The sequence below is a fragment of the Lithobates pipiens genome, unplaced genomic scaffold, assembly GCF_037356315.1.
Source record: "Lithobates pipiens isolate NorthernLeopardFrog02 unplaced genomic scaffold, aLitPip1_a1.2 Scaffold_27, whole genome shotgun sequence".
In the NCBI taxonomy this organism is placed as follows: domain Eukaryota; kingdom Metazoa; phylum Chordata; class Amphibia; order Anura; family Ranidae; genus Lithobates; species Lithobates pipiens.
This window is the reverse complement of record NW_027507788.1, coordinates 18,174,152-18,384,188: the sequence shown is the minus strand read 5'-3', so window position 1 is coordinate 18,384,188 and position 210,037 is coordinate 18,174,152. Positions and strand designations below refer to the sequence as shown.

Below are 210,037 nucleotides of genomic sequence, written 5' to 3'. Positions count from 1 at the left end.
AAAGCAAAGGGTGGTATAAATGTAGCGCTAAACCATAGACATTAAATAATGTGACCAGATAATGTATAAAAGTGATCAGAACTAAATAGTGAATATCAGTCCCAAAGGTGACAAAAATCTTGTGGAAAACATAAAAAGTCCCCAGCAGAAAATGGTTGTTCAGAAGTGGGATACAGAGGCTTCAGCAAGCATGTACAACGTCAGGGATAGTGTGTCCTCCACCCAAGGTAAGGGATGTATACTCTTACCGGAACAGGTGGACTCGAATGTCAGCTTCAACAAGTCAGCAAGGCAAGGATAGCCAAATCAACAATGGCCAAAACCATCCAGGAAATCCAGGGGAACTCCAAGGATGGATCCAGGAAATCGTACCGATGATGGTAAGGTTGTAACTCAGATGTTAGACCGCCAAACTACGAACTTTTGAAGTACTACTACCAAAAAGTTGGTAGTTTGGCGGTCTAACATCTGAGTTCCAACCTTACCATCATCGGTACGATTTCCTTAATTCTTTGTTTCCCTTTACGTCCTATGCTGGAGACGCACCAAGCAGAAGGCTCGGTTTACGCCTATGCAGTTTTTAATGGTTTCTGCTTTTTTGCAGGAACACACTACCGTTCATTTAAAGCGGAGGTCCACCCTAAAGTGGACCTTCCGCTCATCGGAACCCTCCCCCCCTCCGGTGCCACAATCGGCACCTTTCAGGGGGGAGGGGGGTGCAGTTACCTGGATAATCCAGGTAACTGCACCCACTTCCGGGATAGCTCTCTGCGGAAAGGGGCGTAACTTACACCCCTTTCCGCAAGTGCCCGCCCCTTCCCGCAAGTGCCCCGCTGCCTGCTGGGAAACACACAGATCCCAGAGGCAGCGGGGAGCATCCTTATTGCGCAGCGAGATTCGCGCATGCGCAGTAGGGAACCGGGAAATGAAGCCGAAAGGCTCCATTTCCTGATTCCCATACCCAAGATGGCGGTGGCAGGACCCGACAGGCGACCTAGAGATCGGCTTCGGGTGCCGACATCGCGGGCACGCTGGACAGGTAAGTGTCACTATTTTAAAAGTCAGCAGCTGCAGTATTTGTAGCTGCTGGCTTTTAAAAAAAAAAAAAAACGCGGAGTCCCGGTGGACTCCCGCTTTAACATGGTTTCCTAAGGGACACATTCATGTCTATGCTTTTTTTCAGCCACTGTGTTTTGGTAAAGCGTCGGGGACTTTTTTGAAACCCAAAACAGAGTTTTTTCCCCCTTTTTTTCCTTTTTTTTTGGTTCAATAGAGGAAAAACACGTAGTGCTGCGATTTGCGGTTTGCGTTTTTTTAACCTGCCCTGCATAGGTGTGAACCGAGCTTATGAGGTAATATCTCCAAAAAGATATTTTTTTTTCCTTTTCCAACCTAAGCAATAAAAACATTGTCTATAGATACAGTTTAAAGTTAAATTGCAGGACTTTAGCAACTTTGTAAAATGTGAATGTATGAGTTAAGTCACAGCCTGCCACCTCCTGGGCTTATCTCTATTATTTTTATTATGTCTGACAGGTTTATTGTGGCTTGGAAGGGGTGTGTGCACAGAGGTAGGCTGTGTTTGGAAGGGTGTGTGTGCCAGAGGCAGACTGTGATTTGAAGGGGGTGTGTGCCAGAGGCAGACTGTGATTTAAAGGGGGTGTGTGCCAGAGGTAGGCTGTGATTGGAAGGGGGTGGGTGCCAGATGCAGACTGTGATTGGAAGGGGGTGTGTGCCAGAGGCAGACTGTGATTGGGAGGGGGTGTGTGCCAGAAGCAGACTGTGATTGGAAGGGGGTGTGTGCCAGAGGCAGACGGTGATTGGAAGGGGGTGTGTGGAAAAGGCAGACTGTGATTGGGAGGGGGTGTGTTCCAGAGGCAGGCTGTGATTGGAAGGGGGTGTGTTCCAGAGGCAGGCTGTGATTGGAAGGGGGTGTGTTCCAGAGGCAGGGTGTGATTGGAAGGGGGTGTGTGCCAGAAGCAGACTGGGATTATAAGGCTGTGTGTGCCAGAAGCAGACTGTGATCGGGAGAGTGTGTGTGCCAGAGGCAGACTGTGATCGGGAGAGGGTGTGTGCCAGAGGCAGACTGTGATTGGAAGAGGGTGTGTGCCAGAGGCAGACTGTGATAGGAAGGCTGTGTGTGCCAGAGGCAGACTGTGATTGGAAGGGGGTGTGTGCCAGAGGCAGACTGTGATTGGAAGCGAGTGTGTGCCAGAGGCAGACTGTGATTGGAAGCGAGTGTGTGCCAGAGGCAGGCTGTGATTGGAAGGCGGTATGTGCCAGAGGCAGACTGTGATTGGAAGGAGGTGTGTGCCAGAAGCAGACTGTGATTGGAAGTGAGTGTGTGCCAGAGGCAGACTGTGATTGGAAGGGGGTGTGTGCCAGAGACAGACTGTGATTGGAAGGCGGTGTGTGCCAGAGGCAGACTGTGATTGGAAGCGAGTGTGTGCCAGAGGCAGACTGTGATTGGAAGCGAGTGTGTGCCAGAGGCAGACTGTGATTGGAAGGGAGTGTGTGCCAGAGGCAGACTGTGATTGGAAGGGAGCGTGTGCCAGAGGCAGGCTGTGATTGGAAGGGGGTGTGTGCCAGAGGCAGGCTGTGATTGGAAGGGGGTGTGTGCCAGAGGCAGGCTGTGATTGGAAGGGGGTGTGTGCCAGAGGCAGACTATGTTTTTTATAGTGCAAAAAATTAAATAGGTGATCAAATACCACCAATTGTCAGTTACGCAGTGCCGTATCGCAAAAAAAAAATGGCCTGGTCAGGAAGGGGTAAAACCTCCCAGAGCTTAAGTGGTTACAATTTATTTTATTCAAAATTTTAATAATTTAGGACAATATTCTTTTTTTTTTTTTTTTTTTAGCTCTATAATAGAATCAGACACACACTACAATAGCAATGATTCGCCCCAAAACTTTACTGACAAAGATATGTACAGGAACATTTCACAGAACTTGTAGAATGTCACGTGATCACAATTGTTTCGTCATCTGAAAAGAAGGGGGTGGGGATGGTAGTAAAAGATATAGCCTGCTCCTTCTTTAGGTAATAAAAGGACTTTGTCCTCTATATATTGCTCATCGTCCGTTCTGGAAATTGCAATTTCAAGCATAGATTTTCACTGACTTGACATAACAAATTAGCAACAGACCATTAAACAAGTGCTCTGTGTATGATCTACAGGGATTGATGGAGGGGGCAATGACATCGAGGGTAAAGAGCAGGTAGAATGCTGTGATGACATGACAAGTGGGGGGTGGAGGTGTAGGGAAAGTAAAATTAGGGAAAGAGGGAGAGAAGAGGGGAAGGAAGAAGAAAATAGAAGAGAAGGAAAGTAGGGAAGTCAGGAAGGAAGGAAGGAAGTGGGGAAGGGAAAGAAGGATGGAAGAAAGAAAGGAAGGGAAGAATGTAAGGAAGGGAAGAAGAAAGGCAGAATAGAGAGAAGAAATGGAGTAAGGAAGGATGAAGGGAAGATGGCAGAAAATAAAAGAGGAGTGATGTGAGGCAGAAATAGAAGATAAAATGGAGTAAGGCAGGAAGGAAGAAGGAAGGAAAGAAGAGAGGAAAGATGGAGGGGGAGAGAATAAAAAGTAATGGGGGAGAGGATGAAGGAATAATGAAGGAAGATTAGGGAAAGAAGGGAGAAGAGAGCGCTGATAGAACATGAAGCCAGGAAAGAAGGAGGGAAAAAATGCAGGATATAGGAATAATAGGATGGTTGGGAGGGAAGGAAGAAGGAAAGGAGGAGGGAAAGAAGTACTGGTGGAAATAATGAAGGAAGGAAATAATGGAAGGAAAGCAGGGAAGGGAGGGAGGAAGGACTGAAAGGAGAGAGGGGAGAAAAAAGGAAGGAAAGAGGAAAAGAAGGTATGGCAGAGGGAAGAGAGAAGATAAGCAAGGAGAGATGGAAAGAAGGAAAAGGGGAAGAAGGAATAAAATATTAAAGGAAGGCACAAAAGATGGAAGGCAGAAAAGGGCGAAGAAAGGGAGTAATAAGGGAAGAAAAGAAGAAGGGTGGAAAGAAGAGAGGAAAGAAAGAAGCAAGAAAGTATAGAGACAGCAAGTATAGATAGAGAAGGATAGAGAGGAGGGAGGAAAAATGAATGAAGGAAGGAGTAGGTAAGAGGGAGGGAGGGAAGGAAGAAATGCAGGAAGGAAGGAAGGAAGGAAGGAAGGAAGGAAGGAAGGAAGGAAGGAAAGAAGGAAGTTTTAGAGAAGGAAGGGAGAAGGGAGTGCTGATAGAACACGAAGCCAGGAAAGAAGGAGGGAAAAAATGCAGGATATAGGAATAGAAGGATGGTAGGGAGGGAAGGAAGAAAGAAAGGAGGAGGGAAGGAAGTACTGATGGAAAGAATGAAGGAAGGAAATAATGGAAGGAAAGCAGGGAAGGGAAGGAGGAAGGACAGAAAGGAGAGAAGGGAGAAAAAGGGAAGGGAAGAGGAAAAGACGGTATGACAGAGGGAAGAGAGAAGATAAGCAAGGAAAGATGGAAGGAAGGAAAAGGGGAAGAAGGAATAAAATATTGAAGGAAGGCACGAAAGATGCAAGGCAGAAAAGGGAGAAGAAAGGGAGTAATAAGGGAAGAAAAGAAGAAGGGAGGAAAGAAGAGAGGAAAGAAAGAAGCAAGAAAGCATAGAGACAGGAAGTATAGGTAGAGAAGGATAGAGAAGAGGGAGGAAAAATGAATGAAGGAAGGAGGAGGTAAGAGGGAGGGAGGGAAGGAAGAAATGCAGGAAGGAAGGAAGGAAGGAAGGAAGGAAGGAAGGAAGGAAGGAAGAAAGGAAGGAAGAAAGGAAGGAAGGAAGGAAAGAAGGAAGTAGTAGAGAAGGGAGGGAGAAGGGAGTGCTGATAGAACAAGAAGCCAGGAAAGAAGGAGGGAAAAAAATGCAGGATATAGGAATAGAAGGATGGTAGGGAGGGAAGGAAGAAGGAAAGGAGGAGGGAAGGAAGTACTGATGGAAAGAATGAAGGAAGGAAATAATGGAAGGAAAGCAGGGAAGGGAAGGAGGAAGGACAGAAAGGAGAGAAGGGAGAAAAAAGGAAGGAAAGAAGAAAAGAAGGTATGGCAGAGGGAAGAGAGAAGATAAGCAAGGAGAGATGGAAAGAAGGAAAAGGGGAAGAAGGAATAAAATATTGAAGGAAGGCACGAAAGATGGAAGGCAGAAAAGGGAGAAGAAAGGGAGTAATAAGGGAAGAAAAGAAGAAGGGAGGAAAGAAGAGAGGAAAGAAAGAAGCAAGGAAGTATAGAGACAGGAAGTATAGATAGAGAAGGATAGAGAGGAGGGAGGAAGAATGAATCAAGGAAGGAGGAGGTAAGGAAAGAGGGAATGAGACAAGAAATGAACGAAGGAAGGAAGGATGGAATTGAAAATGAAAGAAAGGCAGACAAGAGGGAAATAAAGGAAGGAAGGACAGAAGAAAGGAGGAAGGGAGGAGTGCAGAGATAAGAGAAGGAAGGAAGGAAAAAGGGAAAGAAGGCAGAAAAGGGAGAGGGAACTGGGGGGTATAAGGAAGGAGGAAAAAAAAAGAAAGGAGATAGAGGAGATTTATTAACCCCCCTGACGGTTTTCCCGAGTCTGACTCGGGGTGGATTTTTTATACCATTAGCGGTATCCCCGAGCCAGACTCGGGACTGCATCGCTGGATCCAGGAGGAGGAATACTCACCTTCTCCCTCGGATCCAGCGTCGTCTCCCCGCTGTACGAGCGAGCCGTGTCTCGCTCGATCTATCACATCGGCGATCTCCGTGCCCTGCGAGCGTTGCGACGCACGGGCACGGAGATCGGCGCCAAATTCAAAAAGTAAAACACACAGTATACATACAGTATAATGTAATCTTACAGATTACATTGCTGTATGTAAACATTTCACATCCCCGTTGTCCCTAGTGGTCTGCCCAGTGTCCTGCATGCAGTTTTATATAATAAAAACTGTTCTTTATGCCTGGAAACTGGAGATTGTCCATAGCAACCAAAACTGTCACTGTACATCAAAAATGATTTTAGAGCAGCTAGAAAACAGCGATAATAAATTAGAATCACTCGCAGAATTGAGCGATAGCGATTTGTGGGGAGATTCGTCATCAAATACTGAAAAGTAATGACAGTGACAATTCTGCAACTGAGCAAATTTCAGTGTTTTTGATGTGATTACATTATTGAATAATTTTTATTATTGTTATATTATTATTTGGTACGATTATTTATAATTATTTCTTATATTATAATTTATGATTTAATTTTTCAAACTTTATCATACCCGGGATGTCTGCTAGACTCTGGTTTGGACAGATTTAAGAGAGTTATTCCTAAGAATTGCATGACTACAATATAAAACGCCAAATTTTCATGCAAAATAATGGTACCGCTTTTAGCACCTAAAATCCGAAATAATGGTACCGCCAGGGAGGTTAATAGAGAAGAGAGGAAGATGGACAGGTTGGATTGTTTAAAATGAAAACTCTCAAAATATCAATACAGTACATTCTATTTTTAGAAAAACTGACACTGCTCTCTGTGTATTGGCTACTTTTTCCCCTTTTATAACCTTGCTCAAAATCTGTCATTAAAGTACATATATAAGCAAAACATTTTTATATACAGTATATTTTCTATTTATTGAATTCATTAAAAATAGCTGCGTAGTCTGTACATTAAAATGTGATATCTTTATAATTCCTATTTACAATTTACAGTCACACCTTATAAAATAAGATAATAACATTTAAAATCAATACATTAGACATTTCCTGCTTAATCTGTTATTAACACAAAGCAAACCACCCAATAGCTGCTAGTGAGACTTTGGCCTGATGCCCGCAAAGCCATCAAAGTGATATCGATTGACAAATAAAACTGTTGCATATTGATTATCACTTTCACTAATATTAGTTATTATTTCCCTTTCATTAAGTGGTTTTATTATGTTCATTACATTTCAGATAACTTCCGCAGTCATGCATGTCTAAAATCTTAAAACTGATTCAAATTGTGTAGGATAATTATGTAAACCCAGTGGCTTCAATAGGGAGACATGCTTTAATGTGTTATGTCAGTTCAAAAGTCATTTTTATGCTTTGAAATCTGCAAGGTAATAAAAATAATCCCTTGAGATCCTGCCACAAAGCTCCATCTTTAGACATTTCCTTTTACACAGTCACGACTCTTTGTCCCTCTCTTCCAATTGTGCTAGTTTCAGTTTATTTCGTTTGAATTTATTATATATATATATTTGTAGCCACCATGCAGGGGTGTTTTTATCACTTAAAGTGTTACTAAACCCACAACAGTAAAATCAGTCTGTATATGCAGTAAAGCATGCTTGTTATACTCACTGTGGAACCTAAGGGGTTAATCCTCTGCATTGTGTATAACAGCTGTTTGATCCTGTCTTCTCTGATCCTCTTCTTCTTCCACTGTCTCAGCAAGAAGAATAACCTGATATTTACAGAGCCAGTGGATGGGCTGCGCATGCTCAGTTTGGTGTGTATTGCTAGAGAGTTTTTATTTTCTTGAGGGGGATGCATGGGATCAGCACAGGGCCAATCAGCACTGTCCAGACAGAGAGTCAGGGAGAACGAAAACTCTTCCTACAAGGTTTACTAGGAACTGATAGCCCCTGTACACACGGTCGTAGATTTCGACAACCAAATCCGTCGGATTTTGTCCGTCGGATTTTGTCCGTCGTATCTTGTCCGAAACTGTTGCATACACACGGTCAGACTAAGTTGTCGAAAAAATCCGATCATTCAGAACGTGATGACGTAATTTCGTTACAATGGGACTATGTTCAGACTAGTAGCCAATAGCTTTGATGTAGGAATTTGATCTGAGCATGCATGGCACTTGGTCCGATCAAAATTCTCTACACATGATTGGAGTATGTCCGATCGAACCAGTTGGTCAGAAAATATTTCCAACAAGTTGGAAAATTGGGTCCGACGGATATTCCGACGGAATCAGTCTGATGCATACCACACACAGTCGGATTATCCGACAATACGGTCCGATAGGACACATTCCGACGGATTCTCCAACCGTGTGTACAAGGCTTTAGAAGTCACAAGACTGCTATATGCTATATACTCTATATACATAAGGTATTTATCCCTTTATATTTACTAAAATAATTGCATTTCCGTGTTCTGCGTACTATGGTAGACCAGATATAGTGAATGCCGGCTCCTGAGTTTAGTAACACTTTAAATCATAAGCGTTCAATCTGTGGCCCTACAGCTGTTGCAAAACTACAATTCCCATCATGTATCTGCCTTTGGAGATCATGCTTGCAATTGTCAGCCACTTGCAATGCCTCATGGCAGTTGCAGTTCTGCAACAGCTGGAGGGCCACAGGTTGAGAACCCATGCTTTAAATGATAAGCTTTGTCTTTGCTTGGTTATCCTTAAGTCCAGTCTGTTTAGTGCAGGGTTTCTCAACTAGGGTATGGTCGTCCCCATGTGACAGAAGTAGAAGTAGAGTGTATTTTTCAGGTTTGAGCCCCCGTTCACATGGGCGTGATTTGGAGCCTATTGCTGGCAATAAGAGCATTCCCGAATTTGTGGCGCTGCACCGATTTCCAAAAGTAGTTCCTGCACTACTTTTGGCGACTTCGGGGGCGATTTCAATAGGCATCTGTGCATGAACCCGCACAGATGTCTTTCAAGTTGCCCCCCCAAGTCAGACTGAAATGCGGCTTTGAAATCATGCAAGTTCAGGTGAACTGGCACAACTTCAAAGCCGCGTTCAGAGTGAACAAGGGCTGATAATGGTTTAAATGCAAAATATTGTGGCCACTCTGCCAGGTTTAACCCTTCCTTACTCTATCCAAGACAAAGAAAAAAGTTTTGAATTAGAGAATTACTTTAACCGCTTGCCAACCAGCCGCCGTCATTATTCTGCGTCAGGTCGGCACGATCCCGCGAGCTGGCGTAGCTGTACGTCGGCTCCTTTAAGCGGGATAGCAGGCGCGCGCAATGCTCCCGCTGCACTGTGGGGGTGCCAATACTCGTGCCCGATGGTCACAAACCACTGGCCCACGAGCGATCACGGGCACGAGAGGCAGAACAGGGACGGGTGTGTAAACACACAAATCCCTGTTCTGTTCTGTGAGGAGAGGCAGATCGTGAGTTCCTAATAGCTAGGAACCACGATCTGTCATTTCCTCTAAGTCAGTCCCCTCCCCCTACAGTTAGAAACACACACAGGTAACACAGTTAACCCCTTCACCACCCCCTAGTGTTAACCCTATAGCACCGATTTATGTATAAATGCCAATGGTCCCAAAAATGTGTCAAAAGTGTGCGATGTGTCCACCATAATGCCACAGTCCTGATAAAAATTGCAGATCGCTGCCATTACTAGTAAAAAAAAAAATAATAATAAAAATAATAAAAATACTATAAATGTATCCCCTATTTTGTAGACACTATAACTTTTGCACAAACCAATCAATATACGCTTATTTTTTTTTTTACCAAAAATATGTAGAAGAATACATAACCGCCTAAACTGAGAAAAAATGTGCTTTTAAAAAAAACAAAACAAATGGGGGTATTTATTATAGCAAAAAGTACAAAATATTGGGGGTTATTTACTGAACGAAAATCCAATTTGCACTGAAAGTGCACTTGGAAGTGCAGTTGCTGTAGTTCCAAGGGGGACATGAAAGGAAAATAAAAAACAGCATTTTAGCTTGCACATGATTGGATGATAAAAACAGCAGAGCTTCCCCTCATTTCAGATCTACCCCTTAGATTTAGAGCGACTGCACTTCCAACTGCACTTTTAAGTGCAAAGGGGATTTGCCTTTCGTAAATAACCCCCATTGTGTTTTTTTTCTAAATTTTCGCTCTTTTTTGGTTTATAGCGCAAAAAATAAAAATCGCAGAGATGATCAAATACCATCAAAAGAAATCTCAATTTGTGGGGAAAAAAAAGGACATCAATTTTGTTTGGGTGCAGCGTCACACAGCCGTGCAATTGTCAGTTAAAACGATGCAGTGCCGAATCACAAAAAAATGACCCGGTCATTCAGCAGCCAAATTTTCCGGGGCTGAAGTGGTTAGAGAACGCTTGTACTGAAAGAAATGCAAAAGCTAACCTCTTCTTCTGAAAATCTGATAGATATTGGGGGTTATTTACTAAAGGAAAATCCACCTTGCACTGCAAGGGCACTTGAAAGTGCACTGAAAGGGTACTTGGAATTAAAGTCGCTGTAGATCTGAGGGGGACATGCAAGGAAAATAAAGAACAGCATTTTAGCTTGCACATGATTGGATGATAAAATCAGCAGAGCTTCCACTGATTTCAGTTCCACCCCTTAAATTTAGAGCGACTGCACTTCCAACTGCACTTGCAGTGCAAAGTGGATTTGCCTTTCGTAAATAACCTCCATAATGTTTTAATACAAGTCATTAATCCTGTACACATATAATTATGGAGAATTATTTTCCTGAACTGCATTTTTTAATGGTGAAATTATGAGCAGCCAGGAAACCAGGTCAACAAAGGGGGTCTACTGTCTTTAGTTTATTCAGTACAGGAACCTAAAATGACATTGATGTTTCTAAAATACTACTGCTAGCACAGTCTCAAAAACGCTCAAATTCGTTTTTGAGAACTCAGGAGCTCCAAATCCTAGAAACATCCTACCATGGATATACTGACCAGCCTGGCTGAGAAGCTGATCCTGCCTCATTTTGCCTTCTATAGCATGTTTCATTGACCACCGAGCTTGCCCATCATAAAGATAGATTGACCTGGATCTATCATGGCCAAGCCTAGTGGCCAAAAGGGGTGGTATCAGTTTAGTAATGTCCCCTTCCGGATTTATAAAGCATTCTGAATCTGAAGCTTAGGTACACTTTCAGACAGAATTTAATTTTATAAAACAATACAGCTCTTAAGAATAGCCACAAGCCCTTAAAGAAAAATCTGTTAAGGAAAATTCTATTTTTATTTTATATTATATTATATTTTTCCAATTGTTTCCAACCAATTTTGAGTAGTTAAAACTGAACGTTGCTGAAAAAAAAAAAAATTACTTTTATCCACTGGGCTCTGTAGTAATAATATCTACCCATCCAATCTAGAGAGATGAACATATAGTTATTATAGGTGGTGTCTTTGCGTGGTCTGGAGATTCCTTTCCAAAAACCGATGAAAGCTTCCTCTTTGACATGCTGTATTTTTTCTGCAAAGACTTCCAGGCTTGGTAAAATCCTTTATCGACTGTCGATGACAAGAAGTAGAAGATGAGGGGGTCAAGAAAGGCATTGCAAGTGCTGGGCAGTAGTGCCGCTTTGCGCCACCATACGCTCTCATGAGTAATGAAGCCCACTACGTGCGAAATATTATAAGGGGCAAAGCATACTATGAAGACAGTCACAGTTGTGACTGCGACTCGAATGGCTTTCTTCTTGTGCTTGACATGCAAGTAGCATTTTATCAGTATCTGAATACAACGAGTATAGCAAAATATGGTAATACCCAGAGGAAGGAAGAAAAGGACAATTGAATACTCCAATCTTGCTGGTACGATCAACTCCAACTGACGAGAAGTAAAATTTTCATAACAGACCACTTTATTGTCTTCTTGGTAAAGATACATTTCAATATTGCCTTTTTGGGTGGTCTCCAAGACGAACACAAAAGACACATGGAGAAACACAAGAGCCCACAGGATAATGCAAATGAAGAAAGAATATATGGGTCTCTTGTAGATCTTGTACTTGATTGGGAAAGCGGCACTCAGGTACCGACCAACGCTTACAGCAGTGAGGAACAAAACACTTGCGTAGATTGTGCTGTAGTGGACGAAGTTGTACATTGGACATAAGATCTCTGGAAGGGTCCATCCAGATAGGAAAGTTTCCATAATTTTTATGGGTAAAAACATTATAAAGACAAGGTCAGAGATGCAAAGGTTAATCATGTAGATGAGATTTGGGGTCATCCGGTTTTGGGCCTTCTTGCAGAAAATGTAAAAGACTAGAAGATTGGAAGGAAGTCCCAAAAACATGGTCATGATGTAAACTGCCAGAGATAGGGTGTCCAGGCCCATCTTATAGTTGTCAACGGAGGGCCAAGGAATCCTTAAACAAAGACATCTTTCCTTTGATTAGCTTGCAAACCTACGATGTCAAACATAAAAACCAAATCCCAAGAAGAGTTAGATCTTCGACAAGACCTCTTCAGCCTTTGAACAGGATAATTCTGTTGGTCTTTCCAGGGCAGAGCTGAGAGTGCTTACAACTCTACGCCGAACAGAATCTGTGATAAGTTGAACGGTCAACTCTAAGCCAAGTATTAAACATCTGGATTGAAGCCAACCCATCCTTTTATTTTTCTCTCTTAAATGCATGGGAAATGGTCCATGAAGATTGATAATCTCCGCTAATGATTCTTTCGACAAGCTCACGTAACAAGTCGTCCTTGACTAATGGTCAATAAAACCATAAATACAAAACTGATTCTATAACATGGCTTTGGAACACTGACAATAAATTGATAAGCTGTGGTGACTTTTATAGAGTTGTAGGGCAAAACAACAGTTAGTTGTAATGGATGGAGAAAGTATTAGCTGGTACAGGATCACGTGCACAGGAAGGGCTATTTGGATACTTGTAAACTGTTGCTAGGAGAGCATCGCTTATAGCTATAGCAGACACTGGACAGCTAATGGAGCAAACTGATACCAATTATGTGTAAATCTATAGTGCTTGTGAATAAGAGGAGGTATTACCAATATAGTATGCTTAGGCTGAAACCTAGGGTGTCCTGAAATGACACTCAAAAGTAAAGGTATATATAATGTGCATATAGTGTATACATATGGTGTAAAATATAACAATCCAATCCGAAGAAGAGTTAGGCTGGCCATAGACGGATCAAAATTCAGCTGGTTCAGCAGGGACTGGCCCAATTTTGATCCATGTATGGCCATCCCCATTCGACAGAAGTCAGACGTATTTTTCAAGTTTGATAATGGTTTAAATGCAAATTATTGTAGCCACCCTGCCTTAAGCAGGAGTGTTTTTAGCACTTAAACTATATGCTTTGTCTTTACTTGGTCTTGCTTACGTCCAATCTGACTGACTACTGGCTGCTGCTGGGAGTGTCCCTGGCAATAAAGAGGGCAGGCACAATAGGTCGGGTTTCTGAATATTTATGTCTACCCTAGCCAACCACTAAGATGTTTATTGTCAGAGGTACATGCTGGGGAAGAATATAAATGTTTGACTTGTGAAGGCGTCACCAACCCCCATGCCCCCCTCCTGGGCGAAAGCCTGGAGGAGGATGTGTTTTAGATCTGCTGTCTTCCTAGGCCTGCTGTCTACAGAGAGCTTAACTGTACTGTAAAGGATAGACCTGGATTTTATGCCTAAAGCTGGCCTTACCGGTGTGGAGGAAAGCTGGTCCTAAAATGGATTGCCAGAGGAGCGACTTTGCTGCTGGTGGTGTGTGAAGCTGGAACCTCACAGGGAGACTAGTAACTCATCTAGGAGGAAGAACGGAGCCATTCAATCGCCGCTAAAGGTACTGCAAATTACAGAATGCCGGTTATGGCTTTAAGACCCTTATACTGTATAGCGAGGAGTTGGAGTCTGTATAGAGCCATGGTTATATGGTACCCCAAGGACCAGGGACACAGCCTTGGGGTAAATGCTTGTCCACCTTGCTACTGGAAGTCCCTTATATGCCTCTCGGGTCAGGGGGTATAAGGCTATAATGATTTTTTTTAATTTGCTTCCCTAAATTGATACTAGTTGTTGTGTCTGGAGGTGCCAGGGGTCTTCAAATGCCATAGCAAGGCCCTTGGACAAACTTACTTCTCTAATTAGCTTTCTGTATCACTCCCCCCATCTTTATACAGAGATCTGTGAATGACAAAACTCAAGTCCCATCTGCCACTATGGCAGAAGAACTTGTAATTCTTAATGGAACGCAAGAGTGGTGATGTCACCACATTTGCAGTCAATTGATACTTCCTACTATGCAGTAACTTTGGGGACATACGGATTATTAAAAAAAAAAACGCTATCTCAAGGCTTTTGGGTGTCTACACAAGGGAAGCCTTTTACCATGTACCTGGTGGAGACTGAGCTGTCGAAAGGGCTTCTCTTGCACCTCCTGCCCAACACACCTGAAGGTGGTGGCAGAGAGTGTAAGGGCACAGAGTGGCACAAGTGCCAGAGCTTGTACTCCAAATTGGTTCGATGCTGTAGCCAAATAAGAGATACTGGAACCTGCAGTTCATGCATGGGTGTCTCTTTAGCACATGGCTAGCTGGGGAAACACCTGCAAATTGGGGGAACAGGACAGCGGCCTTGGGACTCCTGGGATCAGGAGGAAAGGGACACTTAAGAAGAAGAGGACTACACACGGTAGGTAGGTGTGGACCTCATATTCTGAAATAAAAAATAAATACATTTACTATCATTTTAAATGTGATTTTTAGGGCTGTTACTGATTAAAATTTTCGCGTTCGATTAATCGATTTTTTTTTAAATCGATGAATCAACTAATTTCGATGAATTATAACGTTACATACAGATCCAACTACTTCTAGCTGATCTCCTTGCATTGCAACTCTGCATTAGTCAGTGGTAAATGTGGTATACACTATATACAATCACCCGACACTAGTTAGTTTCCACAATCCATGACTTAACTTCACAGTTCACACAAATACGTTTTAAATTCAAACTGTAGCACTGATGTAAGTAATTGTTTTTTTCCACAGTAGCATGACAATCCCTCCACCTCCAGTCTATCTAATCACTCTCACCTTATGGCATGGACCCCTGTGCAAACAGGTGGCCATGCAAACGGGTATCAAAAGGGTTAACACGGACCATAAACTTCTCTCACGTCTCCTTAGATCTCAGCAAGGACGCCAGGTCATGGGTAGAAAGAAAATATCGAAGTGCTCACCGCTTAAGTATAAGATTTCATTTTTGTGTTCAAATACAAACTACTCACATAAAGATGATAAAAACACAGCATGTAAAGCCAACAATCGTGTTAGTTCCGTAGGGCAGCAGCGGGTGATGTCATGCGTAGCTCCTCCTCTGTACACGTCACGTTCAATCAGAACTTCAATGTCACCGGACTCCTCCCCCCTTCCCTTCGTTAACAGACGGAGGCACTTGGGGGAGGTGTCCAGTGACGTTGATGTCCGTGACATCAAAGGATCTTCGACGGAACTTCCTAAAGACCTGGAAGCTGGCGGAGAGGTGAGTACCGATCAAAAAAATTAATCGATTAATCGAGGAATTCATCTTTAATTTCCACAGCCCTAGTAATTTTACAGGAAGAGGTTTTCCAAAATAGCTGGTCGGGGTCATTTTCGAACATAATAATACATCTTATCATACCAGATAAGCAAATAAACAGCACACAGACACAAACACACTAAGTATGCTTGGTGCCACACATGCTACTATCACTTACTATCAGTCACAGATAACAAATCATAAAGTAATAACAGATGGGCTGCACAAGTGACGTCTTTTGAATAATAAGGATTTACAATCGATATGAGAAGGTATCATACAAGAGATGACTGGAATGGATTGCAGAGAATCTTGCGTCAGTTCAATTTGCTCCAATTAAGCTTCCCCCATATCTCTGTCAGACTCCTTATCTGGCAACTAAGATCGAAGCTGATATAAGCTGAATGACATTCAGATTGCTAAAGTGTACAGTATGACAACAATTGTCATATTTTTGTTTCCTTTTGCAAAATACTTATTTTCACCTTCTTGTTCCACCTTCATTGTATCTCCCCCTGTGGCCCCTTTCCAGTCACGTTTTGTCTACAGGCACTCCAGTGATGGCTGCATGGAATTTATCAATTTCCTAATGGTGATAACAGTGGACCTTGCCTGCGTAATGTGTGTTGGAATGGCCATTGGCAGTCTCCATCAGAAGACAGGGTGACAACGCATGAGCATAATTGGTAGTGCATAACAGGAAGTGCCTGGCCAAGAACTGTCATGCTATCTCTCTGTCACCATACACATGCACACTCCCCCCATTCAGTGCCGGTGTTCTTTTAAAAAGTGTCCGGCCATTGGATAGTGTCTGCCCTGTATTGCGCAGGCACATCGCTTGCGCAGTACAGAGGAGAAGGAGACTCCGAGAGTCTCTGAAGATGAACGGCGGGCCTGCACACTGTGTCCAGGTTTAAGCCCCACCATCCAAGTGGACATACGGCTTCGCTCGCCACGCTTCAGGCACGGCCTCGCTTCGCTCGACTATTTTTTTATTCTAACTCTATGTCCACTTGGATGGTGGGGCTTGAACCTGGACTCATGGCGCAGGCGCCGTTCATCTTCGGAGACCTTTGGCGTCTCCTTGTCCTCCATACTGCGCAAGCGCAGTACAGGGCGGACACTATCCGATGGGGGACAGTATTTGACACATCACCGGCATGCAGGGCTGCTGATAAGGCAGTACAGCCCTCCTGTACTGGGCCTGTGCCCCATCAATTTAAGAGGGGGGCCCAGGCACCTGCTCAGTAGGAGGGTCGGCTGTACTGTCTTATTGCAGACACAATTCTCCCCCTGCAGCCAGCTTCTCCTCATCTTTCTCCATATGGCTGCACTGCAGGGGGATTGGTCCTATCACATGTGCTTCTTCCATCTGCTGTCTGGGCCCCCCCATGTGCCCCTTTCCCCCGCAGCGCTACAGGCTTCTCACCTCTCCCGCTGGCAGCTGCTACAGATACACAAGGGGATGTTTCAGGATGGAGAGCAGGGGAAGCGGCTGGTAAATACTTCCTTTCCTGAATAAACACAGTGAGAAATCAGTACCAATCAACCCAGTGTCCATTCATCACTGAAGCATAGTAAACTGCAGGAAGCATCAGAGCACTTCCTATTCATTCATCTGTGCAGCTGAGGCTGCAGAGAAAGGGACTGATAAATCTATGTCCTCGGTCACCTTCGGCTGGGGAAGGGGGTGGGGGGGGGGGGGGCTGTCAGGTAGACTGTATGGGGCGGTGTGATTTCTAACAGCAGCCTTCCCCTCTATGCTGTGATGGCATGCCTGCCAGAAGAACCACAGAATGACGTGAACCTCAATTCCCCCCTCATCCATCCACTGACTGTGTAATCACCCCTGTCATTCCAATCTTTCCTGTTTGGAAAGAAGAAAGAAAGAAAAAAGAAGACAGAAGGAAGAAAGAAGAAAGAACAAGGAAGAAGAAAAAGAAAGGAAGACAAAGAAAGAACAAGAAAGAACAAGGAAGAGTAAAAGAAAGGAAGACAAAGAAAGAAGAAATAAAGGAAGAAGGAAGAAGAAAAAGGAGAAAAAAGAAGAAAGAAATAAGGAAATAAGAAAAAAAAGAAGGAAACAGAAAGGAAGAGAAAGAAAGAAAGAAGAAGAAGAAGAAAAAAAGAAATTGGAGAAAGAAGAAGAAATAAGAAGGAAAGAAGAGAAAAAAAGGAAGCAAAAAGAACAAGGAAGAAGAAGCAAGGAAGACAAAGGAAGAAGAAAGAAAGGAAGACAAAGAAAGAATAAAAAGGAGAAAGAAGAAGAAAAAAAGAAGGAAAGAAGAAAAAAGAAGAAAAGAATAACGAAGAAGAAGAGAAGAAAAGAAGAAAGAGAAGAAGAGGAATGAGTCTATTAATATTGCTAAAAAAAGTGCTTAAAAAAAAAAAAAAAAAAAAATATATATATATATATATATATATATATATATATATATATATATATATATATATATATATATGTATATATATATATATATATATATATATATATATATATATTATAATCGACCTAAGCTACACCTCAATTACCTAATTACTCAGAACACAAAATATTTATATTAAAATACGTTTTATTGGGTTTAGACAAAAAAAGGTACATTTTTTCAAATATAAAATTTTTAGACAAAAAAAAGCATTACACACTTATATACTCACACCAATATATGCATAAATGTAATAGTAAAAAAAAAAAAAACAAGGGGGTAATTGCATTTTTTTTTCCTAATAGAGGTAAGTTTTACTCAAGCTAATATTGCTTTAATGTAATCATGACAACTGGAAATAGTCAGTCGGTTCAATGAAATGAGGGAGTAAATGTACAGGCCAAACCTTTTTTTTATCTTTTGGACAGAGTAGGGAAGGGTTGGAATCCCTGTCAGTCTTTTTATCGTTTCCTGTTTCCCTGCTGTGTGGATTCACTCTCTCTATATGTTCTGGTGTCTGTTTTTACCTAGACAGGAAGTGGTGGAAAATCCCAAATTTTAACTTTGTCACCAGAACAGAGGGGAAGGTTAAATATTCCAGGACACCTATTCCGGTGACAGGTGGGGACGTTTTGTAGCAGAGTACTCATTTACTCATAATGCTCAGATCCATGCACAAGCCTCTCTAACCGCTGTCCTACAACTCTCTGGGTTCATGGACACACCCAGGGAAGAGTTTTTATGCTGCGGTCCCTCAGCAGCTAAGTGAGGTCACATCTGAGAAAGGAAGAGGAACCTGGACAAATGGTCAGCAGCCAGATGAGTGTCCCTCCACTGTCACAATGGGTGTGTGGGCAGCCTAATAGCACACAGCCTCTTTGGAAAAGACCCAACTATGTCTGGAGCCTTTTCCCATTACTACCAGAGCATTGTAGGTACAGTGGGGTAGGAGCAAAGTAAATGTAGCATTCGTCCCATATTCCTATGTGCTGTCTATGACTAACTGTGAGTTGGATAGGACACCCACTCCCTCCGCAGCCTTCCGACAACGCAACTGGTGAGGAGACGGCTCCTTTCGTTGCTAGATGTGTTGTTGGGTTAGCCTTAGACAGTACACAAAAATATAAGACAAAGTACTCCTCCCTCCACAACTGTCCATCAATGCAGCTATCAAAGAGATGTCTTTCATAGACTGCACTTTTCTCCATCTCAAAGCATCGTTCCATGATCTCCATAGAGTCCATTCATACCACGTTATTTGGCAATATGACATTGTGGCGTGAAGAGGTTCTAGGGCTCTGGAAAACCATAGTGGTGGTATTAGCCTAGTTAATCTGTATCCCTCCACCAACAAGCCAATAATAAAGCTATCGCTCCTCTGTAGCTTGAGCCTCCAGGTATTTGTTTATTTCTTATCATGGAGAAACCATTATGTGCCCATGATACCAACACCTGCTAATGTCTGCACAGTTCAGTGGCACCATGCATTCACCTGAGGTATCTCTCTTTTGGAACCCTTGTAAGAAAGCATCACCTGCATTAACTTGCCATTCCCTACAAAAGGCAGTTTTGGGGCAAATTGGCTTTTAAGGGTCAGTCCACAAAGAACGGGTGTGTTCTATAGATGCTTTGGAAATTAATTTACCTGGCAAATACTTTTATGTATAGGCAGCTCTTATTTTCCAGGTCTGGACACCTACTGTGCCCATTATGAGGGTTTCCCACATCACTGCAGCGTTTCCGGGTTTGTGCACTTACTGTGTCCACTATGAGGGGTTTCCACCAACCCTGCACTGAGTTCCCAGGTCTGCAAACCTGCTGTGCCCATTATGAGGGGCTCCCATAATCCCTAAACTTAGTCCCTGGGTTTGAATACCCGCTGTACCCATTATGAAGGATTCCAACCAACCCTATACTTAGTTCCTAGGTCTGTAAACCTGCTGTAAACATTATGAAGGATTCCAGCCAACCCTATCATGCTGAGTTCCTAGGTCTGTAAACCTGCTGTAAACATTATGAAGGATTCCAACCAACCCTATCATGCTGAGTTCCTAGGTCTGTAAACCTGCTGTAAACATTATGAAGGATTCCAGCCAACCCTATACTGATTTCCTAGGTCTGCACACCTGCTGCACCAATTATGAGGGGCTTCCACCATCCCTGCTGGATTTATTGACTTATTTTATAATATAGGCAAAGTAACAGGAGGAGCAGATGAGAAGTGACACACAAGGGCAGATGGGAACACTCAAAACTCCCAGGTAGACAGCAACCAATTGAAGAATTATGGCAGGGAGATCTCATCGTTGGATCATCCAAAGAGCCAGGAGCTCCTTGGATGATCCAGCCACCTGGGTTCATCCCCCCCCCCCCCCCCAGGTGAACTGACCCTTTAACACAATATTCTTAAAGCAATCCATAACACACTTCATGAATGTCTCAGCTTGGCATATTCCACCTCAGGGTCACGATCCCGTTCTTTGTCCTTTTTATTTAAATTAGCAATGACGGAGTAATGGATTTCATCCTGGGAGTCTTCATGGGCTATATCTGATGACGCAATGTTCTCATACTAAAACAAGAAGTGGGGAATACATATCAATACATTGCACTTAAACCCAAAAATTTCAGATTCAGCATTTTATAGAAAACATCCAGAACATCCCTAATTTTTGCTAAGTAGTACCATGAAAGTTCTTTTTATTGGCCTAATGGCTGAAGAGGATCACTGCAGGGCCACCTGTGCTGTGCATACCTGTATAACTGTGATTACCTGCATGTCTGTGCTGTGCATAGCTGCATATCATTGATGTGAATACTTCTATACCTGTGATGTGCATACTTGCATACCTGTATACCTGTGCTCCGCATACCTGTATACCTGTGCTCCGCATACCTGTATATATGCTCTCTGCATACCTGTATACCTGTACTGTGTATGGCTGTTTATATGTGCTGTGAATACCTGTATACTTGTGCTCTGCATACCTGTATGCCTTTACTGTGAATACCTGTTTACCTGTGCTGTGCATGCCTGTATACCTTTGCTCTGCATACCTGTATACATGTTCTCTGCACGCCTGTATACCTGTAAGAATCCAGGGCTTACTACGCATGCACCAATGGCTGGCTGCTGCAAGAGGAAATCCGTGCCAACTGAGCATGCGCCAAAGACGTCTCAGTACGCCAACCCGCACCTGCGCAGAAGACTTGATGGAAAAAGGCAGGAAAATGCCCAGGAGGCGCACAGGAAGTGACCTCTAACTTGATGGAAAAAGGCGGGAAAATACCCAAGAGGCACACAGGAAGTGACCTCAAACTTGATGGAAAAAGGAGGGAAAATGCCCAGGAGGGGCACAGGAAGTGAGCTCAACCTGATGGAAAAATGCAGGAAAATCCCCAGGAGGCACACAGGAAGTTACCTCAAACTTCCCTATATAAGCCCAGCCCAGGCACTGCCAAATTGCTGGATTATCTTTAGTCCCTCCCTTGTTCCTGTGCTAGTGTGTGATCTGTCTGGACTTGTGACCTGGAAACCTATTTGACTACTCTTGTTTGCTGCTTTCCATTTCACCTCTGATTTGTACCTTGACCGTTCTACTTCTTTGTCCCTTTTGTTCTCAGCTGCCAGATTGGAACCGACCCCAGCTTGGATCTCGACCATTCTTCTTCAGATAAACCCATTTATACTTCATTGCCAAACTGGACTTGACCTTGGCTCAGAACTCGGACTAAGGATTGCAGTGTTCTGCCCCCCTGGCACCCCTGCCACTCAGTGTCCACCAAGTCTCTGTCTCCATCTCCAGAGGCTTCAAGGACCCGAGGAGCAAGGGAGGCCTCCCCACTACTTCAGTCTCACATCAGGTACGTGGCCCTTGTGACAATACCTTTGCTGTGTATACCTGTGCTGTGAATACCTGTATACCTGTGCATAACTTCATAGCTGTATACCTGTGATGTGCATACCTTTATACCTGTATATCTGTGCTGTGCATACCTTCATACCTGTATACCTGTGCTGTGAATACCTGTATACCTGTGCTGTGCATACCTTCATACCTGTATACCTGTGCTGTGAATACCTGTATACCTGTGCTGTGCATATCTTCATACCTGTATACCTGTGCTCTGCATACCTGTACACCTTTGCTGTGCATACCTGTTTACCTGTGCTGTGCGTGCCTGTATACATTTATATATGTGCTCTGCATACCTGTATGCCTGTGCTCTGCATGTCTTAATACCTGTGCTCTCCATACCTGTATGCCTTTGCTGTGCATACCTGTTTACCTGTGCTGTGAATACCTGTGCATGCCTGTATACCTTTATATATGTGCTCTGCATACCTGTATGCCTGCGCTCTGCATACCTGTATGCCTGCGCTCTGCATGCCTGTATGCCTGCGCTCTGCATGCCTGTATGCCTGCGCTCTGCATGCCTGTATGCCTGCGCTCTGCATACCTGTATGCCTGCGCTCTGCATGCCTGTATGCCTGCGCTCTGCATGCCTGTATACCTGTGCTCTGCATAACTGTATGCCTTTGCTGTGTATACCTGTGATGTGTATACCTGCACACCTATATACCTGTACTCTGCATACTTGTATATATGCGCTCTGCATACCTGTACCCCTGTGCTTTGCATACCTGTGTACCTGTGCTGTGTATACCTTCATACCTGCCATTGCTGGATATTCCATATCAGCAAGATAAGTAGCAATGCTTGAGAGCACAACGGCTCTTTGTATCGGGGTGATAAGTAGAGACAATTAGAAGGTAGGCCAAGAAAAGAAGATAAGTTGTCCCCTTGATCTAAAGGGCCGCCGTGCTCTATAAACATCGGTGGTTATTTTGCTGATGACTGAGCCTTCAGTAAATGTGGAGTGATCATTTGGCATGCTGGCTTTTTTTTTGGATTATAGGTTTTGATCGCATAAAAAAAATCAGGTCTCCTGCTCTGCAAAGAAAAACTATGCTGTGTGGCATAGCTGTGTAAATTTCAGGATTGGATGGACACAAATACAAAACCATTACTGGGTAAAGCAATTCCCTTGTATGCATTTTATTGGTGTATTTAGCCATTTGCCCGGAGGCCTGCTTTAAGGGGGCGGTTTCATTATTTACATTGTAATTATTAGACACATTCTTTTTTTTTTTTTTTTATGTCAGTACAGACTGTGTAATGATTATTGAGGACCAATAAGGAATGTCCAAATGTTCTCTTTCCATGGAGGAGGTGCAGATTTAATCATGCAGGTAAACTCACCTCGTGTGTATTGGGCACTTTCCTGACAACGCTGTAAATTGTGGTGATGTCATTATCTTCCGCGGCACTAAAAGAACAAACAAGGAAGTATTTAGAGAGAGATTTTGGCTGCTCCCATACGGCTCTGTTGCAAAAAACGTGGCAAAAACAAATATGCATTTTTGCGACATTTTCTGCCACGCTTCCGGTGCATTTTCTGGTTGCATAACGTTTGCATGCAACATTTAAATTTTTACTCAAAAAACGCACACAAAAAAAAAAAAGGTTGCAATTTGTGTGCGTTTTCAATGCATTTTAATGGGGAGGTGGATTTTTAATGCGGTTTTAAACATGCACCAAAAATGCAGCATGCAGCACTTTAAAAAAACAAACAAACAACTGACCTGCAACTGACTGGTGTGAACTGCTCCATACTGTAGCATTTAGGTTTTATTTTAACACAAAAACAGAAAAAAAAACCTGATTAATGTGAAAGCAGGCTTTCCTTGCAATGGCAGCTACTAAATTATGCCAGAAGGATTGGCTCCTGGTCACCTGATTGCTTTGATAGCCTGTGATTGGATATCACGGTTATAAGTCAAGGAATAGCCCGCCTCTGTGCTTTTTTTTCCCCTTATGTTTGGAGAAAAAAATACATTGTATTCATAAAAGATACATTACATCCACTTGCAAACCGCATAATGCCTTTATATGGCAACAAAGTGTCTCTACTGTGCCGGTGTCCCCCCATCAGATATTGTCCGCCTCGTACTGCGCAGGCGCAGCGCTTGCGCAGTACAGAGAACAAGGAGATGCCGAAAGCCTCCGAAGATGAACGGCGCCTGCGCACTTAATAGTACCTTCTGCCCTGAGTCCAGGTTCAAGCCCCACCATGCAAGTGGACATACAGTAGCACTTAGTAACAGGGACCCTCGTGGGCTTGCTTCGCTTGCCGCGCTTCAGGCACGGCCTCGCTTCGCTCGGCAACTCTTTATTCTGACTCTATGTCCACTTGGATGGTGGGGCTTGAACCTGGACTCAGTGCGCAGGCGCCGTTCATCTTCGGAGACTTTCAGTGTCTCCTTGCGCAGTACAGGCAGACACTATCCACCGGGATACAATATTCGATAAGACACCGGATCACCTATCTAGTAATCCGGCACTTCCAGATAGGGGGCGAATGCGCGCCACTCCAGCGCGTGTGTGCCCACGCCGGTGCCAAGCTTGTGCTGTGATTAGACACAGCTGAAGCCAAAAAGCAGGTGCCAGCCAATGGATGACAGCCAGCACCTGCTGATCGGCGAGGAGACAGACAGGACGGAGCTCTGCCTATGTAAACAATGCAGAGCTCTGTCCTCACAGCGGGAATGTGATGGATTTTGCTTCCCTGCAAAGCACATCCCTTAGTGAAAGCATCACAGTGTACAAACATAAACAATGGTTAGGCACACAGTTAACCCTTTAATCTCCCTATATGTTAAACCCGTCCCAGTGTCATTAGTACAGTGACAGTGCATATTTTTAGCACTGATCACTAGAATAGTGTCACTGGTTCCCACAAAGTGTCAAAACTGTCAGTTGGTGTCAGAATGTCCACCGCAATATCGCAGTCCCGCTATAAGCCGCTAATCGCTTTACTAAAAAAAATACAAATTCCAGTATATATGCCATAGTTTGCAGACGCTATAACATTTGCGTAAACAAATCAATATACAGTGCCTTGAAAAAGTATTCACACCCCTCGAAATTTTCCACATTTTGTCATGTTACAACCAAAAATGTACATGTATTTAATTGGGATTTTATGTGATAGACCAACACAAAGTGGCACATAATTGTGAAGTGGAAGGAAAATGATAAATGGTTTTCAAAATCTTTGACAAATAAATATAGCTTCTGGAAGTCATTAAATCATGTGCGTGTAAAGGCAGGTGTCCCAATACTTTTGGTGATATAGTGTATGTGGTATCGTTGCGATCGTTAGGAGCAGGACAATTTTTTATTTATTTTTTGTTCATCCTTGGGTGGTAGGTCATAGTAATAGCAAGACATTTACAGCTAAATTTAAAAGAATATATATATATATATATATATATATATATATATATATATATATATATATATATATATAAAAAGGGAAAACACTGCGCTATAGTTTGTGAAAAAATGGCCACAACGGCCACAACAGCAGCCAACACCAAAAACAAACAAAGTTCAACAGATAAAATAAAAAATAGTGTAGCGCTTCAATGATAAGTGTAATCAACACAAATTCTGTAAAGATAATAATAGCAAAACAGAGATCGCACAGAACCAAATGCCTAGAAATCAAAGTCCAACATAAAACAATCATTCAACTGTGTTGATGGCGTAGAAGTGACCAAACCGTCACATAGAAGGACAATGGTGTACTGGACGAATGTGTTCATGCGGGTAAACTTGATTGTAAGCATCAAAATGAAAAGTGAATAAATACTTCTTACCGGAACGGTTGGACTCACACAGTCATATGACGGTTGAGTCTAGAAGGCTAGAAGGCTAATACGTTATCCTCCAATCTAAGAAATCATCTGACTCAGCAATACAGCAACAACGGTTCCTCTGATCAGAAGTCAGCTCACTCTGAATTGCCAATGGAATAAACAAGAAAATACCACGCCTGCAAAGCTGCGGCACTGAGTCCGTGCTGCTTTTTAATGTTAAAAATTAACATTGTTTTTAACATTAAAAAGCAGCACGGACTCAGTGCCGCAGCTTTGCAGGCGTGGTATTTTCTTGTTTATTCCATTGGCAATTCAGAGTGAGCTGACTTCTGATCAGAGGAACCGTTGTTGCTGTATTGCTGAGTCAGATGATTTCTTAGATTGGAGGATAACGTATTAGCCTTCTAGCCTTCTAGACTCAACCGTCATATGACTGTGTGAGTCCAACCGTTCCGGTAAGAAGTATTTATTCACTTTTCATTTTGATGCTTACAATCAAGTTTACCCGCATGAACACATTCGTCCAGTACACCATTGTCCTTCTATGTGACGGTTTGGTCACTTCTACGCCATCAACACAGTTGAATGATTGTTTTATGTTGGACTTTGATTTCTAGGCATTTGGTTCTGTGCGATCTCTGTTTTGCTATTATTATCTTTACAGAATTTGTGTTGATTACACTTATCATTGAAGCGCTACACTATTTTTTATTTTATATATATATATATACATATATATATTATATATTTTTTTCTATTTTGGGCCAGTTTTCCTTTGGTAATCCAAAAAATTTTGAAGACGTCCATTAATTTTTACCATCAAATGAAAGCCCTGTTCAGGAGTTAGAATTTGTTTTACCTTCCTCATGAAGGGGTTAATAAAATGAATGTATGTTTGGAATCCTTAGAATTGTCATTACATACACGGCTGACCTGGAAAGGTTGCTCTGTCTCTTGGAGGGAGCTGGAAAATTCACCCTGGAGTAATGCAGTTGATCGGTGGAGCTGTGGATGGATGGGTTGGGATGTCCAATGTTGTCAGCTGACTCATTGCGTAACTGTAAAGCACATTGGATTTAAGGTCATCATAGTTGGTTCAATAGTCGTATGACCCAGGTCCAGGGGCGGACTGACCATTCGGGCACTCGGGCACTGCCCAAGGGCCCCATGCCACTAAGGGGCCCCATCAGGGTTGCCAGCCTCAATAAAACCAGGGACAGTATGTAAAAGTCTGTGCATTGCCTGGGGGACCCATGAGTTGTCAGTCCGCCCCTGCCCAGGTCCTTTTATCATGGCAGTGCTACCTTTGAGGCAATTAAAGGGTGGTACTTGTTTGGGAATGGGTGTGCTTTTTTTGTAATGTCGCTTCCTTGAGCGGCCACTAGGGGCATGTGCCCGCTGCTCTCCCTCAGAGCCGAGGCGAGTGCCCGGCGGTTTCATTTGTAAACACACACAGATCCCGGTTCTCTGAGGGGAGAAGGGACAGATCGTCTGTTCATACAAAGTATGAACAGCGATCTGTCATGTCCCCTAGACAGTCCCATCCCCCTTCAGTTAGATCACACACTAGGGAACACAGTTAACCCCTTGATCGCCCCCTAGTGTTAACCCCTTCCCTGCCAGTGACATTTTTACAGTAATCAGTACATTTTTATAGCACTGATCGCTGTATTAATGCCAATGGTCCCAAAAATGTGTCAAAATTGTCCGATGTGTCCGCCATAATGTCGCAGTCACAAAAAAAACACAGATTACCGCCATTACGAGTAAAAAAAAATATAATAATAATAAAAATGCCATAAATCTATCCCCTATTTTGTAGACGTTATATAAAATTGGGATATTTATTATAGCAAAAAGTACAAAATATTGTGTTTTTTTTTCAAAAAAAATTGTCGCTCTTTTTTTGTTTATAGCTGAAAAAATAAAAAAAACAGCAGAGGCAATCAAAAACCACCAAAAGAAATCTCTATTTGTGGAAAAAAAAGGACGCCAATTTTGTTTGGGTGCAGTGCCGTACGACCGCGCAATTGTCAGTTAAAGCGACGCAGTGCCGAATCACAAAAAGTGCTCTGGTCAGGAAGGGGGTAAAATCTTCCAGGGCTGAAGTGGTTTATTGAACAAGCTGAAGTTAGAAGCAGATTGGCTACCATGGATAGCTGCACCAGAGGAGGACACTGGAGCTGCTGCTCACATCCCACCACCCACCACGCTGGAGGACACTGGAGCCGCTGCCCACAGCCCGCCACCCACCACACTGGAGAACAGTGGAGCCGCTACATGCAGCCCACCACCCACCACACTGGAGGACACTGGAGCCGCTACCCGCAGCCTGCCACCCACCATCCTGGAGGACACCGTAGCCGCTGACTGCAGCCCTCCACCCACCATCCTGGAGGGCACTGGAGCCGCTGCTCATATCCCACAACCCACCACACTGGAGGACACTGGAGCCGCTACCCGCAGCCTGCCACCCACCATCCTGGAGGACACCGTAGCCGCTGACCGCAGCCCTCCACCCACCATCCTGGAGGGCACTGGAGCCGCTGCTATTATCCCACAACCCACCACACTGGAGGACACTGGAGCCACTGCCCACAGCTCACCACCCACCACACTGGAGAACACTGGAGTCACTGCCCGCAGCCCGCCACCCACCGTGCTGGAGAACAACATAACTGATGCCTGCAGCCCGCCACCCACCACGCTGGAGGACACTGGAGTTGCAGCCCACCACCTTGGGGTAAGTGCTGGACCGACCGCCAGACAGCGCAGGGGGGTGGTAGTGCCACACCACCGGCCGCCTGGGGGGGTGGTTGTTTGCCCCCCCAAATTAAAACTCACCAGCTGCCACTGGTGTACATTGTAAGTTTGCAGCAAGGCACAACGTGAGAGACTGCTGCAGCAGGGGCTGAGCTGTGTCAGACATTTCAGGGAAGAACTGCGCAAACACCAGGAATTACATACGTTATATCATCTCTGAACTGGCATTTCTGTTCAGGGAGTTGATACTTACTCTGGATGATGGCTGAACAATAATAGCTTCGTCCTTCTGGAGAGAAAAACAGATGAAGGCATTGTTAGGGATGGTACTGTGATCTCAGGTAATAAATACCTACAAGTGTTACATTTACATATTGCTAAACATAACTGCACATAACCTGAAATATGTATTGTGTCTGATGATAGGTCCCCATTAAGTGCCACTTAATTCCTGCTTAAGTGCCACTTAAGTCCCCCTTAAGTGCCAATTAATTAACTCCTTTAATTTAAAGCGTAAAAAAAAAACATTCCCCTCTGGGTGATCTCTGTACATGCTGGGGGTGAATTCACTCCGTCATATGATGTGATCAGGATATCACAGCCGACGCGTGCCTGCGGGGGGCACACAGCACGGCGATCGGAGGTGCTGTGTGTCAGTCTGACACACCGCAACTCCGATCGTGGTATGAAACCTCTGACAGCTGTGACCTCTTACCACGTGATCAGCTGTGACTGGTCACAGCTCACCACCAGTCACAGCTGATCACAGCGTGGACCAGGAATCACCAGTAAACGGCTTTCCTCGGTTCACGTTGACAGGGAGAGCCGATCGGCGGCTCTCCCTGTTAGAGGGGGGTCTGTGCTGATAATCAGCACATTGATTATCAGCACAGCCCCCATCAAAAGGTGCCAATCAGTGCCCAAAAAAGTGACAATCAGTGTCCCATCAGTAATGGCTGTCAGTGCCCCATCAGTAATGTCTGTCAGTGTCGCATCAAAGTGCCAATCAGTGCCATTCACTAATAGACATGTGCATTCGTTTTTGTCCGAATTTTGTGTATTTTCGTTATCGTTTTAACAAACGATAACGGACGTGCAGAATCTGAAAACCGAAAGATCCGACATAAACAAATGCTTTATTTTTGTTTTTGTTGCGACAACAGTTTGATATAGATAGGAGATTTGACATGAGGCTGACAATAGTGATCTAAGTCCATCGAATCTGTGGTTGAATGTGCCTAACCTTAGCTCTATTAGTCCAAGATTATTCCACATAGAGAGAAAAGATTCGACATAGAGAGAAAAGATTCGACATTATAGAGACAAAAGCAAAAAAGGTCGAATGTGCCTAACCTAACTCTATTAGTCCAAGATTATAGACATAGAGAGAAAAGATTCGACATGAAGATTCGACGAAGCAGACGCTGTGAGGCGACATTTATGGTCAAATGCTCCGCCCATAGGCTATAGAAGAATTCTAATGTTGGTTGACTAGTAATAATAATTAATAAATATAATTATTACTAGTGTCATACAACATTAGAATTCTACTATAGCTTGTAGGCGGAACATTCGACCGGAAATGTACGATTGCGGCGTTGTACAGTTTAGCTGCTCCGTCGAATCTTCTTAGAATATTCGACAGACACCATAAGCCTTCAATGACAGATTCGACCTTAATTATTTCGGATTTTCGGACGAATGCATTTTTTAAAGAAACAAAATAAATAGAAACGAATTTCGGGAGTAATTAAATAAATGTATTTTTTTGGACGAAAAAGAAATTCCGTAACAAAATATTTCAGTGTGCACATGTCTACTAATTCCTGTCAGTAGCTCCTCATCAGTGCCGCCTATTCAGTGCCATCAGTGCTGCCTATCAGTGGCCATCAGTGCCACCTATCATTGCCCATCAGTGCTGCCTATCAGTGCCCATCAGTGCCATCAGTGCCGCCTATCAGTGGCCATCAGTGCCGCCTATCAGTGGCCATCAGTGCCGCCTATCATTGCCCATCAGTGCCCATCAGTGCCATCAGTGCCGCCTATCAGTGGCCATCAGTGCCGCCTATCATTGCCCATCATTACCACCTATCAGTGCCCATCAGTGCTTCCTATCAGTGCCCATGAGTTTTTTTTTTCAATTGAGTCTTTTTTCATTTATAGTGCAAAAAATAAACACAGAGGTGATCAAATACCACCAGAAGAAAATTATAAAAATTTGGGTACAGTGTTGCATGACCGTGCAATTGTCATTCAAAGTGCGGCAGCGCTGAAAGCTAAAAATTGTCCTGGGCAGGATGGGGGAAAGTGCCCGGTATTGAAGTGGTTAAAGATTGATTCATTATCACATTGCTTGTGGACAACTTTATGATTATAATCCATATGGATTCATTTATGGACTTTACATTTATTATTTAGCGTAATTCTTATTTTTCTTTTATTTATTGTTTGTGATTCTGTTACACAAAGAAAAAAAGAATTGCAGCTCACTGGTTATTATTTTTTTTAAGAATAGATGATTCGTAACACAGCTTTATACACTTTTTACACTTATTATAGGCTTACCTGTAGGCACAATTAAAGAGAATGCCCTGTACACACAAAGTCAGATCGGATTATGTTGTCGGAAAATCCGATCGTGTGTGGGCTCTATCTGACTTTTTCCGTTGGAAATTTCCAACGGAAAAAGTTGGAGAGCTGGATTTAAAATTTTCCGACAACAAAATCCAATTGGCCTTTTTCCGATCGTGTGTAGAGAATTCCGATGCACAACATGCCACGCATGCTCAGAAAAAAAATTGGAGACGAAAGCTATTGGCTATTGGCCTCTATGTAGTCCGATCATACGTTACAAATGTCACCTCGTTCTGAACGATCGGATTTTCCAACAACTTTGTGCAACCGTGTGTATGCAAGACTAGTCTCGACCAAAATCCGTCTGAAAAAATCTGTTGGATTTTGTGGTCAGAATGTCCGACCGTGTGTATGGGGCAGAAGACTATACTTCATCTTTGAAGTCAAATAGCAGGCGGTCTGTTGAGTAGAATATGGCATTCCTAGCAATGCTACCAGCTTTACTGCTCTAGCAGTCATTGTACCCCCCCTCCCCCATTTCTTTATTTTATTACAGGTGCTGGTACAAGAAAATTATTTTTAACGTTTTTTTTTTCCCCTAATATTTGCCAATGAATTATAGAAATATATTGATCACTGGTACAGCATTTAGTGATTTTTTTTTTTTGTTACCTTCTTCATAACGAAAAATGAGGACTCGCTTTTGTCATCAACTGATCTTCTTCGAAATGCATTACTGATGCTGGGTATATAAAAAAAAACAGAAAAATTAAACTAACAGAAACAATTATAAAATGTCATTAAAAATAAATCATCAATGTGCTGTTATCATGTTATATTATAATTGTATTCACACTTCTGCATTGTCTTATATTTTGCCTCACCTGGCTCCTCTCTCCCCCTCATCAATATGATAATGACATTTTTAAATAAAAACATTTTCATTGCACACCTTATTTTAGACCCTGTGACATCATCACCGGGTCTCTGTGCTTCTCTATGGGCATCTAAAAAACAAACAGAATCTGTGGTGGTGAGATATTGATGGTGAGATAGTGGTGGTGAGATACTCTATTCCTATATTAAAAAAAAATGTTCACTAGATTTTTTATATAGGAATAGAATATCTCACCACCACTATTTAATTGCAGACGGTAATATTATGATTTAGTACGGTTACGGTATGATTACATTTGGATAGCGCATCATTATATTGGTATAAAACTTCTCTATGGACATGTTGTTCCTTGCAAACGTGCTTCATTTTTTAACAGTACCCCAACATACCTTTCTAATGAGCATGCGTTGTAACATGCTAAAATGTATGGTAAGAATGTTTTTAAAAAAAAAGGTGCTTGAACTTCTTTGGTGTGGCTGTCGCAAGTTGGGCATCCCATTGGAATCAATAGGTCAGTGGCATATTTATGTGCCCCCCACAATGTGCCATTTTGGTCAGCTGAGCGTGAATGGTCTGAATGTTCCCCTAACCCACATGCATCAAACACAAGGCCCGGGGGACGAATCTGGCCCTTCAGGCCATTTCATTTTGGCCCTCACACCCCTCCTCCAGTTGCTGCACCCCCCCCCCCCCCTCATTGTTGCAGCAGGGAGGAGGACAGAACTCCTGCACCAGATCCTGCACTTCACCATGTAGCCACAGAGAGGCTTGTATATGTTTTACCCACTCCCTGTCTCAGCAGTCAGCAGCAGAGAGGAAGACAGAACTCCTCCTACAGATCCTGCACTTCTATGTGCAGCCATAGCCTCCCCTCCTCTCCATCTTCCCTGGTTTCCACATTCAGCTGACTCCAGTCCTCATCTGGTCCTCCTGCACACCCTGCACTTTCTGCTTCCTAGCTCTGCCCCCAGGTTGTTCCTGGCAGCAGCACAAGGTAAGGGGGGGGGGGGGTGCACTGTGATGTAAGGAAGGGGGAGGGACTCTTGAATTCTGATGGTGGGGGGGCTCTTGACATCTGATGTAAGGGGATTGGGGTGCCCTGCACATCTAGTCTTAGATACATACAGCCCTTTGAGGGCAACCATAATGCTGATGCGACCAGCGATGAAATGGAGTTTTACACCCCTGCCCCAACCACTTACCTGACTCGGAATCGAACAATCAGAATGATTAGAGTTAATAGGACGATGAATGTAGAGGCCACAATGGATGCAAACTTCCCTATAGTAGCCGGACTGTCTGCAAGACAAAAGAACAGAGCTCTGGGACTATACTGAGAAGCATCATACCGTGCAACTAAAGTGGAAAATGCATGAACATGCAAGGTTTGCTCACTACCAAATCTCCTATCCATAAGTGGGTGTACAGAGTGTGCCAGATGTGCCTGGGCACAGATTTCCCCTGCTGCCCAGGCCTCCCCCCCCCCTCACCTACCCTCTCTCAGTATCGATTACTCACTGTGTTCATTAATAACCAAAGCATTGTAAACTGTTTACTATACTTCAGTTTGTGAATAAACAGGAAGCCGATTGGCACAGAGCGATTCCCATACATTCACTGTCCAGTGCAGCTGAGGCTGCCGAGAAAGGAGAATGCGGAATCTGTCATCAGTTCCTTTCTTTGCCTCAAAAATGAGACACCAGGGGTCTATTTAGATCCCTGATATTTCACCAAAGTCCTACAGTGAGGCTCCTAAAAAAAAAAAATACATAAAAAATAATATTGTAAAAAATAATAAAAAATAAAATAATACAAAACAACTCATTGCAATCTTTGCCCTACTGACACTGTTCTCTGCCTTACTGACACCATCCATGTTTTAATACATTAATTGATAAGAGTGTGTGTATCAGGGGCAGATTCATGGGGGGGGGGCAATGTGGAAACTGCCCCCCTCCCCCCAGAATGAGGTGAGTGAGTGGGCAGGTGGACTGCTCTGTGGGTGAGTTGGCGGGCCGGGCTGTCGGGCAGCTCGTGGGGGAGCGGGCAGGTGAGAGAGCGGGTGTGCAGCTGGGCGGCTCGTGGGTGAGAGGACGGCTGGCCAATCAGGGAGCCGGTGGGTGGGGGAGCATAGAGATGACATCATTGCTCACTGCCCCGCACCAGCCCTGCTTCCCTACAGTGAAGTTCTGCCCTCACTGTGCAGGCAGCCGCGAGATGACAGCATCTCTCTGCTGCCTGACTCTGGGACACAGCAAGAGACCACCTTAGCAGGAAAGTGACACAGCAAGTGACAATCCGCAACGTGTGGCAGGCGACATGGCAAGTGACAATCCGTGGCATGTGGCAGGTGATGTGCCAAGTGACAATGCGTGACGTGGCAAGTGACAATCCATGACGTGGCAAGTGACAATCCATGTTGTGCGGCAGGTGACGTGGCAAGAGACAATCCGCAACGTGTGGCAGGAGATGTGGCAAGTGCCAATCCGTAATGTGTGGCATGTGACGTGGCAAATGACAATCCATGACGTAGCAAGTGACAATCCATGTTGTGCGGCAGGTGACGTGGCAAGAGACAATCCGCAACGTGTGGCAGGAGATGTGGCAAGTGCCAATCCGTAATGTGTGGCATGTGACGTGGCAAATGACAATCCATGACGTAGCAAGTGACAATCCGTGACGTGTGGCAGGTGATGTGACAAGTGACAATCCGCAACGTGTGGCAGGTGATGTGGCAAGTGACAATCTGTGACGTGTGGCAGGTGATGTGGCAAGTGACAATTCGCAATGTGTGGCAGGTGATGTGGCAAGGGACAATTCGCAATGTGTGGCAGGTGACGTGGCAAGTGACATTCCGCAATGTGTGGCAGGTGACGTGGCAAGTGACAATCCGCAACGCGTGGCAGGTGATGTGGCAAGTGACAATCTGCATCTGGATGTAGGCGACATGGTAAATTATAATCTACATCTGATGATAGGCGACGTGGCAAGTGACAATCCGCAACGTGTGGCAAGAGACGTGGCAAGTGACAATTAGCATCTGGTGGCAGGCGACGGTGGCAAGTGACACACTTAGTACTCCCACTGATTCTGCATTATGGTGAGTTGAGCTATTTAATTTTATATAATAAATGTAATAATAGAAATGATGAGCTCCAATCATCCTGACACCATAACAACCATGGTGCCGTGATGATTGAAGAAGCGCCGACACCAGCCATTTCCCTGATAAATTGCCCCAAAAAAAACGTGTTTTCTGGCAGTGCCCTCCTGAGACTAGACTCTGGATCTGCCCCTGGTGTGTATACAGTATATATATATATATATATATATATATATATATATATATATATATATATATATATATATATCTATCTATCTATATATATATATATATATATATATATATATATTGTACCCCGGCTTCCGGCCTCTTATTGTAGCCTGTAGGCAGGTCACTGTGCCTCACGGATACCTCCTGGGAAACCCGAGTACCCCAAATCCTGCAAAAATGCATTCCTGCACAACGCTGAATTCCATTCTTATTGGATTCTGGGCTCTCAGGGTCTGAATGGCTCACAAGGCTTTAAAGCCCTCTGGGACCTCAGCAGAGATGTGGCTTGCTGCCCCTGCTACTGAAAATGCATTCTCAATATGTTCCACTAGAGGGCAGATAGTATAGCTGTTCACTGGGCTGTATGGTTCTGACCAGGGCCAAGGAGTGGGCATGAGGGACAGCTTCCCTGGGCACTGTGGTATCATGTGATGTGCGGGAGTGCCACAAGGAGATTGGGGGGAGCCGATTTGGGTTGGGTGGGGGAATTTGGGAGGCAACAGGGGATAAGCATTGTTCTAGGTGGAGATATTGAGGGGGGTTGCTAGGTAAGGTGATTTGGGGGAATTTGTGTTGGGAGTGGGGATTGGGGAAGAGGGTTTGTGCTAGAAGAGGTGATATGGTACAGGGGGGAGGGGATTTGTGCTAAGAGGGTCAATATTTTTTGGGGGGGTAGGTTGTGCTAGTAGGGATGATTGGAGGGTATCTGTGCTAGGGAGGGAAATTAAGTGGGGGGGGGGTTTATGCTGGGAGGGGGGGATTTGGAGTGGGGGGAAGAGAGTGTGTGGGGGTGGGGGTATTTGTGCTGTGGGGATTTGGGGCAAGAGAGGATATGAGCTGAGAGGGGGGAAGGAGGGAAAAGATTTGTGCTGGGAAGGGGTATTTCAACAGGGGGGGCAGATTTGGCATGTTTGCCCTGGGCTCTAGGTGACCTTGTTCCAGCACTGGTTCTGACCCAGCAAGCCATGGCCACAGCCTCCCTCCTCCCAGACCTCCAGCTAGTTGCAGATCCCCTAACCGTCCACAGTGTCTTCTAGCTTCTAAATTGCCACCCAGCTTCCCATAGCCCACAGTGTCCTACAACCTTCCACATTGCCTCCTGCTTGCTACAGAGCCTACAGCTCTACATAGTGCCCCCAGCAGTGTTGCACAGTGCCCCCTAGCCCCCATAGTCTCCCATATTGTCCCTGCAAAATCAATGGATGGGTCAGTCTGAGGTTTCAGTTTGTAAGGCAGACAGCTTCTGCTATACTCTGCTGTTAGCTATCTCATAGCGCTTTGTGAATCCTTTATCTTTTAATAAATGTTCATTTGTACACTATATGGCCAAAGCTTTGTGAACACCTGACCATCACAGTTAAATAAGCATTAGATCTTGAGAAATAAAATGGAGACCAATTCCCTGTACACACGACCGGTTTTGCAGTTGGAATAAACTCTGAAGGTTTTTCCGACGGAATTCCTCTCAAGCTGTTTTGCATACGCACGGTCACACCAAATTCCCAACCATCAAGAACGCGGGACAACACGTACGAAGGGGACAACACGTACAACGTCTCATACTTGCTTCAGAACGCGCGTCATTTTTGGTATGTTGGAACAGCATGTCGAGCGGTTTTCCCAATAGGAATTGGTTCCGGCAGAAAAATTTGGAACATGTTCTCTATCTAAGCCCCCGTACACACGGTCGGAAATTCAGACGGAAAAGGTCCAATTGTATTTTCCAACAATATAATCCGATCGGACCTTTTCCATCGGAATTTCCAACCGTGTGTACGGGGGCTTAGATAGAGAACATGTTCTATATTTTTCCGACAGAACCAATTACTATCGGGGAAAACCGCTCGTCTGTATGCTCTATCGGACTTTTTCCGTCGGAATTTTGAGCAGGACCTCAAATTTTCCAACAACAAAATCCGATTGGACTTTGTCCGTTCGTTTGATGAGAATTCCGATCGGACAAAGTGCCCCGCATGCTCGGATCAAATTACGAGACCAAAGCTATTGGCTACTAGCCGCAACGTAGTCCCGTCGTAACGAACGAACGTCATCATGTTCTGAACGATCACATTTTCCGACAACTTTGTCCGACCGAAAAAAATCCAACGGAATTTGTTGTCGGAATGTCCGACCGTGTGTACGGGGGCTTAGAATTTTCGACGTAAAAAGTCTGATGGGCCATACACACGGTCGGAATATACGATGAAAAGCTCCCATCGGACTTTTTCTGTCGGAAATTTCCGACCATGTTTACGGGGCAATACTCGTCTATGGAGCTGATACTTACATGACACATGTAGAAAGACGACATTCGATCTCCTCTCACCAACAACATTTTCTGCCAAGCAAGAATACTCCCCGATGTTTTTTATTTGTACGTCTTTCAGCTGAAAAAACCCAACGCTTGTGCTCAAAAAGACATTGTTTTGATAAAATGTATAATAAATTGGAGTTGGGTAGCCTCTGCTGGTGCACTTCAACGTCACATCCATGTGTTCAGTTACGTAATCTCCGGGGGCGACAATCAGAGTTACATTTTTCGGAGCATCTGCCAAAGAAGAAGATAATTAATTTAGTCATTCATATCTGCATCAAGATCTCTCACGCTCATTTTTTTTAATGCGCAAGCATAGGAGGGGGGCGGAGACATGATGGACTGGTGTCATGGTCTGGGTGCCAGAAATTAAAGCTGCACAAATATTGTGTAAATACAGGAGACTTGTGTATTCTTACTACAATCCTGAGGTTCCAAGCATTCGCATAGCTCTCATGAATATTCAACAAAATTGCGTAACATATGTTTACTTCTCCAGTTCCATCTAGTGGCCGTAATGTAGTATTACCTGAAATACCCCAATCAGGAAAATATCACATGGAGGCCTTTAGATGGCGTTGGCGATCAGAGGATGTAAACATATTATAGCAATTTTTTTGTGACAGCGGTGTGAATGCCTGAAACATTCACATACCAATTTTTTTAAATTTTTTATATAGATCCCTTAGCGTCCCTTGTGTATTTCTTCCCGCTTAGTTCATTAATTCAGTATGAGCACTTTGGTTTCCTGTAATAAAGACCGGCCATTGCTGTGGGCAGCAGGATGACTTGTCTTCTATCCCCCCCCCCCCAGCACAATGTAGTGGGTGGAGCCTGTTGGGTCCAATCCACATCTCAGCACAGTGATGATGTCACAACTGCATTTGTAATATCGGCACATATTGCATATCTGTAACAGATCTGGGTTTCCAAAGAGATTTGGTGCATTCATCATAAATCTTAGTGCCTAATGTAGAATATATTTAAAGTATTTGTGCCGGGAGCTCAGCTTTAGGTTAAAACCCAACTCCAGGTTCCGTCCCCCCATTTAGGTTGTACAATCTCAAATAAAACAGACTCTGCAGGTGGCATGTCCTGTAACCACTTTTTCACAGCAGGTCATCCAACAAGGACCCTTGCTGGTCTGTCTGATAAGGAGCTGTTTATCTGTATATGAAATATGAAAGGGTCAGTCCACACAAAACTGATGCTTCAGTTTATGGTAGGTCCTGGAGAGTGGCAATCTGTTCTACCTCTCGGGGCGCTTTGCCGAATTCCCAGCTCTGTACACCTGCTAGACCCATTATGAGGGGTTCCTTATTGCCTGTACTGAGTCTCCAGGTCTGTACACATGCTAGACCCACTATGAGGGGTTCCCATTATTGCCTGTACTGAGTTTCCAGGTCTGTACACCTGCTAGACCCATTATGAGGGGTTCCTTATTGCCTGTACTAAGTCTCCAGGTCTGTACACCTGCTAGACCCATTATGAGGGGTTCCTTATTGCCTGTACTGAGTCTCCAGGTCTGTACACATGCTAGACCCACTATGAGGGGTTCCCATTATTGTCTGTACTGAGTTTCCAGGTATGTATGCCTTCTCTACTCATTATGAGGAGCTTCCACCATCCTTGTGCTGTGTTCCTGGATTTGTACACCTCCTGTGCTCATTTTGAGGACTTCCATCATCCCTGCACTGAGTTCCCGGGTCTGTACACCTGCTGCGCCCATTATGAGGGGTTCCCATTATTGCCTGTACTGAGTTTCCAGGTCTGTACACCTGCTAGACCCATAATGAGGGGTTCCCGTTATTGCCTGCACTGAGTTTCTAGGTCTGTACCCCTGCTAGACCCATAATGAGGGGTTCCCGTTATTGCCTGCACTGAGTCTCTAGGTCTGTACACCTGCTAGACCCATTATGAGGGGTTCCCATTATTGCCTGTACTGAGTTTTCAGGTCTGTACACCTGCTAGACCCACAATGAGGGGTTCTCGTTATTGCCTGCACTGAGTTTCTAGGTCTGTACACCTGCTAGCCCCATAATGAGGGGTTCCCATTATTGCCTGCACTGAGTTTCTAGGTCTGTACACCTGCTAGATCCATTATGAGGGGTTCCTTATTGCCTGTACTGAGTTTTCAGGTCTGTACACCTGCTAGACCCATTATGAGGGGTTCCCATTATTGCCTGTACTGAGTTTCCAGGTATGTATGCCTTCTCTACTCATTATGAGGAACTTCCACCATCCTGTGTTCCTGGATTTGTACACCTCCTGTGCTCATTTTTAGTATTTCCATCATCCCTGCACTGAGTTCCCAGTTCTGTACACCTGCTATACCCATTATGAGGGGTACCCATCCTCCATGCACTGAATTCCTTGGTCTGTACACCTGCTATACCCATTATGAGGGGTTCCCATTAGCCCTGCACTGAGCTCCCAGGTCTGTACACATGTTCTACTCATTAGGAGGACTTCCATCATCCCTGCACTAAGTTTCTGGGTCTGTACTCCTGCTGTGCCCATTCTGAGGGGTTCCCAGGTTTTTAAACTGATGTGGCGTACACATGATCAGACTTTTCCGCCAACAAAACCATGTATTTTTGTTCGAAGGTTGGTGGCTCAACCTTGTCTTGCATACACACGGTCACACAAATGTTGGCCAACAATTCCAAAAGTGAGAGTGCGGTGACGTACAAGACACATGACGAGCCGAGAGAAAGGAAGTTCCATAGCCAGCGTGGCTCCTTCTGCTTGATTCAGAGGATGCGTGAACTTTTGTGCGACAGACTTGGGTACACATGATCGGACTTTCTGAAAACAAAGTTTTGTTGGCAGAAAATTTGAGAACCTGCTAAGAAACATTTGTTGGCATAAAGTCCGACAACAAATGTTCGATGGAGTATACACTCGGTCAGACTTTCAGACAAGCTCACATCCAACTTTTCCCGTCAGAAAATCCAACCGTGTGTACGTGTCCATTATGATAGGCTCCCACAATCCCTGCACTGAGTTCCTAGGTCTGCATACCTGCTGTACCCATTAACAGGGGCTTCCATAATCCATAAACTTAGTCCCTGGGTCTGAATACCTGCTATACCCATTATGAATGCACACCTGCTGTACACAATCCAACATTCAATCATTTATTTCCTAATTGGATTTTCTCATCATGGTTAATAAACTATATTGCCTATCGCTTTGGCTTACTCCGGGTGTGTCTTTGGGTCCCTATTCCCATGGCTCATTGGCTTCAACACCATCACCCAGTTTATAGAGCACTATTTTGGTTGAATTAGGCCTATTGTTGCATTTTTTTTGCATTTTTACAGCCGCACTTGGTTTGGATTCCATTACAGAATGTGTTGATCTACAACTTTTAGCCCTTGGGACACACATTGTGGTTTCCCATTCTATGCCTGCTATACCCTGCTATACCCATCCCTGCTGGATTTACTTCTTTTTTTTTATATATAAACAAGTAACAGGTGAAATACACTAGATTTTTCCTTCATTTTGTTATATTATATAGCAATGATCTTCAAACTGCGGACCGAGAGTCGGATGTGGCCCCTTGCTTGTCTTTGTCTGGCCCTTGAGGCACTATTCCTTCTATTGACACCAATGATGGGGCACTATTTCTTCCACTGACACCAACAATAGACATCTTTTCTCCCACTGAGACCAATGACGGGGCACTAACTTCCTCCCACCAATGATGGTGCACTGTTCCTAAAATGAATACCAATGATGGGGCAGTATTACTCTTCCTACTATCCATCACTGACCACCACGCCACTATCAGACGTTGTGGACTTCCATTGATGCTGGGGCATTTTCTACTCTCACTGGACCCTTTTTTTTGTAGATTTGGAGACTCCTGTTATATAATATGTAATGGGAGAAGCTTGAGTGGGCAAATGTGAGTGAGGGAACCAAAATTCACATGTGGGCAACAATAAAGGGGGATTATAGCAGGCAGATCTCACTATTGAAGCCTTCAGGACATGTCTGGAGCTAGGGGCTGACTTGTGAATGGCTGGATGTACTCTCTAAAATACAATACAGTGACAATATGAAAAGCAGGAGAAGGTAGTTACATTGGACAACAATATCTCTCATCTTTGATAAACCAGACCCGATGGCATTGAGGGCGTTACATGAGTACTGTCCAGTATGGGTCGATTCTAACCGCAGAACCATAAGATCTTCAGTTGAGTTTTTGATCAGACCTCCATCTTTGTACCACTCATATCTGCTGGATTCTGGCTTGCTTGTTTTCGATAAACATCTTAATTTGATCGTTTCATTTTCTCTGAAAAATTTGCTTGAAATCCAAATGTCTACACCTTTAGGAGGGTCTAGAAAAAGAAATGAATAAAGTGATCTATATAATGTATTTATTTAACATATTTGTACAGTTTAAACATGTAGACATCACTTTTGTTTGCAGAAGGAGCAAACCATCCTTGTTCAGCCATCATAAAAGTCACCTTCTACTTTCCAATGACTGTGCAATTTTTGAATATGTTAACAAATGTCCAACACGGATCAACCTCCCTGCTGCTGAAGGCCTCTTGAGCCCCCTCCCTAGGGAAAGAAAGCCTTGACTGATGGGGACATGGCTAGTTGCATGACAAGGGGAACGATTGGTTGAAACATGTGGGATGGGATGGGCCTGAGCTCAGGGAATGTGTGCCCTAGGGAATTCTGGGTCTTTCGAAAGAGGCGGTTGGAAGAACTGCCCACCCTCCCGCCCCCTTTTTCCTTGGCTATGGCATGTCCCAGCTTGCTGCGGTTTTCTTGACCTTGCCAGCAGTTAAAGTTGCTGTAATGGGCTATGGCCTTGATGGAAAATTGGAAGTAGGCTGTCTGTCCAGCACTTATGGTAAGAACAGGCACCACTTCCCTCTTTTTGTTAAGTGCTTACAGTACCACTGTGACTGGCACAGGTTAAATATGTTCACATATTATGTGTTGGAATTTAATAAACCTGTGGCCTTGCCCTTTCCAACCTAATGGTTGTAAGTGTCTTATTTAATGGGGTAAAGGGCAAGGGTGGTGGGGGACTTGATCCCATTGTGATACGTTAATTGGGATCTAAGCCTAGAATCTGCTGCAGCAATAATTGAATTTATAAAGCCAAGAAAATAAATTTTTCCTGCAAGCTGCCTTTATTTTGCTCAGCAACAGCTGGGGAGCCAGTGTGTATGATGAGGCCACAATGTAGTGCACTGGGAACAAGATTAGAGATTTTTTGGATACATTCTGGTGTCACTTTGACTTTGGATTGAAGTAACGTGTGCGTTAAAATTGGTCTTTGGGTGTCAGTGGCGCCTTCCCACCGTAACCCTATAGAGATAATCTTGATGAAAGCAAGAATTTGCCTTGCTGTAAAAAATTGCAACGACATGCACCTGTCAGACAGGTGCAGAAAAATTGGTCTTTGGGTGTTAATTGTGCCCATGAAACCTATACCAAAAACATTCTTCCAGATGAAATGATTGAACACCCTCAAAGCTAGGCATCATCGAAGTCCTGCAGAGATTCTACATCCCAAAAAGACTTAATCAGTGACATGGGCATCAGGGGCTTCATAGCTGGTAATCCAGGACTGATTCATTTCTATAAAAGTCAAACGGTCCACGGAGTCTGTGGACAGACTTTTTTTTATGATCAGTAACGAAACCTCCTGCAGCACTGAATGCCCGTTCTGAAAGCACGCTGGATAGCACGGGGAATCTCACTAAACAGGAGTGCCAATGGTCTCAAAAACATGTCAAAATTGTCAGACGCGTTTGCCATAATGTCGCAGTCCCAATAAAAATCGCAGATGACCGCCATTACTAGTAAAAAAAAAATAATTAAAAAATGCCATAATACTATCCCCTATTTTGTAGGTGCTATAACTTTTCCACAAATCAATTAATATACGCTTATTGCGATTTTTTTTTTTTTTTTACCAAAAATATGTATAATAATAAGAAGAATACATATCAGCCTAAACTGAGGAAAAAAATATTTTTTTTATATATTTTTTGGGGGGTATTTAAAATAGCAAAAAGTAAAAAATATTGCGTTTTTTCAAAATCGTCGCTATTTTTTGTTTAGAGCGCAAAAAATAAAAATCGCAGAGGTGATCAAATACCACCAAAAGAAATCTCTATTTGTGGGAAAAAAAGGACGTCAATTTTGTTTGGGTTCAATGTCGCACAACCGCGCAATTGTCAGTTAAAGCGACGCAGTGCCGAATCGCAAAAAGTGTTCTGGTCGGGGGGGGGGGGGGGTAAAATCTTCCTGGGGCTGAAGCGATTAAAAATAAGGTAATAAATTAAAATGGACTTCAGAGTCAAGAGTACAGAAGCGACTTGGCGACCCTAATATGGTGACTTGGCGACCCTAACCCAATAGTCCCGTAAAAGAAAATGGTCATGTGATAAATATGTGGGTTGCCATTGCTGACTTCCATCTGAAAATGCTCACAGTTTGGCTCTTTTTGGCTTCAGCAATTTGTGAGTCACTGACCCCGAAAATGCATGCAAGCAAGTGAACTTGGAGGGGGTCTTAAAGTAGAACTTTAGTTAAAACTTTTTTTTTCATTGTGGATGAGGGCTATAACTGCTGTCAGATTTTATTTCTTTTTTTTTGCCATCTGTGCCCAATTGGGGAGATTTCCCTCCACTTCCTGTGCCACAGCCAAACAGGAAGTGAAAGGAAATCCCTGCAAACTTAGGGAATTCCATGCCCCACCAGGTCACCAGAACTAGTGTCCCCATTTGAAGATTTCCCCTTTATTACTTTTCTGGGGACACATCAAAATCTGGGATTTTCCTTTTACCTTCACTTTCAATTATAATGGTAAACAGGACAAAAATGGGGGCACAAACAGCAATAAAATCTGACAGATGTTCTAATCCCTCTCTACTCTATCCAAAAGGAATAAAATAGTTGTGCCTTTATTTAAACTTTAAGTCCTGATCCCAATACTAGTTCCAGGTCAGTGACTGTATTTTCAGAAAGATGGACAGTCCTCATATTTCTCACATAGCAGGTCTCATTAGTAAATAGTATAGAAACCTGTAGGTGGGGTGCAGTGTGGTGCAATGGCAATAATTCACAGAGTCGGGTACAATAGAAGACTTGTATTGAAGTAATGCAGGAATAATTCTCAACAAACCCGGTGGGAGGACTGCCCAACCGGGTACACTCACGGTTTCCAGTAACGTGAAAGTGGGCAGAATGCAGCCTGATAGTCTTGTGTCCAGGCGGCAAGATGTCCAGAGGAGTTGCGACTCTGCGGTTTGCCTCCTTGTCTGAAACCTTTCCCTACCACTAGTACTGTCCCTAACAGATGAGGTACCTTTCCTTACCACTAGTACTGTCCCTAACGGATGAGGTACCTTTCCCTATTCTCACCCACTTGCAAAAAGTGCACCAAGCCTGGGAGCCAGGGCCCTAAAAAGGCTCTGCCTGACCCAAGATGGCTGCCAGTCTTTAATATTTATTGGACCCTGGGCAAAAAAATTCTTGGGCCCCCCCCCCCCCCCCATGCAGTTTCACTCTCCAACTGCTCTCAGACATACAATAAATAGCAGCTAGACTTAATATCAGTTTGCTGTATCAGATCAGGTAGAACTTGTGATTGGTTGCCAGCACTTAAAGCATATCATTACTGCTTACTGACTCGTTGCTAGAGGTTACAGCACACATTACGGCTCACCGATTAGTTGCTAGAGGTTACAGCACATCATCTCCTCACTGCAGGGGAGCATGATATACATATGAATGCTGCATTTATTTACATATCAATGCTGCCAGCCACAGTTATTTACATATGAATTCTGGTTATTTACATGTAAACACCGGGTCTGCAGGTGAGTCATCTGTACACAACAATAGGGCAGAGCTGGGCAGCATTAGTAGCACCACTTCACACTGAGATATCGGGACACAGCACAGGACTAAAACTTCAAGGAACAAGGGAATTTAAACTGGGATAATTGGCAAGTATGAGGCAGCTGCTATGGGCCCCACAACAATGACAGGGCCCAGGGCAGCTGCCCCTTTTGCCCTGCCTTAAAGACGGCCCTGCTGCCAGTGTCCTATTGGGCAGCAGCATCCAACCAGATTTCTTCCTCAGTGACCCAGAAAAACATAGAGGTACTGTGTTCCTCTTGACTTCCTCTCTAGCTGCAAGGCCGCTGTTAATGAGCGCCACCTGCAGTGGAGAAGTAGACTGCACATGCCTACAAGTCAACATGTCTATGCCATTCAGGAACAGACCCTCCTTTTTCTTAAAGTGTTTGTACACCTCGAGCTTGAGCTTGGACTTGCGAAAAACTCAAATTATACATATGGAACCTGTTGGCTTCCAGGGTGGGCCGGAGGTGCCAGTTTGCAAATAGAGGGTATGTGCTGGCACCTTAAAGTCCTTTAGCATACTTACCATGTTCCAATGTCTTCTAAATGATCATGTGACACTTCTTCATAAATACACTATGAGCTACTTTTTTATTTTGTTAACTTCCTGGTGGATCATCCCATAAAAAAAAAGTGCTTTGAGTTGTTATAGAGTGCTTTCTCTTCTTTATATATTATTTGCTAATGACAGGTCTATTGTACTTTTTGGCTCATGGAAAGTAGATCTTATACTTACAATGAATGTCAACGTTAATCTCCGGTGACCTAGTGCGTCCTACAAAATTGAGAGCTTCACAGGTATATTTCCCAGCATCTTCTGCCTTCAAAGGTTGATTCAATTTTTTTAGAATAATCTTTCCATCCTTATACCATATAGTGCTGGTCACTTCTGGGTTGCTGCTGTTGACATTGCATTGAAAAATGACCTTGTCTCCTTCAACAAACATGGCTTTGTCTTCAGCAAATATGATCTTGTCGTCTTCACCAATTGTTGGTCTATCTAGCTCTAGGACTACTCTTGGGTACCTGGGAGCATCTAAGATAAGAAAAAAATAATTCAGCCTTCAAAGTTAATGGAAAACGACGACAGTTTTCGGTTAGTTTTATTCCAACTTTTACAAATGACAACAAGGGGCCGGCAGCATAGAGCCAAGGTATAAAGAAGCCACAGTGGAGGAGCGGATAAGTGCTAAAAACAGTACACAGCCTGCAGTAAAAAGCTATGGGGGAAATGAGCCAAAGTAGAGCGGTGCTGATGAGAGTACACACAGCCTGCAGCGAAAAGCTATGAGGGAAAGGAGCCAAAGTAGAGCGGTGCTGATGACAGTACACAGCCTGCAGCGAAAAGCTATGATGGAAAGGAGCCAAAGTAGAGCAGTGCTGATTACAGTACACAGCCTGCAGCGAAAAGCTATGATGGTAAGGAGCCAAAGTAGAGCGGTGCTGATGACAGTACACAGCCTGCAGCGAAAAGCTATGATGGAAAGGAGCCAAAGTAGAGCAGTGCTGATTACAGTACACAGCCTGCAGCGAAAAGCTATGATGGTAAGGAGCCAAAGTAGAGCGGTGCTGATGACAGTACACAGCCTGCAGCGAAAAGCTATGATGGAAAGGAGCCAAAGTAGAGCGGTGCTGATGACAGTACACAGCCTGCTTGTGCTGATGACAGTACACAGCCTGCAGCGAAAAGCTATGATGGAAAGGAGCCAAAGTAGAGTGGTGCTGATGACAGTACACAGCCTGCAGCGAAAAGCTAGGATGGAAAGGAGCCAAAGTAGAGCGGTGCTGATAACAGTACACAGCCTGCAGCGAAAAGCTATGATGGAAAGGAGCCTAAGTAGAGCGGTGCTGATGACAGTACACAGCCTGCAGCGAAAAGCTATGAGGGAAAGGAGCCAAAGTAGAGCGGTGTGGATGACAGTACACCACCTGCAGCAAAAAGCTATGGGGCCAAAGTAGAGCGGTGCCGATGACAGTACACCACCTGCAGCAAAAAGATGGGAAAGAGAGCGACAGTGGAGGAGTGGAGCGGTGCTGATGGCAGTACACAGCCTGCAGCAAAGAGCTAGCGGGGAAGAGAGCCACTGTGGTGGAGCTGTCTGCTGGGACGCACGCTGGTCCCAGAGACAGTATGGACCATTCGGATTGCTCTGCGGGACCCGTGCATGCGCAGTAGGGAACCGGGTAGTAAATCTTATGATTTAAAAGGGGTTGTAAACCCTTGTGTTTTTTCACCTTAACGCATCCTATGCATTAAGGTGAAAACCGTTCTGTCATGCAGCAGCCGCCCCAGACCCCACAGTTTTACTTACTTGAACCCATTCTTTCTCTCCCCGGGGACAAGCACACCAGCTCTAGCCGATGTCTCATGTCCTGATTGGATAGATTAATAGCAGCGCAGCCATTGGCTCCCACTGCTGTCAATCAAATCCAAAGACGTGGGCGTTTTGAGGGAGCGGGGCAAAGTCCTGCTGTCTGTGTCAATAGAGGCAGCAGCAGGACACGGGTGTCCCGAAGGAGAGCGCTTCTCCAACGGGTCACTCGATGTGGGGATGAGCCAGGAACACTGCGGAGGGACCCCAGAATAGGAGGATTGGGGCCACTCTGTGAAAAGCCAACTGCATAGAGTAGGTAAGTATGACATGTTTGTTATTTAACCACTTGCCGACCAGCCGCCGCAGTTGTACTGCGGCAGAATAGCACGGCTGGGTCAAACAAAGTTAAATTACGTCGCTTCGCCCTGTGGTCACTAGGGGGGGGCATGCCCATTGGACTCGTCCCCGTAGCTGATGCGAGTGCCCGGCGGTCAAGACCACCACCGGGCTCGCCGCTGGCACACGGAGAATCGGGATCTGTGTGTGTAAACACACAGTTTCCGGTTCTCTGAGAGGAGAAGAGACTGATCGTCTGTTCATACAGAGTATGAACAGTGATCTGTCATCTCCCCTACACAGTCCCTTCCCCCCTTCAGTTAGAACACACACTAGGGAACACAATTAACACCTTGATCGCCCCCTAGTGGGTAACCTCTTCACTGCCAGTGACATTTTTACAGTAATCAGTGCATTTTCATAGCGCTGACTGCTGTAAAAATGCCAATGGTCCCAAAAATGTGTCAAAATTGTCCGACGTGTCCACCATAATGTCGCAGTCCCGAAAAAAATTACTAGTAAAAAATTAAAATTATAATAAAAATACCATAAAACTATCCTCTATTTTGTAGACGCTATAACTTTTGTATAAACCAAACAATATACGCTTATTGTGATTTTTTTTTTTTGATTTTTTTACCAAATATATGTAGAAGAATACATATTGGCCTAAAATGAGGAAAAAACATTTTTTTATATATTTTTGGGAGATATTTATTATAGCAAAAAGTAAAAAATATTGCGTTTTTTTCAAAATTGACACTGCTTTTTTGTTTATAGCGCAAAAAATAAAAACAGCAGAGGTGATCAAATACCACCAAAAGAAAGCTCTATTTGTGGGGGGAAAAAAAGGGCGCCAATTTTGTTTGGGTGCAATGCCGCTCGACCGCACAATTGTCAGTTAAAGCGACGTAGTGCCGAATCACAGAAAGTGCTCTGGTCAGGAAGGGGGTAAAATCTTCTGGGGCTGAAGCGGTAAAAAAAAAAAAAAAAAAGGGTTTAGTACCCTTTAAGCTGACATCACTTTAGTCTACGTTTCCTTATTTGACAACATTTGTCATTTTGAGTCTTTGCAATGATTCATATGAAATATCCTTATTTAAAAAAAAAAAATAATCACCAATGACTCAAGTGATGGGGTTGGGGGGTTACTGAAGTAGAAGACTATGCACAGTAAGCAAAATAAGCTTGCATTCATATTTTATTGGCCAATCATGTGCAAGGGATGTAAAAAGAAAAAAATTGCGACACTGTCGGATGATGGTTAGTACAGCGACACCTTGCTATGTTAAAAAAATCTGTGTTGCTTTTATTAAATCAACATCACTGATACCTTTATATATAAATGACATAAATACAGCTCAGTGTAATACTCACACATCACATTCAGATCTAGTTTGTCAGACTTTGCTTCTCCCAGCTTGTTACGAGCCAAACATGTGTAAGATCCGGAATCGTCTTCCTTTATATTGTAGATTGTAAACTGATTACTGGTGTGGTTATAGTACTCTGCCCCATCCTTCAACCAGACATAGAGGGAGACCGGGGGATTTGCTTTGGTAGAACATTCCAGTGTGATGTCCTTTCCTTCTATGGGTTCCCCATATTTCTTAATAACTGGTTTGTCAGGAACATCTGAAAATATTGTAAATTATTACACAAAAAGTTTCAGAACAGGATAGGCGGTCACTACCGATGTCCATAGACCGGTGTTCTGCCAAAAACTGTCCCCCCATCGGATAGTGTCCACCCCGTACTGCGCAGGTGCAGCGCTTGCGCAGTACGGAGGACAAGAAGACTCCGAAAGTCTCCCAAGGTGGACGCCGCCTGCGCACTGAGTCCAGGTTCAAGCCCCACCATCCAAGTGGACATACGGTAGCACTTAGTAACATGGCCCCTCGCGGGCTCGCTTCGCTTATTCTAACTCTATGTCCACTTGGATGGTGGGGCTTGAACGTGGACTCAGTGCGCAGGCGCCGTTCCTCTTCAGAGACTTTCGGCATCTCCTTGTCTTCCGTACTGCTCAAGCGCATTACAGGGCAGACACTATCCAACGGGGGACAGTATTCAACACAACACCGGCCTTTACCAACCTTTGTAACATAGAGGAATATTTGTGTAGCGGTAACCCCCATGAGGGCTGCTAATAGACTCTATCCCCCACCTTTGGTTACCCCGACTCTGCAAATGCTCTCTTACCGCTGACACCTTGGGTTCCATCCCATCACAGCTGTGATAGTAATTAGAGAAAGAATTGCATAAGTAAACACAGCTTAAAGAGGAAGTAAACCCTGATGAGTTTATTTCCTCTTTCATTCCCTGCAAAGTTAAAGCATAATGGACTACTATGCATCGCATAGTAGCCCATTATGTGTCACTTACCTGACACAGGAGCCAGCGAAGTCGCCGCTCTCCCCTGTAGTCCGCCGCATCCATCTGGTTGGTGGGGTCTCGCAGCTCCGCCGCTGTCATTCGGCGAAGCCGCGATGACGTCACTCCCGCGCATGCGCACGGGAGTCGACACGTGCGGCAGCTCCATTCTTGGAAATGCCGCGCTCAGTTTTCGGGCAAATATCTCCAAACCATATAGGTTTAGGAGATATTTCGTGGACCTACAGGTAAGCCTTAATCTAGGCTTACCTGTAGGTCAAAGTGGTTTGTAAGGGTTTACAACTACTTTCATTTAACGGGGAATATACCTCATATATACCTTACATGAATACTTAACATAAATCCACTATAAGACCTATGTGGACAAGTAGACAGGGAATCCCGGAGCAAAAAGTATAAAATACATAGGCAGAAGTACGGAATGACGGAGTCAGGACAGCAGGTCAGACAGGGGGAAGGTTGGTGGCGCTCCTTTAAAAAAAGGGTGGTGGTTTAGAGATGGGAGGAGACTGGGGGAAGTTAGTGCCAGGGAGAACGGGAAGTGACGTCAGTTTAGATCAGAGAGAGTGGAGATTCCCACCCGCCCTCCCTATGTTTGGTCATTATGTCATTTGGACTGTCCTGACAGGCCTGGCAGTGGTGGATCTTTGGAGGAAGAGAAGAAGGCTGGTATACAAGGTGGTTGGGACCCATCTGTGGTATGGGGTTCCCGGGTAGCTTCCGGTTAACAAGGGGTTTAACCAGGAAGGGGTTAAAATGGTAGGTCACTGCGCATGTCGAGTACCGTCTCCGAGTTGGTTGCTTGCATCCGGAGGCCTGAGTTTTAAAAGAATTTGGTCGCAGTGACCAAGTTGTGTGGCGTTGCCCTAAAAGACCACCTAAAAGTATAGAGAAGTTTTTGTTGATGATTATTTTAAGTTGTTAAGTTGTTATGTTATTTAAGTTATTTAAGTTGCGTTAATTGTTTAAATAAAAGGCTATAAGGCCATTTTACTCCAAAACCCTGTCATGTCATTTATGGGGTAAAAGGGGGTGGTTTGGAGGACAGGGGTTAACAGGTTGAATAGAAATCTGGAGGTGTATGTCCTTCATATGTCAAGAGGAATAAATACCCAATAGTATATCACATGTATTGGATTTCTCCCCTCTGTTTCCTCAACACACAGACCAACAAACTGTAATATGTAAACACAATATAACTTGAACGATATCCTGTAGGGTTCAATGCAATATACAAGGGAATATAAGGAAATAAGAAATATTCCTTTAGTTCCAGTCATCTTCAGCTAGCCTGTGTTCTTTGCACTGCAGTAAATTGTAGTCTAAGATGAAAAAGGATAACAAGAATGAAGTAAACTGCATTTTATGTGAAGAAATGATGACCGGTGTATGCTTCTCCTTTAACTGTAGTGAAGAAATGTTCACAATACTGACTTTAAAGCACAATGGGGGAATTGACGCCAAGCTGCAGGTCCCAGTGGACTGAGTTGCAGGTACTTCCAGATGGTCTGGAACACATGCCAGTCCGCTGTACTGGAATAGCGATGCTGTCCTCAGAGATCCCTCTGGGGCTGGCGATCCGGCTCCCCGCTGTATAGGCCGCAGATTCTCAGCACTCCCTATCCCTAGACATGTGCAATACGTTTTGTTCCGAATTAGTTTTTTAACTAATTTCGACAAATTCGTTAATTCGGAAATATCCAAATTAACGCAAACCCGTTTAACATTTTTTTCCGAATATTCGAAAATTTGTAAATTCGTAAATTCACACATTCTTAAATTGGTACAGTCATAAAATCGTACATTCGTAATTTCATAGATTTGTAAATTCATACATTCATAAATTCGTATATTCATAATTTCGTACATTCCTAAATTCATACACTCGTAAATTCTTAGATTTGTACATTCGTAAATTTGTACATTCGCACATTCGTAAATTCATACATTCATAAATTTGTAAATTCATACAGTCGTAAATTCTTAAATTTGTACATTTGTAAATTTGTAAATTCGTAAATGTGTAAAATTCTAAATTTGTAAATTCAGAAATCTGAAATAACAGTTAACTAATAGTAACTTAACAATTACTAACTATTAAATTATAGGTATTGTAATTTCCTTTTAAATGTGGCTGTTAATGAACGTAACAAATACAAATTTATCAGAAGTTACGAATTATCCGAAATAACAAATGCCATATCTAAATGAATAGAACTTAATGAATTGATAATAATAAATAACAATAATAATAATAAAAAACGTTGTATTATTATTATTTGTTATTCATTTGTTCCGTTCCATTTGTTTAGATGCGGCATTCGTTAGTTTGGATAATTCGTAACATCGGATAAATTCATATTCATTAACTTCACTAACAGCCAAATTTGAAAGGAAATTACAATACCTATAATTTAATAGTTACTATTTCAGATTTTCAAATTTCGATTCTCCAAATTTCAGAATTTTCGAATTTACTAATGTACGAATGTACAAATTTACGAAGATATGAATTTTCGAATTTACGAACGTACGAATTTATGAATTTACAAATGTACAAATGTACGAATGTACGAATTTACAAATTTACGAATGTACAAATTTACGAACAAATTTTTTGACAGTGCACATGTCTACCTGTCACACAGACCTCCTGCAGTCAGCTTCTGAATGGTGTCCAAAGAGAGCGAAAACAGGCCACACCCGCCTTTTTATTTCCTCTCCTAGCAGGCTGTTCTGTGTGCACAGCATTCTGTTACCTGTGGTCCGGATTGGTCCTGCTAACAGTGTCACTTCCTCATACCGGACCACATGTTCCATGATGCCTTGCTCTGGGTCATTCTCACAGGAGGAAACAACACACATAGAGTCCAGCATGCGCTAGAGCAGGGGTAGGGAACCTTGGCTCCCTACAAAACTGGCGAAACTACAAATCCCATCATGCCTCTGTCTCTAGGAGTCATGCCTGTGATTGTTAGGGTCTTGCAATGTCTCATGGGACTTGACTCCTAGAGACAGAGGCATGATGGGATTTGTAATTTCAAAACTGTTGGAGAGCCAAGGTTCCCTACCCTTGCGCTAGAGGGAGCCAAACCCATATAACAATAAAGAAACTGTCCCTTAATCATAAGCACACTAGCAACCTTGGCTACATTTGAAATAACTTTCCAGCCTCTGGGAACCCCATCTCATAACTGCTACAGTATATCAAAAGTTAACGGTTCATTAGTGTGGTGGTCAGTTGGTAGAATGCTCCTTATATTTAACGTGGTTGTAAAACCTTAGGCCCCTTTCACGTCGATACGTCTTTTCCTGCGTTTTTACCTTGCAACAAAAGAGCAAGAAAAATGTTACCCTTTAAATTCTATGGGACATTTCACACCACTGCACTGTGGGTGTGGTGCATTTTGGAAAGTTTTTGCATGCTGCATCTTTGGTGCAGTTCTGAAAACCACACCAAAAACACAGCTTCCCATTGAAATAAATCGAAATCGCAAAATTGCAGTAAAATTGTAGAAAAAAAACACACTGCGATTTGCGTTTGTGATGAATTTTTGAGTCACATGTCAAAATTTTCACAGGTGCAGGCAACCCAAAAACGCATTTGTAACACAGCAAAAATGTAGTAAAAACATGTTTATTCCATGATTTTGCTACAGAGCAGTGTGAAAGGGCCATCCCAGTAAAGTGACTGGCCTCAGGTGATACACAGAGATGAAACAAACCCTCCTACACACGTTTAAACTTCTCTGCCAAAGGGAAACCTTTTGGATCGATACCCTCATTACCCTGACACCCGGTGGCCTCAATGAGGTATTGGAGATTGGTACCTTCCTTTGACATGCCTTTTTGTGGCACAGGTCCATATGCTTTCAGTCTATATAAATGGGTACATATGGACACAACCATGTCCCAATAGACCTTACTAATATGTCCTTAGAAACTCTTGTCATGTTTTTTTTCCTTTGCACATATACAGTATCTCACAAAAGTGAGTACACCCCTCGCATTTTTGTAAATATTTTATTATATCTTTTCATGTGACAACACTGAAGAAATGACACTTGTCTACAATGTAAAGTAGTGAGTGTACAGCTTGTATAACAGTGTAAATTTGCTGTCCCCTCAAAATAACTCAACACACAGCCATAAATGTCTAAACCGCTGGCAACAAAAGTGAGTACACCCCTAAGTGAAAATGTCCACATTGGGCCCAATTAGCCATTTTCCCTTCCCAGAGTCATGTGACTCATTAGTGTTTTATCACACCTATGATAAAACTTATATACCCTTAATTTCTTTGTAAGTGGGCAAACTTACAAAATTTGCCGGGGATCGAATCATTATTTTCCCCACTGTATATCATATCTATGTGAGCATTAAACTTTGATATTTAAAAATCTCCAAAGGCGACATTTTAAAAATATTTACAGGTTACCAGTTTAGAGTTACAGAGGAGGTCTTGGGCTAGAAGTATTGCTCTCACGCGAACAATCGCAGCAATATCTCACATGTGTGGTTTGAACATTGTTTACATATACGAGCGTGACCTACGTATGCATTCGCTTCTGCGTGCGAGCACGGGGGGACTGGGCTACTTTAAAATATAATTTTTTTATTGTTTATTTTATTTTTATTTTTTGATTTTTAAATTTTCCCTATATTTTTTGATCACTTTTATTCCTATTACAAGGAATGTAAACATCCCTTGTAATAGGAATAGGGCATGACGGGTCCTCTTTACAGACAGATCTGGGGTCTATAATTCCCCACATCTCTCCTCTAGGCTGGAAAGCCTGAGATAAAAAAAAATAAAAAAACAATCTCATGCTTTCTGGCAAAAAAAAAAACCCAGTAGTGTTTACATCTGCCAGTGATGAAGTGACGTCGTGACCTCGCTTCCGGCCTCCGAGGGTCATAGAAATGGCCGAGGACCATCTGATCCATGGCCATCTCTACAGTAGACTTCTGCCACCTGTCATCGGAAGCAGTGATCGCTGTCATGTCAGTGGTAGCCCATCCCTCCCCAACAGTTAGAATCACTCCCTAGGACACACTTAACCCCTTGATCGCCCCTAGTGTTTAACCCCTTCCCTGCCAATGTCATTTATACAGTAATCAGTGGCTATTTTTAGCTCTGATCGCTGTATAAATGACAATGGTCCCAAAATAGTGTCAAAAGTGTCCGATGTCTCCGCGATAATGTCGTAATCCCATTAAAAAAATTGCAGATCGCCGCCATTACTAGTAAAAAAAAAAAATATTTGTAAAAATGACATAAATCTATTCCCTATATTATAGATACTATAACTTTTGCGCAAACCAATCGATATACACTTATTGCGATTTTTTTTTATACCAAAAATATGTAGAAAAATACATATCGGCCTAAACTGAGGAAAAAAAATTGTTTTTTTTTAATATATTTTTTGGGGATATTTAGTATAGAAAAAGGTAAAAATTATTGCTTTTTTTTTCTCAAAATTGATGGCCTATTTTTGTTTATAGCGCAAAAAAAATAAAAACCGCAGAGGTGATCAAATACCAGCAAAAGAAAACTCTATTTGTGGGGAAAAAAAGAACGTCAATTTTGTTTGGGAGCCACGTCGCACGACCAGCTAAAGTGCTGAATCGCAAAAAGTGCTCTGATCAGGAAGGGGGGTAAAATCTTCCAGGGCTGTGGTTAAAGGGATGCATTTTTTTTTAGCTTTTCTAATGCTAAGGCCGCGTACACACGGGCGGACTGTTCGCTCAACTTTGTCCGCTGAACAGTGTTTCAGCGGACAGTCCGCCCGTGTGTGGGCTTTCAGCGGACAGTTTGACGGACAAAGTCTTTCGGAAATTCCGAAAAACTGTCCGCTGAAACTTTGTTTGAGCGAACAGTCCGCCCGTGTGTAGGCTACTTTCGAAATGAGCAAACTGTTCCCGCTCGGAGGGAAGTCTGCTCATTTCGAGCGCGTGTGAAGGTAGGCGGGGCCCGCGACGGAGACGTCGCGGGCTCCGCCGCCTGGAATGGACTTAAAGGGGAACCCCAACGCCGAAAAAAATCGCCGTGGGGGTCCCCCCAAAGTCCACAACAGACCCTTGTCCGAGCACGCTACCCGGCCGGCCAGGAAAGGGGGGCGAGCGAGCGCGCCCCCCCTCCTGAGCCGTACCAGGCCACGTGCCCTCAACATGGGGGGTGCCTTGGGGAAGGGGGGGCCGCGCGGCCCCCCCACCCCAAAGCACCTTGTCCCCATGTTGATGAGGACAAGGGCCTCTTCCCGACAACCCTGGGCGTTGGTTGTCGGGGTCTGCGGGCGGGGGGCTTATCGGAATCCGGGAGCCCCCTTTAAGAAGGGGGCCCCCGGATACCGGCCCCCCACCCTATGTGAATGAGTATGGGGTACAATGTACCCCTACCCATTCACCTGTAAAATAAAAGTACCCAAAAAAAAAAACACAACACACGAGAAAAAATATTTTATTGCACAGCTCCGGGGGTCTTCCGTCTTCGGGGGTCTTCTCGCCGGACTCCGCTATCTTCGTGTAGCTCTTTTGCTAGCGGAGGAGTCCGGCTTTCTTCCTCCCCGCCGCCGGCCTCTTCTCCCGACTTCGGGGGTCTTGTCCCCCTCTTCGGTTCTTCTGCCGGGCCACCGCGCCTTCTTGTAGCTCTTTTGCAGGCGGTGGCCCGGTCTTCTGTCGCCGCCGCCTTCCGTTCTTCTGCCGGGCCACCGCGCCTTCTTATAGCTCTTTTGCAGGCGGTGGCCCGGTCTTCTGTCGCCGCTGTCACCGTCGCCGCCTTCCGTTCTTCTTCTTCTTCTTCTTCTTGTTCTTCTTCTTCTTCTCCAGGAGATGTTGACACGACGCTCTCTCCGGCCGGAATGCCAGAGCCGCCCTGCGCTGCCACTTATATAGTGACAATGGGGCGGTGTCACATGGTATATGTCACATGGGTTGGTCACATGGGTTGATGTCACATGGGGCATCAACCCATGTGACCAACCCATGTGACATATACCATGTGACACCGCCCCATTGTCACTATATAAGTGGCAGCGCAGGGCGGCTCTGGCATTCCGGCCGGAGAGAGCGTCGTGTCAACATCTCCTGGAGAAGAAGAAGAAGAAGAAGAAGAAGAAGAAGAACGGAAGGCGGCGACGGCGACAGCGGCGACAGAAGACCGGGCCACCGCCTGCAAAAGAGCTATAAGAAGGCGCGGTGGCCCGGCAGAAGAACGGAAGGCGGCGGCGACAGAAGACCGGGCCACCGCCTGCAAAAGAGCTACAAGAAGGCGCGGTGGCCCGGCAGAAGAACCGAAGAGGGGGACAAGACCCCCGAAGTCGGGAGAAGAGGCCGGCGGCGGGGAGGAAGAAAGCCGGACTCCTCCGCTAGCAAAAGAGCTACACGAAGATAGCGGAGGAGTCCGGCGAGAAGACCCCCGAAGACGGAAGACCCCCGGAGCTGTGCAATAAAATATTTTTTCTCGTGTGTTGTGTTTTTTTTTGGGTACTTTTATTTTACAGGTGAATGGGTAGGGGTACATTGTACCCCATACTCATTCACATAGGGTGGGGGGCCGGTATCCGGGGGCCCCCTTCTTAAAGGGGGCTCCCGGATTCCGATAAGCCCCCCGCCCGCAGACCTCGACAACCAACGGCCAGGGTTGTCGGGAAGAGGCCCTTGTCCTCATCAACATGGGGACAAGGTGCTTTGGGGTGGGGGGGCCGCGCGGCCCCCCCTTCCCCAAGGCACCCCCCATGTTGAGGGCACGCGGCCTGGTACGGCTCAGGGGGGGGCGCGCTCGCTCACCCCCCCTTTCCTGGCCGGCCGGGTAGCGTGCTCGGACAAGGGTCTGTTGTGGACTTTGGGGGAACCCCCACGCCGATTTTTTTCGGCGTTGGGTGTCCCTTTAAGTCCATTCCAGGCGGCGGTGCCCGCGACGTCTCCTTCGCGGGCCCCGCCTACCTGTACACGCGCTCGAAATGGGCGGACTTGCCTCCGCCTTACGTGGGCGAGTCCGTTCATTTCAAAATTTGAGCGAACTGTTTGGCAAACAGTTCGCTGAAACAGTCCGCTCAAAAAGTGCCGTGTGTGGGCAAGTCCGCTCATGCAAATTTTGAGCGGACTGTTGCGGCAACTGTTTGACGAACAAAGTTTCAGCGAACAGTCCCCGCGTGTGTACGCGGCCTAAGGGTGCTGATAATTAAATTCCTATTCATTTAAATTCCTGATATTAATTAAAAAGTCGAATATAATACAATTATATATAAAAATATAATTTTTTTTTTTAAAACTGTAATTTTCGGTTTCGGCCAAGTGCATCTTGAATTTTTGGTTTTGGCACCAAATTTCCGTCCGGTGCATCTCTACTTGCAATATAGACATTGAGTATTATTTCCTCAGTTTACCTCTTATCCCCCCCATTCCTGATACATCCAATAACAAAATGGACACAGCATTACAGTATGATCTTAACTACTTACACAAGACGGAAACTTCCACCGAGTTTGAGTTTGTTGCATCAATTTTGTTTTTTGCCCGACAGAAATATTTTCCTGGACTAGTGACTCTCAATTGGCTGGCACTTCCTTCTTTGGTGTTTTGCCGTTGCTGCTGATTATCTTTGAACCATGTGATGTCATAATCTGGCGGATTGCTGCTTTCAACAGAACAAGTCAAGGTTGTTGACTTCCCTTTTATTATTTCTATGGTGGCGTTAGAAAAAATCTGAACATTTTTGGGGGCATCTGGAATGGCAGTGAAAGTCATAATTATTTTATAGGTATTAAAAAAAAAAAAAAGTATCAACAACAAATAATAAATAACATTTAAATACATGAATAGTATTGATCCAGCTATGTCAGTTATGGATAGAAGAGGAAAAGGTTTGAACCCCTGCCAGGTTTTTATGCAATCATTTCCTGTCCTGTTAATGTTTTACCAGACAGGAAGTGAGGGAAACTCTCCAATGGAAGGGAGTGGAATAAGACTAGAACTCCGATCATATTTTTATTTCTATTATAATCAGTATAAGGGCTCATTCAGACAGGCCAAAAATATTCTGTGTTCAGATCTGTAATGCATACTTTTATTTTATTTTATTTTTATCTGACCACAGCTGTATGTTATGCTATGGAACCATGGACACCTCTGTAATCTGGAGTTGGGTTTAAAAAGGAGAATAAAAAAAATTAAAAAACTGCAACCAGGGTCCTGCGTATGAACTGTATTTAACACTGTACACTTGTAAATGTTTGGACTAACATTTACATGTGCACAGAGTTTAGTGTCAATATTGACCCAGAATGACCGCCTGCCTCCTAGCAACCTAAGTCTCTAGATGGCATGAGCCGTCTGCATCCTAGCAGCCTAAGTCTCTAGATGGCAGGAGTCGCCTGCATCCTAGCAGCCCAAGTCTCTAGATGGCATGAGCCGTCTGCATCCTAGCAGCCCAAGTCTCTAGATGGCAGGAGCCGTCTGCATCCTAGCAGCCCAAGTCTCTAGATGGCAGGAGCCACCTGCATCCTAGCAACCTAAGTCTCTAGATGGCATGAGCCGCTTGCATCCTAGCAACCTAAATCTCTAGATGGCATGAGCCCTCTGCATCCTAGCAGCCCAAGTCTCTAGATGGCAGGAGCCGTCTGCATCCTAGCAGCCCAAGTCTCTAGATGGCAGGAGCCGCTTGCATCCTAGCAACCCAAGTCTCTAGATGGCATGAGCCGCTTGCATCCTAGCAAACTAAGTCTCTAGATGGCATGAGCCGCTTGCATCCTAGCAACCTAAGTCTCTAGCTGGCATGAGTCGTCTGCATCCTAGCAGCCCAAGTCTCTAGATGGCATGAGTCGTCTGCATCCTAGTAACCTAAGTCTCTAGATGGCATGAGCCATCTGCATCCTAGCAGCCCAAGTCTCTAGATGGCAGGAGCCACCTGCATCCTAGCAACCCAAGTCTCTAGATGGCATGAGCCACTTGCATCCTAGCAGCCTAAGTCTCTAGATAGCATGAGTCGTCTGCATCCTAGCAACATAAGTGTCTAGATGGCATTAGTTGTCTGCATCCTAGCAGCCCAAGTCTCTAGATGGCAGGCGCTGCCTGCATCTTAGCAGCCCAAGTCTCTAGAAGGTAGGACAGGGCAGTCTTTAATATTGATTGGACCCTGGGCAAAAAAAAATTGGGGGGCCCCCTCCCATGCAATTTCACTCTCCACCTGCTCTGAGACATACAATAAATAGAAGCTGGACTTAAAATTCAGTTGACTGTATCAGATCAGGCAGCAATTGTGATTGGTTGCCAGAGGTTACAGCATATCATTACTGCTTACTGACTGGTTGCTAGAAGTTACAGCACACATTACGGCTCACTGATTAGTTGCTAGAGGTTACAGCAAATGATTTCTGCTTGTTAATTAGTTGCTAGAAATTATTGTACAGTAATACTGCTCACTGATTGCTAGAGGTTACAGCACATCATCTTCTCACTGCAGGAAAGCATGATGTACATATGAATGCCACCTTTATTTACATATCAATGCAGCTGGCCACAGGAATTTGCTTAGTAATGCCACTGCTATTTACATATGAATGCCGGTTATTTACATGTAAACACAGGGTCTGCAGGTGAGTGATCTGTACACAACAACAGGGCTAAAACTTCAAGGGACAAGGAAATTTAACCACTTCCCGACCGCCGCACGACGATGTACGTCGACAGCATGGCACGGGCAGGCATATGGGCGTACTTGTACGTCCCTGCCTTCCCGCGGGTGGGGGGCCCGATCGGGCCCCCCCCCGGTGCCAGCGGCGGTCGGTATCCGTGCAGGAGCGATCGGGGATGAGGGGGCGGCCATTCATTCATGGCCACCCCCTCGCGATCGCTCCTGACGAATGGGAGTGAAGCATTGCATCACTTCCTCTCCTGTAATGTAAACACAGGAGAGGAAGTGATGTAATCTCTCCTCCGTGTCGGTATTTTTCGTTCCGGCACCGAGGAGAGAGCATCGGTGAGTTGCACAAACACTACTCTACACAGTAGAACATGCCAGGCACACTCACACCCCCCCTTTACCCCCCGATCACCCCCCCAATTACCCCTGCACCCCCAGTCACAGTGACACCAATGCATTTTTTATTTTTTTTTGCATTGGTGTCCTTTGTGACTGTAATAACTGTTAGGGCAGTTAGGGTTAGCCCCCTTAATCACATCCGATCTCTGCGATTCGAGTTCAGCCATTCGCCGCACCCGACGCACGGGACCCTTTTTTTGGTCCGCAGCAGAATCGGATCGCATGGGTGTTCACACCATGCGATCCGAGTTTGCAGATCGCACTGCGATATGCGAACTGATCTGGGGGTGTCATTAACATTTCACTGACACTCCCAGCAGTTCGCATAGGGCAGTGTGAACTGCCGCCGGGAGGCATGCGATGCGGGAACCCGCCGCGGATTCGTGGCGTTCCCGCATCACTCCAGTGTGAACCCAGCCTAATAAGCGATCGTTTTTCTGATCGCTGTATTAGTGTCACAGGTGACGCTAGTTAGGCAGGTAGGTATTTAGGTTTGCCGCAGCTTTTTATAGCGCCAGGGACCCCCATATACTACCGCATAAAGCCCCCTGATTGCCCCCTAGTTAACCCTTTCACCAGTGATCACCATATAACTGTTACAGGTGACGCTGGTTGGTTAGTTATTTTTTTATAGTTTCAGGGCACCCGCCATTTATTACCTAGTCTCACTAGTGTACCCGTAAATTTAGGGGTGTCTACTTTCCAAAATGGGGTCATTTGGGGGGGGGTTTGTGCCATCTTGGCATTTTATGGCCTTCAAAACTGTAACGCCCTTAGAAAGCCTGAAGGCGGTGCTTGGTTTTCGGGGCCCCGTACGCGGCTAGGCTCCCAAAAAGTCCCACATATGTGGTATCCCCATACTCAGGAGAAGCAGCAGAATTTATTTTGGGGTGTCATTTCACATATGCCCATGGCATGCGTGAGCAATATATCATTTAGTGACAACTTTGTGTAAAAAAAAAAAAAAGTTTGTAATTTTCCCGCAACTTGTGGCAAAATATAAAATATTCCATGGACTCAACATGCCTCTCAGCAAATAGCTTGGGGTGTCTACTTTCTAAAATGGGGTAATTTGTGGGGGTTTTGTGCCATCTTGGCATTTTATGGCCTTCAAAACTGTAATAGGTAGTGAGAAGTGAAATCAAAAATTTACGCCCTTAGAAAGCCTGATGGCGGTGCTTGGTTTTCGGGGCCCCGTACGCGGCTAGGCTCCCAAAAAGTCCCACATATGTGGTATCCCCGTACTCAGGAGAAGCAGCAGAATTTATTTTGGGGTGTCATTTCACATATGCCCATAGCATGTGTGAGTAATATATCATTTAATGACAACTTTGTCATTATTCAATCACTTGAGGCAAAAAAATAAAATATTCAATGGGCTCAACATGCCACTTATCAATTTCCTTAGGGGGTCTACTTTCCAAAATGGGGTCATTTGGGGGGGTTTTGTACTGCCCTGCCATTTTAGCACCTCAAGAAATGAGATAGGCAGTCGTAAACTAAAAGCTGCGTAAATTCCAGAAAACGTACCTTAGTTTGTAGATGTGACAACTTTTGCGCAAACCAATAAATATACAATTATTGACTTTTTTTTAACCAAAGACATGTGGCTGAATACATTTTGGCCTAAATGTATGACTAAAATTGAGTTTATTGGATTTTTCTAATAACAAAAAGTAGAAAATATCATTTTTTTTCAAAATTTGCGGTCTTTTTACGTTTATATCGCAAAAAATAAAAATCGCAGAGTCAGTCAAATACCTTTAAAAGAAAGCTCTATTTGTGGGAAGAAAAGGACGCAAATTTCGTTTGGGTACAACATTGCATGACCGCGCAATTACCAGTTAAAGCAGCGCAGTGCCAAAGTGTAAAAAGACCTCTGGTCATTTACCAGCAGAATGATCCGGTCTGAAAGTGGTTAAACTGGGATAGTTGGCAAGTATGAGGCAGCTACTTTGGGCCCCACAACAACGACAGGGCCCAGGGCAGCTGCCCCTTTTGCCCTGCCTTAAAGACTTTACACAAACATTAAAAAAATTACACAAACATGACATGTGTACAGTGTGAGGACAAGATTTTACGTAGTGCAAATCCATGTGCATGCACCCTTATAATCAGTATACTGGCCAGGTGATTTATCAGCTTTTGCAAGCACCACATCAGCCCTAGAGATATTCAAGATATACTGCTGCTCCTTATTTAGCTGTTGCTTCTGGGATCCTGATGCAGACACATACATACAGTATATTGTCAGAAATATTGGGACACCTGCCTTTACATGCACATAAACAGTAATGGCATCCTAGTCTTAGTCCGTAGGGTTCAATATTGAATTGGCCCAATCTTTGCAGCTATAACAGCTTCAACTCTTCTGGGAAGGCCGTCCACAAGGTTTAGGAGTGTGTCTATGGTAATGATTGACCATTCTTCCAGAAGCGCATTTGTGAGGTCAGGCACTGATGTTGGGTGAGACGGCCTGGCTTGCAGTCTCCACTCTAATTCATTCGAATGGTGTTCTATCAGGTTGAGGTCAGGACTCTGTGCAGGCCAGGTCAAGTTCCTCCACCCCAAACTCGCTCATCCATATCCACTGTATCTCCGCTTATCAGCATGTTCCTTCTACAGCACAACTAACTGGCTGCTTATTCTACTTCTCCCTCCCACAGTCTACATTCTGCTATACAGGGGTTGAAAGAGCCCAACTTAGGTACAAACATTGTTTGAATAAAAAGAAAAAAAAATATTTCATGATGTATTAATTACATCAGAGGCATTCATTTGTGTCTGGAATTCAGCCTTAAAGTGATATTAAAGGGATTGTAAAGTCAGAATTTATTTTTATTTTTATCTTAATGCATTCTATGCATTTAAGCGGAGTTCCACCCAAAAATGGAACTTCCACTTTTCGGAATCCTCCCCCCTTCCGGTGTCACATTTGGCACCTTTCGGGGGGCAGCGGATACCTGTGTAATACTTCTGGGTATCTACACCACTTCCGGCCCCTTCCCCCCCCCCCTGCTGTCTTCTGGGAGACACACAGGTCCCAGAAGACAGCAGGGACCAGTGGGAACACACAGCATGACTCGTGCATGCACAGTAGGGAACCGGGAAGTGAAGCCGCAAGGCTTCAATTCCTGATTCCCTTACCAAAGATGGCGGCAGCAGCATCCGAGAGCCGAGGGACAGATCGGCTTTGGGTGCCGACATCGCGGGCACCCTGGACAGGAAAGTGTCCATATTTTAAAAGTCAGCAGCTGCAGTATTTGTAGCTGCTGATTTAAAAAAAAAAATCGTTGGAACTCCTGCTTTAAGATAAAAATCCTTCTGTGTGCATAAGCCCTCCTCAGGCCCCCCTAATACTTACCTGAGCTCCATCTCTATCCAGTGATGTTGCAGGAGAGCTTCAGCTGCCCGAGACTTTCCCTCCTGATTGACTGAGATGGCAGTGCGGCGCCATTGGCTCCCGCTGCTGTCAATCAAATTCAAAGCTTTACAATCACTTTAAAGGTTTTTTTTTTTTTTTTATAAAAAACATGTTATACTTACCTGCTCTGTCTAATGGTTTTGCACAGGGCATCCTTGATCCTCCTCTTATCAGAGCCCCTTGCCAGTGCCCCTTGCCCCTCCCTCCTGCCAAGTTCCCCCCCCAGCAAGCAGATTGCTATGGGGGCATCCAAGCCAAGCCACAGCTCCCTGCAGTCATTAAGACATGGAACCGCGGCCCGGACCCACATCTCTCTCTCCTGATTGGCTCACTGGATTTGATTGACAGCAACGGGAGCCAATGGCCCCACGTTGTCGTCTCAGCCAATCAGGAGGGAAAGTCTCGGGCAGCCGAGACTCTCCTGCAACATCGCTGGATCGAGGTGGGCTCCTCATTGACTCACTGTCAGGGCTGGCTTAGCCCTTGCTTCTCTGGGCTGGCTGCTCAACTGTCAGCTAATTGCCAGCTCCCATCTCCCTCCACAGTTACCAGCTGTTCCTTATCCAGCTCATCTGACCTGCCTACTTAAAGCTGTCGAGCTCACTTCTACCTTCGCCTTGGTCACCTCACAAGAAACCATCTCCTGCGGTTCTGTTCAAAGACTGGATTGCTGACATCCCTTCTGGCTCTTTATCCTGCTTGCTGTTGCTCTACTTGGATCCCTGACTTCTGGCCTGGATGATTACCCGATCTGGTTATTGAACTATAGACTGGCTGATTACTCGATCCAGTTACTGGACTCTGGCTATGCTTTGACTACGCTTTCTTCTATTTTATTTTTATTTAATAAACAAGTGTGATTTAATTGGACTTCTGCCTCGGTCTGATTCATGGTTTCTGACACTCACTGGCTGTGATTGACAACAGCACAAACCAATGGTTCCCGCTGCTGTCTCAGCCAATGCGCAGGGGGAGTTCCCGCTGCACAGAGAAGGTTTTTTTTTACCTTTAATGCATGAAGGTAGAAAACCTTGAGCCTTTAGAACCACTATAAAGCCTCATGCACACGATCAGACTTTGTACAAACTTTCCCGTGGATTTCTGTACAAAGGGTGTTGCCCGTGAACTTGTATTGCATACACATGGCAGGACTTTTTCAGCCAACTTTCACCAAATCACGTGCTTTTTCTGCTCTTTACCGCCACCTTTGGTCAACTTCTGTATTGTTGTCTGATCTTTTGCATTGGTTCTGAGCATGCGTGTTTGTAAAGTCCGATCGGATCGGAAGTACGATCGGATTATCCTCCATCGGACTTATGTTGTCGGAAAGTTTGTGCGTTCGCACAGCCAACAAAAGTCCAATAAAAACCGAAAAAGTTTGTCTGATGGAGCGTACACTCGGTCGGATGTTGCCTTAAAACAGCTAATTTGCATGTTTGTTGTCAAAAAGTCCGATTGTGTGTACGGGCCTTATGAAAGAACATTCTGGTTTATCCGTTCCTTTTTTCATTGTCAGTCTTTTATAACAGTGGATGAATGTTTATGGCTAAAATATGGTGGAAATATTCTACATAGGTACCCTAGCATGTTGGCCCAGACTTATCATTTCCATGTCTCAGTCATTACAACATGAAGATGGACTTACACATGACATTGAGTTGGACTGTTGTATTATCAGTTTCTCCGTCATCCCGATTAAGAACACATGTGATGTTCTTCTCATTGTCTCTCCACGATGGTTGGAACATCAAGCTGGTCGTGGTGCTCAATTCATAAGTGTATTTTCTGAAATCTGTTGTGCTGATACCATTTACATCTTCAATCCAATTGAAACTAATGTTGGAAGGACAGTAATAACTTATTGAACAGTATAAAGTAACAGTCTGCGACTCTCTTATTTCCGGTAGAGGGTGCATTTTTAAGGTTGACCTATCTGAGAAAAATAAAAAGATTAAGTAGAATTATACTAGATGTAAAGGTTACATAAAAAGAAACGGCCCAATGGCATCCTCTGGCAGTCTCCTAAACAGGGCTGGACTGGGACAGAAATTTGGCCCTGGATTTCATCCAGACCGGCCCACTTACATTTTGAGTGTCCCATCAGCACCCCTTACGTCAGAGTGTCCCATCAGCACCCCTTACGTCAGAGTGGCCCATCACCAGCCCCCTTACATCAGAGTGGCCCATCACCAGCCCCCTTACATCAGAGTGGCCCATCACCAGCCCCCTTACATCAGGGTGGCCCACTGAGCCATCGGCCCACCGGGAAACTCCCGGTAGTCCCAATGGCCAGTACATGCCTGCTCCTAAAGAGGAACTGCATTCTGCTAACGTCATTTGTAATAAAAACATCTTTGCCATTCTGAAGCTTCCCTCCAACCACTTTGCATGTTATTTTATATATAGTGTGATTCTGTACTTGCTAAATCCATAGCACCCAACTGTCCCTGATTTTGAGGGACTTTCCCTAAATTTAGAACAAAGTCACTCTGTCCCTCATTCCTCCTCATTTGTCCCTCATTTTGGTCTGATCTATATAGTTAGTATATAAAATGCACTTTTTATGTATCTTTTTATCTATCAAAAAGTGTTTCCTAAATGCTAAACCTTTCATCTGATTTCTAAATTGTGGGTTTAACTAATCTTGTTTTTTTTGTACAGTTTTCCTTTAAGGGGGGCGTGGCAAGGGGGGTGTGTCCTATCTCTGCGTACTTTTGCCGATAGGAGTCCCTCATTCCCATCTCAAAAAGTTGGGAGGTATGGCCAAATCTGCTGAAGAAATCTCCCTCCACTGAGTCTGGCTGCAACCATTTTAACTGTGGGCAGCTGAAGCTCCTGCCTGTTCACTTCCTGGATTTACACAGACACACAGAGGCACACCTCCAGCTCCATTGGCCCTCTTATGACGCATCCCCCCTCGCTTCCTGGCAAATTATGTGACTAATCACAGTAGAAGCAGCGTGCACACGCCCCCCTCCCCCCCAGGCGGCACTGCAGAATTCTGTATATATTCCGTAATATATACATGATACTTCACAGAACGGCCGTCCTCAGGTAGCAGTAAATCTGCAATAGGGTGGTCGTTAAGTGGATTCCTTTGTCCTCTTTTCCTTACATCCTAGTTGCTCTCACATCAAGGCCATCGTTAATATTGATTGGACCCTGGGCAAACATTTTCTTGCCCCCCCCCCCCCCATGCAAGTTCGCTCTCCATGTGCTCTGAGACATACAATAAATATCAGCTAGACTTAAAATCAGTTTACTGTATCAGATCAGGTAATGATTGCGATTGGTTGCCAGAGGTTACAGCATATCATTATCATTTACTGACTGGTTGCTAGAGGTTACAGCACACATTATGGCTTACTGATTAATTTTCTGTAGGTTACAGCACATCATTTCTGCTTGTTGATTGGTTGCTAGAGATTACTGTACAGTAATACTGCTCACTGATTGGTTGCTAGAGGTCACTGTACAGTATTACTGCTCACTGATTGGTTGCTAGAGGTTACAGCACATCATCTCCTCACTGCAGAGGGACATGATTTACATATGAATGCCGCCTTTATTTACAAATCGATGTTGCCTGCCGCCGCTATTTACGTATGAATGCTCCCTTTATTTACATATGAATGCCAGTTATTAACATGTAAACACAGGGTCTGAAGGTGAGTCATCTGTACACAATAATAGGGCAGAGCTGGGCAGCATTAGTAGCAGCACTTCACAGTGACATATCGGGACACAGCACAGGATTAAAACTTCAAGGGACAGGGGGATTTAAACTAGGGTGGTTGGCAAGTATGAGGCAGCTGCTTTGGGCCCCACAACAATGACAGGGCCCAGGGCAGCTGCCCCTTTTCCCTGCCTTAAAGACGGCCCTGTCTCACAGAATCCCCAAATCTCACTTAGTTACGCTAATCTTTATTTCTGGGCCTATAGCAGAATTATGGGGGGGCGGTGGTTCCTTTATCCGGATGTCAGTTGACGTCATTCAGGATGACAGCTGGCACACTCCCTCGGGGGGGGGGGAGGCTCTTTACCACGTGATCAGCCGTGTCCAATCACGGTCCAGATCACAGTGTAAATCAGTGTTAATTTTGCCAGCAAATTTCGATTTAGTTTTAGTCTTAGTCTTAGGACTAAAATGGAATTTTAATTCTAGTCCCATTTTAGTTTTCTGCAATTGTTTTAGTTTTAGTCGTATTTAGTCGGCTAAATCTCCACTACATTTTAGTCGACTAAAACTCATTTTAGTTGTCTAAAATCTAACGGGCGTAATTAAATTGTAATGCATTAGTTAAACATTTCTCTACAATTTCCAAACTCATTATATACTGCTGGAGTGAAAAATCTCATATGTTATTATTTATGGTATTGAGGTATGAACTACATACCAGTGTTCATTTTGAAGTCAAATTTCAATTTAGTTTTATGCCCTGTACACACCGTCAGGCATTCCGACTACAAAATCCGTCAGATTTTTTCCGACGGATTTTGGTCCAAACTTGTGTTGCATACACACGGTTGCACAAAGTTGTCGGAAAATCCGATCGTTCAGAACGCGGTGACGTACAACGCGTACAACGGGAATATAAAGAGGGCAGTAGCCAATAGCTTTCGTCTTGTAATTTATTCTGAGCATGCGTGGCACTTTGTCCGTCGGAATTGTCTACACACGATTGGAATTTAAACGATCGTATTTTGTTTTTGGAAAATTTTAGATCCAGATCTCAAACTTTGTGTGTCAGAAATTCAGATGGAAAAAGTCTAATGCAGCCCACACACGGTCGGATTTTGCGACAACAAGATCTGATCGCACATTTTCCGTTGGAAAACTGTGTGTACAGAGCATCGGTCTTTTGACTAATTTGGCATTTTAGTTTTAGTCGTATTTTAGTCATCTCAGTTGTTTTAGTTTTAGTCATATTTTAGTTGACTAAAATAGTATTCATTTAGTCGACTAAAATGTTTTAGTCGACAAAATTAACACTGGTGTAAATAGGAAAAGCCGTGTATCAGCTTTTCCTCACTGGTGTCTGACAGACATGAGTAGAGGAGAGCTGATCGGCGGGTCTCCTGACAGGAGGGGTCTGCACTGATTTATTATCAAGGGGTTGTGTTCCCTAGTGTGTGTTCTAACTATTCTGTATGAACAGACGATCTGTCTCTTCTCCCTTCAGAGAACCGGAAACTGTTTGTTTATATATACAGATCCTGGTTCTTCGTGTGTCAGCGGCGATTGCGGGAGCCCGGCAGTGGTCATGACTGCCGGGCATTCTCATCAGCTCCGGGGGGCGAGCAGCGGGCACGCACGAGCCCCTAGTGGCCACAGGGTTAAGCAACATTACATAACGTTGTTTCTCCCAGCCGTGCCATTCTGCGGCAGCTGGTCGGCAAGTGGTTAAAGTGTTACAAAGGTCCCATTCACACTTGTGCGACTTGTCCTGCCACTTGGCACTGCATAGTCGCAAGACAAGTCGTACCCCATGATTTCCAATGAGTACCGTTCATATCTGTGCATCTTCAAAGTAGTCCCTGCACTACTTTGGTCTGACTTTGATGCAACGTGAGGTCCATAGACCTCAAAATTACACAGGCTTTGCTTCAAGTCACATCAAAGTAGCGTCAAAGTTGCGCGACTTTCAAGACGCCTAAGTACGAAAGGGGTCTAAACCCACAGTATGCAGAACACACGTGCAAAGTCAAGTTGTACATACAACCAGAACCATTTAGAAAATAACTTTTAATAAGCTACAATATGTTGCATTTTTCTTTTTTGGGTTTGGATGCTTTAAAGCGGAAGTAAACCCATCCATTTACCAGTTTCAAAAAAGTTTCATTTCCGGCACGGGCCAGAAATGTGACACTTCCATTGGTTGTGCTTTCAACCAAACTGTCAAACCATCCAATGGCAGGTGTCATAACTGATCACATGTGCAGCATCATGGCAGTTGTAGATTAAACAGAGGCCAAGATGACAACTTCCTTGGCTTAAAGCGGGAGTAAACCCAGTTTCAAAAAACACTTACATTCCCGGCATGCCGGAAATGCTAACTTTCACATTGGTTGTGCTCTCAACCAAACTTTCAAACCATCCAATGGCTGGTTTCATAACTGATCACATGTGCAGCATTATGGCAGTTGAAGAATCATTAGAGGCCAAGATGGCAGCTTCCTTGACTGAAAACGATAGAAGGGTTTACTTTCACTTTAAAACGATAGGAGGGTTTACTTACACTTTAGGAAGGACCTCCAACATTTTTTTCCCCCAATTAGAGCCGGCATAAACCATGCAAACTACTTACCAGATACTGCAATGGTTAACGCATGTTTTGACATCCACTTATCATTTTTACCCAGCAGCCTCAGTTTATAAATGCCTTCATCTTCTTTCTGAATATTTCTCATTACTATGGTGCAGTCCACGTCTGACTTCCCCACATACTGCACTCGTCTAGCAAGCAAAGGGTCCACGTTCTTCTCATCCTTGCTGTCGTACACAATTGTCCCATTAAAATCCTTGTTCTTTTCATCATACGTTGCATTATAGTACCATATAAATTTGTCATATTTGTTTTTTGGTGTGTACTTGCATGGTAGCATTGTGCATGAACCTTTCCAGACCTCAACTCTATCCAGGAATTCCACATAGTCATCTGTAACTTTTCCATTGAAACAACCTGCAACAAACACGGATATCATGAGTTTTGTTGAAATTGTTCTTCCAACTCCTCTACTCTGCATATTTTTTTATTCTACATCTTTGTCTCCCCCCCTTGAGTTCAATGTCAGTTCTTATTTTAAAGGACAACTGTAACTTTGGTACATGCTTGTGCGTAGCCACCTGGTTTAATACTTATCCCTCTTCTGGTGCTTCCCCAGAGCAGCACATTCTTTCTAAGCCCTTGTACACACGGTCGGAGAATCCGTCGGAATGTGTCCTATCGGACCGTGTTGTCGGATAATCCGACTATGTGTGGTATGCATCGGACTGATTCCGTCCGAATCTCCGTCGGACCCAATTTTCCAACATGTTGGAAATATTTCCCGACCAACTGGGCCGATCGGACATACTCCGATCATGTGTAGAGCATTTTGATCGGACCAAGTGCCACGCATGCTCAGATCAAATTCCTACATCAAAGTTATTGGCTACTAGCGTGAACGTAGTCCCATCGTAACGAAATTACGTCATCACGTTCTGAAAGATCGGATTTTTCGCCAACTTTGTCCGACTGTGTGTATGCAACAGTTTCGGACAAGATCCGACGGACAAAATCCGACGGGCAAAATCCAACGGATTTGGTTGTAGAAATCTCCGACCGTGTGTACAAGGGCTAATGAAATCATCTCCACCCCCAGTTCTTCATCTTGCATAAGCTTGTCCACAGTCTCATTAATTTCCCTGGAGAGTGCTGAACTTCACAGAATCTCTGGAGGCCACCATGAGTACAGCTCCCTCTAGGAATGAAGGGATCTGTGACAATCATGTGCAGGATGGAGAGGATCTTGTTCAGGCTTTCTCAACCTGAGAACACGTAGGAGTTTTGATACAGGAAGCCGGAAGACAACCCACTCCTTCGAATGCCTCGTAGTCACCAAATCAGCTCTGATCCTCTCAAGAGCCTTTTGTTATTCTGAAGAAATCCATGTGTGTTTGTCTGTGCCTCAGGCATTCAAAGGAGTGGGTTGTCTTCCGTTGTCTACACTTTTGTTGTACATTCACATGGGATATATTTTTTTACACTGTGTTGCACCGTTATACACATTTTTTGACTTTTTGATTTTTGGATTTTGTTTTTTAAATTTATTGGACCTTTGAGTTACAGACAAATGTTTTTTATTTGATGATTGATTTTTGAAAGTATTTGATGATTGATTTTTGAAAGTATTTTTCACCAAATGATTTTCACATTATTTAGATTCACAACATATTTATTTAAACACTATTTAGGTTTTTTACAAAAATCTATAAACTTTCTCAATAAGTCACATTTATATTCAGAGGTTAAGCGCTAAACTTTTATTTTTTCTGTTTCATTGTGCCCAGTATCCTGGTTATAGTGTTCAGCTGCTGACTTTTAATTTAATTATTTTACTAAGCGCAGATTTTCTACTTTTTTCTTAATAGTTATTATTAGCAAGTTAGTAGTTCAGATTTTAAACTTTTTTCGAAATTTCCGAATTCTCTCATTTTCTAATTTGCGACTTTTCGAATTTGAAATGAGAAATCTGTTCAATGGGTTTTACTTAATCCGGATATTTCCGAATGAACTAATTTGTCGAAATTCGTTAAAAAACGAATTCGGAACGAAACGGCTTGCACATGTCTAACCGCCAAGGATCCGCTGTCAAGCCCTCACAGATGGAAGGAAACCCATTTGTTCCTGTCCGAGATTGTGGTGGAATGCAGTGTATGTAAGATGAAGTCACTAAGCGAGGGGAGGCGATGTGTTTCGGAGCATGCGCATTGCCATATATCCGGGCATTTCTAGAAAAAAATACGTATTTAAACTTGTAAACAAAAAGTGCCAGAAAAGGTCTGGTCTTCAATTGGCTATATAAACCATAAATAAATATATGAAGGAACTAGATTTGCATTAAATAGGACCTCTCTCCACTTGCATTTGATTATTTACCCCATTAACTGCTTTGCTTTTGCTTACCTTTAAGAAATAATATTAGGAGCCCACAAGTCCATATAGCTTTGACCTTCATATTCGTCATAAACCTGAAAGAAAAATTTGGATATCAAATATATGTTAACTTGCTTAAGTAAGAACTGCTTGTGTTGCCCTCAGTCATCTGTTGAAATAAGGTCCCATGAGAGTTGCACAATTCTGGATAATATATATATTTTTTTTAAATTTTGTATTTTTTTTTTTTCCCCACAAAATTTGCGTTTGAAAAACCATTGTGCAAATACAGTGTGACATAAAATATTGTAACGAATGCCATTTTATTCACTGGGTTTTCTGCAAAAAAATAAATAAATAAATGTGTGTATATATATATATATATATATATATATATATATATATATATATAATGTTTGGGGATTCTACGTAAATTTTCTAGTAAATACAGTGAATACAGATTTTTAACTTGCAGGCAACAAGTGTCAGAAAAAAGCTTAATCTTCAAGACCCCTGAGGCACTTTTCAGGCGCTTTTTGTGATAAAAAAAAAGCGCATGAAAATGCTCACGAAAACTGCTTCCCATTCATTTCAATGGATGCTTTCACACTGCGGCAGTGCGCTGGTGGGGCGGTGAAAAAAGTCCTGCAAGCTGCATCTTTGGAGCATGTTAGGAGCACTTAAAAAAAGAGCCTTAAAAACGCCCCTTTCTATTGAAATGAATGGGAAGCGATTCAAAAGCGCCTGAAAAAAGTGATTCGAAAGCTTCTTCTAAGGTTCTTCTAAGTCACGAATGCGCTTCTGGAAGAATGGTAAAACATTCCTATAGACACACTTCTAAACCTTGTGGACAGCCTTCCCAGAAGAGTTGAACCTGTTATAGCTGCAAAGGGTGGGCCAACTCAATATTGAACCCCAATATTGACTAAGACTGGGATGCCATTAAAGTTCAAGGCAGGCGCCCCAATACTTTTGACGATATAGTGTATCTCTAATAGTAACAAATATTGCATATGGCAGCAAACTACATTCACACAATTATTACCGATCAAAGCAAAGATAACTGATGGCCTAAATTGTGTGGTAGTCTTATGCCATGGAGAGGTCGATATGCTCCTCTTCCTGCTGCATAGAATAAATGAGAAGGCTCAGACAACCCAAAGTTCATTGTTGGCTCCTGGAGTAACCCTAAACTGCTCTATCTGCATCTGAGAATTGCTTTAAGTTTTTAAATCAGGGAGGGATTTAGCTGTGTATGTCCACCTTTTGATGGAGCTTTAAAAGGAAATTTCAGTCAAGTCAAACATTATCAGTGTACTAATATAGGATTTTTGTCTACTTGAAATGTCTGTGTTTTGAGATGTGATCCTCAGAATTCCCAAGTGTAAAACTAGGTTGGCCATAGACGATCAAAAAATAAAGGTATTCTGCCATCCACAGTAGTGAGATGGATGGAGGAATCCTCACCGCTGTGCCATTTGTATTCTGACCGCAGGACTCCTCCAGTGTCAGAGGACACTGATTGGCCGTGGTGCTGAAGGACTTCCTTTGCCACATACAATGATCATCGGTCTGAATAGGAAGCTGGGTAAGAAACGACCCATACACAAAAAATTAGGGGGAGGGCTGGGATGACGAGGGTGGTGGCAGTGAGGAGATCGGCGCTGTCTAGTTCTGGGAGTTAGGGAGCGGGCCTTTGGGCGGCGTGATGACGTGACAAGGGGGCGGAGCTGGCACACGGAGATCAGTTCACGCCATGGAGTAGGAAGCAGGAGGAGAGTTTTTTCCCACCCTCCCTCCCTACTTGTGGTCTCAAGGTGTAGTGGTAGGCGGGGTGTTTTGGCTTGTTTTGGGGTGGTGGTTTGCTTATTTTTCGGCAATTCGGGTAGGTTACGGGGAATTAGTTGTCGTAGCAGCCTTAGGTCTATGGGGTCTTTGAAGGTGGTGCTGTAAAAAATAATGGAGGTTTAAGGGGGTTGGGCACAGATGGAGGTATGGGTGTCCTTTTCTCCCTTAAAAATGTTAATAATGGAATGGAGGAGGTTGTATCTGGAAGGAAGTTGCTGGTTTGTCCCTGAGCTTGCGTAATTACACGGCGGGGGGCCTGTTTATGGTTTACCTATACAACTGGTGGGTTAAAATTCGAATTTACCTTCAAAGACCTCTAGATCAAAAAATGGGTTAATGCTGGATGTATATATTTGGTTTATAATGTTTGTTGAAAATTTATTTATATGCATTAAGTTACGTTTCAGAGTATTTTTGTATTTCCATATGTTTGTAATAAAAAAGGGCTGCTATGGCCATTCGACTCCAAAGAAGATAATGTGTCGTCTGGTCATTTGATAGATAAGTCATATAGAGTATAAATGGTTATAGAAGAGCCTCACGAGTAAGCACATCTCCTAGTCAAGCTATAGGACACCCAGCATGTGTAACTGCGGGTTCCGGTCTGATGTCTGACTGGTAAAGTATCTCCACTCAGGGCCACCCATCCAAACTTCTCCTAATAGGACTGTCCCAGGGAGCAAATGTACTCCCAGACCAGTTGTCTCCTGGTTGGCTGCCATTTTTGATGATCTCCTTCAGTTTCTTCACTGTGGAACCAAGTATGCAGATAAGGGGGGTCAGAAATTCCTCAAGCTTTTTCAAGACCAGAGACTCCAAGTACAAAACCCAGAGGAACACTGTGACAAGTAGATAACTAGTGTATCGATGTAGTTGCCGCTAGTAACAAACAATCCACCAATTCACCCCACTGCCAGACTTCATACATCGCTTACAGAGACAATGAACAGCCTTTTGCTGGTTTTGTTTTTGTTGTTTTATTGGGGGAATACAACTTGGATAGGGAATATGGATATGGGATGCCCATAGGATATATCATTGCCCTCATATTTAAGACTTGAGTAAAAGGTTAGAACCAGAAGATAGGATGTGCATTGACATTGAATATGAATCCTACACACACACTGGTTTCCTCCTGCACAAACTTGTAGTTTACTGACTTAAAGTATCTTCTACTGAGTACTAGGGACTCCCTCTGAAAAAACCCTAGTCAGGCTCTGATTGCTCGCTGCTACTAGGCCTGAGGACTGCAGAACCTCTCCCCGGAGGCCTAGTAGTTTAAAAGCACTTGTACTGAGCAGTGGACTACTATTCCCAGCCAGTGGAACTTGCAAATCCTGTGCCCTCAAGCCACATCGATTTGACACCGATCCCCACAGTCTCTTCTCTAATCCAGGACTCCCCATCATTCACCGTGTGTATGATGGAGACTCTGCTAATGACCGTGTAGAAGCAAAGTTTCCTCACAGATTCATTGGCACCTCCAGCCCTCCACTGTGGTAACACTCACCGTCCTTCCACTGCCCTGAGTCTTTGATGAGGAACTTGACCGGACCATGTGTTCCGACAGCTTCATCTGCCCCTCTGCTCCAGGAGTTCCCTACCGCCAACTGTGTGGTGGCAGAAACATTGCCAAAGACCGTGTAGAGGCAAAGTTCCCTCACAGCTCTTCCCGGGTTTCCTCCTGCGATCGGTACACCCTCCCCCCCCCCCAGATGGGGATGTCCTCCTGCTGCTGCCTAGCATTCCATTCCTCACTTCACTCAGCCGACTTCTCCTACCAGCGGCATCTCACCTCAGCTTATATAAGAGGCCCCCCTGCCAATACCAATTGGGGATTGGTCAGGGCTCACACATAAGCTGCCTGCCACTCCAGTTCCAGGCCCAGACCCTATTCCGGAGTCTTCTCTCTGGAAGCAGGGGAGGCACCCCAGAACCAGAGCACAGGTGGTCACAATCACTGCTACTCTGACCACTCCCAGTCCCCAGATCAAAACAGACAGGCCTAGCTTGCAGCATAGGCCTGCCTAAATTTGCCTGTGCTGACAAACCCTAGTAAAATAACCCTTATGCCGCGTACACAAGACCGTACTAGGTCCGACGGTCTTCCCGATGGACTTTCGATGGAGTTCCAATGGACTTTCCGAATGAACGGACTTGGCCACAATCAATCACACCAAAGTCCGACGGATTAGAACGTGATGATGTACGACCAGGCTAGAATAAGGAAGTTCATAGCCAGTAGCCAATAGCTGCCCTAACGTCGGTTTTTGTCTTCAGACTAGCATACACACAAGCAGATTTCTTGATAGGAACTGGGTCCAGCGGAGTTTCGGCGAAAAAAATTAGAAACATGTTCTATTTCTAAAGTCCGTCAGATTTTTGAACAACAAAGGTCCGATGGAGCCCACACACGATCGAATTGTCCGACGGATTAGTTCCGTTGGACCTTTGCTGTTGAAAAATCTGGTCGTGTGTATGTGGCATTACTAGCACATACCTATTGGTAGAGGGTGCTACATTATCATTTTTTAGAAAGCCATAAAAATTGGCATCTCCGTGGCTCTTTTAAATCCCATTACTAAAGGATATGCTTTTCCTGATGTCTTAGCCCTTGTACAAACGGTCGGAGATTCCGACGGAATGTGTCCTATCGGACCGTTTTGTCGGATAATCCGACTGTGTGTGGTCTGCATCGGACTGTTTCCGTCGGAATATCCGTCGGACCCAATTTTCCAACTTGTTGGAAATATTTTCCGACAAACTGGTCCGATCGGACATACTCCGATCATGTGTAGAGAATTCCGATCGGACAAAGTGCCACGCATGCTCAGATCAAATTCCTACACCAAAGCTATTGGCTACTAGCGTGAACGTAGTCCCGTCGTAACGAAATAACGTCATAACGTTCTGAACGATCGGATTTTACGACAACTTGGTCCGACCGTGTGTATGCAACAGTTTCGGACACAATCCGTCGGACAAAATCCAACGAATTTGGTTGACAGAATGTCCGACCGTGTGTACAAGGGCTAAAAGTGTTACTAAACCCAGAGCCTGCATTCCCTATATCTGGTCTCCCACAGTACACAGAACATAGAAATGCAATAGTTTTAGTAGATATAAACTGATAAATACTTTTTCTCATCAGCAGTATATAGCAGTCGTGTGACTTCTATCAGTCTCTGGTTAAAGCTTGTAGGAGGAGTTTTCATTCTCCTCTGACTGTCCTATGAGGGCTGCAGCACCCCTGACCCTCTGTCTGGACAGTGCTGATTGGCCATGTGCTGATCACATGCACTGTTCCAAGAAAAAAAAAGAAAAAACTCTCTAGCAATAAACACCAAACTGAGCATGTGCAACTTGTCCCCAATACTCTGTTCTATCAGGAGATGGATTGGGGACAGTGGAAGAAGGGAAGGATCAGAGAAAACTGAATCAAACAGCCTTTTTACACAATGCAGAGGCTTAACCCCTTAGGTTCCACAGTGAGTAGAACAAGCATGCTTTACTGCATATACAGACTGATTTTGCTGTTGTGGGTTTAGTTACACTTTAATTGCCATTTTCACAACATATAGGGTCTTATCAAAGTTTTGCTGCTATATCCGGTCTAGGTAATGGCGATCTGCTCTCTGCAGGGTGAGATGCCTCTGTGAATTGTGCAAGGATGTGTAGTTCCTCTCTGTTTAGTTCCTGGCTGATCCCTGATGCAGGACCATCATTTCCTTCACCATGTTCTGGTCTATGTAACTTCTCCTCCAGAGATGGAAAATTTTTGTCACGAAAGGTTGTGCCATCCGGTATATGCAAAACCTGTTACCACAAGCCTGAGATACCTGTACGAGAGTCACTGAACTGTCTCTTCACCGCGTCATTTTCTAACACCAACATCGTCTATATGAAAATGATACACTGTAACCGTAAATTGTGCCAGGAATAAAATGCATTAAATGAACCTGACACTCTTCTATCTAATGTATTATTTATCTAAACTACATGGCTAATTGTTTGTGGGCACCTGATCATCACACCTTTAGGAGCTTAGTAAGCACGCCACTGCAAAACCATGGGCATTGTAGAGATGCCCTGCCTTTGAAACTCTAATAACCTCTGATTTTCTGAGAAGGCTTGCCATATGATTTAGGACTGTCTGTGGGAATTTTTGCCCACTGAGCCAAAAGAACATTTGTGTGATCAGGTATTAATGTTAGACATGAAGGCTTGGCTTGCAATCAGTGTTTCATCTTATCCCAAAGGTGTTCAGTAGGGTTGAGGTCCGGGCTCCATGTAGGCCGCTCAAATTCCTCCTCACCAAACTGGTCAAACCATGTCTCTATGGAACAGGCTATGTGTACAGGATACCTGTAGTGGATTTCTTAAAAAGAGGTTGCATAAATTAAAAATACAGAAGCCCTATTCTCCTGAAGATCCCAGATCAGGGGACAATTGTATAAAACTTGCGTTAAAGGTTACGTTCTCCTTTGGGAACATGTTATATGCTTAATTCAATTGTAGGGTGCAGCCGCTGCCCACTGCCCCCCCCCCCCCCCCAGATTAAAGTGCAGAATTTATGCAGCTTGTCTGAGCTTTCAGAAAGCAGGGGTGGGGAGCTGAAGTTACACTCTGCAGAGCTCAGTGAGGAAAGCTCTGAGAGCTGATTGGAGGAGGAAAGAGACACACCCTCCCCTCTTCAAACAGCACACAGGAACAGAGCTGATGCTGTTAATCACTGGCTGTGTGCAGGAGCTCCCTCCCCTGTCACCTTTCTTCTCTTGGTTTCAAGAAAACTTGTCAGAAGTGATTCATGCTGATAGCAGAGGAATGAGGCAGCAGACAGGAATTACACTTAGTGCTCTTAATTGAGACAAGTACGCACTGTAATTTATCCCAAAGGTGTTCTATGGAGTTGAGGTCAGGACTCTTTGCAGGCCAGTCTTCGACCCCAAACTCACTCATCCATGTCTTTATGGACCTTGCTTTGTGCACTGATGCTCAGTCACGTTGGACCAGGAAGGGGCTATCCTCAAACTGTTTCCACAAAGTTGGGAGCATGAAATTGTCCAAAATGTCTTGGGATGCTGACGCCGTAAGAGTTCCCTTCACTGGAACTAAGGGGCCAAGCCCAACCCCTGAAAAACAACCCCCCACCATGATCCCCCCTCCACCAAATGATTTGGACCAGTGCACAAAGCAAGGTCCATAAAAACATGAATGAACAAGGCCAGGCCTTCTCGTTCACATCAGTGCCTTACCACACAAATGTTCTTCTGGAAGAATAGTCAAACATTCCCATAGACACACTCCTAAACCTTGTGGAAGGCCTTCCCAGAAGAGGTGAAGCTGTTATAGCTGCAAAGGGTGGGCCAACTCAATATTGAACCCTACGGACTAAGACTGGGATGCCATTAAAGTTGATGTGCGTTTAAAGGCAGGCGTCCCAATACTTTTGGTAATATCGCGTACCTCCCAACTTTCTGAGATGGGAACAAGGGACACCTATTCGCAAAGTATGTAGGCATAAGACACACCCCTGCCATGCACCCCCTTAAAGGAGAATAAAATGAGAAAAAATGTATTGTTAAACCCACAAGTTCTTATTTTACCTATACTATTCCTTTATATTGGCTTTTGGAATTTACAAATGCAGCCATTTAGAAATTCGATGAAGGGTTTAGAAGGAAGAAATTAAACTTTACAATCACTTTAACTTTCACAGTCTACTGCTTCAGTTTTTTTGATGGCAATTTGCATATACTCCAGAATATTATGAAGAGTGATCAGATGAAATGCAATTAATTGCAAAGTCCCTCTTTTCCAATAAAATTTAACTAATCCCCCCCAAAAAAAACATTTCCACTGCATGTCAGCCCTGTCAAAAAAAGGACCAGTTGACATCATGTCAGTGATTCTCTCATTAACACAGGTATCCGTGTTGATGAGGACAAGGCTGGAAATCACTCTGTATTGCTGATTGAGGTAACAGACTGGAAGCTTTAAAAGGAGGATGGTGCTTGAAATTATTGTTCTTCCCATGGTAACCTGCAAGGGAACACGTGCAGTCATTATTGCTTTGCACAAAAAGGGATTCATAGGCAAGGATATTGCCCTACCTCCCAACTTTTTGAGATGGGAATGTGGGACACCTATCAGAAAAAGTATGCAGGCAAAGGACACACACCCTTGGCACGCCCCCTTAAAGGAGAATTGTACAAAAAATAAAAGATTGGTTAAACCCAAAAGTGCTTTTTTGCCCTTACTATTCCTTTATATTGGCTTTTGGAATTTACAAAATGCAGCAATTTAGAGTCAGGTGAAAGGTTTAGCGCTGGAAAACACTTTGTGATAGATAAAAAGTGCATTTTATATACATCTATATAGATCAAATAAAAATGAGGGGCAAAGAGGAGGAATGAGGGACAGAGGGACATTGCTCCAAATCAGGGACAGTCCCTCCAAATCAGGGACAGTTGGGAGCTATGATATTGCTGCTACTAAGATTGCACCTAAATCAACCATTTATCGGATCATCAAGAACTTCAGGGATAGAGGTTCAATTGTGAAGAAGGCTTCAGGGCACCCAAAAAAGTCCAGCAAACACCAGGACTGTCACCTACAGGTGATTCAGTTACGGGATCGGGGCACCACCAGTGCAGAGCTTGCTCAGGAATGGCAGCAGACAGGAGTGAGTACATCACCATGCACTGCGAGGAGAAGACTTTTGGCGGATGGCCCGGTGTCAAGAAGGGCAGCAAAGAAGCCACTTCTCTCAAGGAAAAACATCAGAGACACACTGATATTCTGTAAAAGGTACAGGGATTAGACTGCTGAGGACTGGGGTAAAGTATTTTCTCTGATGAATAACCTTTCCGACTATTTTGAGGAAAAATCCCACATTCACAGAAAACTAAGTTTTCAGTCACCACACCCCAGGTATATAGAAAGACACAACCCCCCTAGGGAATAGGACTTTGAGAAGTGACCGAAAACACGTAAATATAAAAAAAAATTGTATTAAATACAAACAATCACGGTTAAAAGAATTTTGTGTAGATCATGTAAAATATACAAATCCATGTAATTGTAGGTGGATGTAGATACATATGAAACAACTCTCTTTACGTGCCCCAACGTTTCCGGCTTAATGCCCTTCTTCAGGGGGTTTTATTCAAGCATATAGAGTCAGAAGTATCAATGGGATCCACTTGATATCCCACATGATCACTGAAAAAGTAGCTGAACAGCTGATAGATGTTATAAAAGGTTTTCCAACCCTCACTCCCAGTTATTACCAACGAGGATTCCGCAAAATCTTCCAGTCAAAAGAGACCTTAATAGCGTAATCCGAATTAGAGTGACTAGATAAAAAGAGAGGAATATATAGAACCCAGGAGGGTAGTTTCCCGAATCTGTATTACAAAAAATGAGCTGCACAGTGGTGTAGTGGTTAACACTCTCACCTAGCAGTAAAATGGGTCACTGGTTCAAATCCCAACCACAACACTACATGTGGCCCGAGTTTGCATGTTCTCCCTGTGCCTGTGTGGGTTTTTCTCCAGGTGCTCAGGTTTCCTCCCACACTCCAAACACATGCAGGTCGGTTATTCGGCTTCTGTCCAAAATTGACCCTAGTATATGAATGGGGACCTTGGATTATGGGCTCCTTGAGGGTAGAGACCAACGTGAGTGTGCAATGTACAGGGGTAGGGACAATTGTAGACACCTCACTCAGTATGGACTGGTGTCTTTATTCAACCTTACTAACTATGTAACTATGAGGGTGTCATGGTTATGCAATAGAGTTGGTCTGCTTACCTGTCTCCATGTGTTCATTTCTAGAGACCAGCCGACCCTCACCTGACTGCTTTTATAATCCATCCTCTGGCATGGCTCCACCCTAGCTCCTATCAGAGAACTCTATATTAACCTGTGCACTGCAAGCCAACCCTGCTGTTAAACCTTTGTGTATTAGCTTCCTGTTACCTGCCGTGTGCTCTGCTGTTATTCCGTTACCGACTTTGGCGTGTCCTTGACTATCCCTGTTTGCCTGTGATCCTGACCTTTTGGCGTGTCCCTGACTATTCCTGTCTGCTTGTGGCCCCGACCTTGGCTTTGTCCCTCACCATCCCTATCCTCCTGTTGCCTACTGTGGGTGTGCTGGGGGACCCTGGGGGTCGCGACCTGGAGCCAGTTGCAGCCAAGTCCATCCTCGCCACTAGAGGCTCTGGTGAACACCTGCTGGCTCTTAGACTCCGTGCCCCAGGGAATCTTACGCTCTAACCCCGGTGGGATCCATCTTGGTGTTCTGGCGGTCCTGCCTTCCTATCACCTTGACCCCCGTCCGCAGCAGTCAGCCGTAGGGTCCACAACCTTGCGGTGCACTCCTAATCCCTACGGTGTGCATCTGTCACCTGGCCTCAAGGTGACCTGACAGAGGGGATATGTTTAATCCTCCAATCCAGGAAGTATGCCTGTCTGTAAAGTTGACTTGGTGTGCCGTTTGTATCTCCTGGGGACAGAGCCGTAGGGTCAAGTAAAGAGAGTTGTTTCATATGTATCTACATACACCTACAATTATATGGATTTGTATATTTTGAGGGTAGGGACTGATGTGAATGTACAATGTATATGTAAAGCGCTGCGTAAATTGACGGCGCTATATAAGTACCTGAAATAAATAAATAAATATTTTACATGATCTACACAAAATTCTTTTAACCATGATTGTTTGTATATAATAAAGCCTTTTTTTTATATTTACGTGTTTTCGGTCACTTCTCAAAGTCTCATTCCCTAGGGCAGGGGTGGCCAACCAGTGGCCCGGGGGCCACATGTGGCCCGCGGAGCCCTCTGATATGGCCCGTGATCTCCTGCTCTGGAATGGCGGGTTAGCAAGCCCAGATCACAGGTTGCCGACCCGTCATACCACAGCATCAGTGTTGTGAATGAAGCTGGTGGTAGAGGAAGAAAGCGGCTGCAGAGCAGAGCCACATAAGCCGATGCTTCCTGTACAGCGCCAGCTTTTGCCACAGGCAGAGTCTTTGGCAAAGTTCAGTTACCCCACAGGATAGACACAGGTGCACCACCCTGCACCCACGGTTTGGGTAAACCGCAGCACATCAGTGTGAAAGCAGTTTTGGCCCTTTTAACATGATCGGCAGATGTAAACAGAGTTTTGACCAGTTACTCCCGCCTGCCACCAATCCAATCCTAAAAATCAGATAAAAAAAAAATAGAAGGGAATTCGTCCCCCTAGAGTAGCCGTGACCTGTCATCCACCCGCTCCACTCATTGTGGCCCCCGACTTGTTACCAAGTTGCTTAAGTGGCCCTCACTCTTAAAAAGGTTGGGCACCCCTGTCCTAGGGGGTTGTCTCTTTCCGATTATTTGGGGCATCTGGAAAAAAGCCTTGTCTGGAGAAGAAAAGGTGAGCACTACCATAATTCCTGTGTCATGCCAACACTAAAGCATCATGAGACCATTCATGTGTGGGGTTGCTTCTCAGCCAAGGGAGTGCGCTCACTCACAATTTGCCTAAAAACACCCCCATGAATAAAGAATGGTACAAACACATCCTCCGGAAGAAACTTCTCCCAACTATTTAGGAACAGTTTGATGATGATCGATGGCTTTTCCAGCAACATGGGGCACCTTGCCATAAAGCAAAAGAACCTCCACAAATTCTGACAAACCCCAAGAATTGATTATGCAACAATGGACCACCATCAGACAGGATGTGACCCAGAAATTGATTGATAGCATGCCAGGGAGAATTGCAGAGGTCTTGAAAAAGAAGGGTCAACACTGAAAATATTAATAAAGCAAAAGGTACTAGTGCACACAACCAGAATAGCCTACCTAAAAGCCCTTGTACACACGGTCGGACATTCCGACAACAAAATCCGTCTGATTTTGTCTGACGGATTTTGTCCGAAACTTGTGTTGCATACACACGGTAGGACAAAGTTGGCGGAAAATCCGATCGTTCGTAACGTGATGACGTTATTTCGTTAAGACGGGACTACGTTCAGGCTAGTAGCCAATAGCTTTGGTCTAGGAATTTGATCTGAGCATGCGTGGCACTTTGTCCGATCAGAATTCTCTACACACAGTCGGACAAAGTCCGATTGGATCATGTTGTCGGAAAGTTTTATAGCGCAGCTCTAAAACTTTGTCCGTCGGATATGCTGACGGAAACAGTCCGATGGAGCCCACACACAGTCGGATTATCCGACAACACGGTCCGATCGGACATTTTCCGTTGGAATGTCCGACCGTGTGTACAAGGGCTTACAGCCACTAATAAGAAATAAATATATATTAAATGGGAAGCTGCCAACATAAAAAAAGTGATCTCTGCACAATTAAGATATATGTATAAATGGTATATGGCGCTACCTAAATCCCTAAACTCATAAACATTACCTAATAAAAATACAGTAATTGCCATGAATAATAAAGTGCAATCAATCATAATCAAGCAATCACATACCATTTATACATATCTTAATTGTGCAGAGATCCCTTTTTTATGTTGGCAGCTTCCCATTTAATATATATTTATTTCTTATTAGTGGCTGTTATAGGTAGGTTATTCTGGTTGTGCGCACTAGTACCTTTTGATTTATTAATATTTTCAGTGTTGACCCTTCTTTTGGTGTCATTGGGGAATTGTGCCCCATCATCGGTGTCATTGGGTTCCATTATTGGTGTCATTTGGAGAAATTGTGCCCCATTGTTGGTGTCATTGGGGGGAATTGTGCCCTATCATTGGTGTCATTGGGAGGAATTGTGTCCCTTCATTGGTGTGAGTGTGGGGGGGGGGGGGGGTTATGTCCCATTTGTTGATATCAATGGGAATTGTGGGGGAATTGTGCCCCATCATTGGTGTCATTGGGCTCCATTATTGGTGTCATTGGGAGAAATTGGGCCCCATCGTTGGTGCCATTGCGGGAATTGTCTCCCATCATTGGTGTCATTGGGCTCCATTATTGCTGTCATTGGGAGAAATTGTGCCCCATTGTTGGTGCCATTGGGGGGAATTGTTCCCCATCATTGGTGTCATTGGGAGGAATTGTGCCCCTCCATTGGTATGAGGGGGAATTATGTCCCATTGTTGGTATCAATGGGAATTGTGCCCCATCATTGGTGTCATTGGGCTTCATTATTGGTGTCATTGGGAGAAATTGTGCCCCATTGTAGGTTTTCGTTGGTGTCATTGGGAGGAATTGTGTCCCTTCACTGGTGTGACTGGGGGGGGGGTTATGTCCCATTGTTGGTATCAATGGGAATTGTGGGGGAGTTGTGCCCCATCATTGGTATTATTGGACCTAATTATTGCTGTCATTGGGAGAAATTGTGCCCCATCGTTGGTGTCATTGGGGGGAATTGTGCCCCATCATTGTTGTCATTGGGAGGAATTGTGTCTCTTCATTAACGTGAGGGGAGGGGGGGGGATTATGTCCCATTGTTGGTATCAGTGGATAAAACAGTGCCCCGCGGGCTGCATAAAGGCAAGCAAAGGACCGCATATGGCCCCCGGGCCATAGTTTGGAGACCCCTGCTATAGAGCACTGAGGTACAGTACCTGAAAACTCCCAGTCCTAGATAGTTGTATCTTGTTATACATGAACATAAGGGTGTGGTGAAAGGACTAGTCCAGGCACAGTAAAAAACATTGAAACCAATAAAATCTATTAAGCAGAATATTCTATTTTACATTTGATAATTTTTTTTTTCAGCAACACAATCACCACTAAAGCATTTACGTGCTTTCAATCTATTTTAAAAAGTAACTAAGAAAACGATGTATACAGTATATGTCATGGGATAAAGATTGGATTAATAAAACACCCGGGAATGTACAAAGTGCCCTAGTTCATAGCAACCAATCAGAATTTTACTCTCTGTGTTCTCCAAAACAAGCAGAAGGTTCCTTCTTATTGGTTGCTAGGCTCTCCTGACTTGCGGCACTTTGCGCATCATCATTATTTCATACATGAGAAAAAGATCCTCCAAGGGATTTCTGTAAATCTTAAATATTTTACCTGGTTTCCTGAAAAATTTCGAAGCTCCGATTCAGCAATTCGTGCGATTGATTGTCTCACAGAGCTCAGACACAATACGTGTGTGTTGTTGGAGCCAAGCTGAAGAGCATTACATGAAGTGCCCACCCTCTGAGCTTCCTGCCTTCTATAATAAGTGAAACCAAGTTTTATGTAATGTGTGCTTATTCAAGCATTCGAAAATCAGTTGTTGTGTTGTTTTTTAAATGTATGTTTAAAATAACATATGTTATACTGTATGTTTACGGAGTACAGATGGGGTTCCACATTTGATAGTATACAACCCCTGGCAAAAAGTATGGATTCACCACTCTTGGAAAATGTTCATGCAATTGTTTAACTACCTCAATTTTGGGCGCTTTCACCCCCTTCCTGTCCAGGCCATTTTTCAGCTTTCAGCGCACTGATGGGCACTGATAGGCAGCACTGATGAGCACTGATAGGCAGTACTGGTGGGCACTGATAGGTGGCAGTGGTGGGCACTGATAGGTAGCAGTGGTGGCCACTGATAGGTGGCACTGATGAGTACTGATAGGCAGTACCAATGGGCACTGATAGTGGAGGCACTAATATGCCACACTGATGGGCACTGATGTGCCGCACTGATGGGCACTGATAGGCAGTACTGGTGGGCACTGATAGGCAGTACTGGTGGGCACTGATAGGCAGCAGTGGTGGGCACTGATAGGTGGCACTGATGAGCACTGATAGGCAGTACTGGTGGGCACTGTTAGGCAGCAGAGGTGGGCACTGATAGGCAGCAGTGGTGGGCACTGATAGGTGGCACTGATGAGCACTAATAGGCAGTACTGGTGGGCACTGATAGGTAGTACTGGTGGGCACTGATAGGCAGCAGCGTTGGGCACTGATAGGCAGCAGTGGGGGCACTGATAGGCGGCACGGATAGGCATCACTAATGGCGGTGCTGAGCACTGATGGGCAGCACTAATGGGCACTGATGAGCGGTACTGATGGGCAGTACTGATGAGCAGGCACTGATGAGCGGTACTGATGGGCACAGGTGGGAGGCACTGATGGGCAGTACTGATAATCAGGCACTGATGAACACTGACTGGCATCACTTATGGGCACTGATTGGTGGCACTGATGGGTACAGATTGGTGGCACTGATGGGCAGCGCTGATGAGCACTGATGGGCAGCACTAATGGGTACTGATGAGCGGTACTGATGGGCACTGATGGGAGGCACTGATGGGCAGTACTGATGGGCACTGAAAGGCATCACTAGTGGACACTGATAAGCAGGCACTGATGGGCACCGACTGGCATCCCTTATGAGCACTGATTGGTGGCACTGATGGGCACAGATTGGTGGCACTGATGGTCGCTGCTGGGGCTTTCTTGTAATCAGGGCACTGATGATCAGTGCCCTGATTACCTGCCCAGGTCTCCCTTGCGAGGAGATGTGGCTGATCGGCACTCCTCACCACACACTCTGTCAGTGTGAGGAGAGGAGAGCTGATTCACAGCACTTCCGTATTTATATGTGACTGGCTGTGATTGGACACAACCGATCACATGGTTAAAGAGTTTCCTAGCAACATGGCATTCCCACAGTCTCCGCGCTGTGCGCCTCCCATGGGCGAGCAACAGCAGCTGTTCTGGGGCACCGTCATATGATGCCCTTCCAGAATGAGAGCTGCACCGTCTGTCCGTCATTTGACAGTGGGCGGGCAGCAAATGGTTAAAAAAGAAGTATGGGTATTTTTATTTTTATTTTTTTTTAGATTTATACTTACCTAGGTGGATGCAGCATCAGCCCGATGCTGCATCTGTCCCTCTAAAGCTGCGTACACACGAGCGGAGTTTCCGTCAGAAAAAGTCAGACGGGAGCTTTTCATCGTATATTCCGATCGTGTGTATGCCCCATTGGACTTTTTAACGTTGAAAATTCTGACGGACCTAGAAATAGAACATGTTCTAAATTTTTCCAACGGAACAAATTCCTATCGGGAAAACCGCTCGTCTGTATGCTGTTCCGACGTACCAAAAACGACGCATGCTCAGAAGCAAGTACGAGACGGCAGCTGTTGGCTACTGGCTATTGAACTTCCGTTTTCTAGTCCCGTCGTACGTGTTGTACGTCAAACTTGTGGTGTGACAGCTTGAGAGCTGTCGGAATTGGTGTGACAGCTTGAGCGGAATTCCGTCTGAATTCCGTCTGAGAATCCTTCAGAGTTTATTCTGACGGAAAAAAAACGCTTGTGTGTACGCGGCATAACACTGAGAACTGAGAGATCGAACACCACCGATCGCTCAGGTCTCACAGCTCCGTGAGCAGAGAGCCGCTGACTGTCGAATGCGAATTCAGTTAAAAATTTGCATCTGAATCGCACCTGAACCAGTGAACAGAAATGCACCGGACTCCAGACTGAAAACCACAGCCTCATATGTGTGAACCCGGCCTAAATCTTCGGAGGTCAATGGGTTCCAAAACAAGGAGAAGGTTCCTTCCTATTGGTTGCTATGCTCTCCTGACTTGCAGCACTTTGCGCATCATACACTAATACTAGAGGATGCATTCTCAGCAACTAGCTGTCCTTGTGTGCAAGATGCCTAATGCATTCAACTGGTATTAAAAATGAATGGACGTGCTTGGTGCGATACGGAGGTGGGAAATTGCGTCCCGTACTAAAGAAGGTTTTGCATTTACAGAGGGTGAAAGTATTGGACACGTCACCATTTTTCTGGGTAAATATATTTCTAAAGGTGCTATTGACATGGAATGTTCACCACATGTTGGTAACAACCCATGCAATCCATACATACAAAGACACCAAAACAAATAAGTTCTGAAATGAAGTTATGTGTAATAAAATGGAAAGACACAGAGAAAAAGTATTGAACACATGAAGGTGCCAAAAGGCATGGAAAGCCAAGATACCAGCTGAAATCTATCAATAATTATAAAGCAATCCTGCCCCTTGTCAGTGCAAAGTAATATCAGCTGGTTGAACTCAACTAATAGCCTACATAAAGGTGTCTCATTACCAAGGTGTCACACAAGAAACGTCTCATGATGGGTAAAAGCAAAGAGCTCTCTCAAGACCTTGACAATCTTAGGCCGCGTACACACTTGCGGATTGTCTGCCCAACTAAGTTCGTCAGACAATCCGACAGACAGTCCGTTCAAATTTTGAATGAACGGACTTGACCACACACGATGAACAGACAGTCCGCTGAAAGCGTGCGCAATGACGTGTACAGCACGTACGACGGGACTAGAAAAACGACGTCCAATACACTGCAATGCAACCTTTGGCTGTGTAAATCCTTTCTGAGCATGCGCCATACTTAGTCCGTCCAACTTGCCTACACACGAGCGGACTGTCCGCTGAAACCAAGTTTGGACGGACAAAATTACGGAAATTCCGTAAGACTTTGTTCGTCAGACAGTCCGCTGAAAAAGTCCGCTGAAGCCCACACACGAGCGGATTGTCCGCTGAAACACGTTTCAGCGGACTAAGTTGGACAGACAATCCGCCTGTGTGCACGCGGCCTTATTGTTGCAAAACCTACTGATGGCATTGTTTACTGAAGGATTTTCTAAACTTCTGAATGCTCCCAGTGAGCACTGTTGGTGCCATAATCTGAAAGTGGAAAGAACATAATTTCACCATAAAGCGGCCGCGACCAGGTTCTCCTCGCAAGATTTCTGAGAGAGAGGAGTGAGAATTATCAGAAGACTTGTCTAAGAGCCAAGGACCACTTGTGGGGAGCTTCAGAAAGACCTGGAATTAGCAGGTACAATTGTTTCACAGAAAACAATAAGTAATGCACTCAACCGCCGTGGCTTGTATATACACCCACCACATAACACTCATTACTGAAGAAAAACCATGTTGAAGCTTGTTTCAAGTTTGCTGCACAACATTTAGACAAGCCTGTGAAATACTGGGGGAATACAGTCTGCAAATCTTTGGATGCCATAATACACACCATGTTTGGAGGTAAAATGGCATATCACCCCAAAAACACCCCCATACCAACAGTGAAGTTTGGAGGTGGGAACCTTATGGTTTGGGGCTGTTTTTCAACATACGGTACTGGCAACATTCATATCATTGAAGGAAGGATGAATGGAAAAATGTACCAAGACATTCTTGATAAAAATCTGCTACCATCTACCAGGATTACGAAGATGAAAAGAGGGAGGACATTTCACCAAGACAATGATTCCAAACACAAAGCCAAGGAAACTCTCAACTGGTTTCAAAGAAAATAAAGCTGCTAGAATGGCCCAGCAAATCACCTGGCTTCAATCCAATGGAAAACCCATGGAAAGAACTAAGGGTCGGTTCACACTAGGACGACTTGTCAGACGACTTAGCTGCCTGACAAGTAGCGTCCCGCTCTGTACAGTGGAACCGTCGCTCCGACTTAGAAAAAGGTTCCTGTACGACTTTGGGGGCGACTTGCATTGACTTCTATACAGAAGTCGTTTTGCAAGTCGCCGCAGCGGTCGCATCTGGGTCGCCTGAGGCAGTTGCACTGTAAGTCGTGCTGCCTCAGTGTGAACCAACCCTTAAGATCAGAGTTCATAGAAGAGGCCCACAGAACCTTCAAGATTTGAAGACTGTTTGTGTGGAAGAACGGGCCAAAATCACACCTGAGCAACGCATGCGACCAGTTTCTCCATACAGGGGGTGTCTTGAAGCCGTCATTACCAACAAAGGATTTTGTACAAAGTTTTACATAAACTTCAGTTAGCATGTTCAATACTTTCTCCCTGTGCCATTCCATGTTATTACACAGAACTTCATTTCTGAACTTATTTGTTTTGGTGTCTTTGTATGTATGGATTGCATGGGTTGTTACCGACATGTGGTGAACATTTCATGTCAATAGCACCTTTAGAAATAATTGTACCTAGAAAAATGGTGAGGTGTTCAGTACTTATTTTACTCGCTTTATATGCTGGGTCGTTTTTCACACAAAACCGCCTTAGGTCAAATGGTAGCATGCTTTACAACAAATACAGGATAAAAAGGACCTAATACATACCGTTTTTATCTTTATTTTGCACTCCTTTCCATGTGCAGTGATCTATATCTGAGGTTATACATTCACTTCCTCTAATGAGGTTTTCAGTATCTATATGGTGTTCAGCTGCCTGTTTCCTAACATCTTGTAGGGTCTTTAACAATGTAGTGATTGGTGCTAAAAGTCTTCTAAAGTGTGTCAAGCCAAAAAATTTTATTTTATGTTTTGTTAAGTAAGGAAGGAATAAATTGTCTGTGGGGGTTTTAATGCCATCTAGGGCTCCTTATGCCCCGTACACACGATTGGACTAGGTGGACAAACCGCCGGACTTTGCAGCAGAGGTCCGCCGGACTTTCTGAACGAGAGGACCTGCCCATACATGACCGGACTTTTCCGGCGGGAGTCCGCCGGACTTTTGAAATGAACGGACTTGCCCACACACGGAGAAAAGTCCGTTCATTTTGAACGCGGCTCCAGGTAGACGGGACTAGCGAAGGAGGTTAAAGTCGCCGCCTCCATCGGCGAGATTGATACGTCGCTGGCCCCGGCACCTGGTATGGACTTAAAGGGAAGCACTACACTGAAAAAACGGCGTGGGGGTCCCCCCCAAAGTCCATATCAGACCCTTATCCGAGCACGCAGCCTGGCCAGTCAGGAAAGCGGGTGGGGACGAGCGAGCGCCCCCGCCCCCTCTTGAGCCGTACCAGGCCGCGTGCCCTCAACATGGGGGGGGTGCTTTGGGGAAGGGGGGCTCTGCTTTCCAGGCTACGTGCACGGATAAGGATCTGATATGGACTTTGGGGGTACCCCCACACCGTTTTTTCAGTGTAGGCTTCCCCTTTAAGTCCATACCAGGCGACGGGGCTCGCGAGGTGTCAATCTCGCCGATGGAAGCGGCGACATTGACTTCCTTTGCTAGTCCCGTCTACCTGGAGCCGCGTTCAAAATGAACGGACGTTTCTCCGTGTGTGGGCAAGTCCATTCATTTCAAAAGTCCGGCGGAATAGCGCACAGATGGGCGGATTGTCCGCTGGACTCTGCAGTTTTGAGTCAAAACTTCTTTCTAAGTCTGCCGGAAGCCCAAACACGGGCGGATTGTCCGGCGGACTCTGGTCCTCCAAACCAAGTCCGCCAGATAGTTTGATCGTGTGTACGCGGCATAAGGGAGATTTTCCCTCACTTCCTGTCCTGTTGACAACATTTTTTCTAGATAGGAAGTGAAGAAACCTCTGCAACAGTCACACAACAATAAAAATCTAACAGGATACATTCAGTAGGCGCTGGGACTTCCATGCTTATCCATACAGAACAGTAAAGAGAAAATTACATTTATTTGGAGAGCTTACTGACTACTGGTCAGGCAGATCACATGCAAATAGGGCTACCCTCTGATGACTGTCCAAGGAATGCCACTTAGAGCATAAACCAGAGCACCCGAGCAAAGTCATAAAGGAGTCCAAAACTGCTTTCATGATCCACAAATTGGGCAATGCATTTTTGGGGGCAAAGCACACTCCCCATTCATCACGGCTACAAGATAATACAAATATGGAAAAAAAATATATAAAAATTTACAGTTTTGTTTTTGTAGTGATCTTGTACCCAAAATGAAGGGGGGGGGGGGGGGTTGCATTTTGGCCCTGAACTGCAGTGAAAATTTGTAAATCATTAACCCCCTCCGAGGCCGGCCGTGCACAAATATGTGGTCCTACTGGACTGGGCTTTTTTCCATGGGGCCGCAAATTTGTGTATTTCCCTTTGTGTTGGGAGTGCGGCGCACAGAGACTGGGGTCTTACGGAGAGCACCGGGCCTGTACTAATGATCGGGAGCCAAAACTCCTGATTCTGGGTCACCTGATCTCTGTGGTAGCCTTTGATTGGCTATCACAGGGATCAGTCACTGTGAAGTCTGTCTTTCTTTCTCTTTGGATGGAGGAGAGAGATGCTTAGTATCTCTTTCACTCTCCTTACAGAGGAAAAAATAATAATAATAAAAAACTGATTACAAAAAAATACCCAGAAAGGTTCAGTTTAAAAAAAAAAAAAAAAAATGTCACACTGACCTCCTCTGTGCAGTTGGTTTTGCACAGAGTGGCCCAAATCCTCCTCTTCTGGGGTCCCTCATTGGCGCTCCTGGCTCCTCCTCGAGTGTCCTGTTGGAGAGCCTCTCTCCCTAGGGGGCACTCGTGCGGGCGCGCTCCCGTGTCCCGCTGCTGCGTCCATTGACACAGACAGCAGCACTCAGCCCCGCCCCTGGCTCCCGCGTCATTGGATTTGATTGGCAGCAGCAGGAACCAATGGCTTGCACTGCTATCAATCTATCCAATCCGGAGCTGGTGTGCTTGTCCCCATCGCTGGAAAGGCCGGGTTTGGGTAAGTAAAAGGGAGGCTCTGGGGGGGCTGCTGCATCACAGGAGGTTTTTCACCTTAATGCATAGAATTAAAGGATTTACAACCTCTTTAATTGTAACAGATGAAATTAGAAGCTGATTGGCTACTATTCACAGCTGATTCAGATTTTTGTAAATCAACCTTTATGTGTCCCAAGTTGCTGCAGTGTGAACCGGGGCTTATAAAAGGGCCCTGGAACGGGAGTAAAGAGAGGGCCCTAGGTCCAATGGAAAGGTCCCCGGCAGATAGGGGCTCTTCTTGCCCCTGAATCTCCTCTTCCCCACAATCTATCCACTGACACAACAACCTTTCCCACTTATTCTCACCTTCCCAGTCTTCCCTGTTCTGAAATGTGCATACTATTGGTATATTTTTATCAATAAATTTTTATTCATTTTTAACTGAGTACAGATGTGAACATTACATTCCACGTTTTAAAACATATGCATTTTGTGTTAATACAGTAGATTTTAGAGATATGAGTCAAATAGCTACTATGTTATTGACAAAGAACACATCTGATATTTATAGAACCGTACATGCCGCCGCCTCTCCCCGGTCACCCCATCGGGACCTGTCTGTGCCCCGGAGAGAGGGGCAGCACCAACTGCTCCCTATTTGCATATGAACAGATATCTTACTATATATGGAACTGATTTTGCTTCAGTAGTTACATTCACAGAGAGCCTTAGGCTCTAACATAGGAGAATAAAACATACTAAGCCCTTGTACACACGGTCAGTGATTCCGACGGAATGTGTCCGATCGGCCCATTTTGTCGGCTATTCCGACTGTGTGTGGTCTCCATCGGACTGTTTCCATCGGAGTATCCGACTGACCAAGTTTTCCAACTTGTCCATAAAATTTTCCTACAAAATGCTCCGATCGGACATACTCCGATCATGTGTAGAGAATTCCGATTGGACAAAGTGCCACGCATGCTCAGATCAAATTCCTACACCAAAGCTATTGGCTACTAGCATGAACGTAATCCCGTCGTAATGAAATAACGTAATTGCGTCGGATTTTCCGACAACTTTGTCCGACCGTGTGTATGCAACAGTTTCGGACAAAATCCGTCGGACAAAATCCGACGGATTTGGTTGTCGGAATCTCCAACCGTGTGTACAAGGGCTAACAGAGAGCTAGCTCTCAAATCCACCAAAAGAAAAAGGGAAACATTTTTTTCTTAACTTTATATGTAATACCGTCACTTGGGCCTTCCTGGAGGGGTCTGAATTTATGTATTAAAGGTTAATACTCCCCGCCTGTTTCTGGTCCGTCTGATTTATTTATGGCTTATGCACTTTATCCCTTTCATGACTAAGCCTATTTCTGACAGTTGGTGTTTACAAGTTAAAATCCCTATTTTTTGCTAGAAAATTACTTAGAAAATTACTTAGAACCCCCAAACATTATATATATATATATATATATATATATATATATATATATATATATATATATATATATTTTAGTAGAGAATCTAGAGAATAAAATGGCGATTGTTGCAATATTTTATGTCACACGGTTAGTTATCCCAATTTTTTTCTATAATGTAAAAGATGATGTTACGCTGAGTAAATAGATACCAAACATGTCACACTTTATAATTGCGCGCACTCGTGGGATGGCGACAAACTTTGGTACCTAAAAATCTCCATAGGCGACACTTTAAACTTTTTTTCTGGTTACCAGGTTAGAGTTAAGGAAGCGGCGGATTTTAGATCGGGCCTTCCGGTGGGACGGGAGGCCCGGGAAGAGAGGCGAGAGGGGGGGACGTCCCCTTCGGTATATATGCGGGCGTGACTTCTGTATGCATTTTCTTCGTTGTGCGAGCTCATGGTGACGGGGGCGCTTTGAACATTTTTTTTCCTTATTTATTTTTATATTATTGAATTGTGTTTTTAAAAATATATATATATATATATATCACTTTTATTGCTGTCACAAGGAATGTAAACATCCTTTGTGACAGTAATAGGTGGTGACAGGTACTCTTTAAAGAGACCCCCAATCCCTCCTTTGCACGACAAAGTATTCAGATCACCGAAAACGGTGTATCTGAATACTGTATATTTTTTTAAATCCACCACCATTGGCAGCCGAGTAAACAGGAAGTGACGTTGTGACGTCCTTTCCGTGTTTACATCCAGGAGACTGGAACGAAGCCGTTTCCGGCTTTATTCCAGTCTGTCACTAGCTGCCGGAAGCGGCGGATGTTCAATCAGGCCTTCCGGTGGGACGGGAGGCCCGGAAAGAGCGGCGGGAGATGGCGGGAGGTGGCTGAGGGGGACGTCCCCTCCCGCTCCTCCCGTATAACAGCCAGAGCGGCTTTTAGCCGCATCGATTGTTATACCTGGAAAACCGATCTCCTGCTCTAAACAATGCAGCTGCGGGCATCATCCCGGTATAACCCCCGAAAGCCGAGTACGCACGACTGCTTACGCTCGGCGGGAGGGGGTTATACCAGTCTATCCATGTTTTCCAACAAAAAAGAAACCCTTCTGTGGATGCCAACATGCTCTCATAAGTGTATTGAATAGATAGTGTGCGAAGAGCCTCATTCATTTCCGGAGGGTTAGGTGATTTCCATAGTCTAAAGCCCCATACACACGATCGGACTTTGTACAAACTTTCCCGTGGACTTTTGTACAAAGGGCGTGGTCCACAAGTTTGTATTGCATACACACGGTCGGACTTTTTGACAACAAACACGAACGTGGTGACGTCACAACGTACGGACGCCACTTCAAAAGAGGACGTTCAATGACTCCAGCGCCACCTTTGGTCAACTTCTGTATTGTAGTCTGATCGTTTGCATAGGCTCTGAGCATGCGTGTTTGTACCTTGTACAAAAGTCCGATGCTTTTGCATACACACGGTCGGACTTTGCTCCATCGGACTTCTGTTGTCAAAAAGTTTGTCCGTTCGCACAGACAACAAAAGTCCGATGAAAACAGAAAAAGTTTGTCCGATGGAGCGTACACACAGTCGGATGTTGCTCCAAAACGGCTAATTTGCATGTTTGTTGTCAAAAAGTCCGACCGTGTGTACGGGCCTTAAGTATTACTAATTTGGCCTCTAAGAATATGTGCGTAGTAAATTTCCTTTGAATCGGTGGCATGTCCTCAATCCCAAGGTTTAAGATAGCTAGGGAGGGTGAATATGGTATGGATAATCCTGTCACTTAGCGGTGTATCTTGAAAATGCCAGACCAAAACCCAGCTAGCTTGCCATAAGTCCATAAAATATGAAAGATGGTACCTGACTGTGCACAGTTCCTCCAACATGGGGTGTAGAGGGGTCAAATTTGGCTATTCTGTACAGAGTCAGATACCATCTCTGTGTTATCTTATGGGATAGTTCCCAAAGGTTGGTACATTTAGTGGCTGCGTATGCGTGTTGTATAGCTTTGTTCCATTGTGCGTCTGAGAATGATTCATGGAGATCTCTCTCCCATGCCAACATGGAATTTGTTTTCATGAATATGGACTTGTCCTTCAAGTAATTATAAAACAGTGAGATGCCTCCTGTACGAAGCAAGGTAAATATCGATCTTCCAAAATCAATTAAATTTAGTGATGCTATTATTTTTGGGATACTGTTCCGAAGTTGGCAGTCCATGTTCTGATTGCAACGTTGTAAAAGTTTTTAGAAGATTATCTGTATATAGATCAGATATCTTCGCTATACCCTGTTGTTTCCATCTGTCTAGGTTCAAGTCAGGCACCATCAAGGCCAATGTGGACGTGGGTAATAGTAGGGGAGAGGTAGGAGTAGACAGAGATTTAAACATCACCAATGTTTTCCAGGATAGTAAAGATGCTATAACTGGAGGAGGGAAGTATGTGGGCTTAGATTTAAGGTGAGGGTAAGCTAGGAGATAGTTAAATAAGTTACCACCTGGTACCAGAGTTTCCTCAATGGATGCCCAGAGTGGGGTGGGTTGGTTCGGGAACCATCCTTTAATTTGAGCTAGAATTGCAGCAACATGGTAATCTGAAAAAAACGGTAAGCCCACGCCTCCAGCCTTCCTTGTTTTTTTAAGTTTGGAGAAGGCACTCCTGGCCTTTTTGCCTTCCCAAAGATATTTAGTAAGTAGGGTCTGCTGTAGGGTCTGAAAGAATTTTTGGGGTATGGGTATGGGTACTGTGCGGTATATATAAAGGATTTGGGGTAGAATTTGCATTTTGAAGGCTGCCAGGCTTCCATACTTTTGATATATTGATAATAAATAATAAAACATATTAGTATTATTCTGTATAATATAATATAATATAATGATAATAATAATAATAATAATAATAATAATAATAATAATAATAATAATAATAATATTATAATAAGAGTACTGTTGAGATTAAAGTCTAAACATTCCAAAGATCTTTACATAAAATATATAAAAATATAGAATTAAACTTTTTAACTATAGTTGACCTGAACTAACTTGTAAGGAGCAAAATAAATCCAAGTCAACCTAATTAGACAGAACACAAACTATTTATCATAAAATGTTTTATTGGGATCAGATAAGACAAAATGTAAAATTTTTCAAGTATAAAACAGATGCAAAAAATATCATCTCACAGTTACATACTCATACCAATATATACATAGACATAGTAGGGAAAATACACTAATTACTTGTATTTTCTTCTGATAGAGGTCATTTTCATACAAGCTAATATTGCTTTTAGTGTAATCAAAACTGAAATAGTCAGGGTCGGCTCAATGAAATGGTGGAGTATATTGAAAGGTCAAACTTTATTTTTAAATTTTGGACAGAGTAGGGAAGGGTTAGAACCCCTGACAGTCTTTTACTTCTTTTGGTATCCCCATACCTTATAACTGTTTGAGATTGGAACAAGGGACATCTATTAGTGATGGGAAATACAAAATTCCCGGGTTGTCACCAGAACATAGGGAGAGGGGTAAAGCTTCCAATTAGGGAACACATGTTCTAGTGAAAACTATTTAAGTGGGGAATCCCCTTACTTTATAGAGATTTCCTCTAGCTTCCTGTTGAGTTGCCGGGAAAGGAAATGGAAGGAAATCTCTCTTGTGGGACACAGGCAACTGAACATAAACTTATAGGAATTTTGCCCTTTCCTGCTCTATCAATAACTAAAGTGTGGTGTATGTATACAGTATGTATATATATATATATATATATATATATATATATATATATATATAGCAAATATAGATGATGCCCATAAATCCATTGATCCTGAGATGGGTCACAGTTTGAATCTGTGCTTGTGAAGGGACATAGATGGGATCTTCTTCATATTGTAATTAAATAGCAGAGGTCATCTTCAGTTAAAACACATCAAAATGATCAGTAGATGAGGGTCAATCAACAGCTGAAGTTATGTAATAATCTCAACCCTGCCCCCTCCCACCCTTTCCCGAAAACTTCTTGTTGGTAAATAAGGCCACCTATTACATCAAAGATTGAGATCTGCATGTGATTTCAGCTGCTGATACCACTGAATCTTCTGCCCTTTTTAACACTTGGGTATTGTTGTTCAGAGCCAGATCACCCACAAGCCAACCTAGACATGGCCCAGCGGGACATGTGTGAATACTGAGGTCCATTCTACATGGACGATTCTAACATGGAATTCTCTCTCTAGCCTGTAGTGCTACCAGAGTTCCCTCACTAGTCACAGGGGAATGAGGAAGAAATATCTTGTTGGCTTGGTTGGCAAGGGAGCGACTTCATAGAGTTAGGTGGTTTATGGCAGTCTGTTGCAGGAGAGTTGTCACCAGTGACAGGATCACTCACGTGCCATGGTCCTAAGTGTGAAAGATGGATAACATTTAGGTGCTTCTGCCTGCATGGCCACTGACATTGTAGTAGAGCAGCCTGGGGTTCCTCCAGAAGTTGCTAGGGGTTCCTTGAGCTGTGGCTGATGGACCACCTCACCTCACCTTTGATGATGCCTACAGAGTTCAAGGTTCAGCACCACTGAAGCATGACACCAAATATCTTTTTAGCTGGCTTTAAGGGTGCACACCACTTTAAGAGGGACATTCTTCCTATTGACCACCAATAGAAGGAGCATTTTTCCTATTGAGCCCTGCTGATTTGGTTTTAGTAAGGGTTCCTCGAGATATGAAAATTATTTTTGGGGTTCCTCTAGGGTTAAAAAGTTGAGAAAGCTTGTGGTAGAGTGTCCATTTACTTCCCACAGGCCCCTTCATCTTCTTTCCTACAACTCCCTGGGTTTCTGGGCGCCCCAGAAACTGCTGCATTCCCTCAGCAGCTCAGAGAGGCCATATCTGATGAGGAACAGGAATCTGGACAAGTGATCTGCAGCCAGATGTGTAGCCTTCCACTGACAGGACTGGTGTGTGGGCAACTGAGCAGGAGTCTAACAGCATGCAGCTTCTTTGGAAATGACCCAGCTACTGTGCACAGTCCTTCCCCAATTGTTACCAGAATACTGCAATTTTTGTGGGGTGCCCCCCATGTCCTTGGGCTCTTGATTACTCCAGCTGTTCTCCTGTTCTGCCAGATGCTACTTATGAGGATAATTACTGGTAACTGTGTTCTATACTATTTAACCAGGGTAGTGATTATCATCTAGATCAGCCTTTCTCAAACTTTTCAACACAGAGGAACCTTGAAATAGTTCTCTGGTCTCAGGGAACCCCTGCTAAAAATTAGAAATCTACAACTCATGATACATTAGTGTGTTGCTCAGTGGGAAGAATGCTCCTCACACTTGTGGTCATTGGGAAGAATTACCTCCTTACAAATAGCTAAAAAGATCAATGGGGTAGATGGGAACTTATCTGAGAGGTAGAAATGGCCCAATACTGAAGGAACCCCTAGAAACCTCTGGAGGAACCCTGGTTGAGAATCACTGATCTAGACTCTCATATGCTATAGAGTATTCTAGAAGCTACCGTATATACTCAAGTATAAGCCGAGATTTTCAGCCCCTTTTTTTTGGCTGAAAGTGCCCCCCTCGGCTTATACTCGAGTCACGCAGATCGGCGACCATTCCACTATTCAAAAGCCGCGCCTCCCTGTCTGTGATAGGCGGAACACTCAATTTCCCAGCAGTCAGTGTTCCGCCTATCACGGACATCCGCTCATTCTCATACTACGGACGAGGATGAGAGGATGTCCGTGATAGGAGGAACACTGACTGCTGGGAAATTGAGTGTTCCGCCTATCACAGACAGAGAGGCGCGGCTTTTGAACAGTGGAATGGCTGCCGTCTGTCAGACGAGGAGGAGAGGTGCGGCACGGCATGGCACACAGAGGCTGCAGAAGGCAAAGAGACAGGTAGGCTGCGATGGACACAGGGAGGGACGGGACACAGGCATGGACGGGACACAGGCATGGACGGGACACAGGCATGGACGGGACACAGGCATGGACGCATGGACGGGACACAGGCATGGACGGGACACAGGCATGGACACATGGACGGGACACAGGCATGGACGGGACACAGGCATGGACGGGACACAGGGATGGACACAGGGATGGACGGGACACAGGGATGTAACAGTAGCTGCTGCATGTCTCACCCTCGGCTTATACACGAGTCAATAAGTTTTCCCAGTTTTTTGTGGTAAATTAGGGGCCTCGGCTTATATTCGGATCGACCTATACTCGAGTATATACGGTATGCTATTGAGTGTCATGTTATTTTGATTAAGCCACACAGACACTGCAGTGTATGCATGCTCTTCATCTTTCTGGCCGTATTTTGCATTATTGATTCTATATATATATATCTATATGCAGCTGTTTACTACACTGAAAGTTACAGTTACTTCCTGTCTGATCATCCATCCTGTTCTAGCATCAGAGATCACAAACTTTGCTAAATATCCAATTCACAAAAGATTAACCACTTCCATCAATTTGCTATAGGCCAGTGGTTCAGTTATCCTAACTGGACGTCATATGATGTCCTTCGGGATAAAAGCCGCAGCGCGCCCGTGGGGGCGCGCATCGAGACGATGGTTGGTGCGGTGTGTCAGTCTGACACACCACTACACCGATCTCAGTAAAGAGCCTCCAATGAGGCTGTCCAATCACAGCCGATCACAACGTAAACAAGAAAAGCCATTGATCGGCTTTTCCTCACTCGCGTCTGACAGACGCAATTAGATGAGAGCCGATCGGCGGCTCTCCTGACGGGGGGGTCTGCGCTATTTACAAGCGTAGCCCCCCCTCGGATGCCCACACTGGGCCACCAGGGAAGCCACCAGGACCACCAGGGAAGGGGGCAACATGTGGATGGCCAGGTATGCACTCCATGGCCATCCACGTGTGCAAATGAATGCCCAATCTGTGCCAATCAGTGCCCACAAATGGGCACTGACTGGCATCATTATCTAACAAGTTACATCAGTGATTCCCAGCAATGCCACCCATCAGTATCATCTGTGCCACCCATCAGTGTCCATGAATGCCACCTATCAGAGCCCATTCGTGCCCATCAGTGCTCACCTATCAGTGCCCATCAGTACCCACCGGTGCCACCTATCAGTGCCACCAATAAGTACCCATCAGTGCTGCCTACGAGTGCCCATGAGTATCCATCAGTACCACCTATGAGTGCCCATCAGTGCTGCATACCAATGCCACCTACCAGTGCCCATCAGTGCTGCCTATCAGTGCCCATCATCAATGCCTGTCATTGCCACCTCACCAGTACAACCTCATTGGTGCCACCTCATCGGTGCCCATCAGTGCTGCCTTATCAGTACCAGTCAGTGCAGCCATATCAGTGCCCATCATTGAAGAAGAAAACATACTTATTTACAAAAACATTTAACAGAAACAAAGAAAAACGTTGGTGTTTTTTTATTTGTCGTGCAAAAAATAAAAATCGCAGAGGTGATCAAATACCACCAAAAGAAAGCTCTATTTGTGGGAACAAAATCATAAATAATTTGTTTGGCTACAGTGTTGCATGACCTCGCAATTGTTATTCAAATTGCGACAGCGCTGAAAGCTGAAAATTGGCTTGTGTTTGATGGGCACTTTGAGGCTGCAATTGATGGGCACAGTGAGGCTCCATTTGATGGGCACAGTGAGGCTCCATTTGATGGGCACGGTGAGGCTCCATTTTATGGGCACGGTGAGGCTCCATTTGATGGGCACGGTGAGGCTCCATTTGATGGGCACTGTGAGGCTCCATTTGATGGGCACAGTGAGGCTCCATTTGATGGGCACAGTGAGGCTCCATTTGATGGGCACAGTGAGGCTCCATTTGATGGGCACAGTGAGGCTGCAATTGATGGACACAGTTTTATCTAACACTAATGATAAATAATCACTTGATAAATGGCTATTTACAGTCCTGTGTTACTACCTGTTTAATTTTTCAGTTTGTTTGCACCTCCCCCCCCCCCCCCCCCTAAAATGAAAATAAAATGTTGAGCAGCAGCCTCCACTGCAGATGGCATAGGATCGCTTCAGCTCCTAAATTAAAATCTCTGTAAATAGACATGAAATATTAACAAAGTGTGTACTTGGCTCAATTGCTTATTGTACATTGTGTGTGCATTCTAGTGGAGGACCTCACCATTGGAACCCCTGAACTTGATTTAACTGGCCATTCATTGGGTGTACTATAAATACTCTATATTGTGGGAAGTAGCTAGAGCCCAATACTAAAGTGCAGATGGACAAGTGAAGGTGAAAAGAGGAAGTGTGTGAAGAGAGAAAAAAGATCAGAGACGAAAAAGAAAAATGGAGAAAAAAAAGGGAAAAAGAAAGAAAGAAGGAAAAAGAAAAAGGAAAAAGAGTGGTATTATCCACGAAACGCGTCGGGCTTTTAGGATGCATTCATGCCTACTGATAGCTATAGGAACCTACTTAGACTCATTATTTACAACCAAATGATTATACTGTGCTTCTTACCATTGATTACACTGCATAGTGCCGTTTAGATGACGTGTACATATATAAATCTGCAATAATTCATTTTATCCATATTAAATCTCTTGTCACCTTTTATATGCCGTCCCTTTGATATGCCTATGTAATGTATTCATGAGATCAACACCATGTATGTGTGTGTACATATTAAACCTTTTCTACTATGGGCATCATTGTTATGTACTGTCAGACTCAATATGCCAATTAAATATACTTTCTAATTATCTCACCCCCACAAATCAATAGCCTCATTCAAAGTCCCACCTTCCTTTTTCTCCAACATGATTTAAGAACTAGAGCCGGGAGATCTCACCGCTGGATCATCTGAGGAGCCAGTATCTGATGTAGCCCACCAAACTTTACCCATAACTAAAATAATCCCTCCTGAATGAAATGACCCTTTAAAACAAATTTCTGAACGCAATCCATAAACACGCTTCATGAATGTCCCAGTGAGGCGTATTCCACCTCGGGGTCACGCTCCCGTTCTTTGTCCCTTTCATTTAAATGAGCAATGATGGAGTAGGAGGTTCCATCCTTGGGGTCTTCATGGGCTCTTTCCGATGAGGCAATGTTCTCATACTAAAAAAAGAAGTAGGGAATACATATAAATACATTGCACTGAATGTCACACATTTCAGATTTGCTATGATGAAGGGACATCCAGAAATGGTCATTTTGACTAAGTAGGACCCTAACAATCTTTTTATTGGCTGAAGAGGATCACCGCAGGACCAGGAAGAATCAGGAGTGAACAGTGGCGACGTGTCCGTAAGGGCGCACAGGCATCGCCCCCCTCTCTCCAGCCACCCCTTCTATCGCCAATAGATAGATTCATACATTGCATTAATCTATCTATGGCTGCCACTGTCACCCCCTGTTCAGGCGCCCGGCCCCTTTTCGGGCGCCGGGCGCCTGAATTACAGAGGTGGGGGTGTTTTTGAAGCACCTGATTAGAGCCATAGGCTCTAATAGGTATCCAAAAAGGTGAACACAGCAGAGTCACAGCATGGCGCTCGCAGGTCACTCTGCTGTGTTAGAAAAGCCAATTACTATTCGCTTTCCTAACACTAAACTGCCTCTCCGACAATCAGGTGCTCCGATCTGTTACCTGTCACCTGATTTGCTGAAATGACAGGTGCTGTGATTGGCGTCCAATCATAGCAGAAGACAGGAAGAGAGGACAGGAGAAGACATCAAAGAGCTGTCCCATCACCACCGAGACAGGGTAAGTACAAATGCCAGGGGTTGTTTACTATGTTAATAGTTGGTTTTATGCCTAGGTGCCTTAGTAAGCAAATACAGTGATGGCTGGTGCTCAATATTTTGAGAGGGGCAAGCAAACAAACCTGCTACCATCACTCGCACTAACGCCCCCCCTCCTCGCAAAAGATGGACAGGAAGGCGGTGATCAGTAGCCTTACCTTAGAATTCCGATGATGAGGTGGTGCTGGATCCAGGGTAGGGCTCCTGGAAGTTTAAAGATGCTGTTACTGCCCATCCGTCCCTCCATCTGTTTCTCCTCCTCGCTCCAGCTTACCGAGGAAAAAGCTGGGGGCTGTTGCTCCTCCTCTCGGCTGAACAGGAAGTGGGTCCTGAGACCTGATTGGCCTGGAGTCCTAAGTCTCACAACCCGCTTCCTGATTGGCCAGGAGGAGAAGCAGGGAGAATATTATTTTTGCTAATGTCAAACAAATGGGTGGACTCAGGGCGCAGTGCTCTGCGCCCCGAGCCCACCCTTTTTGAAGCCAATTAGAGCCTCAGGCTCTGATCATGTTCTTCTTCTTCTTCAAAAAAAACCCCATTGAAATCCATGCGTCCGGTGCCCCGCATGTAGATTAGAGGCCGGGCGCATGGATTAGAAGGGTGGTGCCCATGCGCCCCTAATGGAGCGGCCCGCCACTGGTCAAATATATAATACTAGTACAGCAGTTAATGCTTTTTGTTACCTTCTTCAAAACCAAAGATGAAGACTCGCTTTTGTCATCAACCATTCTTCTACAGAGTGCATTCCTGATGCTGGGTAAAAAAAAAATAAGTAAACCCACAAAAAAATTATGAAAATAGTAATTATTTACATCATCAATGTGCTTTTAATATGTGATATCCTAATTTTAGTTTATTCAAGCTTATGTAGAAACATTGGCTTATGCCGCGTACACACGATCGGAATTCTGGCCAGAACAAGACCGATGAGAGCTTTTCAGCGGAAAATGCGACCGTGTGTGTGCTCCATCGGAATTTAGCTGGCTGAATTTCCACCAGCCAAAAATTGATAGCATGTTCCAGGCGGAAAAACTTTCTATTGGAAATTCCGATCGTGCGTATGCAATTCTGACACGCCAAAACTCACGCTTTCTCAGATTCAACTACAAGACGGAAGCTATTGGCTACTGGCTATTGAACTTTCTTTTTCTAGTCCCGACCTATGTGTTGTACGTCACCGCCATTCTAAATGATCGGAATTTGGCGTGACTGTGTGTAGGCAAGACAGCGTCGGGAAAACCATCAGAGCTTTTTCCAACAAGAATTCCGATTGTGTGTACGCGGCATTAGGGTTGTGCTTTCCCTGGTTCCTCCCTTTTCCTGAATCAAGATGCTACGGTAATTTTATTTTGAACTCAAACTTTTCCATTTTTATTGGACACCTCATTTTATACCAAGTGACATCATCACTGGGTCTCTGTGTCCTTCTTTCAAGTGCACTGTGGTGCCATTCATTCTTAATGGCACCAAAATGCACCTTGCTAATGGTCATACCTTGTAGTGCATTAAAATGCATGATCAGCATACAGCATAAAAAAAAAAAGTGCTTGATAGACATGTGCAATTTGTCTTGTTCCAAATTAGTTATTTTTTAACAAATTTTGACAAATTTGTTAATACCGAAACATCTGAATTAAGGAAAACCCGTTTAACTAATTTTTCCAAACATTCGTAAATTCAAAAATGAGTAAATTCAGAAATTCAGACATTCGGAATGTGAAAAATCCAAAAACCAGAAAATTTTAAAATCTGAAATAACATCCAAAAAACAGAAATTTTTTAAATCTGAAATAACGAACTATTAAATTATAGAATTTTTCTTTCAAACGTAACGAATAGGAATTTATCTATAGTTACGAATTATCCAAAATAAGAAATGCTGTATCTAAACGAATGGAACGTAACAAATTAATAATAATAAAAATTATTAAATACTTTTTATTATTATTATTATTTATTATTAATTTGTTCCGTTCCATCTTTGTGGATGCGGCATTCGTTATTTCCGATAATTCGTAACTTCAGATAAATTCATATTCCTTACTTTAACTAACAGCCAAATTTGAAAGGAAATTCCAATACCTATAATTTAATAGTTAGTTATTATTCATTCGTTAGTTATTATTTAGAATTTCCATTCTTTCAAGTTATTGGATTTTCTTTCCGATTTTTCGAATTTCCGAATTTACAAATTCTTGAATTTTCAAATTTAGAAATTTTTGAATTGACGAATTTACAAACTTATGAGCTTATAAAATGATGCATTTAGAAATTTTTTAATTTCTGAATTTCAAAATGTTTGAATTTATGAATTTTTGATTTACGAATTGCGATCATAACAAATGACCCGAAAAACGAAAAAAAACAAACAAACAAAAACGATTGAAGCGAAAAAGAACACATTTTTCAGCAGCGCACATGTCTAGTGCATTAACATCTTTGGTGCAATTGTATCATCATCTTAATGCATGTGAAATGTCCATACACACATGTACACTGTTGCATGTGCCATTAGTGTGCACCCAGGCTAAAGGAAGTTCTTTGTGTGAGAAAATGCCATATTTTTGGATGAAATCTTGAATGCTGTCTGTACCACCATAGAGGTGACCTCTCTTTCTGTTCTGTCTGATATGCCTGACATGGGTAGGAAGTGATGGTCAATTTTACTAATGGGGATACAAGGGTATGGGCAGCAATAATGCCTATCTAGACCTTCCTAGCCCATCTAGAAAATTTTCCATTTGATGCTGTCTGTGTCCCAACAATGGAATTTTCCCTCACTTCCTGTTGTGTATAATACCCATTAAATGTATAGAAAGTGGGGGATTGTCCTGCACCTCCTGTTGTGTCTTATACCCAAATGTTCAATACCCATAAATTATACAGGAAGAGAGATATTCCCTTTCTCTTTCTGGTGTATCTGCTGCTTGTGAGGGGGGTTTTCCTTCACTTCTTGTTGTGCTTGATACCCATGAAATAGACAGGAAGTGATGGGATTTCCTTCACTTCCTTCTGTGCCTGAGTGATACCCATCAAATAGACCTGGGAAGTAGGGGGATTTTCCTTCACTTCCTGTTGTGCATGATATCCATCAAATAGACAGGAAGTGGTGGGATTTTCCTTCACTTCCAGTTGTGCCTGATACCCATCAAATAGACAGGAAGTGGAGGGATTTTCCTTCACTTCCTGTTACCCATCAAATAGACGGGAAGTGATGAGATTTTCCTTCACCTCCAGTTGTGCCTGATACCCATCAAATAGACAGAAAGTGGGGGGATTTTCATTCACTTCCTGTTGTGCCTGGTACCTATCAAATAGAAAGGAAGTGGGAGGAATGTTCCTGCACTTCCTATTGTGCCTGATACTCATCAAATAGACAGAAAGTGGGGGGGATTTTCCTTATCTTCCTGTTATGCCTGGTACCCATCAAATAGTCCGGGAGTAAGGTGGATTTTCCTTCACTTCCTATTGTGCCTGATAACCATCAAATAGACAGGAAGTGGGGGGGATTTTCCTTCACTTTCTGTTGTGCCTGGTACCCATCAAATAGACAGGAAGTGGGGGGGGGATTTTCCTTATCTTCCTGTTGTGCCTGGTACCCATCAAATAGTCCGGGAGTAAGGGGGATTTTCCTTCACTTCCTGTTGTGTCTGGCACCCATCAAATAGACAGGATGTAGGGGGATTTTAATTTACTTCCTGTTGTGCCTGGTACCCATCAAATAGACAGGAAGTGGGGGGATTTTCCTTCACTTTCTGTCGTGCCTGGTACCCATCAAATAGACAGGAAGTGGGGGGATTTTGCTTATCTTCCTGTTGTGCCTGGTACCCATCAAATAGTCCGGGAGTAAGGGGGATTTTCCTTCACTTCCTGTTGTGTCTGACACCCATCAAATAGACAGGATGTAGGGGGATTTTCCTTTACTTCCAGTTGTGCCTGGTACCCATCAAATAATTCGGGAGTGAGGCGGATTTACCTTTGCTTCGTGTTGTGTCAGATAACCATCAAATAGACAGGAAGTAGGGGGATTTTCCTTCACTTCCTGTTGTGCCTGATACCCATAAAATAGACAGGAAGTGGGGGGATTTTCCTTCACTTCCAGTGGTGCCTGATTCCCATCAAATAGACCGGGAGTGAGGGGGATTTTTCTTCACTTCTTGTTGTGTCTGACACCTATCAAATATACAGGAATTGGTGGGATTTTCCTTTACTTCCTGTTGTGCCTGGTACCCATCAAATAGACAGGAAGTGGGAGGAATTTTCCTGCACTTCCCATTGTGCTTGATACCCACCAAATAGAGAGGAAGTGGGAGCATTTTCCCTTACTTCCTCTTCTGCCTAATTCCCTTAAAAAAGCAAGCGTGATATTTTTCACTTCTGGTTGTGTGTGATGCCTCTCAAACAGACAGAACAGAACTTCCTGTTCTCTCTGACCTCTATCCAATAGACAAAAAGTGAGGAGTTTTCCCATAGAACTCTAGTAGGTGAACTCTGGACAAACATTAAAGTGATATAAAAGTTGCTTTAAAAAAAATGTAAATAACAAAAAGTGGTTTTGCACAGAGAAGCCCAGATCCTCCTCTTTTCTTGTGCCCTGCCGGTGCTCCTGGCCTCTCCCTCTTGCCACCACAGCAAGCAGCTTGCTATGGGGGCACCCAAGCCAAGCCACTGTTTTGTGTGTCCATTCAGACACAGAGCCGCGGCCCCACCCATTCTCACTTCTCATTGACTCACCGATTTTGATTGACAGCAATGGGAGCCAATGGCTGTCTCAGTCAATCAGGAGGGAGAGTCCCAGACAGCTGAGGCTCTCATGCAGCATCACTGGATTGAGATGGGGCTCATGTAAGTATTAGGGGGGCTGCTGCACACAAATACAAGGTATTTTATTTTAATGTATAGAATGCATTAAGATAAAAAACCGTCTGCCTTTAGAACTACTTTAAGTCCAGGACTTATGTTTTTATCAAATAGTACCCTCCTTTAATGACCTAAAGTCCCCAGGAGGCAGCTAGAATTTTCCTTTCCAGCCAATCAGGAAATAGTAGGTAGATCGGCTTGGGCATATGTTATATATTCCTCTGGTTTACTGATCATTTTGAGCTTTGGATAGTCCGATTGTGTCATGTGGGTTCCTCTCACAGCTTACCGTACTCTGAATCGAACAATCAGAATGATGAGCATTATTAGGCTGATGAAGGAAAAGGCCCAGAGGGATGCAAACTTTCCTGTAGTAGCCGGACTGTCTGCAAGACAAAAGGTCTGCTTATTACCGAGTCTTCCACTGCCTTGAAAAAAATAAAAAACACTTATTAAAAGCTTATAAAAGGAAAAACAATAGGAGAATTAAAAATATATATATTTTTGTGTAGTCTGGCTTCTGGCCTCCTTATATGGCCTCTTTTGATGTTACTGGGCCTCACTGATGCCTCCTGGCAAACCAGAATTCCCCTAATCCTGCAAACAATGAATGCCTACACAGAGCTGAAATCCATTCTCATTGGATTTGTGGCTCTCAGCATTTCCAGGAGGGTTTGAAGGGCTCACAAGGCTTTAAAGCCCTCAGAGATATGGCTCCTGGCACCAGAGTCACCTTCTACAAATGCATTCTCAATATGTTCCACTAGAGGGCAAATAGTAGAGCTGTTCGCTGTGCTCTTCGCTCTCTCACGCTATTTTCCTTTTTGGCTATTCTTGTTTTTTTTTCAGCTGGCCATCCTATTTGTCCTCAAACCATGAGTCCCTCACCATTTATACAAAAGACCCTCAAATTCAAAGGTTGGAGACCATCATGATGGCAACTTTCAGGAAAAGAGTGCCTTCCTTTGAGGATTGCTTTGAATTATTTTTTCAAAAAAGGTTGTGGTGCCCGGATCTACCGCACTCTTAGTATACAACTATTTAGATAAATATTTTAGTAATTAATTCAACCGTTCACCATGTAGTATCAACAACATGGCACAGTCCTTGCGACCACAAGAACTGCATATAAGAAAAAACTAAAGGACAAGGCCTTCCAAAGGGGTCGCAGTAACTGAACACTACCGTTGAATTTAATTACATTTTATTTAGAAGAAAACACACCATAATATTGGTGCTGAAATCCATTCTCATTGGATTTGTGGCTCTCAGCATTTCCAGGAGGGTTTGAAGGGCTCACAAGGCTTTAAAGCCCTCAGAGATATGGCTCCTGGCACCAGAGTCACCTTCTACAAATGCATTCTCAATATGTTCCACTAGAGGGCAAATAGTAGAGCTGTTCACTGTGCTCTTCGCTCTCTGATGCTATTTTCCTTTTCGGCTATCCTTGTTTTTTTTCAGCTGGTCATCCTATTTGTCCTCAAACCATGAGTCCGTCACCATTTATACAAAAGACCCTCAAATTCAAAGGAGGGAGACCATCATGATGGTAAATTTCAGGAAAAGAGCGCCTTCCTTTGAGGATTGCTTTGAATTCTTTTCAAAAAAGGTTGTGGTGCCCGGATCTCCGCTCTATTAGTATACAACTATTTAGATAATTAATATAGTAATTACTTCAACCTTTTTCACCATGTAGTGTCAACAACATGGCGCAGTCCTTGCGACCACAAAAACTACATATAAGAAAAAAAGAAAAGGCAAGGCCTTCCACAGTAACAGAACACTACCGTTGAATTTAATTAAATTTTATTTAGAAAAAAACACACCATAATATCAAATATGACAAAATACCAAAAAATAGCAGTCTGAGTGTAACCTTCCAAAACATTAAAAAAGATAACGTTGTCATTTAACCACTTAAGGAGCAGGCCTCTTTTTTAGATGTGTTGTTTACGAGTTGTGTTTTCTAACACCCTAGAGAATAAAATGGCAGTCATTGCAATAGGCCGCGTACACACGGGCGGACTGTTCGCCCAACCTTGTCCGCTGAACAGTGTTTGGGCGGACAGTCCGCTCGTGTGTGGGCTTTCAGCGGACAGTTTCAGCGGACAGTTGGACGGACAAAGTCTTTCGGAAATTCCGAAAAACTGTCCGCTGAAACTGTGTTTGAGCGAACAGTCCGCCCGTGTGTGGGCCTGTCCGCTGTACTTTCGAAATGAGCGGACTGTTCCCGCTCGGAAAGTCCGCCCATTTCGAGCGCGTGTACAGGTAGGCGGGGCCCGCGAAGGAGACGTCGCGGGCTCCGCCGCCTGGAATGGGCTTAAAGGGGAACCCCAACGCCGAAAAAAATCGGCGTGGGGGTTCCCCCCAAGTCCACACCAGACCCTTGTCCGAGCACGCTACCCGGCCGGCCAGGAAAGGGGGGCGAGCGAGCGCGCCCCCCCTCCTGAGCCGTACCAGGCCGCGTGCCCTCAACATGGGGGGTGCCTTGGGGAAGGGGGGGCCGCGCGGCCCCCCCACCCCAAAGCACCTTGTCCCCATGTTGATGAGGACAAGGGCCTCTTCCCGACAACCCTGGCCGTTGGTTGTCGGGGTCTGCGGGCGGGGGGCTTATCGGAATCCGGGAGCCCCCTTTAAGGGGGCCCCCGGATACCGGCCCCCCACCCTATGTGAATGAGTATGGGGTACAATGTACCCCTACCCATTCACCTGTGAAATAAAGTACAAATAAAAACACAACACAGGGGGAAAAAATATTTTATTGCACAGCCGGGGGTCTTCCGTCTTCGGGGGTCTTCTCGCCGGACTCCTCCGCTATGTGTGTGTAGCTCTTTTGCCAGCGGAGGAGTCCGGCTTTCTTCCTCCCCGCCGCCGGCCTCTTCTCCCGACTTCGGGGGTCTTGTCCCCCTCTTCGGTTCTTCTGCCGGGCCACCGCGCCTGGTCCGGTGGCCCGGTCTTCTGTCGCCGTCTTCCGTTCTTCTGTCGCCGCCTTCGGTTCTTCTGCCGGGCCACCGCGCCTTCTTGTAGCTCTTTTACAGGCGGTGGCCCGGTCTTCTGTCGCCGTCGCCGCCTTCCGTTCGTGTTCTTCTTCTTGTTCTTCTTGTTCTTCTCCTGGAGATGTTGACTCGACGAGCTCTCCGGCCGGAATGCCGGGGACGCGCTGTGCGGTCACTTATATAGTGACAATGGGGCGGGGTCACATGGTATATGTCACATGGGTTGGTCACATGGGTTGATGTCACATGGGGACTATGACATCGTAAGGGGGCGGGGTCACCATGTGACATCAACCCATGTGACATATACCATGTGACCCCGCCCCATTGTCACTATATAAGTCACAGCGCAGGGCGGCTCTGGCATTCCGGCCGGAGGGAGCGACGTGTCAACATCGCCTGGAGAAGAACAAGAAGAACAAGAAGAAGAACACGAACGGAAGGCGGCGACGGCGACAGAAGACCGGGCCACCGCCTGTAAAAGAGCTACAAGAAGGCGCGGTGGCCCGGCAGAAGAACCGAAGGCGGCGACAGAAGAACGGAAGACGGCGACAGAAGACCGGGCCACCGGACCAGGCGCGGTGGCCCGGCAGAAGAACCGAAGAGGGGGACAAGACCCCCGAAGTCGGGAGAAGAGGCCGGCGGCGGGGAGGAAGAAAGCCGGACTCCTCCGCTGGCAAAAGAGCTACACACACATAGCGGAGGAGTCCGGCGAGAAGACCCCCGAAGACGGAAGACCCCCGGCTGTGCAATAAAATATTTTTTCCCCCTGTGTTGTGTTTTTATTTGTACTTTATTTCACAGGTGAATGGGTAGGGGTACATTGTACCCCATACTCATTCACATAGGGTGGGGGGCCGGTATCCGGGGGCCCCCTTCTTAAAGGGGGCTCCCGGATTCCGATAAGCCCCCCGCCCGCAGACCCCGACAACCAACGGCCAGGGTTGTCGGGAAGAGGCCCTTGTCCTCATCAACATGGGGACAAGGTGCTTTGGGGTGGGGGGGCCGCGCGGCCCCCCCTTCCCCAAGGCACCCCCCATGTTGAGGGCACGCGGCCTGGTACGGCTCAGGAGGGGGGGCGCGCTCGCTCGCCCCCCTTTCCTGGCCGGCCGGGTAGCGTGCTCGGACAAGGGTCTGGTGTGGACTTTGGGGGAACCCCCACGCCGATTTTTTTCGGCGTTGGGGTTCCCCTTTAAGCCCATTCCAGGCGGCGGAGCCCGCGACGTCTCCTTCGCGGGCCCCGCCTACCTGTACACGCGCTCGAAATGGGCGGACTTGCCTCCGCCTTACGTGGGCGAGTCCGTTCATTTCAAAAGTTGAGCGAACTGTTTGCCCAACCTTGTTCGTCAAACAGTCCGCTCGTGTGTGGGCAAGTCCGCTCATGCAAATTTTGAGCGGACTGTTTGATGAAACTGTTTGCCGAACAAGGTTGGGCGAACAGTCCGCCCGTGTGTACGCGGCCATACTTTCTGTCACACCGTATTTGTGCAGCGGTCTTGCAAGCACACTTTTTTTTTTTAAAAATCTATTTTTTTTAAATAAAAAAATAAGACAACTGTAAATTTAGTCCAATTTTTTTATATTGTGAAAGATAATGTTACATCGAGTAAATTGATACCCAACACGTCACACTTCAAAATTGCGCCCACTCATGGAATGGTGACAAACTTTTACCCTTATAAATCCCCATATGCAACATTTCAAAAATTCTACAGGTTGCATGTTTTAAGTTACTGAGGAGGTCTAGGGCTAGAATTATTGCTCTCACTCTACCGATTGCGGCCATACCTCACATGTGTGGATTGAACACTGTTTTCATATGCGGGCGCTACTCATGTATGCGCTCGCTTCTACACGTAAGCTCGGCGGGACCGGGCACGTTTAAAGCGGAGGTCCACCCTAAAGTGGACCTTCCACTCATCGGAACCCTCCCCCCCTCCGGCGCCACAATTGGCACCTTTCAGGGGGGAGGGGGGTGTAGGTACCTGTACAGTACAGGTATTCTCCACCCACTTCCTGGATAGCTCTTTGCGGAAAGGGTCGTAGATTACGCCCCTTTCCGAAAGTCCCCTGCTGCCTGCTGGGAAACACACAGATCCCAGAGGCAGCGGGGACCGTCCTTATTGCGCAGCGCGACTCGCGCATGCGCAGTAGGGAACCGGGAAATGAAGCCGAAAGGCTCCACTTCCTGATTCCCATACCCAAGATGGCGGCGGCAGCACCCGAGAGACGATCGGGCGCGCTGGACAGGTAAGTGTCACTTCCGTCGCTCTGATCTTTGACCCCGCACTCTATTGGCACTGATATGGAGGCTTGGTTCCGTTCTATGGATATGGAGCCAAATGGCCTCAATTCTCAATGTAACTACACTTTTGGGTCCTTACACTAACGGTCCAATTGTAAGTATGGGCTTCCCCTTTTTTTCGCTCTCCCTTTTTGATGGTTTAGGGTATTTTTTAATGTTAGTAATCAATGACCTATATGCGTCACTTCCGGTATATACCCGGAAGTGCAGCGGAGTGGTCCAATGGAGGAGGTGACTTGGGCCACAATTCACTATAAAACTGAGGCATTATGGCGTGTCACCCACACCCCAGGACGACGTGATCTTTTCACGAAACGCGTTGGGTGGCGTGACACGCTTTTGGCCTCAACAGAACTACAGCAGAACAGGACATTGTTTGGAGTTCGCGATCGGCCAACGCTTTTCCATTGATGATATGCCCTGTGTTTATTTACTCCTGTAAGTGCACTTCTTTTTATGTTTACTTTTAATAAATGGTTTTACACTATTTGGAGTGTTCTTCCTTCCTATGGTGGACCATTTGCCTCTCTGTTGGAACACATTCGAGTCCTGCTCCAAGGGATTTCTGTCTTGGATGACTCAAGATTGACGCATACCCTGACCTGATTTTAAGACAAGCGCTCCTTACTGGGGCATCTGGTAAGGAGCCATTGTTATCCGTATGGTGGTGGTGCACCTCAATTTGCTTCGCGTCAACATATGTCTTAGAGATTGGACAGTCACCTTGGACACGTGGTGTTTTTTCAGTTTATTCACAAGGACTTTATAATGTTGCCACATCAACCATCTATGTAATTCGTGTTTCTTGAAGGCTTCTTACTGTATGTCCTTTTTTTTGAGCACCAGCATCACTGAGATTCAGTGTTTACGATAATAGGGTTATGTTTATATCAATTGGTGACATTATACATACATTTATTTTTGCATGTAGTCAATGTATTTAATTTTGGTGTTTATGGTATTTTTCATGCAATATGGAGCACTCTTGTACTTCACTGTTGAGATATTTATATCCTAATATGAAATATTAGGGATTGCGCAGTTCTTTTTCTCTTTTTTCTATTTTTACACGTATATAGCATTTTTGGTATATATTTGAATTGCTGCATCACATATATTTTTGGTGTTTTTTCACTGTAGCGCAGATTTTCTTCCTTTTTCTTCACTATTTTAAAAGTCAGCAGCTGCAGTATTTGTAGCTGCTGGCTTTTAAAAAAAAAAAAAAAAAACGGCGGACTCCCGCTTTAATACATTTTTTTTTCTTATTTATTTTACCTTTTATTTTTTATTTTTACACTTTAAAAAAAAATAAAAATTGCAATTTTAGTTCTAAAAATCCCTTGTAATAGAAAAAAAAAGACCTCTTAAATATGAGATCTGGGGTAAAAAAGACATCAAAATGCAATAAAAAAAGAGAAAAAAAATTGTCATTTAAAAAAATGATTTAAAAAAAAAATGTCCCTTTAAGAGCTGTGGGTGGAAGTGACGTTTTGACGTCGCTTCCGCCCTGCAATGTCATGGAGATGGGTGGGGCCATCTTCCCCTCACTCGTCTCCATGCCTAGCAGGAAGAATAATCCGGTAAATCTGCTGCAGAGACCACTTTTATCTTGTAGCCGGCCGCCGGACAAACACGAGGATACCAGGGTTATGGCAGCTAGCTGCTGCCATAACAATGATATCCGTCCTCAAAGTAAGGACGTATATTGGTGTTCGGCGGTTGGCAAGTGGTTAAAAAGAGGAATCACGGCTGCACACACGTCCACACAATCATACATACACACAGCTCAAAGAATGAAAGAAAGTATTGAAGTATTGTTGATCAATATATTGCATATATCGTCTTCCTTTTTAACCACTTCCCGCACTGGCGCACGCCGATGTATGTCGGCAGAATGGCACGGACAGGCAAATGGGTGTACAGGTACGTCCCTTTAAATTTGCCACCGTTGCATCATGTGAGCGCCGCCGGCACGCACGCTGGTTGGGACCTCCGTGAGTCGGATCACAGGTCCCGTGGACTCGATCGCCGCAGGGATACCCACGATTGTCTCAAGGGGAGGAAGAATGGGTGGATGCTAAAGTAAACAAGCATCTCCCTGTTCTGCCTAGCAACAGTGACACTGATCTCTGCTCCCTGTGATTGGAGCAGAGATCAGTGATGTGTAAAACACAGCCATGCCCCCCACAGTTAGCAACACGCCCCTAGGACACACTTAACCCCTACACTGCTACCTAGTGCTTAACCCCTTCACTGCCAGTGTCATTTACACAGGAATCGGTGAATTTGTATAGCACTGATTGCTGTATAAATGACAATGGTCCCAAAAATGTGTCAAAAATGTCCAATGTGTCCGCCATAATGTTGCAGTCCTGATAAAAATCACTGATCGCCGTCATTACTAGTGAAAAAAATATATTAATAAAAATGCCATAAAACTATCCCCTATTTTGTAAATGCTATAACTTTTCCGCAAAGCAATCAACAATCGCTTATTGTAAATGTTTGTATTGCACCCTAAAGTCCCCCTGCAAGCACCATGCAAGCGAACCAAACCCTCCCCCTCTAAAGCCCCCCCCTACTCATCATTTTTTAAGTATACTTACCATTTTACATCTCTTCTAGATCAATGTTTCTCAACGTTTCTGTTTTTCAGTCAAGGCTCCCTTTTAAATTCTGCACAGTCACAAGGCACCCTATTCTAAAATGTAAAAACCTGAACTAAGTTTTACATATTGTAGAATCATCCACACACACGTAGGACAGCCAACATTAGAGGTGATTTATTCTTCCAAACAAATACACTTTTTCACACTGGTACTGACTAGTGTTCCAGAGTTTCTCTTCTCCCTCCGCTTCTTTCCTTCACTCAGCTAATGTGACCCCAGGGCTGCTAGAGAGGGGCAGGGGAGGGCAAGGAAGGATGATGCTGTGCAAGTGCCCGATGCCCTCCTTATCAACCAATGATGTCATTGGTTGTTAGGAAGCCGGTGGCTAGAAGGTTGTAACATGTACAATGAAAACCTGTAGCTTTCTGTAACTAAAAGTCAGCCTTCATCCACCCACTGGCTTGCAGACAACTTTGGGCATTTTTTAGCTATTTTGTCAAGGCATCCCTGAAGAAACCTCAGGAGTCCGTGGTTGAAAATGGCTGTTTGAGATGATCATATTCTTCTCCCTATTTTCTCAGTGGTGGGCACCCCTCAGAGGTGCAGCTTGTCAGGCTCACTTCATGAATACACTACGAGCTGCTTTTTTTAATTTAATTTAATTTATTTTGTTAACTAGGCGGTGGCCTGTATCATTAGAAAAAGTGCTTTCAGTTGGATGATAAGGTGCTTTCTCTGATATAACCATCTCCACTTATATATTGTTTGCAAATGACAGGTCTACTTTACTTGATGGCTTATAGAAAGTAGATCTTATACTTACAATGAATGTCCACATCAACCTCCGGTGACATTGTACGTCCTACAGAATTTTCAGCTTCACAGGAATATTTCCCAGCATCTTCTGCCTTTACAGATTCACTATTTTTTGTTATATTCTTTCCGTTCTTGTACCATATAATGTTGGTCACGTCTGGGTTGCTGCTGTTAACATCACATCGAAAGATGACCTTGTCCCCTTCAACAAATATGATCTTGTCTTCTTCAGCAAATGTTGTTCTATTTAGCTCTAGGACTACCCTTGGGTACTTGGGAGCATCTAACATAGGTAAAAAAATCTATTATTCAAAGGTAAAGAATAAATAAACCCAATATTTCCTATTTCTAATATGTGGCTGCTGTACCATGTAACCCAGAAACCTGCATAGTGTGCCGCTCAAGCTCTCTGGACGGTGTGCAAGTTCTAAATGTCCACAGCTGGGAGTGATGGTTCGAGAGGGAGCTCGTCCCAATTCCTGTAATAACTAGAGATAAAGAAAGTTCCTCCTGTAGCCGCACATCCATATCATTCCTGGGATGAATGTGTGAGTGGCAACCTCAGCCTGGACTCCAACAAGGCCACTCCTCAAACGCGTTTCACTCGAAGGCCTGAACCCCTGATCTCAGTACTAGATCCAGGCCTATGACTCAGAAAGTATTTGTCAGGGCTGGCTTAGCCCTTCCTTCTCTGGACTGGCTGCTCAGCTGTCGGCTAATTGCAAGCTCTCATCTCTCTCCACAGTTACCAGCTGTTCCTTATCCAGCTCGTCTGACCTGCCTACTTAAAGCTGTCCAGCTCACTTCATATCTGCCTTCGCCTTGGTCACATCACAAGAAACCATCTCCTACGGTTCTGCTTTAAGACTGGATTGCTGACATCCCTTCTGGCTTCTTATCCTGCATGCTGTTGCTCCACTTGGATCCCCGACTTCTGGCCTTTCTGATTACTCGATCTGGTTATTGTACTCTGGACTGGCTGACTACTCAATCCGGTTACTGGACTTTGGCTATGCTTTGAATACGTTTACTCTACTTACCTTTTTATTTTAATTAATAAACAAGTGGGATTTAATTGTACTTCTTTCTCGGTCTGATTCATGGTTTCTGACAGTATTAGAGCAATGGCCACAGCAGGACAACCAGGCAGCTTATTTTTAGTAGGAGTATTTGTATTTCTTACATGGCAGGTATTAACAGTAAAGGGTGTAGAAAGCAATATGTCAGTGCTGTGCATGTGCAGCCCCTCCATTTCTTAAAGTGTTTGTTCAGCTCGGGGGTTTGAGCTTGGAATGGCAAAAACTCAACTTTGACACAGAACATATTGGCTTCCCGGGTGGACTGGAGGTACCAGTTTACAAACAGAAGGTTTATATTGCACCCTAAAGTCCCACTGCAGGCACCATGCAAGCAATCCAAACCACCCCCCCCCCGCCCCCAAAGCCCCCCTACTTATCATTTTTTTTTTTGTATACTCTCCATTTTCCATCTCTTTTAGATCAGTGTTTCTCAATGTTTCTGTTTTTCAGTCAAGGCTCCCTGTTAAATTCTGCACAGTCACAAGGCACCCTGTTCAAAAATGTAAAAACCTAAACTAATAGTTTTACATATCGTAGAATCATCCACACACACGTAGGACAGCCAACATTAGAGGTGATTTATTCTTCCAAGCAAATACACTTTTGCACACTGGTACTGACTAGTGTTCCAGAGTTTCCCTTCTCCCTCAGCTTCTTTCCCTCACTCAGCTAATGTGACCCCAGGGCTGCTGGAGAGGGGCAGGGGAGGGCAAGGAAGGATGCTGTGCAAGTGCCCGATGCCCTCCTTATCAACTGATGATGTCATTGGTTGTAGGTTGTAATAGTGTACAATGAAAACCTGTAGCTTTCTGTAACTAAAAGTCAACCTTTATCCACCCACTGGCTTGTAGACAATTTTGGGCATTTTTTAGCTATTTTGTCAAGGCATCCCTGAAGAAACCTCAGGAGACCGTGGTTGAAAATGGCTGTTCGAGATGATCATATTCTTCTCCCTATTTTCTCAGTGGTGAGCACCCCTCAGAGGTGCAGCTTGTCGTGCTCACTTCATGATTACACTACGAGCTGCTTTTTTTAATCTTTTATTTTGTTAACTAGGTGGTGGCCTGTATCATTAAAAAAAAAAATAGTTTCAGTTGGACGATAAGGTGCTTTCTCTGATATAACCATCTCCGTTTATATATTGTTTGCTAATGACAGGTCTACTTTACTTGCTGGCTTATGGAAAGTAGATCTTTTACTTACAATGAATGTCCACATCAACCTCCGGTGACATTGTACGTCCTACAGAATTTTCAGCTTCACAGGTATATTTCCCAGCATCTTCTGCCTTTACAGATTCACTTAATTTTTTTATATTCTTTCCGTTCTTGTACCATATAATGTTGGTCACGTCTGGGTTGCTGCTGTTGACATCACATCGAAAGATGACCTTGTCCCCTTCAACAAATATGATCTTGTCTTCTTCAGCAAATGTTGTTCTATTTAGCTCTAGGACTACCCTTGGGTACTTGGGAGCATCTAACATAGGTAAAAAAATCTATTATTCAAAGGTAAAGAATAAATAAACCCAATATTTCCTATTCCTAATATGTGGCTGCTGTACCATGTAACCCAGAAACCTGCATAGTGTGCCGCTCAAGCTCTCTGGACGGTGTGCAAGTTCTAAATGTCCACAGCTGGGAGTGATGGTTCGAGAGGGAGCTCGTCCCAATTCCTGTAATAACTAGAGATAAAGAAAGTTCCTCCTGTAGCCGCACATCCATATCATTCCTGGGATGAATGTGTGAGTGGCAACCTCAGCCTGGACTCCAACAAGGCCACTCCTCAAACGCGTTTCACTCGAAGGCCTGAACTCCTGATCTCAGTACTAGATCCAGGCCTATGACTCAGAAAGTATTTGTCAGGGCTGGCTTAGCCCTTCCTTCTCTGGACTGGCTGCTCAGCTGTCGGCTAATTGCAAGCTCTCATCTCTCTCCACAGTTACCAGCTGTTCCTTATCCAGCTCGTCTGACCTGCCTACTTAAAGCTGTCCAGCTCACTTCATATCTGCCTTCGCCTTGGTCACATCACAAGAAACCATCTCCTACGGTTCTGCTTTAAGACTGGATTGCTGACATCCCTTCTGGCTTCTTATCCTGCATGCTGTTGCTCCACTTGGATCCCCGACTTCTGGCCTTTCTGATTACTCGATCTGGTTATTGTACTCTGGACTGGCTGACTACTCAATCCGGTTACTGGACTTTGGCTATGCTTTGAATACGTTTACTCTACTTACCTTTTTATTTTAATTAATAAACAAGTGGGATTTAATTGTACTTCTTTCTCGGTCTGATTCATGGTTTCTGACAGTATTAGAGCAATGGCCACAGCAGGACAACCAGGCAGCTTATTTTTAGTAGGAGTATTTGTATTTCTTACATGGCAGGTATTAACAGTAAAGGGTGTAGAAAGCAATATGTCAGTGCTGTGCATGTGCAGCCCCTCCATTTCTTAAAGTGTTTGTTCAGCTCGGGGGTTTGAGCTTGGAATGGCAAAAACTCAACTTTGACACAGAACATATTGGCTTCCCGGGTGGACTGGAGGTACCAGTTTACAAACAGAAGGTTTATATTGCACCCTAAAGTCCCACTGCAGGCACCATGCAAGCAATCCAAACCACCCCCCCCCCCCCGCCCCCAAAGCCCCCCTACTTATCATTTTTTTTTTTGTATACTCTCCATTTTCCATCTCTTTTAGATCAGTGTTTCTCAATGTTTCTGTTTTTCAGTCAAGGCTCCCTGTTAAATTCTGCACAGTCACAAGGCACCCTGTTCAAAAATGTAAAAACCTAAACTAATAGTTTTACATATCGTAGAATCATCCACACACACGTAGGACAGCCAACATTAGAGGTGATTTATTCTTCCAAGCAAATACACTTTTGCACACTGGTACTGACTAGTGTTCCAGAGTTTCCCTTCTCCCTCAGCTTCTTTCCCTCACTCAGCTAATGTGACCCCAGGGCTGCTGGAGAGGGGCAGGGGAGGGCAAGGAAGGATGCTGTGCAAGTGCCCGATGCCCTCCTTATCAACTGATGATGTCATTGGTTGTAGGTTGTAATAGTGTACAATGAAAACCTGTAGCTTTCTGTAACTAAAAGTCAACCTTTATCCACCCACTGGCTTGTAGACAATTTTGGGCATTTTTTAGCTATTTTGTCAAGGCATCCCTGAAGAAACCTCAGGAGACCGTGGTTGAAAATGGCTGTTCGAGATGATCATATTCTTCTCCCTATTTTCTCAGTGGTGGGCACCCCTCAGAGGTGCAGCTTGTCGTGCTCACTTCATGATTACACTACAAGCTGCTTTTTTTAATCTTTTATTTTGTTAACTAGGTGGTGGCCTGTATCATTAAAAAAAAAAATAGTTTCAGTTGGACGATAAGGTGCTTTCTCTGATATAACCATCTCCGTTTATATATTGTTTGCTAATGACAGGTCTACTTTACTTGCTGGCTTATGGAAAGTAGATCTTTTACTTACAATGAATGTCCACATCAACCTCCGGTGACATTGTACGTCCTACAGAATTTTCAGCTTCACAGGTATATTTCCCAGCATCTTCTGCCTTTACAGATTCACTTAATTTTTTTATATTCTTTCCGTTCTTGTACCATATAATGTTGGTCACGTCTGGGTTGCTGCTGTTGACATCGCATCGAAAGATGACCTTGTCCCCTTCAACAAATATGATCTTGTCTTCTTCAGCAAATGTTGTTCTATTTAGCTCTAGGACTACCCTTGGGTACTTGGGAGCATCTAACATAGGTAAAAAAATCTATTATTCAAAGGTAAAGAATAAATAAACCCAATATTTCCTATTCCTAATATGTGGCTGCTGTACCATGTAACCCAGAAACCTGCATAGTGTGCCGCTCAAGCTCTCTGGACGGTGTGCAAGTTCTAAATGTCCACAGCTGGGAGTGATGGTTCGAGAGGGAGCTCGTCCCAATTCCTGTAATAACTAGAGATAAAGAAAGTTCCTCCTGTAGCCGCACATCCATATCATTCCTGGGATGAATGTGTGAGTGGCAACCTCAGCCTGGACTCCAACAAGGCCACTCCTCAAACGCGTTTCACTCGAAGGCCTGAACTCCTGATCTCAGTACTAGATCCAGGCCTATGACTCAGAAAGTATTTGTCAGGGCTGGCTTAGCCCTTCCTTCTCTGGACTGGCTGCTCAGCTGTCGGCTAATTGCAAGCTCTCATCTCTCTCCACAGTTACCAGCTGTTCCTTATCCAGCTCGTCTGACCTGCCTACTTAAAGCTGTCCAGCTCACTTCATATCTGCCTTCGCCTTGGTCACATCACAAGAAACCATCTCCTACGGTTCTGCTTTAAGACTGGATTGCTGACATCCCTTCTGGCTTCTTATCCTGCATGCTGTTGCTCCACTTGGATCCCCGACTTCTGGCCTTTCTGATTACTCGATCTGGTTATTGTACTCTGGACTGGCTGACTACTCAATCCGGTTACTGGACTTTGGCTATGCTTTGAATACGTTTACTCTACTTACCTTTTTATTTTAATTAATAAACAAGTGGGATTTAATTGTACTTCTTTCTCGGTCTGATTCATGGTTTCTGACAGTATTAGAGCAATGGCCACAGCAGGACAACCAGGCAGCTTATTTTTAGTAGGAGTATTTGTATTTCTTACATGGCAGGTATTAACAGTAAAGGGTGTAGAAAGCAATATGTCAGTGCTGTGCATGTGCAGCCCCTCCATTTCTTAAAGTGTTTGTTCAGCTCGGGGGTTTGAGCTTGGAATGGCAAAAACTCAACTTTGACACAGAACATATTGGCTTCCCGGGTGGACTGGAGGTACCAGTTTACAAACAGAAGGTTTATATTGCACCCTAAAGTCCCACTGCAGGCACCATGCAAGCAATCCAAACCACCCCCCCCCCCCCGCCCCCAAAGCCCCCCTACTTATCATTTTTTTTTTTGTATACTCTCCATTTTCCATCTCTTTTAGATCAGTGTTTCTCAATGTTTCTGTTTTTCAGTCAAGGCTCCCTGTTAAATTCTGCACAGTCACAAGGCACCCTGTTCAAAAATGTAAAAACCTAAACTAATAGTTTTACATATCGTAGAATCATCCACACACACGTAGGACAGCCAACATTAGAGGTGATTTATTCTTCCAAGCAAATACACTTTTGCACACTGGTACTGACTAGTGTTCCAGAGTTTCCCTTCTCCCTCAGCTTCTTTCCCTCACTCAGCTAATGTGACCCCAGGGCTGCTGGAGAGGGGCAGGGGAGGGCAAGGAAGGATGCTGTGCAAGTGCCCGATGCCCTCCTTATCAACTGATGATGTCATTGGTTGTAGGTTGTAATAGTGTACAATGAAAACCTGTAGCTTTCTGTAACTAAAAGTCAACCTTTATCCACCCACTGGCTTGTAGACAATTTTGGGCATTTTTTAGCTATTTTGTCAAGGCATCCCTGAAGAAACCTCAGGAGACCGTGGTTGAAAATGGCTGTTCGAGATGATCATATTCTTCTCCCTATTTTCTCAGTGGTGGGCACCCCTCAGAGGTGCAGCTTGTCGTGCTCACTTCATGATTACACTACAAGCTGCTTTTTTTAATCTTTTATTTTGTTAACTAGGTGGTGGCCTGTATCATTAAAAAAAAAAATAGTTTCAGTTGGACGATAAGGTGCTTTCTCTGATATAACCATCTCCGTTTATATATTGTTTGCTAATGACAGGTCTACTTTACTTGCTGGCTTATGGAAAGTAGATCTTTTACTTACAATGAATGTCCACATCAACCTCCGGTGACATTGTACGTCCTACAGAATTTTCAGCTTCACAGGTATATTTCCCAGCATCTTCTGCCTTTACAGATTCACTTAATTTTTTTATATTCTTTCCGTTCTTGTACCATATAATGTTGGTCACGTCTGGGTTGCTGCTGTTGACATCGCATCGAAAGATGACCTTGTCCCCTTCAACAAATATGATCTTGTCTTCTTCAGCAAATGTTGTTCTATTTAGCTCTAGGACTACCCTTGGGTACTTGGGAGCATCTAACATAGGTAAAAAAATCTATTATTCAAAGGTAAAGAATAAATAAACCCAATATTTCCTATTCCTAATATGTGGCTGCTGTACCATGTAACCCAGAAACCTGCATAGTGTGCCGCTCAAGCTCTCTGGACGGTGTGCAAGTTCTAAATGTCCACAGCTGGGAGTGATGGTTCGAGAGGGAGCTCGTCCCAATTCCTGTAATAACTAGAGATAAAGAAAGTTCCTCCTGTAGCCGCACATCCATATCATTCCTGGGATGAATGTGTGAGTGGCAACCTCAGCCTGGACTCCAACAAGGCCACTCCTCAAACGCGTTTCACTCGAAGGCCTGAACTCCTGATCTCAGTACTAGATCCAGGCCTATGACTCAGAAAGTATTTGTCAGGGCTGGCTTAGCCCTTCCTTCTCTGGACTGGCTGCTCAGCTGTCGGCTAATTGCCAGCTCTCATCTCTCTCCACAGTTACCAGCTGTTCCTTATCCAGCTCGTCTGACCTGCCTACTTAAAGCTGTCCAGCTCACTTCATATCTGCCTTCGCCTTGGTCACATCACAAGAAACCATCTCCTACGGTTCTGCTTTAAGACTGGATTGCTGACATCCCTTCTGGCTTCTTATCCTGCATGCTGTTGCTCCACTTGGATCCCCGACTTCTGGCCTTTCTGATTACTCGATCTGGTTATTGTACTCTGGACTGGCTGACTACTCAATCCGGTTACTGGACTTTGGCTATGCTTTGAATACGTTTACTCTACTTACCTTTTTATTTTAATTAATAAACAAGTGGGATTTAATTGTACTTCTTTCTCGGTCTGATTCATGGTTTCTGACAGTATTAGAGCAATGGCCACAGCAGGACAACCAGGCAGCTTATTTTTAGTAGGAGTATTTGTATTTCTTACATGGCAGGTATTAACAGTAAAGGGTGTAGAAAGCAATATGTCAGTGCTGTGCATGTGCAGCCCCTCCATTTCTTAAAGTGTTTGTTCAGCTCGGGGGTTTGAGCTTGGAATGGCAAAAACTCAACTTTGACACAGAACATATTGGCTTCCCGGGTGGACTGGAGGTACCAGTTTACAAACAGAAGGTTTATATTGCACCCTAAAGTCCCACTGCAGGCACCATGCAAGCAATCCAAACCACCCCCCCCCCGCCCCCAAAGCCCCCCTACTTATCATTTTTTTTTTGTATACTCTCCATTTTCCATCTCTTTTAGATCAGTGTTTCTCAATGTTTCTGTTTTTCAGTCAAGGCTCCCTGTTAAATTCTGCACAGTCACAAGGCACCCTGTTCAAAAATGTAAAAACCTAAACTAATAGTTTTACATATCGTAGAATCATCCACACACACGTAGGACAGCCAACATTAGAGGTGATTTATTCTTCCAAGCAAATACACTTTTGCACACTGGTACTGACTAGTGTTCCAGAGTTTCCCTTCTCCCTCAGCTTCTTTCCCTCACTCAGCTAATGTGACCCCAGGGCTGCTGGAGAGGGGCAGGGGAGGGCAAGGAAGGATGCTGTGCAAGTGCCCGATGCCCTCCTTATCAACTGATGATGTCATTGGTTGTAGGTTGTAATAGTGTACAATGAAAACCTGTAGCTTTCTGTAACTAAAAGTCAACCTTTATCCACCCACTGGCTTGTAGACAATTTTGGGCATTTTTTAGCTATTTTGTCAAGGCATCCCTGAAGAAACCTCAGGAGACGGTGGTTGAAAATGGCTGTTCGAGATGATCATATTCTTCTCCCTATTTTCTCAGTGGTGGGCACCCCTCAGAGGTGCAGCTTGTCGTGCTCACTTCATGAATACACTACGAGCTGCTTTTTTTAATCTTTTATTTTGTTAACTAGGTGGTGGCCTATATCATTAAAAAAAAAATGGTTTCAGTTGGACGATAAGGTGCTTTCTCTGATATAACCATCTCCGTTTATATATTGTTTGCTAATGACAGGTCTACTTTACTTGCTGGCTTATAGAAAGTAGATCTTATACTTACAATGAATGTCCACATCAACCTCCGGTGACATTGTACGTCCTACAGAATTTTCAGCTTCACAGGAATATTTCCCAGCATCTTCGGCCTTTACAGATTCACTTAATTTTTTTATATTCTTTCCGTTCTTGTACCATATAATGTTGGTCACGTCTGGGTTGCTGCTGTTGACATCACATCGAAAGATGACCTTGTCCCCTTCAACAAATATGATCTTGTCTTCTTCAGCAAATGTTGTTCTATTTAGCTCTAGGACTACCCATGGGTCCCTGGGAGCATCTAACATAGGTAAAAAAATCTATTATTCAAAAGGTAAAGAATATATAAACCCAATATTTCATATTGCTAACATGTGGCTGCTGTACCATGTAACCCAGAAACCTGCATAGTGTGCTGCTCAGACTCTCTGGACGGCGTGTAAGTTCTAAACGTCCACAGCTGGGAGTGATGGTTCGGGAGGGAGCTCGTCCCAACTCCTGTAATAACTAGAGATAAAGAAAGGTTTCCCTGTAGCCGCACATCCGTACCATTCCAGGGATGAGTGTGTGAGTGGCAACCTCAGCCTGGACTCCAAGCAGGCCACTCCCCAAATGCGTTTTGTTTGAAGGCCTAAACTCCTAATCCCAGTACTAGATCCAGGCCTATGACTCAGAAAGTATTTCAGCAATGGCCACAATAGGACAACCAGGCAGCCTATATTAAGTAGGAGTCTTTGTGTTTCTTACATGGCAGGTATTATCAGTAAAGGGTGTAGAAAGCAATACGTCAGTGCTATTCATGAGCAGCCCCTTCATTTCTTAAAGCGTTTGTTCAGCTCGGGGCTTGAGCTTGGACTTGCAAAAACTCAACTTTGACACAGAACATATTGGCTTCCTGGGTGGACTGGAGGTACCAGTTAACAAACAGAAGGTTTGTATTTCACCCTAAAATCCCACTGCAGACACCATGCAAGCGATTGTCCCCCCCCATCTCTCTAAACCCCCCTATTCGTCTTTTTTTTTTAGTATGCTTTCCATTTTCCATCTCTTCTATATCACTGTTTCTCCATGTTTCCGTTTTTCAGTCAAGGCTCCCTTTTCAATTCTGCACAATCACAAGGCACCCTATTCTAAAATGTAAAAACCTAAACTAATAGTTTTGCATATTGTAGAATCATCCACACACGTAGGACAGCCAACATTAGAGGTGATTTATTCTACCAAAACAAATACACTTTTGCGCACTGGTACTGACTAGTGTTCCAGAGTTTCTCTTCTCCCTCAGCTTCTTTCCTTCACTCAGTTAATGTGAACCCAGGGCTGCCGGAGAGGGGCAGGGGAGGGCAAGGAAGGATGATGCTGTGCAAGTGCCCGATGTCCTCCTTATCAACCGATGATGTCATTGGTTGTTAGGAAGCCGGTGGCTAGAAGGTTGTAACGGTGTACAATGAAAACCTGTAGCTTTCTGTAACTGTCAGCCTTCATCCAGCCACTGGCTTGTAGACAATTTTGGGCATTTTTTTTGCTATTTTGTCAAGGCATCCCTGAGGAAACCTCAGGAGACCGTGGTTGAAAATGGCTGTTCGAGATGATCATATTCTTCTCCCTATTTTCTCAGTGGTGGGCACCCCTCAGGGGTGCAGCTTGTCAGGCTCACTTCATGAATACACTACGAGCTGCTTTTTTTAATCTTTTATTTTGTTAACTAGGTGGTGGCCTGTATCATTAAAAAAAATGGTTTCAGTTGGACGATAAGGTGCTTTCTGGTGCTTTTCGTGGTTGAAAATGGCTGTTCGAGATGATCATATTCAATGATCGTGTTGGTTCAGTTCAGGGGTTGACTTGCAAAAACTCAACTTTGACACAGAACATATTGGCTTCCTGGGTGGACTAGAGGTACCAGTTTACAAACAGAAGGTTTCTATTGTACCCTAAAGTCCCACTGCAGGCACCATACAAGCAATCCCCCCTTCCCTCTAAAGCTCCCCTAATCGCCATTATTTTTTAGTATACTTACCATTTTCCATCTCTTCTAGATCTTGTTAACTAGGTGGTGGCCTGTATCATTAAAGAAAGTGCTTTCAGTTGGACTATAAGGCGCTTTCTTTGATATAAACATCTCCATTTATATATTGTTTGCTAATGACAGGTCTACTTTACTTGCTGGCTTATGGAAAGTAGATCTTATACTTACATTGAATGTCCACGTTAACCTCCGGGGACCTTGTACGTCCTACAGAATTTTCTGCTTCACAGGTATATTTCCCAGTATCTTCTGCCTTTACAGATTCACTCAATTTTTTCATCTTATTTCCGTTCTTGTACCATATAATGTCGGTCACTTCTGGGTTGCTGCTGTTGACATCGCATCGAAACAGGACCTTGTCTCCTTCAACAAATATGATCTGGTCTTCTTCCGAAAATGTTGTTCTATTTAGCTCTAGGACTACCCTTGGGTACCTGGGAGCATCTAAGATAGGTAAAAAAAATCTATTATTCAAAGGTAAAGAATATGTAAATCCAACATGTAATATTCCTGATACATGCATGCTGTACCACGTACTTATAGCCGCAACCTGCCATAGACTTTGACAGGTTGCCCGCAGAGGGGCTGAACCCTGTACCTGTCCTTCCCAGGTGCACCAAAATGCTGGGAGGGACATATTGTTCCTAGACGGCTCCATGTACAAGGAGCCTGAATATGTATCCAAACCCTAAAACATAGCTTTTATATATTGCAGTTTATAAGCATTTAAATGTGGTGGCTGTATTTGTTTTCCTTTTCTCAGGCTTCCTTTACATGAGCGGCTAGGGGATGGAAAAGGGGGTGTTAAGCCACGGTTTTACAACCCTTGATCCCCCAGTCAACATGGTCAGTGGCCAAATTAAATTTTTTTATTGTGCAAATGTGGATACTGTGAAGATTCAGCTTTATATGTAAGTTTGGATCTTTTAAATACAGTTGGTTGAATTAGGTTTCAGGAAGTGATCTCTGGCCCTGCTGGTTGTGATTGCCGTGTAATGGGAGGGGGGTCTGAGGCCTATTTATTGAGGAACGGAAAGTGAAGCCTGCTAGGAAACACTTCTACTGGAAGCCATTATTCCCAGAACTGTCTGTGGGGGAGGAGGAGCCCTGCTGATATGTGGACATTGTTATTGACTGTCACCAGAGCTCTGGGTTTGATGGGCCGCTCCTCTGGCGGTAAGTGCGTTCTATATGGTATGTTTAATAGATTTGGTTCAAATACTAATGATAACCTACAAAACTCAGTTCATCTCCTCCATTAATTTCCTCCATTCATATTTTTACATCACCATTCGAAGTCTAAGTGCTTGGGACATTCACTCACCAGATTTCTTTTGTAGATGGACCTCTTAGTGGCCTTTGCATATTTTTTCCCATAATTCAGCATGAAACAACTTCTGCACTTTGTTTCTTGTGATAAAGACCAGCCACTATTGGTCTATCTGACTGGTCTTGTATCCACCCCACCAGCAGCGTGTAGTGGGTGGGGCCTGCTGGGTCCCTCCCACAGCTCTGCACCGGCTATGTACTGTACACAATGGTGATGCCACAGCCGCATTTACAAAGTAATATCTGAGTTTCCAAAAGATTTGGTGCGTTCACCATAAATCTATGGCTAGTGAAGAGTTCATTTAAATTAAAGTATTTGTCTCGGGAATTTAGCTTTAAGTTAAAACCCAACTCCAGACTCTGTCCCCCAGTTTAGGTTGTACAGTCTGAAACAGACTCTGCAGGTGGCGTGTCCTGTAATCAGTGGTGTATTGTGGTTTTGTGCTGCCCTAGGGCGCACGGGAGCCTCCCCCCTGTCCATGGGCCCCTCCCATCAGGCCCCTTTCAGGATGCCAGGTGCATGAATTCCAATACTGGGGGGGTATTTAAAATAAGGTGGGCTTGGGGTGCAGAGAATGCGAACAGAGCCCACCCAGGTGTGTTACAACAGCAAATGAATATTTGCTGGTGTAACACTGATCCTTCTCACCAATCAGGAAGCGGGTTTTGAGACCTGTCACCCAACTGACTGAAATGACATCCTATTGGACACCTAAGAGGAGGGGATGAGACGCACTGCCGCCGAGATGGAGGAATGGAGGAGAAGCCTGATGCCCACTGCCGATGCCTGTTCCCGGTTCTTATGCAGATGAAAACCGAGGGAATTGAAAAGGGGGGAGAAAAGGTATTAATAATATTTTTATATCTATGCACAATTTTTTTCCATCCAATTCTATTTTAAACTGAATGGGTTGTTTTATAAGGTGGAGGGTTTACAATCACTTTAATGGGACAGATGGTCCGTTTCCATCCGACAGACCCAGAGAGAACAGCATGCTGTGTCCATGTCCGCTCTGCATCAACGGACATGGGCCTGTCATCCTCCTGCTCAGCGGGAATCAGTGGACAGATCCCCTGTTGAGTGGGTGGATCCAATGGTGGACTCCTCCAGTGCGAAGGAAGCCTTAAAGTTGATAGTGGTGCAAGCAATTCTTCAAACAGTTTTTGTTGGTAAAAGTATTTATTTTTAATACTCTGGTCCTCAGGCAAAGAATATATTTTATTTGGTTTGGCTTAGCCTTAAAACTCCAAATTAACCACCAGTTATAAATGTGTTAAATACATTTGAGGTGCATAAAAATAAAGTGTGAAATGTCTAACAGGTTGCAGTGGTGGCTGGTGATATATTTTTTTGGGGGGGGGGGAGGGGCATCAAACAATGCGGGAATCCTCAGACCAACGGACGGCTTCCCCTGCGTCTTCTCCTTAGCATCACAGCGGCCTCTGCTCCTCCCTCCTCCTAGGCGGCCAACAGGATTGCTTCTCCTCTCGGCCAATCAGGTGACGGGTCTCAGGATCTGCTTCCTGATTGTCCGGGAGGAGTGTCAGGAAGACAATAACGATTATAATTCACTATTGTCACACAACTGTGTTGGCTCAGGGCGCAGTGCTCTGCGCCTTGAGCCCACCCTTTTTTAAAGCCTATTAAAAAAATAAAAATAAACCCCATTGGAATCCATGCGTCTGGCATCCATCATGTAGATTAGGGGGCCAGATGCATTGATAGGGGGGTGGCACCCCTTTGCCCTGCATTATGAGCCGCCACTGACAGGTTGTTTTCTTTATAAAGCAGCCACAGACTGAATAGAAAAGCTCTCTTGCCAGCATTCTGCAGAAAAAGACCTTTACTATTTATGGGGAAGCAGTGATCTCTCTGCAGAGCTTTTTGATTCCTAATGAGTAAGATCTAGAGCTCCCCAATCATCAGGGAGCATGCTCTTGGTTGAAAAGCTATAGCTCTGTCTCATTAGGGGACCTCTATAAGGAGACCACTGCTTCCATACAGAGAGCAAGCATCCCGCTCTACAGCATGCTGGCAGGGGACAGGCTTTTCTACTCAATGCTAAACATTAAAACATTAAAAACAATTTGTCTTGATGCACCTAAAATGTATTGAGCTGACTTAACGTGGTTGTAAACTTCAGACATGAAATATGAACTTATCCCTCGATAGCAAGGGCCTCCAAACTTTTCAAACAAAGGGCCAGTCTACTGTCCTTCAGGCTTTAGGAGGGCTATATTGTGGACAGCAGGGGTAGAAAATAACACGGGTCCAGCATCAATGAAAATAAATATGGCCTCACGGTTGGTGGTTAGTATGAGGATTAGTGCCCAATTGTTGGGGTCAGTGAGATGAATAGTGCCTCATTGTTGGTGTCAGTGAGATGAATAGTGCCCCATTGCTGGTGTCAGTGAGAGGAATACTGCCCCATTGCTGGTGTCAGTGAGATGAATAGTGCCCCATTGCTGGTGTCAGTGAGATGAATAGTGCCCCATTGCTGGTGTCAGTGAGAGGAATAGTGCCCCAATGCTGGTGTCAATGAGAGGAATAGTGCCCCATTGCTGGTGTCAGTGAGAGGAATAGTGCCCCATTGCTGGTGTCAGTAGGAAAAATAGTACCTCATATCGTTGGGAGGAATAGTAACCCAAGGGCCAGGTAAAGGCAAGCCAAGGGCCACATTTGGCCCTTGGGCCGCAGTTTGGTGACCCTTGCTCTATAATGTGTACTTGTCTCAATCCAGAGCACTAAATGTCATTTCTGTCTGCTGCCTCTTTCCTCTGCTATCCACATGCGTCACCTCTGACGTGTTTTCCTGACACCAAGAGAAACATGGTGACAGTGGAGGGACATCCAGTTGATTGACAGTCTCAGCTCTGTTCCTGTGTGCTATCTGTGGGGGGGGGGTGGGGGGTCCCTTCCCAGCAATCAGCTTTTCATAGCTCTCCTCATTGAGCTCTGCAGAGCGTAGCTTCAGCTCTCTGTCCCTTGTTTCTGATAACTCAGACAAGCTTTATAAATCCTCTACTTTGAATGGCTGTATAGAAGAGAAAATAGCAGATAAACAGGTACAACACGTGTAGGAGGATTTGTTTCATCTCAGTGTATCACCTGAGGCCATTCACTTCACTGAATATGTGCAAGGGTTCATAACCACTTTAAACCGAGGGTTTTATATCTATTTTGCTTTTATTATATTAACATCACTGTTACCATTACATATAAATGACATAAATACAGCTCAGTGTAATACTCACATATCACATTCAGATCTAGCTTATCAGACATTGCTTCTCCCAGCTTGTTATGAGCCAAACATGTGTAAGATCCGGAATCGTCTTCCTTTATATTGTAGATTGTGAACTGATTACTGGTGTGGTTATAGCACTCTGCCCCATCCTTCAACCAGACATAGAGGGAGACCGGGGGATTTGCTTTGGTAGAACATTCCAATGTGATGTCCTTTCCTTCTATGGGTTCCCCATATTTCTTAATAACTGGTTTGTCAGAAACATCTGAAAATATTGTAAATTACTAGAAAATGCATTTCCTGGAGAAAATGGGTGGGAATGCTGAATAGCATCAAAACTGCCCCATCATATTGCCACCAACAAAACTGCCCCATCATATTGCTCTATTGTAAATCAGTACATGGTGTGTCTGTGCTCTCCCCCAGGCTCTGTAATCTGAGATGCTCCAGCCGCCTCCCCCCACTGCCCATCACTGTGTATAAGAAGCTTTGGTAACCATGGAAACAAACAGACAACAAAAGCCTGGATGCCCTAAATAAATGCAATTTCCTGAAATGATCACTAAACTTAAACAGCTTTTTCACAAACACTGTAAAAGATATCAAACTGAAAAGATATAGCCAGATAGCTGAATATTTTGTGAACATTTTAAAGTTTGTTTGGCGTCTGTAGGTGAAAGTATGAAGGAGCTGAAACTTTTGGTAGCGGAAGAAGATTTTAAGGATTTTAAGCATGCTCTCATTGACTTCAATGTTAAAAAAAGTGTTAAAAAACTTAACATTTTAAAAAGTATAAATAGTGGAAAAAAAGTTGAAGAAGTCCCATCATCAGCTGAAAGAGCTGAACATTTTAAAAGTTCAATGGCTTTAATAGCTGAAAGTATGCAGAAGTTACACAGAGCCAAAAAACGTACGGAATAATAATAATAAGATGATGATGATGATTAACCACTTCAATACCGGGCACTTAAACACCTTCCTGCCCAGACCAATTTTGAGCTTTCAGCTCTGTCGCACTTTGAATGACAATTGCGCGGTCATGCTACACTGTACCCAAATGAAATTTTTATCATTTTTTTCCCACACATAGAGCTTTCTTTTGGTGGTATTTGATCACCTCTACGGTTTTTATTTTTTGCGCTACAAATAAAAAAATACCGAAAATTTTGAAAAAAAAAATGTTTTTTTTTGTTTCAGTTTCAAAACTTTGTAAATAAGTACGTTTTCTCCTTCACTGATGGGCACTGATAAGGTGGCACTGATGGGCACCAATGTGGCACCAATGAAGTGGCACTGATAGGCGGCACTGATGGGCGACACGGATGGGCGACACGGATGGGCGACACGGATGGGCGACACGGACGGACACTGATAGGTGGCACAAATTGGCACTGATAGCTGGCATGGATGGGCGGCACGGATGGGCATGGATAGGCGGCACAGGTGGGCATGGATAGGCGGCACAGGTGGGCATAGATAGGCGGCACAGGTGGGCATAGATAGGCGGCACAGGTGGGCACTCATAGGCGGCACAGGTGGGCACTCATAGGCGGCACAGGTGGGCACTCAGGTGGCACAGGTGGGCACTCATAGGCGGCACAGGTGGGCACTCATAGGCGGCATCGGTGTTATAGTAATGGATGCCAATCAGTGCCAAACAATAATGCATGCCAATCAGTGATGCCCATTGTGGCCACTGATTGGCATCCATTATGGGCACTGATTGGCACCCATTGTGCTGACTGGCACCCTGGTGGTCTAGGGAGGATTATGGATTTTTATTACCTTTTCCCTGGTGGTCTAGTGGTGTCCCTGGTGGTCCAGTGTGGGCATCCTCGGGGGGGCTGTGCTGATAATCGATCAGCACAGACCCCCCCTGTCAGAGGAGCAGCCGATCGGCTCTCCTCTACTCGCGTCTGACAGACGCGAGTGAGGGAAAGCCGATCACCGGCTCTTCCCATTTACACTGTGATCAGCCGTGATTGGACACGGCTGATCACATGGTAAAGAGTCTCCGTCGGAGACTCTTTACCGAGATCGTAGTTGCCGGGTGTCAGACTGACACCCCGCAACAACGATCGCCGTGATGCGCGCCCCCGGGGGCGCGCAGCGGCTCATAATCCTAATCACGTCATATGACGTCCGGTTAGGATTATGAAACCACTTTGCCGCCGTCAATTTGTAATAGGGCGGGCGGCAAGTGGTTAATAAATAAAAAAACGAATAACAATAGTGGGACTGCTAAAGCACTCCCACTAATTACACAAAAAGTTTCAGAACAGGATAGGAGGGCACTACCGATGTCCATAGACTGTAAGTCTGTATTCACATTTAGCATTCCGAGAATTGTGTCACGCATATGAGCGCTTTTTGTACCACATGCATAGGGCAGTCCATTCAGGGCCGGATTAACATAGGGGCTTGTGGAGCTGCAGCTCCATGCCCCTCCCTCAAAATAGGCCCATGCCAGTAGCTTATCACTTTCTGTAGCCTTCTGGAAGGAAGAGGAGCCCTCTGTGCACTGCACACATGGAGGAGACAAGTGTAGTCACTGCAGCCGAGTCTTGTCTCTGCAGATGTCTGACTCCTATCACAGGATTTGTTCCACTCACACAGATCCTCTGTGTCTGGGAGCTGTCTGGGGAGGGGCGCTGATGTTGTCCTAAGCAGCAGGAGCCCGGGAGGAAGGACATCTCCCATGCTGTTGACATGAGGTTAGAAAATATGTTAGGAGTCGAGCGCATGCGCGGAGTTGAGCCGAGCGGTAATGTCGGCTTAGATCTCCGATTCCAGCGGGACTTCAGAGCCTGATAACAGCGGAGGTAACATTCTCCTCCGCATTTAAACATCAGATAAAGTTTGCTGATATATCTTAGGTCTCGTTTGAGACATTTTGGGGGCTTGTAGCTTTTATATGAAGCCAAAAAACGGAAAACTAGTGCCACCTCAGGGACACAGCAGAGCGCCGTTAAAACCATCCTCCTCTAAGACAGCTCACCTTAAAGCTACAATGCAGCCAGCTCCTCTTACTCCATTGTATAGTGAGGTAGCTTCATTAAAGGCACACAGACTCTCTAATTCCCCCTCAGAAATTGTCACTTCTGAAATAAAATTACTGGATATTCCTTCACAAAATGAAATGTCACCTCCTGTAACATTACAACAAATAGAAGAACTGCTTCATAATGCATTGAAATCTGCTGCAGACCATATCACTACAAGCCTTACTAAAGAGATTAGAGATTTGGGTCAACGTACTTCAGCGCTAGAAATCAGAGTAGATGATTTGGAAAATCATACATCAAATTTCTCCTCGGAAATTGACAGCCTTAAAGAAGAAAATACCACTTTACAAGATAAATTAGAAGATTTTGAAAATCGTGCGAGACGATCGAATATTCGCATTAGAGGAATACCTGAATCTGTGACAGACCTACAGACAGCTATGCTTACCCTTTTTCAAGAACTACAGCCAACTATTCCAGCAGATCGCTTTGAGATGGACAGGGTCCACAAAAAAACCGGAGGGTCCGCCACGTGATATTATCGTAAAATTCCATTTTTACCGCACTAAAGAACTAATACTAAATACAGCAAGAATTAAAAAATCCTTAATTTTCCAAGGGCACAACTACCAGCTATTTGCAGATCTATCTCAACTAACAATCAATAAAAGACGAGCATTGAAGCCTCTTCTCCAAATTTTACAACGCAATACTATAATCTATCAATGGGGCTTCCCTTTTTCGGTACGTTTCACTTACCAAGGCCACAAACACACTTGTCGCACTGCCAAAGAATTGCAAACTACTCTACAGAATCTAGGTCTGTTATATACCAAAAGAGACTATGCCGAATCAAGCCAAAAAACATCATCATCTCCTGGGAACTCTTCTTCTACCGCCGGAACTAACGAAAATCATAGCCCTCATAAGAGAAGCCGCATTCAATCCCCTATCCTAGATCCAGTTGATTCTATGGATTGAAAGATGCAATATGACAGGATTACATCCTTTTTTTTTCTCCCTTTTTTGAGACAGGTCTAAAGACTTAATACCTTCTAATAATATCTCAGCATAACTGTTTAGGATACTGTAGATATTATCCTTAACCTTCTTTAAACAACAAATCCAACCTACTTCCTTTGTTATCTTAGAGTATTTCTTTAATATATATATGTATTTATTTTATTTTATTTTTATGTGTATGTATGTGTATGTATGTGTGTGTATGTGTGTATGTATGTATGTGTATGTATATATATATATATGTATATGTGTATATGTATGTATATATATATATATGTATATAATTTTTTTTTTTTTTTTTTTTATTATTATTATTTATTTATTTATTTTTTCTCCTCAAATGAGTAACTGTTTTAATATGTATTGCTTTTTTACACATATTTTGCTATTTTTCAGATTCAGTAATGATAAGTTCATATAATATGCCTAGAATGCCTCCCCCCCCCCCTTTTTTTTTTTTTTTCTTGAGGTTGGTCTTTTATTTATTTATTTTTTTTACTCGTAGTCATTGTTGGCATTTTATCCAAATTTCCAGAATGTCACTTTTGACTTGAACATTCTTTCTTGAATTAAATTAAAGTTATTGGTTGAAAGATTACAATTTATTTGGTTGGCTCTTCGTGTTCCGCAGGGATGTTTCTTGCGCTCCCTCTGTCACTCTCGACTGTTTGTCCTTTCCGCGGACAGTCGACTGTGACTCATGTACCCTTGGAGGGAGATTTTTTCTCCCCCTAACGGATATGTTAGGAATGTACATTTGTTGTACCATATCTTTATGATATATATTTGTCATATTTTATTTCTTAAATTTTTTTATTTTTACCCTCTTTCCTCCCCTTCCTCATACACTCCAGTGGCAAAAATTTCTTCTCATTTTCCTTTTTCATACATTATTATATCTATATCTCCTCTAAAAATATGGCTCCATTGAACATACTTTCCCTGAATGTTCAGGGATTCAACATTCCGCAAAAACGAACTAAAGCCTTTCGTACCTTTATATCTAAAAAAACACATATTGTATGCCTGCAAGAGACCCATTTTACTACACAATCCACCCCCAAATTCTTTAATAAATCTTATCCACAAGTTTTTACAGCCTCCGCCTCCACAAAACAACGTGGTGTGCTTATAGCATTTCATCGAAACACCCCTTTTTCACTATTGAAAGAAATCAAAGATCCTAAAGGCCGATATTTGATCCTTAAAGGTCATTTACTGGATACCGCAATCACCATTGTATCATATTATGCCCCTAATAAACAGCCTAACGCCTTTTTCTCCCATCTATTACATACCATTGACTACCACAAAATAGGTACTGTAGTCCTATGTGGCGACTCCAACCAGACTATCTTTCCATTCCTAGATAAATCACCAATTCCACAGCTCCAAAGAAATGATAAACATTCTTTCTCAAAACTCATCACGAATTACAATCTGGTAGACTCCTGGCGTGAATTGAATCCTACCATGAGACAATTTACACATTACTCACACCCACATCGTTCGCTCTCAAGAATTGACCATATATTTATATCCACAGGTATGGTGCCAGAAATCCTAACTTCAAAAATAATCCCCTTCCCGTGGTCGGATCACAGTGCAATATTCAATTCTATGTCTTCATTAGTTCCAAGAGCAAAAGATTCAACATGGCTATTGAGAGATTTCTTAATCAAAAACCCACTATATAAAAATAATATTGAACTTGCACTTAAGGATTACCTACTAAATAATTCTACACCTGATGTTTCCCAGACCACTATATGGGAAACACACAAACCTGTCATTCGTGGCATTTGTTTACAACAAGCCAATATATTCAATAGAGAACGAAAAACCCTTTGTCGCACCTTAGAAACAAATTTTAATTCATGCCATATGGCATTTCAACGAAACCCCAATCCTTCTTCCAAAGCAGATTTAGATAAAGCCAAATTGGAATTCGATTTATTCCTTACTGAATGTGCAGACAAAACCATTAAAAGATCGCAACATAACTTCTATATGAACGCAAACAAACCAAACACACTTTTAGCCAAGGTTCTAAAATCCTGCCATACCTCAACTAAACCTATTCGTCTTAAGACCTCCAGAGATGTATATACAAATAATCCACTGAAAATCTTAAATAAATTTAAATCACAATTAAAAGATTTGTACTCATCCGATAATGAGCTAGATCTATCCAAAGCAAATGATTTCTTCTCTCACATATCCCTCCCAACTTTATCCAAAACACAATTGGAAATGATGGAAAAATCTGTGTCTATTGAAGAGGTGCTTGAAGTTATCAAGAACCTGAAATTAAACAAAAGGCCTGGTCCTGATGGATTTTCTGCTCTCTACTACAAAACTTATGCAAATATCCTATCACCGGTTTTGATGAATACCTTTAATTCCCTATTGGAGGGTCATTCCTTCAGGAGGGAATCACTGTCTGCAATTATTTGCATGATACCCAAGCCACATACGGATGAAACAATATGGTCAAACTACCGTCCTATTTCTTTATTAAATCTAGACATAAAAATTCTGGCAAAAATTTTAGCCAATAGATTAAATAAGATTATTGGTAGCCTCATACATCGGGACCAAGTAGGCTTCATACCTATCCGACAGGCTGGCGATAATATCAGACGTGCAGCACTTCTGTCACATGCCGCTAAGGCACGCCGAATCCCAACCTGCTTTCTTTCCTTAGATATTAAGAAAGCATTCGACACTGTATCATGGTCCTACATGCAATTTACCCTTAATAAATGGGGCTTTGGTTCACACTTTTTACAATGGATTTCCGCATTATATCAAAATCCCAAAGCCTACATTAAATATGCAGGGTACAAATCAGATGAATTTAATATACAGAGAGGGACACGTCAAGGTTGTCCACTCTCTCCATTATTATTTGCATTGCTAATTGAACCACTAGCAGAAAGAATAAGAATGGAACCTACAATCACAGGTATAGATTTAGGTGGATGCCATCATAAAATATGCTTATTTGCGGATGACATCCTGCTATTTTTATCCTCACCACAAACTTCTGCCCCAAACCTTATGATTATATTACAGGATTTTTCGCTTATCTCAGGCCTTAAAGTTAATGTCCAAAAATCACTGGCGCTTAATATCTCACTTAACGAAAAAGTTAAACAAACTTTACAAGACTCTCTACCCTTTAAATGGGTAGTTCATAGTCTTCCATATTTGGGTGTCCAACTCACTCCTGATCCTTCTGACTTATTTGCAGCAAATTATCCAACTTTACTGAAACACATCACCAGTCTATTATCAAACTGGTCATCCCTACCGATCTCATGGTTTGGAAAAATTAACATTATAAAAATGACCATACTTCCCAAATTCTTATATTTATTTAGAACGCTGCCTATTCATATTCCTGCTTATTTTCTCAGATTGATTCAGCAAAAGGCGATACAATTCACGTGGGGTAAAATAAAACCCCGACTACATAAGAATACCTTAGTTCTCCCTAAATGTATGGGTGGTCTGGGATTCCCAGATTTTACATTATATTATAAAGCAGCTCAGTTGGCACAATTAACAAAATATCACTCGACAACGGAGATCCCTATATGGGTATCCATTGAGGCTATTGACTGCGACCCTTTTATTGTCAATAATTTACTATGGTTACAACCTGCAGTTCGCAAGACTTTAAAAAATCCAATCACTAGGCATTCCCTATCTTTGTGGGATAAACATAGGACTTCACATGGCTTACAATCACTGCATAACCCACTTCTTTCCTTCCATAAAAATCCATCCTTCTACCCAGCCTGGATATATCCTAAAACTTTTAAAGCCTGGTCTAAAGCTGGCATTACTTGCCTACATGATTTGGCAACATTGTCCTCGATACGGCCTTTCCCAGAACTATGTGATACTTCGGGGTTACCCCAATCTGAACTATTTAGATACCTACAAATTAAAAATTTTTATACTCCTTTCCTTAACTCTAGTGAAAATCTACAATCTATTTCCCAATTTGAAAAAATCTGCCTCAAAGAACCTCACGCCAAGGGTTGTATCTCTACAATTTACACTCAATTGATTACTAAATCTAACACAATAATACCTACATATACATCCACTTGGGAAAAAGATCTTGAGCGCACGATTGATCCCAAAACTTGGTCTCATATCTGGTCTAATACTAAATCTTCTTCCACAAACATTTTGGCAATTGAGACATCTTATAAGGTGCTTACAAGATGGTATTTGGTTCCTGCCAGATTAGCCAAATTCACAATTGATAATTCAGGCCTCTGTTTTCGCGGCTGTCCGGAACAGGGTACTTATATGCACACCTGGTGGCATTGTCCTATTGTGTACTCATTTTGGAAAAATGTCTTTCTGATTATCTCGAAAATATTCGATTGTTCTATTTCACCAGACCCAATGCTAGCTCTTCTTAATCTAAAACCAGATTCCCTCACACAGAACCAATTCAAACTATTCCTCACGTTCCTGATAGCCGCAAAACAGACAGTAGCCAATGCTTGGAAAACATCTGTTGTGAATATTTCAGAAACCAAAACTAGAATGAACCAATCTTTTATACATGCCAAAATGGATGCTTTAGATAAGAATCGTCTGTCAAAATTCAATAACATATGGAGACCATGGATTAGATACTATATGTCAGATAATTTTGATAATCGAACGCTCTTGTCATGGTAATTTATATATATATGTATATATTTTCTTTCTCTCTCTCTCTTTCTGGTATAATATTTAGCTATATAAACTATAATTTATACCTGGAGTTAAATAATTATCTCTCCCCCTCCTTTCTGTCCCCATCTCCTTTTACCATTTTCTCTTCCATACTTCTTCAAAAAACCTTTAATTATACTACAGTATTTGTTTTCTATATTGAAGTATACCTAAGGTCAGGATTTCGTTTTGCTCAAATATGTAAAATTGATATATTTCTGTCTTTTCTAGTTTATTGAGCTCCTGACATTTCAGATATAAATAATTGTATACTCTAGTCTTCTCTAGATTATATAATAACCACACTTTTTCTATTTATTTTTTTGGAATGTTTATTATTCCTCCTTGGTATTTTATTCCCTTTTTACTTAGATATCTGTAGTTATAATTTGCATGCATCTTCATAGGTTGTATATGATGGAGCACCCCTCTCTTATTTTAGTGGGTTTATTTTTACTTATTTGCATTTTTTTTTTTTTTTTATATGTATTTAATTATTATTTTTTTATAATATTTGTACTTTAATGTTATATTTTAATATTTTTGTTTTGTCAAATATTCTGTGTTTGTTGTTATTTATTATTTCTAAAATTAATAAATCTTTTGAACGATAAAAAAAAAAAAAAAAAAAAAAAAAAAGAAAATATGTTAGGGAGGTGTTGTGTAATTATTGTGCTAGGGGACACACTGCTGCTTCCCCCCATGTAATGTGCTCTCTTGTGCCCAGTGCCCCCCATGTAATGTGCTCTCTTGTGCCCAATGCCCCCCATGTAATGTGCCCAGTGACCCCCATGTAATGTGCCCAGTGCCCCCATGCAATGTGCTCTCTTGTGCCCCCCATGTAATGTGCTCTCTTGTACCCAGTGCCCCCCATGGAATGTGCTCTCTTGTACCCAGTGCTCCACATGTAATGTGCTCTCTTGTACCCAGTGCCCCCCATGTAATGTGCTCTTGTGCCCAGTGCCCACCATGTCATGTGCTCTCTTGTGCCCAGTGCCCCCCATGTAATGTGCTCTTGTGCCCAGTGACCCCATGTAATGTGCTCTGGTGCCCAGTGAACCCATGTAATGTGCTCTTTTGCCCACCATGTCATGTGCTCTCTTGTGCCCAGTGCCCACCATGTCATGTGCTGTGCATTGCAGTGCCCACCATGTCATGTGCAATGCAGTGCCCACTATGTAATGTGCAGTGCCCACTATGTTGTGCAGTGCCCACCATGTCATGTCATGTGCATTGCAGTGCCCCCATGTAATGTGCTGTGTCCAGTATGTAATTTGCTGTGCATTGCAGTGCTCACTATGTAACGTGCAGTGCCCACCATGCCATGTGCTGTACATTGCATTGCTCTTCATGTGATGAGCAGTGCCCACTATGTCATGCTGTGCCTTGCAGTACCCACCATCTAATGTGCAGCGCCCACAATGTCATGTGCTGTTCCCACCATGCAATGTGCAGTGCCCACCATGTAATGTGCAGTGCCGACCATGTCATGTCATGTGCCATGCAGTACCCACCATGTCATATACTGTGCCAAGCAGTGCCTTCCATGTAATGTGCAGTGCCCACCATGTCATGTTATGTGCCTCCCAGTGCCCACCATGTCATGTGCAATGGCCACCATATCATGTGCTGTACCATGCAGTGATCCCATCATGTAATGTGCCGTGCCCAACATGTAATGTGCTGTTCCATGCAGTGCCCACCATGTCATGTGCAGTTCCCACCATGCCATGTGCTGTGCTCAGCATGTAATGTATTGTGCCCACTGTGTAATGTGCTGTGCTGTTCAGCAGTGCCCACCATTTAATATGCTGTTCCTAACATGTAATGTGCTATGCTATGCAGTGCCCACCATGTAATGTGTTGTACCCACCATGTAATGTGCTGTGCCAGGCAGTGCCCACCATGTAATGTGATGTGTCATACAGTGCCCACCATGTAAATTGCTGTGCAGTGCCCACCATGTCATGTGATGTGTTGTGCCCACCATGTCATGTGCTGCACCATGCAGTGCCTACCATGTGATGTGCTGTGCCCACCATGTAATGTGCTGTACATTGTCCACCATGGCATGTGTCCTGCAGTACCCGCAATGAAATGTGGGGGCTCACCATATCATGTGCGGTGTCCACTATTTAATGTGCTGTGCTCATAGTGTAATTGCCTGTGCTGTGTCATGCAGTGCCCACCAATGTGCCCAATGGAATGTGGTGTGCAGGGCTTACCATGTCATGTGCGGTGTCCACCATTTAATGTGCTGTGCTGTGTCGTGCAGTGCCCACCATGTCATGTGGTGTCATTCAGCGCCCACCTTGTTTTGTGCTGTGCAGTGCCCACTATGCCATGTGCAGTACCCAACATATAATATGCTGTGCCCACCATATAATGTGCTGTGCAGTGCTCACTATGTAATGTGCTCAGCTGTGCCCGCCATGTCATGTGCTGTGCTCACCATATAAGGTCCTATGCTCACCTTGTGCTGTGTTGTGTCCACCATGGAATGTGCTGTGTTGTGCAGTACCAACCATGTCATGTGCTGTGCCCACTATGTAATTTGCTGTGCTTTGCCCACCATTAAATGTACTGTATCCATGTATCCACCATGTAATGTGTTGTGCCAACCATGTAATGTACTGGGCTATCCCCCCCCCCCCCCTCCAATGTACTATGCTGTGCTTCCCCCCCCCCCAACTCTCCCCCTCACTCTCACTCCCCCCCTCTTTCTCTCTTTTACCCACTCACCCCCTCTGTCTCTCATCCCCTCTCTTTTACCCTGTTCTCTCTCACCACCTTCATCCCCCATTCTCTCTCTTGCCCCCTCCAACGCACTCTTTCCCACCACCCTCTCTCTATTCCATTTTTTCTTTCCCCCTCTCTCTTGTCCCCTCTCTCTCATCCCCTTTCTCTCTCTCTTCCCCTTCCTCAGCCCCCTATCTCGGTATCACCCCCCCTCTCTTTAATTTAATTTAACAAAAAATTGTTTTGCATTTTATTTATTTTCATTAAAAGGCCACCAAAATCCTTAGCACCAGGCCCATGATGCTCTTAATCTGGCCCTGAGTCCATTCATTTCAATGAGTTGCCCAATATAGAACAAACATTGCAAAAGTAGCTTGTTTCTCTACTTTGAATGGCTGTATAGAAGAGAAAACTGCAGATAAACAGGTACAACGTGTGTAGGAGGATTTGTTTCATCTCTGTGTATCACCCGAGGCCATTCACTTCACTGAATATGTGCAAGGGTTCATAACCACTTTAAACCAAGGGTTTTATATCTATTTTGCTTTTATTATATTAACATCACTGTTACCATTACATATAAATGACATAAATACAGCTCAGTGTAATACTCACATATCACATTCAGATCTAGCTTGTCAGACTTTGCTTCTCCCAGCTTGTTACGAGCCAAACATGTGTAAGATCCGGAATCGTCTTCCTTTATATTGTAGATTGTGAACTGATTACTGGTGTGGTTATAGCACTCTGCCCCATCCTTCAACCAGACATAGAGGGAGACCGGGGGATTTGCTTTGGTAGAACATTCCAGTGTGATGTCCTTTCCTTCTATGGGTTCCCCATATTTCTTAATAACTGGTTTGTCAGGAACATCTGAAAATATTGTAAATGACTAGAAAATGCATTTCCTGGAGAAAATGGGTGGGAATGCTGAATAGCATCAAAACTGCCCCATCATATTGCCACCATCAAAACTGCCCCATCATATTGCCACCAACAAAACTGCCCCATCATATTGCTCTATTGTAAATCAGTACATGGTGTATCTGTGCTCTCCCCCAGGCTCTGTAATCTGAGATGCTCCAGCCGCCTCCCCCCACTGCCCATCACTATGTATAAGAAGCTTTGGTAACCATGGAAACAAACAGACAACAAAAGCCTGGATGCCCTAAATAAATGCAATTTCCTGAAATGATCACTAAACTTAAACAGCTTTTTCACAAACACTGTAAAAGATATCAAACTGAAAAGATATAGCCAGATAGCTGAATATTTTGTGAACATTTTAAAGTTTGTTTGGCGTCTGTAGGTGAAAGTATGAAGGAGCTGAAACTTTTGGTAGCGGAAGAAGATTTTAAGGATTTTAAGCATGCTCTCATTGACTTCAATGTTAAAAAAAGTGTTAAAAAGCTTAATATTTTAAAAAGTATAAATAGTGGAAAAAAAAGTTGAAGAAGTCCCATCATCAGCTGAAAGAGCTGAACATTTTAAAAGTTCAATGGCTTTAATAGCTGAAAGTATGCAGAAGTTACGCAGAGCCAAAAAACGTACGGAATAATAATAATAAGATGATGATGATGATTAATAAATAAAAAAACGAATGACAATAGTGGGAGTGCTAAAGCACTCCCACTAATTACACAAAAAGTTTCAGAACAGGATAGGAGGGCACTACAGATGTCCATAGACTGTAAGTCTGTATTCACATTTAGCATTCTGAGAATTGTGTCGCGCATATGAGCGCCTTTTGTACCACATGCATAGGGCAGTCCATTCATTTCAATGAGTTGCCCAATATAGAACAAACATTGCAAAAGTAGCTTGTTTCTCTACTTTGAATGGCTATATATAGAAGAGAAAACTGCAGATAAACAGGTACAACGTGTGTAGGAGGATTTGTTTCATCTCTGTGTATCACTCGAGGCCATTCACTTCACTGAATATGTGCAAGGGTTCATAACCACTTTAAACCAAGGGTTTTATATCTATTTTGCTTTTATAATATTAACATCACTGTTGCCATTACATATAAATGACATAAATACAGCTCAGTGTAATACTCACATATCACATTCAGATCTAGCTTGTCAGACTTTGCTTCTCCCAGCTTGTTACGAGCCAAACATGTGTAAGATCCGGAATCGTCTTCCTTTATATTGTAGATTGTGAACTGATTACTGGTGTGGTTATAGCACTCTGCCCCATCCTTCAACCAGACATAGAGGGAGACCGGGGGATTTGCTTTGGTAGAACATTCCAATGTGATGTCCTTTCCTTCTATGGGTTCCCCATATTTCTTAATAACTGGTTTGTCAGAAACATCTGAAAATATTGTAAATTACTAGAAAATGCATTTCCTGGAGAAAATGGGTGGGAATGCTGAATAGCATCAAAACTGCCCCATCATATTGCCACCAACAAAACTGCCCCATCATATTGCTCTATTGTAAATCAGTACATGGTGTGTCTGTGCTCTCCCCCAGGCTCTGTAATCTGAGATGCTCCAGCCGCCTCCCCCCACTGCCCATCACTATGTATAAGAAGCTTTGGTAACCATGGAAACAAACAGACAACAAAAGCCTGGATGCCCTAAATAAATGCAATTTCCTGAAATGATCACTAAACTTAAACAGCTTTTTCACAAACACTGTAAAAGATATCAAACTGAAAAGATATAGCCAGATAGCTGAATATTTTGTGAACATTTTAAAGTTTGTTTGGCGTCTGTAGGTGAAAGTATGAAGGAGCTGAAACTTTTGGTAGCGGAAGAAGATTTTAAGGATTTTAAGCATGCTCTCATTGACTTCAATGTTAAAAAAAAGTGTTAAAAAACTTAACATTTTAAAAAGTATAAATAGTGGAAAAAAAAGTTGAAGAAGTCCCATCATCAGCTGAAAGAGCTGAACATTTTAAAAGTTCAATGGCTTTAATAGCTGAAAGTATGCAGAAGTTACACAGAGCCAAAAAACGTACGGAATAATAATAATAATAAGATGATGATGATGATGATTAATAAATAAAAAAACGAATAACAATAGTGGGACTGCTAAAGCACTCCCACTAATTACACAAAAAGTTTCAGAACAGGATAGGAGGGCACTACCGATGTCCATAGACTGTAAGTCTGTATTCACATTTAGCATTCTGAGAATTGTGTCGCGCATATGAGCGCCTTTTGTACCACATGCATAGGGCAGTCCATTCATTTCAATGAGTTGCCCAATATAGAACAAACATTGCAAAAGTAGCTTGTTTCTCTACTTTGAATGGCTGTATATAGAAGAGAAAACTGCAGATAAACAGGTACAACGTGTGTAGGAGGATTTGTTTCATCTCTGTGTATCACCCGAGGCCATTCACTTCACTGAATATGTGCAAGGGTTCATAACCACTTTAAACCAAGGGTTTTATATCTATTTTGCTTTTATAATATTAACATCACTGTTGCCATTACATATAAATGACATAAATACAGCTCAGTGTAATACTCACATATCACATTCAGATCTAGCTTATCAGACATTGCTTCTCCCAGCTTGTTACGAGCCAAACATGTGTAAGATCCGGAATCGTCTTCCTTTATATTGTAGATTGTGAACTGATTACTGGTGTGGTTATAGCACTCTGCCCCATCCTTCAACCAGACATAGAGGGAGACCGGGGGATTTGCTTTGGTAGAACATTCCAATGTGATGTCCTTTCCTTCTATGGGTTCCCCATATTTCTTAATAACTGGTTTGTCAGAAACATCTGAAAATATTGTAAATTACTAGAAAATGCATTTCCTGGAGAAAATGGGTGGGAATGCTGAATAGCATCAAAACTGCCCCATCATATTGCCACCAACAAAACTGCCCCATCATATTGCTCTATTGTAAATCAGTACATGGTGTGTCTGTGCTCTCCCCCAGGCTCTGTAATCTGAGATGCTCCAGCCGCCTCCCCCCACTGCCCATCACTATGTATAAGAAGCTTTGGTAACCATGGAAACAAACAGACAACAAAAGCCTGGATGCCCTAAATAAATGCAATTTCCTGAAATGATCACTAAACTTAAACAGCTTTTTCACAAACACTGTAAAAGATATCAAACTGAAAAGATATAGCCAGATAGCTGAATATTTTGTGAACATTTTAAAGTTTGTTTGGCGTCTGTAGGTGAAAGTATGAAGGAGCTGAAACTTTTGGTAGCGGAAGAAGATTTTAAGGATTTTAAGCATGCTCTCATTGACTTCAATGTTAAAAAAAAGTGTTAAAAAACTTAACATTTTAAAAAGTATAAATAGTGGAAAAAAAAGTTGAAGAAGTCCCATCATCAGCTGAAAGAGCTGAACATTTTAAAAGTTCAATGGCTTTAATAGCTGAAAGTATGCAGAAGTTACACAGAGCCAAAAAACGTACGGAATAATAATAATAAGATGATGATGATGATGATGATTAATAAATAAAAAAACGAATAACAATAGTGGGACTGCTAAAGCACTCCCACTAATTACACAAAAAGTTTCAGAACAGGATAGGAGGGCACTACCGATGTCCATAGACTGTAAGTCTGTATTCACATTTAGCATTCCGAGAATTGTGTCGCGCATATGAGCGCTTTTTGTACCACATGCATAGGGCAGTCCATTCATTTCAATGAGTTGCCCAATATAGAACAAACATTGCAAAAGTAGCTTGTTTCTCTACTTTGAATGGCTGTATAGAAGAGAAAACTGCAGATAAACAGGTACAACGTGTGTAGGAGGATTTGTTTCATCTCTGTGTATCACCCGAGGCCATTCACTTCACTGAATATGTGCAAGGGTTCATAACCACTTTAAACAAAGGGTTTTATATCTATTTTGCTTTTATTATATTAACATCACTGTTACCATTACATATAAATGACATAAATACAGCTCAGTGTAATACTCACATATCACATTCAGATCTAGCTTGTCAGACATTGCTTCTCCCAGCTTGTTATGAGCCAAACATGTGTAAGATCCGAAATTGTCTTCCTTTATATTGTAGATTGTGAACTGATTACTGGTGTGGTTATAGCACTCTGCCCCATCCTTCAACCAGACATAGAGGGAGACCGGGGGATTTGCTTTGGTAGAACATTCCAATGTGATGTCCTTTCCTTCTATGGGTTCCCCATATTTCTTAATAACTGGTTTGTCAGGAACATCTGAAAATATTGTAAATGACTAGAAAATGCATTTCCTGGAGAAAATGGGTGGGAATGCTGAATAGCATCAAAACTGCCCCATCATATTGCCACCATCAAAACTGCCCCATCATATTGCCACCATCAAAACTGCCCCATCATATTGCTCTATTATAAATCAGTACATGGTGTGTCTGTACTCTCCTCCAGGCTCTGTAATCTGAGATGCTCCAGCTGCCTCCCCCCCACTGCCCATCACTGTGTATAAGAAGCTTTGGTAAGCATGGAAACAAAACAGACAACAAAAGCATGGATGCCCTAAATTAATGCAATTTCCTGAAATGATCACTAAACTTAATCAGCTTTTTCACAAAAACTGTAAAAGATATCAAACTGAAAAGATATAGCCAGATGGCTGAATATTTTGTGAACATTTTAAAGTTTGTTTGGAGTCTGTAGGTGAAAGTATGAAGGAGCTGAAACTTTTGGTAGGGGAAGAAGATTTAAAGGATTTTAAGCATGCTCTCATTGACTTCAATTTTAAAAAAAGTGTTAAAAAGCTTAATATTTTAAAAAGTATAAATAGTTGAAAAAAAAGTTGAAGAAGCCCCATCATCAGCTGAAAGAGCTGAACATTTTAAAAGTTCAATGGCTTTAATAGCTGAAAGTATGCAGAAGTTACGCAGAGCCAAAAAACGTACGGAATAATAATAATAAGATGATGATGATGATGATGATTAATAAATAAAAAAACGAATGACAATAGTGGGAGTGCTAAAGCACTCCCACTAATTACACAAATAGTTTCAGAACAGGATAGGAGGGCACTACCGATGTCCATAGACTGTAAGTCTGTATTCACATTTAGCATTCCGAGAATTGTGTCGCGCATATGAGCGCCTTTTGTACCACATGCATAGGGCAGTCCATTCATTTCAATGAGTTGCCCAATATAGAACAAACATTGCAAAAGTAGCTTGTTTCTCTACTTTGAATGGCTATATATAGAAGAGAAAACTGCAGATAAACAGGTACAACGTGTGTAGGAGGATTTGTTTCATCTCTGTGTATCACCCGAGGCCATTCACTTCACTGAATATGTGTAAGGGTTCATAACCACTTTAAACCAAGGGTTTTATATCTATTTTGCTTTTATAATATTAACATCACTGTTACCATTACATATAAATGACATAAATACAGCTCAGTGTAATACTCACATATCACATTCAGATCTAGTTTGTCAGACTTTGCTTCTCCCAGCTTGTTACGAGCCAAACATGTGTAAGATCCGGAATCGTCTTCCTTTATATTGTAGATTGTGAACTGATTACTGGTGTGGTTATAGCACTCTGCCCCATCCTTCAACCAGACATAGAGGGAGACCGGGGGATTTGCTTTGGTAGAACATTCCAGAGTGATGTCCTTTCCTTCTATGGGTTCCCCATATTTCTTAATAACTGGCTTGTCAGGAACATCTGAAAATATTGTAAATTATTACACAAAAAGTTTCAGAAGAGGATAGGAGGGCACTAGCGATGTCCAGAGACTGTAAGTCTTTATTCACATCTAGTGTTCCGAGAATCGTGCCGCGCATATGAGCGCTTTTTGTACCACATGCATAGGGCAGTCCATTCATTTCAATGAGTTGCCCAATGCACAACAAACATTGCAAAAGTAGCTGAGGCACCTTTTTGAGCTTCAAGCAATTTTGTGCATGAAAATACAAGTCTTTTTCTGCTACGTTTGGGCTGCCATTAACAAGGAATGGCATTGCATGCACAACAAGCATTTATCGCTAGGCAAGACATCGGCACCCGATCTGTAACATTGGGTCGGCTGATTTGAGGTTCCCTTGTTTGAAACATGTTGAGAAGAGGGATCAAAATTTGGCTGCTGCAACATATTAGAAACTGGGCTGAGTGCGAGTCAGGGATCTTGTGAAAATTGGCAGCATGCATCCTGGCTAGGGTTGTCCCCTTTTTTTCAAGCCAAACCCGAACACTTTCGCGGCAACATTTTTTTTTGGGGGGGGGGGGGGCTGGTATAAGCTATAAGTTTGTAAAAGCCCTTGGATACTTTTGGTGGCATGAAAGAGAGTAGTAATGTGGCGCATAGCTCGCCGCAGCAAACAGTGCGCGTGGCTGAATTGTGAATGTTCTGCACGGAACGCAGGGGTCAGATATGTCCTGGGGAGAGGGCTAATGCTAGCAGGGGGTGTGGAGAGTTAGATATGTGCTGGGGGGCAGTGGCGGCTGGTGCTCAAATTTTTTTTTGGGGGGGGGGGGGGGGTACAAACAAACTGACAAATTCTGGAAAAAAAAACATCAATTGCAGCCTCACTGTGCCCCATCAAATTCAGCCATTGTGCCCATCAAATGCAGCCACTGTGCCTATAAAATGCAGCCACTGTGCCCATTATATGCAGCCTCAGTGCCCATCATATGCAACCTCTGTGCCTATAATATGCAACCTCTGTGCCGATAATATGCAACCTCTGTGTCCATCATATGCAGCCTCTGTGCCAATCATATGCAGCCTCTGTGCTAATCATATGCAGCCTCTGTGCCAATCCAATCATACATCCTCTGTGCCCATCATTTGTAGCCTGTACCCATATGTGCTGGGGGCGCTTGGGGGGGGGTCAGATATGTGCTGGGGGGGGGCTCTTTGTGAGAGAAGAGGGCCAGGGCAACAGGGAGAGGTGGGGGATAGGATATGTGCTGGAGGGGTCCTTTGGGAAGGAAGAGAGATAGCGCAAGGAGAGGTTGCAAGATTTCAAATCCAATCCACACTTCTAGTATTGTATTTCCCCTGCCAAATTCCCCCCCAAGCACATATCCTCCTAACCCCTCGATCACTCCACATATTTTCTACCTTGTCCTCCTTTCCAGCTGCTCTCTCCCCCTCCATCCTCCATCTACAGAGCATAATAAAAAAACTTTCTACAGACCTGATATCAGTGGTCCCTGCTCCCCCCCTCCTCCTTGTATGTGTACAGAAAGGAGAAGGAGGAGGAGGGGAGGAGCTTTGATACACTTACACTCTGCTCAGCTTTGCTGAACCAACTTGCTGTCAGGGAGAGGGGAGACATGTCACTCTCAGTGCAGTCCATGTGAATGATGTGTCTGGGTCTGGAGCAGAAGTAAACCCGATCATTCAAAAAACGGACTGATCCAGGAGAAAACCATACAGGTGTCAACCCTAATCCTGGCATCTTAGCACACTATAGTGAATCAATACACCCGCACCAAAGTAATTCAATTAAATTAGATGGCAGCTGCTGTTTCAAAACATTTAAGTGAATTGCCAGATGTGCACAAACCTATTGTGCAAACAGCGCTTGCCAATAAAACATACAGTTGTGCTCAAACGTTGGCATACCCTTGCTGAAAATGGGAAATTTTAGCATGATTCATTGAAAATTTGACTGATCATGCCAAAAAACTATCTTTTATTTAAGGATAGAAATCACATGAAGCCATTTATTATCACTTCATTTTTTTGGATACTTTTAAAATCAAAATGATAACAGAAATCACCCAAATGGCCCTGATCAAAAAAGTTTGCATACCCTGGAATGTTTGGCCTTGGTACAGACACAGAAGGTGGCACACACAGGTTCAAATGGCAATTAAAGGTTAATTTCCCACATTTGTGGCTGTTTAAATCACAATTAGTGTCTGTGTATAAATAGTCAATGAGTTTGTTAGCTCTCACATGGATGCACTAAGCTAGGCTAGACAATGAGCCATTAGGAGGTAGAAAAGAACAGCCAAAAGACCTGTGTAACAAGGTAATGAAACTTTAAAAAGATGGAAAAGAATATAAAAAAGATATCCAAAGCCTTGAATATGCCAGTCAGTACTGTTTAATCACTTATTAAAGCGGGAGTCCGCCGGGAGTTCCGCCGTTTTTTTTTTTTTAAAAGCTAGCAGCTACAAATACAGCAGCTGCTGACTTTTAAAATAAGGACACTTACCCGCCCAGTGCGCCCGCGATGTCGGCACCCGAAGCCGATCTCTCGATCGTCTCTCGGGTGCTGCCGCCGCCATCTTGGGTATGGGAATCAGGAAGTGGAGCCTTTCGGCTTCATTTCCCGGTTCCCTACTGCGCATGCGCGAGTCGCGCTGCGCAATAAGGATGGACCCGCTGCCTCTGGGATCTGTTTGTTTCCCAGCAGGCAGCGGGGGACTTTCAGAAAGGGGCGTAGATCTACGCCCCTTTCCGCAGAGAGCTATCCTGGAAGTGGGTGCAGATACCTGTACTGTACAGGTACCTGCACCCCCCCTCCCCCCTGAAAGGTGCCAATTGTGGCGCCGGAGGGGGGGAGGATTCCAATGAGCGGAAGGTCCACTTTAGGGTGGACCTCCGCTTTAAGAAGTGGAAAATTTGGGGATCTCTTGATACCAAGCCAAGGTCAGGTAGATCAAGAAAGATTTCAGCCACAACTGCCACAGTCATATTTTCAATATTAATGCAAAATTTTCACAATTTCTGCCAGGGTATGCAAACGTTTGAACTGTAAATATGTGATAAATTGTTAACTGCATGTACTTAGTGCAAACAAATAAAGAACAACCAGTAATACAGAGCAAAGGGGGAAACTGTTTAGATAAAGAAACCCCAGACTATAAAAACATTAAGTGCCCAAAAAGTAAAATGAAACAAAGACAAAGTCAAAACAAGTGCATAATGTTGAATAAAAAGTGTGAATAAAATTGTGAAAAAAAAAAAGTTCCAAAAAAATCTTTCGAATAATCCAATGAAAAAGATTCCTCCTACACATATCATAAAGCGAAAGATTAGGTGTAGATGTACACTCAGCAGATGTTGTAGATCCCCCTGCCTTATGACAGGAAGGATCATATAGGGCTTGTGGGGTCTCCCCGACCTCCTTGTATCTATTAAGCAAATTCCTCCGATCTCCTCCTCCTTAAAGTAGGATGCATCTTCAAACGGGATGTCACCAGCGATATGAGTAGGAAAAAAGAGAAGACGGACTCCTCATAGTGTGAAACCGTAGAGGTAGTTTTATTAAAGTCTCAAATGGCTACAGCAAGTTACAGATAAAAAAAACTATTTATGGACCTCCTATGCGAGCAACCGCAATAACCAGTGAATTCTGTGGAAAACCACAAGACACGGGCCCAGCATCAGTGAAAAAAAAAATGGCCTCAGGATTGGTGGGCAGTCAGAGGAGTAGTGCCCCAATATTGGTGTTAGTTGGAAGAACAGTGTCCCATTGTTGGTGTCAGTGAGTGGAATAGTGTCCCATTGCTGGTGTCAGTAGGAAAAATAGTACCTCATATCGTTGGGAGGAATAGTAACCCAAGGGCCAGGTAAAGGCAAGTCAAGGACCACATTTGGCTCTCAGGCCACAGTTTAGAGACCCCTGCTCTATAGTGCGTACTTGTCTCAATCCAGAGCACTAAGTGTCACTTCTGTCTGCTGCCTCTTTCCTCTGCTATCGACAGTCACTTCTAACACGTTTTCCTGACACCAAGAGAAACATGGTGACAGGGGAGGGACTTCCAGCTGATTGACAGTCTCAGCTCTGTTCCTGTGTGCTATGTGGGGGGGAAGGGGGGTCCCTTCCCACCAATCAGCTTTCATAGCTTACTGAGCTCTGAAGAGTGTTACTGCAGCTCTCTGTCCCTTTTTTTTTTTTGATAAGTCAGACAAGCTTTATAAATCCTCTATTTTGAATGGCTGTATAGAAGAGAAAACTGCAGATAAACAGGTTCAACACATGTAGGAGGATTTGTTTCATCTCTGTGTATCACCTGAGGCCATTCACTTCCCTGAATATGTGTAAGGGTTCATAACCACTTTAAACCAAGGGTTTTATATCTATTTTGCTTTTATTATATTAACATCACTGTCACCATTACATATAAATGACATAAATACAGCTCAGTGTAATACTCACATATCACATTCAGATCTAGTTTGTCAGACATTGCTTCTCCCAGCTTGTTACGAGCCAAACATGTGTAAGATCCGGAATCGTCTTCCTTTATATTGTAGATTGTGAACTGATTACTGGTGTGGTTATAGCACTCTGCCCCATCCTTCAACCAGACATAGAGGGAGACCGGGGGATTTGCTTTGGTAGAACATTCCAGAGTGATGTCCTTTCCTTCTATGGGTTCCCCATATTTCTTTATCACTGGTTTGTCAGGAGCATCTGAAAATATTGTAAATTATTACACAAAAAGTTTCAGAAGAGGATAGGAGGGCACTAGCGATGTCCAGAGACTGTAAGTTTGTATTCACATTTAGTGTTCTGAGAATCGTGCCGCACATATGAGCGCTTTTTTGTACCACATGCATAGGGCAGTCCATTCGTTTCAATGAGTTGCCCAATGCACAACAAACATTGCAAAAGTAGCTGAGACACCTTTTTGAGCTTCAAGCAATTTTGTGCATGAAAATCCAAGTATTTTTCTGCTACGTTTGGGCTGCCATTAACAAGGAATGGCATTGCATGCACAACAAGCATTTATCGCTAGGCAAGACATCGGCACCCGATCTGTAACATTGGGTCAGCTGATTTGAGGTTCCCTTGTTTGAAACATGTTGAGAAGAGGGATCAAAATTTGGCTGCTGCAACATATTAGAAACTGGGCTGAGTGCGAGCCAGGGATCGTGTGAAAGTCGGCTGCTTGCATCCTGGCTAGGGTTGCCCCCTTTTTTTCAAGCCAAACCCGAACACTTTAGCGGCAACATTTTTTTTTGGGGGGGGGGGGGGGGCTGGTATAAGCTATAAGTTTGTAAAAGACCTGGGATACTTTTGGTGGCCTGAAAGAGGGTAGTAATGTGGCGCATAGCTTGCCGCAGCAAACAGTGCGCGTGGCTGAATTGTGAGTGTTCTGCACGGAACACAGGGGTCAGATATGTCCTGGGGAGAGGGCTAATGCTAGCAGGGGGTGTGGAGAGTTAGATATGTGCTGTGGGGCAGTGGCGGCTGGTGCTCCAATTTTTTTTAGGGGGGGCGCAAACAAACTGACAAATTCTGGAAAAAAAAACCATCAATTGCAGCCTCACTCTGCCCCATCAAATGCAGCCATTCTGCCCATCAAATGCAGCCACTGTGCTCAACATATACAGCCTCTGTGCCCATCATATGCAGGCTATGACCATCATATGCAGCCTCCGTGCCCATAATATGCAATCTCTGTGTCCATCATATGCTGCCTCTGTGCCATCATATGCAGCCTCTGTGCCCATCATATGCAGCCTCCGTGCCCATAATATGCAACCTCTGTGCCTATAATATGCAACCTCTGTGTCCATCATATGCTGCCTCTGTGCCATCATATGCAGCCTCTGTGCCCATCATATGCAACCTCTGTGTCGTCAATCATACATCCTCTGTGCCCATCATTTGCAGCCTGTGCCCATATGTGCTGGGCATGCTTGGGGGGCTCAGATATGTGCTGGGGGGGGGCTCTTTGTGAGAGAAGAGGGCCAGGGCAACAGGGAGAGGTGGGGGGTAGGATATGTGCTGGAGGGGTCCTTTGGGAAGGAAGAGAGATAGCGCAAGGAGAGGTTGCAAGATTTCAAATCCAATCCACACTTCTAGCATTGTATTCCCCCTGCCAAATCCCCCCCCCCCCCAGCACATATCCTCCTAACCCCTCGATCACTCCACATATTTTCTACCTTTTCCTCCTTTCCAGCTGCTCTCTCCCCCTCCCTCCTCCATCTACAGAGCATAATAAAAAAACTTTCTACAGACCTGATATCAGTGGTCCCTGCTCCCCCCCCCCCTCCTTGTATGTGTACAGAAAGGAGAAGGAGGAGGAGGGGAGGAGCTTTGATACACTTACACTCTGCTCAGCTTTGCTGAACCAACTTGCTGTCAGGGAGAGGGGAGACATGTCACTCTCAGTGCAGTCCATGTGAATGATGTGTCTGGGTCTGGAACAGAAGTAAACCCGATCATTCAAAAAACGGACTGATCCAGGAGAAAACCATACAGGTGTCAACCCTAATCCTGGCATCTTAGCACACTATAGTGAATCAATACACCCCGCACCAAAGTAATTCAATTAAATTAGATGGCAGCTGCTGTTTCAAAAAATTTAAGTGAATTGCCAGATGTGCACAAAACCTATTGTGCAAACAGCGCTTGCCAATACCACATACAGTTGTGCTCAAACGTTGGCATGCCCTTGCTGAAAATGGGAAATTTTAGCATTATTCATTGAAAATTTGACTGATCATGCCAAAAAACTATCTTTTATTTAAGGGTAGAAATCACATGGAGCCATTTATTATCACATCATTTTTTTGGATACTTTTAAAATCAAAATGATAACAGAAATCACCCAAATGGCCCTGATCAAAAAAGTTTGCATAGCCTGGAATGTTTGGCCTTGGTACAGACACAGAAGGTGGCACACACAGGTTCAAATGGCAATTAAAGGTTATTTTCCCACATTTGTGGCTGTTTAAATCACAATTAGTGTCTGTGTATAAATAGTCAATGAGTTTGTTAGCTCTCACATGGATGCACTAAGCTAGGCTAGACAATGAGCCATTAAGAGGTAGAAAAGAACAGCCAAAAGACCTGTGTAACAAGGTAATGAAACTTTAAAAAGATGGAAAAGAATATAAAAAAGATATCAAAAGCCTTGAATATGCCAGTCAGTAATGTTTAATCACTTATTAAGAAGTGGGAAATTTGGGGATCTCTTGATACAAAGCCAAGGTCAGGTAGATCAAGAAAGATTTCAGCCACAACTGCCACAGTCATATTTTCAATATTAATGCAAAAATGTTACAATTTCTGCCAGGGTGTGCAAACGTTTGAACTGTAAATACGTGATAAATTGTCAACTGCATGTACTTAGTGCAAACAAATAAAGAACAACCAGTAATACAGAGCAAAGGGGGAGACTGTTTAGATAAAGAGACCCCAGACTATAAAAACATTAAGTGCCCAAAAAGTAAAATGAAATAAAGACAAAGTCAAAACAAGTGCATAATGTTGAATAAAAAGTGTGAATAAAATTGTGAAAGAAATTTGTGAAGTTCCAAAAAAATCTTTAGAATAATCCAATGAAAAAGATTCCTCCTACATATCATAAGGCGAAAGATTAGGTGTAGATATACACTCAGCAGATGTTGTAGATCCCCCTGCCTTATGACAGGAAGGATCATATATAGCAGGGATATGCAATTAGCGGACCTCCAGCTGTTGCAGAACTACAAGTCCCATGAGGCATAGCAAGACTCTGACAGCTACAAGCATGATACCCAGAGGCAGAGGCACAGGTTCAACGTGTGTAGGAGGATTTGTTTCATCTCTGTGTATCACCCGAGGCCATTCATTTCACTGAATATGTGTAAGGGTTCATAGCCACTTTAAAACAAGGGTTTTATATCTATTTTGCTTTTATTATATTAACATCACTGTTACCATTACATATACATTACATAAATACAGCTCAGTGTAATACTCACATATCACATTCAGATCTAGCTTGTCAGACTTTGCTTCTCCCAGCTTGTTACGAGCCAAACATGTGTAAGATCCGGAATCGTCTTCCTTTATATTGTAGATTGTGAACTGATTACTGGTGTGGTTATAGCACTCTGCCCCATCCTTCAACCAGACATAGAGGGAGACCGGGGGATTTGCTTTGGTAGAACATTCCAGTGTGATGTCCTTTCCTTCTATGGGTTCCCCATATTTCTTAATAACTGGTTTGTCAGGAGCATCTGAAAATATTGTAAATTATTACACAAAAATTTTCAGAAGAGGATAGGAGGGCACTACCGATGTCCATAGACTGTAAGTCTTTATTCACATTTAGCGTTCCGAGAATCGTGCCGCGCATATGAGCGCTTTTTGTACCACATGCATAGGGCAGTCCATTCATCTCAATGAGTTGCCCAATGCCCAACAAACATTACAAAAGTAGCTTGTGCACCTTTTTGAGCTTCAAGCAATTTTGTGCATGAAAATACAAGTCTTTTTCTGCTAAGTTTGGGCTGCCATTAACAAGGAATGGCATTGCAAGCACAACAAGCATTTATCGCTAGGCAAGATAGCGGCACCCGATCTGTAACATTGGGTCAGCTGATTTGAGGTTCCCTTGTTTGAAACATGTTGAGAAGAGAGATCAAAATTTGGCTGCTGCAACACATTAGAAACTGGGCTGAGTGCGAGCCAGGGATCGTGTGAAAGTCGGCTGCTTGCATCCTGGCTAGGGTTGCCCCCTTTTTTTCAAGCCAAACCCGAACACTTTAGCAGCAACATTTTCTGGGGGGGGGGGTATACGCTATAAGTTTGTAAAAGACCTGGGGTACTTTTGGTGGCCTGAAAGAGGGTAGTAATGTGGCGCATAGCTCGCCGCAGCAAACAGTGCGCGTGGCTGAATTGTGTTCTGCACGGAACGCAGGGGTCAGATATGTCCTGGGGAGAGGGCTAATGCTAGCAGGGGGTGTGGAGCGTTAGATATGTGCTGGGGGGCAGTGGCGGCTGGTGCTCAAAATTTTTTTTAGGGGGGGCGCAAACAAACTGACAAATTCTGGAAAAAAAACCATCAATTGCAGCCTCACTGTGCCCCATCAAATGCAGCCATTCTGCCCATCAAATGCAGCCACTGTGCCTATAAAATGCAGCCACTGTGCCCATTATATGCAGCCTCGGTGCCTATAATATGCAACCTCTGTGCCTATAATATGCAATCTCTGTGCCCATTATATGCAACCTCTGTGCCTATAATATGCAACCTCTGTGCCGATCATATGCAACCTTTGTGCCGATCATATGCAACCTTTGCGCCCATCATATGCAACCTCTGTGTCCATCATATGCAACCTCTGTGTCCATCATATGCAGCCTCTGTGCCAATCATATGCAGCCTCTGTGCTAATCATATGCAGCCTCTGTGCCAATCCAATCATACATCCTCTGTGCCCATCATTTGTAGCCTGTGCCTATATGTGCTGGGGGAGATTTGGGGGGGTCAGATATGTGCTGGGGGGGTGCGCTTTGCGAGAGAAGAGGGCCAGGACAAGGGGGAAGGGTGGGGGGGGGTAGGATATGTGCTGGAGGGGTCCTTTGGGAAGGAAGAGAGATAGTGCAAGGAGAGGTTGCCAGATTTCAAATCCAATCCACACTTCTAGTATTGTCTTCCCCCTGCCAAATCCCCCCCCCCCCCCCCCCAGCACATATCCTCCTAACCCCTCGATCACTCCACATATTTTCTACCTTTTCCTCCTTTCCAGCTGCTCTCCCCCCCTCCCTCCTCCATCTACAGAGCATAATAAAAACTTTCTACAGACCTGATATCAGTGTGTCCCTGCTCCCCCCCTCCTCCTTGTATGTGTACAGAACAGAGGAGGAGGAGGAGGGGAGGAGCTTTGATACACTGACACTCTGCTCAGCTTTGCTGAACCAAGCTGCTGTCAGGGAGAGGGGAGACATGTCACTCTCTCACCTCATATCGCTGGGAGGAATAGTAACCCAAGGGACAGGTAAAGGCAAGGCAAGGGCCTCATTTGGCTCTCAGGCCGCAGTTTGGAGACCCCTGCTCTATAGTGCATACTTGTCTCAATCCAGAGCACTAGTGCAAGTGTAATTTCTGTCTGCTACCTGTTTCCTCTGCTATCCACATGAGTCACTTATAACACGTTTTCCTGACACCAAGAGAAACATGGTGACAGGGGAGGGACTTCGAGCTGATTGACAGTCTCAGCTCTGTTCCTGTGTGCTATGTGAGGGGGGGGGGGTGGGGGGTCCCTTCCCACCAATCAGCTTTCATAGTTCTCCTCACTGAGCTCTGCAGAGTGTAACTTCAGCTCTCTGTCCCTTTTTTTTTTTTTGATAACTCAGACAAGCTTTATAAATCCTGTACTTTGAATGGCAGTATAGAAGAGAAAATGGCCGATAAAAAGGTACAACATGTGTAGGAGGATTTGTTTCATCTCTGTGTATCACCCGAGGCCTTTCACTTCACTCAATATGTGTAAGGGTTCATAACCACTTTAAACCGAGGGTTTTATATCTATTTTGCTTTTATTATATTAACATCACTGTCACCATTACATATACATGACATAAATACAGCTCAGTGTAATACTCACATATCACATTCAGATCTAGCTTGTCAGACTTTGCTTCTCCCAGCTTGTTACGAGCCAAACATGTGTAAGATCCGGAATCGTCTTCCTTTATATTGTAGATTGTGAACTGATTACTGGTGTGGTTATAGCACTCTGCCCCATCCTTCAACCAGACATAGAGGGAGACCGGGGGATTTGCTTTGGTAGAACATTCCAGTGTGATGTCCTTTCCTTCTATGAGTTCCCCATATTTCTTAATAACTGGTTTGTCAGGAGCATCTGAAAATATTGTAAATTATTACACAAAAAGTTTCAGAACAGGATAGGAGGGCACTACCGATGTCCAGAGACTGTAAGCCCTTGTACACACAATCGGAGATTCCGACTGAATGTTTCCGATCGGAGCGTTTTGTCGGATATTCCGACTGTGTGTGGTCTGCATCGGACTGTTTCCGTCTGAATATCCGTTGGACCAAATTTTCCAACTTGCCGGAAATATTTTCCGACAAAATGCTCCGATCGAACATACTCCGATCGTGTGTAGAGAATTCCGATCGGACAAAGTGCCACGCATGCTCAGATCAAATTCCTACATCAAAGCTATTGGCTACTAGCGTGAACGTAGTCCCGTCGTAACAAAATAACGTCATCACGTTCTGAACGATCGGATTTTCCGACATCTTCGTCCGACCGTGTGTATGCAACAGTTTCGGACAAAATCCGTCGGACAAAATCCGACGGATTTGGTTGTCTGAATCTCCGACCGTGTGTACAAGGGCTTAGTCTGTATTCACATTTAGCGTTCTGAGAATCGTGCCGCGCATATGAGCGCTTTTTGTACCACATGGATAGGGCAGTCCATTCATTTCAATGAGTTGCCCAATATAGAACAAACATTGCAAAAGTAGCTCAGGCACCTTCAACCAGACATAGAGGGACTAGGGGATTTGCTTTTGTAGAACATTCCAGTGTGACATAGAGACATAGATGGACTAGGGGATTTGCTTTTGTAGAACATTCCAGTGTGATATGTTAGCTCTCACATGGATGCACTAAGCAGGCTAGACAATGAGCCAAGAGGAGGTTGAAAAGAACAGCCAAAAGACCTGTGTAAGAAGGTAATGAAACTTTACAAAGATGGAAAAGGATATAAAAAGATATCTAAAGCCTTGAATATGCCCGTCAGTAATGTTTAATCACTTATTAAGAAGTGGAAATTTTGAGGATCTCTTGATACCAAGCCAAGGTCAGGTAGATCAAGGAAGATTTCAGCCACAACTGCCACAGTCAAATTTTTAATATTAATGCCAACATTTCACAATTTCTGCCAGGGTATGCAAATCTTTGAACTGTAAATAAGTGATAAATTGTCAACGCAAACGTCAATGCAAACAAATAAACAATAACCAGTAATATAGAGCAAAGGGGGGGACTGTTTAGATAAACAGACCCCAGACTATAAAAACATTAAGTGCCCGTTCACACAGGGGCGACGCGACTTGAAGCGCGACTCACAGACGCAACCTGCACATAACTTCAGCGCCGACTTGCAAAACGACTTTTGTATAGAAGTCAATGCAAGTCGCCTGAAGTCGCCCCAAAAATAGTACAGGAACCTTTTTCTAAGTCGGAGCGACTTGAGTCACTCCTATTAGAACGGTTCCATAGTACAGAACGGAGCGCGACTTGTCAGGAGGCTAAGTCGCCTGACAAGTTGCGGTAGTGTGAACGGGCACTTAGTGCCCAAAAAGTAAAATTAAATAAAGTCAAAGTCAAAACAAGTGCATAATGTTGAATAAAAAAAAGTGAATAAAATTGTGAATAAATAAAGTCCCAAAAAAATCTTTAGAATAATCCAGTGAAAAAGATTCCTCCTACACATATCGTATGGCGAAAGATTAGGTGTAGATGTACACTCACCAGATGTTGTAGATCCCCCTGCCTTATGGCAGGAAGGATCATATAGGGTTTGTAGGGTCTCCCCGACCTCCTTGGATCTATTAAGCAAATTCCTCCGATCTCCTCCTCCTCAAAGTAGGATGCATCTTCAAACGTGATGTCACCAGCGATATGAGTAGGAAAAAAGAGAGGACGGACTCCTCATAGTGTGAAACCGTAGGAGTAGTTTTATTAAAGCCTCAAATCACTACAGCAAGTAAATGATAAAAAACTATTTATGGACCTCCTATGCGAGCAACCGCAATAACCAGTGGAGGCTGTGGAAAACCACAAGACCCACACCAGAGTCAGCGTTCGTTCCACCAGGATGTGACGTAGAGCAACGTGCGTTCCATTTTTTACGCGTTTTGTCATGAAGCGTGATGTCATCAGAAACTCTTCTTTTTTCCTACTCATATCGCTGGTGACATTCCGTTTGAAGATACGTCCTACTTTTGATGAGGAGGAGATCGGAGGAATTTGCTTAATAGATCCAAGGAGGTCAGGGTGATCCCACAAGCCCTACTTATATGATCCTTCCTGTCATAAAGCAGGGGGATCTACAACATCTGGTGAGTGTACATCTACACCTAATATTTCACTGTATGATCCATGTAGGTGGAATCTTTTTCATTGGATTATTCTAAAGATTTTTTGTGGACTTTTATTCATCCACAATTTAATTTATACATTATGCACTTGTTTGGACTTTATTTCATTTTACTTTTTGGGCACTTTTTATAGTCTGGGGCAGAGTTTCTCAACTCCAGTCCTCAAGGCGCCCCAACAGGTCATGTTTTCAGGTTTTCCATTATTTTGCACAGGTGATTTGATCAGTTTTACTGCCTTAGTAATTACCACAGCCGTTCCATCTGAGGGAAATCCTGAAAACGTGACCTGTTGGGGCGCCTTGAGGACTGGAGTTCAGAAGCACTAGTCTGGGGTCTAAACACCCCCCCCCCCCCTTTTTGGTCTATATTACTGTTTGTTATTTATTTACTTACTATTTATTTAGTACATGCAATTCACAATTTAGCACTTATTTACCGTATGTGATCTTAGCACACTGCCCATTTCTATACTGGATTCAGGAAACGTGAAGATGACATAAAGAGGAGCTCCAGCCTCCTTCAGAAAAAATTAAGTCAGCAGCTACAAATACTGTAGCTGCTGACTTTTAATAATAGGACACTTACCTGTCCTGGAATCTGGCCATCACTTTGTATACGACAGGCAGGACGTGGTTGAATTATCTGTATTACACACTATGGAGCAGGGGTGTCCTGATAACAATGTTTTACCAAACAGGAAGTGAGAGGAACTCCCCAACAGAAGAACAGACAGAAATGCTTTTGTTTAGTAGGGTAGGGTAAGGTTAGAACCCCTATGATTTTTTTATTTCTAGTATAATAATCACTACAAGGGCTTATGCCATGGGCTTAACTAAAGGGGTCGCAATTGGGACATAGCCCCATGCTCCAGGAGCCTGTGTGGCTCCCTTGTACACCTGGATAGGAGGTGGGGAATGAGGGGGAACCAGGAGAGTACACAGGGGCCCGGGGGCAGCAGAACCCAGATAGGAGGGGGGAGGGGGGCATGTAGAGGAACCAATGCCCTTAATTTTCCTCCTGCAGCCACTGAAAGTCTGCTTCTCCTCCTCCCCCTCCCGCAGGCATTCAGTGGCTGCAGGAGAAAAAGGAAGGCCTCTGAAAAAAGTCAGGCTCTGATGTTAGATGAGAAGGCTTGGCTCGCAGCCTCCATTCTAATTCATCCCAAAGGTGTTCTATCAGGTTGAGGTCAGGACTCTGTGCAGGCCATTCATGTTCTTGCACCTCAAACTCGCTCATCCATGTCTTTCATAGTCATGTTGGAACAGGAAGGGGCCATCCTCAAACTGTTCCCACAAATTTGGGAACATGAAATTGTCCAAAATGTCTTCGTATGCTGAAGCCTTAAGAGTTCCCTTCACTGGAACTAAGGTGCCAAGCCCAACCCCTGAAAAACAACTTCACACCATAATCCCCCCCTCCACCAAATTATTTGGAGGAGTGGCCTAATACTTTTGGCATTATAGTGTTGATGAGTGAGTTTGGGGTGGCAGAACTTGACTGGCCTGTACAGAGTCCTGGCCTCAACCTGATAGAACACCTTTAGGATGAATTAAGCCCTTGTACACACGGTCGGAGAATCCGTCGGAATGTGTCCTATCGGACTGTGTTGTCGGATAATCCAACTGTGTGTGGTATGCATTGGACTGATTCCGTCGGAATATCCGTCGGACCCAATTTTCCAACTTGGAAATATTTCCCGACCAACTGGTTCGATCGGACATACTCCAATCATGTGTAGAGAATTTTGATCGGACAAAGTGCCACGCATGCTCAGATCAAATTCCTACATCAAAGCTATTGGCTACTAGCCAGAATGTAGTCCCATCATAACTAAATTACGTCATCGCGTTCTGAAAGATCGGATTTTTTGACAACTTAGTCCGACCGTGTGTATGCAACAGTTTCGGATAAGATCCGACGGACAAAATCCGACGGATTTGGTTGTCGAAATCTCCGACCTTGTGTACAGGGGCTTAGAGTGGAGACTGCGAGCCAGGCCTTCTCGTCCAGATCAGTGCCTGATTTCACAACAAATGCGCTTCTGGAAGAATAGTAAAACATTCCCATAGACACACTCCTAAACCTTGTGGACATCCTTCCCAGAAGAGTTGAATCTGTTATAGCTGCAAAGGATGGGCCAACTCAATATTGAACCCTAAGGACTAAGACTGGGGTGCCATCAAATTTCATGTGCGTGTAAAGGCAGATCTCCCAATACTTCTGGCAAATATATTTATATTTATGTATGTGTATATATATATATATATATATATATATATATATATATATATTTATTTATGTATGTATATATATATATATATATATATATATATATATATATATTTTTTTTTTTTATTTATTTATTATTTATTTAATGAGTGGACCAGTTGGTCCTTTTCTCTCCGCACTCTTCTATGTCTCTGTAGAAATACCAAAGGATTGGTATTTCTGTTCATTCAGTCCTGAGAGTTACAAAGCCCCAAAACACAGCGCAGGTCTATTTAGTAGGGTGGGAGACATGATTTGTGCAGAAAAAAAGCCCATGGATGACTAGATCTCCTTTTCCCATCAACACAGTCAGTATTGATGGGGGAATCCCTTGGGTGGCGCTATTGCATTCTGGCAGGAGGAATGGAGGGTGGGGGGCGCAGGGAGCCTTACCGGCCGGCAGAAGACAATGGTTACAGGCTAACGACTATAGCCACCGGCAATGATCAAATGTATAAAATACAGCAGGCTGGTTGTAACCAAGTCTCTCGATGGAATAACACTCAGCCTGCCCATAGATGGATCGAATCTTGGCCGGTCCCTACTGAACCGGCCACATTTCGATCCATATATGGCCAGCTTAAGAAACACCTGGCCCTGGTTCACACAGTAGAAAATAAAAAAAAGGATGTAATTTTGTGGCAAAATATGGTGGAATAAAGTGTTATTTGGGCAGGCTGTATACATAGGTACCATAGCATGTTGGTCTGGCCTTAAAATTGTCACATCTCAATCATTACAACACAAACACATAGATGGACTTACACATGACATTGAGCTGGACTGTTGTATTATCAGCTTCTCCGTCATCTCCATTAAGAACACATGTGATGTTCTTCTCATTGTCTCTCCATGATGGATGGAACATCAAGGTGCTCGTGGTTCGTACTTCACTAGTGTCACTTCTGATGTCTATTGTGCTGGTACCGTTTACGTCTTCAATCCAATGAAGACTAATGTTGTTGAAAGGACAGTAATAACTTATTGAACAAGTTAAAGTAACATTTTCCGACTCTTTTATTTCTGGCAGAGGGTTGATTTTTAAGGTTGCCCCAATATCTGAGGAAAATAAAAAGATTAAAGTGACTGTAAACCCTCAACCTTGTATAAGAACCCAGTTGGTTTAAAATAGAAAAGAAAGGCAGAACAGGATACTTTGTTATATAAGTACAGGTGCAATAAAAAATTAGAATATCATCAAAAAGTTCATTTATTTCAGTAAGTCAATTCAAAAAGTGAAACTCCTATATTCTATAGATTCATTACACACACACAGTGATACATGTCAAACATTTTTTTTTTTTTCATTTAGTTTTGAGGATTATGGCTTACAGCTAGTGAAAACTCAAAATTCAGTATCTCAGAAAATTTGAAAATTGCGAAAAAGTTGAATATTGTAGTCATGATGTCACACTCTAATGCGCCAATTAACTCAAAACACATGTAAAGGTTTCCCCAGCCTTTAAATGACCTCTCAGTCTGATTCAGTAGGATACTGTCAGAAACCATGAATCAGACTGAGACAGAAGTACAGTTAAGGCGGGAGTAAACCCGCCAACGTTTTTTTTTTTTTCTGACCTGCATGGGAAAAGTCATAATAAGCTAATAAATACTTACCTTAGAACGAGGCCCCCGACATCTGGACCGGTCCACGTCGGGGGAGCTGACATGTTTCCTTGGCGTGTCTTCCGGTTATCGCGGCTCCGGCACTGTGAGTGGCCGGAGCCGTGAAATCATCACTCCCGTGCATGCCCGCGGGAGATTTCTTTCCGGCAGGGTCCGGCGTCTGCCGGACATTCAGCTGAGAATCCCCTGTGCCCATGCGCCACTGCCATCAGAGGCACAGTGCGAGGGGAATATCTCCTAAACCGTACAGGTTTAGGAGATATTTTTTTTACCTGCAGGTAAGCCTTATTATAGGCTTATCTGTAGGTTAAACTTACAAAAATGACTATACGACCGCTTTAAATCACACTTGTTTAATAATAATAATAATAATAAAAAGGTAAACGTAGTCAAAACATAGTCAGAGTTCAGGAACCATAACGGATAGTCAGACAAGCCAAAATGTCAGGGAGCCGGAGGGAATGTCAGCCAAGCAAGTCTTTAACAGGAACACGGGAGAGCGTCTCTAGAGATGTGACCAAGGCGAAGGCAGAGATCATCTGGACTGGACGGCTTAAGTAGGCAGGACCGATGAGCAGGATCATCAACAGGTGAGTCACTGTGGAGAGATATGAGCTGGCAATTAGCCGACAGCTGAGCGGCCAGCTCAGAGAAGGAAGGGCTGAGCCCAGCCCTGACAGATACACAACCATGGCGAAGACTGCTGACTTGACAGTTGTCCAGAAGACAATCATTGACACCATCAACAAGGAGGGTAAGTCACAAAAGCTCATTGCTAAAGAAGCTGGCTGTTCACAGAGTGCTGTATCCAAGCATTTTAAAGGGTTTGTTAACCCATTTATATAAGCCCCTATATTAGAGGCTGGCATAGCACACTTGTCAGTAGTTTTCAAAAACGAGTGTTCTAAATACCTAATTTGAGCTGTCTTCAGGCCAGTCACATCACTTCCGGCTGCTTTACAGCTCCGATAGATTGCTTCTGCGGGAGAGGCCATGATTTCCCTCTGATGTCAGTCAGGGAGATCACGTGGCTGCTCGTCTCCTCCCCAAAAGCCCTGTGTGGGAGCTATAAAGTGGTCACGAATCATGTGACCAGCCTGAAGACAGCTCAAATTTGGTATTTAGAACGCTCGTTTTTTTAAAACTACTGACATAGTGTGCTATGCTAGCCTCTAATAGAGGGGCTGGCCCGGTGTTGGGCCAGAGACAGACACAGAAGGAGATGACAGGCTGGAAGGAGGGGCTGAGGGGGAGAGAGGAGAGCTGAGAGGACAGATACGTATGATGCAGGGACGTACTTTGACCACAGTGATCAGGGCAAAGCATCCCTAAATTTCCATGGTCAGCGTGGAGGGCATACAGGAAGTGGTAGGTTTAGGGTTATTTTTTTTACAGTTTAGAGGAGGGCAGAGTAACAAACACTTTCATAGAAAGTTGAGTGGAAGGAAAAAGTGTGGTAGAAAAAGGGTGCGCAATCAACGGGGATAACCACAGCCTTGAGAGGGTTGTGGAGCAAAGGCCATTCAAGAATTTGGGGGAGATTCACAAAGAGCGGACTACAGCTAGTGTCAGTGCTTCAAGAGCCACCACACACAGACGTATCCAGGACATGGGCTACAACGGTCCTTGTGCCAAGCCACTCCTGAACCAGAGACAACATCAGAAGTGTCTTACCTGGGCTAGGGAGAAAAGGGACTGGACTTTTGCTCAGTGGTCCAAAGTCCTCTTTTTTTCCTCGGATGAAAGTAAATTTTGCATTTGATTTGGAAATTAAGGTCCCAGAGTCTGAAGGAAGAGTGGAGAGGCACAGAATACAAGTTGTATGAGGTCCAGTGTGAAGTTTCCACATTCGTTGATGATTTGGGGAGCCGTGTCATCTGCTGGTGTTGGTCCACTGTGTTTTATCAAGTCCAAAGTCAGCGCAGACCTCTACCAGGAAAGTTTGGAGCACTTCATGCTTCCCTCTGCTGACCAGCTTTATAGAGATGCAGATTTCATTTTCCAGCAGGACTTGGCACCTGCCCACACTGCCAAAATTACCAATACCTGGTTTAACCACTTTCAGACCGGACCATTTTGCTGGTAAATGACCAGAGGTCTTTTTACACTTTGGCACTGCGCTGCTTTAACTGGTAATTGCGCGGTCATGCAATGTTGTACCCAAACAAAATTTGCGTCCTTTTCTTCCCACAAATAGAGCTTTCTTTTGATGGTATTTGATTGCCTCTGCGATTTTTATTTTTTGCGATATAAACGTAAAAAGACCGCAAATTTTGAAAAAAAATGATATTTTCTACTTTTTGTTATTAGAAAAATCCAATAAACTCAATTTTAGTCATACATTTAGGCCAAAATGTATTCAGCCACATGTCTTTGGTAAAAAAAAAGTCAATAATTGTATATTTATTGGTTTGCGCAAAAGTTGTCACATCTACAAACTAAGGTACGTTTTCTGGAATTTACGCAGCTTTTAGTTTACGACTGCCTATCTCATTTCTTGAGGTGCTAAAATGGCAGGGCAGTACAAAACCCCCCCAAATGACCCCATTTTGGAAAGTAGACACCCTAAGGAAATTGATAAGAGGCATGTTGAGCCCATTGAATATTTTATTTTTTTGCCTCAAGCGATTGAATAATGACAAAAAAAAAAATTTTTTTTTTTTTTTACACAAAGTTGTCACTAAATGATATATTGCTCACACATGCTATGGGCGTATGTGAAATGACACCCCAAAATAAATTCTGCTGCTTCTCCTGAGTATGGGGATACCACATATGTGGGACTTTTTGGGAGCCTAGCCGCGTACGGGGCCCCGAAAACCAAGCACCGCCTTCAGGCTTTCTAAGGGCGTAAATTTTTGAGTTCACTTCTCACTACCTATTACAGTTTTGAAGGCCATAAAATGCCAAGATGGCACAAAACCCCCACAAATGACCCCATTTTAGAAAGTAGACACCCCAAGCTATTTGCTGAGAGGCATGTTGAGTTCATGGAATATTTTATATTTTGCCACAAGTTGCGGGAAAATTACAAACTTTTTTTTTTTTTTTTTTTTTTAACAAAGTTGTCACTAAATGATATATTGCTCATGCATGCCATGGGCATATGTGAAATGACACCCCAAAATAAATTCTGCTGCTTCTCCTGAGTGCGGGGATACCACATATGTGGGACTTTTTGGGAGCCTAGCCGCGTACGGGGCCCCGAAAACCAAGCACCGCCTTCAGGCTTTCTAAGGGCGTAATTTTTTGATTTCACTCCTCACTACCTATTACAGTTTTGAAGGCCATAAAATGCCAAGATGGCACAAAACCCCCACAAATGACCCCATTTTAGAAAGTAGACACCCCAAGCTATTTGCTGAGAGGCATGTTGAGTCCATGGAATATTTTATATTTTGCCACAAGTTGCGGGAAAATTACAAACTTTTTTTTTTTTTTTTTTTTTTTCACAAAGTTGTCACTAAATGATATATTGCTCACGCATGCCATGGGCATATGTGAAATGACACCCCAAAATAAATTCTGCTGCTTCTCCCGAGTATGGGGATACCACATATGTGGGACTTTTTGGGAGCCTAGCCGCGTACGGGGCCCCGAAAACCAAGCACCGCCTTCAGGCTTTCTAAGGGCGTTACAGTTTTGAAGGCCATAAAATGCCAAGATGGCACAAACCCCCCCCCAAATGACCCCATTTTGGAAAGTAGACACCCCTAAATTTAGGGGTACACTAGTGAGACTAGGTAATAAATGGCGGGTGCCCTGAAACTATAAAAAAATAACTAACCAACCAGCGTCACCTGTAACAGTTATATGGTGATCACTGGTGAAAGGGTTAACTAGGGGGCAATTAGGGGGCTTTATGCGGTAGTATATGGGGGTCCCTGGCGCTATAAAAAGCTGCAGCGAACCTAAATACCTACCTGCCTAACTAGCGTCACCTGTGACACTAATACGGCGATCAGAAAAACGATCGCTTATTAGGCTGGGTTCACACTGGAGCGATGCGGGAACGCCACGAATGCGCGGCGGGTTCCCGCATCGCATGCCTCCCGGCGGCAGTTCACACTGCCCTATGCGAACTGCTGGGAGTGTCAGTGAAATGTTACTGACACCCCCAGATCAGTTCGCATATCGCAGTGCGATCTGCAAACTCGGATCGCATGGTGTGAACACCCATGCGATCCGATTCTGCTGCGGGCCAAAAAAAGGGTCCCGTGCGAATTTGCGGGGGGTGCGGCGGGTGCGGCGAATGGCTGAACTCGAATCGCACAGAGATCGGATGTGATTTGCACTGCAGTGCGGTGCGAATCACATCCGTTCTCATAAACCGCTGCAATGTGAACCCAGCCTTAGTGACACTGGCGACGGGGGGTGATCACGGGGTTAAACCTTTATTGGGGGGGTTAGGGGGGTACCTTAGAACTAAAGGGGGCTAACCCTAACTGCCCTAACAGTTATTAGTCACAAATGACACCCGCCGGGTGATCAGGGGGTTAAACCTTTATTAGGTAATAAATGGCGGGTGCCCTGAAACTATAAAAAAATAACTAACCAACCAGCGTCACCTGTAACAGTTATATGGTGATCACTGGTGAAAGGGTTAACTAGGGGGCAATCAGGGGGCTTTATGCGGTAGTATATGGGGGTCCCTGGCGCTATAAAAAGCTGCGGCGAACCTAAATACCTACCTGCCTAACTAGCGTCACCTGTGACACTAATACGGCGATCAGAAAAATGATCGCTTATTAGGCTGGGTTCACACTGGAGCGATGCGGAAACGCCGCGAATGCGCGGCGGGTTCCCGCATCGCATGCCTCCCGGCGGCAGTTCACACTGCCCTATGCGAACTGCTGGGAGTGTCAGTGAAATGTTACTGACACCCCCAGATCAGTTCGCATATCGCAGTGCGATCTGCAAACTCGGATCGCATGGTGTGAACACCCATGCGATCCGATTCTGCTGCGGGCCAAAAAAAGGGTCCCGTGCGAATTTGCGGCGGGTGCGGCGGGTGTGGCGGGTGCGGCGAATGGCTGAACTCGAATCGCACAGAGATCGGATGTGATTTGCACTGCAGTGCGGTGCGAATCACATTCGTTCTCATAAACCGCTGCAATGTGAACCCAGCCTTAGTGACACTGGCGACGGGGGGTGATCACGGGGTTAAACCTTTATTGGGGGGGTTAGGGGGGTACATTAGAACTAAAGGGGGCTAACTCTAACTGCCCTAACAGTTATTACAGTCACAAATGACACCAATGCAAAAAAAAAAAAAAAAAAAAAAAAATGACATTGGTGTCACTGTGACTGGGGGGCAGGGGTAATTGGGGGGGTGATCGGGGGGTAAAGGGGGGGTGTGAGTGTGCCTGGCATGTTCTACTGTGTGTGTGAGTGTTGGTGCAACTTACTGATCCGCTCTCCTCCGTGTCGGAACGAAAAATACCGACACGGAGGAGAGAATACATCACTTCCTCTCCTGTGTTTACATTACAGGAGAGGAAGTGATGTCACCGGGGATTTCTATTCGTCGGGAGCGATCGCGAGGGGGTGGCCATGAATGAATGGCCGTCCCCTCGTCCGGGATCGCTCCCGCACGAATACCGACCGCCGCAGGCACCGGGCGGGGGCCCGATCGGGCCCCCGACCCGCGGGAGGCAAGGGACGTACATGTATGTCCTTATGCCTGCCCGTGCCATTGTACCGACGTACATCGGCGTGCGGCGGTCGGCAACTGGTTAATGATCATGGTATCACTGTGCTTAATTGAGCAAACTCGCCTGACCCAAACCCCATAGAGAATCTGTGGGATATTGTCAAGAGCAAGATGAGAGACACCAGACCCAACAATGCAGATGAGCTGAAGACTACTTTCAAAGCAACCTGGCCTTCTATAACACCTCAGCCTCCATGCCACGATGCACTGATGCAGTAATTCATGCAAAAGGAGCTCCGACCAAGTACTGAGTGCATACTAGACATACTTTTCAGTAAGCCAACATTTCTGTATTAAAAATCTTTTTTTCATTGGTCTTATGTAATATTCAAATTTTCGGAGATACTGAATTTTGGGTTTTCACTAGCTGTAAGCCAAAATTTTCAAAAATGTAAAGAATGAAATGCTTGAAATATATCACTAATGTGTGTAATGCATCTATATAAAACATGAGTTTCACTTTTTGAATTTAATTACTAAAATAAATTAACTTTCTGATGATATTCAAATTTTTTGAGATGCACTTATACATAGATTGTACTTGATGGACTTGTCTTTTTTTCAACCTTACCTACCATGTCACCTACTATGTAACATGGTACAGCAGGCAAATATCAGGAATATGAATAAGAAATTTCAGGCATATGAAATGTTGGGTTTACATATTCTTTAACCACTTGAGACCCGCGCTATAGCCGAATGACGGCTACAGCGCGGATCTCCTTTGCCGGGACTATGTCTATTGACGTTGTCCCGTGCACGAGCGGCCTGCTCTGTGATCGGTGAGTCTATGAGACTCGCCTGATCACCGATCCGAGCAAGGGGTCGATCCTGACCCCTTATCATGTGATCAGCTGTCAGCCAATGACAGCTGATCATGTGATATAACGGAGCCGGTAATCGGCTATTATTCCTCCTCGCGCTGACAGCGCGAGGAGAAAAAAAAAGAGCCGATCACCGGCGGCCGTGATCGGGACATCAGTCCCGATCACGGCCAGCCCTGCCAGTGCCCACCTGCCCCCTGCCAGTGCCCACCTGCCCCCTCATCACTAAACATAATTAAAAAATAAGTGCCCCCCATCAGTGCCACCCAGCAGTGCCCACAGTGCCATCCAGCAGTGCCCATAATCTGCCTCAACAAAGGTGCTGTACCCCAGTGCCACATATCCGTGCCCATCAGTGTCATCTACCAGTGCCCATCAGTGCCCAGCAGTGCCGCCCATCAGTGCCCAGCAGTGCCACCTATCAGAGCCACCTATCAGTGCCACCTATCAGTGCCCATCAGTCCCATCTATCAGTGGTACCTATCAGTGCCCCTTAGTGCCACCCATCCGTGCCACCCATCTGTGCCACCCATCCGTGCCATCTTATCTGTGCCCATCAGTGCCGCCTTATCTGTGCCCATCGGTGCCGCCTTATCTGTGCCTATTAGTGCCGCCTTAACTATGCCTATCAGTGCCCACCAGTGCAGCCTATCAGTGCCCACCAATGCAGCCTATCAGTGCCCACCAGTGCAGCCTATCAGTGCCGCCTCATCAGCGCACTTCAATGAAGGAGAAAAATGACCTGTTTGCAAAATTTTATAACAAACTATTAAACATGATATTTTTTTTTTGCATCTTTTTTTGTTTGTTTAGCAAAAAATAAAACTCCGAGCTGTAATTAAATACCACCAAAAGAAAGCTCTATTTGTGGGAAAAAAATGATAAAAATTTCATTTGGGTACAGTGTTGTATGCCCGCGCAATTGTCATTCAAAGTGCATCAGCGCTGAAAGCTGAAAATTGGTCTGGGCAGGAGGGGGGTTTAAGTGCCCAGTAAGCAAGTGGTTAAAGTAGTTTTTATATTAATGAATTCTATACATTAAGGTGAAAAAACCTTCTGTGCTGCAGCCCCCCCCCCCCCAGACCCAACTACTTATTACCTGAACCCAATCCGTTCCAGCTATTTGGCTCTCCTCTTTGGACAGATTCATAGCAGCAGGAGCCATTGGCTTCTGCTGCTGTCAATTAAAATCTGTGACACAGGAGTGGGGGGAAGGGCTGAGCCCCGCTGTCCGTGTCAACCGATGCAGCAGCGGGACTCGGGAGTGAGCCCCTATGGGTGCCCCAATGAAAAGAAGCTTTCTGTGGGGGCACCCGATGAAAAGGTGGGACCTGGAGCGCTGGCAGAGGACCTCAAAAGAAGAGGATTGGGCTTGCTCTGTGCAAAACCATTGCACAGAGCAGGTAAGCATTTTTTTTTTAAATCAAACGTTTACAACCACTTTAAAGCGGAGGTCCGCCCAAAAAAAAAAAAAAAAAAAAACAGCAGCTACACATACTGGAGCTGCTGGCTTTTAATAATAGGACACTTACCTGTCTTGGAGTCCAGCGATGTCGGCACCGTAGCTGATGTTTCCAGCTGTCGAGTGCTGCCGCCGCCATTGTGGTTGAGGGTACCCGGCAGTGTATAAAGTAGATGCAAAGGTTACATAAAACGAGTGGCCCAATGGCATCCTCTGGCATTGACCATTCTCATGATTCAGTTTTTATTAAACTCACTTAAAGCGGTTGTATACCCGCTGAAGTTTTTTTTTTTTTTTTTTACTCACTTGCAAAGGAAAAGGCATAATGAGTTAGTATGCACCGCATACTAGCTCATTATGAAATACTTACCTTAGAACAAGGCCCCGACATCCGGCCCAATCCACGCCGAGGGAGCTGACATGTTCCCTCTGCGTTTCTTCCGGGTATCGCGGCTCCGGCCATTCACAGCGCATGCGCGCGGGAGATTTCTTCCCGCCAGGGACACAGACACACAGACATAGTAGTCCATTATGCTTTACCTTTACAGGGAGACGAAGAGGAAGTAACACCCATCAGGGTTTACTTCCTCTTTAAGAAGGACCTGTGGAGAAATTTTCTCTGTTGCAGTCAGCAAAAAAACATGCAAATTACTTACCAGATACTGCGACGGTTAATGTTTTTGACATCCACTTAAAACTTTTATTCTTACTCAACAGCCTCAGATTGTAAGTGCCTTCATCCTCTTTCTGAATATTTCTTATTACTATGGTGCAGTCCGTGTTTGACTTCCCTACAAACTGCACTCGTCCAGCAAACAAAGGGTCTACGTCATTCTCATCCTTGCTGTTGTAGACAGTCGTCCCATTAAATTCCTTATTAATTTTATCATATGTTGCGTTATAGTACCATAGAAATTTGTCAAAGTCATCTTTTGGTTTGTACTTGCATGGTAACATCGCACATGAGCCTTTCCAGACCTCAACTTTATCCAGGAGTTCCACATGGTTATCTCGAACTGTTCCATTGAAACAACCTGCAAAAATCACAGATATCGTGAGTTTTATTCAAATCCTTATTCCAACTCCTTAATGCCGTGTACACACGGACGGATTTTGTATTTTCCGACGGGAAGTGTTGGATGTGAGCTTGTTGTCGGAAATTCCAAACGTGTGTATGCTCCATCAAACATTTGCTGTTGGACTTTCTGCCAATAAATGTTTGAGAGCAGGTTCTCAAATTTCCACCAAACAAAACTTTGTTGTCGGAAAGTCCGATCGTGTGTACACAAGTCCGTCGTACAAAAGTGACGGTGTCAGTAGCTTTTGTTTATTTTAAATAATTGATTTTTTTTTTACAATTTAATTTGATTTTAATTTTTTTTTTCACAATGCATTTTGGGGGGAGGGGGTTGGGGAAGTGGACAGTGTTGGTAGGGCAGGGGAGAGTGGTGTCAGTAGTTTTTTATTTTATTTTTTAACACTTTTTCATTTTTTTTACACTATTTTTACAATTTTTTTTAATATTTTTTGGGGGGCTTTTGTGAGATGTCAGGGGTCTAAACAGACCCCTGACATCCCCCCTTTGAGACAGACAAAAGGACAGAGGACACACATTCCCCAATCCCTCGGCACTAAAGATGAAGGAACAGGAGACAGAGGCTCCTGTCCATTCATAAACTGAGCAGAGTAAGCACAGTTTACTCTGCTCAGTAATCACAGGACAAAGGAGCGATCTCGCTCACTGTGTCCAATAACTAGTTCCCCCTGCAGCCAGTGGGAGAGAAGAGGAGGGGAGCCGGCTGCGGGGGATGAGGGGGGCTGGAGGAGAAGAGAACGGGGGCGGAGAAGGACATAGAGGTGGCCGGAGGAGAACGGGGGCGGAGAAGGACATGGAGGAGGCTGGAGGAGAACGGGGGCGGAGAAGGACATGGAGGTGGCTGGAGGAGAACGGGGGCGGAGAAGGACATGGAGGTGGCCGGAGGAGAACGGGGGCGGAGAAGGACATGGAGGTGGCCGGAGGAGAACGGGGCGGAGAAGGACATGGAGGGGGCGAGAGGAAAGGGGGCAGAGAAGGACATGGAGGAGGCCAGAGGAGAACGGGGGCAGAGAAGGACATGGAGGGGGCGAGAGGAAAGGGGGCGGAGAAGGACATGGAGGGGGCCAGAGGAGAACGGGGGCAGAGAAGGACATGGAGGGGGCTGCAGGAGAATGGGGGCAGAGAAGGACATGGAGGTGGCCGGAGGAGAACGGGGGCAGAGAAGGACATGAAGGTGGCCGGAGGAGAACGGGGGCGGAGAAGGACATGGAGGGGGCCAGAGGAGAACGGGGGCAGAGAAGAACATGGAGGGGGCCAGAGGGGAGAGTGGTGTCCGTAGTTTTTTATTTTATTTTTTAACACTTTTTCATTTTTTTTTACACTATTTTTACAATTTTTTTTAATATTTTTTGGGGGGCTTTTGTGAGATGTCAGGGGTCTAAACAGACCCCTGACATCCCCCCTTTGAGACAGACAAAAGGACAGAGGACACACATTCCCCAATCCCTTTCTCGGCACTAAAGATGAAGGAACAGGAGACAGAGGCTCCTGTCCATTCATAAACTGAGCAGAGTAAGCACAGTTTACTCTGCTCAGTAATCACAGGACAAAGGAGCGATCTCGCTCGCTGTGTCCAATAACTAGTTCCCCCTGCAGCCAGTGGGAGAGAAGAGGAGGGGAGCCGGCTGCGGGGGATGAGGGGGGCTGGAGGAGAAAAGAACGGGGGCGGAGAAGGACATAGAGGTGGCCGGAGGAGAACGGGGGCGGAGAAGGACATGGAGGAGGCTGGAGGAGAACGGGGGCGGAGAAGGGCATGGAGGTGGCTGGAGGAGAACAGGGGCGGAGAAGGACATGGAGGTGGCCGGAGGAGAACGGGGGCGGAGAAGGACATGGAGGTGGCCGGAGGAGAACGGGGCGGAGAAGGACATGGAGGGGGCGAGAGGAAAGGGGGCAGAGAAGGACATGGAGGAGGCCAGAGGAGAACGGGGGCAGAGAAGGACATGGAGGGGGCGAGAGGAAAGGGGGCGGAGAAGGACATGGAGGAGGCCAGAGGAGAACGGGGGCAGAGAAGGACATGGAGGTGGCCGGAGGAGAACGGGGGCAGAGAAGGACATAGAGGGGGCCGGAGGAGAACGGGGGCGGAGAAGGACATGGAGGGGGCTGCAGGAGAATGGGGGCAGAGAAGGACATGGAGGTGGCCGGAGGAGAACGGGGGCAGAGAAGGACATGAAGGTGGCCGGAGGAGAACGGGGGCGGAGAAGGACATGGAGGGGGCCAGAGGAGAACGGGGGCAGAGAAGAACATGGAGGGGGCCAGAGGAGAACGGGGGCAGAGAAGGACATGGAGGTGGCCGGAGGAGAACGGGGCAGAGAAGGACATAGAGGTGGCCGGAGGAGAAACGGGGGCAGAGAAGGAAATGGAGGTGGCTGGAGGAGAACAAGGGTGGAGAAGGAAATAGAAGTGGCCGGAGGAGAAATGGGGGCAGAGAAGGACATGGAGGTGGCCGGAGGAGAACGGGGGTGGAGAAGGACATGGAGGGGGCCGGAGGAGAACGGGGGCGGAGAAGGACATGAAGGTGGCCGGAGGAGAACGGGGGCGGAGAAGGACATGGAGGGGGCCAGAGGAGAACGGGGGCAGAGAAGGACATGGAGGGGGCTGCAGGAGAATGGGGGCAGAGAAGGACATGGAGGTGGCCGGAGGAGAACGGGGGCAGAGAAGGACATGAAGGTGGCCGGAGGAGAACGGGGGCGGAGAAGGACATGGAGGGGGCCAGAGGAGAACGGGGGCAGAGAAGAACATGGAGGTGGCGGAAGAGAACGGGGGCGGAGAAGGACATGGAGGTGGCCGGAGGAGAACGGGGGAGGAGAAGGACATGGAGGTGGCTGGAGGAGAACGGGGGCGGAGAAGGACATGGAGATGACCGGAGGAGAATGGGGGCGGAGAAGGACATGGAGGTGGCTGGAGGAGAACGGGGGCAGAGAAGGACATGGAGGTGGCCGGAGGAGAACAGGGGTGGAGAAGGACATGGAGGGGGCCAGAGGAGAACGGGGGCGGAGAAGGACATGGAGGTGGCCGGAGGAGAACGGGGGCAGAGAAGGACATGAAGGTGGCCGGAGGAGAACGGGGGCGGAGAAGGACATGGAGGTGGCCGGAGGAGAACGGGGGGCGGAGAAGGACATGGAGGTGGCCAGAGGAGAACGGGGGCAGAGAAGGACATGGAGGTGGCCGGAGGAGAACGGGGGCAGAGGACGTGGAGGGGGCCGGAGGAGAACGGGGGCGGAGAAGGACATAGAGGGGGCCGCAGGAGAATGGGGGCAGAGAAGCATCTGTCAGCTAAAAGTCGATACAAAGGAGATCGGTGATCACAGCTAATCCCCGCTGCACCGATCATTCCCGGGAGATCAGGAGGCGCTTGCGGGTGTGCGGGAGCCACCGCAGAAATGCGTGTGTCTCCCACACCTTCCGGGAGACTTGAGATGTCTTCAGGGGCATTAGCCCAAATCACTTCTTCCACTTAAAGGTTTCTTTACAATGACCTTGCTTGCACAGTAGAACCCCACAGAGAGAAACGGGGGCGGAGAAGGACATGGAGGTGGCTGGAGGAGAACGGGGGTGGAGAAGGACATGGAGGGGGCCAGAGGAGAACGGGGGCAGAGAAGGACATGGAGGGGGCCAGAGGAGAACGGGGGCAGAGAAGGACATGGAGGTGGCTGGAGGAGAACGGGGGCAGAGAAGGACATGGAGGTGGCCGGAGGAGAACGGGGACAGAGAAGGACATGGAGGGGGCCGGAGGAGAACGGGGGCGGAGAAGGACATGGAAGGGGCCGCAGGAGAATGGGGGCAGAGAAGGACATGGAGGTGGCAGAAGAGAACGGGGGCGGAGAAGGACATGGAGGTGGCTGGAGGAGAACGGGGGCGGAGAAGGACATGGAGGTGGCCGGAGGAGAACGGGGCGGAGAAGGACATAGAGGTGGCCGGAGGAGAACAGGGGTGGAGAAGGACATGGAGGTGGCCGGAGGGGAACGGGGCGGAGAAGGACATGGAGGTGGCCGGAGGAGAACGGGGCGGAGAAGGACATAGAGGTGGCCGGAGGAGAACGGGGGTGGAGAAGGACATGGAGGTGGCCGGAGGAGAACGGGGCGGAGAAGGACATAGAGGTGGCTGGAGGAGAACGGGGCGGAGAAGGACATAGAGGTGGCCGGAGGAGAACGGGGGCGGAGAAGGACATGGAGGTGGCCGGAGGAGAACGGGGCAGAGAAGGACATAGAGGTGGCCGGAGGAGAACGGGGCGGAGAAGGACATGGAGGTGGCCGGAGGAGAGCGGGGCGGAGAAGGACATAGAGGTGGCCGGAGGAGAACGGGGCAGAGAAGGACATAGAGGTGGCCGGAGGAGAACGGGGCGGAGAAGGACATGGAGGTGGCCGGAGGAGAACGGGGCGGAGAAGGACATGGAGGTGGCCGGAGGAGAACGGGGCGGAGAAGGACATGGAGGTGGCCGGAGGAGAACGGGGCGGAGAAGGACATGGAGGTGGCCGGAGGAGAACGAGGCGGAGAAGGACATGGAGGTGGCCGGAGGAGAACGGGGGCAGAGAAGGACATGAAGGTGGCCGGAGGAGAACAGGGGTGGAGAAGGACATGGAGGGGGCCAGAGGAGAATGGGGGCAGAGAAGGACATGGAGGGGGCCAGAGGAGAACGGGGGCAGAGAAGGACATGGAGGTGGCCGGAGGAGAACGGGGACAGAGAAGGACGTGGAGGGGGCCGGAGGAGAACGGGGGCGGAGAAGGACATGGAGGGGGCCGCAGGAGAATGGGGGCAGAGAAGGACATGGAGGTGGCGGAAGAGAACGGGGGCGGAGAAGGACATGGAGGTGGCCGAAGGAGAACGGGGGAGGAGAAGGACATGGAGGTGGCTGGAGGAGAACGGGGGCAGAGAAGGACATGGAGATGACCGGAGGAGAACGGGGGCGGAGAAGGACATGGAGGTGGATGGAGGAGAACGGGGGCAGAGAAGGACATGGAGGTGGCCGGAGGAGAACAGGGGTGGAGAAGGACATGGAGGGGGCCGGAGGAGAACGGGGGCAGAGAAGGACATGGAGGTGGCCGGAGGAGAACGGGGGCAGAGAAGGACATGAAGGTGGCCGGAGGAGAATGGGGGCGGAGAAGGACATGGAAGTGGCCAGAGGAGAACGGGGGCGGAGAAGGACATGGAGGTGGCCAGAGGAGAACGGGGGCAGAGAAGGACATGGAGGTGGCCGGAGGAGAACGGGGGCAGAGGACGTGGAGGGGGCCGGAGGAGAACGGGGGCGGAGAAGTACATAGAGGGGGCCGCAGGAGAATGGGGGCGGAGAAGGACATGGAGGTGGCTGGAGGAGAACGGGGGTGGAAAAGGACATGGAGGTGGCCGGAGGAGAACGGGGCGGAGAAGGACATAGAGGTGGCCGGAGGAGAACGGGGGCAGAGAAGGACATGGAAGTGGCCGGAGGAGAACAGGGGTGGAGAAGGACATGGAGGTGGCCGGAGGAGAACGGGGGTGGAGAAGGACATGGAGGTGGCCCGGGAAGAGCACACAGAGCAGCTGGGGATGATCGGTGCGGCTGGAGGGACAACTGTGATCACCAAACTCCCTGTATAGCTTTTTAGCTGACAGCCGCAGGAGGGAGAGAAGGAGAAGCATCTGTCAGCTAAAAATCGATACAAAGGAGATCGGTGATCACAGCTAATCCCCGCTGCACCGATCATTCCCGGGAGATCAGGAGGCGCTTGCGGGTGTGCGGGAGCCACCGCAGAAATGCGTGTGTCTCCCACACCTTCCGGGAGACTTGAGATGTCTGTAGGGGCATTAGCCCAAACCACTTCTTCCACTTAAAGGTTTCTTTACAATGACCTTGCTTGCACAGTAGAACCCCACAGAGAGAAACAGGGGCGGAGAAGGACATGGAGGTGGCCGGAGGAGAACGGGGCGGAGAAGGACATGGAGGTGGCCGGAGGAGAACGGGGCGGAGAAGGACATGGAGGTGGCCGGAGGAGAACGGGGCGGAGAAGGACATGGAGGTGGCCGGAGGAGAACGAGGCGGAGAAGGACATGGAGGTGGCCGGAGGAGAACGGGGGCAGAGAAGGACATGAAGGTGGCCGGAGGAGAACAGGGGCGGAGAAGGACATGGAGGTGGCCGGAGGAGAACGGGGCGGAGAAGGACATGGAGGTGGCCGGAGGAGAACGAGGCGGAGAAGGACATGGAGGTGGCCGGAGGAGAACGGGGGCAGAGAAGGACATGAAGGTGGCCGGAGGAGAACAGGGGCGGAGAAGGACATGGAGGTGGCCCGGGAAGAGCACACAGAGCAGCTGGGGGTGATCGGTGCGGCTGGAGGGACAGCTGTGATCACCAAACTCCCTGTATAGCTTTTTAGCTGACAGCCGCAGGAGTGAGAGAAGGAGAAGCATCTGTCAGCTAAAAATCGATACAAAGGAGATCGGTGATCACAGCTAATCCCCGCTGCACCGATCATTCCCGGGAGATCAGGAGGCGCTTGCGGGTGTGCGGGAGCCACCGCAGAAATGCGTGTGTCTCCCACACCTTCCGGGAGACTTGAGATGTCTGTAGGGGCATTACTCCAAATCACTTCTTCCACTTAAAGGTTTCTTTACAATGACCTTGCCTGCACAGTAGAACCCCACAGACTTCTTAAAGGGTGTCTCTTAAGCAGCTTCTGTGTGAGAAAACACTACCATAGACAAGAGGTCTTTATTATCTTACTTCAGGGATCTCAAACTAGTGGCCCTCCAGCTGTTGCAGAACTCCAATTCCCATGAGGCATTGCAAGACCGACAGTTACAAGCATGACTCCCCACGCGTGGAGGTGTATTTTGGGCAGAGGTGCAATATATGTCAAAAATCTAAAGAACTGTGTCAGATCTCTCCCTGATTGAAATTTATCATCAAGGGATAATAATTGAATATTGGAGATGGACTACATGTTAGGATACAGACTTTGAATTTATGGACTGATTGCACACTATGAGTTCATGCATGATTAGTATTTTTTATCTGATCATCTATTGCACTTAATAATAATTTATTGTAAACGTAGTATTATGCGCTGTTTCTCTATTGATGGATTAATCTATCGTTTGTTGTAGTGATTCATTTTATAGATTTTTGTGATATTAAGAACAAACTTACAGACCCTATCTTTTTTGTAACTGCCTGTATATCTTATACAATGGGGCTCTTTTAACATGAAATTCTTGACAAAACAAGTTAGAACCTCTGTCAGGTTTTTATTTCTTGTGATCCCGATGTACACAAAGCAGCGCTCAAAACCTAACATAAGAGATCTCCCCGCCGTTGCCCAGAGAAGGGGGCAGACATGTGTGCACTAATACAGAAGTGTAAGTTGCTGTGCAAGGAAGGACGCCTCACAAACCAGCCCTGAATTGCGGTGTTAGCCTCGGCCGTCACTCTGGCTGTGCCCACTGACTCGTTTGACTCTGCACACCGTGGCTTGGTCACAGAGGTGTGTGGCCAGAGTGACGGATGAAGCCAACACCGCAATTCAGGTTTTTATTTCCATTTGGGTTCTTATTGGGGACATTTCCTTTTATTTCCCTTGTGGTCACTGGGACAGGAACATTGGGGACTTAGATATGGAAAAAAAAATATGATGTGAATTAAGCTCAGCACAATGCATATACACTATATAAACAATAAATACAGTAAATAAGGAACTGCATTTCAATAAAAACAGCACCTGCTTCTCTCTGCACCTGTATGCCCTTGTACACACGGTCGGACATTCCGACAACAAAATCCGTCTGATTTTTTCCGACGGATTTTGTCTGAAACTGGTGTTGCATACACACAGTAGGACAAGGTTGTCGGAAAATCTGATCATTCAGAACATGATGACGCTTGTTCGTTGCGGCTAGTAGCCAATAGCTTTGGTCTCGTAATTTGATCTGAGCATGCGTGGGACTTTGTCCGATCGGAATTCTCTACAAATGATAGGACAAAGTCCGATCGGACCATATTGTTGGAAAAAAATGTATATCCAGCTCTCAAACTTTGTTGATCGGACATTCCGATGGAAAAAGTCAGATGAAGCCCACACATGGTTGGATTATCCGACAACACGGTCCGATCAGACATTTTCCGTCAGAATTTCCGACCATGGGGCTAATAGGTAATTTACACCAGTGAGTGCTTTGCTTTCACTTACCTTTTAGAAATAACATTAAGAGTCCACAAGTCCATATGATCTTCACCCCCATCTTCTTCATAAACCTGAAAGAAAAATTCAGCTATCAATGTGTGCTTGAAAAAGGAACCACCGGTTCAAATCCCAACCACAACACTACCTGCCTGCAGTTTGCATGTTCTCCCTGTGCCTGTGTGGGTTTCCTCCGGGTACTCTGGTTTCCTCCCACAATCCAAAGACATGCAGGTAGGTTAATTGGCTTCTGTCCAAAATTGGCCCTAGTATATGAATGGGGACCTTGGATTGTGGGCTCCTTGAGAGTAGGGACTGATGTGAGTGTGCAATGTACAGGGATAGGGACAATTGTAGACACTCACTCAGGTTGAACTGGATGGACTGGTGTCTTTATTCAACCTAACTAACTATGAAACTATGAAACTACTTGTGCTGCCTTCAGCCACTGGTTGGATTGAAACCAGCACTCCCCAGCTGTCATTTTCTTGTAAAAATTTAATTTGGATGGTGGCTTGGGGAAACACATGGAGCTTTTCTTGGGGACACTTGGAGAAGAGAGGCCCATGATGGGGATTTGAAAGCAGTGGGTGTAAATACACGATTTAGATGAAAAGGTTTCCTTAATATAACCAGACAGTAAGAAAGGGTAACATGGCAACCAGTGGCGTAACTAGAACCTTCAGGGCCCCGATGCAAGAAACCATGAAGGGCCCCCCTGAACCACAGCCAGGGCCCTTCCCTCCGAGTCCGGTGGTGGAACTCCAGGGCGTGGTCACAGGTATGACCTTTGTGAGCCCCGTAGTTCCACCACTGGCATCAGTAGTTTTTTTTTTTTTTTTTTTTTTAGGTGCCCCATTGGGGGACTGTCCCTGTCTGTCTGGGAAGAACAGACATCAGACTGAGTGGCAAAGCATGGAGCAGGAGAGGGGTACTCTGAGGAGCCGGCTGAGGACACAGGTCATGCAGGGAATGCACAACTAAAGAGCAGCCAGTGCGATAGTCGAGCATGGAGCTCTGCTAGTCACCCTCCACCTCCAGCCACCCGTGTGCATGGTGCACTGGTATCCAGAGGCGGCTCTAGGCTTTGTGAGGCCTTAGGCAAAACTTAGGCATAAGGCCCCACTCACGCCCATAATGGGAAAAATAATTCCAGCAAGAAAATTGTCTGCAAAAAGATGCACAGATCTAGCACACAGGTGATCAGCATCACTTCCAGGGCACCCATCAGACATATGCAGCCAATGCCGGGGGGGGGGAAGGGAAGGTGAGAAAGAGAGATGGGTGATAGATCCCTAGCCCTGTCCCTGTCTGCAGCCTCTCCTGTGCCCCATGTCCCAGTCGGCAGTACCTGTCTGTGGGAAGGTTGGTGTGATGCTTGTTTCAGTACCTTCCAAGCCAGCTGGATGTTCATGATGGCCAGCAGCATGCAGGGTCCATTCTTGTTCTGGGTCCGGACAGTGTTCTCCTTCCAGAGGATGTTTGCTGTGTGATTGAGTGGTCCCTGGTCACCAGCACCTTCTGCCCGTCTTTGGTTTCTGGACCCCAGTCAGTCTGTCCTCTGGTCCTGGGAGATCTTCAGAGCTCTTTTCCCTCCAGGGATATTGGTCCTTGCTGCCAATGCTGCTCACCTTCCCCACCAGGCTCGGACTGGGACAAAAAAAGGGGCCCAGGTATTTTAGACTGAGCAGTCCATGAGACTGGTCCCCTCCCCACTCTCCACCCTTACAGATCCCCTGCAGCAGCCGGTGGGAGAAAGGAGACTGGAACCTAGCAGAGCTGCGGGGGGTGAGGGGAGCCGAGAGAGAGCACAGGGATGTCGGATAGCATGGGAGTGAGGCAGAGAACACTTGGGGGGGTAGGGAGCAGGTGGGCTGAGAGCACTGGGTGGGTATAGAGAGGGGAGGTAGAGTAGGAGGGAGCTGGAGAGCACTAGGGGAGCAAGAGAGCACTGGCGGGGCAGAGAGCACTGGTATGGGGGCAGAAAGCACTAGGGGAGCCAGAGAGCACTGGGGGGGGGGGCAAAGAGAATGGGAATGGAGAGCACAGGAGCTGGGAAGCACGGTGGGTGGACAGCACTAGGGAGAGGAGCCAGGGATGTTGGATAGCATGGGAGTGAGGCAGAGAACACTCGGGGGGTAGAGAGCAGGTGGGCTGAGAGCACTGGGTGGGTATAGAGCGGGGGGCAGAGAGTAGGGGGAGCTGGAGAGCACTAGGGGAGCAAGAGAGCACTGGTGGGGCAGAGAGCACTGGTGGGGGGGGCAGAGAGCACTGGGGGAGCCAGAGAGCACTGGGGGGGGCAAAGAGAATGGGAATGGAGAGAACAGGAGCTGGGGAGCACGGTGGGTGGAGAGCACTAGGGAAAGGAGCCAGGGAGCACGTGGGGGAACAGAGTACAGTGCAGCAGAAAGCACTGGGGGGGAGCCAGGGAGCACATGGGGGGCAGAGAGCACTGGGGGAGCTGAAGAGCACTGGGGGAGCTGAAGAGCACTGTGAGGGGGAGCTGGAAAGCATGGTGGGATGGAATGCATGGAGGGGCGGAGAGCATGGGGGGGGGACTAGAAAGCATGGTGGGGTGGAGAGGGTGGAGGAGATCATGGGGGCAGAGCCAGGGGAACTGGAGAGCACGGTGTGGTGGAGAGAACTAGGGAGGGGCAGAGAGCACTGGGGGAGCTGAAGAGCACTGTGAGGGGGAGCTGGAAAGCATGGTGGGGTGGAGTGCGTGGAGGGGCGGAGAGCATGGGGGGAACTAGAAAGCATGGTGGGGTGGAGAGGGTGGAGGAGATCATGGGGCGGAGCCAGGGGAACTGGAGAGTACGGTGTGGTGGAGAGAACTAGGGAGGGGCAGAGAGCACTGGGGGAGCTGGAAAGCAAGGTGAAGTGGCGGGCATGGGGGGGCAGAGAGCAGATGGGGGGCTGAGAACATGGTGGGGTGGACTGAGAGAATGGTGGGATGAGGAGCAGGTGGGGAGGACTGAGAGCATGGTGGGTGGGGAACAGATGGGGGGGCTGAGAGCATGGTGGAGTGGGGTGGGGAGCAGATGGGGGATTGAGAGCATGGTGGGGTGGGGAGCAGATGGGGGGAACTGAGAGCATGGTGGGGTGGAGAGCAGATGGGGGGACTGAGAGCATGGTGGGGTGGAGAGCAGATGGGGGACTGAGAGCATGGTGGGGTGGGGAGCAGATGGGGGGCTGAGAGCATGGTGGGGTGGGGAGCAGATAGGGGACTGAGAGCATGGTGGGTGAGGAGCAGATGGGGGACTGAGAGCATGGTGGGTGAGGAGCAGATGGGGGACTGAGAGCATGGTGGGGATACAGATGGAGGGACTGAGAGCATGGTGGGGTGGGGAGCAGATGGGGGAACTGAAAGCATGGTGGAGAGCAGATGGGGGGACTGAGAGCATGGTGGGGTGGGGAGCAGATGGGGGGACTGAGAGCATGGTGGGGTGGGGAGCAGATGGGGGGACTGAGAGCATGGTGAAGAGCAGATGGGGGGACTGAGAGCATGGTGAAGAGCAGATGGGGGGACTGAGAGCATGGTGGGGTGGGGAGCAGATGGGGGGGGCTGAGAGCATGGTGGGGTGGGGAGCAGATGGGGGACTGAGAGCATGGTGGGTGAGGAGCAGATGGGGGACTGAGAGCATGGTGGGTGAGAAGCAGATGGGGGACTGAGAGCATGGTGGGTGAGGAGCAGATGGGGGACTGAGAGCATGGTGGGGATGCAGATGGAGGGACTGAGAGCATGGTGGGGTGGGGAGCAGATGGGGGGACTGAGAGCATGGTGGGGTGGGGAGCAGATGGGGGGACTGAGAGCATGGTGAAGAGCAGATGGGGGACTGAGAGCATGGTGGGGTGGGGAGCAGATGGGGGGACTGAGAGCATGGTGGGGTGGGGAGCAGATGGGGGGACTGAGAGCATGGTGGGGTGGGGAGCAGATGGGGGGACTGAGAGCATGGTGGAGAGCAGATGGGGGGGACTGAGAGCATGGTGGAGAGCAGATGGGGGGACTGAGAGCATGGTGGGGTGGAGAGCAGATGGGGGGACTGAGAGCATGGTGGGGTGGGGAGCAGATGGGGGGACTGAGAGCATGGTGGGGTGGGGAGCAGATGGGGGGACTGAGAGCATGGTGGGGTGGGGAGCAGATGGGGGGACTGAGAGCATGGTGGGGTGGGGAGCAGATGGGGGGGACTGAGAGCATGGTGGGGTGGGGAGCAGATGAGGGACTGAGAGCATGGTGGGGTGGGGAGCAGATGGGGGGACTGAGAGTATAGTGGAGAGCAGATGGGGGGACTGAGAGCATGGTGGGGTGGGGAGCAGATGGGGGGACTGAGAGTATAGTGGAGAGCAGATGGGGGGACTGAGAGCATGGTGGGGTGGGGAGCAGATGGGGGGACTGAGAGTATAGTGGAGAGCAGATGGGGGGACTGAGAGCATGGTGGGGTGGGGAGCAGATGAGGGGACTGAGAGCATGGTGGGGTGGGGAGCAGATGGGACTGAGAGCATGGTGGGGTGGGGAGCAGATGGGGGGACTGAGAGCATGGGGTGGAATGGAGAGCGGGGGGCTGGAGAAGATCATGGGGCGGAACAAGGGAGCACATGGGGGACAGAGAGCATTGGATGGGGGGGGCGAGAGTGTGGGGGTGGAGAGCACAGAGTCGGGCCGGAGGAGATCGTGGGGGGCGGAGCCAGGGGGCAGCAAAAAAAAAAAGCTGGATAGGAGGAGCGGCGGAGCCGCTGCATATAGAAGAATTGTTGTTTACATATTCCTCCTGCAGCCGGTGAATGCTCGTTTCAGCTCTTCCCTGCAAACATTTAGTGGCTGCAGGAGGAATATGGAAAGAGCAATTCTTCTATATGCAGCGGCTCCGCCGATCCTCCTATCCAAAAGCACAGGAGGGCTGCATGGTCTGGCATTTTACTTTCTCTCCAGGCGGCATCAGAACATCGGATCCTTCCCCTTCACAGACATAGGGGCTGCGCTGCTGTGTAACTTCTGTCCCTGGCTGAGCTGCTGAACTGAATTAGCGGTCGGGTCACGGGTGAGCGGCACAGACCTATGGCTACCCCCGCATCCCGCACGCCTTGCTGAGATCGCACCGGGAGTCTGGTGCTGACACCTAGAGGTCTTTGCTGCCACCAGACCGGGGTGCTCAATAATTGGCCCAGGGAGCCCTCAGGCAGTGCCTGATTGGTCAGTCTGCCCCGCGGCCATGGAGTCCCGGCGACGGGGGAAGAGAGGCAGAGCCGCTGGCGCCGGTAGTATTGATCGCAGGCAAATTAAGCGACCGCGAGGCCCCTGTGAGTGCGAGGCCTTAAGCGGTCGCCTAATTTGCCTAATTAGAGAGCCGCCTCTGCTGGTATCCCTAGCTGCCTATGCTGCTGCTGGCCATATGTAGAGGGGGCTGCATGGGCCCCCTGCATCACAGGGCCCGGTTGCGGTCGCAACTGCTGCACCCCCTATAGTTACGCCCCTGATGGCAACTAGAGATTGGTGAACTTATCACAAGTTCAATTGGCTGTGGCTTGGCCAAACTTTTTTCAAAGTTTTCAAATCGAAAGTCCTATTGACAATGGACATCCAAACCTTTCTCAAACAAAGTGTGTAGTACAGAGCAGCAAATGATGCAGAATTATGCACAATGGTCTAGGAAGCACCTGACACACTTCCTTTAAAAATTTAATTGGATACTAAGATAGAAGGTTGGGACCCGGTGGTACTGACAGTCGAGCTAAGGGGCTAACAGAACAGCAGAAGTAGACAGAAGATACAAACAGCCTTTGAAGCAGCCAGTGGCGTATCTACCAGGGTCACAAAGGTTACATTTGCAACTGGGGTTTGGTGTTCCACCACATGGGGGGGGGGGGCCCAAGACCGCAGGAAGGGGGTCTGCTGTGGGACTGTAAGGCTTGGTTCACGCTGCTGAAAACCCAAAATCATGCAATTTGCTTGCAACCTAATTTCCTTGCAACTTGCTTGTTACTCCCCTGTGACTTCCTTGCCACTTGCTTGCACCTTTTGTGATTTAATGGTCTTATTATTATTATTATTATACAGGAAGGATTTATGAAGTGCCAACAGTTTGCGGAGCACGTTACAACATGAGGGCAGACAGTGCAGTTACAATACAAATCAATACAGGAGGGATCAGAGGGCCCCGCTCGTTAGAGCTTACAATCTAGAAGGGAGGGTCAAGTGGAAACAAAAGGTAATAACTGTGGGGGGTGAACTGATGGAGAAAATGAAAATACAGTTGTTAGGTGTGGGTAGGGTAGGCTTCTCTGAAGAGAAGGGTTTTCAGGGATCGTCTAAAAACTAATAGAGTCAGCCCTTGTACACACGGTTGGAGATTCCGACGGAATGTGTCTGATCGGACCATTTTGTCCGATATTCCGACTGTGTGTGGTCTCCATCGGACTGTTTCCGTCGGAGTATCCGACAGACCAAGTTTTCCAACTTAGTAAAATTTTCAGACAAAATGCTCCGATCGGACATACTCCGATCATGTGTAAAGAATTCCGATCGGACAAAGTGCCACGCATGCTCAGATCAAATTCCTACATCAAAGCTATTGGCTACTAGCGTGAACGTAGTCCCATCGTAACGAAATAACGTCATCATGTTCTGAACGATCGGATTTTCCGACAACTTTGTCCGACCGTATGTATGCAACAGTTTCGGGCAAACTCCGTCGGACAAAATCCGACGGACAGAATCCAACGGATTTGGTTGTTGGAATGTCCGACCGTGTGTACAAGGGCTAGGAGTGATGTGCGAGAATTTGATAGTAAGTGGTTAATATCACTTGTAGCACCAAAATGCCAGAAGCACAGAAGTACGGTACACTTGGATGTTTTTTTCAATATAAAAAGCACATCACTGGCCCCTGACCCATTAAATACAACAGAAGGCTGCTTCTGAACAAATAATAAATACTGAGCCAAGTGTACAGTTACAATCAGACAAGTACCATCTTCCTTCCTGTAATATATTTTATCTGACATCTAGTGGAGGAAGAGCAGAAGATCCGGTTTGCTAACAAAGTAACTGGCCAAGGTTGAGGTTTTTAGCAATCCTTTTTTATTTTGTGATACACACAAGGATTACACAATTTTTTTATTGCAGACAAATTTGATGATTATTGTATGTTATAGAGCTGAGGCCACAACCTTTTTGGCACCAGAGACCGGTTCATGGCAGCCAATTTTCTCAGGGACTGGGAGGGGGGCAGTGGGTGTTGGACAGTTCAGGGGATAGGATATTCACAGAGTCTTTCCTCAGTCCCCCTTCACACCACAACCCATCCTTTACAGAACAGTCCCCCCTTTATATCAGTTTCCACAGTCTCCCTTTACATCACAGTTCCCCCTGTAACCACTTAAAGTGGTTGTAAACCCTTTTTTTGGGACTTCTACCTATAGGTAAGCCTAGAATAAGGCTTACCCTGGTGTAGGAATTTGATCTGAGCATGCGTGGCACTTTGTCCGATCGGAATTCTCTACACATGATCGGAGTATGTCCGATCAGACCAGTTTGTCGGAAAATATTTCCAACAAGTTGGAAAATTGGGTCTAACGGATATTCCGACGGAAACAGTCTGATGCATACCACACACAGTCGGATTATCCGACAAAACGGTTCTCACATTGATTCTCCTCCCAACCAATCAGGAAGCAGGTAGTGAGACCTGTTTCCCGATTGGCCAAAAGGAGAAGCCAAAAGGAGAAGCGATCTTATTGGCCAAGGGGGAGGAGGAGGAGGAGGGAGGAGATGCGCAACCAGGGGAGAAGCAAGGGGAAGACCAATGGACCCACCAGCCGCCACTCCAGGGATGGCTCACTATCCAGCATCCGTCTCAGCCATTCAGCACTCCTTGGCTCGAGGAGAGGAGATTGGAGTCTGGGCAGGACAGAGGTAAGGAGGCCAGATGATCCACTTATTCCATTACCACCAGTTCCTGGAGGTCCTGGAACCTATAAGCGGACAGTATCATTCTTTCACCAATATTGCTTTTAGATGTCATATAGAACATATATTGTTTGTCCTTTTTCTTATTTGTCATGTACCACTTTTATTGATTATGTCAAATAAATTCATATATTTTATAATTCCTTTTTTGTATTGTTGCCTTTACAATCCCACCAAACAGAGGTCTTTTTGAATTTGTACTTATTAGAAGGGATGATGGCAACAACATGCCACTGGTTATGAGATTTTTCAGGAGGCCATCCCTTTCCCCGCGGCGGTGGTGGCGGGGTGTTCCCTGCATTAATGTCCATCCCCCACCACGGCGGGTGGCATTGGTTTGCGGGCCCCCCCCCCCCCACACCCGAATTATTGAGCACCACCTGCCACTGCGCAGGACCTATTCGTTAGACATGCAATCACATGCTTGATGAAGGGGTCCTTCGTAACTCTGAAACATTGCACTCTCCTGTTTTGTGATCATACTTCAATAAAGCTGTTTGGAAAACTTGAAGATCCATGGTGTGCTGGCAAATATCTACACCTTGCCCAGCACAGTCCCAAAGCAAGACATAGCAAAAAATCCTTCGTCCCCTACCATCACCCCCAAGTTCACACCACCGAGTTGCAGTACTTTTATAATGCAGCGTGGCGCAAGATAATCCACCTAATCGCAACAAGCCAAAAGTACAGCCCCAAACTTTCGACTTTCGAAAACTTTCGAAAACGTTCTGAATTCCGATCCACACATGGACAAGCTTTACTGTACTGTACCTGCAGAGGAGCAGCTTTGTCTAGCAACAAAGAAAACAATATACAGTGGCAAAAATAATTGTTTGATCCCCTGCAGATTTTGTAAGTTTGCCCACTTGCAAAGAAATGAAGGGTCTATCATTTTTATCATAGGTGCATTTTATATGATAGAAACAGAATATCAACCAAAAATCCAGAAAAAAACACATGATACAAATGTTATAAATTTTGAGTTGCAGTTCAGTGAGTAAAATAGGTATTTGATCCCCTACCAAACAACCATAATTCTGACTCCCACAGACTGGCTACAGTAGGTGCTCATGTGGTACACAGATTAGTCCTGCCAATTTAAGAAGGGGCTCCTAACAACAACTCGTTATGTGCAGGGCAGGACTTAGGGTGGTGGGGGCCCCTGGGCTTGAGTCACTTTCAGGCCCTACCTTCTATACATTGGCGTATAACACGCACCCCAAGTTTAGGAGGGAATTTTAAGGATAAAACTTTTAGGAGGGAAGTTTAAGGAAAAAACTTACATTTAAATGCCCATCAATGCAGCCTTATCAGTGTCCATCTGCAGCCTTGCCCATCCATCTCCAGCCTTGTCATTTGCAGGCTTGTCATTGCAGTCTTGAAGTTTAAAAATGGCGCTGCCGAGATACAGAGTCCTGTGTATCTCGGCGGCTCTCGGGCCCTCTCGCAGTCCCGAGCGGAGCCGATAGTAGTCGAGTATACTCAGCTCGGCTCACAGTCATGCCCAGTCCCTGTGTTTTGTCCATGGGCGGGACTGGGCATAACTGTGAGTGGAGCTGAGCCGGGTACACTCGGCTATGTATCTTGACGGGCCCCCTATTGGGTGGGGCCCATGGGCTTGAGCCCAGTCAAGCCCAATGGTAAGTCCTGCCCTGCTTATGTGTATAAAAGACATCTGTCCACAAAATCTTTCTTCCATTCAAACTTCCCCATGGTGGTTATGACAAAGGTCTTATAGGCTGAAACGCGTCAACCTTTCGTATTTGCATTTGGTCACTGTGGCTTGTTAATAAATACAACCTTTTTAAGAGCAACCACCGGAGTGCGGATTATCTTTTCTTCTTTTCTTCACTCCTAACAACTCGTTATGTGTATAAAAGACATCTGTCCACAAAATCTTTCTTCCATTAAAACCTCACCATCATGGGCAAGACCAAAGAGCTGTCAAAAGACTACAGGGACAAGATTGTAGACCTGCACAAGGCTGGAATGGGCTACAAGACCAGCAGCAAGAAGCTTGGTGAGAAGGAGACAACTGTTGGAGTGTTTATACACAAATGGAAGAAATACAAAATAACCATCAATCGCCCTCGGTCTGGAGCTCCATGCAAGATTTTGCCTCATGGGGTGAGGATGGTCATGAGAAAAGTGAGGGATGAGCCCAGAACTACATGGGAGGAGCTTGTGAATGATCTCAAGGTAGTTGGGACCACAACCACCAAACAAACCATTGGTAGCACAATATGTCTTCATAGACTGAAATCCTGCAGCACCCACAAGGTCCTCCTCCTCAGGAAGGCACATGTACAGGCCCATCTGAAGTGTGCCAGTGAACGTCTTAATAATTCAGAGAAGGATTGGGAGAAAGTGCTGTGGTCAGATGAGACCAAAATTGAGGTTTAACTTGACTCGCCATGTTTGGAGGAAGAAAAATGCTGACTTTGACCCTAAGAACACCATCCCTACAGTCAACCACGGAGGTGGAAACATTATGCTTTGGGGCTGCTTCTCTGCTAACGGTACAGGCTGACTTTTCCACGTTGAGGGGCCAATGGACGGGGCCATTTATTGTAAAATCTTGAATGAGAACCTTCTTCGCACTGAAGATGGGTCGTGGATGGGTCTTCCAGCATGACAATGACCCAAAATATACCGCCCAGGCAACAAAGGAGTAGCTCAAGAAAAAGTACATTAAGGTCATGGAGTGCCCTAGCCAGTATCCAGACTTTAATCCTATAGTAAATTTATGGAAGGAGCTGACACTTCGAGTTGCTAAGCGACAGCCAAGAAACCTTAACCACTTCAATACCGGGCACTTTCCCCCTTCCTGCCCAGGCCAATTTTCAGCTTTCAGCGCTGTCACTTTTTAAATGACAATTGCGCGGTCATGCTACACTGTATCCAAACAAAATTTTTTATCATTTTGTTCCCAGAAATAGAGCTTTCTTTTGGTGGTGATTGATCACCTCTGCTGTTTTTATTTTTTGCGAAAACAAAAGAAAAAATACAGATTTTTTTTTTTTTTTAAAGAAAGTTTTTGTTTGTTTCAGTTATAAAATTTTGTAAATAGGTAGGTTTTCCCCTTCACTAACAGGCACTGATGAGGCGGCACTGATAAGGTAGGACCAATGAGGTGGCACTGATGAGGTGGCACTGATGAGGTGGCACTGATGGTCACTGATGGGCACTCAAAGGCAGCACTGATGGGCACTCAAAGGTGGCACTGGTGGTCACTGATAGGCAATGATAGGCGACACTGATGAGCACTGAAAGGCTGCTCTGATGGGTACTTATGGATGGGACTGATAGGCGTCACTGATGGGCACTGATATGCGGCACTCATGGGCACTGATAGGTGGCACTGATGGGTGGCACTGATAGATGGCACTGATAGGCACCACTGATGGCACTGGCAGGCACCGCTGATGGGCACTGATTGGCATCTGCCCCGACACTGATTGGCATACCCCTGGTGATCCAGGGTGGTATACCTGGTGGGCATCCTTTGTGGGCATCCCTGGTGGACCTGGGTTGGCATCTGCCCCGGGGGGGGGGGTGGGGGGGGGTTTATGCGCAATCAGCACAAACCTCCCCCTGTCAGGAGAACCACCGATTAGCTCTCCCCTACTTGCGCCTGTCAGACGTGAGTGAGGAAAAGCCAATCAATGGCTCTTCCTGTTAACACTGTGATCAGCCATGATCGGACACGGCTGATCATGTGGAGGCTCTTTACCCAGTTTAGTGGTGCGGTGTGTCAGACTGAATCACTGCACCACCGGTCACCATAATGCGCACCCCCGGTCACCATAATGCGCACCCCTCTGGGCATGTGCGATCGCGGCTTATCCTGCTGGACGCTATTATGACGCCCAGCTAGCATAACTGAACCACCGCCCAGCCATCAATTCTGCTATAGGGCAAATGGGAAATGGTTATGGATTTAGAGAAGATCTGTAAAGAAGAGTGGACCAAAATCCCTCCTGAGATGTGTGCAAACCGGATAACAAACTACAAGAAATGTCTTACCTCCACTAAGTACTAAGTCATGTTTTGGTTGGGGATCAAATACTTCTTCTACTCTCTGAACTGCAACTCAATTTATAACATTTACAGTATATCATGTGTTTTTTCAGTTTTTTTAGTTGATATTCTGTCTCTATCATTTAAAATGCACCTATGATAAAAATGTATAGACCCTTCATTTCTTTGTAAGTGGGCAAACTTACAAAATCTGCAGGGGTTCAAATAATTATTTTCCCCACTGTGTATATATATATATATATATATATATATATATATATAAAATAAAAAAAAAGTTTTCCATAGTTTGTAGACACTATAACTTTTGTGCAAACCAATCAATTTTTTATTTTTTTTACAGATATGTAGAAGAATATATATCAGCCTAAACTGAGGAAGAAATTCGTTTTTTTTAAACATTTTTGGGGATATTTATTATAGCAAAAAGTAAAAATAAAAATATTTTTGCAAAATTGTCGCTCTTTTATTGTTTATATCGCAAAAATAAAAAAATGCAAAGGCGACCAAATACCACCAAAAGAAATCTCTATTTGTGGGGGGAAAAAAGGACATCAATTTTGTTTGGCTACAGAATCGCACGACGGCGCAATTGTCAGTTAAAACGGCGCAGTGCCGTATCGCAAAATAATGGACTCGTCAATAAACAGGAAAAACTTCCGGTCTGTAAGTGGTTAAATGGACTATTCTATTTTATGTTTGATATTATTTTTTGCAATAACGCAATCGCCACCAAAGAATTATCAATACATTTTCAATCAATTTTACAGCGTAAGAAAAAAAAAAATGGGGGTTATTTACGAAAGGCAAATCCACAAAGTGCACTTGAAAATGCACTGAAAGTGCACTTGGAGGTGAAGACGCTGTAGATCTGAGGGGAAGATCTGAAATGAGGGGAAGCTCTGCTGATTTTATCATCCAATCATGTGCAAGCTAAAATGCAGTTTTAAAATTTTACTTTTATGTCCCCCCCCCCCCCCCCCTTGGATCTACAGCGACTGCACTTCCAAGTGCACTTTCAGTGCAATTTCAAGTGCACTTTGCACTTGTAGTGCAAAGTGGATTTGCCTTTCGTAAATAACCCCCACTGTATATACTGCCATAGGATAAATATTGGATTTACTATATAATACTATACTATATAATACTATATAAATATTGGATTAACTATATAATACTATACTATATAATACTATATAAATATTGGATTTACTATAACACCTTGGAATGTTTTATAAAATGTCCGAATCCAAAGCAACCAATGAGAATTTCACTTTCTATGTTATCACTGCTCCTAACAAAGGAGAAGGTTCCTTCCTATTGGTTGCTATGCCTCTCCTGACTTACAGCACTTTACACATCATTATTATTTCTTACATGAGAAAAAGCTCAAATATCATCCAAGAAATGTCTCTAAATCTTAATTACTTTACCTGTTTCCTGACCTTTTTCGAAGCTCCACTTCAGCAATTCCTGCAATTGACTGCCTCTTCCTCAAGGAGCTCAGCCACAATACTTATCTGGTGTTGGAACCAAGAGAGCATTACATTAAGCGCCCACCCTCTGAGTTTCCTGCCTTTGCATTTCTATAATAAAAAGTGAAACAGAATTATTTTTTATTTTTTATGTATGCTTATTCAAACAATAGAAAATCAGTGTCATAGGTTGTGATTGTTATGTGTTTGTTAAGTGAGGCCTGGAATGAAAATAGTGCAGGGCTGGGCATGACAGTGTGTAGAGGGGGTCATCGGTAGTATGTGCCCCTTTGGTGTATTCCAGTTACAACGGTGAGCTGGAATATGGTAATGGTTGCGCTGCGGGAAGGGGGTTGTCCAGGGGTCAAGTCCTGGGGAAAAAAGTGTGGGAACTGCCATCCAAGATCCACTCCCCCAACAAAAAAATAATAATAATGATACGCTCATATGCACGAACGCTTCAAAAGTGGTATTTTTCATTCAATTTTCGTATTGTGTGTATGAAGCTTAAAGAGGGATTCCGCCCAAAAAAAATATTAAAAGCCAGCAGCTATAAATACTACAGCTGCAGACTTTTTAATAAATGGACACTCACCTGTCCCGGGTTCCAGAGATGCCGGCAGCCGAGGCCGATCGACCGCTCGGGCCTCGGCTGCTGCCGCCGCCATTCTAGGTGAGGTAATCAGGAAGTAAAGCGAATCGGCTTCACTTCCCGGTTCCCTACTGCGCATGCGCGAGCGGCGCCTCGCAATAGGAAATCTCCGCGCTGTCACTGGGACCCGTGTGTGTCCCAGCAGACAGCGCGGCAGGGCAGGAAATGGCGTAGACTCCCGTGGGAGTCTATGCCCGGAAGTGGGTGAAAATACCTGTCTTTGACAGGTATCTCCACCCCCCTCCCCCCTGAAAGGTGTCAATTGTGACACCGGGGGGGGGGGGGGGTTCCGATCAGCGGAGGTTCCACTTTAGGGTGGAATCCCGCTTTAACTGTTAGTACATGAAAAAAAAAACAATCCTCAATAAACATAAATACGGTAATTCTCTGAATAATCAGCATTCATTCAATTGTGCTTCCATGCAAATGTGAACATCATGTTCTGATCTTTATTGGGGAATGTTATTTTGTATATAGAGTGTTTATGTGGTGAGTTTACACTTTTCATTGAACAGAGTTTGGATAACACAGGGTTAAACGGAAAGGTCATAAATGAACTGCACATTATCTGGACAGAATGCTTGGGGATATAGTGATGTGTTCCTGCTTAGGAGATGTATGTTAGCTTGGGGGGGCTGCAAACTCTGCAGGGGCTCCAACACACACTCGCTGCTATTCCAACCCTTCACATATTTCCACATAAACTTCCCTCCTGGCATTAAACTTTGCCAGGTAATGTGCTCAGCTTACCACCCCAAACTGATGTTCCTCCCTCAGCTCACCTCTCTCCCTGCATGTCCTGTGAGCAGAATAGCTGTGCTCCTCCTCTGGGTTCTCTCATCCTATGGCACTGAAGGTAGAGGAGGGGGGAATTCAGCAGGACACACAGAGCAAGTATGCAGGAGACTGGGGGGGGGGGAGATGAGGAGACAGAAAATCAGGAGGGGCCAGCGGGGAGGAGCGCATCACAAGAGGTCTGACTAAATACAATCTCTTAGCAGCAGGGACCTGATCTACCCGTCAGCTAGCTGTGATTGACAGGTAGATCGAAGCGGAATCTGTCATGGGGCCCCCTACTGGCAATGACTGATCCGCCCCTGGTGTGCAGCGCTTACTATTGCGAGCTGTGTCGGCGGCTGCTGGTGTAGCACCTGCCACACAGCTCACATACTTCAAAGTCTTGCAGGACATGGCTGCTAACGGGAACTGAGTTCTTGTTGTGGAAAAAGTACAGGAACTCCGTTCCCATGCGTTCCCGCAGGACTTGAGCCCTGGGGTTGTCACCAAGCTGGTGTGGTACGGCTGGAGGTCTATCATGGAGAAAAGGTCCCGCAGTGTAGTGGTAGAAGATGTGTGAATTTCGGGAATTATTAATATTTTGTTAATAAAAGGCTGCTATGGCCATTTAATCTCCAAATTCAGGCATGGTCTCGTTAATTTAGAATGGTAAGAGGGGGATTGTGGAGTATGAGCGGTTGGGCAGTTTAAGAAGGTTGGGGACATCTGGGCTACACTGGTCAAGTGAGGCCTGGAACTAAAAGAGAAAGAAGAAATTAGTGCAGGGCCGGGCATGACAGTGTGTAGAGGGGTTTATCGGTAGTATGTGCCACCCGGTGACCCCGCCCTCCTCTGAGACACGGGGGCTTCCCTATGGCTTTCCCTGTGATGTCAGAGGGGGACAGAGTCACCCGTTTCCTGATCAGGAATAGGAAGTGTTGGGTTTACATATTCTTTAACCACATGCCAACTAGCGCACAACGATATACGTCGGCACAATGGCACGACTGGGCAAATGGGTGTACAGGTACATCCCCTTTAATATGTGGCATTGTGCGCACGCCCGCTGTGTGCTCCATGGCGTAGTTTTGCGGTTGTGCGACGCTGTACCCAAATAAAATTTACATCCCTTTTTCCCCACAAATAGAGCTTTCTTTTGGTGGCATTTAATCACCTCTGCATGTTTTATTTACCGTCGTTTTTGCGGAGGTATTCGGCCGCTAGCAGGGCACTTTTAAACCTTGCTAGCGGTCGTAAAAGGGTTTAAACCCACCCACAAAGCGTGGCTGCACCGGGGCTTTGCCGACGGTTCGGTCGCACTGCCCATTCATTTCAATGGGTAGTAGCGGTGAAGGAACAATGTATATACACCGCTCCTTCAAAGATGCGGCCTGCAGGAGTTTTATAACATCCTGCCAGCACATCGTCTCGGTGTAAAAGCCCTCAGACTGCAGGGGAGCCATTTTTTAGGCGCTTTGCAGGCGCTGTTTTTTTTAGCCCAAAAGCACCTGAAAAACGCATCCAGTGTGAAAGGGCTCTAAGGACCAAGCCTATTTCTGACACTTGATGTTTTCAAGTTAAAATCAGTATTTTTTTTTGCTAGAAAATTACTTAGAACCCCCGAAACATTATATACATATATATATATATATATATATATATATATATATATATATATATATATATATATATATATATATACCGTATATACTCGAGTATAGGCCGACCCGAATATAAGCCGAGGCCCCCAATTTACCACAAAAAAACTGGGAAACTTATTGACTCGTGTATAAGCCGAGGGTGAGACATGCCTGTCCATCCCTGTGTGTCCGTCCATCCCTGTGTGTCCGTCCATCCCTGTGTGTCCATCACTGTGTCCATCCCTGTGTGTCCATCCCTGTGTGTCCGTCCATCCCTGTGTGTCCGTCCATCCCTGTGTGTGCAGCCTTGTGTGTCCAGCCTACCTGCGTCCCAAGCCTGTGTGCTTCTGCCATGCCAGGATCGCCGCTCTTCTCGTCTGACAGACGGCGTCGGCGCCTCGGCGGCCATTCCACTGTTCAAAAGCCGCGCCTCCGTCTGTGATAGGCGGAACACTCAATTTCCCAGCAGTCAGTGTTCCGCCTATCACGGACATCCTCTCATCCTCGTCTGTAGTATGAGGATGAGCGGATGTCCGTGATAGGCGGACCACTGACTGCTGGGAAATTGAGTGTTCCGCCTATCACAGACAGGGAGGCGTGGCTTTTGAATAGTAGAATGGCCGCCGTCTGTCTGCTCGACACGCTGATCGGGCAGGCAGACGGCGATGACTCGAGTATAAGCCGAGGGGGGCACTTTCAGCCTCAAAAAAGAGGCTGAAAATCTCGGCTTATACTTGAGTATATACGGTATATATATATATATATATATATATATATATATATATATATATTTTAGCAGAGACCCTAGGGAATAAAATGGAGATCGTTGCAATACTTTATGACACATCGTATTTTTGCACATGTGGTCTTACAAACACAATTTTTGGGGAAAAAATATGTTATTTTAAATTAAAAAATAAGAAAACAGTAAAGTTAGCCCAATTTTTTTTGTATAATGTGAAAGGTGATGTTACGCCAAGTAAATAGATACCTAACATTAAAATTGCGCACGCTCGTGGAATGGCGACAAACTTCGGTACTAAAAATCTCCATAAGCAAGACTTTCAATTTTTTTTACAGGTTACCAGTTTAGAGTTACAGAAGAGGTCTAGTGCTAGAATGAATGCTGTCGCTATAACGATCTCGGTGATGCCTCACTTGTGTGGATTGAACACTGTTTACATATGTGGGCGGGACTTGCGTTTGCATTCGCTTCTGCAATGGGAGCTCGGAGAAACGGGGCGCTTTACTTTTTTTTTTATCATTTATTTCACTTTTTATTTTTTATTTTGACACTGTCCTTTTAATCACTTTTTGATCACTTTTATTCCTATTACAGGGAACGTAAACATCCCTTATAAAAGAAATAATGAGGGCAGGGCCTCTTTATTGTGAGATCTGGGGTCAAAAAGACCTCAGATCTCACATTTACACTTAAAATGGGCCCTTTAAGGCCGGATGGTGGAAGTAACGTTTGACAACACTCCGGTCCTCTAAGGGCATAGAGTCGAGTGGGGGCCATCTTGCCTTCACTCAACTCCCTACCCATCCGTCCATCAGAAATCCGATCGTTTCTGCCGCTGCTGATCTCTCCGGGAAGCGACCAGGAGGTGGAAGAGGGGGGGGGGGGCGCCCATAAAAGTGATCTCAAGAAAAATCCGCTACTAGGACCACTTCTATGTGAAAGAGGATCGCCGGCCGTGGGTAACTATACTGGGGCTATGGCAGCTGCCATAACAACAGGATTTACCATAAAAATAGCGAAGAGGTTAACAAAATATGTTCTTGAAGAAACTTTTTTACTTTTCCCATTCACTTACCCCTACCCTAAGCCTATTACACTTACCTAGGAAAATAAACAAAAAAAACGTCTGGAGCTCCGCTTTAATCTTTAATTCATTATTCCCCTGCAGTACTTCTATTCTGCCACAAGGTGCCCTCAGTCTTCTGAGTTGAATGTAGCCTAGTAGAGAACAGAGGACGTATTATGAACGAATGGGCGTCATGGCTCCATCTCCTGAAAGGGCACCATCAGGGTTGCCAACCGCCAGTAAATTTACTGAGAAGTACTGCAGGGGAATAATGAATTTACTGACAGTTTGTAAAAATCATTGATTGATTTTTACAACTGCCAGTAAATATCAGTGGCTGTTAAATGCATGTTGTGTTGACTTTTTAAGTGTAAATCAAGTAAATGACTTTGTTATAGGTATTGTCAGTGTTTCCATATATCATGTTTATACTGTTCAAATATTCACCGCGTTAGTTTTCAATAGGAGTTCTGTAATTTTTTTGGTTGCCAGTAAAAAATGTGCTCTGCCAGTAAATTTTCCATGTTTTGTCAGTAAAAAATGCTGCGGGAGGTTGGCAACCCTGACTGCCGGCGACCCGCTTCCGCTGTGATTGGACACAGTGGGAGCCAATCAACTGGACCCGCTGATCGTCCGGGGCGTAAAGGCGGCAGATCATCTTTCTGTCAGAAGAGAAGGTAGTGATCCTGTGTTCCAACAAAGCAGGAACACGGATCTCTGCTTTCCCCTAGTACAAACACCTCCCCCACAGTTAGTAAGAACTCCCTAGAAAAACAGTTAACCCTTCGATCGCCCCTGATTTTAACCCCTTCCCAGTCAGTGTCATTAGTACAGTGACAGTGCATATTTTTAGCAACGATCACTGTATTAGTTTCACTGGTCCCCAAAAAGTATCAAAAGTGTCAGTTAGTGTCTGATTTGTCCACCGCACTATAAGTCGCTGATTGCCGCCATTACTAAATAATAAAAATTTAAATTCCGTAAATGTACCCCATCGTTTGGAGACACTATAACTTTTGTGCAAACCAATCAATATACACTTATTGTTTTGTTTTTTGTTTTTTATCAAAAACATGTAGCAGGATACATATTGTCCTAAATTGATAAAGACAATTCGATTTTTTTCCATGTTTTTTTTTATTGGATGTGTTTTATAGCAGAAAGTAAAAAATACATATATTTTTTTTTTCTAAATTGTCGGTCTTTTTTGTTTTTTTGTTTAAAGCAAAAAATAAAAAACGCAGAGCTGATAAAATGCCCCCAAAAGAAAGTTCTATTTGTGGGAAAAAAAAAGGATTATCATTTTTTTGGGGATACAGCGCCGCACGACCGCGCAATTGTCAGTTAAATTAACGCAATGCTGTATCACAAAAAATGGCCTGGTCAAGAAGGGGGGGGGGGGGTAAACCTTTCGGAGGGCAAGTCGTTAAACCTTTCAAACAAAGTAAAAACGATTGTATTGTACCATTAATGGGGGGGTTTCCAGAAAGTGCTGTATGTATTTAAGAAGCTAAAAGACACTTTGTTCTTTTTTTTACTATAATTTAGATGGCATTTGAATGGGAAATGCTGTGAATAGAAAAGGGAAAATCCAAAGGAATGGACATTAACGGAATCTGAAGAGGAAACCAAGTCAAAGATTCATCAGAACGGGAATTTCCTAACATGTTCATATTCATAAATACGTCAAATCTTTTAGGGCGCCTTTGTAATTATTCTATTATTCTAGGATGTGACTGTTGATTTATAATCTGTCTTTAAAATTCCTTCTAAATATTTCATTTTTATGTAACACAATTTTATTTTTTGCTAAACAAACGAAAAAAAAAAGACCATTAAAAAAATAAAAATAAATAAACAATGTTAACATTTTACAAAAGGATAATTTTTCTCCTTCACTGATGGGCACTGATAGACTACACTGATGAGGAGGCACTAATTGGCAGCACCGATGGGTCTGCACTGATGTGCAGCACTTATAGGCGACACTGATGAGAGGTGGCAGGTGGCACTGATGAGGAGGCACTGATTGGCATCACTGATTGGTGCTGATTCACACTGATAGGCAGCACTGGTGGGCACTGTTGGGGCTGCATAGACAGCACTGGTGGGCACGGTTGGGGCAGCACTAATTTGCAGCACTTATAGGGGGCACTGATGAGGAGGCATTGATAGGTGACACAGATTAGGAGGCACCGATAAGCGGCACTGATGAGGAGGCACTGATTGGCAGCACTGATGAGGAGGCAGTGATTGGCAACACTGATGGCCACTGATTCACACTGATTGGCAGCACTGATGGGCACTGATTCACACTAATAGGCAGCACTGGTGGGCACTGTTGGGGCAGCATTAATATGAAGCACTGATAGGTGGCACTGATGAGGAGGCACTGATTGGCAGCACTGATGGGCACTGATTCACACAGATAGGCAGCACTGGTGGGCACTGTTGGGGCTGCATAGGCAGCATTGGTGGGCACTGTTGGGGCAGCATTAATATGCAGCACTGATAGGTGGCACAGATGGTGAGGCACTGATTGGCAGCAGTGATGAGGAGGCACTGATTGGCAACACTGATGGCCACTGATTCACACTGATTGGCAGCCCTGATGGGCACTGATCCACACTGATAGGCAGCACTGGTGGGCACTATTGGGACTGCATAGGCAGCATTGGTGGGCACTGTTGGGGCAGCACTAATATGCAGCACTGATAGGTGGCACTGATAGGCGGAACTGATGGGGAGGCACTGATTGGCAGCAGTGATAAGGAGGAATTGATTGGCAACACTGATGGCCACTGATTTACACTGATTGGCAACACTGATGGCCACTGATTCACACTGATGGGCAGCACATGTTGGCACTGTTGGGGCTGCACTGATATGCAGCACTGATAGGCTGCTTTGATGAGCAGGCACTGATTGGCAGCACTGATGGCCACTGATTCACACTGATAGGCAGCACTGGTGGATACTGTTGGGGCAGCACTGATATGCAGCACTGATAGACTAAACTGATAGGCATCACTGATAAGGAGATACTGATAGACAGCACTGATGAGGAGGCACTGATATGCAGTACTGATGAGGAGGCACTGAATGGCAGCACTAGTGAGGAGGCACTGATGGGCACTAAATCATAATGAGAGGGAGCATGCTGGGCACTGTTGGGGCTGCACTGATGATCAGTGCCCTAATTATCAGTGTAGATGTCCCCTTTCATGCTAGCTGATTACTGGCTCTCTTCTTTCCTCATGCTGTGACAGCAAGAGGAAAGGAATGCCGATAACTGGAAAGTGTGTTTACATTGTGATCAGCTGTCATTAGACACAGCTGATCCCATGGTAAGGAGCCATCGTAATTGGCTCTTTACCCTAATCTGTGATCAACTGTGTCTGAAGGACACAGCGATCACAGAGGTTGCCGGGGGTGTTTATAGGCGCGGTTCTGGGAGGACGTCAATACACGCTCACCTATAATTTAACAACCGCTCTGTAGCCGTCATTCGGCTATAGCGTGGCTGGCGATTGGTTAACTTAATATTGGCACCACTGCAGATCGCAACCGCAGTGCGTTTTGAATGCGTCCCGTGAAACACGCACAAAACGTGGGTTTCCCGCACAAAGTTCTGGTGTGAACCAGCTCCCAAAGGTAAAGTGTAAACCTATGAAATAGAAAATCCGTATCCCTCTATAGTGTGTACTCAGTGCAAAGCAACGGGTATGATTTCTGTCTTTTCTCTCTTCCCTCTGCGGTCTGCGTTAGTCAGTTTTGATAGGTTATCCCAACACAACAGAATCTCTGGAGATGGTTCTTTTCCTCCCCCGAAACATGGAAGGTGATTGACAGCCTCAGCTGTGCATGTTTCCCTATGAATCTGTGTGTGAGTGGGGGGGGGGGTCCTTTCCCTCCACTCAGAACTCAGATTACACTCAGTTCTCTTCTCTGTGCTGCATAGTATGTGACTCAGATCGCCTCCCCTTGCCTGCTGCAGCTGAAAAACAACCTTTGGTCTGTGTATTTTGGAATGCTATAGAGAAGAGAGGGCCACAGATAAACAGGTACAACTTTTGTAGGAGGATTTATTGAAACTCTGTG

The 210,037-nt window shown here is 44.8% G+C and overlaps 3 protein-coding genes across 3 annotated transcripts; all 3 read right to left on the bottom strand.

The window, feature by feature from the left end:
• Positions 1-11,030: 11,030 nt before the first annotated feature.
• LOC143933608 (free fatty acid receptor 2-like) lies at positions 11,031-12,222 on the bottom strand. Its single transcript, XM_077456554.1, has one exon. It carries the CDS (start codon positions 12,056-12,058, stop codon positions 11,084-11,086), a length of 975 nt encoding a protein of 324 aa, XP_077312680.1. The 5' UTR covers positions 12,059-12,222; the 3' UTR covers positions 11,031-11,083.
• A 5,631-nt stretch (positions 12,223-17,853) lies between these two features.
• Positions 17,854-148,985, bottom strand: LOC143933374 (B-cell receptor CD22-like). The gene is made up of 27 exons (XM_077456242.1): positions 148,719-148,985; positions 147,270-147,527; positions 135,149-135,406; positions 130,733-131,008; positions 128,564-128,839; positions 126,291-126,566; positions 124,013-124,288; positions 121,735-122,010; positions 119,460-119,735; positions 111,016-111,112; positions 106,550-106,619; positions 105,041-105,182; positions 87,266-87,320; positions 73,401-73,465; positions 71,040-71,414; positions 66,377-66,664; positions 58,729-58,992; positions 49,250-49,507; positions 45,958-46,257; positions 41,402-41,662; positions 37,281-37,541; positions 32,862-32,958; positions 31,434-31,503; positions 28,441-28,476; positions 26,358-26,482; positions 22,963-23,029; positions 17,854-20,270 (listed from the first exon to the last, which is right to left on the bottom strand). Exons 3-27 carry the CDS (start codon positions 135,177-135,179, stop codon positions 20,127-20,129), a joined length of 4,662 nt encoding a protein of 1,553 aa, XP_077312368.1. The 5' UTR covers positions 135,180-135,406; positions 147,270-147,527; positions 148,719-148,985; the 3' UTR covers positions 17,854-20,126.
• Positions 148,986-163,849: 14,864 nt separating this feature from the next.
• LOC143933373 (B-cell receptor CD22-like) lies at positions 163,850-187,648 on the bottom strand. The gene is made up of 4 exons (XM_077456241.1): positions 187,587-187,648; positions 178,992-179,369; positions 169,476-169,769; positions 163,850-164,172 (listed from the first exon to the last, which is right to left on the bottom strand). The coding sequence occupies exons 1-4, from the start codon at positions 187,645-187,647 to the stop codon at positions 163,850-163,852; spliced, it is 1,056 nt and encodes a 351-aa protein (XP_077312367.1). The 5' UTR covers position 187,648.
• Positions 187,649-210,037: the final 22,389 nt, after the last annotated feature.

Coding starts and splice junctions, on each gene's coding strand:
- LOC143933373 (XM_077456241.1), bottom strand. CDS start 187,647: ATGAAGAAGATGGGGGTGAAGATCATATGGACTTGTGGACTCTTAATG. Junction 179,370..187,586: donor CTTAATGTTATTTCTAAAAG/GTAAGTGAAAGC, acceptor TGATTTTTGCAG/GTTGTTTCAATGGAACAGTT. Junction 164,173..169,475: donor AGTCCAGCTCAATGTCATGT/GTAAGTCCATCT, acceptor CAATATTTTCAG/ATGCTCCTGACAAACCAGTT.
- LOC143933374 (XM_077456242.1), bottom strand. CDS start 135,179: ATGTCTGATAAGCTAGATCTGAATGTGATAT. Junction 71,415..73,400: donor CCTAATATTATTTCTTAAAG/GTAAGCAAAAGC, acceptor TGTTTGTTGCAG/GTTGTTTCAATGGAAAAGTT. Junction 20,271..22,962: donor AAGTGCCCAATACACACGAG/GTGAGTTTACCT, acceptor TTCTTGTTTTAG/TATGAGAACATTGCGTCATC.
- LOC143933608 (XM_077456554.1), bottom strand. CDS start 12,058: ATGGGCCTGGACACCCTATCTCTGGCAGTTTACATCATGACCATGTTT.